The 283,900-nt window shown below is 42.0% G+C and overlaps 11 protein-coding genes and 1 long non-coding RNA gene across 27 annotated transcripts; 4 read left to right on the top strand and 8 right to left on the bottom strand.

Moving 5' to 3' along the window:
* Window positions 1-6,920: 6,920 nt before the first annotated feature.
* On the bottom strand, window positions 6,921-13,267 carry LOC131587425 (arylacetamide deacetylase-like 4). Its single transcript, XM_058855302.1, has 4 exons — window positions 13,112-13,267; window positions 10,488-10,704; window positions 8,794-8,857; window positions 6,921-7,698 (listed from the first exon to the last, which is right to left on the bottom strand). Exons 1-4 carry the CDS (start codon window positions 13,265-13,267, stop codon window positions 6,921-6,923), a joined length of 1,215 nt encoding a protein of 404 aa, XP_058711285.1.
* A 4,592-nt stretch (window positions 13,268-17,859) lies between these two features.
* LOC131587515 (arylacetamide deacetylase-like 4) lies at window positions 17,860-24,315 on the bottom strand. The gene is made up of 4 exons (XM_058855451.1): window positions 24,145-24,315; window positions 20,082-20,298; window positions 19,298-19,361; window positions 17,860-18,631 (listed from the first exon to the last, which is right to left on the bottom strand). Exons 1-4 carry the CDS (start codon window positions 24,313-24,315, stop codon window positions 17,860-17,862), a joined length of 1,224 nt encoding a protein of 407 aa, XP_058711434.1.
* Window positions 24,316-33,264: 8,949 nt separating this feature from the next.
* Window positions 33,265-69,442, top strand: DHRS3 (dehydrogenase/reductase 3). 7 transcript variants are annotated; one of them, XR_009279338.1, is made up of 7 exons: window positions 33,265-34,235; window positions 54,879-55,022; window positions 55,680-55,799; window positions 56,513-56,751; window positions 57,737-57,862; window positions 59,002-68,914; window positions 69,185-69,442. XR_009279338.1 is itself a non-coding variant. In XM_058854982.1 (7 exons), the coding sequence occupies exons 2-7, from the start codon at window positions 33,963-33,965 to the stop codon at window positions 59,084-59,086; spliced, it is 987 nt and encodes a 328-aa protein (XP_058710965.1). In that variant the 5' UTR covers window positions 33,265-33,509; window positions 33,758-33,962; the 3' UTR covers window positions 59,087-69,442. The 7 variants fall into 7 exon arrangements, 2 of the variants coding, with proteins under 2 accessions (XP_058710965.1, XP_058710966.1); XR_009279339.1 differs by having other exon boundaries at window positions 59,002-63,545; window positions 63,659-69,442; XR_009279341.1 differs by having other exon boundaries at window positions 59,002-61,214; window positions 66,841-69,442.
* A 2,643-nt stretch (window positions 69,443-72,085) lies between these two features.
* LOC131587490 (uncharacterized) lies at window positions 72,086-87,477 on the top strand. 3 transcript variants are annotated; one of them, XR_009279365.1, is made up of 6 exons: window positions 72,086-72,311; window positions 78,728-78,786; window positions 80,220-80,330; window positions 81,100-81,261; window positions 81,917-82,037; window positions 86,692-87,477. It is a non-coding gene; the product is annotated as an uncharacterized LOC131587490 (long non-coding RNA). The 3 variants fall into 3 exon arrangements; XR_009279364.1 differs by lacking the exon at window positions 81,100-81,261 and having other exon boundaries at window positions 72,090-72,311; XR_009279366.1 differs by lacking the exons at window positions 81,100-81,261; window positions 86,692-87,477 and adding an exon at window positions 85,166-85,292 and having other exon boundaries at window positions 72,092-72,311.
* VPS13D (vacuolar protein sorting 13 homolog D) lies at window positions 84,002-180,162 on the bottom strand. Its single transcript, XM_058855419.1, has 69 exons — window positions 180,053-180,162; window positions 177,487-177,655; window positions 176,546-176,623; window positions 176,127-176,317; window positions 175,730-175,810; window positions 175,280-175,396; window positions 174,958-175,062; window positions 174,457-174,627; window positions 173,773-173,873; window positions 173,149-173,317; window positions 171,645-171,737; window positions 170,700-170,910; window positions 170,006-170,185; window positions 169,654-169,784; window positions 168,896-168,968; window positions 168,242-168,412; window positions 166,909-167,039; window positions 166,391-166,523; window positions 163,583-165,805; window positions 163,074-163,225; window positions 161,298-162,332; window positions 160,502-160,592; window positions 159,837-159,963; window positions 158,787-158,967; window positions 157,538-157,720; window positions 154,736-154,952; window positions 154,082-154,292; window positions 153,781-153,952; window positions 153,358-153,470; window positions 152,595-152,804; window positions 150,273-150,538; window positions 149,969-150,102; window positions 149,549-149,704; window positions 148,744-148,963; window positions 148,338-148,412; window positions 147,425-147,631; window positions 146,894-146,983; window positions 145,718-145,858; window positions 144,386-144,508; window positions 141,368-141,473; window positions 140,890-141,042; window positions 140,173-140,308; window positions 139,121-139,168; window positions 138,211-138,361; window positions 137,361-137,571; window positions 135,991-136,238; window positions 135,150-135,341; window positions 134,470-134,596; window positions 133,849-133,991; window positions 132,920-133,050; window positions 132,494-132,669; window positions 132,254-132,377; window positions 131,439-131,674; window positions 130,558-130,666; window positions 129,784-129,944; window positions 129,334-129,442; window positions 128,393-128,572; window positions 128,013-128,129; window positions 127,521-127,670; window positions 127,226-127,375; window positions 126,364-126,460; window positions 124,625-124,773; window positions 121,997-122,131; window positions 121,477-121,644; window positions 107,320-107,452; window positions 105,328-105,523; window positions 89,276-89,407; window positions 85,236-85,476; window positions 84,002-84,563 (listed from the first exon to the last, which is right to left on the bottom strand). Exons 2-69 carry the CDS (start codon window positions 177,581-177,583, stop codon window positions 84,432-84,434), a joined length of 13,101 nt encoding a protein of 4,366 aa, XP_058711402.1. The 5' UTR covers window positions 177,584-177,655; window positions 180,053-180,162; the 3' UTR covers window positions 84,002-84,431.
* A 1,217-nt stretch (window positions 180,163-181,379) lies between these two features.
* Window positions 181,380-196,581, bottom strand: TNFRSF1B (TNF receptor superfamily member 1B). Of its 3 annotated transcripts, XM_058855411.1 has the most exons (11): window positions 196,438-196,581; window positions 196,292-196,341; window positions 190,580-190,682; window positions 188,482-188,610; window positions 187,292-187,441; window positions 186,474-186,567; window positions 186,211-186,398; window positions 185,372-185,446; window positions 184,800-184,837; window positions 183,997-184,267; window positions 181,380-183,465 (listed from the first exon to the last, which is right to left on the bottom strand). In XM_058855411.1, exons 1-11 carry the CDS (start codon window positions 196,511-196,513, stop codon window positions 183,167-183,169), a joined length of 1,473 nt encoding a protein of 490 aa, XP_058711394.1. In that variant the 5' UTR covers window positions 196,514-196,581; the 3' UTR covers window positions 181,380-183,166. The 3 variants fall into 3 exon arrangements, with proteins under 3 accessions (XP_058711394.1, XP_058711395.1, XP_058711392.1); XM_058855412.1 differs by having other exon boundaries at window positions 181,380-183,407; window positions 196,292-196,581; XM_058855409.1 differs by having other exon boundaries at window positions 196,292-196,581.
* Window positions 196,582-197,010: 429 nt separating this feature from the next.
* TNFRSF8 (TNF receptor superfamily member 8) lies at window positions 197,011-214,610 on the bottom strand. Its single transcript, XM_058855062.1, has 12 exons — window positions 214,588-214,610; window positions 212,653-212,861; window positions 208,079-208,169; window positions 206,494-206,619; window positions 204,982-205,137; window positions 204,793-204,886; window positions 204,098-204,381; window positions 203,798-203,908; window positions 203,211-203,258; window positions 202,060-202,085; window positions 200,395-200,596; window positions 197,011-199,226 (listed from the first exon to the last, which is right to left on the bottom strand). The coding sequence occupies exons 2-12, from the start codon at window positions 212,722-212,724 to the stop codon at window positions 198,982-198,984; spliced, it is 1,455 nt and encodes a 484-aa protein (XP_058711045.1). The 5' UTR covers window positions 212,725-212,861; window positions 214,588-214,610; the 3' UTR covers window positions 197,011-198,981.
* Window positions 214,611-219,412: 4,802 nt separating this feature from the next.
* Window positions 219,413-227,605, bottom strand: MIIP (migration and invasion inhibitory protein). 5 transcript variants are annotated; one of them, XM_058855339.1, is made up of 11 exons: window positions 227,528-227,605; window positions 225,602-225,759; window positions 225,309-225,480; window positions 224,327-224,791; window positions 223,593-223,695; window positions 223,053-223,164; window positions 222,775-222,839; window positions 222,210-222,339; window positions 221,737-221,833; window positions 220,815-220,919; window positions 219,413-220,519 (listed from the first exon to the last, which is right to left on the bottom strand). In XM_058855339.1, the coding sequence occupies exons 3-11, from the start codon at window positions 225,477-225,479 to the stop codon at window positions 220,364-220,366; spliced, it is 1,404 nt and encodes a 467-aa protein (XP_058711322.1). In that variant the 5' UTR covers window position 225,480; window positions 225,602-225,759; window positions 227,528-227,605; the 3' UTR covers window positions 219,413-220,363. The 5 variants fall into 5 exon arrangements, with proteins under 5 accessions (XP_058711322.1, XP_058711324.1, XP_058711323.1 ...); XM_058855341.1 differs by having other exon boundaries at window positions 225,602-225,703; window positions 227,528-227,563; XM_058855340.1 differs by lacking the exon at window positions 227,528-227,605 and adding an exon at window positions 226,799-227,096 and having other exon boundaries at window positions 225,602-225,703.
* A 1,177-nt stretch (window positions 227,606-228,782) lies between these two features.
* MFN2 (mitofusin 2) lies at window positions 228,783-240,973 on the bottom strand. 2 transcript variants are annotated; one of them, XM_058854867.1, is made up of 19 exons: window positions 240,912-240,973; window positions 240,028-240,182; window positions 239,336-239,514; window positions 238,518-238,653; window positions 238,003-238,165; window positions 237,387-237,511; window positions 236,970-237,078; window positions 236,769-236,876; window positions 236,300-236,453; window positions 235,991-236,058; window positions 235,744-235,865; window positions 235,295-235,421; window positions 235,019-235,123; window positions 234,516-234,618; window positions 233,647-233,867; window positions 233,362-233,511; window positions 232,927-233,123; window positions 232,384-232,518; window positions 228,783-231,769 (listed from the first exon to the last, which is right to left on the bottom strand). In XM_058854867.1, exons 3-19 carry the CDS (start codon window positions 239,508-239,510, stop codon window positions 231,700-231,702), a joined length of 2,268 nt encoding a protein of 755 aa, XP_058710850.1. In that variant the 5' UTR covers window positions 239,511-239,514; window positions 240,028-240,182; window positions 240,912-240,973; the 3' UTR covers window positions 228,783-231,699. The 2 variants fall into 2 exon arrangements, with proteins under 2 accessions (XP_058710850.1, XP_058710851.1); XM_058854868.1 differs by having other exon boundaries at window positions 240,790-240,923.
* A 109-nt stretch (window positions 240,974-241,082) lies between these two features.
* On the bottom strand, window positions 241,083-257,956 carry PLOD1 (procollagen-lysine,2-oxoglutarate 5-dioxygenase 1). Its single transcript, XM_058854869.1, has 19 exons — window positions 257,761-257,956; window positions 253,408-253,499; window positions 252,616-252,752; window positions 251,843-252,006; window positions 251,531-251,643; window positions 250,143-250,206; window positions 248,956-249,053; window positions 248,527-248,628; window positions 248,292-248,423; window positions 247,912-248,033; window positions 247,162-247,266; window positions 246,596-246,721; window positions 245,647-245,788; window positions 245,045-245,158; window positions 244,705-244,770; window positions 244,276-244,380; window positions 243,748-243,894; window positions 243,306-243,431; window positions 241,083-243,053 (listed from the first exon to the last, which is right to left on the bottom strand). Exons 1-19 carry the CDS (start codon window positions 257,840-257,842, stop codon window positions 242,898-242,900), a joined length of 2,193 nt encoding a protein of 730 aa, XP_058710852.1. The 5' UTR covers window positions 257,843-257,956; the 3' UTR covers window positions 241,083-242,897.
* Window positions 257,957-261,387: 3,431 nt separating this feature from the next.
* Window positions 261,388-266,453, top strand: KIAA2013 (KIAA2013 ortholog). Its single transcript, XM_058855176.1, has 3 exons — window positions 261,388-262,476; window positions 263,190-264,043; window positions 265,499-266,453. The coding sequence occupies exons 1-3, from the start codon at window positions 261,510-261,512 to the stop codon at window positions 265,523-265,525; spliced, it is 1,848 nt and encodes a 615-aa protein (XP_058711159.1). The 5' UTR covers window positions 261,388-261,509; the 3' UTR covers window positions 265,526-266,453.
* Window positions 266,454-269,257: 2,804 nt separating this feature from the next.
* LOC131587394 (chymotrypsin-like elastase family member 2A) lies at window positions 269,258-274,836 on the top strand. The gene is made up of 8 exons (XM_058855239.1): window positions 269,258-269,300; window positions 269,538-269,626; window positions 270,042-270,139; window positions 270,808-270,936; window positions 272,286-272,422; window positions 273,854-273,999; window positions 274,107-274,259; window positions 274,721-274,836. The coding sequence occupies exons 1-8, from the start codon at window positions 269,258-269,260 to the stop codon at window positions 274,736-274,738; spliced, it is 813 nt and encodes a 270-aa protein (XP_058711222.1). The 3' UTR covers window positions 274,739-274,836.
* The last annotated feature ends 9,064 nt before the right edge of the window (window positions 274,837-283,900 follow it).

Below are 283,900 nucleotides of genomic sequence, written 5' to 3' on the forward strand. Positions count from 1 at the left end.
CTATGTGGAAGTGATTAATGCTATGAGCTCTTCACTAGCAAGGAGAAATTATTATTCAGAGATTGGACAATAGTCTTTTTGGTTTGTAGTGCATTCCATTTTCGATGGACATTCCTGTTGCAGCATTAAATTTTAGTGATGTGCAGCTACTTGCATTTGTCATCAAATCATGTATACACTTCTCTGAGAAGAGTAATACTCAAATCCACATTTTTTTATAAACTCTGTTTCTTAGGGGATTGCACTGACACATTCATTTTTGTTTAAATAAGAGTACATTTGCTCAGTATTTAAAATCAGTGCAAGCCTTAACGTACACAAAGGTCTCTGCAGACACTTGAGGGTATGTTTGTAGATTGAAGCCACCATTGTTTGTGGTAAAAGCTTGTTAGTAATTAACCCTCAGAGTTTCATATTCACTGCAATTTGCACAATTTGAAATTGTTTGCAGCTCAGTATGAATACATGTATATTGGTGGGGGATTGGTAACAGTTGGTGGCAGTTGTTTGGTAAAATAATTTTTCTGCTTTGTGTTCTTCTTACTTGAATTGTATTTTCTACATGATTTAAAATTTACAGCTCCCATTTTATGCCTTGGTTTTTAAAGTGGAATTCCAGTCTGAAAACTGAATTAGTCTTCAGTTTCATTAGCACAGTATTGAAATCAAAGCAACACTGACAGCTGATTTGCACAACATTGGCTTGTCAAGGTAAGGATGTGTGGGATGAAGCAACGTCATAAATTTGTGCCGAGGTTTGTGAAACAGGGAGATCATTAGAGCCTTTTCTGTGCTGAGATTGGCTGATTTGGAGCCTTTCCCTTCCACAGAGCACAAATTTAGGATATAAGTAGTTAAAATGTTAGACTGCAGAGTGTTGAAGCCAAACCCAGATGCCCATGGCCAGTGCTCAGCTTGTCCTAAGCTTATCAGATGTTCTCCACAGGGCTCTGCAGCACAGCTGGGGCAGCCCAGTGGTGCTTGTGGTTATTCTAGAAATGTTTCCTTGTAGTGGGATACTATAGCACAGCCTGTGGGGATTTGGCTTTGTTTTGCCATATATTCCTGTAAGAACAGCACAGTTTTACTAAGTGCTTATTTCTGATGTCTGTGCCATCAAAATATCCTGAAATAAATTCCCACGTGGATATCGGCTCTGAATATTGTATTTCAGCATTGATGATTTCTTACATTTGAATCCTCAGAGGAGGCAATTTCTCTGCTTTCTAAATAACCTTTAATCAAGAATAAAAAATGCCTAAAGGTACTTAGTATTTCAGTGGCAGTAAATAAAACTTTTAAAGGCAACCAAAGGCAGTTAACCACCTGCTATTTGTATGATCAGATTATGAAAGCCTTATACCAAAGAGCACATGTCTGCTGTTAGCTCTGTGAGCTCTTCCTGGCACCATTTTGACACAAGACTTGTCCTATTCAGTGAGTCAATAATTAATCAGCTGTTATCAAAACCAAAACACCTCACACCTGCCACTTCTGTTTTGAAACTTTGATGGGCCTGATAGAGCGGAAGGAAAATTGCTTTATCATCTTTTTATTTAAAAATAAATTTACAAAGGGACACTTTGGGGGTTTTGTTCATTTGCTTTTTGTTGTTATGCCCTGGCAGTTGTCTGCAGAATATGTTACTCTTAAAAATACACTCAGCATGTGGACTTAGAGCATGTTCTACCTCTGTGCTGTTTGATCCTCAGTCCCCCTTGTCCTGTTAACACAATGTCCTTGCTTTTCCAGAGCCAAGCAAATCCCATTGTCTGAGAGCTGTTTGGTCCTTCTGGGGATGCTTATATTGGCAACTGTATGATGATACTTGGTGCCTGATATTCCATATGTTTCAACTATTTCCAGTCTGGCCAGCCATTCCTGTACCCCAGGATGGGTAGGAATATCTATGGTCACTGTCAGATTCTCAGAGTTGTTACAAAACAGTCAGTGAAGTTTTCAGTGGGATTTTTTTTGCCAGTTGTTTCTGAGGTGCTAAATCGTCAAAAGACTCTTTTATTTCATTTCACTGCATGAAATGAGTACCTTGTATTTTTGCAAACAAAAAGGCTTCTTCTCTATCTGGCAGTGAGAGGCCATTCTTTAAATCCTGGGTGTTTGATGTGTTTTGCTGTAGCCATATTTTTGTTTTTCAGCAAACTCATCTCCAAACCCCAACTTCTACAGTCTTTACCTATTGATGAGAACAGCCTTGCACTAACTAAAGGTTGATGAGATTCCACTAAACCAGAGAAAATTATTACAGTCTGGAGTTTGACATTGTAATAAGAATTATGGGCCTCATGTGGTTCTTTATTGTTAGAAAACAGCTACTCAGAGCTCACAAACCAATTCTTTATTTGTTGAACTTGGTGTTGCTGGAGTTTAATATTGGTTATTGTAGCGCTTGATGAGTACAGAATTGACAATAGCTGGGTAAATTCTTTCTGTTTTCTCATCGGCAAATCTCCATTTATGCATTCTAAAATTCATTCTCTTCTTGATTTTTCAGCATATTTCTAACAGTTATAGTAATGATGGGAAGGGGAAGTACAATAATGATTCCTAGACAAAGAAATACGATCTTTGCAGGTTTTCCCAAGACTCAGCCTTGTAGATTTTCTAAAGCTTCTGTAGCTGTGAAATCACACATAACTTTATAGGCTGAGAATGTGTAAAACTCATCAAGTTATCAACTCATCAACTTCCCCTTAATTATCAGTGGAAGAGGCAGGAGATGACAAACACAACAGTGTGCAAGGCAGGAGGGTCAGGTGAGTTGGTGCTAATGAATTTTGTGACTGTCATGAGTTACTGGTTTTCTCTAAAACATTGCAACACATTTATTTCACTTGTGATTGCAGGCTGTTTCCATCACAGTTAACCTGGAGTCAGTTGACTATTGCAGAGCTACTCTGTGTAACACAGGAAATCCTATGATGAGTAACTAAAGCATGGTAAAGTAGTCAGCTGTGATGAATGAGGTATTGATTCCAGCAGGTATAGCCAGAAAACAGGAAAAAATAAATATTACAAAGAAAATTTAAACTCAGAAATAATAGCTTCTGATAGAGTTCTTTATTTTTTTTAATGTTCATTTCAAAATTAAGTACTCTGGTAAATATAATTTGCCTTGCTTTTTAAAATTATTCTTATTTTCTCTAGGTAATTTAGCAGAACAATTAGAATCTATAGAGTAATTTAACTGACTTTGTTTTTACCACATAGAGCATGGGAGGAACTTGCCATACTTCAGTTCACATTTCTTCATTTCATGTAAACGACCGACTGAAAGCATCTCAGAGCTCTTCATACCTTTAAGCCTGAGTCTTGTGATCCATGAGATGGATTTAATATGCCCTTCACAGTGACAATAAGAAGCTTTAAGAAATTACAGCTTAGTACATGCTCTACCATACACTGGTTTTTAAAGGTGCTGTGTATTTGCTTCATCTGCCTCTGCATTTAGGCTGCCTCCTACCTACCTTTCAGTGTCCTCCCTTTTCGTAATCTCCATCTCCCCACCCAAATAAAGTAGCTGCTTCCTGTATGCTTTGCTCTTACAACAGAAAGCCACTTAGTCGGACATAAATCTTTATTTTGGCCTTTTCTTTCTTTCTTTCTTCTCTTCTTTGAAGTCTGTCCTTTCCAAATGACTCCTAGACTAAACAGCTGCTAACAAATTCTGAAGCAAAAAGCTCTACTTTATTAAAAAAAAAGACAAATGTTATGTACCAGCATTCAGTGATGGAAATTCAGATCTTGTGCATTTCAGAACAAGTACATTTTAGAAATACTTATTGGAGGGTTTTGTACAGTAACATTGGGAAATGTGGATGGATTGTTTGGTGTCTGTCTCTGGTTCTGTGCAGTTCTGTTCCTCAGAGTGAATTAATTCTGCTCCATACATACGGATTTCAAAAAGCTGCTCTAGAACATCCACTTGGGATTTCATGGCAGGTCATCATATCAAAATGAATCTTATTAAATCAGATGTTGCTTGAATGTAAATACAACAATTTCAACTGCCCTTATTTTGCCATGGCCAGGTTTGTCTGAGTCTCAGTACTCCAAATATTCAGGTTAGCAGTGTCTGCACTCTCACAAGAATCAGCAAACAGGGTGAATAATTGAGACAGGGAAGACAGCAATAAAAACAGCCAGAGTTTGCAGGATTATGTCTGAGCAGTACAGAGAATGGGTATCATAGGCAGAGAATAGTGTTGAGTGCTTTTGAATAAATAACATTATTTATAAATAATAGAGATAGTAAATTTGGAATGTTTTCTTATTGCCTGTTCATTTTCAAAACGCTATGGTATGTGAGTTGTAGCTAGTGTGGTATAAAGAGGTGATGTGAATACAGCAAAGCAGAGGATAATTGAAGGTGTAAACTTCTGTAATACACCACTCCAAATTTGATTGGTTAGAACAGGTAATTTAAAGTTGTTATGGCTTAAACAGACAGCTTCAGGCTATGAAGGCATAAGAACAGGTTCAGTAAAATATAAAAATCAAAGCACAGTTTGACCCTTGGTAATGTGTTTCAGGTACTCACATTGAGTGCCCAGAGCACAGAGTTTTTCCAGGTTATTACAGACTCAGCTGGTGCTGACATCTGCTGATGGAATGATGCAGGGCAGTTTGCTTTCCCTTCCTTCATCTCCTTCAACATCTTCCTGTCACACACAGCAGCTCAAAGAGTGTCAAGCCCTCCCAGCTGCCCTGAGCTTCCCAGCGTCTCACCAGTTTGCAGGCAGGTTTCGACAGTGTTCCAATCTGCTCCTGGATCTTTTTATTTGTGCAGTAGTGCCCTTGGGCAAGCTGTAGGGAACCAGCTAAAGAAATGTGCCTCATGCCCACTTTCTCTGGGGTTAATACCTCTGGATGGACCAGCCTTGTCCACACCCTATTCCTGGCTGGAGGGCAGCATGGCTTGGGCTGTTGCTTCACTCAGGGTGCAAACTCTGGAGGGGATTATCGCTTCAGGCACCTCACCTTCCCTTGTGGAAGGAACTAGTTGTTTTTGTCAAGATGGGAGGGAACTGCCCCAGCTAAGGAAACTCACTTGTCAATATTGTGTTTTCTTAAATTCTTCATAGGCAAAAACTCATCAATAACCCAGGAGCTCTGTGGGTTAAAAAAAAAAAAATCTGTAGTATCTTCATCATATGGTTTTTGGGGTGTAATGCCCATGAGAGGTTTGATATCTGTCAGGCTTTGTGTTAGTCTGAAATGCACTGCTCTGTCATTTTATGGACAAACTGCCACTGATGTCACCTCAGCATTCATGGCATGGGTTGCCCACCTGGAAAACAGACAGCATTCAACAGTGCCAGTGGACCTGTGTGCCTGGAAATCAGGAAAACACCGGAGAAGAGTTTCCAGGCTTTGTGCTTATTCACATTGTATTCATTTCAGAGATGCCACATGGAAATTCCCTATAAAATTTCCCCTTGTTCCTGACTACTGTGTGAGTGTAACTAAATGTAATTCATATTGTTCTGGCAGGCTTTCTTTGCTCATATGCTGGATATAAACAGCCCTGCAGAGCATTGCAACCCTTCCCTTGGTTGTTTGGTGTCTTCTGTTGGATCATTTGTCTTACATAACTGACTTCATCATCCTTTTGGTTATACTTTAAATGAGCCAGTGGGGGGCAGAAAACACATACAGTAATATCAGATACAGAGAGTATTGTTTGAAAATTATAGGGCTAGAAATTTCCCTGACAGGAATGGTGGTGATTTTAGTGTGGGTAGTGTTCCAGGTGTTAATTTAAGCAAAGACAGAAATTTTGACTGTCAGTAAAACTTGCCCTGTTTTTGTTTCTTCATGGAAATGTATCCTGCCTCCAAGTAGAACTTACTGAATTTAAGACAATAGAATCTAGTGGCATGATAAGTTAATTCAGGGTATAAGATTATAACAAAACCCAAAGCATTTACATTGTTCTACAGTTACACATTCACCTCAGATTAGTGTAATTAAAACATTTACTAACATATCTGGCAATACTTAAGTTTATTAAAGCTATTTTATTGAGAAAATAGCTTTACACTATTGTTATGCCATTTTATTTTGTATTGGTTTCCTTGATCATTCATCTCTTGTTGTAAACAGTTTAAGACTGACCTGAACTTTGAAATTTTTATTTTTGTTTTTTAATTTTCTCAATCATTATTCTTTCTCTCCAATGGCACTTGATACTGTCCCTCAAAGGGAGAGTCCTCCCTGCATCAGGCAGTGCAGGCCTACACTTTGTAAAGGAACTGATTTCACTTTATATTCCCATGTATCTATTATCTATATCAAATGTAGATGCATGATTTTTATAATAGATGTTATTTTCCTTAACCAATACTTGTTATAACATCTGTAGTTCCAGGCCTGCCCTTTCCTTCTCTTCCTCTCCTTCTCTTCCCCTTCTTTCATTTCTGTCCATCTTCACATTTTTCCTGCTACATTCAGTTCTCTTTAAGCTTGTCTCAAATTCAACTCCCAGCAGATTCAGGCTTTCCTAAGTCTTTGACCATACTCTTTCTACACTGATCCAGTGGATTCACACCATGTTACCTGTCCCACGTTGTTTTCAAACTTGGTTTGTGTTCTAACAGTACCAGAACTTTACTGAACCAGACCACATTGTAAACCCCGTGCTAAGGATGAGATCTGAAATTGCTACAACAAAAAGCTGAAGAACTGCTAGGGAAAGAAATGTAAATTCACCCAATTTTGCCTCTCCTGAGAGAAAATTAAGCAAAGGCCATCATGCAATCAACTTTGGGGGTAAAAAGAAGACAGATGTAATGCAGAAATTTAGGGTTATGGTTTAAAGTAAGGAAAATTGAGGATTTTTTAGAATAAGTTCGTAAGCAAAAAGAGATAGGAATCAAGAAAAGAAAGCAAGAAATGGAATTTTATATCAGTCTTAGAAAATTTACTATATTTTCCAGGCCTTTCATTCCAGAGCTGAATCCTACCACCCTACCAAAAAGCGCTAAGAACACTATTCCATGGAATCCCTCTTGCAGATGGCACCAGGTCACTTTTATACCATGGTCCTCTAATCGTTTCTTGTACAGCAGTCCATCATCTCTTAGCACATCAAATTCACAGGTCAAAATGAAAGTCTCAGGAAGCTGAGCAATAACACTGTCTTCAGCCAACAGTGGTGAAAAAACAGGGTCAAACACAGACTCAGCCAGTTCACAGAGTTCTTTTGAGGGTTGATATGTCGGACTTGGTTTGTAACCTCTTGTTTTAAACTCATGAGGGATATAGTCAGGACTCACCCATTTCTGATATTTCAGTCTCCGATCTTCTGAAACATGGCAGCCTTTAAATATTTCTTTGATGATGCCCAAGTCCAAATTAACATATTTCAGGCCAAGAACAAGGGTTCGTTCCTTTAGCAAAATGGGGACTCTCTCATTCTGCTGATAAGAAGGCAAATTTAAGTCCACACACTGCAGAAAAGGATATATCAGGATTTGTGCTCTCAGCTTTGGGAGATCTCTTCTGTTCACCAGTGCTTGGGCAACAGCAGCACTGAGTGTCCCTCCACTGCTGTCTCCACAGACGACAACACGGGAAGGGTCGACTCCGTGGTCTTGTGCAGTCCTCAGAAAGTGGATGGCAGCAGTGAGACAGTCCTCAAACTGGGCTGGAAATGGGTGCTCAGGAGCTAAACGATACCTAAAGAGGAGTGAAAGTGTTTTAGCACAGTCATTTCTACTGGGTGGGCCTGATGGAATCTTGTCATTCATTTATTTCTCTCAAAAGACAGGAAAATACTCTGCTATTATAATTGCAGCAATAGGATTTATCCAAATTAGTGCTTCTTATGTATTATTTGCTACTGTTCATGTTTGGGAGAGTCACTACACTGTTCTACCTTTGCAAAATACTTCTTTACATATGTTGTAAGTGACTGAAAGCACATGAGAGTTGTTTTGGAATTAGCTGGCAAGGCAGGTGTGTCAATCAGTAATCATTGATTCCAATTAGAAAATGAATATTTAACAACAAATTGTTGGAGAATATAAGTATAGAAAATATGAGCATAGAAAACTGATAATGAAAATCTGAAGGGTTTTCAGTGTTCTGGAAACTTCATTCTTTAAACAGAATCAATGAGTTGTTGGTTCTTCAAGTATTTTAGGATATAAACAGCAATTAGTGCAATAGTAATCAACTCTTTGTCTGAACTTTTAGACATTGTTTCTTTTAAAAGTACATTACAGGTCATCTGAGAAATATTTTTTATGGTCATCTCAGGTTGACTACAAGTGTGGATTTCGAGCTTCCATTTCTTCATGAAAATGCATCATGCCTGCAAGTAAAACTTACTAAAGAATTTAAGACAATAGAGTCAAGTGTATAGATTTCTTTTGAGGTGGGTATCTCGAACTTGGTTTGTAACTTCTTTTTTTAAATTCATCAGCTTCTTGTATTTTTCAGAACTTCTAAAATGAGTATTTGGTGTTCTGGGCAACTGTGCTTTCAAGAGAAACAGTTACACTTCAGGCTTTCAGCATAAGGTGGTTTGAATATGGCTCTAGAAAACAAAAACATCCTCATGACTTAGTAGGAGCTACAAATTAAAAAATTACTGCAATGGATTTCATTTGGAAATTAACAGTTGGGGATTAGTTGACTAATTCCTCCTGAGAGGAATTAGTGCTGGTGAAAGGCATGGCATCATTAATTATAGGTTCTGAATGTACTTTACAAGGAGCCTGACTGCAGTAAAGGCTTGCAAACGGAGGATCAGAGTGTCTGTCCACTTACCCAACACACACCACCACGGAATCGCTCTTCCTGCAGAAGTAACGGCACGTCCTTTCATAGGCCCCTATAAAACAGAATAGTTCACTGGAATTAAAACTTGCTTTAAAAATAAAATGAAAATATTCTGGAATTCTTCTCTCTCTTGAGTGGCTAATGCTACACAACATGTTTTACATGTGGGTCTGCTCTGGGCATTGCTCACCATTTCCTTACAGCTGGTGGGAAACCCAGAATTTAAACCAATGCATTGTTTTAGTCCCCTCTTTGAAAAGTTACAGCACCACTGCTGCCACTTTCAAAGTGATTTTGAAGGGGGAAAGTTGTTTAAAAAAACCAAAATAACCTGCTAAATCCAGTACAAGAATTTCTCTTGTGAATCAGGCACCATCTCATCTCTTTCCTGTTCAAATTCCAAATTGTGTTTTGTCCTTGTTTTTCCAATATAGACACACAGCATGATACATATATACATACAAGCTTGCACACACTTGTGAACAAAAAATGGGTGTTTTAAATAAGAAATAAAAGTCTAATGAAATTTTCAACTTTTCTCATAAGCATAAAGAGGAGGGAAGAAAACAGGTATTAAAAATGATCAGAGACTATTCTAGATACACAATCTATATAAATACAATTTAACATGATGCCTATTGCATGTAAGTAAATTGATTTTGCTGTTCTGAAATTATTTTTTTTTATTATTTATAATGTTAAACCTACTAACTCTTGTAATTTGAGATACACCATATCAGATTAGAAATGAATCTTTTTCTCTGTTTTGATTCTGCTGCACTTCTTGAACCTGGATTTCTCAGTCTCCTCTGAGCCGAGCTCCTTGGGGATACTCCCTCACAGGGAGTCCCGCTTATCTCAGTTCTCCAGGTGACAACAAAACTCCAAAGCTCGTTAGGATCTTGTTTCTCGTGTTTATTAGGATGTTATCACAAAACTTGGCAGGTCTCTCCAAACTTTCTGCACAAGTTTAATTCACTGCAACCTGGCACTTTTTTGCTCTGATGGCACAGAATGGCCCTGAACTGTGCACTTCTTTTATCTTTATACTTATTCTTATCCAATTAACAATAGACACGTAAATTATTTTTCTTAATGACCCAATGACCCAACACCTGTGTGCTGCACTGTGGCATTTTCTATCCAATCACCTACTACTACCCAAAAACCTCTAGAAGAGGAACATGAAGAAGAAATAAGAAGGAAAAGAGACAACACCTTAAATTCTCCATCTTGTCTTCTATTTTCTATTTTCTAAACTATTTTAAACTCTAAACTTTAACTTTTTCACTCAGTGACTTAAGAAAACTCTCTAATCTCCACACTCACACTTTTAGCTTTTCTATCTAACTTTAACAGTTGTTTTCATGTATCACCATGAAAACATGCCCATAAATTTCATGTTGTATGAAATTGAGTGTTCTCCTGGATCTCAGAGCCAGGGATCAGAGACAAGGGCTCACACTCTGTGTCTCAGACTCATCACAACTCTGCAGTGTGAGATTCTGGAGTCTTCCCTCACTGGGGATATTCCAGAGCTGTCTGGACACAATCCTGTGCCCTGTGCTGTGGGATGGCTCTGCTGGTGGAGAGAGGTGGGACCAGATGTCCCACTGTGCTCCCTTCCCTGACCCATCAGGATGCTGCATGGACTTACAGCTCATTTTATTTATATTACTTACGGATACTTCCAAGCCGGCCAACTCCTCCATGAAAATAAAGGATTCCCCTTCTTTGGCTATTGTTTGATGTTTTTAGCTGGTAAATTCTCACTTTAACCCTTTCAAACCTTAAGTCCTTGATAAGAAGACGTGTATCCTTTGATGGTGGTATTGTCTCCATTATAACCCTGAGGAGACGGACCTCTGAGATGATACCTACTTTATCCAAAAATGTTGCCTGGTGATAAAAGAAACCACAAATTACTGTAAATTTCTATTTAATCTGGAGATTGATAATGAAAAATTTTAAAGTCCATGGTCAATTTGGTAGGAAAACAATCAAACTATTAATAGTAGATAAAAGGTGTCAAATACTTCACCTTGTCAGGTGTTTCAGTAGCCATGTGCCTGAACAAAATAAGGAGAGACCAGTTACAGTATTTTAAACTTTAGTTTTGGATGAAGAAACATAGCCAATACTTTTGTTTCCCAAACTCCCACTGCTTTTAAACTTACAGGAAAAAAAATCCATAGCCTCTACCACAGCTGTCCTCCTGACCAAGAATAGCTTTGAACCCTGGCTTGATCTTCTCACAGCTCACTGATTCTTACTTAAACACTCGGGCTAAGGTTCTTATGTCACTCTGGGCTCATCTACTCCATTGCATCTGCATGGCTTTAAGCTGTTTCACTTGTAGCCTGCTCTAGTCTATTCCTGCTCAAGATGAAAAATATGAGGCAGTATCACTGTATTTCTGCTATATTGGATTCAATTTTGCACTATTTCCACAGCAGACTTCTCTAATGAGTAATTAAATTTGTTGTGCTGCCATTATTCATGAATATGCATTTCAATGAGAATTATACATATAAACGTTTGCCCTGCATAGATCTTAAAAACCTGCTGTTATGGTTTTCACCTCATATTTCACAGACCTCATGTGGCTCATGATCCTGTTAAATTTGCTGTAGGTATCCTATTTTAGGCCATCTGACGAGCTGATCCCATACACTGGAAGAATTGTCTTGTGGCAAACCTAGAGTCTCATACAGATTCCTTCTATAGAACTCCTGGTCCATGTCTGTGGGAAAATAACTTATTTATTCTTCAATTTCCCTCTGGTACTTTCTTTCCTCATACTAATAGTTTTGTAACAGTAAAGGTTAAACCTGCAATTAGCTATATTTGTATGGAGATCATCTTTGTCTTGAAAATGCTAAAATGAGTCCTAGGAGACCTCACCAACCACAGTGTTTGGTGTTGCCTTTTGTTCCAGCTGAACATTGGATATACTTGTAAACTTTAATTTTCCATGCAGTTTTGACTTCATGGATTGTCAGTCCTTGGAAGAACTTGGCACAAGTAATTTGCCCAACAGCCATAGCAGGAGTTGCTACATGACTTGAACTTTACTTGCATTTAAAGGTTGGTTTAGCCCTCCTTTAATGTCCTTTTCACTGTGCTCCTTTCAGGCAGTGTGTGACAGTCCTTATGCTTGGCCTCTCACTGGCCAGCAGAAAGGATACAAAATTATAAGATCAGAAGTTTAATTAGCGGTAAACTTCTAAATTCTGCAGTTTCACTTTTAAAAAATGAATTACACAAAAATAAAACTTTAATGGATAAAGAGTAATCACACAGTGTTTAGAAAATGTGGATGTTTATACACTGTATAATATTTGTAAGAAAATTAATTTTGACTTCAATTCCTATCCTGTTTTATTGGTTTGCTGTAAAAGCAGTGTTGAGGTCTGGGTGTGGTACCAGAGACATTGTGAGTCACCTTCTTGGGAGCTCACTACTTCAAATAAAGCTTAGCAAACAATGGGGCAGGGAAAGAAAGGAAGAATTAACAACGTTAGAACGTAGAATTGAAGTGGAATGTAATGCACAAGCCAAAGAGACGGAAAGGTTTTATTCACAATTTAAACAACTAAAAGAAGCTTAGTTTAGGTATCACAGAAGGGTTTTTTAAATGACTGGGGCAACAGTTAATCCAGGACAGGATGATTGATGAAACACAAAGACAAGTGCATGTCATGTTTTAGTTTTGAAAAGAAACAAGGATGAAAAGCGAGGAAGGATCAAAAATGTGCCAAAAACAATGACACAGAAAGTCACTTTAGATATTACGTGTGCTGTCTTCAAAAGAGAAAGTTGTTTAGGCATATTGAAAGGCAAATGATGATGAATGTGGCAGCTCTCTTCAGATGGCTCAGGAGGAGAGTGACAGGGTTGTAGGAGAGAGCTGAGATCACAGACATCATTTAGCTGCTCACTCTGTAAGCAAGCACGGTGTTACACAGAGCAGAAATTCCACATACACAAGGCAAGTGACCTTCTAAGCCTTCCAGCACTGCCTTGAGGCAGCAGGCAAGCAAAGCTAAAACACAGGCTGTCAGAAAAAAACTGGGAATTGCATTCTGCCCAATTTTATCTTTCAAAAATACTGCCTTTGCTGCTGTATAGCAAACAGGGGAGTCTGTTATGCCCAGCACAGCTGAAGGAATCTGCTTGCATCACCTAATCAGTCCACTTGTATATTTGCAATTTATTTAAACATTGATTCTAAAAAAACATCACCAAACCATTATCACTCTAACAGAAATAGAATTATAAACCTCAAGCTTTAATTTTTACTTACCAGACCAAGCCCAAAGTTCATGCAGTAATGAAGAGCATAAAGCTTTTGGCGCTCACTCATTTCACGAGGAATTTCTCCTTTGGGGTGCTCATAATAGAAAGCAATTGCCACAATACCAGTCAAAACGGCGAGAAAAATGGCCAGGAGAAGTTCCATCTTGCTGTGTTGGTAGGAACCCAAGAAAGAACCAGCTGTTGCCTCCTCCCCCTTTTTCAGACTTTTGGATTTCTGAAGGTAAAGGCACAGGATTAGCTGTTCTCGTCATAGCTCATAATCCAGCTTTTGAAAATGCCGATAGGAAGATGAAAACATGTCATAACCCAAACATACAATTAGACAGTAACAATTAATTGTGGAAGAGTCTTGCACAAGTGGTTTTCACATTTGCAGGAACAAGGCTGTGCCCATCACAGCAGAACCATGATTTCATGGACCATTGTCACGTCAGTTTACAAGAAGACAAAAGTTTGTTCTGTCTCTGTTTTTTGATTACAGGCAAGTCTTTATTATTTATGGGTTCCTGCAGAGTATTTCTTGGAAATCATCTTCCAAGCTGCTTAGATTCTTGCTTTGTTGTGCCTCCATACCTTACTTTTTCAGACTTCCATGGAAATCAAGGCTCAGTGTCACAAACATGTTTCATCACTTGTGATGGAAGATTTTGGATGCTGCTGCCATTGCACCTTTGAGTCCAGTGGAGCCAGAGGCAGCTGCAGCCTGGTCTGAGAGCTGTTCCTGCCTCATCCTCCTCAAAAGCTCTTCTGCTGCACCAGCTACTGTGTTTCCTTGGTTTTTGTATGTTTTTTTATCTGCCTCTTGGTTGAGCCTGGCAGTGCTGCAGTCTCTGTCATCCAGGAAGATATTATGTACAGATGTCATTCCAGGTAGAAATACAATTCCAGCCATGAAGAATAGACTTCATGGTTTCAGGGCTAGTAGCACTGACTAGACATCAGCAGCCCACTCTTCTGTAGTGAGCTCTTAGGATCTTCCTCTGGAGCTAATATATTTTTCCATACACAAATAATTAGTGATGAGATTTAACCTGAAGCAAAAACAAAATCTGTAAAGCACAGCTCATGTGATGTCACCTTTGGGAACAGTGTGTTTTTAGCAGTCTGCTCAGACTGTGAAGGCAGCAGATTCTCATTCTGAAAAATCACAGTGTGGGTAAAATAAGTGTGTACATTTTTTTCTTTAATAATTATAAAATAATATAAGGGATGAGCTGACATTGAATTGTATAATAAAATGAAACTAAAGACAGAGAACCCCGGGGCTTTAGCATGCATAGTCCATGACCCGCATAGGAAATGGCTCAGGCTTGATGCTGGACTTCAGAAACTGTTTAGAATAAGCAGGATGGAGCTTCATTTTTGAGTCTGGTGTTACACTTTCTGAGAAGCAGCTGATTCCATGTTCTGCTCTCTCTGCCCAAACTGTTTCTTCATTTTATCCAACAACTCTCTGTGGATTTTCGTTTCCCAATGTTCTCGTGCCTCTCCCTTGTAAGAAGGTTACTCATATGTTAAGTGTAAAATCAGATTCCTTTCTGTTTATCCTTCTGGATAATGGCATTTGATGCCCATCTTGATAAGGGATTTCGGTGAAAGGCACATTGCCTGGGGACTGGGACACTCTTGGGAAATGGCAGTGGTGAATTCAAATGCATCAGGACAAAGGTGCACAGAGGGTTCAGCTTTCTTACAGCTCAGATGAGCACTGGGAAATTCTGTTGCACAAAACACGATTGCAGCTCCCTCCTACAATGTTTAATAGTGAAAGTAATTAATTAGCATATGCCAAACTCTGTTTTTCCAGTGAGTGAGGTGTGTTCTAAGTACGCCTACCAGATTTGGCCCCTCTGGGGACCTAAGAATGCTCTTGACACCTGTGACAGATCCTTTGTACTGCACTTCTTACCACCTATTGTTTATCTATGGTCTTAATCTTTTTGCTGCCAATTCACCAAGAGCTGGTAGGTCTTGGACTCATTTGGAAACATTGGCAAGGTCTGGACATCACAGCTCCCCCAGAGCTCCACACAAAGACTGGATGTGCTGGAAGCTGTCAAAGAAACAAACTAGTTGGTTTCTGAAATAATAATGTTTTTTTTCCCTTTGGGCATTGCAGGTACGGAGCAGTACTTAATGCTTTGTAAACTTAGTCTCAGCAATTCACAATTGTGAGGCCCAGAATGGAGAAAACCATTCCCTAAATAATCTTTCAAATAAATGCTCTCTCCAGCTTTTGATAATTTTTTGACCTTGTCTGTGCTCCTGTGAGATAGAGCAGGGGATAGACCAGGCCAAACCCCTATTTTCTCCTACACCAGGGACTCCTTTTCTTACTAATTTCTGGTGAAAATCTTAATGTCCAGGCCTGAAATCTTGTCATTCCTTGTTCTTTTTTTTGTGATATGGGTGCACATCCAAAGGGGAAAGACTGAGCCAAATGTAACAGATGTTAAACATTCCCTGCCTCTGGATCATGGTGCTGATTAGATGGCAACAGAACTCACTGTAAGTGGAAACCTGTACTGGGATACTGGGAAGCGTTCCAGAGAAAGTGTTTCATGACCCAAGAAGCTCCTTCTGGGTTCTGCAGAGCGTGAGAGCCATCTGGTGCTGGAAACCTGAACTTGAACAGGAGCTGGGCTTGTCAGTCCTCACTCTCTGCCTGCATAATTCCTTGAGGAATGACTTTGGTGTCCATAATTCTGTAGGTGTAGGCATTGACTGTCATTATGTTTTGTACTTGAAAATGCCATGCTTTGGCAACTGTGTCTTCAAACATTCTATCTTAGCAATGCAAGGCGCATAGCAAATCTGTAATTAATTAAATTAATTAAAATAAAGTACAGGAAGTTCCATGGAGACAGTTAGATTGTATGATTTCTTAAAGTTTAGAAAATCTGGGAGTCATGATTAAACAAAGAATACATTATTTCAGCACTTGCTGTTCTCTGCTTACCCATCTGCACTCAGTGGTTATAGCACATGATTAAAAATATGTGTTCAAGAGAATTAATAATGCTGTTGACATATTATAAAGCTAGATTTGTTATTATTTGTAATAGACCAATGGATAAAGGACCATGGAAAAATCTCAGGAGTAGATCAGTGTCAAGTTTAGACATTGACCCATAAATGAGAAATAATTCCAGATAAAGGAAAGAAAACAAGCATTGGGTAGCTGAACTGACAAGGAGTATAATGCTGCACTGAACTGTGGGTAAAATACCATGAGATCATGTGTGACCATCTCATGACTTACAAAATGCAAGGTGGAATTGTACAGACCTCCTTAGTTCTGGTGCTTGCCAACCTTCTCCAAATTCTCTAAATTCTCCAATATCACTTCTTGCAAGGTTTTTATAGCAGATACAGGCTCTGCTGGCCCAGCTTCAGGTACCAATGTGTGAGCTGCTAACCCAACCTTTGTCTTCATAACCAAGGCAGATCCTGAAGTCCTCAAAGAGTGGAACACTCAGAACTATCACATCATTTACCCCTGGAAGCATTTCTTAACTTGAAGAGCAAATTGCTATGCCTGCAACAGGAAAAATTTAAACAAATAAACTCTCTGTTGTGTCAACAGAGCATGAAGAGATGTAATTTCATTTTTCTGAGAGGGACTGGAGAATGGGAACCCTCAAGTAGTGACTTGTTGCTGCAGGGATGTGAACCAGCTCACCTGTCACCAGCGTTCATTAACATGGTGACAACCCAGAACATTCAGCCTTCTGTCTTCTTCCTGCTCAGTCTGCCTGGCACACAGCAGACATGTACTAACCTCCTTCCACAGTCATGTGTGCATGGATGTTACAAAGGCAAGGTGCTTGCACAACAGTTACACATTTTACAATTCCTAGGCGTTGCATGCCCAGCTATTTTGCTATGCAACAGCAATTATCTTTGTTATCTGTGTTTAGCAAGGGTGGATCTCTTCTAATAAACAATGTAACAATTACAGCAATGTAACAGTTGAGCTCAGATTTTTCTGTGGCTGTGGATATCCACAGAAATTATTTGGCAGGTTCTGTGTTGTTTACATCCTTTCTCCCCAAAAGCCAGGTAAGCTGAATATAATCAAATGCTGCTCAGAAAGGAACTTTATAGAACATAATTTAGAGGATATTCAGTTACTTTTGAGCAGTTCTCCCTCACTTCATCTCTGTTGCAGTCTCAGGCACCTCCTGGTACCCATCTTGTGCAGCGTGTGAGCTGTACCAACCTACCTATCCCCCATTTCCCTTTAAAATCAGGTTTGTAAGTACACCCAATTCCTTCCTTGAGATTTTAAACATAAATGAAAAGCTATTGTTTGTCTGTACAGACACTCTGATGGTGATTACCTTTCATCCCAATCTCCACTCTCCAGAGATATTGCCATGCTGATTTTGGGGGCACTAGGTGGGCATGCACGTGCACATGGCTAATTACTCACACATTGCATGTGTTTTTTACTTACACATTCAGAATGATTTTTGTTATGGTGAATTTTTATTCTTTGACATAGGAAGAGAACAAAAATTCTTACAATGCAAGAAGAGAACATCAAAGCAAGCTTATAAACATCATGTTCCTAAGTAATAGCAAGTAAAAATCAGAATTCAGCAGACCATGCTCACGTCATAAGTTCTTGCCTTTACTCTAATGGGCAAATAGTTAGTAAATAGTTAATCCAATCATTTAATTGAATCACACTCTTTCTATATACCAGTGCACTGTATGCAAGAAAATGATTTAATAGCATTTTATAAAGTTTACAGCATGGTCAATTATTGTCCTTGATGATGGGAAAGAGAAAATACCATATCCAAAAAATCCCAGAGCACAGTGAAAGCCTTTTTCCACATGGTGCCAGGTCACACGTACATTGTTGTCCTCTAAGCGTTTCTTGTACAGCAGCCCTTCATCCCTGAGCACATCGTGCTCACAGGTGACAATACAGGTGTCAGGGAGGCCACAGACAACAGCATCCTCCGCCAGCAGCGGGGCCACCCAGGGCTCAAACAGTTCCTGCACTTCTTCATGGACTTGAGGTAAAAACAAAGTGGGGAGTGGTGGTTTATAGCCCACTTTAAACACGTCTGGAATAAGATCTGCATTTATCCATTTCTTGTATTTCAAATTTATACTCTCAGGAACATGAGAACCAGCCAGAATTGGTTCCTTCAGGGAGCAATCCTTATTCAGGTACTTGAGAATGAAATGGACTGTGCGCTCCCGGGACAGGAAGGCAACGGCAGCGTTTTTCTGGTGAGATGGCAGATTGAAGTTCAGTGCTTGGAGAAATGGATAGATCAGCACCTGGGCACGGATCTTTGGGATATCTGTCCTTTGTCCTAGTTCTTGGCAAACGCTGGCAGTGAATGTGCCCCCTACACTGTCCCCACAAACAATGATCCGAGAGGGATCCACCCCGAAGCTCTCTGCAGTCTTCAGGAAGTGCACGGTAGCACTGAGACATTCCAGAGTCTGGGCTGGATACCTGTGCTCAGGTGCTAAATGGTACCTGAGAGGTGGAAAAGGCAGCTGGTGTTACACATTCTGAGTGTCTCATCTGAAATACATCCCATGCAAAAATTCCCCCAAACTAATATTAATTACATCACTAATTATCTCTGGTTTAAAGTTTTTACATGCTGAAGTAAACCAGAACAATTTCCCTCCCTTCTAAAAACCAATCCCTTCCAATTTAATAAAATCCCTTAATAATAAACTTTTTCAAGGAAGAATTTGTTGAAATGATGATGTCTTTATACCATCACATATTTTCCATAATCAAAACATCTTTATAGGAAGCAGTGGTCCATGCTGGTTTTAAAAAATACTAAATTTTAGACTCATTATTTACTCTTCAAAATCATCCCAGATGATTTGAAATATTCCCCTCAAATATTAAAATCTGATGTTTGGCTTATAATTTCTTATTATCAAACAAAGGTCATGATTTCTGTGGTGATAGTGATGTACAATGAACAAACCTGTAACTCTAACCCTGGCTCAGGTATTTCCATTGTCATTGCTCCCACATAACAGCAGTGTGGGGAACACAGCACTAGAGCTCAGTTTCTTTTGTTATATTCAAAGAAATGTAGGTTCAGAGGTGTGTGGGAAGCAGGGGGAAAGCAGCAGAGTTCTCTAATTCTGGGATTAGCACAGGTTGGAACTCACTTACCCAACAGACACAACCACTGAATCAGATTTTCTGGCTATGTACCGGCATATTCTTTCATAACTTCCTGAAGAAAAAGTGGTTTTGATGTAATTAACATCTCAGAAAACTTCAGTCAATACTGTCCTGTATATTTTTATGACATATTACCACAATAGGCTGTCACCCCCTTGCCTATTTAGTGAGTACCCAAATTTTCTATAGGATAAAAATAATCTAGACTTTCAGTCATCAGGACTTGCTGTGTAATCAATACATTTAGAGAGTTCATTGATCTGTGTGGAAAATAAGGAATCATTATGATTATTACTTTTAGAGAATGGGCAGTGGTTTTACACTGAGTAGGATAGAGTTCATTTGCATGTAAAGAACACATTTTTATTATGAGGGTGCTGAGGCCCTCACACAGGTTATCCAGAGCAGCTGTGGCTGTTCCATCCCTGGAAGTGTCCAAGGCCAGGTTTGACAGGTCTTGGAGCAACCTGGAGTAGTGGAACGTGTCCCTGCCCATGGGAGGAGGTGGAAGAAGATTGTATTTAAGGTCACTTCCAACCAAACCATTTTATGATCCTAATGGGTCTATGGTAAAGAATGCTATATCCTATAAAAATAATTTAAATACTAAATAAGTACAGATTGGAGAGTTTAAAATGTTAAAAATAAGCACTAAGTGCCTTCTATCTCCAGTCTCTCCAAATAAGGTTCAGTCACTTCTTAGGGTCAGGAGTTTTTAAAAACAGGCAGTTAGCAAAGCTAAATAGTCACATTTTCTCTTTCAGTTCCTTACTGATGCTTGCGAAAATGCCGCATCCTCCGTGGATGAAGATGACTCCTCTCCGTTTGCTTGCAGATGCTTCTCTTGGGAGGTAAATCCTTACAGGCACCCCATCAAAATGGAGATCCTTAATGAAGAGCTGGGAATCTGGGCACGCCGGGATTCCATCCGTGATCAGCCTGATAAGTGTGAGCTCCTCCACGATACCCAACTGGTTTAAGGTCTTTGCCTAGATAGATAGAACAGGAAAAATGAGAAATTACTATTGAAAATACAAATCTTCCCGCTTTGTAAAGGCCACTAACTACTTTTTCCTACACTCTCTTTAGGATAATTGGGTTGGTTACTTGGTAGTTTTTAGTTTTCCCACAAATAGGTGTCTTTGGGATTTCTGTTAAAAACATGAAAGTTTACATCCTCGTGATTGTGGGAAGAATGTTGTAATACTTGTTCCATAAAATGTCTTATATAAATACCTTCTAGTTCCTGTGATCTGGATTTACCACAAGTAACAACAGGCATTTGCTCAGGTGTGGAAGCTGGGAGGCCTGAGGCTCCTTTCCTAATGAGTGAATAGAAAGAGGCATTTCTTGGGGACAGTTCCAATTCTGGGTGTGTTAAAGCATGCTCTGGAAGTGTCTGTTCATCTCCATGATTAACTGTACTTCAGATGCCTCAGTTAAAATATTTAAGGTTAGGTGAGATGAAAATCTGTCTCATGACAGGATTATCATGCTGGGGGGAAAACCAAGACTGAGTGACTTAATGATGTTGGGTTATCTCCCTGCCAGGGGTCAGTGAGAACAAGCTGTAAAAAAATCATTGTGTCTATAATCATAGGGGCTGCTGGCCCAAGTGAGGAACTGATGAAAATGGTTCTGAATCTTATCTCCTCCATTAGTGAAACCACTGCCTTTTTCAAGATCTCACAGCTATTCAGAAATGACTCTGCAGTTTTTACATCTAATCAGCAAAAAACCAAATATTCTGAAGACAGGCAAGGTTTGTTAAATGGCCTTATCCAAGGCCAGTCAACTGCTGATAATTAAGATAGTCTAAAGATCACACTGAAATCCTCCTTTGAACACATGTAATGGATGCATTTCCTGCTAGAACAACATTTCCCTTCCTATTACATGGTGACTTAAATGCCCTTCTGGACTACTGCAATTCATTCTTCTGGAATGATGATAATCATCACAAGGCATTTGCAAATTGTACTGTTGTTCTTTTCTAAGCCACAGAAGTCTCTGTATCAATTCCTTACAAACTGAAGACCAGTTTTGCTTATGTGAATTGCTTTTTTCAACCTGTGTATCACAGATTCTTTCTTCCTAATAATCTACACCAGTTTGCAATAAACAAATTGTGTGAGGAGCAATAAAAGAAATCACCATAAGCCATGGGAGAAAATCAGTTAGAAACAAATGTGGGAATCCAGAGATGATCTGGTGTTTTTTCATAACACTCTGCCACCAGTGCCAGCAGTGCTTAGGGTAGTTTAAGAGACAAGTGGATGGCCACAGTTCTTGCCTTGCATTTGAAAAAGCACATTTTAAGGTATCATGGCAAAGGGGAAAACTCCTTTAAGACCCAGTGCAATGGTGGCAGAAACCACAAGGTGAATCTAATCTTCTCCAATCAGCAATTTTCAAACCTCTCATGACTCTTAAGTCAGTCCATCTGTCAGAGTTATGGTTTTGGAATGTTTGAAGTTGGCAGAATTGCCATTTAATCTCATTGAATTTTCTAGCATCCTTGAGGTTTTTTAGGGCTTTCAGATGACATTAATATATATAATAAACTCGGTATCAGAGTATCCTAGCTAAATATCCTCTTTCCTTGCCTTGTCTCAGGAGTTCCTGACATCACAGAGGCATCTCCAAATTTAGGGGAAACACTGTCATGAGGGAGAAGAGGGAATTTGGTATGTACTCTGTTGAAAAACTTCTTAATTAATAGTTAGGAAATACTTCGAAACCTACAGCAACACATTCAAAACCTAAAAGGTTTGACTATTTCTAGACAGATGTGGTCAGTGTTAGTAGGTGAAATATATTACATAAACCAGGTCCTAAAATATGCATGTGTATGAAAAGGACCATGTCAGCTTTTCTCGTGAAACACCGTCTTTCAAAAACTATTTGCTGGAACACCTAAATTCTGGCACCAACTGGCTTTTTATGTGGAAGATCATATGGGGACCAGATTTTTACTTTAAAATAATTACAAAATCACATGCCAAAAGCAGCAAAACCCACTCAATTTGAGCTTCATGGACTTTAGGACTACATCAGACAGCTTTTCTGTCAGTCACTCTGAAGTGTGCTTTTCCAACCACAGTAATTATCATCAAAGCTTCAGATCACAGTGCAATATGCACAGTTAGTCTGAACACAGATCTGTCTGAGTAGTTTGAAACAAAAGCCAGGAGGCTTCCTCTCATCTCTTGCATTTGGCATGGTCATTGATCTCTTCATGACAAGGGATGTGCACAGATGCAGCAGGAGCATCAGTTGTACCTTCTGGTTGAAGGCACACATTTAGCTGGTGCTGCAGCTTTTCTAAGACATTGCAGGTAAGGTGGAAGAAAAGAGGAGAGAACTGTCCTGTATTGTGGAAAAAGAGGTTTTTAAAGGAGCATACAGTACAGGAACAGCTTGATGGCACAGGAAGAGCAGCATTCATCAGGATGAACAGGAAAAGTTAATTTCACACGTGCCATACACAAAGCATTATGCACTTATTAAGAAACCTGTGAAGTCCTTACTGTGAGGGCTGCTCCTCTGAGCAAAAACATTACCCAGAAATTCACCCAAAATACCAGCAGATGCCTAAAGGCTTTTGAAAGAAAAATAGGGGAGTGGATTCAATGCACAGCAAGTGGTGAAATGCATCTTTAAAACTATTCAGAAAAAGGATGCTGAACTTTAGGGAATGTATTATCAATGAAGACAGCATACACACTTATTCCATAACAGACACTTAAAAGCTGTGAAAATGGGTTAAAAGTATCACCTGAAATCACTTTTCACCCATCAAATAGGGAAACTAGAGAATTTAATAACATTGTCCTATTATAATATTACTGTCATGTCATTATATTAAGTTTATATATAACATAACACAAAGAGCAGTGTGAGATATGCAGGGACAGCAGCATCTTCTTTCACAGCAGACAAGGCAGAAAAGTACCACTGGAGAATCAGGGACAACCACTGGATTTGATGAATGCTGTAAGGTCAAGCAAACCACCTAAATCTTGAATAGATTGTAATGGCCCAAATCACCTCTCAGGATGTGGGCCCAAGTTCCTGTGTTCTTTCTGTATAAGTGGGGATTAGAGAATTGAGGTGAGTTTCATACAGACATCAAAGAAACCACTCTGATTTTCCTGCAGGCTTTCTTTTGACATGTTACATGCCAGACATGACAGGGCTTAGGCTGCTCCTACATACTCCTGTTGCCTGCTTTGAAAGCTTTTTGGGAGAAAGCTGTTTCTTTCTGTGATGGCAAAGCCCACAGCACAGTGAGTCTGGCTTCCAGGTACTTAGATAATAAGTGAGAACAGGCCTAAACCTGCTTTGGCAGGAGGTTCACTTAGATGACTTCTGGAGGTGTCTTCCAACCTACCTGATCCTATGATATTTAACTAGGACTCTGTAATTCAGTCACTGCAGAATAAGAACAGAAACAAGGGTAAGAAAATTACTGCAAATAACTCAGAATTTAGGAAATTGCCTTACATATATCAGAGTGCATTTAGACATAGAAATTTGGGTCATTATTATTCGTGTGAATTATATCCACAGGCCTTCTGTCAGCCACAGGAGCAGTCATTTCATTATAGAAATATACAATTGCAGCATAAGAATGGATATCTCAGTATTAAAAGAACTCACCTCATCCTGGCTGCTTTATATATGGTAATAGAAACCAAATCAACCTTTGGCCTTTAAATCTGTGTTAGTGTGTGCTTCCCATTACATGCAGTTGCAGTATTTAAATGCATATCTTCATAGTCAAGCCTTTCCTCTTCTGAAAATCCCAGTATCCCAGAGCATGATAAACTCACCAGAATTTCCATCAGAGTGTACATACGGTGATAAAAGCGGAGCTTTGCTGGCTGGTCAACATCAGGAGGAATCTCTCCCTTGAAGAAATGACTGTCAGGTGCAATTAAAACCAGCAATACAAAAACAACTAAAATTCCTGCTATTAAAACCAGAATATAATAGGATTCCATTGTTCTGTGGTGAGAATAATTGGACACTGTTGATATGGTTCTGTCAGTATTTATATCCTCCAGACTGATTCCACAGAGAAGTCATTTGCATACCAAATTCCCCCTGCCCTTCTCCTTCAGGCAGGGCTGCCAGGTGCTGGAAGCCTGCAAACATCCGGCTGTGACAGCTGCACTTGGCATGATTCAAGCTCATACGTAGCACAGTCACTTCCAGGAAACACCATCCTTTTGTATATTCCAAAACTGCAAATGGGCTTTCTTTTTTATCTGCTTTATAGGCCTGAAAAGCTCTCTGGGGTGTTTTGCAAGTGTACCAGTGAGTGTCTAAGAGCCTATGTAAGAGTGGCCGTGCTGGACTCCAGTCTCCCTCCATGGTCAGGAATTGCAGTGGTTCTGCTCTTGGAATAGGTCTGAAGGATGGTTCCAAGGCTTTTTGCTCAGTGCTGATCTTTTCCCCTGCTCACTTGCTGAGACGGACAGCTGGTCAGAACAGTTAGAACAGGCATTCTGAACTCAGTTTCAAGGAATTCTGCTTTTGGAGATCCACATAGACCTGTCAGTTATTTGCCAGCCTGAGTGTGCAGCAAGGAGCTCTGGGCTCATCAGTGCTAACACAGGGAAACTTCTTGACTTGAAGAATTTTGGCTCTACCCCTCTGTGCTGATTCTTTCTAAAGAAAAGATTTTGATATCTTTACAACTCCATATTTTGCTGTGTTTTCCAAGATGATGTGTTATCCATGGCTGTAATTCAGGTGTGATCAGAGCATACGGTATCCAAATGCTTGCACCAGAGGAGGTGGTGACAGTGCAGGAATGAGTCACCAAGTGTAACTCTGTGTATTTCTGTCCACCATGTGACTGGACAAAACTTGTTTGGGTAACATTAAAAAGCAAACAAGTTTTTTAGCTCAGCTTGACATAAGCAATGCAACCTGTGCTCATCCTCTGAACACTGAAACATTTCTTTATCTCCAGTAATCTCCCCAACAGTCCTTTTAGAAATCCTTATAAAAGCTTGTAATTGTGGCCATAGAAGAGAAGTACTCCTTTTTATGAGCCACAGGATTCTGCATTTGGCTAATCTACCTGCAGTGTATTCCCTCAGAGAGATCTTCACTGTAAAAAGGTGAGTCCTTTCTATGTTTTCTTACATACTTTAAAAAAGCAGACAAAATATATCTGCAAGCAGACAAAATATATCTGCTTAGAAAAATCCCATTTATAAAAAATAGGCATTTCAGCAAAGAACAAGAAATTTCAATGTGAATTAGTCAGTGGGGTAAAAAAAATTTAGCTGTGTGGAATGAGTAAACAAGATGAGTCATAAGAGATAAAATACCAGATGATGAGTGACCAGACTGGATTCTTAAGAGAATAGGTCTAACCCTTAACTTCACTGGAGGTCAGCAAGTACAGATGATTGAATTATGTGGTTTAAAATTAAGATAGATAGATAGATAGATAGATAGATAGATAGATAGATAGATAGATAGATAATAGATAGATAGATAGATAGATAGATAGATAGATAGATAGATAGATAGATAGATAGATAGATAATAGATAGATGATAGATAGATAGATAGAGAAATAGATAATAGATAGATAGATAGATAGATAATAGATAGATAGATAGATAGATAGATAGATAGATAGATAGATAATAGATAGATGATAGATAGATAGATAGATAGATAGATAGATAGATAGATAGATAGATAATAGATAGATAGATAGATAGATAGATAGATAGATAAATAGATAATAGATAGATAGATAGATAGATAGATAGATAGATAGATAGATAGATAGATAGATAGATAATAGATAATAGATAGATGATAGATAGATAGATAGATAGATAGATAGATAGATAGATAGATAGATAGATAGATGATAGATAGATAGATAGATAGATAGATAGATAATAGATAGATAGATAGATAGATAGATGATAGATAGATAGATAGATAGATAGATAGATAGATAGATAGATAGATAATAGATAGATAGATAGATAGATAGATAGATAGATAGATAGATAGATAGATAGACAGACAGAAAAGACACTATGGATAAGATCATGAAATCCATGTAAGTAATAACATGGAATTCTCAGCTTAACTCAGCAGGCCTGGACCTTGTCATCACAGTCATTTTTCCAATTCTGATGCAAATGAACTGACTAAGCTGGGGAATATTTGATCTTTCCATTGCTGTGGTGCAGGACACTTTACTGAGCCCCTCCCAGCCCTACTCCATCCAGACCTATGGGGGTACACTGACTTGAATTTTTTTTTAAATTCAAAATTAATTTTGCTTTAAAGCAAAATTCTGAGAGGTAATATCTAGGTTGAGGTTTATTGATTTTAGTGTGAACTTATTTTCCCACATCAATTCATACACCTGACCTATCCTAGCCTCCCAGTCAAAATCATTTGCCTTTGACACCATCATTCTCTTCCTAACATTCCTCTTCTTTTTGACTTCCTTTGTGAAAGTGCCAAGTTTGAAGAAACTTTGGACAGTCAGAGGCCTTGAATTATTTCACCTCAGTACATATTAGTGAACCTCTCGCTCTGAAAAGAAGTTACAGCTGCATGTAAGGAATTCTTTTAAAAAGACATTGTTAGAAGGAATTCAGAGAATATTTTATCCTGAGATCTCCTTCCTAAACTAGTTTACAAGTTTCCAGTGCAAACTTGTTACAGGCATTCACTTGCTGTTCAGCTTTTGTCAAAACTGATGTCACATTAGTTTAGTAGGATTTCAGGACTTTTCTCTAATTTTAAGAGCCTTAAAGATATAATTCTCCTGTTTCCCCAGTTTCTTTTATGTCTTAACAGTTTTGGCAGGACTGAGGAGTTAGTCAGAGGGAATGGGTAAATACTGACTGGCCTGAAAGTGAGTAAAGGCACCAAAGAGAAGGTGAGTCAGTCAGGTTAACAAACATGGTCACTCCATTCCTCTTCACATGTGGTGTTTTTGCATTGTTCTCCCTTGAAGTAGCCTAAGATATTGAGAGCTCTGGCTTCTAATCACAGATATGTGAGGAAAACCAAGGGCAGTTACTACAAATGACAAATTCTAACATACATGAAAATAACTCAGCAAGTGGAACAAGTACCATATAGGTGATGTTGAATCCCTTTGAATTCCAGAGATCCCTTATAAGCACTGTGAAAACTTCTGCTTATAAAGACAATTACTTTTACACTTCTTGAATCTAGAAAAGGATGTTGCCTAGAATTTAGAATTACTCAGTAAAACATTTTTATATCTTCAGATATATCTAAAATATCTGTATATTTTTATATCTTTATCAAGACATTTTTTATCTTTGTATCTTTACTCATGACACTGCTTTGTTGTAAGACCCTGGGAAAGCCCTTAAGACATCGAAATGCAGCTTTTTGTAAAAGGCCTGACACAGTCTTTGCTGTCAGGCTGGAAGTTAACCAGAAGCCTGGTTCCTTTGAGCTTAGTCCATGGCAGAACTCCACTTAGAAGGCAGCACTATCAGACTCTTAGAGCATACAGAAGGACAGTGTGAAATCACAGAACCACTGGGACACATTTCAAATGGAAAGTGTGAACACAAGGGAAAAATGAAATCAAGAAGCACAAAAATTTAGCTCTTGATTTATCCAAACTTGACAGCAGTACTTCATCTAACAAAAACCAGATCAACTTGGCAAAAGGTTTTCCTTTTTTTAAAGGAGGTTTAACTTTTATTCTGTAATCATGATAGATTGTCTATGATCAAGAACCCTGCACTGATGTGAAAAATGGTATTACTTGACACTGTAGTTACACAGCCTTTCCATTGTGGAACTGCTGCTCTGTGTTCCTAGGTTTGCACTGTAGAAATCTGAGTGGGGTTTTTAAAGTTGAAAACACAGAATTGTTAGCCCAAATGGCTTTCAGACATGCCTCAAGCACAGTTTTAATGTCCAGCTCATTTTCCTTTCAAAAGTTCTTGCAGTTTAGCAACCTCATTGTACAAACAGCCTTCCAAGGCTGGTAGGAACTTGGCGACAAAGGCTCTATGAACACAGTTGTGCCTATAAATACAGGTGTAACATGAACTGTGAGCATTCAGACACTGCCTGAGCCTCTTCATAGATCCAGGTAACACTGTTCTGCAAAAATGGAGCTCTGTCATGTAAGTGATGTGTATAGGGAGTGTATCAACTTGTTTTGGAGGCAAATGTGCTTTTCACTGCTGGTTTTTTCCTTCAAGCCACTGCAAGTCAGAAAAAATCAGTTTCTATGACTTGTTGAGAATACAAGTAAATCTACACTAAGTACAGTCCAAAAGCTGCACATGTACAAACCCAGCAATGTAAACAAACAAATGGAAGCCAAAACTGGTCTGAGTTACCACTGAATACATTCTATAGAATTATAGAATATCCCAAGTTGGAACACATCCATAAGGCTCCTCAAACTCCTGACCCTGCACAGGACCACCCAAAGAATCCCCCTGTGTTCCAGACAGCCTGACTACCTTCTTGCTTTGTAAACTGGAATAAAACACAGTTAAAAGTGCCATGAAAATGCCTTTAAAAAAGTTGTGTTGGTTGTTTTTTCAGTTTATATTCTGTTGCAAGTGTCTGTGCAGGAAACAACTGCCAAAAATGCAAAATTAATTCTGAAGATGATGCAATTTCACAGAATTAACAGGCATGCTTATGGAATGTTTCAGGGCAGTGGTTTAGGACTTCTGAGTGGAAACATGGATGGATTCACTTTGGGACAACTTCAGACTGATAATTAGAGAGAAGCACTGTGATGTGACAGATCCTTGTTACTCCCACAAAGGTATGAGTGTCTGTTTGTACCTGCAGGATTAAAACCACTTTGATAATCAGCCCTCTATGAAAGTGTAGTTTAGGGGGTCTCACTATCAGAGATGGACTTTGTGAATAAAAGTTCATGTTGGTTTTGAAAAAGTGACAATTTGGAAAAAGACCTCTTGCCAGGAAAGAGTGCAATGGTTGCTTTACAAGAATCAGATGAAATTCTGGAATATTTCTTATTTTTTTCCTTTTCAGAGTAGAACTGCAATTAAAAGGGACAATACCTCTAAAAAGTAAAGTTCATAAAGTTCTAATGCTCTCACATACAGTATGTGTAATATTTAAATCTGTTTGACTTTTTGGTTGAATTACGTGAATTTTAAAATAATTTACATCTAGTTTTTATTTACTATATGCAAGATGCACTAACTTCAGTTTTACTATAAATCTGCTTTTGCTTCTTGTTTTTGTAGGTTTCTACAATGTAGCATCTACTAGTTTCCATTGCTTCAAGGTAAATCTAAAGCAGTAAAGAAGTAAAATAATTCATACTTCAATGAAATTTGAAGAGTAGGTTAGGAAAATGTTATATATCTAGAACTGTCTTTTAACTCCCAATCCAAATTTGGTAGCAACTTTGTACATGGGTCAAAATCATAATGAATTAAAAAAATCACTTCAAACACATATTTAGATTATTATTCAAGCTGGAAATAGATACATTAAATAAATGCTCACAGATTATTCCATTCCCCCTGGCTTCAAAGTACCTGCAAATGTTTTACATTAATAATTTTCTTTTAACTCTAAACAAGTTAACTGTGGAATATTGATGAGTTTTCTATTTTATATGTGTCTGAGGTGCTTAAGCATAAAGAGACTGAACTCAAGAATCAAAAAACCAAATATACTTTGATGGAGTTCAAATCCTTTCATTTTCAGCGCTGCTCCTTATTTCCATACCAGAAAGTTGTTATATTTGTTCCCAGTCCAGACACTGAGTCATTCCTGCTTTAAGCCAGACATTTGGGCTCTCTGGGTAATTTCTGTCTCCCCTCCAGAGCTGTTGGCCTGAGAGGAAAATTGCAATGCCAGGTGCCTCCCTGAGCTGCATTTCTAGAGGTATTCCTATAAAAACACACCAAGGTGTTAAACTCTGCCAACAGGCCGTGGAAATTCTCTGCTTATTTCAGACACAGCTGAGTTAGGGAACACTCACTGATCCTGACAGTATGTACAGACAGTTTCCAGCTAGGATTCTTCATCTTCTCTTCAAAACCCTCTCTCCTGACATTTGTGATTATGCAGTGACAGTCATCTGGCTTATTTCATATGAGGTAACCTGGCAGTTAAAGGTAAAAAAATTGTGCAAGTTTCTCTTCTCAATTTTATTTCCTTTTTTCTTTCCCTTAAAACTTTTGTGGAGCTTTTACCAGAGCTGAAATGCAAGTATTTTGGTATTTTTCATATTTTTTTATTAATAAAAAAAATCTGTGTGTGATATAGCTGTTGAATGTGAGGGGCACCAGAAACTTGGCTGCTCTTCTTTTTGCCAACAAAAAAACCCCTCAAGAATCTGTTTCCACATGGCCACTTTGAATGCCTGCTTTCAAAAATACCTGTTTGATTCCAAAGAAGAAAAGTGAATTAATTTTTAAAGGGATTCAGCGTCCAAACTCACCTCTCTCACAGATGCTTAGATTCAAGCATCCTTTGAGGTGGTGTTTCAGTAACTAGAGGTGTGAACAAGTTTGAGAATGATTTTAAATGCCATTTTCCCTTAATTCCAGTGTTTTCCTCTAGATGGCTTCCCAGGACAGTGCATCTGCCTCCAGACCCGACTGAGCGTGTGGACTGGATTCATTTTGATGAATCCTAGTCATACCCCCAGATATAAACCCGAATTTCTTTCCAGCCCAGCTGTCAAGACAATACTGTGAGTTTTGATACCCTTGAGATCTTTTGATATCCTCAAAGCTTTGCATTTTAGGTTATTTCTGATTGCTGCCACAGCTCCTGGCTGGGGATGAATGTGCAGTTACAGCCTCCTCAGAAAAGCTTTATCTGTACTACTGTAATCCTAATTTACCTGTCTAATGCTTGACAGTGCAAACAGCCAGGGACCTGCTGTGATACACTTTGCCCTCTCCCCTATTACAACAGAGCTTGAAGTGCTGTGGGGACCTTCTGGGTATGCCCTTATCACTGGACAAAAAAGTCTTGGAAGAAACCACCCTTTTTTTGAAGTGTGAGCCTCCCTCTGTCATTCAGAGCCTGCCTTTTTCACTGCCCACCGCTGAATCCCCAGTTTTCAGCAATGCAAGCATCTTCCAGCATGGCAAATCCATGAGGTGTTGTGCTATCCAAAAAACCACTGCTCCAGTGGTACTGGATATTGATGATTATCAGCCGAGGCTGGGTTCAGCTGGCAATCCAGGGCTGCAAGCAGCTTTGCCCTCCACACACCAGCTGGCCTTGGGCAAGCAGCTCCCCGTGGTGGCTTTGAACTCAGCCTTACCCTGATTCTTCCTGGGCTGGATTTTCCCTGGGCTCAGGTCACACCAGGGCACCTTTCTGGTGCACACAGGGGAGGGAGGAGGCAGGGGCTGCCTGCCTTGGTGGCACTTTGGTTCCTGCAGAGAGCCCAGCGTGGCACAAGCCCAGCGTGGCACAAGCCCAGCGTGGCAGGCAGTGAGCCCAAAGTGGCATAACAGCGCCCAGGGTGACACAGAACAAGCCCAGCGTGGCACACAGCTAGCCCAGCACGACAGGAGCCCAGCGTGGCACACAGCTAGCCCAGCACAACAGGAGCCCAGCGTGGCACACAGCTAGCCCAGCACAACAGGAGCCCAGTGTGGCACACAGCTAGCCCAGCATGACAGGAGCCCAGTGTGGCACACAGCTAGCCCAGCACAACAGGAGCCCAGCGTGGCACACAGCTAGCCCAGCATGACAGGAGCCCAGTGTGGCACACAGCTAGCCCAGCACGACAGGAGCCCAGTGTGGCACACAGCTAGCCCAGCATGGCAGGAGCCCCGGGTGGCACACAGCTAGCCCAGTATGGCAGGAGCCCAGGGTGGCACACAGCTAGCCCAGTATGGCAGGAGCCCAGGGTGGCACACAGCTAGCCCAGTATGGCAGGAGCCCAGCGTGGCACACAGCTAGCCCAGCATGGCAGGAGCCCAGTGTGGCACACAGCTAGCCCAGCATGACAGGAGCCCAGTGTGACATGAGCCCAGCATGCGCACAAGTAGTCCACTGTGCCCACAGTTTGCCCCCCATGCCCGCAGGTGGCCCATAGGTGGCCCGGGGTGCCTGCAGGTGCCCATAGGTGGCCCAGGGTGACCACAGGTGGCCCATAGGTGGCCCAGAATAGCCGCAGGTGGTCCATAGGTGGCCTGAGGTGCTCGCAGGTGGCCCATAGGTGGCCTGGGGTGGCCCAGGGTGCTCGCAGGTGGCCCATAGGTGGCCAGAGGTGGCCGCAGGTGGCCCATAGGTGGCCCGGGGTGGCCGCAGGTGGCCCATAGGTGGCCCGGGGTACCCGCAGGTGGCCCATAGGTGGCCCGGGGTGGCCGCAGGTGGCCCACAGGTGGCCCGGGGTGGCCGCAGGTGGCCCATAGGTGGCCCGGGGTGGCCGCAGATGGCCCATAGGTGGCCGCAGGTGGCCCATAGGTGGCCCGGGGTAGCCGCAGGTAGCCCATAGGTGGCCCGGGGTGCTCGCAGGTGGCCCAGAGGTGGCCGCAGGTGGCCTGGGGTGCCCGCAGGTGGCCCGCAGGTGGCCCATAGGTGGCCCATAGGTGGTCAGAGGTGGCCGCAGGTGGCCCATAGGTGGCCAGAAGTGCCCGCAGGTGGCCCGAGGTGGCCCACAGGTGGCCCGGGGTGGCCGCAGGTGGCCCATAGGTGGCCCGGGGTGGCCGCAGGTGGCCCATAGGTGGCCCGGGGTGGCCGCAGGAGACCCATAGGTGGCCCGGGGTGGCTGCAGGTGGCCCCGTTGGCCGCACTGGCAGCGCCGCCGAGCCGCAGCTCGCTCGCAGCGCAGGCGGCCGGCGGGGGAGGGCAGAGCAGAGCCACTCCCAGGAACAGTAGTGAAATCGCCCCGACACTTTAACTGTCAATCAGGATTAATGGGGTATAAAACCTCCCCAGCGCCGCGGCCCTGAGCGGCAGAGACAGCAATAGGCAGAAATGAGTAAGAGCCGGAGCAGTGCACGGCGTAATTCCTGCTCTGTGATCAGACACTCCAAGTGAAAAAACCGGGAGAGGGGGCAGAGAGAGGCAGTGACCGGCTCAACCTTTGCAACCGGCTCAGGACAGAACGTCTATAGATATTTATAGATACTAAAACAAAAACAACAACCTCACCCTGAATAGAGCCTTTCTTAAAAAGAAGGTCCTGGCAATTCTGTCTTATTTAAGCAATTTCCTGAGTCTAAGAATAGAAATGAGCTGCCTGGAAGGCACTGCAGGCTGAAATTTGGAGACATGGGCTGCTTTATTTTATTTTTCTAAATATAAAAACCTTTCGTTTGGATACTGGATTTTTATGTGGGTCTTTGCAGCGGAGGGATGTATGGTTACTTTTAATTCTACTTTTTTTTTCTCTCTCTTTTAATTTAAAAAAAAAAAAAAATCATCCAGTTAAAAGCAAGGAAGCTGTTTTACCTGCCTTTGAGAATCCCAGAGGACACCGATCAAGAAACAGGGGAGTGACTTGGTCTTCTGCACTACTTTATTCCTACCCCCATTTTTTTTTAGGGGGAGAGAAGGATTTTTTCCAGTCCAAGAACCTCTTGCCCCCAAGTTTTGGAAGGGGGTTGAAGACTTGTCACCCGTCTGGGGGTGCATGAAGGGCATTGCTTTTCTTTCCCTGTCACCTTGGTTTTGTGGAGGTTTGGAAGAGAACTTTGCCTGGGAGAAGAGGATGATGTGGAAGTGGCTGGGTGCCCTGCTGCTGTTCCCGGTGCAGATGGTGTACCTGGTGGTGAAAGCTGCCGTGTGCCTGGTGCTGCCGCCCAAGCTGCGAGACCTGTCCCGGGAGAACGTGCTGGTCACCGGCGGGGGCCGAGGCATCGGCCGCCACCTGGCCCGGGAATTCGCCAGGAAAGGAGCCAGGAAGGTGAGCAGGGAGGGGAGGGGGAGCACCCACCTGCTGCTCTGCCGGGGAGCCCTGATCCCACACCTCTAGGTGGGATCACTTGGAAAAGGTGAGAGAGGCTCTCATTTTGCAGAACTGAGTCATTACATCAGTTACATTTCAGAAGTTGCCCACTCCTCCTTCCCTGCATCCTGCCTTTCCCTATCCCATCCCTGAAAACGCGATGCTGAGAAAGGTCCCTCTCGTGAATCCCCCTCTGCTGACAAAGGAGAGGTTTTCGCCTCAGCCCAGGTTTCCTGTGGCAGGGGAAGGAGAGCTGAGCAATTCCTGTGCATGGAGCCAGTGCTCACTTCCATTGCTGTTTCCTGGGCTGCGTCCTGGCACTGCTGGGTGTGGGATCATGCACAGTGAACCTGCATCTATCAGGATCAGATCCAGGCGTGTCACCCCGGAGGAGAGGGCAGGTGGCTCTGGGACAGTGGGGAGAAGTGTTCCCTTTCACCCTGGTGGGTCTCCATTCATGAAATTAATTTCTTGTGCTTCCTGAAGTCCCTTCTATTTCACTTCTGGACAGCCCAGAGCTGTTCAAAGGGAAGATGAATGAGAACCCGGCAAGAAGAGCACAGCTTGAGTGGAAGCTGTGGGTTATTTGCACATTTCCTTTAGAAGAGAGGCTGAGAGTGGCTGCTCTGCACAGCAGCCCAGAAGTGCCTGTGTAGCTGGTGGGTCCATTCTCTTGCTCAGGAACTTGGTGGTTTACCTTGAAACGTTGTGGTTTTTTAAGTACAGGTATGTCCCTATGTGGGAATCAGTCAGGGATACAGAAACACACATCCCTGAAATGAGTCTTAGGATGGAAAATTTCATCTCCCCTTTTATTGGTAATTAAGTGGATGACTGGTGAAATTATACAGCTGCACAAATACTTCTCTGTGTGAGAGGATGAATGAGAGTAAATAGAGAAGAAAGAAGAGGAAAAATACAGAATGAGAGGCTATTTAAAGAAAAAAAATTGGATTTAGTTCAGGATAGTGTTTTGTCACTTCCTTACACATGCATTACAGTTTTCTCTGTGTGGTACAGAGCTATTCTGGCATGTAACTCCGAGGTGTAAAATATGTCAGCATTGAACTTTGATGTTTGTCTGTGTTTGTGTTTAAACATCATGTTGAGATTTACACATTCTGGGAGTCAGAGCAAACAAGTTGACTGACCTTTGGACCCAAGAAATTTGCTGAAAGTGTATTTATATTATCTGTTGGAATACCACGCTTCATTATTTATTTATTTAGAGTGGCTGGTTGCTATGCTGAGCTCTGGCATTAAAGTGGTACCATTTCTACAGCACATTTAAGAGCTGTTTTGCTGCAGTTGAGCTGGGAGCTGAACAATGGCCCTGAGGAACCAGGGGACAGGGGCCAAAAGAAGACAGGGCTGTTTGAGAGAGAGCTGAGGATGGAATTACTATAAACAGACACAGACTGTATTCTAGCTGTATGTCTTAGCTACCAAATCTCTACGTATTGTAAAAGGAAAGAATACATGAGAATGATTATTGGGAACTTTTGTACTCTTCTGATATGATGTTCTGAAATTCTCTGTGTTCCTAGTTACTGGTTTGACCTTTGGGGTGTTGCCTTTTGGGATGTTTTCATGTGTGTCATCAAGGTGTTTACATCTTTGCATTGACTCAATTTCAATTAGATTTTCTTTTCAGTTATATCATGGTGTCCAGTCAGTCATATATGACACTCAGCGAGTTTTGATCCCTCAGGTACTGGCACTGCCTGTCAGCCCGTGGTGAGAACACCAAAGTTGGCTTATTCTCCTTAGCAGCTTTATTGCCAGTTTTACCCACATGTGGTAGTTTCCATTCCCTTCACTCTGAGATTTCATTTCTTTCCTGCTTCTGTGCTCAACCCTAAATTTGTGGATTTTATGCAGTCGCCATGTACCATGCTCAACTTTCTGCTTGGCACTCCTGTTCAATTTTGCACTTTGCCTTTGACAATCAAAAAGAAATGAAAAAGGCTTGTGGTGTCTAGCAAGTCACCTTTTGATTAGGCTTGTGAAAATTGACTGTTTTTCTCTTTTTACACTGTTAACCATCCTACAATAATACACAAAGCTTTAATTATTGATCATAACAAACAACTTAGAACAGATTCTGATTATCAGACGGTGTAGTCACCATATTTCAAGTTCAGAAAAAGACTTTCCAGCAAAGGTGTGGAACTCTGGGGCCAAGCCCAGCATGGCATGGAGGTGGTTGGCAGCAGTGCCACGGCTTCAGGTTCTGGTGGAGGGTGTGCAGCGTGTCCTGACCAAGTGCTCCCAGCGCCTGCGCACACAGACATAGTGGCGGGGTTTTGGAGGTAGGCGGCGATATATAACCATATTTTTGAGATTAGAATCTTCAGAAAGATAAGTTAGTTGGGACTGTGAGGATATGAAACTTCTCTGGTAATTAGAGTGGATGGGATTTCATCTTACACTCACTTTCAGAGGCTGGTTTTGTTGCTCACAAGTGAGGTGTACCGGAGCCGTTTTCACGCAAGGTGACAAATGTTGTATTTCACAAGATTATCAATTGTCACGTCTGCAGCTCCTCTACTCTAAAATTTGATATTCCATTCAAAGCTATGAAGATGACAAGAAATAAATCCCAAAAGGGTTTATGCAAATGGAAATACAGTGTCTTGTGCTTGACTGATGAGCATGCAGACTAAAATTCTCAATCTAATGGAATGGAAGTCTCTTGGGCATGACCTTGTAAATCCATCCTGATTCCCTTTCTTTACCCTCATTGCTCTGCCATTGTGCCTCAAATGTGACTTAGATATATAAATGTCTAGGAGACATTTCCTCCCCAAGTGATGTTTCTTTTCTCACAGTTGTCCATTGGCCTAGCTGAAGAAATGGCCAATAAGGCACAAAGCAGTGCCAGTTCTATTTGCACTTTCAGAAGTCTATGTTCTGTTTTTTCCAATTAAACTTGCCAGCAGTTTTTAGGCAATGAGAGACTTTAATCATCAGATCATTCCTGTTCAGGTGTACACTGAGAGGTCAAAGGATCCATACTCCATTTGTAATTTCAAGTAGTTGTCAAGAACTGCTTGGTCCTGGGAGGCACTGTGTATTGAAATGCTTCCTGGAGCACTTCTGGAAAAAGCTGAGAGCATGTAAATGAGCTGTATGCAGGGATGAAGTGGTTACAGATGATCCAGGACATGTTAGTGTTATTATGAGCGATGAACAGCATTGACTTTTCTCCGGAAGTGCTCAAGTGTTGTAATCCAGCTTCCCAGAGATGTGTCCAGATTCATAAGTGCCGGCTGAGAAGCTACTTTGCTGTGGCTGAATTGATGGAGAAATGAACTTTCTGCTTTCTTTTCTTGGCTGCTTGCAGAATTCAAAATCTTCACTGTTGCTTGCTTTAACTCTTGAGAATTTGACTGTACCTTGAAAGTATTTGGTCAGTGAAGCATCACCTCTGCCTCAGTCTCACACACTGGTAGCTCTGTCAAGGCTGTTGATACCCTGGTGAGCCAAAATGGCAGAGAATGCCTGTGTTAATGAAATGGGAGAAGGAGAGACTTTTATGAGTTTATGATTTAATGCCTATGAAATAAAAATCCATTTCCAAAGCCTAACAGTGTTTTGCAAAGCCTGTACTGTATAATCCAGTTAATATTGGGAAGACTGGCCCCTTTGAACAGTATTTCTTGTGTTGGAGAACAGCCCTCTGCAGATGTGAGCAGTCAGGGGGTGTAGGGGCTGAATGGGTTCATTCACTGCTCAGTAGAGTGGGAAACTGTGCCTGCTTTCCTCAAAGCCATTTGCTTTTCCTACAGAAGTTTCATTATAGTGCCTTTGCCAGGAAGTTGTCAGCCCTGGTTTTGATGGTCTCTACTGAAGAAGTTTTGATTCTTATGTCTTTTGTATGCCTCACTCTTTCTTAGGTTTTCTTTTAGAAAACCTTGATCTCTACAAAGTTTCCTTGTCATTTTAATTTACTTTGTTCACAGGTTATCTAATTTGAGGTGTGATTGAACAGGAAAGGGATGCTTGGTTCTTAGGCATTCTGCATTGTTAAATGCCAACAAAACCTAATAGAAGTAATTGAAAAATATGTTAATGATAGGACAGAAATAGATTCCCGAACTCTAGTATGTAATTTAGTAGTCTTGTTTATCTGACAGTGACTTTGGAAGAGTTTCTTCAGCCTTTCCAGAAAAACCCAACAACCCTGAAACCTCAACTGTTCTTTCCATTGATATTTTCACAACATTTTTCAAAGTCAGACCTCAGTGTCTGCATTTTGGAGGATTTCTTGTCGTTTGGTTGTGCTGTTCTCTTTCAGATCAGTGACAGTTGGGATGGGAAGAAGCTGAGGGAGGAAGCAGCACCAAGGAAGGGATGGATGAGAGCTGTGCAAGCCCACACTGCTGCTGGAACCTGGAGTTTCCCTCAGTGTTTCCCTTTCTCCAACAGAACAGAAAACCTCAGAGGAATTACAAGCACTTGAAAGCCTTGTATAATTGGAGGGGTTTAGCTGAGTGAGATTTGAGGCTATTTTGTGTTTAGGCTGAGAGTATTGGATAGAGATTATGTAAAAAAAATGGTATTGGGTCTTAGATTTTAGCCTTGTATTCCCAGTAATGGAAAATTTGGCAGGTTTTGAGATGAGTTTATCAATGGCACACTCTTCCCACACAAATTGCATCTGTAGGTCTATGAATATTTCACTTTGGTCTTTATGAATCTCATTGACATATTATTTCACAGATTTCACAGAATGCTCTGAGTTGGAAGGGACCTCACAAGGATCATCGAGTCCAACTCTTAAGTGAATGGCCCATATGTTATTGTCCTGATTTGTATGAATTAGTATATACCTTCTAAAAGCTTCTTTATAACACATACCAGTGCTGTATGATCAAGGATTAACTCTACTGTGACTAGAGCTGGATATTAAATTAATACTGATCTCCTGAATTGAGGGCAAAAGGCAGCCACTGCTGTTATTTCAGAGCTGTGACCTTTCTTTGAGATGCAGGACAAAAGCTTTGAGTGTCCCCCGTGGATTCAGTAAGAGTTCCTATTCCAAAATGTCTTAAAGCATTGGTCACTCTCAAAGAATCATCTGTGGTTGCACTTTCAGAGCCTGTAGAAGAGTCTTGCTAAATTGCATTACAGAGTATCTCTTGCCTGGCATCCAATTCCTGGTGCACAGGAATGGAAATGTGCCCCAGGCTTCATCCAGATGGGCTGCAGTGTTCCAAACCTGGAAACCTTCCTTTTGTAATGGACAAAGGTGTGGAATTCCTGACCATGTGCTGGGGGAGTGGGGAAGGGATGGGAAGGCATGAGATCCCTGCAGGAACCCTAGCAAGCCCTTCTGCTTCTGTCAGCTTTAAAATCCACTGTGCTGGGCCAGTTGTCAAGGAGACACTTTTGTTCTGCAAGTAATAACTGATTTCTGACACATTCATTCCTTCTCAGCTCAGAACATGACTAGACCTGATCTGGCCACCCCAGAGAACATTAGTCCTGATAGAAGGAAAAGAGCTGCTTTAAAATGACACAGCTTTCAGAGCTGAGAGGACCTGATTTTCCTCAGAATCTGATTAATCACCATGTACTTGTTTTTAACAGGCATCGTGACCTAACATAATGAAATCAGAAAGCCTTTAAAATTAGGTTTATAAAAGAAATGGACACAGTTCTGATGTACATTACCTAGTGCAATATGCCAGTGTGGTGCACTGCATTTAAGGTGGCCTGGTTTTAAAAGACTCAGTGTAAAATTTATAGAGATATATATATATATTTAGATTTCAGTGCTAAGAAACTGTTGCCAGGTGAGCATCTGTCCCCCTTCTGAATGTTTTTCCTGCCCTGTGGTGGTACCACAATGACATAGAACCCATGTGTCTAATGGATATCTGTGCAGTCATTTTGAAATGCAAGGAAGCTAAGTGACCATTTGGAAAAGGCAATCTGACATTGTGTAAAAAGGATAATGTAGTGTAAAAGAAAAGTGCACATTTTCTCTGCTGTAGATATTTTAGTGTAATGAGAATGTTTACCTGTAGTGCAAATACGAGGTTGTAAGTGATTAATCTCTCCTGTTGTGTGTGCGGTTGGGGAGAAACCACCATAGGAATGCAGCAGCTTCAGGGATATGTTAAATGATGGTACTTTAATCTTCCTTAAATTTAAGCACTTAATCTTACAGTGAACTATTAGAGCATGTCACAACTTATCAGCAACCAGAAGTACATGAGAAGGGCTGGGGAGTGAATGTTTTTCCATGTCATGCAAAATAATACATTAATTTGAAACTTTTGGTAAACTATGAGAGCACAGATCTGATTGGGTGGCTTTATGGTCTCCAGAAAGGCTTTATTTCTCCAAAGATTACATCCTGACAGCAGCTTTATTTAATGGCTTCCTGTTGGCAGCTCCCTACTTTGTTGATTGGATTTAAGGATGGGCAGAAGAGCCCTTGTTTGGAGTCCCAGGCTGCGATGGCACGAAGCCTGTGCTGGGTGCTGGTGCCAAGGCCAGCACTTGGAACAACATGCTGAATAAGTGTCTCTGCCTGGCAGGCACCACCAGAATTTATCAGCTCTCAGATCTTTGGTGTCTGTGAAGCAGCTTGGGCTGGAGCTGTTTTAACTTATAATTTGGAACATACCTGTCTTTTGTTGCTGGGTATGTTGCAAGAATAAATAATGTTAACAAGAAGTGGGACTTGCAGAGTTAGTCTTGTCATCTCCCATCAAGATATGGTGATGTCATGAGAAAATATTGTCCCAATGAGACCATGCTGTGTTGGCACACCAAGATCCAGCACTTTTTAATGTGCTGAAGGTCTGGCATCAAGGCAGTTAAGTGAGGCTTCCCACTAAATAAAAGGACTGTGCCAATGCTGTAAAAAATCTTCAAGATGAGGTTATATATTAATATCATTGCAGTGCCTCAAAAACTTAAAGACTTAACACCAAAAAGATGCTAAATGTGCTCCATAAGAACAACAGCAGAAGATGATGCTGGTCTCAGGGTTGGCAGGGATAAACTAAATAAATGTGACAGTGGAGATAAAAAACAAAAGCCAACAATGAGTACCAACATAGAACTGTGCTGATTAAAGCCAGACACTGCCACACCACTCGCTGAGCCAGTTTAAAATTTTGGGGAGGCATCACAGCAATGGAAGTTTTAAGGTGGGGTTTGAAAAGCAGCAGTAAAGAGTTGTGAAGAATGTTTAAAGAGGTGCAGGAAGTGTGGTAGGAAACAGACAGGTTGTTTTAAAAATTAATGCTGGGAGGTAAAGGCTGCAGTAGAAGACCTGATGCTCAATGAAAGGTGATAGGAGAAGGCTACAGTGAAATTAATACCTTGAAAGTGGAAACAGAGGCTCAGACCTGGCAAGCTGGAGGAGGAGGCAGTGAAATTCAAAATGAGCTGACCTGGTCAAAGCAGTAGATGAGGTGTTTGATCTTGAGCAGGGGATTGGACCAGAGGACATCCAGAGGTCCAGAGCCTCAACCATAATCTGATTCCCTGATTCTCAGTCTTATTTGTACCACAGGAAGGAAGAAGGTGGATTTTCTGAACTTCAGGGCTGACAGGAAGGTTTTGGGCTATGATATTTCATGCCACTTATCTGAAGTGATTCATCCCTATTTTATTTGCGTCGTTTCATCACCTACAGTGACTTGTAAAAGTGCTGCTGTGTATTTATGTTGCATTTATGTCATGGCTCTGGCACAGGCTAGGAAAAAGTCTCAGATTTGTAGAACTATTTCCATCTGAAGCACTGTAGGTAGTTTTTACTGCATTATAAAAGAATCAAACATGCTGTTGGGCTAATGTCTAATTTAATTAGCCAGGCAGAGCAATTTGCTTTAAGAGTGACCATAATCTGTGTACACAGTCCTAAACATTTGACAAAAACATTTTAAAGGAATCAAAGATTTTATTATTCCTAACGCTGCCGTGGAAACCTGCTTTATTGGGGTGATACTATGCAGTGGAGCTTAGAAAACTCTGAATAGACTCTGAATTCCATTTCTTAAAGGAATCAGCAACAGTCAAAGTCAACATATCAAGAAATATCTGGTTTTACATCAAACAGCCAGAGCAAAGACCAGGAACTTGGCCTGACAGTAAACTGAGAGGAATGAAAGTATTAAGGCAATTAAAAAAAAAAAAAATTAGGACAAATAGATGATAATGATGAAGTTCACAGAAGCAGCCAGTTAATTAATTCTACAAAAGTGAGGGGGAGAAGAAAAAAATGTGGCAGTTCTCTTGATTTCCTTCCCATAAAATTGAACAAGGGTCTAGAAATTTGGTATCTTTCCTTCAGGGCAGTTTGAAAATGTCAGCTAATGATTATTGAGTATTTAAGTATCGAGTATAAGTTTGAGTATTTGTTTTAAAATCCACTAGCAAATGCTAGTTAGTGTTTAGTGTTCACTTTCACTTTGATCCCTGTCCCAAATTGAAAACACAAATCTAACACAATTGCTGCTTCAAGGTTTTCTGCAGGAAAGGGAGGCTGAAAAGAAAAACTCTTAAAGACAGAGAACAACAGCCCAGAGCTGACCACCGAGAGAGAACAAGCTCTGGCATTTTTAAACCAGTGCTTATCAGGAGTATAAAGCAGAAATTATTAGAGATTTTTTTTTTTTTAGCTGGGCCCAGACTCTGTTCTTCAAAGCATCCTGTCAACATCCTGAAGAGTCGAACAAGTCAGACCCAGGCACTGCCAGATCCATTGGCTGATAACACTGACGCCAGGAGAAAAGGGTCAAATACATGTTGTTTGACCTTTATCCCAGTGGGGATTAAATTGATTCTAATTAATAGACTTGGGAATAGATGGGTACCTTGGCAGAGTTTTTAATTAATTTAAATTGTTCATCCCATTAGTTTAGCCATAAACTATGCATAATTACAATGGGATTTTGTGGACAGGCATCCTTATGTTGCCACCTTCTTAATTACAATTTATTGACTGCAGTGCTGCAGAGCTTATTTGTTTTGGTTAACATAGGGATTTTTGTTGTCTTACACTGCCTGAGCAAATGTGTCAGTGCTCCATTTATAGCAGTAAAATCATGTTTGAAAAATGCAGCTCTGCTGAATCAGTTATGCTTTAGGTGTGTGCCTGTGAGGTAAACTTGGCTCTCAGTGTGTAACCAGTGACAGTTCCACACTAGCTCTGAGTAGCCAGCATAAAATTATACATATTTTGAGGTGGTATAAAAATGATGCCTGGAAAGATTCTGTGATTATCCTGTAGTATGACAGAGATTAGAAAAACTCTGTATAAAGGTGGGGTGGCAGTTGGTGTGACCTGGCTAATAATATATTTTTTCCCTTATCTCAGTGAAAGAGCCACTTAAAATAGGTGCAAATGGAGTTCAAACTTGACTTCTCATCCAGTCATCTTCCATGGGTACTCTGTCATTTTGGTAGATCCTCTTTCCCAGAAAGTCCTGGACTAGAATCCTGCTGTTGAAACTTCTGGGAGAGCTGCTCTGTATCAGAAAGTCAAAATTCAGGCACTGAAGATCTTACTTCAGTGTTTCTTAGAAGCTTCACTAAGGAGCAAATATCTCCTTTATGGCCAGGCCTACATTTAGAAGACAGGAGCCACCACTCAAAACAGCCATGATATGTTATGTGCTTATAATTGGGGTTTGTTATTTGCCCTTTGAATCATCAGGTACACACAAGATTTTCTTTGTGTCTGAAGAGCTGACAAACTGGCACCATTTTACCTGAAAACAGAAATTCTTAGCTAATCCTTTTACTGAACCTTGAGAAAAAACTCAAATATACCAGGCCTAAATTCTGGGAGTGAAGAGTGTTGCTATAAAGACACCGAGCACTTCGTCTTTCCATGCTCTTCAACAGAATGGATCAGCAATAACAATGGGCAGTCAGATATTTTCTACATGAACATTAAATTACTGTTTGTCTTCGATCTGTCATTTCAGCCTCCTTGCTGGCAGTAAACACAGACAGCTTGTCTCTGATCAGCACTTCCCTGGGCGAAGCTTGGTGGGGAGGGAATGGAAAATCCTGACATCCCCTTTCAGCAGCTTGGTTTGATGTTGACTACAACCTCAAATTCCCTGTACCCAACTGCTAAAAAACCTTCCCTGTGAGGACAAATCAGCCTTAAGGAGACAAGGTCACGCTTCCAAGTGGGATATTAAAGACATCCAGCTGGTACAAGTGCTTCTTCCCCAAATGCTAATAGTTCAGGGCTGGCTCTGGCCACAGTGAGCTGTCAGGAATTATGTCAGAATATTTCCAAGGCCCTTGGGAAATGCAGGAGTCCTGCCTCGCTGAAGAGAGCTGTGTGATTTTGGGTTTGGGATGTGCTGGTTGTGCAATGCTGTAGCTTTCTGCTGCTTGATTGTAATCCAGGCCCCTTCGAGACCACTGCCGTGCTGTGTTTATATTTGATGTGCTTATGGATTAGCTTTGTCTCTTCAGAAGCAAAGTCTTTAGGCATCAAAAGGGGTTCCAGGGTGTCTTTCCCTGGATGATGATGTGCAACTGTGGCAGATTGTTCTGTGACACCTTTTGTGATGAAAGGAGGGGGATGTGTGTGTGCACACATGTGTGGGAAAGGGATCTGGCACTTTGCGTGTCCTTCAGAGGCAGAGTTCAGCAGAGGGTCAGCCAGCTCCTCCTGACATCACTGCACTTGTTTACAGCTCTCACTGAGCTCTCCTGATGCCTTTGACCACTGACACTGTCTCATCTTAGTCCAGCATTTGTGAAAAACCAGAAATTTAGAAGAGCATCTTACATCTATAAAGGGATTTTAGTTTCTCTTCCTCACTGATTTGAAAGGGACAATAATAGATAGAAAATTTTTAACCACTGAAAATAAGTTATGTTTATAAAATAAATGATATAAAATTATAAACTACACATTTTCAGGTTGTTGTTAAAATTGTAAATGTACTAAATAATCAGAATGCTGGTTATAGAATGAAAAAAGATCCATCTCAGAGGGAGTTGATATATTTGGGATGAGGTTAGAATGGTTTCTTTAGCCACTGGAATCAGTAAAAACAAACACTTTTGGTTTGCATTTGAGTATCAGATTTAGGCCAAGTGGTGTTATTTATTTCAGGGTCCTTGTTTCTAAGTGCAATTCCAACACTGCCAATCCGTCCCACATGTCCCACTGCTGCACGTGGGGATTGCTGTCCTTCAGGCCATTGCTTCACTTGGGTTTGTCACTTAGATTTCAGTGCAAGCAAAAAGTGAATGTGAGTCAACCAAAAATAGGCCTGTTTTTTTAGGGCTAAATTTCACACACTTTCTTGGAGCAGTTTCCAGATCCCCAATGCTCTGAAGCTGCTGGCAGGGAGGGAACCCTTCAGGCAAAGAGCTGTGACTACCTTTGAACATGCTGAGAATTATTGTGCCTCAATATTCTATTTCTGCCCCTCAGCTAAACCTCAGTTACTAACCAGGTTACTTTATACAGTTTATTTTATTGGAAGGTCAGGTTTGTCTCATGTTCTGTGATAACCTAATTGATTTTATGTTCACATTGAAGTGAATTATCTTCATTTTGCATTGCAGTGGCCTGAAAAGCATGCAGTCACATCCCAAGGATGGTAACTTCCAGGCAGCTGTAAGTTATGAGTATGCTAAAGCTGGATTTGTGACTGCCTGGCCAGCCCCTCTCGTTTAAATAACCACCATTGTGGCAGAATCTGAATTTGAATTACTTTGATCATTTCTGGGTAAAAGTAATGAACATGTGTATAACTTTTGTTTCTACATTTAGATATCATTTAATTTAACCAGAGCTGTGCTGGTTTTCACATTTTTTGAAAGCGAGGTAGCTACTTTATCTTAACAAAGTATTGAAAAAAATTATATAATCAGTGAAAGACCCTTTTTAAGCCATGCTGTACCCCTGGGGGGAAGTTGTGCTCTGGGAGCTTACAGTCCTCTGGTTCCCATCCTCCCTCTTTGACTTAATAGACCGAGAGAGTTAAATATGTCCTGAAAACTGCCATTTGTACAACTCATGAATAGATTTTAGAGATTCTGCCCTGTTGCATAGCAACAGCCACCATTAAAAAATAACATTTTGAAAAGCACATTAAAAGATAGGCTACCAGTTAAGCATTTCAATATTGAAGCTTTCTTCTAAGCAGTGCCCTTTATTTCTTCTAACATTCTTATAAGAAAGGCACCTTTTGACAGCTTTTATATGGTTTGAAAATGGTAGCAGTTCTCTTTTTCTGGAGGCAGAGAAAGGCTTGTAAGGGAGCTCGTCTGGAGCAGTTGCTGGTGTTCAGTTTATACACAAATTTAAGGCAGGCTATTTTAACTCCAATACTTCTCCAGTAGCCTCACGGGAGAAGTTATTTTTTCAGTCAAGAACTGCATCCTATTATGCACATGGATGATCTGGAGCATATTTTAGCCCTTTCTGGAGGGCAGTTTATAATGACAGCATTGGGAACATTATTCACCCTTAGGTTTCCATGGCTGTTTTTGTTGCAAACCTTCTCCCAGCTTAACAAATTGAAACCCTTCCCTAGTTTTTCTTTCCAGTGATGTTTTGAGTACATCCTCTAATTGATAAATCCATATTTTTTATTTTTACAGAGCTTGTAGAGAATTTTTTTTTTAATATATTCCCCAAAATAAGTGAAGTGCTGGTGAATTGCTCATCATGATTTAGCTTAGAGGAAAACTGAAGGTGTTCTGAATTAAAGCTGACAATTCTTTAAACTGGTAATGCAGCATAACTAATGCTTTTATAAGCTGTGCAGGGTCTAACCTAGGAGTCAGTGCTGTCCCTGGGGGGATGCAGTGGCCAGCCCCCTCTACTGGAAGTTAAAACCACCCAGCATTTCAAGGTTAGGCTGCTCTGCTACAGAATTCATCTCAGAAATAGAAAGGCAAACTCTACAGAAGAATCCACTTTGACTGGCACCCAGTTTGTAGCTCTTTAATTTTTCTTTCACATATATTTATATTGTCAGGTTGTTCTACTTTGTTAGTTAAGAAGTAGAAGACTTTTCAATTAATTGTTGGTTGAAGAGGCAATTTGTGGGCAGTTTTGCCCAGTCAGGTGAAATAATACTGTGCAGGAGCCACTTTTAATTCCACATGTCCTTTCCTACCTTGAAATCAAACTTTTGGGTTTTTTTAGCTTTCCAAGAACAGTTCCTGTTCTGAGTAGACATAACTTTGCATTGTAGTAAATATTTAACTCTCTTACATGAACATTTAACCTGCCACAGGTTCCTTACCTGGAGAGTTATCTTCAATAAGTAAAAATAATGCAGCATTTTGGAAGAAAAATGTGCACACAGCTAACCTCCAGTGATGCTGAAATGTCCTGTCAGACCATTGTGGTAATTTCTTTTTCCTCCTTTGAAATGTTACTTGCTGACTTTCTATCCTTCATCTTGTTCTGCACCTGCATATTTACCCTCCCCACAATTTCCTAAGATCTCTGTGGACATTTTTATAGGAATCTGGATTATAGGGATGCCATGCCAAGCAAACGGAGGCGGCAGCAGCACACTAGTTATTTTTGCAGGGTGGAGTATTATATTTCTATTGGTGGATGTCTCCAAAGCCTTACCTCAAATACAGAACTTTTCTAACCCCTCTCCCCACCCCCAGATTCTCCACTTCTTCCTGCTCTGCAGCCAGAGGATTTTACTGCGGGATATTTCTCTGTGTGCTTTGGATCCCTGGAGCAGCAGCCGGTTCTCACACGTGGTGTGGCAAGATATTCACCTTTAAAAATCTGTCCTTTTTTTTTTTTTATCCCCCAGATGCTTCCAAGGACCTTCCAGGGTGGCAGCTTGTGGCCACTTGGTGCTTTTTGTTGGAACGTGCACTCGGTTTGACCCTGTCCCAGCGTTAATGGGATTGTAAAGGCTGACTCCTGCCTGACCTCTCCTTGCAAACAACCCTCACCCTTCCCCTTCCTCCTCTGCTCCGAGCAGAGCTGGGAAGAGTTGCTCCCAAGGCAGTCTGGAGTCTCAGTTTGTGCTGCAGACGAAAGCAATTGGGGAAAAAAAAATTAAAACAAAAAGTCAGCATGGGGCCACCTGTCCTTACATAGTCCTGACTGTGAGAACAGTGGGCATTTGTTCCCTTCTTTAGGGGAGCTGCTCTTAAATGCCTGTGTGCACAGAAAATCACACATTTTCCTTGCAAGGAAGGCCTCTGTTGAACAGCAGGCAGGTGTTGATATACTCCTCTGTGATTTTTTTAGGTGCTCTTTGGTTTCTTGCAGAGGGAAAAAAGGATGACTGAATTACAGCTGGAATTGACTGTTGTTTAGGTGAATAATGTTAATCCCATTGAGTGCTAAATCAACATATAGCCTAATAAAAGTTCTGACTCTAGACTGAAAGGATTGGAATTCACTCTTAGTCTCCTTCTGAAGTCTCTTTAGCCCTAACTTTTAATCTCATTACTATACGTTACTCCTGGACTTAAACCAGTTTAGAATAAATTCTGTGGGTTTGTGTTTACCAGGGTGGTAGGATTAAATTTAAATTCAATTCTTACAGGTTTTATAATTGCTAAATAGAAATCTAGAAAAGCTTGTGTGTGGAATAGATACATAGGCTCACTCTCCTGATTCTCCACATTAACATACAACCTTTCTCATACCTGTCCCTTGCAGCTTTGATATTCGCTGTGGGAACTGAGAGAAATTCGCCACTGTCCTGTTTTGTTTGCTTACCTTTATAGAAGTGCCACTAAGGGGCTGGGTTAAGTATTTTGACCTACTTCAGGCATCACAAGGTTCTTTTTTTTTTTCTTTCTAAAGCAAAGATTGGCTTTTCACACTGCAGGGCCACACCTTTCCCTCTTGCAGTAATCAGCCTTCAGCTGCCTCTCCCATGGAGAACTCCTGAAAGAACTTGTCTGCCTTTGCCTGGGGCCAAGAGAGGGGAAGGGGTGGAGGAGAAAACCCTTCTGCCATTGACAGGCAAAAGACGTGGAGCTTTTGAGGCTGTGCGATTTAGCTTCCCTTTCTCACGATATGCAAAACTCTGCCGGGATTATGGGACACACTGGAATGCATTTTTTTCGGAGGACAGACTGTGAGTTAGTACTACCAGGCTTTGTAAATATAGGGGGATAAGACTGGCATACTTCAGTGGATTATCTGCACTTTGTACTTCCTAAAAGTATGCAGGAGCTCTGAGTGTTGGGCGCAGAAAGGCTTTCTGTGTTTGAACAAAGGTCTGTGCAATTACAGATACCAGCTCACACAGAGCAACTTTTGTTCCACTGGACTAGGAAGGAGCTTGAAAGGGGGAATGAAATGTGTTGACCTACCAACTACTTCCTATCTCTGCTGATCCGGGGCTGGGAGTTGTGGTTGATTTGTGGGGGCAGCAATAATGAGATCAGGCAGGAAGGGCACTCGTGTCTCTCTGCAACACTCTCATCTTTCAGTGTCTTCAGATTATATCAGAGAATTGCTTCATGAATCGTAAAATGGAGAAACTTGCTGAATGGAAGTTATAGCTGCTAATCACACCCCACCTTGTGCTGTAAAAGACCAAGGGTGCGCAGTTCTTTACTCAAATACAACCCAGATAACCCAAGGGGAGTGACTAGAAATAGCAGATGTTTGGTCTCACCAGTGCAGTTCTGCTAGGACACCTTTCCAGGACTGCTCCAGCTCACTGGAGGCAGAAATTCTAGCACAGCGGGTTTGCTGAAGATACAGTGCCAAAATAATTGATGATGTAAAAGGGCAACATTCCTTCGCTGCTGTTGTTGAATTGTGCTAGCAATAAAATCGGACTGAGCAAGTTAACTAGCCTTGTAAGTGATGTAAATTAGCTCTAACCTTGTGTCCTGCACTAGGAATATCCTTCAGTCTCCGGAAGCATTGATCACATGTTTATATTGTGGTTGATAGCAGCTTCAGTCTAGACCAGTTTATATAAATTAGTGGCTTTATCTGATTTTGCGGTGGTCAGAATCGTAACTCTTCTTATGTTACGGTGCAAGCCAGGCTTTGGCCCTGCAGCCAGGACTGGGCTTTGGGCACCAAGCCAGTGCCGGTCTGTGTGAGCCTTGCCTTAGTCCAACAGCAGCAAAACCCTTCCCTGAGTCCCCTCCGAGCTCACCTCGGGGCAGGGCTCATTAGCAGATTAAATCCTGTGTTAAACGAGTCCTCTGGGAGCAGAGGATGCAGTGCCTGCCCCCCCAGCTGAAAGGATTTTCCTAAGGTCAGATAAGGAGTTCTGTGACTCCGATCAACAGATAAGGTTTGTTTTGCAAAAATCCGTGAATAAATCCTGGGAAAATCTGCACCAAGTGTGATGTCACAACCCTTTCCTACCCTGAAGTTCATCCAGGGGAAGAGGGTGCGTATAAATCTCGGTCAGTATAAATCTCCTGCTCCCTGTGTCCAGTGGCGGATCCTGCCCCGCTGCAGGGATTCTGGAGTGTCAGGGATGGCTTTCCCCTTCCACCTCCATCCCTGCTGCTGCCAGCCCGGGGTCACGCCGAGGTAAGCGTGGGCAGGAAGCCTTGGAGCAGGATTATCCACCTCCCCGGGCTCCTGCCCTCGCCAATTTTCTGGTCAGTAACTCTATGAAAGGAGAGCGTGTCTGGTGCAGCAGGGACAGGCAGGCAGGGGAGGATCGCGAGAGATGAAGCGGGGGAAGAAAGAAGGGCTGGATTCTTTCCAGGATGGAAAACTGTCTGTCCGAGAATTTATCCAAAATCCAAATTGAATATTCCTCTGTCCACCAGTAAGTTACGGTGAGCTGTAACAGTTCCAGTGGCTGTGCAGCATCCTGACAGGCTGGGAAATCATCAGTACCCCCGTTTATTCCTTGGCATTTTCCTCTGTCCAGACAGGAACTTCTGTGTCTGTGGGAGTCATTCTCAGCTTCCATTTGGGACACACTTACTGCTAATTTAGATTTACACTTAGAAAGGAAAGAGGAGGCAGACCAGACTCTGAGCCCCATGTCTACATTTGAAAAATTGTGCTTCCTAATAAAATGGACCATTTCCGAAATCACAGGTCTGGACTCCTCAGGAATGCAGAGCCCTCGAATCCCAGCTGGGGCAGGATGAAGTGATGCCTTTCTTGATGTTTACTGAGCAGAGAATAATAGTCCTGTATCCCAAGGGTTGCATCCCAAGGGAAGTGGAGTGTTGGGGTAGCTGGAGCTCAGGGGCAGCAGCAAACAGCCCCAGGCCCACAGGAGCTCCTCAGCTCAACAGGGAGCAGAAGGGTTTGTTCAGGAGCGTGGATGATCATCACTGATGGCACATTTTGCAGGAGGGCAGAGAACTGAAGAGTTTGTAGAAAATCTCAGGAGGCAGAGGAGAATAAGAACCTAGACAAATCAGAAAACTGCTGTATTGTCTATGCAGAAGGACTAACCCAAACCCTCCCTAAAGATGTTCAGGAGCAACAGAAGCCTCGACTGTGAGACAAATGCAGCAACTCCAGACTTGTCTCGCTGTAAGATCTGATGTCCTGGGAGGCTGGGGGGAAGCCTGTGCCAATTGAGTCTGGCCAGATGTAAGAGAGAAATTGAAAGTCTCATATGATCTCATAGGAGCAGTCAGGCTTGAATTTGGACCAAAAGCACATTGTATTGAGTTCTGAGTTTTATCCATCTGTAAAAAGTAGCAGAAATGACGGCAGGAGCCCTCACTTCCCACCGGGTCAGCAGGGACCTCTCACAAAAGAATGGGCTTTTATTTACTGCCTTTCTCTTAGACAGGCTAAAGCCTTCACCTGAGTGTGGACAGTATCAAAGACACGAAAACTTCTCATGGAAAGAAGTCAGTGCTGAAATTAATGTTGTCAGCAGGATAAGCAGCAAATTCTGTCTTCCCCAGGTGGCTCAGATTTTAACGGGGTCACTTTGCAAGACTTGCCTATAGGATATTAAAGGTCCCAACGATACTGTTGGGGCATAAAAAAATATTATATCCAAGAGTTGCATCACAGACAGATGTTCCTTTGACAGGTCATCCTTTGCTTAACTATTCTTCCATGTATATTTCCTGACATTCAATGCATCAGTGGCAGCTCCTGGGAATAGGAGGCTGTATGGATGTTTGAAACAGATTGAAGTGAAGAGTGAGGGATCTACTTTTTATTTAGCAATAGCAGTGTGAAGCACTGGAATATTAGATATGTGAGGGCAGTTTCCTGCCTTACACTCTCCTTGTCTGACACCTTATTTCTCTTTCTCTCCTCTTCCTGTCCTACCTTCCATCACTCTTCAACAAGTCATTTAATTTGTTAGTGTGTGCATTGACTAATCCAGCCCTGCAAAGAGGATGAAGTTCACCCGGATGCAAAACTCCGTGGGCATCAAACTCTATGTTTGCAGTTGACATCTTGTGGTGGTTTTTTTCCTCCCCTTTCCACAGAGGTTTTTCCTCTCCTTTCCATGTGGGTTGTGAAAGGGAGAGCAAGTGGGCATGTGCATGCAGCCGAACAGTATTTTGTAAATACTTCCTGAGAGCTTGTGAAATTTCTCACATGTTCTTGATTTCCCTTCAAGTCTGCTGTGTACACATGAAAAATATTCCTCGGTCTAGCCCTGGGATCAGAAGTGAGTAAATAGCCATCAGTTTTACAAGCTTTGAGGAGATGCCAAGCCCTGATGGCCAAGGGTGATACACTGAGACTTTGGAAGCCAGGCCAGCACACAAGCTGCAATTTCAGCCATATGCTTTCTTACAGTCTTTAAGTGTGATCACAGCTTTTTCCTTGAAAATTACTTCCCCTGAGATAAGATTTCCCATGAAATGGCTCTGGCATATTTATACACGCTCTGAAGTTTCTGGTTAACCAGATTGGTTAGTGCTCTGGAGAATTTGAGGATATAAATCTTATCAGTCTGGGTATGTTTGTGTTCACAGATGTGCCAATGACATGGAAATGGGATTAATTGTAAATGTAACTCATTTGGGAAATGGTTGGGGATTTGGGTACTTCTGCATTTTAGCCTTGCTCAGGCACACTGAAGAGCTCTTTGACCCTGCCAGAGATTAGTTTTAGTACCAGTTATGAGATAAGCTTAACTAGTCTTTAAAAATAAGCATGTTAAATCTCCCTGCCAGAGATTTGTTGTGGGGTAAGAATACTGCACACATAATTTTTTTTTTTTTTTATGTTTATCTTGCTGTTATTAAGTTAATTGCAGGGATTGAGCTATAAGCAGTGATGCAATTCAGACCTTTTTCTTTCTGTTCTTTCAACTTTCAGAAAACTCAGAGATTCTTTAATCTTTGGAGTTTAAGTGTGCTTATTTTTAACCATTAAAAAATCAATATACTGGTCAGATTGATACAGACTCAATACACAGTAGTGTGAGAGGGAACTATAATCCTGGATCACACTTGCTTGGAAATAGCACCATAATTTTGCATTTTCAATTTCTTCTTTCTCTTTTGGATCTTGCTCTTAGAGTCACAGAGCAGTCAGCTGATTGCAGTAACATGCTCCATTCAGTAATTTATTTTTTGCAGAAAAAATGACAGTGACTCACCATTTATAACATGATGAGTGCTGAGAAGACTTTGTTGAAGAGTAAAAACGATAGATCAATTCATTCATAGATGTCTTGGGTAACAGGTGAAATTATATTCCTTCCAGTAGCCTTAAAAGAAATAGAAAATAAGTTTCTGTGCTCAGGAAAAAATACTATGCTTAAATCTGTTTAGCTGCAGATTAATGTTTGAAGAGCAGTGGTGGAAGCTCCATCTCAAACTTGATGCTTTTGCCTCACTAGAAAGAATTGTGCTGGACAAAGCCCCAGGATGAAACTTAATGAACCTGGTGACTTTTCAAGTTATTTCCATTTCTGACCTCACTGATGCTGTGGAAATGCAGATAGGGTTGGCTGCTTACGTCTCATTGTGAATCAAATCCATGCTCCATTATTTGAATGTTTGTTCCATGAATATTCAGAATTTTCTTTGTACAAAAAGCAGTGGTTAATTTTTGCTGTGTTAAAAGAGAGTGGCAAGTGAAATCCTGCATGTAGGAGCTACAAAATAAATTAATGCTTGAAATTTCTCACTTTAGAAGTTTGTGGTAGGATTTACACTTGTTTGAAATGCACCTGAGACATCAGCCTGCAATCAGCATTGCAAGTAATTACTAGGCTGAAAAAATACATTTTACTGCAGAGCAGATTTTACCTCCAAACATAAAACAAGAAGTAGAGAACACACTAGATATTCAGAAAGATCAGTGGTTTTAGGATAAATTTGTCATTCTGTACATGTGTATAGCAAAGACGGGGAGAGATTTGAAATTACATGATACAGAAAAATTTCCAAACATTCCATACACCAGTCAGGCTTAAGATCTGATTTTTTGTTTTAGCTTGTGCTGCTTGTAAAGAATCTGTAAAGAGAGGATCAGCAGTGGGACACAGGTCCCACTTGATGCTCCCCATGTAAAAGAAACTCATTGCTTGTCTTAAATGAAGCAAAACAACAGCCCTGGCAGTGAAAACACATCAAAGATTCCCATCCAACTGCTGAAGTCAGAAGCATGTTTGAATTATTTTAGATATGAAACAGAAGCAATTCAACTCTAACAAAAGTCTCTTGCTGCAGATCATCCTGTGGGGTCGGACTGAGAAATGCCTGAAGGAGACCACGGAGGAGATCAGGATGATGGGGACAGAGTGCCACTACTTCATCTGTGATGTGGGAAACCGGGAGGAAGTCTATCGGCAAGCCAAGGCCGTGCGGGAAAAGGTCTGGGAGGACACTGGTTGTGAAGGGGCTGAGGGAGCTGGGAAAGCTCAGCCTGGAGAAAAGGAGGCTCAGGAGGGACCTTCTGGCTCTGCACAACTCCCTGCCAGGAGGGGACAGCTGTGGGGGTCAGGCTCTGCTCCCAGGGAACAGGGACAGGAGGGGAGGGAGCAGCTCAAGTTGCACCAGGAGAGGTTTAGATTGGATATTAGTGAAAACATTTTCATGGAAAGGGTTGTAAAGCATCAGAACAGGCTGCCCAGGGCAGTAGTGGAGGAGCATCCCTGGAAGTGTTCAAAAACCATGTGGATGTGGCTCCTGGGGACATGGATCAGTGCTGGGCACAGTGGTGGAGCAGGGTTGATGGTTAGACTTGATGATCCCAAAGGTCTTTTCCAACCTTAACAATTCTGTGATTCAGTAATTGATGAGAAAAAAATACATTGTGAAAAAAGGGTGACCATGCAGATAAGATTGTACAAAGTCCAGCTACCTGTGTGAGGTGATCCAGAGGATTGCAAGGCCCATAGGCAAGAATGTCAAAAGCTATAAAAATAATGATGTATTTGGGCAATAATGATTATTCAGCTCTAATGGAAACGGCTGATTTGTGAGGAGAGATATCACTTGTCACAAATAATTTGGATTTTTTATTTGCAGGTGGGTGACATCACCATCCTGGTGAACAATGCTGCTGTGGTCCATGGGAAGAGCCTGATGGACAGTGATGATGATGCACTGCTCAAATCCCAGCACATAAACACCCTGGGACAGTTCTGGGTGAGATAATCTCTTGTGCCCCATGTAGTCAGAGCTGGGAAGGAGAGTGATGGATTACAGCCAATCCCTTCCTAAGGGATGCTTGGTAAAACCAGTCTGTCTTGAAAACAAGAGAGAAAGAACAATGTGAGGGGCAAAGGCCAGAGGAAAGACATCAAAAATAATTTTTTTCAGTAGCATTCAGTAATTGATGCTCTTTATTCCAATTCTGTGATTTTCAGTAAAACATTTGATGTCTTTGTCAGAGCCTGAGCTCACAGAGGAGTTTCCTGTATGGTGATGGGAAGGGAACATCAGAGGAGTGTGGGACTACAGGGAAGGGAGCTGTGAAACTCAGTCCATTTTGAATCAGACAATAGAAATGAAAAAGAGCTTCTTGTGATTTCATCACTTAGTTGAAGACTTTATCCCATAAAAGTTCTCAAGCATAGAAGGCACTCTGTTCATGGCCTTCATCTGGGGTACTGCTTATATATGTGCTAGGAAGGACTTTTGTTGTGTTTCTACACAAACTTTGCGCACTTAGAATCTCAGAAAATGGCAAAGCAACAAAGTTCTTCCTCTGCCACTCCATTCCTGACATAATGAACAGGACACTTGGGCTTGTTGTGTCTGTGTCACCTTATTTTTTTCAGTCAGTGCTGGTTTTGTTGTATCACTGCTGAGTGATTTTTTTCTTTTTTTTTCCTTCTTTTAACTCTCTTATTCTTCAGACCACGAAAGCATTCCTGCCAAGGATGCTGGAGCTGCAGAATGGGCACATTGTTTGCCTGAACTCTGTCCTGGCCTTGTCAGCCATCCCTGGTGCCATTGACTATTGCACCTCCAAAGCCTCATCCTTTGCTTTCATGGAGAGCCTGACCCTGGGGCTGCTGGACTGTCCTGGAGTGAATGCCACCACAGTCCTGCCCTTCCACACCAGCACAGAGATGTTCCAGGGCATGAGAATCAGGTCAGTCCAGGGGAACTAGAATAAAGCATCTCATTTTAAATGAATCATCAGAATACACTCCTAATTAATGCTTCATTTAGTTAAGAGAATTTGATGTCTCATTTGGCTGCCTGGGAACAGAGGGTCACTTTAGGCCACCTGGGACTCATCAGACTGGTTCCCTCAGTGTGCTGGGATATTCCTGCAGCCTGTGCTGGGGGAGACATTGAGACTGTTTTTCCCTGCATCAGTTCAAGCCATACCAGAGAGGGAGGGGAAGCAATCTGCAATCGAGGTCATGCAAAAGGACCAGTCTACAAATTACTTGAGAATTAACAGTACAAGTTCCTTCTTTATTCATTGGAATACTTAATCCTTTCCCACTGAAAGGACTGACAGCCACTTACTGAAGTGAGACTATCAGTACCTCCTTTTTACCTCTGCCCACGAGAGCAAGTAATGGCTGTCCAAATTAATCTTTTACAATGGATTAAATTATGTAATTAAAAACCTGTTAATACAGACTGTGCTCTCTTAGTCAAGAAAATCTGCACTGTCAAGGTATTGCAGGAGCTGGGAAAAGCCTTATGTTTGGCAGTGGAGGAAAATATTTGTCTTTCACCTGTCAACGATTTGAATCAAGCAAAGAGGAACAGAGAGTAAAAGGAAAAATACCATCGTTGAAAAGACAGCATTTGGTATTGGTTTGCATTCAAATTAAGAAAAGCCCTGAATCAGGGCTCTGATTACTCTCTGCCACTTCTCCCTGAGGGCACCAACATGTACATTCTTAACTGTTTAGCTAACCCAGTAGTGCTGGTTGGAACTGGGCTTTCTGCTTTTGGGCTTTTTGGCTGGAACTGGAATTTTCTGCCTCTTAGAGATACAGCATGTTTGAAGGCCAGTACCCAGCAATAACTCAGAGTAACAGGACTTGGACAGTGACACCTTAAAGGAGGAGCTTGGTTCATATGTAATTGTTTAATTTTTTATTTTCTTCATTCAGGTTCCCTAGTCTTTTTCCTCCTCTCAAGCCAGAGACAGTGGCAAGGAGGACAGTAGAAGCTGTTCAGATGAATCAAGCCTTCCTTCTCCTTCCATGGACAATGCATGTTCTTGTTATCCTAAAAAGGTGAGTATTTCCTTTGCCCAGCAATAGCCTGACCACATAGGGAAGGTTTGCTCTGTTTCTTTTCCCGGAGGCAAAGCTCAGGCTGACCAGAACTGCTCTTTCATCTCTTCCCTTGAAAGACAGGCGTGGAAGCAAAATGGAGACACTTTCTGAGATTCCCTTTGGAGATGTTTTCTCTTTGTATATCCCCTTAATAAACCAGTTTCGTTCCCAAAATTTACATTCGTGAGGTGTAAACTGGATTTTTGTCTAGGGAATTTCATAATAATTAACTTACACTGGTAGTTGATTGGGATTTATTAAGTCACTTATTGGACTCCAGGCTTTTTATTGTACAAGATTTCTGAACCCTGAGGCCTGGACGTCTCACCTGCATTTGCCTATGTTACATCAGTGAAACTATTCAATCAATATTTTTGTATGTGATCAGGACCAAAATTTTAATGTCTCTAAGGAAAAAAAAAGCATAACTTCATATCCTGGAACAGCCACAGGGAAAGGACATTCACGTTGTGTTTCCATGACAGTTTGCACTAAATCCTTTGGAAAAGCTGCTGCAGTCAGGAACTGAAACAAGGCAATGAGACTTCTGTGGAAAATCATTTCAGTATTGCATTTCAAACAAGAAAAAATAATTCACAGTAAATGCTTTGCTCTGAATGTAAAATCTGGGGTAAAAGTTCCCAGATATTCTGTCAACCAGAAAAAGTCTGTTCCATTGTGTTGTAAGAATTAATAGGTTATTTTCCATTACAGTAGCTGTCAGGAAATCAGGTTTCTATCCATACCTCACATGCCTTGCACAACCAGATGCAGGTTAACCAGAAAATTCCAGTTAAATTTGTGTATATCAGAGTATTGTATTTAGAAGGAATAAAACATAATGGTATCTTCCAAGTTACAGCTTGTACAGACTTCTTTGGGCAAATATTTCTGTAGAGAAAGAGTGACTGGATGGAACTTTCTCCCTGTAGGCCTCCTCCAGCAGGAAACTGATGCCAGTTTTGTCTGTGTCTCTGACTAGCTGATTTTTGAGCATTTGTATATTTGTGTACATAAATGCATATTTACATCTCTCTCATTAGAACAGATTGAGGGCTTTGTCTCATCTGCTCATTTTCTTTCTGCTTCTACACCAGCATTCTCCCCCAGGCAGCACTTGAAGAAATCCACAAGTTTTCTGGGAGCTACACCTGCATGAACACTTTTAAAGGACGAACATAGACCTGATGGCACAAGGACTGTTCTGCAGTGAACTCAGCACAAGCATGAAAATCCTACAGGACTGTGAATCAGCAAGTCTTGGCTTTCAGCCTGTTCATGTGACTTGTGCTGCTCTGAGGCAACACATTTCTTGCAGGTCATATCCATAGTAACATGACCTTTGCACAGGATTGAGTGAGTGGACTATGGACCCTTGGAAAGAAAAACAGAAAGTGTGAAATGTTTCTATGATGTTTAATTCTTTAGAGTTCAACTGTTAAATCTACTCATAGTTTTAAGATGTGATTTTTGTTTCTTAAGTGTCTGTGGGCTGTCTCAGTGGAGAGGCAGCACATCCCATCCCAAACACACTTTGTGCCCTCTCTCCAGAGGAACTGCCACTGGTTTCATTTCAGCTTTTTGAATGAGGAACTTCAAAATTACTTTAAAGAACTAAAAGATATGGACATTTAATGGATGCTTCCTTCTCTTTCTTCACTTTCCATCCCATGATGAAGCTGTTCCCAGCACACACTGGGGAAGGAGCAAACCATGAAGCAATGTTTTCTTTGCTAAAGGCTACCCAGGACTTCTCTTTCTGGGCCCAAAAAAGCTGCTCTACTTCCCTTGTGGAGGCTGGACAGGAAGGCTCAGGCAGCAGAGCTGAGAGTTTAAATAGTGGAAGATTCTTTCTGTCACTGAACTCATGTGTGAAATAGTCGTTCTGATTTTTTTTGTGTTCATTTATGATAAAATATAAATAGATTTTTAGCTTTAATCCCAGATTGCCACACATGTAGGCAGCAGCACATTGGGGATGAACTAAATCTAGAACTAAAACTAGAGCCTGCTTGTACAAACACACATTCACTGACATAATCCATGCAGAGGAAAATCCATTGTATCAATCTGCACAGTGAAGTGGAATAACGCTCTAAAGGACAGTACTCTCGTGCTCATGAGGTGTGAAACCTAGGAGCACATTTAGCAAAGACCTGATGAAATGCATTTTGAATTCATCTGGCAATAAACCCATTGTGCTTTAGGGACATTGAATCAGGCACTGATCAGCCAAAAGTGGTAAATACACTTGGACTGAGGTGCCAGAAGCAGCTAGACATTATTTATTTTTGTAATGATATATTCTCTTTGACAGCCTAGGAAGGGCAACACTGCATTTCTGTGCAAAATGCAGTGAGCAGCACATTGGAGCACTACTAACAGAGGAATTAATATAATTGCAATACAGGAAGTAGCAAGTCTAACTGGAGACACCTGAATGAAGTGCCTCAAGGATGGATGTGTGATTAAAGGAGCGAATTTAGGGCTCCTGACTTGAATTTCAAGCTTTTCCATAGATGTCCTGTGTGGCTTGGAGCAAAATGCATCATCTGAAAGAGCACCCTGACCTGCAAAGCAGATTTTTTTAGTGTTTCCCTACCTCAGAATTGCAAGTCTGACTACCTAAATGTCTGTCAAAAGCTCAGCAAATTCAAATGCAACGTGTTATAGAAAGGAAAAGCAGTATTTGTTAATAGACCAAGAGGTTCTATACAAAAATTCAGATGAGGAAAAAAACCCATATGCCAAAATATATCATCTCCTAGAAGACATCTGAGGTACAGCAGAAAAGCTGTGAGCTGTGTTTAAAATACTCCTTTGGTCCTGCCATGTAGAATGGAGACCTGCTGTGAGGTACAAAGGTGTGAATGTTAAAATCAGGTCTGACCTTACTGCAGACCACTGGATTTCTCCCTTCTGGAGCTCTCCAAGAGGAAGATGCTGCCAGAAGTGCCACTGTTGAAGTCCCTCTGCCTGGGTGAGTGTTTGGAGGGGCTCTCCTGCCTGAGTCAGTTCAGATCTATAACCTGCAGCACTGTGACACCTCTGAACATATTTCTTAAATTGCAGTTTTCCTTGGAATTCCTGGATGTCTGAGGCTCTCTGGAGAGGATGGAAAAAACCTTCAATCTCTGTGATTTTGAGGCCTACTCTAATAGATGCTTCCAGCTTTATTTTTTGTCACTTTTTTTGAGAAGCCCATCTCACTGAAAAGTCAAGTGCCACGTGGGCAGAGCCCTTCCAGGAATATTCAGTGCCTGGAATCCTGAAGGTAGCAGGTTTATCAGGAGAGGTTTGGGAGAGGAAGGTATGGTGATGCCCACTTCCCCTTGTACCCTCTGATCCATTCCAGTTCTCATTTACCCCAGCTGCAGGAGTAAAAACAACCATGGTGAAAGAGCAGTGTCCCCTTGCAGTTAAACCTTTGTGCTGAGATTCTGTTTATTGGTAACTTCCTAATGCAAAAGTGAGGTAAAAACACAGACTGGAATCCCCGTTCATCCCCAAATCCTGTCCTTTAAATAGATCTGCTCTTTCCCTGCACCACTCAAAAGATGTTCCCTTATCTCCAGAGTTGCCTTACACACGAAGTGCTGTTGATTTCTTTCTGATGAATATAAACAAGTCAGAACATAGCTGAGACTCATCATCTCTCTCCTCTCGTACACACACAGAGCTCCCTCTCTCTTCCCCCAGGGTCCTGCAGCGGACAGAGGGTCAAATAGCAGTCACAGTGGGGGAGAGGGTTGCAGCAAACAGAAAATAATGAGGAAAACATTGACTTTGCTGTTCAGATAGCCAGGGAGAGTTGGGTAAGAGAGTTCCTTCTCTGGTGAGTGTTGCGAGACAGGACGGTCTCCATCCAGCAAGCGACTGCAAACGTGGATGGAGACACTGAAGACTTTTTTATTTTAATAGAAAGGCTCCTCTGGAATGCCTGCTGAGGTCTGCTGGGACCTTCCCACAGAAGGGGAGTGTTGGGTAATCTTGAAGCACTGCAAATGTGGACAAGCTTTGTTGAAGCCTAAGGCCTTCTCCGAGGAATTTCCGCCCTTTGACTTATTTTAATTTTGATTTTCCCCGCTCTCTCTCCTGCCTCCTGCTCTCCACTGCACAGTTTTTTTCCCTTCTGTTTTCCTATGTCATCACTGCAGTTTTCTGTGCCACCATCTTGAAGCCAGATGTCACAGGAGAGCCTGGAGTAAATCGAGATCGGGGTATCCATTTCTATATGCTGGAGGAATCCAGGTGAAGCTGCAGGAGCAGATCACAGCAGTTTCATGGGAAATTAGTTTTACTTGCTCCGAATTCTGAAGAAGTAAAAAGAGTCCTCGCTATTGCTCTTATACAGGAGATTGCTGCTGGTTTAAAGTTTGAATGATAGAGAAACATGGGCTGATTTGGGACATGCTCCCCTGACAAAAAAAGGCCAAATTTAAATAGGAGGATTTTTCTGTTCAAGGTGGCTTCAAGGGCCGCTGTTTTTACAAAGTGATTTTCAGAATTAGCAAGGCAGGGCAGGGAGAGGAAGAATCCCTCATGTCTGATACTTCATTTTGTGGTTTTTGATGAGGAAAAAAAGCACCCTCATGGTGAAAATGAAAAAGGTTGTTCCAGCCACGTCCCTGCCAATGGCGTGATTTAAGCAGCATGACAAAAAAGAGCAGGCCCTGAAGGTGGGAGCTGTACCCTCCCCACTCACCCATTGTTCTGTTGAGGTTAAAAAGCAATAGAGTCTGTCCCTCAAGTTCTTCTAGAACTGCACAGAAAGTGCCTGGGTAAGTGATTCTGATGTTTGCAAAGAGAAACTTGTTGTACTTTTATGTAATGTGTTAATTAGTGTGGGTGGGTATGATCAGATCTTGTCTTGCAAGCCTTTCCGACAACTCCCTGAACACTCCCACCTTCAGATATTAACAGATAGCACTTGCCAAAGCTCCTAAAAACCCAGTAACAGACTTAATGCAGGCAGAGCATAAGTGGGTGCGTGTATTTCAAAGAGAACACATCTGCTTGTAGCAGACATTAATGTGGCCTAGTGCCTTCCTCGAGCTGAAGTGCAACTGTTGAGAAAAGAATACAGGGTGATCCTTGGATCATTCCTTTTGATTTTGTTTCTTCACGTGGCTTTAATAAATTTATTTTAGGTGACAGCCACTTTGACAGCACTGGTTCCAAGGTTGGGGTAAAGCAAGATTATGTCAAATGCAGTATTTTGCATTTTTACCAACCAGCAGCCCTGAGAATGAAAATATTCGGCACTGTTTGCAGCTCTCACCTCCCCGGCACTAAGATCCTGGTATGTTTGGAGTCTGAGCAAACCTGTCAGTCACCAGCAGCAGTTGCATTCTCTAGGGAACAGAATCCTCTTTGACCTAATGCTTTTCTGAAGGAGATGTTGAGTAGTGGCAGCCACAGATTCAGGGACTTAGAGAAAGACGAGAGGAAAAACAGAACTTCAGCTGCTCCCTGCAGCTCTCTCTCTTCTATCCCGTGTTTCCTGTGGGAAGATGGTGATTCAGATATTTCTTGCCACCTTTACCACCCCTGTTCTACTGAGGTCACCTCAGCACCTTCCTTCAGTACCTTCAGGAAGCTGAAGCTTCAGCACAAACACCCCAAGGAGTTGGATCAGCAGGTAAGGAGTGGGAGAGCAGACAGGGACAGGTGGAACACAGGGGGCACACCTGATTGTGAGTCCCTGCCCCATCCTTGCTTTCAACATCACCCCCTCTTTTGTTCCTGTAACAGATCCTGCCCAGAAACACACGCTGACCTGCCTGGCCTGCACTAAAGGCACAAACCTCTCAATTTGGATCTTCACACCTTCCCAACAAGTCCAAGCTTACTAGTTCTTCATGCTCACCTCTGCATTGTGACACTAGCACAGAAAAAAAATTCAGGCAAATCTGTGATGATTTTTTTTAATGCATCGTATAATGATATTTTTCTGCGTAAAACTAGAACAATTCCTCCTTAAGTGAGGGAAGAAGGCACTGTAATTAGAGTTGGAGAGTGACTGAAAAGTATATGAGAATACAAAATAGAAGATAAGATGCAATCTTAGGGGGAGTGTGATGGCCCTAAACAGACAGAGGCAAGATGCCACCTTTCCATCCCTGAAGTTATATAATAACAGAGGCGTGTGATTTCCAGCCAAACACAAAGTCTATAAAAGAAGCCTGTTGTTGCTCCTGCTCATTCCAGTGGGTCACCATGCCCTAAAAAGCAGTCAATTTTGTAGCTTGCTGGCTTGGAAACTCTAAATATGCTGGTAACTGATGGCTGACTCTTGGTTTTATTTTGAGGGAGGGAAAGCAGCCCAAACATGTAAAAGCAAGGGTCAGTTTGACTCCCTACTCACTTTTTCCAGCTGCAAGAGCCATCCATCATGTGTAGGTATTACAAGGACATACTTCTCTGGCTTGTGTCAGTAATCATCCTGACCTGGTGCTACTAGGTAGATGTGGTTCCATTTCCTATTTTTTTCTTGAGCAAAAGCATTTTTTAAATAGATTTTTTCTTTATGTGAGTTAGTTGCCTCTGTATTGTACAGGCTGTTCACAGCCAGGCATCCTAGACATGAAGTTTCCCTATCAGTGTTAATCAAACGATAATGAAAGGAATACAGAAGTTCCTGTTGGATATCTTCCTTCCCCAAGCCCTGTGGAACTAAGGACAGGAACACTGTTGGAAGAGCAATGCCTTAAATCAATCCATCTCAGAAGCCTGCTGGCTTGTCTGTCTGACTTCCAAAAATTGTCTTCCTTCCTGTCCCTGGGGCATTTGGCACTGAGTTTGGTTTCCTGAGCAGGTCACTGTCACAGTGCACTTGTACAGTAAAGGCTGCACATACAAACTCTGAACAGATTTAAACTTCTGGTCCCACAGGACACTCCTGAGAAATCCAGATTACAGGAGGAGGTGTCATCAGGTAACCAGTACAAACCCAAGCACTGGGGGAGGGCTCTGCTCACACCTCCCACCTCCTGCCTCAGATCTGAGCCCTGACTGGACCCTTGGACCACCACGTGCAAACCCTGGCAGCAGCAGTCCATGAACCTTCCTTAATTCTTCTTAATTCCTGAATTTTTTAGCATCAGAGACACTTTGGGGTGTGGCCAGCAGCTGCCCTTGGGCATTGCTGTTGATGTGATCAGTGTTCCCAGAGCCTGGCACATGGCAGCAGTAACTTCAGCCTAAGATAAGGAGGCAATTCCTTGCTGTCTTTTCCAGGAAAGTCAACTCTTAGTGCTTTATGCAGAGAGGACTGAAGTAAGTGCAGGGTGACAGGGTTCCTGGGGTGTTTTGGCAACGTGAGTACTGCTGTTGTACAGAATAAGAAAAAAGGACTCATGTCAGAGGAATGTTAACAGAAGATAGAAATGGCAATAATGGAAAACAAGTGATATCCAAACACATAATTCCTGTTCCCAGAACCTGCTGGGAGCACTGATTCCCTGCAGACATGGCACAGGGAAGTCAGTTCACTCCACAGTCTTACACCTCCTTCAAGTCTGCCTACTACAAGTAGCAGCAGAGGTGACAAGCTCATGATCTCTGCTCTCTCAACTGTTAAATGTAGCAAAACAGGTGCTAAAAAAAATAAAATCCATCCATCAGAGAACAAAGCAATTCTTTGGGTCAGTGTCAGCCTTAGAGAATGGAGGAGGCTCTCAGGTACCAGAGAAAGGAGCCACAGCAGTTCCCACCTGATTCCAGGAGGTCTTGGGCCTCATCTCCCCTTGTTAATGGTAATTAATGTGGAGGATTAATAAATTGTCTCAATTCAGCCATGGGATTAAACAGAATCACAGACCAGCGTGGCTCTCTTCTTCCCAGCAATAAAATCCCTTGTGTTCTTTCCTGAACTCCCATCAGAGCTGCAAATTCATGGAGAACACTTGTGGAGCCAAGCAATATTTTACTCCTGTTCCAAGGACTGTGCAAAAGACAGTGGAGAGAGACATGAGCAAGCACTATCACCTGTGCTTTGGTGGCTGAATAGTCTGTAACTTTCAACATTCTGATATTTTTGATTATTCAGTAGAAGCAATCTGACATGTTTCTCGACTGTCTGCTATAGCCAAAAAACTTTCTTCAACCACCTCAACTATTACAATATTTTTGAACCCTAAAACCACATTCAGTTTCTCTGTTGTCCTTTTGTTTTAGCAGAGGTTTAATAAGCACGTGAATCAAATGATCAAATGTAGCCTTGAATTTCTTTAGAAGTGATCTGATGCTGATGTAGAAAGATAATTTAATATTAAAATAATTTAATATTAATTTAATATTAAAAAAAATTTAAACCCAGTGTTGATGTTGTGTAGCAAAAGTTTTTACATATGTTAAAAAGTATGTAAGTCATTTACAAACAACTCAGTTTAACTGTGCAATAGAATGCTCTGTTTCCATCATCCCAGGGAAACAGCATTGAGCTCCTGACCTCATTCTGTTTTACACATGCAGAGTCTTCATTCCAGTTTTAAAAATAAATTACAGGATTGTAAGTTTTCTTATGTAAAAACTACTGCTTGGCTTTGAATTCAGGCAAGTACACACAGATCTCACCCCACATCAATTATGAAAATAATGTTAATTCTCTCAAATTCTGAAGCCCAGGATTTAAGAGCAGTTACACTTTCTGGCTGGAGATGTCACATTTCCCGTGATGCAACGTAGGAGGTAGAGTTACAATCTTCAATATTTCCCTTTAAAAACCTCTTCCCATTGCCTGAGCTGCCAGTGGCTGCTAAAGGCACCGAGCAGAGGAAGTTCTTTTCCATCTTTCCCCTGACCCGAGTTCATCTGAGAAGAGCTGCTTTTGAATGAGCCACAGGAGCCATGCTGAGTTTATTTTCACTGGGTTTATATTAGGTCTGATTTCTGCTGATCCCTTCATTTTTCATCATTTCATCTGTCTCTTCCAGTTGTTCCCGTTGGAGAGGGCTGTGTTTGGAGAGTTCCTGAGCCAGAACGCTGTGCCTGCAGATTGTTCATCGCCCTCCCCTCAGGCAGTCCCTCACCTGTGCCTTTTGCACACCTTCTGAGACATTAACTCTGCAAACTGCCCTAAATATCTTCAGATTTGTTCCTTTGAAGCATGAAGTGTAGCTAAACCCCAGAGAACTGTTACTTCTGTTCATAACTGCACATTCTGTTTAACACCTACACGATCCGAATTTGAACTGGGAAGGACTGGGAGGGAGTGGGTGGCCAGAACCTCACTTTATGGTTAGAGGGGGAATCATAAGGTAAAAGTCATCTGTTGAAAAATAGAAACACGGTGCAAGCCCCAATACCCAGCACTGCTCTTTGATTTCTTCTGATAATTTACCATACACAAACAGTAAAATAGATTAATTTCATGTTACTTCAGGGTCCTTTTGCAGTCTAAGGTACACATCCTTTAAAGCTGGGTGAGCAACTTGATTCCAGTGATCTTTATTACAGGCAGCAGCACTGCTTTACCTGGGCAATTCCTGCATAAAAATCAGCCTGTTTTCTTTCAATGGATCAATTTTACATAAAATTTTTTCAGATTTTCATTTATCAAATATTTTATGCACACGATGGTTCTCGGCCAGCGATTTCCTTGTGAGCTCTTCCCGCTTTGAGCGCTTGCCATTCATTAATGTTCGGTTTTTCCTGTGGAACTGGCCATCCCAATCACATGGTGGCTTTGCTTTCTCCTGGCTGGATGCCTTCCAATCCCACAGAAAGCTTTCTAGGGGCTCCAGGATGTCTGGTGATGACTGTGAGATGGCTTCTGGCAGCAGTGTTAATGCAAACGCATATTTGAGCGTGTTCTCATGACATATTTCCAATCCTGTGATCAAAAAACGTGCCTATGGACATTTTCAAGGGAAAAAAAAACCAATTTGGGATACTGTCAAAAGTGCATTTGCCTTTACTTACAGCAGAAATTTTTCAGAGTTTGGTTTTGTTTCTTTCACTGGATTCACCTCTCAACCTCAGATCATCAGGGGGAAAATCGTGACACTGGAAATGCTGCGAAGAGTTCATTAAAATATGAGTGACCTCCCGACATCAGGGCATATTTCCATGAGGGGAATGGCATGATGGTGTTTTGGGATTTGTGTTGCTGCATACTCACCCTTGGTTCATTTAAGAAAATAAAGTGGACTTAGAGCTGTGCTGCAGGTGAGGTTTGGGAAGTGAGGAAATGCAGGGAAAGCGCTGCACATTGCTTGACTCTCACCTGGGCCAGCTTGGCCCTGCCAGAGCACTTCCATTTGTTACAGACACAGGAAGGGACACAGAAAATGCTACAGTCTCACCTGGTGGCACACAATGAGATAATTTATGATTGTACTGCTGGTACAGCCCAGGGGCTGCCAGAGTCCAGGTCAGAAATCCCAACAAAATACGGTATTTGTTCATGATCTGTTGCTTAATTATTTCACTCTGTATAGACAAACCCCAGTGGCAAATCTCTAATCGGATTTTCACACTTGCCCTTGAGTTCTTGGATTAGATTGCTGCTTCCTCTTAATGCCATAATTACAACATTTCCATGCCTTAAACCAAAACAAGGCTTGGAAACCAAAATCCTGTGGCTGCTGCAGCCCAGGGATGTTCTGGGGGAAGGGGGAAGGTATCTGCCGTGCTGAATTGGCCTAGAAATCACACAGAGGCTCTGAGGGTTTAATCACAGAGATATTTGCTCAGTGGCACTCACGATGGGATTTTTTCATGGAACTTGGAGCAAACGTAGCCTTTGTTTGCATTTTTCCACAGGATTTATTTACTGTTCATTTGTGCTGCACATGCTGTGAGAAATTAAGCCATTATGTCCATATTTTTTTTCCTTTCTCCTGCTTTCATTCCTTCCCCCCCACCCCACACCCCTTCAAAATCCTTACAATTCCTTTCACTGCTTGGTGTTAACAGGACAAAAGAAATAAATACTTGAAAGAAGATACAAGCTGTGTTTCTGTTTGACTTTGGAGCTGCTGTGGTAACCGAATACCAGTCTGCAAGGTCAGAAAAAGAAAGGAAGAAATAAGAAAACTGCCCAAAAGCTCAGACCATGGGGCTCATTGGCTTTTGCCCAGCAATTTCCAGCCACATGCCCCGAGAGCTGAGCAGTCACTCTGTAAATCTCTGAGTGTTTCATATAGTTTCCTTGTCATGTGGCCATTAAGTTTTATAACCTTTATATTTCAAGGGAAACAATGAACGTGAATTCCTTCGAAACGCCCTAATAGATCCCACATGTGAGCGATCTTTCATATTTTGGTTGCTCTGTAGGTGCTGCACCCCGTGCCTGGGGATGGTTGGTGTTGGCTCTGGGCCTCGGAGCCGCTCGGTGCTGTCCCCACGCCGGTGCTGAGGTCACTGTCCAGCCACAGCGGCCGCTGGCCCAGCCCAGGAACCCCGAGAGCACCGAAACCACCGGGGCTTGACTGCGAAACAAAGACAGACAGACAAGAAAGGCAAGAAAGAAAAAAATTACAGATAAGAAAGACAAGAAAGAAAGACAAGAAAGACAAGAAAGAAAGACAAGAAGGACAAGAAAGAAAGATAAGAAAAAAAAGACAAGAAAGAAAGAAAGAGAAGAAAGAGAAGAAAGAGAGAAAGAAAGAGAGAAAGAAAGAGAGAGAGAAAGAGAGAGAGAAAGAGAGAGAGAAAGAGAGAGAGAAAGAGAGAAAGAAAGAGAGAAAGAGAGAAAGAGAGAAAGAGAGAGAGAGAGAAAGAGAGAGAGAGAGAGAGAGAGAGAGAGAGAGAGAGAGAAGAGAGAAAGAGAGAAAGAGAGAAAGAGAGAAAGAGAGAGAGAGAGAGAAAGAAAGAAAAAGAAAGAAAAGAAAGAAAGAAAGAAAGAAAGAAAGAAAGAAAGAAAGAAAGAAAGAAAGAAAGAAAGAAAGAAAGAAAGAAAGAAAGAAAGAAAGAAAGAAAGAAAGAAAGAAAGAGAAAGAAAGAAAGAAAGAAAGAAAGAAAGAAAGAAAGAAAGAAAGAAAGAAAGAAAGAAAGAAAGAAGAAAGAAAGAAAGAAAGAAAGAAAGAAAGAAAGAAAAGAAAGAAAGAAAGAAAGAAAGAAAGAAAGAAAGAAAGAAAGAAAGAAAGAAAGAAAGAAAGAAAGAAAGAAAGAAAGAAAGAAGGAGGAAAACAAAAGGGAAAGGAAGGGGAAAGGGGAAAGAAGGGAAGGGAAGGGAAGGGAAGGGAAGGGAAGGGAAGGGAAGGGAAGGGAAGGGAAGGGAAGGGAAGGGAAGGGAAGGGAAGGGAAGGGAAGGGAAGGGAAGGAGGGAAGGGAAGGGAAGGGAAGGGAAGGGAAGGGAAGGAAGGAAGGGAAGGGAAGGGAAGGGAAGGGAAGGGAAGGGAAGGAAGGGAAGGGAAGGGAAGGGAAGGGAAGGGAAGGGAAGGGAAGGGAGCAGCCCCTGGAATTGTGTCCCGAGTGCCTGGAGGGGAGCGTTGTGTCTGTGAGGGTCTGTTCGCAGCCCTGGGGGGCAAAAATCCTCCTCAGGAGCCAGCAAGAGCTGAAGAATCTGCCTGAGAGGCTGCAATGTGAATTTCCAATTGCTGCCCTCTTCCATTTTTGTGATGTGGGATGGAGGTGTTGGGGTTTCCATGTTTATTGTGTTTTTTTCCTTGGTTTTGTTTGGGTTTTTTCCCCAGAAACAGAAGCCTCTAAGTTGGATACATGGAGAAGAGGACACAGATTTCCTTTGAAGCCTGACCTGTTAATTGCCCTCCTGTATTTTTAAAATGAAAATTGTCTCTCCCAAGGTTTTCACAAGCTCTTTTCTCTTATAAACAAACTCTGGGGTTTTGGGCTGAATTATTAAAATGGCTGCATCAACTATGTGCAGTCTTTTTTTAAAATTAGGTGATTCTTAAGCTGCACCTGTAAACAATTTGAATTCATTGCATTCAGCTTGCCTTTAATTATGCAGGTATGGCATCTTTTGAAGTATTTTTGCTTTTCTGTGTGGTGGCTGGAAGGAGCAAACGAGGATCTGTAGCACTGAGCTCTGTGATTGATTCTCTCTCACCTGTTGTAACAATCCTGCTCCTTTTCACCCACCCAGGTTTTGAAGAGGCGTTAAAATCCATAACAGAGCTTGCACAAAGCATTCCTTGTATGGAAATTATATGTTGTTAGTTATTTTATAGATTAATTATAATTAATGGTGAGTGGTGAGTACCTGTGCTGGTTCTGTTGTTGAGGAATGCAGGTGCCACGTGGGCTGAGAGGTTTTTGTGTATCCTCAGTTTCCTTCTGGAGCAGTTTCATGTCTTCCTGACAACCTCTCGGCTCTTCTCAGCAACTTTCATGCCTCGGAAACTTGGAGAATTAGGTGGGGAGGGTGGTGCTGGATCGTGTGCTTTGGTGAGGGCGTGGGGTTTTTATTTCAAAGCACTCTTTGTAAACTGTTATTTTACTACTTTGGTGTGGGAGTGGTGAAGTTTGGAATGGATGGTGTCACTAAATTAGTGACCACATCAGAACTAGGCCAGTCTGCGCTGCTTCCAGAGAAACGAAGCCGTGTCAGCGAGGTCATCTGCTGACCCTGAGAAACAAGTTTAATATTGTTCTTAGACCACAAGGAATTTCCACTTATTGTAAAGCTGTCAGATTGTTTCTGCCCTCCCTGTCAGTGGGACAGGAACTTGGTACATGCAGACACACTGCAGTGGAGTTTTGGGCACTCTGATGATACAGATTGTAAAAATAATAAATTGTCTGTGAGATTCTCTCCTGGGCCTGAGGCAGCTCAGGTGTATCAAAGCTGTGAGGTTCCTTGTCAGGTCAAAAATGATTAAGTTCAGGTTTACAGGAAACATTTGCTGTGCTCCATTCACAGAATCTGAGGCACATCCTGAGTCACCCTCTCGGGGAGGCTGTGGGAGCAGGGAGCCAGCAGGAATCGAGTGTGGACTCTGGAGAGCCCCAGGTTAAACACCAAAGGGAGCAGCAGGGACAGCTTGGCAGCTTTGCTTTGTGCCCTGCTCTGAAGCTGTGCCCAGTTCATTGAGAAGCCCATCAAATCCACGTTGTGTTGCCCTGAAGAGTGTTGGGAACAGTCCTGAGCACAGCAGGAAAACAAGGAGAGCTGCCAGGAGCGCGTGTTCTGGGCACTTTTTCCAGCAGTTTGCATCACCAGGCCGAGCTCTGACGTGTGGAGGGAGCAGGGCCCTGCAGGGCATGGCAGGGGCTCTTTCACCCAGTTTTTGGGCACAGGGGCAGAGTGGGTGGGCAGCTGTAGAGTACCAGGGAAAGGGAGGCTGCTCAGCAGTTTCTGAGCAAACCTTGGCTGTATTCTGCAGGGGGGATAGCTTATGGATGGTCTGTGGATCAGGGAATCGTGTTCTCCAGCGAGCAGCAGTAGCACATTTTGATACCCTCCAGCCTTTTCTCCACTGACTTTGTGGGATTTGAGGTGAGAAAAGCCCTTTAGGCTCTCCCTGCTCGTGTTCTGTGTCACTGCAGCTACTGCTCTGTGCTTTGCAGAATGTAAATTCGTCTGTCAGGTTCCTTGAGAGGCTCTGGAGCTGCAGAACGGAGGTGATGGGCACCCTGGGTTAGCTGTGATCTCCAGGCTGTGGACGTGGGAGCTGTGTGCCGGTCCCCTGGCAGGGGGGATCAGGGATCCATCAAAAGCCGCTTTAGGAAGCGGAGCATCCTCGGGAGAGGCTGCAGAGGAGGTGCAGGGGGTGCCATCCAGCCTTGGGAAAGGCTGATAAGCTGCAACACCGTGTCAGGCAATGTTGCTGACTGTGGGGCTTTTGTGTTTGCTCTTGTGGAGGTTTGGAGCATAAATAAGGATTATGTGTGCGGTGCTCGGGCTGTGCTCTGTGCTCGGCCCCGTGTCCCAGCCCCCGCTCCCCTCGGCAGGGTCAGGAGAAGGGAATTGGAGGCGGTGTCTTTGGCTGACACCAGCCCGCTGGGGAGGGATGAGAGGAAGGGGGTCTTGGGGGCTGGGTTCAGAGCAAGGTTAGCCAAATATCGGATAAATTAAGCAAGAGAAACAGACAGCTCAGCTTGCAGTGAACTTTTCACCCAGCTAACCTGTTCCTCACCCTGCCTTGCACAGGTGGAGTGCGACTGGAGCGCAGCCCTTGCTCTCCCCGCTCCCTTCTGCTGGGGTAAGGCATGGCCAAGGGGAGAGCAGGAATTGTTTTGAATCCAAGGAATATCACAGCTCTGATTTCTGGTACAACTGCTCTGATTGCACAGGGGTTAGTCCGTGTTTGCTGCAGGGTGAATGAGGACTGATAATTACTGATCACAGAGGATTAGGAAGAAATTCCATGCTGGAGAGGGCAAGGAGTAAATGTGAGTGTCTAAACAGAGATGATTGGAGATTCTTTGTGGGAAAACACAAGAGTGGTGGGAATTCGGGTGTTTATTTCTCTGACTTTTCTTCTGCATTTGCAGAGCAAGTAAATACAAATAATTGCTGACAGATGTTGTAAAAACACAGCATTATGCTAACCATTAAGGTTAATTTTTTTAGGTTAATAATAGATACTGATAAGTCAACGTGGTGTACTTGGCTCAAACTCACATTACCTTGTTGAAATGCTCCAGATGCATGTGTGGAACCCAGTGCTGGACTTCTTCTCTTGACCCTTCCCTAAATCCCCACGGTCTTCACTCCCCAGAAAGCTCCAAACAAATTAAAGTTCCTGGGTTTTAAGTAGTTGCTCCATCACAATCAGTGCATAGTGGTGAGGCCTGAAGTTCTTGATCTTCTTTCTCAGACCATATCTCTGGTTTGTGGTGTGACAGCTCTGTTGGAGAGCAATACCTTGTATTGCTTCAATCTTGGCTTGAAAACCACTGTGTTGAAATTGCAACTCTAGAGTTCTCTAATCTTCCTTTTCCCTTTTCTCTCATTGTAGGTGAGGGAGGTCTGAGACCAATAGCAGCTCTCTAATGCCCAGTATTTCCAGGAGCCAAGTCCTAAATTTTTCTCTGTGTGTGTCTAAATTACATAAAAGTCCAAAAAGTAAAAAAAAAAAAAGAATTTGTTGTAGAACCCTCTTAAGAAGCTCCTAGTGGCAGTGCACTTCTGGGTGGTAGATGCTGGGAGCTTTGTGTCTGAAAAGAGAAGAGCAACCTGGAGATAATCCCTGACTTCAGGAAGCTAAGAGCCTTCCTGGAGCAGTGAATAATTTCAGCTTTGCCTCCTGCTCTGCTGCACACACAGGGATGGTTTCCACCCTCATTTTGGATCTGGGAAGTTCTTGGAGCTACCTATAAACATCTGTTCACACTCAGCTCCTCAGCCACTGCCAGGTTTAGGTGACTGGCTGCAAAGGAGCACTGGCAGCATCCTGTGTTGTGCCCACAGGTGGGAAGCAAACATGGATTGGGTGAGGAAGGTGTTTTATGTTGGCAGAAAATGGCCATGGTTCTGCAGTTTGGGAAAAGGGAGTGTGTTATGTGGAAGGTGTGGAGAAAGGGATAAGGACTGTGATGTGGTTACTGTTGAGTTCCTGAGCCTGCTGATGCTACTGGGTGTTGATCAAAGAGTTTTTCTTCTCCTGCAGTTGTTGAAGAAGTTGTTTAAGAAGATAAAAGGAGTTGGGACGTGCACAAGGCAGCGCCACCTCTGCTGCTCCTTCCCCTGCAAGGATGGGAGCTCTTGGGTGGGTTTGGTGAACCCAGAGAGCAGGTTCTGTTCAAACTCACACTGTTGTTTGCCTGGTTTGGGCTCTTGTGTTGTTCTGGTTTGGTTTTGTTCCCTCAGGATGGTTCTGGCTGGCCGACTTTACAACCTGTAAGCTTCAAATACAGATTCCACCCTTGGGGAGGGGACAGGGCAAGGACAAGGTCAGTGGTCATCAGATAAGTGAAGCTACTCCTTCTCCAGCAGTTCAGGCAGATTCATCAGAGCCTTAGGCAGCCTCATAATCTTGCCAAAGGCAAATTTTCCTGTCAGATCTGTCAGAGTGTAAATTCTCCACAAAACTTGATCCCTTTTCAGTGCTTTGCTGAAGTTTCCCAGACCTGTCTGGCCAATCACTCTGTGGCTCCAAACCCCTGTCATAGCAGGCTGGTGGCTTCTGCTGCTGCCCCTTGAGTGACATCATTTAAAATGATGAGCCTCTGAGATGATTCATACCAAAAAAAGATCTAATAATTGTTACCAGTTATTCAGATCAGTGTTACTGATTTCCCGCATCCTCCCACTGGTCCCTTGAGCTCCCCCACCCACTCGTTTTTCCTAATATTTCCCAGGCTTTCTGGCTGTAGGCTCAGTATGCCCTCTTCTGTGTTAAGGTGTAAGTGTCTGGCTCTCCCCAGAGGAGCATTCAGGGCTTGGCTGCAGCAGCTTGAATGAGCAGATCTGAGCTGGAGAGGAATGGGAGGTAGAGGAGCCACTGGCAGCTCCAGGGGAGCTTCTCACGGTGTTTGTGGTGCATCCCTGATCCCTGTGCTGTGCTGGCAGGCTCTGGGGTGGCCAGCTCAAAGCTGGCTGAGCGCTGGATCTGCAGGTTTGGGGTCCCAGGACCCAGCTGGGATCTCTGGAGCAGCTCCACACTCTGCCAAGGCTCCCCAGGAGAAGCCTCCAGTGCTGCCACTGCTGCTCCTGTTGGGGCTGGGGTTGTCTCTTCTCTCTCTCAAAGTTCCTCTCCTCATGAGGCTCATTTCTGCAGCACTGTGAGTTGAAATCTGCATTATTTTTGTGGTCCATACAAGCAGCTGCCATCGAGAGCAGTGGGTTTTCCAAGCAGCTCCTCAGGCTGGCCCCTTTTCCTCATCATGTTCTCTTTTTGGATCCTGGTGCATTTTTCCTTTAACTTTGAGTCCCTTCAACATCTGTATCCTCACTTTCTTACCTTCTTTGCTCAGTGTCTCTCTGGTGGTTCCTTCTGTAGGCAGGACAAACTTGTTTTTGTCTGGAGTGAGGTGGATCCAGAACCCAGTGATGGAAAAGGGGTTCTAGGTTCCCACAGTGGAATATTTAAGGATGCACTGATATTATGGCAGCTGAACCTCTAAAGTTGATTTTGGAGCTATTTTTGGCTGTGTTATTGTCCTGTGCAAAGCCTTAAAGAAACTGTGGATGTACAGAGCTGTCCTAAGCAAGGGAAACAATTTCACCCTTCTTACTTATTAGCCCCAGGTATGGGTTTTTGGTCTGACTGTTGGTTATTGAGGGGTGGGAGAGTCATTAGTTTGAAATTTGTGCTGTCAAAAATTCTTATATGGGAAGTAAAGAGCCCCTTCTTTTGTGGAGCTCATTTGTTCAGTCTTGCTGGGAGGGGCTGGGATGGCAGGAACCCAAAATTTAGTGTTCTCCCCAGTATTTGAGGGATGTGCTTTACTTTGCAGACAGTGACAGGGAGAATGAAGGGATATTGTGGGAACAGGACATGGAGACAAGGTCTCAGTTAGTAGAGGACTGCTTTGGATGGCTAAAAATATTCAGTTCATTTCCTAGACTTCAATTTTTTAAAGGAAAAAAAAACAAACCTCTGAGGTTTTCCTGTAGAGGAGATATGAAGATACTTTTTGAAGATGTTTAGAATATTAAAGGAATATATCTATCATGGAATCACACAGGATTCCTGGATATTCTAGTGAATTCATGGGTTATAATGGTGCAAACGAGGGCTGTGGCTTGTTGGTCCTGATTCTGCAGCCTGTGAATTTCATTCCCCAGGGAGTTTTCTTCTGGAGAGAGAACCCTGTTCCCTTTTGGGGAGGACCCTGTACCCTGTTCCCTTTCGGGGAGGAGTTGGCAGAGCAGAGTGAGCTCCCAGAGAGGAGCAGCAGAGACCTTTCCTCCCCTCAGGAGCGGATTTACGGCAGTTCCACACTGCTGGCACTGCAGCCCCTCCTGGGGCAGCTGAGGGGAAGAAAAGCTCGGCGTAACCTTTGCCGTGTTATTTATTATCACTTTGCAGCCCCCTGCAAAATGAACTTTGGAAGCTCGTGGGCCGATGGTGAGGGGAACACTGGGAAAAGGCCGGGAATCAGCAAATCCATTGTGTTGCGCTGACAGAAAGATACGGTTACAACACACTTCAGCTGCCAACTTGCTGCAGTCACTCAATCCATCACGGTGGGCCGCGGGATCGCGAGCCAGTGAAACTCAGCCCGGCGTGTTATTTTAGTCTTACATGGACTGTGAGATAAACGGGGCATGAACCGGCCCCCTGGCAGGGGGTCGACCCCCGGCGCCCTCATTAAAGTGCCAATCAAAAAGAGTAATGGAAGGGGGAATGGAAAACCGGCTCCTCCGGCCTCGCACCGCGCTCGGGCCCGGCAACTCGCGCCAGCCAAGGGAAATATTTCTGTTCTTAACAGGAGCCAGGCCTCCAGAAACGCTCCCTGCTCGTCTCCGAGTTCCGAGGCTCCTCCGGGGTCCTGTGGTGGGCACCTGTCCCCATGTGAGCACGGCGAGGGCCCTCAGGGGAAGGTGTGGATGTGGCTCAGGTGCACGCACAGGCTCTATGGCTGTGAGGGGAAGGTGTGGATGTGGCTCAGGTGCAGTCACAGGCTCTATGGCTGTGAGGGGAAGGTGTGGATATGGCTCAAGTGCAGGCACAGGCTCTATGGCTGTGAGGGGAAGGTGTGGATGTGGCTCAAGTGCAGGCACAGACCCTGTGGCTGTGAGGGGAAGGTGTGGATGTGGCTCAGGTGCACGCACAGGGTCTATGGCCGTGAGGGGAAGGTGTGGATGTGGCTCGGGTGCAGGCACAGGCTCTATGGCTATGAGGGGAAGGTGTGGATGTGGCTCGGGTGCACGCACAGACCCTGAGGCCGGGGCTGTGAGGGGAAGGTGTGGATGTGGCTCGGGTGCACGCACAGGCTCTATGGCTGTGAGGGGAAGGTGTGGATGTGGCTCAAGTGCAGGCACAGGCCCTGGGGCTGTGAGGGGAAGGTGTGGATGTGGCTCAGGTGCAGGCACAGACCCTGGGGCTGTGAGGGGAAGGTGTGGATGTGGCTCGGGTGCACGCACAGACCCTGGGGCTGTGAGGGGAAGGTGTGGATGTGGCTCGGGTGCAGGCACAGACCCTGGGGCTGTGAGGGGAAGGTGTGGATGTGGCTCGGGTGCACGCACAGGCTCTATGGCTGTGAGGGGAAGGTGTGGATGTGGCTCAGGTGCAGGCACAGGCTCTATGGCTGTGAGGGGAAGGTGTGGATGTGGCTCGGGTGCAGGCACAGACCCTGGGGCTGTGGCTGTGAGGGGAAGGTGTGGATGTGGCTCGGGTGCAGGCACAGACCCTGGGGCTCTGAGGGGAAGGTGTGGATGTGGCTCGGGTGCACGCACAGGCCCTGGGGCTGTGGCTGTGATGGGTTTTCTGCCAGAAGTGGTGCCCAGTTCAGCATCTGGGTGTGAAAGGTGTGGTGGAAGCTGCTCTGGGCCACAGCAATGCTGCCCTGGGCTTGCCTGAGGTGTGGCTCTGGAATCCTCTGAGGGGCTTTATTTCCCTGGAACCCACAGCAAATCGACACTGGATAATCTTGGAGAGAATACAAACATAAGGCTGAGGCACACAGGCCGTGCTGAGCTGTCCCTGATGCTGGTGCTCAGACCCCTGAGCTCTGCTCTGAGAGCAGGTGCTGCTCTTGGAGACCGGGAGAGCTCCCAGCACGGCTGTGGGGAGCCCTGGATGTGTTCTGGGTGATGTGTAAAGTACATGTCCTTATGGGCTGGATGTGTTCTGGGTGATGTGTAAAGTACATGTCCTTATGGGCTGGATGTGTTCTGGGTGATGTTATGTAAAGTACATGTCCTTATGGGCTGGATGTGTTCTGGGTGATGTTATGTAAAGTACATGTCCTTATGGGCTGGATGTGTTCTGGGTGATGTATAAGGTACATGTCCTCCTGCAGGTTGATCTCCCTCTGGTGTGTGCTCAAAGGAGAAGGAAAAAGGTGTCTGTGGAGAAAAGGTGAGTGAAGTTGTTGGTGTCATGTGGATTTTTACTGTTTGAAGTCAGGAAGCTGAAAGTGGGGGAGTTGGCTCTTAAACCTGCTTATAAATGTCAGCTCTGGTGTGATCTCACTGTGATTATGACCTTGGCAGATGTTTATTTTTGCTCGCAAGGTTTCATCAGCAGAATTCATCACAGAATTTCTCCAGGTAGATACTGGTCTGGTTTAAAATATTTATTTTGTTTTTTATGGACAGCATCAGCAGTTGGGATTAGTGATAAAGAAATGTATGAGTAGTGACATCAAAGAATGACAACTGCCACAAAACAAGGAGGTCCCTTGAGAAAGGAACATCTTATTGTCTGCTGAGGCTGGTACAGATTAGAGGCACCCAGTTCAGGGAGGAAGGAAATGTGTCCAGGTCTGGAGCCGTCTGCACAGGAAAGACACAGAGCAGGTCCAGAAGAGGCCACAGAGATGCTCCAAAGGCTGGAGCTCCTCTGGAGCCAGGCTGGAGAGCTGGAGGTTGCCAGCCTGGAGTAGAGAAGGCTCCAGGGAGACCTTAGAGCTCCTTCCACTATTTCAAGAGGCCTTACTGGAAAGATGAGGGCAAATTTTTAGCAGGGCCTGCAGCTATAGAAGAAGGGAGAGTGATCGTAAATTGAAGGAGAGTGGACTCAGACCAGATATAAGGAAGAGAATTTTACAGTGAAGGTGAGGCACAGTCACAGGCTGCCCAGGGCAGTGCCCCATCCATGGAGACATCCAAGCCAAACAATTCTATATGAATTGTATATATATATACATATATAAAAATAAATATAAAAATAAATATAAATAAAATATATATACAATTATATATATACCATTTTATATATATATATACAATTATATATATACCATTTTTTATTCATATATATATATGGCAATTGTCATATGTCATATGATTATATGATAACAATTAACATATATGACATATACATACAACAAACAATTATTTATGACTATAAATAGCATGATTGGAGTCAGGTTTGCACTGAGCCAAGTCAGAAATAATGATTTGTACCCATTTATACACAAAATTCTAAAACGTTTGCCTGTCTGAACTGGGGGCATAAGGATGCTGTTTCTGGATAATCCTTTGCAGGATCGTGCAAGTGCTATTATACCACAAATAAAGCTGTGTTCTGGCATAGAATGTGGTGCTGAATAGAATCCTCACATTTCTGGGATGTTTACCTCAAATGCTGTTTACTCCATACATTGAGATTCAAAGAAATCTTGAAAGAGGATGAATGGAAGGACCTAGAATTGCCCACTGGCAGAGGGGGAGACATCAGTGGTGATGCTCCTGCTGCTGAAGGGGCCAAAAGAAGGCTGGGGAGGGGTCTGCTCATGCAAAAGGTGGGTTACTTGTAAAGATGATATTATTTTTTCCCTCCCATTAAAGCTGCATGCAGGCACAGGTTTTTTGCTACATCATTATTTTGATACCCGGTGGTTTGTGCGGCTGGATGTCGGTCATTTGCCAAAGGCCTTGGAGCAACAGTCCTTAGGAATGGTGAGTCACCCTCCTGGGGCAGAGCAAATGTTTGCTTTTGTGGTGTCTGGAGGGCTGAGGGATAGCTGGTATGATGGATTTCTCCTTTATTTATTAGAATTCCTCTACAGCTGCAGCATGCAGGGGACTTTTTTTTGCTGGCATTTTCAGAACCCATTGTTCTGCAGCTCCCATCCACAGCCCTTGTCCTCTGGGTGACCCAGCCATTTATCCAGAATGGAAATGCACATGGAAGCTGTTTACTTGGCCCATGGCCTTTCAGCGCTTTTGAGTCTGCCCAGAGCAGGCCTGAGGTTGCTCTTTGTGCTTTGTGCTGGGCACAGGATCGGGCAGTGGAGTGTCAGCTACAGGGAGGAAACCCCAAAAACCCCAAAATACACCAGCCAAGTGTGACAATAAGTATAAATTATGTTTTACTGGCACAAGTGGGAGGCCCTGGCACAGGGTGCCCAGAGCAGCTGTGGCTGTCCCTGGATCCCTGGCAGTGCCCAAGGCCAGGCTGTATGTCCCTGCCCATGGCAAGGGGAGGGAATGAATGAGCTTTAAGGTCCCTTCCTGCCCAAACCAATGTGGGATTCTGGTGCTCTGTTCATCATGAGTGTCCCCAGGCCCTGAGCAGAGCTGACCCCTCTAAGGGAAGTGCAGTTTGCACCCACAGCATTTGTATTTCTGGCCAAAAATGTGCTGTGGTTCTACTGAGCAAAACAATGTGACTGTTTTTTCCCCAGTGTTTGTCAGTGGTTAATGAGTAACCTTTTCTTTCTGGCAGGAATCCTTGTCAGATTCTGCCCTCTCCTGCACCCGAGGCAGGAGCAGGGCTGCTCACAGACCCAGCTGGGCTGAGTTTGCCTCACATTCTCCCACTGCAGAAAATCTGCTGCTGGAGAAACTGTGAAAACTCCATGGTTCGGTCAAACTGCTCCCAGTCCTGGTAACAAAACCTTTTCTCGGCCAGGGATGGTTCTGGCAGGGGAAGGCAGATGGGTTTGTGCTGCCCTGAGCCCTCTGTCAAAGCTGTCAGACCATTTGGGAGGCCACCAGCAGCTGTAAAAAATGGGTTGCAGGAAAGTCAAACCTGTAACACAAGGGGAGTTGGAAGTGCTTTGTCCCAGTCCTGCATTTGATAAAATTTAACACCATAATGTGGAGTTAAGAGTGTGCTGTCGAGCTGGAATGCTGCAGCAATCCAGACTGGAGTCTGAAGCTCTTGGCATATTTTATTATTTTATTTTTGTATTATTGTCTTTTTACTTTATTGTATTTATTCTCAGAAAAATACGGTTCTTCTCTCTTTGCAACAACCCTGCCTTTAGGAGGGTGGAATAGAGGAGTTTGGAACACAGCCTTTGCTTTTCAAGAGAATTCTGAAGTAGATGTACATTTGGGGGTGGTTAGATATATATTAAAAAAGTGGTACAGAAGCACATGCACAGTGTTATTGTCAGAAGAAAACTTGTGTAAGTGGATTTTGAGCAGCTCTTGGCTTAATTAAAATGTGCTTTGATTTTGCTTTTATTATTTTTTTAATACCTGTTCAGCAACTTGTAATCTAAAGAGAATATATTTACTGAAACCTGCTTTTTCAGCATGAGGTACCAGAGGTGAACTCAGTGAGCAGCAAATCAAGGTGGGTTCCTCTGAGAAGGAAAACAGAGCAAGGGCTGAGAGGATTTATCATCCCAGGGGGTTTTGCACTGGAGGAAACAGGTTCCTACTAAACTGTGCTTCAGAGAGAAAAAAAGTTTAAAAAATATATATATATAGTTGGGCTAAGATGTTACAAAGTATTTTACTGAAGAGAAATAGATAAATGTTGGAAAGCATCCTGCAGTCTAGGAAATGAGATAGTGAAGAGATGAAAAGGTCCCTGTCACTGGGAACTGTCTGATTATTGCTCTGGTTTGAGATGGGCCCATTTAGCCACTTAGCTTCTCCCCACAAAAATGTAAACACTGCTTGGCTTTGGAGAGCAGCCTTTGGGACTGGGGCTGCTCAGAGGGATCATCCCACTGAGCTCCTGGGGCTCTGTCAGGAGCAGAGGGGAGGGAATTGTTCCCATCACTGCAGGAACCCCTCCAGCTGTTGGGAATCATTCCTGATCCAGCAGTGATGGCAAGGAAAAGGGGTTTTCACTGTGAACATGCCACAGATGCAGGACACACAGAACTTCACCCCTGCTTTTGGAGTCTCAAAGTTTCTTTCTTCCAGTTACTTTCATGCCCTGAGAAAGTGAGGACATTCCCAGTGTCAGGAGTGGGCAGACAAGTGTTGGGAGGCAGGGGCAGTTGGTGGGGTGGGGATGTTTCCAGCTGGGACAGTGTGGACACAACCCCTGGATTTGTTCAGCTTTGCAGGAGAACTGGAGTGAAACTTCGGGCCAGGGAAAAGAACAAGAGAGGAGAGGACAGGAGGAGAGTGCAGGACAGTAAAGGGGAGAAAAGGGGAATAAAGGGGAAGGCAGGGAAAGGGGGAGGAGGGCAGTGAAGGAGAGAAAAGGTGGAAAGGATGGGAAAAGGAAGGAAAAGGGGGGACAGGAAAAGATGTGACAGGTGGGGAAGGGGGATGAGAGGACTGGGAAAACAGGCAAGGAAAGCAGAGCAGAGGAGAGAAGGAAGACATGGAAAGGTGTCATTTCCATGTGTCATTTCCATGCTGTGTGGGGTCTCTTTACCAGTTAGAGACAGTTCTTCTCCCTTCCTGCCCCTGCTGAGCTGTTATTTCATCTGCTCCTTGAAGCTGGACAGTTCTTTCACACAAACGGGCACTCCAAGGGTGCCACTGTTCAGTGACTGCTCTGGTGTTTGCACATCATCTCCTCAGGGATGGTTACAGACCCCAAGTGCTCCATCCATCCCCTGGAGATGCTCTGCACAGCAGTGAACTCCTCCTTGTTTTCCCTCCCCACCTCTAGCAGCCCAGTGTTTTACAAGAGCTCAGAACTGGTTTCATTCTAACCTTCAGCACCAAAGTATTCCCACGTGTCTTCATGAAATTCAAATTACTTTACCTTTTAAAGCTCTATTTACACTGAATCAAAAGGTTTATCAAGTCATCCTTTAAAATGCAGGTTACTCAGCAGTTACAGGAGATTTGTGTCTTCATATCCAAAGCTGGCACCTTGAGGGAGTAAATGTGGCACTGAGAGTTCCAGTTCCTGTGGGTTAAGGTGTTTAAGAGCACTCATTCCTCCCTCTTCAGAGTGGTTACAGTTAATGAGACAAATATTGATGTGGTGTACATCAGAAAAAACAAAACTTGCTATTTTTAGTACTTAGAAGTTTACTTTTAGGATATTGTGAAGTCCAACAAGCTGGTGATCTCCTCTCCCCCCACCCTTCCTCCACCTGAGGGAAGGAAAAATCTGAAGTCAAAGGTTCAATTTCCAAGGCTGCTCACTTCTTCAAAAACAGGTCAGAAAAGGGGCCTTGAGATGCAGACTGTGAATGTAAAACTGAATCCTCCCTACATTATTTACCAAAATGCAATTTTTTTGTTAAAAAAGAGGCTGACATTTCAGTGCAAGACCAGGTCTCCTGTATGTACCTGTATTAGTGATTTAAGAGAAAAAACAACAAAAAGCCCACCAAACAATCCATGTAAAGCCCCAATGTTAAAGCATCCTATTCATGGTGTTAAAGCTCCAAACCACAGGACACCTGTGTTCCAACAGCTGAAATTAATTCTTAATTTTATTTTTTAAAGGTTTATCTACATTCCTGCACTGTGAAAATCAGTTTTCTCAAGGACAAAAAAAAAAGACAGAGAGAGAGAAGGGCTTGTGTCAGGTAGTGCAGTGTGACTCAGTAGAGCTCCTTTAATTTCTTTACACAGTAAACAGACTCATATTTATACCAACACCCGCTGCCCTTTGTATTTACATGGACACTTGTACATATATACATGTTAGCAAAATACAGGGCTTCTCCCAGACCCAAAGCTGCATCAGCTACACCTCTGTTATACAACTAGTGCTTAAAAAAGAAAAGCCACCTCTTTTGTTTTCTCTAAATACTAAAATTATATTTTTTTCCTTCTCTAGTCACACAATTCTGGCTTCAGCCTGGTACTTGCAGCTCTTTCTGGCAGTGAGGAAGTGGATTTTCAAGAGTCCAGCTCGAGTTGCTCTTGATTTTCACTAAGTCTCAGCATCAGCTGCTGCTCATAATAAAGGCTCTTTGCATAGTTGATTTCTTGGGACAGCTTTACAGCCAGAGCTTCTGATTTCACTTTCACCTGCAGAAAGAAAGGGGATTTTTCTTAATGCGCTCCTGCTGTCAGCTAAAACAGAATAGATTTCATATTTGAAGTAAGGGACAGAAAGGTTTCAGTGGAGTTTCCTTCTCAGCAGCGAGGCTGGAGCAAGGAAGAAGCGTGAGGGAGCACCAGGTACACACACAGATACTCAAGGGTGAGAGCAGGAACACTGTGCCACAGCTGAGGTTATTTCCTTTGCCTCCCCTCCCACCTTTTATCTGGCTGTTCTGTTTGGAATGTGAACTGACTTGGGTCAGGGGTGAGTTTGTAACTGGGCCTGCAGAAGAGCCCTGAGCAACTACTGAAATGGCACAAAATATAAACACTGGTTCCAGCATTAGAGACCTCACAGTAAATATACTGTGTAGGAGAAGATTGAACAGGCAGCAAAGTACCCAAGCTCCATTTATGTGGTAAAGGGCCTTTCACAGGTAAATACATGTTTCTTCCTGTTACTTTTCTGCCTCCAGGAATATTTTAGGGTTTTCCTTTCTTCAGCTTTCTCAGGAGCTAAGGGAGCCACTTCCACAGTCACTGAAACCTGGGCAGCAGCTGATTTCAGTGCTGTTTTCTGTTTTCAGAGCAAAGCCTGTGCCTAAAACACTTTGGTCACGAGGGGAGCGCAAGGGGAAAGGGCTGCCAGCTCCTCACCATGGGCCGCTGCTGGGAGGGGCCTGGCATGGCCACGCCGCTGCTGGTGTTCACAGCCTTCTTGGTGAGCTGGATGTAGACATTCCCGTGGTCCTTGGACACCAGGCAGTGGTACAGGTCATCATACCTGACCTCCAGGAATATGGAATCCCTGTCCACGTAGTCGCTGCTCTTCAGGAAATACACGGCCTTGGAGGAGATGAGCACGCAGTAGCTGTCGATGTTCTCCACGGCGATGAAACTGCAGCAAAGGAGAAAACATTATTAGCTTCAAGCTAAAAGTAGCAAATTAACCAGTGTCTTCATCTGTTCTGTGACCTTCAGAAGTCCATCAGAAAATGTAGTAGTGCAACATGTACAGTTCATCTGTATTTAATTTAAACTCTTTAGAAATGGAGCTGGTGAAGGACACTCTCACCTAGTTATAAAAAGATCATGCTGTAAATCAAGTATTAGTGCTGCCTGCCTGGCCACCAGCTTTGGGCATTACAGGGACACATAAAAATGTCCTTTGACAAGGACTTAGGAACAGTTATTTCACTGCTCTGGAGCACAGCAGGTCCTAATGCTGAAGCTGAACTGCAGCTAACTTCAGTTCCTGTGCTGGTATCTGAAAGGTTTGCAGACATTTATGACAAGAGCTATCCTGTAACCCTCCTGTGCTTCCCTGCTCCCCACACCTCCCTGCCTTCAAAACCAAAAACAAGTTGAACCTGCTGCCAGGATCAGTAGCAGAAAAGAGAAATTAGCTGTTTAACAAGGGGTGAGAGGTTAAGCAGCAAGCAGGTTTCCCCAGGGAGATTAGGCTGAGTGATGAATAGGAAGAGGGAAAGAAGAGTTAGTTTGGAATATTGAGAGTTACGACAGCTGAAAAAGCTGGTGTGTAAAAGAATAACTGTAAGGTGCAAAAGTGAAATGGAAGTTGAACACACAAATGCTTCTCCCCCACTTCTGATTTGCCACTGAGGTGAACCTCATCAGTGGGGCTTTTTAAATGATGGAAAATTCAGCAACTTGAATGTGGACTCACAGCTGAGTAGAGTAATAGAATTGTGCTAAATAGAGTAAAAAAGCTCTGCCAACAGCCCCCAGGGTTGACACGCATCTGGTAAAGGAGGATTCTGCTGCTGTCAGGCCAATTGCTGCCCTCTGAGCCACTGCTGATAGAAACCTGCCTGCTGTCCTCACATCCTGCAGAATCCTCCACTGGCTCAGAAATCAGTGACCTTTGTCACAAAATCCGTGTTTCTGGTAAACAGAAAAGTTTTCCATCTCCAAATGCACCCTTGGCTCTACCAGTTAAATATCACTGTGCACAAGCTACTGTGATCTGTAGCCAAATAAACCCAGAGCTATAAAAGGTATGTTAATAGCCAAAAATATGGCAAGAGGTCAGGCCATGGTTTCTTTTGGTGGTATAAAAGGATAACTCCAGTAATTCTGTATTTATTCCCAGTCCTCCCAAAGACAGTGCTCTGCACTGAACTTGCCTCTGGGAAAGGTGCACACACCGGTGTCAGTGCTGGGAAGGGCACAACCAGCCTCATTAAAAAGGGCCTGTAACATGCTTTGTCCAGCTCTGACCTTGCATGAAGCTCCAGGAGAGGATAAAAAACTGTGTTCCTTTAAGTAAAACAAACTGGAAGAAAAGTGGATTTCAGCTTAGAGGAGCCCAGGTGAAAGACAACCTTGACAGAGTTCCAGCAATCAGCAGCTGCCCTGCAGTTTTCCATCAGAGTTCAAACACTTCAGGGTAAGGTTCTGCCTTTGAAATTAGTTAAATAGGATGGGGAGTGACATTTTTTATGAAGTGTCGCAGAAAACTTAATTTAAACCCAGAGCAGCAGTGCAGCTGCAGCAGAGCAGCCTGGACAGGCACATCAAACACGAGGGTTTGAGGGAGGCCCCAGATGCAGCTGGGCCAGGATGCCACCAAGGACACCAGAACGCCACCAGGGACACCAAGATGGCACCAGGGACACCAAGATGCCACCAAGGACACCAGAACGCCACCAGGGACACCAAGATGGCACCAGGGACACCAGGATGCCACCAAGGACACCAGGATGCCACCAGGGACACCAAGATGGCACCAGGGACACCAAGATGCCACCAGGGACACCAGAATGCCACCAGGGACACCAAGATGCCACCAGGGACACCAGGATGCCACCAGGGACACCAGAATGCCACCAGGGACACCAAGATGCCACCAGGGACACCAAGATGCCACCAGGGACACCAGGACATCCATGGGAAGAGCTGGGCACTGACAGCTGTTCTCAAGTGCAGGGGAAGCACTGACCACAGCCTGCATTTGCCCTCTAAGGACAACTCTTGATGCATGTACTTCTCCTTACAAGACTTTTACTGGTGGCATGTATATATTCTGAGGAATTGAAACAGAGGTCAGAGAGTTAATGGAGAAGCCCAGAAACATTAGCTAATTTGTAGTTCAGGCTCTACATTTTGTTCTAAGTTTGAGTCATGCATCATTACCTTTGTTCTTGCCAACTGTTACTTTTTTTCTCAGTGTCTATTTCTTAAAATGGGTATTTTTAACCTTTTCAGATACTACTGCAAGATACTTTCTTTTAAACCCATACATCTACACTATTCAAAATAGTCAAATTAATAAAATGAAAAATTAAATGAAACATGATCCAGTAGAACAAAGTAGAAGCAACCAGATCTCTGGAGAATTTGTGGGGTTTTTTAACAACATCAGGAAGTAATTACACAATATTTTCCAGAAGTGAAACAGCGAGCCTAACTGGAAAAAAATGTGGAAACATTTAGTTAGAACAGTAGAGCAAGGTATTAAACCCCCTTTTATGGATTTAACTCTGAAGGAAAATATGCAAATAATCAGGTCTTCAAATGTGTTTCTGATTATGATACTAGGATAAAAGTCCGAGGCATAATTTTGTACTTATTTTCCATGACAAGAAACACTGTGTTCCTGCTGAATGATGTCCCTAATGGAGAGAGTCACAGTGAATGAACAGTGTCACTTGATGACAAAGGCCACTGCTCTGCTCTGGGCTACACTGGTGATTTTTTTTGGTCACAAATTGCTCTTTCCAGTCTCCCTGCCTAAAAGCCATCCTGAATAGGCACAAAGATCCTGAAAGGAGATGGAAACAGGATACCCCAAATGTGAACTCACAGGGCCACAAGTAAGTGGCAGATTGCAATCTCCTCCTCAGGCAGAACCTGGAGTGGCACATGGAACCTGCCTGGTGACACTGGTGACACCAAGTGACCCTGCTGAACCTGAACCTCCCTCTGCCAGCTCCACCAGCAGCAATTCTGACCCTCTGCCTTGGCAGATGCTCTGATGGGTGACAGAGACAACATCTGACACCCTCCCCTGACACAGCTGATCAGTAACTATGGTGGGGATTGGGCAAGTGATGAATTCTGCCTTTAGACCCCAATCCAGCAAATTGATATTCCCCCTGTAGAATCACAGAATAATTGGGGTTGGAAAAGCCCTCTGAGACCATCAAATCCAATTGCTTCCCCAGCACTGCCCAGGCCAACTAACCCACGTTCCCAAGTGCCACATCCAGATGGCTTTTAAATCCCTCCAGGGACAGCAACTGCACCACTGTCCTGGGAAGCCAAGCCAGGGCTTTATGACTTTCCATGAATAAATTTACCCCAATATCCAACCTGAACCTCCCCTGGTGCAATTTCAGGCTATTTCCTCTAATCCTGCCCCTTGTTCCTGTTCCCTGTTTTTGGGAGCAGAGCCTGACTGGCTGCACCCTTCCATCAAGAGAGCTGTGCAGAGCCAGAAGGTCCCCCATGAGCCTTGTCTTCTCCAGGCTGAGCTCCCTCAGCTCCCCCAGACACTCCTGGTGCTCCAGACCTGTCCCCAGTTCCATTCCCTCCAGCCCCTCAATGTCCTTGCAGTGGTGAGGGCCAGAACTGAACACGTGTCTGTGTGTGAAGCAGTTTTAGATATGAAGATGTGATGGCAGCAAACAGAACAGAAGCACTCAGAGTAGCTGTGTAAGTGGCTGTGTACTCACAACTCGTCCTGGATGTTGTCTGTCAGTTTGAAGAGCTGCTCCTGTCCCTCTGCTTGGCTCTCCAGGTAGCGGGGCAGGAGTCCCTGGGGGCCCCTGCAGCACCGGGGCTTCCGCACTCGCTCCGCCTGGGTCCTGCAGCAGGAGACACACAGGGATCACCACTGACACCTGTCTGCACACACAGCTCTGGTCATTTTCAAACACAAAGACTGCAAAAATCCCAGGTCTTCACAAATTTGGTGTGTAGATCCTAGAAGACCTGGATCTGGAAGATGTGGTGTCTACTCACACATTTCTATGAGATACAGAACCATACAATAATAAAAATAGAATAATTCTGTCTACAATGAAGGGGCAAGTTGCTAAATTAGTAGGAATAAGTGACCTAAGCAGCATATACTCTGTAGATTTGAGGATGTATTTGTCAGCAGTTTTACTGATTTGACTGTTTTTTCTCACTGCTCTAAAGAAAATAAGAGTGCAAAAAACCAGAGAGAGTTCTCACTGATGGACAGTGCCAGGAGACTGCAAACTCCATGGTTAAGGAAAAAGGAACATGCAGTTAAATTAAGACAGAAGAAAAATCCTCATTAATTAGGGTCCCCATAGGAAGGTTTAACATACTTTACCCTTCTGTGTGTCTATAAAAAATGACAATAAGAAGGACACACATTTATGGGCTGACAGCCATCAGAGGTTGATACTGGCTACAGCACTGCAGAACTGCAGGCTCGGTTCCTCCCTTAGCAGAATTTTGTTAAAAAATAATACTTTGAATTCCTTCAAGCTCCTGGAACGCCCTGCCCCTGAAGAATTGTGTTACAGGCTGCCGAGCCCTGCTTCATTCCCTGTCCCTTCCCAGCAGCATCACTCTGGGGCTGCTCCATGGTATTTCACAGCTCTTCCAGGCTACTGCTGTTACGAATTTCCCAGCCAAATGCACCATTTTGGATCAGTGCTCTCCCTTCCCATCCCAACTCTCTGTAAAACCCTGCACAAGGAACTCCAGCCTTTCTGATCCAGGGACAGGACCTTTGCTTTTGAAGCTGCCCACCACCAGGAGAGAGCACTCACCTTCTGGGCTCCATGACCTGCAGATATTTTCTCTGGAGCCTCATTTCCTTGTCACCTGTCCCCCTCACCAGCCCTGTCCCATACCTGAAGCCTGGGCACCCTTTTAAAATTTGTTTTAAGTTTTTGACAACCCTTAATGCAGTGGTTAGAGCTGTGCTGTTAAAGTACTGTGGTTCTGGAGCAAGTCACCTATCCTGCCCCTTAAATTCCTTTGATATAAGCAGGATTCACCTGCACCAATTACAGCATTCTTGTCTTTCAAAACCTACACAACAGGTGAACAAGATGTGCCTGTTTTTACCTATTAGAGTCTTACAAAGCAGTAAACAAAAGTGTCTCCATGAATGCAAACTATTGAGACAAAAGTTCCAAAAAATTAAAGAATTCCAACCAGTATCATTCACATCTTGCTGCTTGTCCTACCTATTAACTTCCAGAAGCAGGAAAATGGCAAAAGATCACTAATCAAAGAAGCCCCTGGTGGCTCTTAAACCTCTCTGTGGCACCTAATGACAAGTTCAGAGCGAATGTCTGCAGCCTTAGGTGGGTTTTAATTAACAGTGGCCAATCAGTGATGTTTTGCTGAGACATTTTCCATCTCACACTCAGGACAGAGCAGCTGCACTATGCAGTGGATTTGACATGAACCATCCTTCAGACAAGCACTGCCCTGTGCCAGCCTCTCTAATACTCTGTAGCTCCTTCAGAAGAGGGATCTGAAGCACTGCAGGCACTTCCTGATGGTGGTGGGATAGAACCATTGGACACTGGAACAAAGGGCAACACTGGTTTCCAATGTCTGGCTCAAAGCAGGTCACAGACAAAGTACCAGTGCTACAAAGGCAAATCCACAATGGATTTTGGAGGGTTTGGCAATTTCTGAGCCAAAGGTCTATGTTTTGGTTTTGTTTTTAAATGGAAGAAGCACCTTAGAGTACAAGTTCAGTGTTCACTGTGCCCTCCATGCTCAGACACTGATCCTGGTGATAACAGATCATTCTCTCCCTGGTGACAAGGCCAGCAGTTCTCCAACCCCGTGCCACTGGTGCTGGCCTAACTGCACAGATTTAGTCCATCACCCCCTTGGCAAACCTCTCTGTTTGGTCTGCACAGCTAAAAACATTCCACACCACTTGATTTTTTTAATCTAAAAATTTGTTCTACTGTCTCAAGTTACGTTCTGTAAATAATAAGCAACCCTGGTGAAATCCCAAAAGCTGCAGATTTGTCAAGCAGAGCGGGCAGCAGTGCCCACATCTGGGTTCCATTACCCAGGCACTCAGCAGATCTGCTGATTCCTTTTTAATAAGCACACAAAAGCAATACGAGGCAGGAATGCCCTCACGTCTGCCCGGCACAGCAGGGAATGGTGCTGCTGGATGGAGCCACAAAGGGCTGGGAAGGGAATGGTGCTGCTGGATGGAGCCACAAAGGGCTGGGAAGGGAATGGTGCTGCTGGATGGAGCCACAAAGGGCTGGGAGAGGGTGTTGGGAGGTTGAGAGGAACACGGCAGCCCTGCCCTGCTCCCAGCTGAGCACTGGAGCTCTCACTCCAGCTGACTGCACACTGGAACCAGTGCATGGCATTAACTGGTTGGCATTTGCCAGGCTGTTCACAGAATCCTTGGGATTCAGCTCATCAGTTTTATCCAGAAGTTTTCTACTCAAGCACATCACCAACCTGATGGAGGAAGTGGTCAGGTATTAGTGGGGATAATTATTGACCAACTTAAGTTGAGAAAACTCTCCAAGAGACATCACATGTGTTCCAGAATCACCTGTCCTTGTTCCTTCACTCTGTGTTTGCCCCTGTCAGGTACCCACCCCACCATCAGGTCTGTAGATGTGATTCCTGCAGAGGTGCATAAATACACAGTGGTTTTGAGAACAAGTTACTTATCTTTGATGGTCTCTTGGACCTAAAAAATTTCCCTGAAGTGTACCCTGACAAAAACATTAAAAAAATAAAATCAGAAAGCCTCAAACTTTATATATGAAAAGATGTTGGTCTGCTAAAACAAACCTTCTCTATTCTAAAATGATTTAGAAATTATTTACAAAGTTACATCTTTCAGTTTCCTCCGTATCACACCCAGAATTCATCATAATACAACTTTAGGAAATGTAGCAATTTCTGAGAAAAACCCCATGACCAACACAGTAATCACTGGATTTCATTTAAAATATGTATCTGGGGGATTTCTCATCTGGGTAACACAATCTGCTGCACAAACAGCAGCTCTAAGTGCAAGGAGATGGAATTGTGGCACCTGGAACCAGTATTGAATGGAGCAGGTTCCTCACAGACCATGGCCACAGCCTGGGCTGCTCCTGGCTCCCTCCCAAGGGATCCTTCAGCCTCAGGGCTCCCCCCAAAAGTCTCTAGGAATCATTTCCTTTAGCCATACCCAGTTCTTGCTGCCAAAACTTCAGCAACTGTCACCAGCAAAGGTCCAGCCTCACCACCTCGTTATCCCAGCCCAGTTGAGCAGTAACTTGCTGGTTCTGGTACAGCCAAAATTCAGGGTTTCCATTGTAAACTTGTATTTTTTCAGGTCTGCATAAAATTTAGTGACAAAAGCCTGCTCTGGGCTGTAGCTTGGCATACTGACTTACAGCCTGGCAATGATTTTTATCCCCTTGAAATAATTATAAAACAATCTTAATTCAAACAAAGGAAAATGGCAGGTAATGTAAGACACAATTCAAAAGCTGCTGGTATTTTCAAGAAATAATAAAATCAAACTATTACTGGCTCTGGAAAAAGTCTGCTTCCTAAATACAGGGAGTGCTTTGTCTGAGGAGACGTCAGTGCATTTCAGACATTAAAAGTGACATGATCTGATAAGTTAAGGGAGGAATAACCTTTATCTTTTACCATAAAATACACAACTAAAATACCTGGTCCACTTGCTTGAGTTCCAGACTGACTTGGACCTGCAGCTTTCCATGAGGATCACCATCCCACACACATGATTTCCATCAAATGCAGAATGAGGATGGTTCTCGTGCCACAGACATGATGGGAGGACACTGTGCAAAGCACACTTGGGAGTGCCAGAACCAATTCAATGCTGAACAATGTATGCCTTAAAAATTGAGCTGAAAACTCGGTGCTGCAGCCACAGCTTGGGAACACACAGGTAACAAATGAAAACAAACGTGTGCCACTTGTAATGGGGTCTGTGGTGAACATCACACCTCTGCACAGCACTAAAAATCCACTGTTTCCATGATTCTTTCCTCACTGATGCACTTAACTTTGCTTCATGTGCTGAACCCATGTGATGAGCAGGAATATTCCCTGAATTTACTGAGCAGAAGGGGAGAGACAGCAGGTTTTTGATGTGCCAGTTCTCAGTGCCTGAGAACATTTAATGCCTTGGGCCTAATTTCAGGAAAACATGTGGCAATCTAGATTCCCTGCTCCCTGGTGGCTCTACTGGTGCTCTGCTTCAAGGGGTCAGTGCAGCTGCCTCCCACCCTGTGCTGGGTTTTGGGGTGCAGTTCCCAACAGGCAGCTCACTGATCCCAGAGATCCGGCAAAGCTCTGCCATGGGATTCATTGGCTGCTTCCAACACAGATGCTGTTAAGGTGTGTTAAAATACACACATGGTGCAGTCAGTTGAGTGCTGGATTTGGCATCAAAATGTCTCAGTTAGATGCAAGAATGTGTAAAATCACGAGCCAGACAGCTCCCTGCTGACTGCAGATCTGAGGAAGCTCATATGCGCCGTTTATTCCAGCAAATGCATGGAATATATTGTGCTTGTTAAACGTGTTCCCAAAATGCTAGTTTCAGGCAGAAACATGCAAATAAATGGTGCCTAGGGTTAAAACCTCCCACTTACAGTCAAATCCCTCCTCTTTGGAGGGATCTCCCAGCTCAGATGCTGCAGACCTTTAGCTGACCCGACATGCCTTTAGGAGAGTACAGCATGCTCAAGGAGCAACTGTTTATCATGGAAGTTGTTCCTGCCAGTTTCTTGGAGATAGAGCTTTTCTCCCCCTTCCCTTTTCTTTTGTACACCAGATCAAAACAAAACTAAGAATTATTCCCTGGGTTTGCAATTTTACATAACCTCATCAGGCTCCAAGTTCAAAAGGAACCGAGAAGAGATTAAGACAACTTAATTTTGACATCCCTATTACAAATCCAGCATCTGGACAAGGTGTATGAGTTTGCACTGTAGACAAAGCACTGACACCAGCTGCACTCTGGGCATCAACTGCTGCCACCTCTGCCTGTAGCAGCTGTGCAGCACAACTCACACTTTCTCAAGCACTTTGGTAACATCAAGCTGAAGAAGTTGACAAAACGTAACACTGCTATCCCAGCTTCCAATTTCCAGCAGACTCTTCCTGTACTGATTACAGGGATGAATGCAGCTGTCACCTTAAAGAGTTTCTTGGCAAACCAATGTGTTGAAAAATGCTCCCATTCACCTTCTGACTCGATGTAAAAGGTGGTTCTCAGCAGGGATTTCCTTCAAACACCTGAAGAACAGGAGCTGAGCATGCCTTGGTGAAAGCAAAGTGCCCAGGACCATAACACTGCTCAGCCTCAGGGCACTGTGTGAGGGTTTAAAATATTAAATACTGTCTGCTGCCAGGCAGGGCCTGTGGCAGATGGAGCACTGCTCTCATGTCTGTGCCCATGGAATCCCAGACTGCTTGGGGCTGGAAGGGCCTTTAAAGCTCATCCTATTCCACCCCCTGCAATGGGCAGGGACACCTTCCTCTATCCCAGGTTGCTCCAAGTCTGGTCCAAGCTGGCCTTGGACACTGCCAGGGATGGGGAGTCACGTTTATAATGGTCCCATCAATGCTGCTCAAGCAATATTCAGTTGTAGCAAATGCAAACGTGGTCACTTTGAGTGTAAAATACTTCAGTCTAACAGAAATGCTTCCATATTGTATTCCTGCCTTTCTGGGAAAGCAAATCTACTTGGGGGAAAAAACCAGGCCAGGGGCCCTGCCCAGCATCATGACAGTGCCTCTGGTTGTGCATGAAGGGCTGTGTCAATCAACTCCAATGACTGGATGCTTCTTCTCTTTCTGACCCTCCTTTTATATTTCTCAGTTACTACAAGGGGGGCTGCAACAGCCACAACAAAGTGCTCTAGCACAAACCTCACCCAACAAAAAAAGCTACTCAGAAGGTTTGTTTTGATTTTTAAAGTTTGCAGTTGCAAGAACAATTCAGATCAACTGGCTGTACTTACAAAACTGATAAAGAGCATTCCACATGTTAACAGCAACATTAGGTGAAAAAATTATCTATAAAAATACCAGCCACATGCTAAATGAGGTGACATCAAGGCAATAAATAGCTCCATCTGTATGAAAGAGCTTGCAGAATAACCCAGAAGACGTCTCTGAACAAAAAAGTAACTATGGATGAAGTAGTGCTGAAATAAAAGTGGGTTGGACTTTTTTTTTCTGTTTAAAAAAAAAAAATAAAAAGATCAGCTTTACATATTTTTCCAAGATCACTTTATAAATCTGCTGCACATTAGAAATCAGACACACGTGTATGTTTTCCAAGCACGGAAAGAGTTGAAGGTTTACATTTTAATAGCAAAGTGGCTATTTGTGAATGGCAGCAGTGTATATTACAGGCAGTGTGAGAGGGTTAAACAGGACAGCCTCGACTCTTTATAAACTTTTGCCCTCTGGATATGTACTCATTGGCTGCTGTACAAGACTCGAGCTGTATTACACGCCTTAACGATATGGTTCAACTGTCGGTCAGGCTCGGGGCTGGCGCTGGGCCAGACCGCAATCAATGGGACACAAACCTCCCCCTTTCAGATCATCACGAAGGCTCAGATTATCTCCTTTTTGTCGTGCTGGTTAAATTTATGGAGCAGAACCCCGAAGCTGCATTCCTTGGCCTGGGCCGGCCCACGCGGGCCTCCCTTTGTTTGGTACTGGAAGGAGCGTGCTTTGGAGGATTGCGGGGTTGTTAGTTCAGGCACTGACTGTTTGCTCATGACTGAAATGAAAAGAGTTCAGGGGAAGGGCAAAAGGACAGCACAAGTGTAAAACCCCATCCCAGCAGGCCCTGGGCTCCCATCTACCGCTCCGGCCTGGGACTGAACACAAAACCTCACGGTAATCATCACAAAGGGTTCTGACAAAATCTGTCAGAAACTCTAGAAACAGGTAAACAGCACCTGAGCAGCGCCTCCAGCTCTCCTGCTTTCAGGCAAGCCTGGAATTGCCACAGAAATTCCAACCTTGACTAAGTTGTCTTAAAACACTGCTTAAAAGTGGTATTAGTTTTAAATCAATGCTGTATCTCTTTGTTTGAAATTAAGCCCATCAGTGCAAATGGCCACTTTAAATACATGGAGTAACTTCAGAGAACTGATATTTATGATGTAGCAAGAAATTTTAATAAGACACAAAATTACTGGACATACAGTATGGAGAGAAGGTTTTTATTTTGTCTAAAATGGGGATTTCCTACATCTTTATACTTGGTCTGAGGATGAAGAAAATCCACCTCTGGGTATGCTCAGACACTCTACTCAAAGCTTTTATTCCTGTTGTAAGTAAAGAACACTTCTTGATCCCACTCCTGACACCATTCTCATTCCAAATCCAAAACACAACGCTGTAATAGCTGCTGGGAAAAAATGAGCTCTATCCTAGCTGAAACCAGGACAAGATCACAAACTAAGGATGTAAAAAACCTTTAATAGGATTTCAAGGCAAGAGCACCAGGAATGAAGGCAAATGGAAAGACTATTCCAAATCTGCAAATGCATAGGTGGAAAACCCCAATCTCAGGGGTTGTTCAGGAAAGAGAAGGTGTGGACTCATTTTTCAGCACAAAATATCCATGTTCTGGTACAGCTAAAATTCAGGGTTTCCATTGTAAACTTGTATTTTGTCAGGTCTGCATAAAATTTAGTGACAAAAGCCTGTTCTGGGCTGTAGCTTGGCATACTGACTTAGAGCCTGGCAATGATTTTTATCCCTTGAAATAATTATAAAACAATCTTAATTCAAACAAAGGAAAATGGCAGGTAATGTAAGACACAATTCAAAAGCTGCTGGTATTTTCAAGAAATAATAAAATCAAACTATTTCTGGCTCTGGAAAAGGTCTGCTGATGGTCATGCATGAATATAATTTTTTTTTCTTTTCCAAAGAATCTCCGATTCTATTCTAGGAGGCACCAGTGCACATTAATTAAATCTGCAGCTCTCTGGAATTGTTTCCACCCAAGGCAAGTGTTACAGAATACACCAAGACAGTGGTATCCTTTAGCAGAGATGCTGTGATCTAAAAATCACACTAATGCCAGAAAACAGGAAATATGAAGGGTTCCTTTTACATTTCGGCCTTTGTGTCCTAAAGCTTTGGATGAAATAGAAGATTACTAGCCAGAACATGCAGGCTCTAGAAATACAAGTATTTCCAGAAGACATAAAACTTTCTCCCTGTCTAGCTGCATTCCTTTGAGTTAACAGCTAAATACTGTTTAGTGGGCACACAGAATAAGAATTTGGCTTTGTGAAGCAAATATTTCATGTCAGACAAAGTTTAAGTAGTAGAATAAATCTGTGGTAAATCCAGCAAAGGATTTATCTGCTCTTTTCAGAAGGAAGTTCATAATTGCTTCTATTTCTGATGGACTATGCCAGGCCAGTGTTTCTGTCTTGGAAAACATTAGTCACCCACTACAAATGTCTTTGTGCCCCAAGAAACTTTCCCATGGCCTCCAGAAGTGTTGCACTGGAAAAGGAGCAAGCTCTGTAGCCAAGATGTCCATTTTCAGCCAGCTCTCCTTTCATACCTGACCAGGCTAACACCACACAACACATTTCCCTCATCAACTCATACCTTTTCCAGACCAGTTACTGCACACAGGAACATCAAGCTGAATCTGAATCTGGATTTTTGTACTTAACCCAGCCCAGGCAGCAGTTTAACAGGGATGGAAATGCACCTGCACTGACTTGGAATATCATGGCACTGGTAAATGTTTGGAGGTTGTAGAGGCCACCACAGTAGGAACTCTGCATTCATTTATCCTTTTGAAATTATTTATTGCTATTAATGAATGGACATCTAAAGAAAAAGACAATTTCATATTTTATGCTCAGCAACTCCTCAGCATTGCTCATTTCAGTGTTTTTCATTTTCACTGTCTGTCCTCCCCTTGCAACACTCACTTCCAGTGCCTCTGTCCCATGATCAAGTCTAAAAGCACCCAGGGTATCTTTCTGCCCTCAAATGTCAAGTTAAACACTAATGTTTTAGTAGGAAATCCTTCTTACTCACAGAATAGATGCTGGGATTTAGAATGACAGCCAGTCCCTCACAAAGGCTCCCTGTTTAATGCCAACAGACATGTCACCACTGGAGAACACAGTGCCTGCACCATTTCCTTAAGCCAGGCTTTTGTTCAGTTTAATGCATTCTGTCATGGCAAAGCAAAAAGGCTTAAACACAAAAAGTTACATAAGTCTTAACTAAAGGTTTAGCCCTCTTTGTTGGAATTTAAACCATCTACAGCTTCTTCCTTAAATGCATACAACCCCAGAAGGACAATGTGAGGGAGTTCAACTTAAACCCCTGGGCTTAAAGAAATGTAAGAATAAACAGGAAAGGGGGTTGTTTTGGGGTTTTCCTCTCAGACCCTGCTACTACAAGTCTAACTCATAAATCCCAGAGACTAATCAAGGTAAAATATGTAAAGTGCAATACTTTATGATTAAATACTTTATGATTAAATATTGCCTAATGTAAGCCCATAATTGCATATTTTTTTCCCAAACCCTCCTATTACATAAACATTCCTATAGGCAGATGTGAAAGGAACCACATCTATATAATATTAATGCAGGATTATATTGTTTCTCTAGGTCCAAACACCATGGGTTTTACTTCCATTCCTTCCAAATAGTTAAACTGAGTTAAGTTCAGAAAAAGGGACAGTGACATCTGACTGCAGACAACTGAGTATTCTGAACAGAAATGGTATTTAGTAGTACTGAGCTCTAGGAACAGCCTCCTGGAAACATTACTTAGACATACAGTGGATATTTGCAGTAATGAACTAAAATGTGTTGTTTGGGCACCAATCCCACTCAACCCTCTAAAAAGGAAAGGGAGATGTGTCAGTGCAGTTTGGATTCTCCAAATCATCTGGACTTTTGCTGGGCACAAACAATGGACAATGTATTGTTCTAGAAACTGTGTCATTTTTATACATGAGACTCTAGGGCTACTGACTCTGTAACAAAATATGATTAAGCAAACTCAATGTTTTAAAGCTTCATCTTGCTTTTACTGTATCCTGTGGGTTACAAAAGAAACCCAGTGAAAACTAACTACATGCATCATTTCTTCAGTCATGCATAGCAAATCCTGCTTTATTGTGAAGAATAGAGCCTGGAGTCCCAAGAAATTGTCCTTCAGCTCTTTGTTCCAGGGGGGATGGCAAAGGGAACAAACTGTGAGATGCCCAGCCTGTCAGTACTGGAGGAGGGTGCAAAAAAAAGGGAAGAAAAGCTGCCCCCCTGTATTTCAGTCTCACACAGAGGTACTCAGACTTCACTTTATTTCTGAAGTTGTGTCACTTTGAAAATTTTAGTTTTATTTCTTGAAATACTAAGTTTTGTTAGCCACTGTATGAGTATGGTGAGCTTCAGAAGTGCACAAATGTGGGGTGGCACTGCAGCCTAAGCTCAGTTCTCCTGACTCTGGGCACTGCAGAACAGTCAAAACCAGAACCACAAAAGCCTCAGCTGCTTGAATTCCTTCCAGAGAGCTTTAAGGGGAAGTTGACTTTCCCCTTTGGAAGAGTGAACATACAAAGCAATCTTGACAGATTCCACTCCCAGGCAAACATAATCAGTACTTGACTGACAAAAAGCGCTACTGGTTTATTGATGCACAGCAATGGACTTCTGCAAAATAAAATCTGAGTAGAAACAAGAAAAAAACTTAACACATTCTTACAAGAGAGCTGTAGAAAAGAGAACCAACTGGCAGCCAAAAGTGGCTCATGAAGAAAGAAGCACTACTTGAATAGAAAAAGGAACAGAGAACTACTTTCTGTTCATTCTAAAGGGCAGCTTCACTTATTTAGAAATAATTTTAGGTCTTAGATGGTGGATTATTGTATCTTTTAGTTAAGAAACTAAATTAGCTGAGGTGCATTTTCAGAAGGAAATAAAGGTTTTGAGATTAAATCAGCCACACTGAAGAGAGACAGGGCTGCATTTGGGGAACTGCTTCTCCCACAAGGAAATCCACATTTACTTATGCAACAAGCAAGAGTAGACACTTTGAGAACATTGCCAGGATCTCTAAATGAACTACAGAAAGCTACCAGTGATAGAATAAAACCTAAGAGAAGAATACCAAGCAGGTGAGACTGGTTACAGAAAAGGAAGCATCCACTGAGGTGCTGCAAAATGTGCAGACACAAACACAGGTTTGCTTAACTACAAGGATCTAGTGATGTCAAACTACATTTTGAGGACACATTAAGAGGCATTTAAAACCCCACTGAGGACACTGAAATACTGAAGAACCTAAAAAAGTCAGAAATGTGACAGGAAATTAAATGGGATTCAACCTACAACATTGCATTTCTGGGGAAAAATAATCCAGAATGCAAATGTGAAATGACAAGGAGATACCTGCAAAGCAGTAAAATCAAACCAAACATAAAAACTCTTGGGGCAGAAAAGGAAGCAGAAAAATGGGCATCAGTTTGCAGTGGGATATGGCAGTAAACCCAAGACAATTCTGGGTGGTTTGCAGAGCACAGCTTGTCCCAGTGCAGGGGGATCACAGGCCCTTTTCACTCCACACAGATGGGAACCTGCAGGTGGGGATTCCAAAGCACCTCCACAAAAGCAGGGGAACAATCTGGACATGACAGAAGAATGTAAACCATAAAATCCAGTTGGACAGTGACTGGGCACTGGGGTTGGGCTGGCAGGGAGGAAAAGCCCATGGCTACAGCTGTGCAACAGGGAAAGGACAAATCTGCTCAATGAAAACAGATTATCATGAAGATCTGTTATCCCACTGGGGAAAAGAAGAAAGGATATGAAGGAAATCACACTGCTCAAGTAATTTATTGATTAGACTGATAAATACATTTTCTCTCTGACTTCTGGGAAAATCTTAGGAAGAGCTTACCAGGAGAATAACAACATCCCCTGGACCTGAAGGGCCCATACATGACTGACATTATTGTAAAGGTTGTAAAGTCAGATCTAGATCAAGTCCATGGTCAGAACCAAGTCTGGGGCACATACAGAAGTGTAAAGGTTCAAGTAATATTTATCTGTAAAGCCTGAGAACCTCGTGGCAGTGTGTTGGCTGAGTTGTCTCCATACAATTAAGTACAAATTTCCTATTTCTGCTCAGTGTCACTGATAATCATGCTCTCATCCACATTGCTTTGGACCTCACAATGCAAATCACAGCTAATGAAGAGACGGATGCAAAAAGGTAAAAACAATTAAATTATAATCATCTGCTTCTGACATTGCATCAAACTTTGCCACTTCCCTGCACAACTCCAAGTGATGAGCAAAGGAACAACTAGCACAGGTTGCTGCTTTCCACATGAAGTACATTTAAAAGAATCAAATATTTACATAACAATTCTCTGTGACCATTAATGGCTTTCCAATCTCAAACTATTCTTTGCTATTAACAGTCTAGTTCATGGACAGAATTCATCAGAATTGTGGAGGTCACAGGGTTATCTACTTCTAATTTTCACATTGCAGCTCAAAAAAGAACACAAACCCATGCAGCAACAGTCCAAGAATAATCTTAAACTTGCACTGACCTGGCAGAAGCCTGAGAGAAAGCCATAAAGGCAGTTTCCTGCACTACTTGTTAGGTTAGACACACATCTAAATATAAATGTTCTTTACTTGTGCTGCACCAGGACGTAAAACACGTTTCTAGGCGAGAGCTCTCCAAGCATATCCAGAGACATAACAGCTTTCCTGTTTTGAACTGGGCTTTAAAACTTTTGGCAGTATATGAAAAATATGGAAATAATCAGAACTGTTGTATGTGACACTGGAATACTTGGAACACATAAAACCCTCTCAATAAAGGTATCGAATCATAGGCATTAACTGTTTATAAATTAGATGTATGCTGCACTTTCACCAACTGCTTTATGCTCTCTTCTGCATTAAATTTAGAAGCAGTCAGGCATCTTTATGATTAGATAATAAGTTTATAAGATTAGATTTGAAAAAGGTCAGCCTAAAGTCAGATTAAAAAAAATATTTTCTTGCCCTTTAAACCAATCACCTTTGAAACTATCCCCTTAAGGTCTAAAGCCATCACCTGAGCCTCAGCCGTGCTGGTCTGGCTCCATGTTCCCAACACATGGCATGTGCCAGCTGCAGGAGCTCCAACACAAATCAACATGTTTGAAGACAAAAAAGACTCATGTCCATGTAGGCTGAACACTGAACATGCTGCAGACACTTCCATTCCATTCAGGAACTGTGCTAGAATTAAACTACGTCTTTTAGGAAAGCAAACAACCTCAATTAAAATTCTTCATCCCACTCAAACCTGATCCAATGGTTAAAGTAAAGCAGCTGAAACTCAGAGCTTTTTTTTAAAATTCAACCATGTAATTAGAGAATTGCAAGGGGCCTATAATTTACAGTTACGTATCCTGCTATTTAAATGCAACTGCAATTAACTGGCTGAGTCAGCTTTGCAGCAGCACCAGGAATATGCACAGGCTAAGGTCAAACAGCTCTTGTCACGCTCATGAACTCAGTCCTCAGGTGTTCAAAAGTACACTGGAGATCAGCTCCTGCCATGAATTTCCAGTCACATCCATCAGGGAAGGCTGCTCTTGTGTGCTGAGCTTGGAAGAGCCTACACAGCCCAGCATGCTCCAAGCAGAGCCAGCAGCTCGGGCTTGGAACGTTGTTCCGCTGCGATTCCAAACCACACATACTTGAGCGGTTACAAACGCGCTGGGGGGACAGCGGGACACGGCAGCCCAGAGAACAGACAAAGCCTTTGTCATGTGGGGCTTTTTCAACCCCCAAATGAACAATTTGGCTCCTTTGTTATATAAGCACATAAAAGCCACACACCAAACAAAACGTGAATGCAAGGTTGCTTTACAAATGGAGGTGGTGTTTTGGTCCCACCTCCCCACTCACACTCCCCTTCCACTGTCTAAATGTTCTCAAGTACATTTGTTTAGCTAAAAAAAGTTTTGATCAGACTTTAGTAGGCTGGAGAACTGTAGTAACGGAGTAACCTGAGAAAGGTTGGGGCTTTTTTCCCATTTTTCTTTTCTTTCCTCTTGTAAAAGGCTGTTGGGTCAGAAACTTGACAGTCTGTGAGTAGACACTGAAATCATTTTGCAGTGCTCATCTGTGACAACACAATTTCAAAATTCAGTGGAAGTAAAAACGTGGTTCAGCTCATCTGTCTTAACCTCTTCTCTTAACTGACAGTGAAAAGGCAAAAAGAAGTATTTCCCAAAGGAAACACGAGCCCAAAATCACCCTGGCTGGAGATTTTCTTGCCCTCTCTCTCCCAGCTGCTGTCCAGTTTGGAAACTGTTGACAACACCTACTGTGTACAGGTTGTAGCTCACAGAAACGTGTCAAAACATGAATTTTAAGATTATGTGCTTCCTGAAACAAATTACAATAGACACACAGCTCAACCAGAAATCCAGCTAACAGCAGAGACAGGTGTGCTTCTCCACACCTTTACATAAATCAATCAACCTGCAGACTCACAAAATTTAGACATGCACAAGTGAAACACTGAATTTTCTCAGGGATGCACTTAAGAGTTCTCATTTAATTTTGTGCATGCTAATATTCTTACTTTCAATCCTTAACCTCTTGGTTTTACAAATCAGGGTAAGTCCCAGATATGTAAGACACACATGTACAAACGTCCACTTTCAGAACAAAGCCCAACCAGGGTCATGCTTCAGGCTTCCTGCACCTCACTCACACTTCATCAAACTTATTGTTTACTGAAACCCTGATGTAGACCCTTCAGAATTCCAAGAGTGGCATAATAAAACACAGGAAATGGAAAAGCCAAATGGGAAGACAAAACAAGCAGAAAACCTAATATTTTTTGAACATTTTTCTCCAAGCTTTGTGACAACAAAACCTGCTTAGGGTTTTCTATCACTTCTTCAGCACACAGGTCTCATGTACATACAAGAGGACTTTTTGGCATGGTAATACAAAGCAAAATCTTGGCCACAAAGAGCACAAAGACTCTTCTCTCAGAGCAGCCCTTTCAGAACTTGGTCCTTTCCCTCTGCCACAATCACAGTCAGTGCTAATGAACACTTATTTATTTTAAGCAAAACCATTGTTACTTTGCTGAGCCCACATCAAACCAGTAACTGACCACAAGAAGAAGCCAAAGCATCTGTCCTGATGTGCTGACACCTCCCAGCCACAGGAGGATGGGCACATGCACATAAAGGCACACAGCCACCCCCTTTCATAACTGAGAACTTTGCACAAAATAAAAATTAAAACAGTGGCACTATATTGATGACAGAACTCTTCAAACCTTTCAAGAGCTGTTTTTCTACAGCAAAATGGAAGCTGGAGGTAGAGCAGGGAGAACTCCTTCATTTCAACAGTGTGTGAGGATTCAGTGGTAGAAGTTTAGTCTCACCACATACAGTCTCTCTAAAAATTTTGCTTCATCTAATGGTGTAGGTTAATAATTCCTATTTTATGTTGCAGCTTTTCCAGGCAAATTTCACTCTTGTTAGACTATCAACAAATGTCATCCATTAAACAAAAAGCAAATAGAATGAAATGGGCTGGTAACAGCTTACATTAGATTTGGTTATTGTTGCTTTGCCTGAGGAAAGATAATCAGTTCAGAAGTTGCAGCAGGCATTAATACACAGTTTTATAGTGTTATTGATTAGAAACACCAACTGGTGGCTGACCTGGGGCCGCTCAGGGTCGCGGTGTCCCTCACTGCCTGCGCGGTTTCCGACGCGAAATCCAGAGCTCCCGCCACGGGTTTGGTGACGGTGCCCACCAGCCCCTTCCCCAGGCCAGATATGAAACCACTGACCCCTCCTTCCGTTTTCACACCTTCCACTGTCGATGTTATGACACTTGTCAATCCTCCAATGATACCTGGCAAAGACAGGAGCAGCAGAGAAGTCCAAAATTATTGGTTCTAGAATTTACAGAACTTCATCCACCTGATGTTCTCTGCATTTATTTTAACACACAAACTTTCAAACTCAATTACATTAACCAATAACTTTATACTCTGTATATTCAATACACATATGTATATGTACAGACTACATTATCCCATAGGAAAAGATTTAATTCATCATTAAATATGTGCATTTAAAAGTATTTCTATACTGGTTCATTTCCAGCTGTACTTACACCAAGAGTCCTCATCTATTGCACAGGTTAAGTGGTTACTTAGGATGTGACAAAATTCAATCACCACAAAAGCTGGTACAACTTGAGACAGAAAACAACAGAGTGCATTTCTCCACTGGACAAAGTAAATTATTTTAAACTGGCACTTTCAGTGTCCTTAAAGTCAGTTTAAGTGACTTTAACTGTGATGCTGCTGTCACATTTTTGTGCGCATTTCCCTTCCTGAGAACCTCAATGCTCTGAGAAATCAAGCACCAACTGAGATTTCAAAAGACTTGGAACAGTTCACATTGTCTGAGAACGCACTTTGCGGATTTCACATCTCCATGATTAAAATATCAGTTTCTGGTGCCCTGGCTCAAGCACTCACCTGCCCAGCTTCCAGCAGCCAAGGGCTCCTCTGAGGTCTGTAACTCAAGTACAGACCAGGCAGATCTAAACTGCCAAACTCAAAAAGCACAAAGTATTTAAATCTCTCCTCTTGAGTAACTATAGTTTATGATTAAATCCTGTCTGTTGAAATGTAGTAATTAGCAGTTCCTTTATTTTTTTTCAAAAAACGGAATGGGAAGCATTTAAAAATGCCACAGACTTAGGACTAGAACAGTCACACTAATTACTGGATAATACAACACAGTGAAGTGCTTTCATAATGGACTTTTCAGCAAAGATTCACATATTTTGGATTTCCTGTGTTTCTATAAATTTACGTCAGACAGTTCAGCACACTGGTGTGAGAGGAACTTTCATGATTCATTTCATACCTACAGTGTCTCTGTATGACCAAAGAAGATTTTTCTCAGCATAGAAAAGACCTTTTAGTGAAAGTCAAATCAGCTTTGCACAGGCTGCAACAGTTACACTGTGAGAATAACATTTAAACAAACTGAGCCAAGATGATGCAAAACATAAATATTTGATTTAAACTTGGCTTGTATTGATTTAACCTTCTTCAACAGATAAATCATGAACTAAATCGATGTAAAGTTCAAGCCAAATTAAAACTAGTCCACTACCCTTTACACAAATAAATGTCTCTAGTTCTTAGTACACTGAAAAAAACCCACAAAGTAACCCAACTGGTGAAATGTAACTTTAAACTGATGTACTGATTCCAAGGAAACTCAGGTTTCTGGAACCAAAAGCAAACATAAGAAACCTACAACCAGCCATACTAATTTTGTTTTTTTAATGTCTGGCCCTCAAAAAAAATCTGTTTGTGTGGGTATTTCATGCCTCTGCAAAGAAACTGATGTTTTGGATGAACCTCCTTTGTCATTTTTATTTGCAAAAAATGCTTTTACTTCCAGTTACATGTGAAAACCCCTGATTATTAAATTTTGTTTCTGTTGACTTGAAAACCAAACTGCACCCTCACCCCAACCTGCAAGCACTGAAATTCAAGCATAAAGCCTCTGATAGCTCCACTGCCCAGGCTTCTAGCAAACACCCAGCAGTAACACCCACTGTTCTTTGCAATCTGACCATCCCTTTTAAGGGAGAAATGAGTTAAAATTACAGCTGAGGGTTACCATGTGCAAGTCCATGGATTCCAGCTACAAGGTGCTCTCCACTGGTTGCAGCATGATAGCGGATGTATTCCCGCTCTGTCTGGTGTCTGTTATCCATGGTCTTTCCCAAACCATCCGACAAAGTCCCAGCAAACTGCAAGAGAAGACGTTTTCTGTTATTGGAAGAACAAAAGCTGTTTCTCCTCAGTAGATTCAATGCAGAAAATTCCTAGATCCTACTCGTGAAATGCACGTTTAGACAGCTCATTTTGATGTATAACAGAATCTGTCCAATCCTTTTGCCATGAAGAAAGCTCAAAACTACACCAACATGTGCAAACTGGAATCCTGAGGTGACAAGGAGGTGCCCCAACCACTGTGGCCAAGCCAAAACAAACCCAGTCTGTGAAAGATGTACCAAAAGCAATGCCCATGACCCAAATGCAACTCCTCAAAACCTAAAAAGAACGTCATTTAGATATAAAGCTTTTCCTCTGCAAAGATATGTGCAAAGCTTCAAGACAAACAGGCCTGTCATGAAATGACATTTTTAAGAGCTAATTAAATCCTTTTCAGTAACTCAGGGTAGAAATGGCTGTGTTGTAGAAGGAGTGGGAGTCAGACCACACTCATGGCACAATGTGGGGAAATCCCTGACAGGATCCCCAGCTGTGCTTAAAGGACAGGTGTCTGCCAAGGAAGGCGGGAACCTCCCTTGGAATGGAAAATACGACTCACTTGCCTCTGAATTATTATAACTGAAATTACAGGGCTTTCAGGCAAAGCTATGTGAAAGGCATAGCAGTAGTTCCCGAGTGTGTGTGTGTGTGTCTCTGTGTGTGTGTGTCTGTGTGTGTGTGTCTGTCTGTGTGTGTGTGTGTCTTTGTGTGTGTCTGTGTGTGTGTGTGTGTGTTTGTGTGTGTGTGTGTTTGTGTGTCTGTGTGTCTGTGTCTGTGTGTCTGTGTCTGTGTGTCTGTGTGTGTGTCTGTGTGTGTGTGTCTGTGTGTGTCTGTGTGTGTGTCTGTGTGTGTGTGTCTGTGTGTGTCTGTGTGTGTGTCTGTGTGTCTGTGTGTCTGTGTGTGTTTGTGTGTGTGTCTGTGTGTCTGTGTGTGTGTGTGTGTGTGTCTCTGTGTGTCTGTGTGTGTGTGTGTGTCTGTGTGTCTGTGTGTCTGTGTGTGTGTGTCTGTGTCTGTGTGTCTGTGTGTGTCTGTCTGTGTGTCTGTGTCTGTGTGTGTGTGTGTCTGTGTCTGTGTCTGTGTGTCTGTGTGTGTGTCTGTGTGTGTCTGTGTGTGTCTCTCTGTGTCTGTGTCTGTTTGTGTGTGTGTGTGTCTGTGTGTCTGTGTGTGTCTGTGTGTGTGTGTGTGTCTGTGTGTGTGTGTCTGTGTGTCTGTGTCTGTGTGTGGCTCAGCGTGCCAGGGTTTTCCTGAGGCACCTGAGCTGATGGTGAGGGCCCTTTCTAGTGAGCTCAGGTGTTGATGAGGTCCCAGCTCAATGGCTGATCTTACAAGCAAAGCCTCACTCACAGCAGGAGAAGCAGTAAAGGTGGAACTCCATGGTGGTGGTGAATTCTCCCCTCAGCAGCCGCAGCTCAGCCATCTCCCCTCCGATCCCAGAGCAAGAGCGAGTGAGCAGCCGAGCCCAGCACCTCAACCCCAGCCAAATCTCATGGTATCTCTGCCCTTCCCTCAGCCAAGAGGGTAGCCAGCTGCACCCTTCTCCCTCCTCCTCCCCAGAGCACGTATTTAGCTTCTCTTAAATATCGTCATTATGATCTCTTAGACAATAAATGGAAGAAAAGAGAGAAAGAAAAATAAAATAATAAAAAAATCATAACCTCCAGCAACTGTCCACAGGTACCAAACCAAAGTTCAGGGGGACCCTGAGTGTGTGTGCAGAGTATTTTTACTCCTTACACTTACCTTGAAAAGTGGGGGGGAGGACTAGAGACATGCTCACGGATAAAAAGGAACATTATGTCCAAACAGGATTTGTTCTGAGAACTTTTACCATTGCTGTGTGCGAGTCAATGAAAAAGCACCAAATAAAAATGATCTATTGTGATCTGCTGACCTTTAGTCTGATGTAATCAGATAGAAACCACAAGCTTGGTGGAAGGAGGGAGGCAAGAAAAGGAGACAGAAAACCTGAAACCTTGCTTTGTATTCAGGGTATTATGAAAGAAAAGGGCTTCTAGAAGGAATTTCCTGGAATACTCTCCAAAAACTATCTGGTTTTTGATGATATGTAGTTGGACACCTCCGGTACCACTCAACTACTATCAGCAGTCCTATCTCTTTTCAAGAAATGAACAAACTTCATCCTCTCCACCCTTGAGGAAGGAAAGATCATTTAAGGCCTTGCTGCAGCTTTGACTGGGGCTGGGAAATGCACTGAGTGCCACAGGAATGTCAAAGACACTCGGGGTGCTGAGGTCCCCGCTGTCCTGCATGACCACAGCTCTTCCAGGACAAGGACTCCACTGTGTAAGGACCAGCCTATAACCCATGGAACATCTCCTCTGCACCCCAGCAGACACAGTAAAACCCCTCTGTGGCTCAGGTGTGCACCAGAGGACAACTGAGACCTGCTGTGAAACCCTGAAACATGGAAGATTAAAAAAGAACTGGACAAACAGTTCATTTGTGGGCCCAGTGCTATGATGAAGTTCTCCATTTTCTGCCATTTCTTCCAATGTTGTGTTTCTTTTTCACAATGTCTGGGTTTGAAGCACTCCTTTTCAGCTTAAAGACAAACCAGTCCAGTGGCTCCAATTATCTAAACAAGTTGATTTTAACAACAGGGATGAAAATGAAATCCCATGACCTTTCTTGAGACTTGATCATATGGAGACTAAACAGAGCATAGGGATCATGGACTGAGTTGCTTCTGACCTTGTTGTGAACTTAATGTAGATGTTGTTTTAAAAAAAAAAAATAGCCTAGAAATACAAACTGACCTGAAGCTATCTATGAATCGCATTTAAGTTTGTTTTTTTTCTGGAAAAATACTTTGCTTATGAGGATTAGAATAGTTGCTATAAAAACTGAAAGGTTCAACAGGTCCTCAAAATTTAAACCTCATTACAGAATCTCTCAAGACCTGAAAATTATTTTTCAAGAACACATTTTGGAAGTTACATGTGCATGATTGGACAATCAGCCAGAAGGAATAAACCAACTTATTGATGAGTATTGGTAATCTCTCTTTACAGCTTCCCCCTGGCCCTGCATCCACACTTTCCAGCTTCAATACCCCAGCTCTTCCTGCAAATACAATCCAGTCTTTTCTCAAATATCCCTTCCTCCATGACACAGTCTGACACCAAATTTTCAATAGCAATCCTGTTTGTGTGTAGACAGAATGTTAATGCAATAATGTGTTTTTCTTAGTAAGGAGGAAAAAAGAAAAAAAATCCCATGCACATAGTTTAAAAGTCATCTGTAAACCCAAAGTTAAACAGGGACATTTTTGTTTGTGTTATTTAGAAAATAGCACTGAATTACAGCTGTAAGCAAAACAATTTAAGGATTTTAATGTACCAAAGGTTCCACGAAATGTATCCATTTTGCCCTGATTCAGGTGACAAAATCTGAACTCAGCACACATTAGTTACAAAACATGAACTTCGTGTTGAATGACTTTTTGAAGCAGCTCCTCCTACCCCCTCCCCTGGGACTGCTTGTTTCCTGGCCTCATTTAATAAAGACTGAAGCCAAACTTTTGTCACCATCTGCACCATTTGTACCCAAACCAAGGGGTTTCTTCAGTGAGTGGGTCCCTCCTGAGCCACTTCCAGCTGGGACCAGCCCCTTCCTGCTCCGCAGTGCTGTTTGCCAATTAGAGGTGAAATGCCAGCGAAGATAAATCAAGGGGAGGTTCCACAGGCATTAGCAAGTGATGGGAAAGGCTGCGGGGCAATGGGGCAACTCACCCTTTCCGTGTGAGGTTTAGAATCATATTTGAATAAAGATTCAGACTGTGGTGTCAGAGTTACCATCATTCCTGATGTGAACCACACCTAGATCCATCCTTATCAGCCACTATAGGTAATACCACCTGAAATACCTGCTGGGGATCACAGACACCTTTTTTTTAACTTTTCTGTGTACCTCAGAAATACTATGGAATGATTTCTTAAGTCTGTTTCACCTAATAGGATTGTATCTACCTATACAATAAGGAAATTAAAGATTTCCAACATAATAAAACCCCAACTAACCAAACACCTGCATAACACCTCCTGCCCAGTCTGTCTAGGTTATAATCACTGTATTGAGAACAAGTTCCTCAGGCACTACCTCAGGATCAGAAACCTAAGAAAGTATGAGAAATTTAAACATTTTAAGTCCAGCTTAAACTCTGAAGTGGGATTTGAACAAGCTGAAGCACAAAAGCAGACCTGCCTTTTCCCCTCCATGTGAGATGCCTCCTTTGTGGAGTGCAGTATCAGCTGCTGAGGTTGAGGTTTCAAGACTTGTGAAAGAGCAGAGATGGTGCCTTATTGAGCTGTTAACCCGGTCACACAGCAAATAGGCTCCAGATAAACAAAGGTGACACCAAAAGTGTGACCCACCCTTGTCTTCCTCAGCTTTTGTTAATAAGGTGTGACCTGATAACTTCAAAGCCTACTCAAGACCATGTAAATGCCAACATAACTAAACACAACAGTCTGTGGAACAAACATGAAACTGATCAAGGGACTTGTAAAAACCAGTTCCTTCTTCTCTACCCTAATTTTCATAATGAGCTCTTTGTCTACTTGCTGATGAAAAAAAATAAATTAGTCACTTGGTCTTTTATCTCTGCATTTTTCCCATTTCAGACATCCTTTGCCTTGAAACAGAACCGCAAACCAATACATTAGTTTCAGCTAAGGGAATTTAGCTGCTTCCAGACCAAAAGGCCCCCAGTGTTTCTGGATGAAGCCAGGCTGCACAAGGCACACGCAGAAGTGAGTATTTTACTTGTCAACTTGACTTCTCCAAACAGAGGGGAACAGGAGCCTTCCAGACCACTGATTAAAAGCTCTGTCATTTCAGGTACTTAAAATATTTCAACTTATCATCAGCACATATTGTTTAATGCTTTGCCTTTTCCATTTTGCCTGGACAGAAGGAGAACCCCTCCTAAAAGCCCCAGACAGCTGAGCATTCGCTCACCTTCATTCACAAGACACCCTCTGCCTCCTCTCACCCTTTCTGTCCCCAAAGCAGATGGTTCTTCCTGCATTTTCCTTCTACAGAGGGACACTGATCTTTTCTTCCAGGTCTACACTCTAAAGACACTTGGATCCCAGGTTTCTGCCCCACACCAGCTCATGTATGATATGAAGCCACTGACTGATAACATACTGCAAGCAGAAAACATCCCCCACTACACTTCAGCCTGCTGTAACATAAACTCATCCTCCTGAGGAGGGTGAAATAGGACATTTTCCTCCAAATCCCAGCACATTTATGCTACTGTGCACACTGTCTTTGGATGAGCATGCTAACCACTCTTCACAATCACTGAAGATGTTATTGCAATTCTGCAAGCCCAGGGCACGCTTGGCTCAGCCTCCTCCTCTGTAGACTCAAGTAAATCAATGATTCATCTTTTTTTTTTTGTTTTACATTTACACAGAGGCAACAATCAATACTAACTATTCAGCAAGATCTGCAAAAGCAGATGAAATATTATCTGTACAAGAAACTGATCTATTCATGTTTTGGGTTATTTGGTCTTTTGTTTTCCTTTTTAAAGGCACAATAATTAAGGAAGTTTTACCGCAAAAACCTTTTACCACTGACTACATATCCCTTGCTGATTTAAGCAATAGAAGAAAAACAAAAACACCCATATACAGTGTTTGTGAACCAAAGCTGGTGCCAAACAATGAAGGCTTATGGGGCACAAAAAGAATTCAAAGCAAATGAAAACTCGACTTTGGACTGCTTGTTCCCTCTAAGCCAGATGCATGAAGCACACAGCATGGAAATAAGGTTTAAGTAATCTTTTTAAGTCTTTTTAAGCTCTTGGCACTGCCTGGTTCTCTAAGGACATCCCAAAAGGATAAATACACAATTATGACCTGAGTCCAAACATTCCATTGTAATTCTAGCATCAGAGAATTGTACATCTACAAATATTATTGACTGAGCAAACCAGAACATTCCAAGATGGAATGTTAAGAGAGAAAGTGATGAAATTAAATATGGATCACTTAAAACTTCTGTGCAAACCTCACAATGAACTGTGTTTAAACCAGAAATCACAGAGCTTATTTGGTTCACATCTTTGCTTTGCAGAACTCATTTAGAGAGGAGTTCAATCCTTCATGGTCACTTGTGTAGTAGCAACATCATTAAAAACCACCTTTATTTCCTACAGCTCTACAACCTGTCAAAGGTATTTTAGAGGAAGCCAATTTTTATGCTGATGTCTGTCAGTAAATTACAACAGTTACAAATTAAGCATTTGCCTATGGAGGCAAAAAAATCCTCACAGTGTACATGTTCCAGGCTAAGGAGACATATGCTGTTAGAATTTGTGGTTAAAAAAGGTCATCCTCAAATCTTGCTGCTGTTCTTTGGAAAGTACAAAAATCAAAAAGCTCTGCCTGATTCTTGGATATACACAAGGACTGGGTGCAGTGGGACAGATAAATTTGTCCAGTAAATTCTGCAGCCTAAGTTTCCCTGTTTTTACTGCAATGTCTTAGGATCGATATGTAATATATTTCTGCAACTTACCATAAAAATAAATTTTAGAGCAGCTTCTTTGCTCATCAGTACACACATTGTTATAGAGTGGAAGCAGTATATATTTAATTTTACTGGCCATCAGTAGGCACAGACAACAAACACAGCTTCCTACCTTCCTATCCCTGTGGTCAATGGTGTGTTATAATATAATGGGACTAAAAAGTGAAATGCTTTTATTTGAAAACTTAAAACTGGTGTTTGTTTGTCAGGTTTCAAAGGCCTGCTGGTCTGAAGCTGTTCCCCAAATTTTGCCATGTCTTTGGTTAGTCTCTTAAGAATTACTTGGGGCATTTTAGCAGGCAAGATTGTGAATTCAGTTACATTTTTATGCTCTAGACTTTTACATTTTCCTTTACACATCAAGACAGACCAAGTCAATTCTTCCATCCAGTCTTAAGGAGAAAGGACAGTTCAGGCTGAGCCCCCAAGGCATTTATAACCCAGCCAAGCTGTGCAGAGAGTCCTGGCACTCTGAACAGCACCGACACACTCTTCATTTAGAAAATACTAAATCAGCAAAAAGCGATAATCAGCTTCTCATTTTCAGAGCAACATCAACTTTGACCCTCTCCAAATTACTGACAACCACGAGGAGCCGACAGCTTTTCCCACTGAACAAACCTTGAGATTCCCTCCAGCATTCCCCACCCCTATTTATGTCATATGCCCAAAGTAAAGGCGCTTTAATTAGCTCACATCCCATGGTTAAGCCAGTTTCCTAATGCATCCTGACAAGGGCTGCGGGAAGCCGTGCTGGGATTAGCGGGGTATCCCGGGGGAGCCCCGCTGCCCCCCGGGACCTCCTGGGAAGCCGCAGCAGCAGGTGCCCGCTGGCAATAGTTTTGTGTTACAGGCCTGAATGAGTGATCCCTGCAGGAACCGCCGGCTGTTTTCACAGACACACAAGGCAGTCAAAAGTCCACAGCATGAACTTGGAATGACCCCAATTGCGGAGTCACTGGCGGGTTCATCTGGAGGACAACTGTGCTTTATTAAACAACTAATACTCTTAACAGATAATTCCCCTCCCCCCAGCCTTAACTCTTACCGAGCACCAAGGTCTTCATGTTTGTTTATTTTTGGGAATGGAATTATTTGCCTTCCTTCACCCCCTTCCTTAAACCCCTCAATACACTGAAAAACAGAGAAAAAGCCTGAAAAAATTCAGTACCTTAAGTTAATAGGTAACAACAATGTATTCAGAGAGGCCACATTAAGTTTGGTTTTTACATCATCTTTACCAGCTTCCTTGATTTTGATTTCCAAAAGCATTTCCATCTGCACTAACTGCACCACTTAGGCTCTTTCCAGACAATTTCTTTTTCTGCCACGACCACCTGTGATCACAGTTGGGATCTGAAAGAATCTCCAGTTTAAAAACTAACAGGCTTTCCATATTCTACTGGATATTTTGAAGGAAAGGGACATTAACTGGACTTGCCATTGTGTGTGTGAGAATAGTGAACAGCTCTGAGCTGTTTGGATCTCCTGGTACAGCTTGGCCTTCTGCCCTGGACATAGAAACACTATTTTCACTCCTCAAGGATACACAGCTAAGGAACTTCAAGTTTAAGTCTGTACTATTTAACATTTTCTACTCAACTCTACAACTTTAAATAAGGAGTAGGGAGGTGCAGTCAGCCATTTATCAAGACTGAAATGATGAATTTCAAACTTACACACCATTTTTTCTCGTTCAGATGCTAATGGTGATATATGGGATAGATGTGCCTGTCTGCCTGACATGGAACCACTCAAAAAATGCAGGTTAAAACTAAATTCCATTTAATCTTTGATAAATGCTTATTTCTAGTGTCACAGTTTATGACTTGGCAACTCTTTGCATACCTCATTTTAAATTCTCCATTGCTCACTGAATTCTCCAGTGAGTCAGCAAAACAGGAACAGTGCATTTTATTTTACAGGAAAATCAGCTGGTAAACCCCTTTGAAATGAAGCTCTAGAGTGGGTGTAAAACTTTAAGCTCTCTAATCTCTTTTTTTTTCAATTGTCAAATGGTCACCTGTACATTTCTCTATCCAGCTGTGCATCTCCATGTGTGCATTTGCTGCATTGTTACAGAACTCTCACTGTCAGCTGAGCAGTTTCTCCTGGGTAAGGCTCATTCCAAACTGCCACCAATGTGTCAGTTTGCTTTTGAATGGGTACATTTAGGACATTAAGTCCACATTAAACCAGTTCTTCCCACAGAATATACCACCATTTCTGTTCAACTTACCCACACCCATTTCTCCACATAAAAATACACTGGATTAAAGTGTGTTCACTTTGTGCAAGAAGCTTTGTAAAAGAAAGGCTGAATTTAAACCAAATTGAGAAGAAAACTTTTAACCTAGATGCTGGCCACACACGTTTTATCCCATGGTACAAATGAAAACCAGGAAGAAAAAAATACTACTTCAACTTCTCAAAGATGATTCTTTATCCCAAAACCTCTTTCAAAGATACTAATTACAGATTCCAGATGTTCTGCACATTAAAACTGACACTTTCCATGGCTTTTGATTGCCACTAATTGGTCATAAAACTTGCTGTTTTTTCAAACTGGCAGGAAATGGGGAAATGGCCTCATCTGTAATGTTCCTCCAGTACTCAACATTTCTGCCTGGGAATTTCAATTGCTTTCCACCTCATCATCTGCACATTTTGATACAGATTCTCACTACTCATGTGAACCTGCATGAGCTGCTTGTCTGTGGATGAAATGCAAGTTAAACTGTGATGATGATCTGCAGTGCCACCAGGACAGGCTGCAGAGGCTTCTGCACTACACTGGGAAAGATAAAGATTACACTGAAGAAAACACAGAAAAAGCTACATGTGACCCAAACTGTATAAATCACTTTTGAAATAGAAAAAATTATGGTAAATGCTGCTAAATCCCACTACTTCAATACCTCAACTACCATTTGTAAGGGATGACCACCAGCTTTCCGGAAGGAAAACCCAAATTCCAATCTGTAAGGCTGCCCAAAAAGGTGACATTTATTCCAGCCTTCCTCACCTTTATCCAGTGAGACTGACAGCAACCACACACATTCTGCTCTTAGGAATTAAGGAAAAGAGCCAGGAATCACACAAACATCAGGAACATATAGAGTGGTAGGACACTCAAAAAACTCAGAACCCAAACACCACCATGACCTTTCTACAGCATCACTTGATGATTCTGTTTTAGACTCTTCTGAGGAAAACACCACCATGTATTTCTTTCTCAGGCTTCATATACAAAAGCTTTTGTTAGAAGTTCCCTGACATCAAGGTAGGATTTTACTTTCACTCACTTCCTTGGCATTTTGAGCTAATGTTGCTAGAGCTGAACTGCAGTTACTCCAAAGATGGGAGAATGGCAGTTGTTCTTGCTTCTGAATAGTAGCAAAAAAGGAGTGGTTGGTTAATTGAGCTAAGAAGCTTTAAATAAAAAGGAACCATCAGCTTTCATTGTTTTAGAAATCTTTCTGTCTGTTTTGGGTAGAGCCTGCTCAAACCATACCTTTCTTCTGTGCTCTGCTACAGCCACTTCTTACTGTATTTACTGCCAACTTTGTTAAATTTAACATTCATGCAAGTCAAACACTTGTTCGAGATTTGTTTTTAAATAATCCCTTTATTACTTCCTCTTTATTTTCCATTCAGTTATCTTCATCTTCCTGTCACTGCCAGCCAATTGAGATTCTGCTTTGATTTCTCTTGTAAGGAGGGTTAAAACTCCCATTTCCCTGCTCTACAAATGCCTCCATGCCAAGCACTCACCTGCAGCATCCTTACTAATCTTAAAGTTTTCTTACCTGGTTCTAACACTTCACCTCTTTTCCTATCTCCATTAAGCACCTAAGCACGTCTGCCATCAGTCTGAACTCGGTTGAAATAAATAGATGGAGGGCAAGTCCAGGGCAGAAAGGTTCATCAGCCATAAAAGAAAATCAACACTCAAATGCAATTTGCTGCAACTCCCCTCTAGGGAAGTTTTGGCATCTGAGGTGCCTGTCTCCCAAAACCCTGTGTGCTTCCCAAAAACCTAACGGGAATGCAGCTGTGACTGATGGTTTACTTCTCCTTAAGAAGCCTAATTAAACTGGAAACTTCAAAGTTCAATATGAAAATTAAGCTCTTTCATGAAGTTCATTAAATTCTTTTTCTCAAGAGGAAGGGAGGTACACACCAATTATTTCCATCCTATATCACAACCTCAGAGTCATAACAACTACACTACTATGTGCTCATAATTCCTAAAAGATAAGAATTCATGGTGGAGGTAGAAAGAAATCAGACACATTAAATACAATATTGACAAGTTGTGAATCTTTTCAATCCTTTACCACCAGGAATTTCACTATCAGCACAACACTTTTTTGCCAGTAATAGATACAACCACATTTACTTTTCCATTTGCAGAACACAAGCTACAGAACAGTTTTGTTCAGCTGCTAATTCAGTGATCAATATTCATTTCTAATTGAAACACATCTGAAGAAACAGGAACAATTTAGGATTTAGTTCTATCATGCCTAACGGGGGAAATAAAAAAAGTGTGGATGCCAAGAATGTGAGACATTTCTACGCATATGGCAACTATAGAAGGCTCCATTCAGAGGGAATGAAATTCCCTCTGGTGTCTATATTTAGGATCAAAGAACTTTTTAAAATACAGAACTTGGAATCTCCAAGGGATAAAAACTACAAAACTGTCTGTAGTGAACTTTATTTAACCTAAGGTTTTGTGCCAATTTAAATACACTGCAGCTCTCCACTTAAAAGAAGGCATTACCCACTGCGTGCTCTGAAATGCATGGAAAAGCCATTACAGGGATAATCAGCACAACTATAAAATAGAAAAGCAATAAAATGACAAAACCAGATACAACTCCAATAGCTTACTTCTCGATTCAGTTCAGCAGTGTTACTTTTAAAGCCATGATTATAGTATTACTCTTTATTTATCTATGTACTCACACCTTAATAGCTAACTCATCTTAAAATCTCGGATAGGTTTTTATTTTACACACTTCGTAAGTCAGGTAGTCAAACAACCAAAATTGAGATTTTTCCCAGCCCTCAGTGCCTGTGCAGGACACAGACTCCTCTAGTTTTGGCTGCTTTAGGTACCAGATCCACAGAAAAAGCTGCAAAGACAAGAGCCCTCTGTGGCACAGCTGAATCAGGTGAAAAATTATGCAGTGAAAATACACTTAAAAATACTTTCCTGGAGCACCAGCAGCAAGATGAAAATGCCCTATTGGTTCAGTTTTGTTTCTCTTGACTAACTCAAATTGTTTTTTCTCTCCCCATAATTTTCTTTACAGACTTTAGTACTTTACATATCCTAGACACACTCATAAGGCACACACAAGGTAGAACAGAAAGTAAAACACAAATTTCTACGTTGTACCATGAACATAACACATCCCAAACTGTACTTGAAATGCTGATTTTTTTTTTATCATATGGACATTCCTGGCTTAGTTTTCAAGCAGATTTAAATGCCTAAAAGTAGTGCAACACATAAGGAAGAATTCAACCTGACTACTTGAGTATTTTTTACCATTGTCTTCTATGCAGCAGAATTATGATTCAACCTTTGGAAGGAGGTACATCAAGGAGCTCCAAAATGTACTACTAAGCCTTCTTAAATTATGGATTTCTCTCCCTGTTCCAAAAGGACAAATACATAAACCATATAAAAAGCTTTGAAAAGGGAGCTGTGTGAGACTTGCATCACAGAGACATTTCTGATATACCAAGGAGAAAGAAAAAAATACCTGGGAAGACAAATAAATAGTACATGGGGTGATTTTCAAAGGTATAAATGGGAAGCAGGCACTCAGCTCCTGTTGAATTTTGAAAGGAGTTCAGTATTCAACTGCCCTTCTGCCTTTGAAAATCTTCCTTCACAAACCCCTTGGTTACAAATGACTCCAAAGTTCAAAGAATGACCTTGCCCTTGTGGGAAACAGAGGAAGGCTCGTGCCTTTTAAAGGAAGATTTATGAGACTGTTGCTGCAGATGTGACTGTGATGAGGAAACAACACTTTATAGAAAGGAAACTCTAAAGAAACATACTCTATTGGGTGGAGTGGATGGGTCACCAGAGACCACAACCACGAGGACAAAGCATGGACAAAAGTACTCCTTTGCAGACAGATACAGCTGCCTTCCACAGCTCAGCAAGTCCTCTACCAGAATGCTCACATTTGCAGTGCTGAGAATTACAGCACCACCTGCTAGGAGATTATGGCAGGAATATCAATATAGTATTTTGTTTGAATTTCTTGGAATTGTGCAAAATAGGCTAATGCTGCAAACAAAATGATTTTGACAGAGAATGTGCACGTTATCTTTCCTCGTGGCTCTGCTCTCTGAGTCAGACCCAGCTCTGCAATTAGTGATGGGCTAAGTTTGATAATGTTAGTCCTAAGCTCTCTGTAATTATACAGACTTTGCATTTCACATCTTCTGAATTACCTCTTTTCACTAAGGAGGAGAAAAAGCAGATTTCCTTGTATACAAATAAGTGGGAAAGGTTGTTAAAAGGATGAACCATGACAACACACACGTACAAAGTTACCCATTAGGAAAATGATGAGAGAAATCAAAGAATTTTCAAAAAACCAAACTTACCAACATGTCCTTGTGTCAAAACAGCATTACTGCAGTTGTACCCATGAAAGGGTTCATGCCAACACACCATGTATGTAATAAAACATTTCAAGAACATGTTTGCTAAGTGTCAAGTACAGAATCCACCGTGATCCAAACTGCTTCCTATTTCTGACTCCTGCTTCAGATCATCCCTCTCTTGGGCACTAAATACAGTTATTTTCACTGATGTAATTGAATTCTCTCAGCTGTTATCAGGAAGGTCAAAAGCATGCTCACCATGTAGAGACTTTGGAATTAAACTACAGATAAATACAATGCAATCTAGAAATTCCTTATGCTGTGTGGCACAAAACCCCCGCAAACCTCAAGTGTTAGCTTAATAATTGCTATTCACATCAGCTTAATCACTTCTCAAAAATAACAGCTAGCAACTCCTGTTATACTAAATAACTCCTTAAATACTCCACCTTTCTCTAGTGCTCCTTCTCTCTGTATAGATTATATACATAATTTAACACAGCTTTGTTCATTTGCATGTAGGAGAAAATTATTTCTCTAAATGGTCAACTGTTGATTCAACTTGCAAGTCTCTGTACAGCAATAATAGGGCTTTGAGTGGTCCACTGATTCCTGTTTCTGGCATCCCAGGGATGTACAGAAAGCATTTAAGAAAAACAAAATTACACTTCAAACACCATTTTTACTAAACAAACAGGACATAAAGCAATTTAAGCATGGTCAATAGTTCTATTTGACTTCTTGCCTGTTTTTTGCTTATTATTATAGCAAGCTTTAATATCACAATTTTTACCTTTGCAGCAGAGTTTGATACTCCATGAGTGACATTTCTGATGAGACCACCCACATTGCCATACTTTATAAGTCCAGTAACACCTTCTGAAACATCATTCAGTAGACCCATAGGGTTGCCTAGGAAATCCACAGAACCAAGAATCCTTGCTGCCTGACTCAGCAGCTCCTGTAAAATCAAGAGGAAGGATGATGAAGTATTTCTTATGGATCACATTAACACCACCAAGGTTGATGGAAAAAAAAAAAAACAACATCCCACCCACAACAGAAACTTATGCCAACCCAGGTAGGTTTACTAGAGGAATCAATAAAGAAATACCAGTAAAATTAACAACAGTTTAATCTTAAAATGCTGTGTATTCTTAGAATTCTTCTGGGATACTACTTCTCCATATACCCAAGAAGCAACACAGCACTAACACTTAATAGTCAGGAAGGAATTCCCACATCCTCAGTGGAGAACTCCTCAACCAGGAGAAGTTCAACCTTTGCCACAACATAATCTCTATCACACTGACCTCCTGGAAGTGTTTCAGAATGTCATTAATGATGAACTCCTGAGTTTCATATGGATGGACCCGAGTGAAAGGATCCAGATTAATCACAGCATCTTCAAATCGGATCAGAGGGAACCCCAGTGTGCTTTTCAAGGCCTGAGTAAATAAAAGATATTGCCATTGTAATTGTTCTCTCTGCTTCTCATTCACAGCATCCTTTAAATAGGTAACAAACCAAAATTCTCTGAAGCTGCTGGAGTTCTCTACCCTGCAGTGTGGACACTCATACAGAGAACAGTCACCCACAAATCTTTTAATTCTAAGCATTGGTAACTTTTTAGCACTTCATTTTTTTAGTAACTCAAGAGTCACTAAGTTTCCAATGCAATTCGTTTCCCACACTTGATAGGAATATTTCAAACCAAAATGTGTCTAAGATTCCATATATAACTTTGCTATATTGTTCTGATGTTCAATTAAACTCCAACCCTAAATGAATTTCCTTGACAAAACTGTCTGTCTTCCACCCTGCTGAACTTCTGTGAAGGGATTAAGTGTCAGGATGAACTGGAATAACATACATAATTTCCTGTAAGCCTGAGGCTCATTTCTTAACATTATGTGGTCTAAAGAAATTCTTTAAACTAGCTTTTCCCATTATTTTTCAAGGAAGAAAACTAAGACTGTAATTAGCTCATAGGCCATCTGTACTTTGTACAATTTATACGTAAAAAAACTCATTTAAGGCGGACAAGCTATACATCTAAATATAGACACACATAAATAAATTCATTTTGGAAAAAAAATAATTACAAGGAAACTAATTTTTTCAGACAGAATGAGGCCCCTTCTTCTTCAGGTCTTGATAATGGCATCTGCCCATTCACCAAGAAGGCAAGAAGCTTCAAACTGATGTTTTATCATTATACATTAATCACCAAAGCTGCCTGGTATAAGGAACACGAGATTTTGTGCCATCTGCAGGCAATTAAGGCAAGTCACAGGTCTGAGTTAAGTTTGCAAGTAAGAAAAGACCTATTTATTTTTTCAGTAAATGGATGACCAACCACAGCAGTCCTCATTATTCACTTGGGTAGGAAGTAATTTCCTGTTTAACTATCAGGTATTATATAAGGCAACTTTGTTAATACTGGTACCTAATAAAAATAATCTGTCTACACCAAATTACCAGACAGCCCTGTCCAAGCCAGAAACATTAGAGGTAGTTAGAAAAACTTCCACAAAGGCTCTACTGTGATAATTCTCTCCCTCCTGCCCTGAACTCTCCTGTGCTACAGAACTGAATTGAACTCTTTCTGTGAAAGTCAATATACAGAATATGCAGGGACTGTTAACATTATGGGGATAAATGTATATGCCAAGTTTTCTCTTGGGAAGGCTGCTGGAGGCTGCCAAGATGGATCCATGTGCAATCCTATACCAAGGGTGGTAGGAAATCCAAACAGAGCAGTGCACAGTGCTGGGCTCTTAAAGGCACTCCCCACTAGCTCTGCTTCCTCAGTCTGCATTTCAGCTAATGGAATTACAAGGGTTTTCATGTTGAAGCTGAAGTGCAACTACATATTCAGGACACTGCTGCTATTATTTAGTGGAAAGGAATATCAGATTTCAGGAATATTATAGTTAGGAATACCACAGCCAAAGAATATTCCAGCTAGCTACTGAAGTGTCCTCAGCACAAGAATTCAGTAAAAAGAACACAATAATGTAGGCTGGGGATCTTCTGGATTATCTGTTAAGACTCCATGACAGACATTCATTACACAACACTAAACTTCTTTAGAAGCCTGCTCATCATGGTGTCCTTAGTATCAAGGACAAAAAAAGCCCAGTTGGTGTCTCAGTTTTGGTTTTTTGAACCAGTTCAGTTAATGCACAATAGGGAGGGGTTTTTATGGTTTGGTTGGTTGGTTTTGTTTCAACTCTCCCACCTTGGAGGGAGGTGGTTGTATTAGCTCAGAGAGAACTGAAGTATTTCTGACTGAAATGGTAAATTAATCATTTTTCAAGTGGCAACTGACTGCTGCCACTTTATTGTGTCCAGGAAGGTCCTAACACACAATTTGGGAACACTGGATGAGATTATGTTCTGATCATAATCTGGAATCCCTGGTTCACTTACCAACTGTGCCAGATTTACGACCATATGAAAAAGACCAGACTTCTCACCTATTTTAAGTTCATACTCAATCTTGTTTCACTTTAATTTTCAACTATATTGCACAGTGATCATGCAAATTCTCCAATTCCAATGAAACAACTTTTTTTTTTTTTAATAAAAACACTCAGAGTTGTCCTGTATTTATGCTCTCCACATTGAAGAACTTATTTTATGATAGTAATTCCCTTTAAGCTCTTTACACTTCCATTATTGTAACTAAGGTCCTTTGTAAAGCAGTGAGTCATTAGGCCCAATTGGCTGTGCTTCAACTGAAATTACAAAAATTAAGGACTGTTAGAGAAGAGACTGGAAATTATGCTAATCAAATGTCAGAAGTTGCTGGAACTTCCATTATATTTAACTTGGATAGTGCAAGAGTAAATGGAATCTAAGAGTATATCAAGTTAAAGCATCTGTTGCCTTTTCTTCCTCTTCACTGGAAGCCTGCTCTGGAATGCACTGTGTACCTTGAGATCCAAAGGGAGCTTGTTGGAAGTGAAGACACTCAACTTGATTTGAGGCATACTGATTTTCAGATTTTCAAAGTAGTACCGTTTTTGTGCCCCGGCTTGTTCAACAACCTTCTCATGGAGATTTTCATCATACTTTTCGACTTCTGCATCCAGACAAAACACAGGAATTAGAACCAATTAAAGATAAATAAATATGGGGTTAGGAATGCACACTCTGTTAAGAGTTAACAATCCTCTGCAAAAATAAGAAGTATGTGTGACTGCTGGTGTAGCCAGCAAAATTACTCATGCCTTGTGACATGAGGTTGACCTCTCTGAGTCTCAAGAATTTTTTTTTCAGATCTCTCTGCATCTCTAAAACCTGTTATTTGAGCTTTTAATCTCACTTCTATTTTCTCTTTATCAGCACACAGAAACAAAGAGATAACACATGACTATGCAATGTTCCTACTGTGCAGTGGTGCTCCTGCAGTCTGTTCTCCTCTCTACTCTCTCTGCAATTCCTTACACACTTAACTAGGAATATAATGTACAAAGCAAGCTTTCAAATATTCACCACATAATACACAACATGCCTATATGGAAGACATCCAATAAATCAATTTACATGAAGAGTGACTCAAATTTGGTCAACATTATCAGGCTCATGTTAATTGTAAGAACACCTGGGTGCTGTGAGAAAGCAGGGCAAAAGACAAAAAGTGACCCAGTCTTATGGACTCAGACTTATGAACAATAAAACATGCCAATTCTAAATGGGAAAATTATTTTTGTCTGAATCTAGGATGACATCAGCAGATAAACTACAAATAACATACAGTAAGCAAGGAAAAAAAGAGAACAAAAGGAGCAGGGTAAGCCAGAACAAAGGGGAGATTAGTTAAAAGGCTTAGAGCAAAATGCAAAATTTTTACTTCTTCCTCATCACTGGAGATCTAAGTTTGTAAGTCCTCTGTGAAATGCAATACTGTTATTTTTCCAGAGACAATTCAGAGGATACTGTGGATTAGCAGGACAGAACTCTGGAGCACCATTTGTAGGCTTGGCCCCATTTGGAATCATGCCAAAAATAGTTCTTTTCCTGTGACAGTTATTATGTAACAGTACACAGGCTACTGCATAATAGAAGTGACTTTTTCAATTGCCACTCCAAAACAAACATTTCAGAAAGTTTCCAAAGCACAGATAAACATTAAAATAGGAGGATTAGAATAGCATCCATGAGATCAGAAGATTGAAAAGGTCTGTCTTGCCTCAGTGAATGAAAGAAAACTTACATTACAATTAAAACCAGGGGTATGGATGCCAACACAAAGGTCAGACAAAATTTTCTTGCAGTGAAGCAAGAGGAACTGCCCAAGGAACAAATTAACACAGATCCCACTTCCAGCCCTCGGTTAAATAAACAAACTAAACAAATCACTAAACAAAGTGGCTTTGCTAAATTAATAACACAATTTCTTTTAACCCAGTTCAGATGAACCCAGATACAGAACTTAAAATGAATAATGAACTTTTTCCAGAGACAGGCTGTATGTGGGCCATCACCTGAGCTCTGCAGCAGGCACCAACACCCATCAACAGCTTCACAGGGGCCACTGAGGCATTTCCAGCTCTCTTCAAGAGTGGGAGGTTCCACACAGCCTGTGCTGGTGTTTTCTACTTATTTTATAAGCAGAGATCATAACACTCCTGTACATTGTAAAACTGGGCTGTGCAATTTTATACCACACCTGATTCCGACTGGTTGTAGCCAAAGAAACTCAACAGCTTCAGAAGTAGTTTCTCCTCAATTTGAACTGTGAACTTTCGGGCAGTGATCATCAGATGCTACAGAGATAAAAAAGTCTCAGTTTACATCATTAACACCAGAAATATAATCTATGTAAGCTGTTAAAAAGGACAACGTGCTCTATTTCAATGGAATATTTTCACTTTCATGGATTTGTAGCAAGACTCCCACCTTCAAAATATCTTTGGTAGCCTTCTTCACTTCAAGTTATCTACAATTAGTGATGATTATTTCAATTTTCTGGAAGACATTGTGCTTTATTACCTAATCCTGACACTTTAAAAACTTAGGTGCATTTCCAACACTAAAATCAAAACAGTCAAAATACTTGTGTGACAATTCCAAGTGAGAAAGTAAATCTTGACAACCAACTCAGTTTTGCCCTCACAGTACATACCACAGCCAGTGGATAAATTTACAACCAATGTTTCCAAACAGCTGCAGTGCACAGAACAGGGTTTATGCAGCAAGATAACAGCTTATCAGAGAGGATTTATAACCTTGTACTCAACTCCTGAACAGCAAAACATCAATATTCTGGTTCACTGTGTTATAGTTCTCAGGAGAGAATAACTGCCTTGAAAAGTAAGGTCACAGACACAGAAAAACAGGGACTGGTTTGTCACATTTTCAAACATGAGAAGGTGGACACTGTGTCCTTTAAGCTTCAGAATTGATTCAACAAAGTGTATTTCACAAACCACTGAATTCAGACAAATTTCAGTAAAAATTAAGAACAGGAAAGGTCATTTAAGCAAAGTAATACCTATTATTAGTTACACAAACAAAACACTGTGCTTTACCTTGTATATATCAGTCAGTGCATTTTTACTGGGAAATTTCATGGCATTGACTTGCACAGCAGGCCCAAGGTCCAAGGGCTCGTTCTCACTCATCCTGGGTGTCAGAAAGAGCATAAAAGGCCGTGTGGTGCCAATAAGTTGGTTGTCCACCTACAAAATGGACAGAAAACAGAACTGAAACTCCAGTGATACTTAGGAATTAAAATCTCAGTCACAGCTCTAAACATTTTTGAAACCTATTATGACTCGAAACACTGAAGATGAATAAATGAATTTGTTTCAAAATGGCAAATACCTGTATATCATGCACACTGAGCTCTAGCACCTGACTGGTCGAGAGCTGAGTGTAGTGGACATGAATTCTGGTGAGGCTTGCAAACACGAGCTCTTCAGGGACTTTGTTGACCAAAGACAATCCTATTCCACCTTCCAGTTTCACCAGCACCTGAGAACAGAAGGAGAAACAACCCACCACTAACAAACCAGCACTGAAAAAACCTGTGATATCAAATACATATTTCTGCAAAGATATTTTTTATTTTAGGATCATCTTTAGAGAGACTAAACAGCTCACTGAGAATTAGTCTTAGAATCCAGAGGGTTAAGGCATATTAAGGCACGGCCAAATTCTAAGAATGACAAGTTGTAGCAGGAAAATCTAAAGTTCATAACACGAGGTCATCATCAGGAGAGGTTACTGACCATCATCCCCCTCCTGAAATCTAGAAAGGGCAATTAAAATTAGAAATTAAAATAAAAAGGATAAGTACTAGTTGTCATATCTTACTTCTAATTCCCGTTCTGTATCTGGATTTTTGAACTTGCGCAGATCTTGTTCTGTAACTGGAAGTTCTTCTCCTTCACTGAATGAACGATCATTTCTACGCTGGTTAAAATCAGTTATCTGAAAACAAAGAAATTACCACAATGATCCCTTTCACATATATAATTAACAGTTACATTGGCCTACCTTAGCAAATTATCTTTTTAAAAAATTAAGGACAAGGAAAACTGTAGTTTTACACTTCTGTAGTAACTACTTCTGGTTTATGACATTCCCATCCCCTTCATGTCATTATAAAGGCAGCTTTTCACAAGGATTTAAAGATGTAATACAGAAAAAGAGGATTTCCAGTGTAAGCAAAGAATGGAACTAGATTCTGTCACCTGCAGAACCCTAGTTGGCCCATCTGGCACGACTCTCACAGTCAGTACTCCTGAGCCAGGCCTCATCTTTTGGTTTGTGAACTGCTGCTCAGGTGGAACTGGCCCTAAAAGTTCAAGTGAGTTATCAGGACCTAGAACAACTTCAGCTCCATCATGAAGACCCTGCAGTCCTCCCTTTGCCTGGAGAAAGAAAAAAGAGTAGGGAAAGAAAATTAAGTAATTAAATGATAAGTAAATACTTCAGATAACTATTTACATATATTAATTTAAAATTGCATTTTACTTTCCTCTCCTTATTCTTCAGAACTGAAAGAAGAGCAGTCCAGCAGCATTTTACTTGATATTACTGAAGTTTCTGCTAACTCACATTTAATCAGTTGGCAGATAAAAGAAACAGTCAAGATTGATAATTAAGTAATTGATAATTAGGTGGGTAATCCATAATTAAGTGGGAATTAAGCATTCCCACTACACATTTAAAACTGAAGCTATCACACCATCAAGGGACACTGGAAAATCCTTCCTAAAAAGTTTTCCAAAATCATAGGAAGCTTTTTAAAAGACAAAATCTGGACCTGTAGATAAGAATGTAAATCCTTACTGAGTCAACATCTAAAGACAGCAATACAGAGCTTTTTTGGTTGCTTCAAATAGTAACTTACTACACTGCAGTAATTTGATTGCAAAATGAACAATGCAATATTATGGCACTAACTAAAATACTTTTCTATTTTCTAATTAATAGTGCAAGATCTTTAATTATTTAAAATTATTAACATTCAAATGTAAACTTAAAACATAAGCTGCTTGCACAAGTTTGCTTTGCTCTGTATTCTGAACTTGCCTCAAAGCTTTTAGTTCAATTCAATACTAAGCCCAAATGTCCCTGTCCTGTACATCAGCAACAAACAAAACAGGTTTAACATATAATCAGTACTGACTTGGACAACAAGTCCATGGATACCACAGGTCAGCTTCCCATCCCGAAAGCTCCAGGTCTGGGTGGTGCTGCGCCGCCGATCCGGCTTTCTCAGCATCAGCGGCTCGTACCTGCAGGGGAAACCCCAGCGCTCAGAGATGCACCTCAGAACTTTTACTCTGCACTTGTGTTAATGCTGAGCATTTATTTTGCCCCAGGTCATTTTTCTAATCTCTCTTCTGAAGTGCTCTGTCAACAGTCACCTGCTGAAAAGGCATTGGCCATGCTTTTACAAGTATTTCCAAGTCACACAGGTGATGATGAGATGTTTTACAAAAACAGATAAAATCCAGCTCTTCCACATGCCTTCAGAACAATGTCTTTCCATATTCAGAGAATATCATATTAAGTATGTTTTCAAAGACATTGCTGGAAACCCCCATCAGGTTCCTGAGGAGTTTTATTTCAGTACCTGTTATCTGTGACAGCTGCCAGGCCTGCGATATCTAAAATCATACTGGAGTCCTCGGAGCGAGGAGAAGGTTTGTGAGGGTTGTGAGGAACTGAAGAACCTTCATGGCAAAGCATTCCTGAGTCTGTCATCCTCCAGAGCTGGGATCGCTTTCCTGGCTCCTGTTACAGAAAAATTCAACATTTAAATACAGTACAGAGCAAATATTTTAGTTCTGTTTTGCTATTACAGGCTTTGAATTATAATTCCTGGAATGATTTGCATATATTTAATTTCAGAGCTGTGAATTAGGAACTAGTTTGGATAAAGGCTTCTGCTTGAACTCTGATATTCAATGAATACACAACAGCAGCCAGATGCAGAGCTGCATTTAAAAGCTGTTTGTTAATCTCAGCATTATTTAAACACAGTTTCTATTTCTTAAGAGCTCCAGAAACAGATTACTTGGCTTGCAATGCTCCTGAAAAGGAAGCATGTCCTACCTTGCAACTTCATGAGAATATCCAACACACAACTACCATATTCTGTTGTCTTGGAGGCATTTACAACCTTCTTGCTACTTTATTCTGATTCCTTTTTCTGTCACCTTTACCCCTACAAAAGTCTTATACAGAAACACCACCATAATTCAAAATAACCTATCACTTTGGAGTATTTTTCTACCCTTTAGAAGTCAGAACTTTTTTTCAATGCTGTCCTACTCTCAGCATTTCATTTTACTTCAGCACACAGCAACAGTATTATAAAAAAAAATAGTCAAATGTGTCCTGGTACCTTCTTTTTCAGCAAAACTCGCTGAGTCTTTGGAGACACATCAAGGACAAGCTCTGCATTTGCAGCATCCTTGTTTGATGTAACTGGTCTTACACCTGGCTCCTGTGACCTGGAACATCAAGAAAACAGCATCATGTTTGTTCAGAGTAGCAGCTTCTCTTGTAGCATGAATCAGATCTGCACCAAAATGCAAACTGGAAGTTTACACTTCCAATTCAGCCCATCAGACTAACATTTACATTGGGGGATTTCCCCTCTTGTTTGGAAATCTCAGGGCAAGCTGGTAACTTGAATTATGTTCTTAAAAGGGGCTTGGATTTCTCACTGGAACCAGGAATTTCAAAGGCAAAATAGATGAATTAAAAGATGCTTTTCTACCTCATCTTGAGGAAAGTAACAAAGCCCTTTATCAATCTCCCAGAGCTGTTTTCAGTAGCATATAAACCAGTGCAAGCTCAAACCTCACAGGCACGTTGTAAATAGTTGTGACTTGTGGAAAAGTGTCCTTTATACACCAGAAGACATTAAGTCCCCAGATGGGGACCCCAAACATCCTGACTCTTCTGAGACCACAAAGTGGGGTCACAGCAGATGCCAGATGCTAAATCCTTTTCACTGTGACAGAATAAACAGTGTCAAGCTGCACCTCTAAAGCAAAGGTACCATGTACAAATGAGGTAAAATAAACAAATTACTGACAGCCAGACAACTTCTGAATTTGGCATTTCTTCTGCTAGCTACAAGACAGACAAAAGTTTAACTTCCTGTGAAAAACTTCTGAATGGTAACCATTAAAAGAACAATAATAATAATTTGATATTACTTAATTAAAGCTTAACATGAACGCTAGAAATATTTCCATCAAAGATATAAAGAATTACCCTGAGAAAGTATATGTAGCAGCAATATAGATGAAATTTTCATAGTAAAGCTGTTTGCTATCTTGGAAATCATTCATGCAGCAGACAACTTCTGAGGAGCCTGCTCCTTTCACTGTCAGCGTGATGAAGGGAGGCAGGACGGGCTCATCCCATGCATAATCCAGAGAGGTCATGGGCTTCACATCAGTGGACAGCCTGGGCTCCACCACCCCGTGCTGCTTAAACACAACTGGCACCTGGAACAGTCAGCAAGGAGGAGTTTGTTCATACAGGAATTGCTCATCAGACAGATTTTTGCTATCATTTGCTCATTTACCAGGAGCTGATAACTGAAATGTGTTCAGTTCACTTCTTTTTTTCCACCCCCCAATCATTTCCATGTGCATATTCTTCCATTCAGGTCTCAAGTAGAGAGTCTTAAAGGGATGAGAAACATCATCTTTGCTTTTATCTGTTATCTGTGGTTCAAAACATCTGCAGGCCCATGGAGCACCTCAAACCCTGCTCATCTAAATGATGAGACTAGGACAGATTAAATACCATCCCCCTCACTGATAATAGTTCTCTTCCTTGTAAAGACTTTTTAGAGACTCATGAAAGCCACGTTACCACTATCATTTGAAAAAGATGACATAGCTGTGTACTACCAATTTTTACCAGAACTTCAGAAAATTACAGTTATTACAGACAAATACACAGACTTGCATTTTATTTTATGGCATAAGTTAGTCAGCTCAAACTTCTAACAAATACAGAAGAACTACTTTTTTTACTTAAAAAAGGAAAGGAAAAAATAAGGGGTTTGGATCTTTTACCTTGGAAAAGTTGTCAATGCGGAAAGGTGGTGGTAACTGGTCGGTGTCGCTGAACGCAATGCGGTACGTGGCTCCTTGGAGGGTAATTTCTACTCTTAAGAAATAACATTTTCCCAGGGTGTCCCTGAACAAGAACACAGTGCAAAACAAGTAAAATTTCTGATCTGCATTATCTGCAGCATTGAACAGCTGCTTCTATCAAAACACAGCAGCTGCAGAAGATTTATTGGTCACAGCTACCTCATATTAATGTGGAACGAATTGTTCTTGTTGACCTCAAAGCCCCCAGACCAAATGCAGTTTGGGACATCCATCAGCCTCACACACAACAGCTGATCATAATCATTCCGTGGCCAGTGGAACACGACACTGGAACCAGGGAGGGTGGAGATGTAGCCATCAGGATTGTTTGTTCCCTAGGAACAGAAATTGGTAAATAATAGCTAAATAATCCCAGCACTGAAAAATCCACTATTAACCTATGCACCTCTAAAATACAAACACAGCCACTCTTCTGTCAGGTGGATGCTGCTATTGGAATAACAAGGAAGATCTTCATAACCAGCCAATAATACCTCCAAGAACAAAGTCTGCTCTTCTTGGTGAGCAGATGCTGTGACTCAGTACAGTGCTGCACTAAAGAGTCACCACCAGGATGTTTCTTACCTGACCTCTGGCAAATTCCCTCTGAACAAAGGCCAGTTTGTAGCTTGATTTATTGTCTAACAGGTACCGGGGAGCAAAGGTGACCATGCAGGTGTCAATGTAACGGCCTCTGCCTTTTTTAACATCAATACCTGGTAATAAAAACAAGGTGAAAATATAGCTGTTATTTACAAAAGAAAAAGGCAGCTGCCACAATATATTACAGAGAACACAAGTTAGTTCTTGGGTTCCTGAGATGAAGTCTTTGTGCCATACCACTGCCTTGCACTGGAACACTATTTTAACCAGTAAATGTAATCTTATGCCATTTGTCACCCTCTATTTCTCAAGTACAACTTAGATACTGAAGATAACAAACCCCAAAACAATTCCCAGTCACAGGTATATCAATGGAACCAATTATTTCACTTCTAAACATATGAAAAACTCCCCCACAATCACTGTGCAGTAACTTCCAGATTCTCATTTAATTCAGAACACCTCACATACACCAGGAGCACAAGGAATCCAGAAGCTTCACTCCTGCACATCAACCTATGCACCACTGAGTAAAACCCACATGGCTGAACAGCTACAGTACACAGACACTCAAAATAATCACAGTAATGTCATGGGATTTAGAATGTACTTAGAATTAACATACAGGGGGACAAAAACCACAGAAGCAGAACAGTTTGACTGTGTAGTTATTAACAATCAGTAATGAAATGTGAAATTAAAAAATAACTGAAAACTAATTTTTAATTTCTAGTACAATTCAAAACAAAGATAAAAATTCTTAGAACACAATGTTTTGTTTAATAATTTTCTCTGGAGCCTCCAAAGCATTTAAGAAGATCTGTTTCTCTGCCACAATTGTTCTGTTTCTGGTGTCACTGTATCTCACCAAGAGCTCCACAGCGTTTTCCAGTGCTCCCATCACCACCTACCAATGTTATAGATGAGGCCTGGCCGGTTTCCGTGCTGGATCACCTTCAGGGCTCTGACACCACTACCACCATCCAGGGAGAAACCCTGGCACCAGCCAGGCATTCCCTCAGGATGGATTCCTCTTCCAACCCGCATCGTGCAACTAAGGGTAAGAAGAAAACACAAAGAATTAGTAATTTAAATGAAGCATCAGGTAGCAACACGATGCTGATGATCAAACACATGCCCAGATAGAAAAAGAACATCTGTGTCTGGATATAGAAGCATTTGAAGCCATGGTAAATCTCTTACTGAGTGACTCGTTCTGCATTTCTGCCATAAGCCCTTTCAACACACTGGTAAAGGACTCCATGGCCATGTCCTGTAAAAAGCTTGGCAATTTCCAGACTCATTAATCATGATAGCATTTGTGTATCTTTTTGAAAATAGAAATAAAAAATTAAAATTTGAAAACAGAAATTTGAAATTTGAAAACAGAATTGGCCAACCAAGGAGCTTTCAGTAGGAAATGTCTAAGAATTCAATATGTTCAACACAGTATTAAAAAACTTCATCATTTCACAGGTCATCTTAATACTTTCATCTTTGTAAAGTTCCTCCTGATTGCCCTTCTTACTCACAAGTTTGGCTGTTCTTTATCAGCATAACAGAACAGAAGTGGACTGAGGCTTCTAGCAAGCTCATGCTCTTCAAACTGACCAGCTGCATCTGTTTTTGCATTATCTTGTCTGAAGATTAGGGGCAATCCTTTAAGTAAACACAGAAGAAAAGAGTGTTAAACTACACATCACCTTTGTACAAATCAAAATGAGAACGGTAAAAATTTCAAATTAACATATTTTTGTTGTAGTATTTTAGCCATTACTGTGCATGAATTCTCCTTCTAGTTCTTCATCTAATCTTCTTAAAACAGCTGTTCCTGACTGCAGGTCATGAGACTGGTGTGTGCAGACCTGGAAGTATCAGTGGATGTTCACACAGACTCACTGCAATTCACACCGTTGCCTTCACAAGGCATTTCAGTCTTTGAAAACCACAAATTTTAACAGTGATCTAATCTATATTGACTTATTGGGAGGTACAACAGCTCATGTTTGAAAATCTGTAATATTTCAACTCAATGTCTAAGTTATCTGCTGTAACATGCATCAAACAGTAGCTGCTGGCACTATTAAAAACATAAATTCTTACAACCTTTACTCCTCTTAAGTAGCATTGAAAAGCTTTATTTGGCTAGAAAGAAAATCAAAACACTACAGGAAATCCTCATTTCCCACTTCATGATTAGAACAGAACTTGCCTGTTTTGTTGATTAACCAATATGGAGCTGAAATGAGTATTTTCAGAGAGCCTTCAGCACGACACACGATCCGGATGGTCAGGTTGAGCAGCCGTTTATTGATGTCGTACAATCGCATCCGCACCATGTAGTTTTGTGTCCCTGGAGGAATCAACAGCTCCTTGCAGATTGGGAAGTTTTCTAGCAACACCCCTGTGAAACAAAACAAAGCAGAGCAAAATAAAATGTCACCCACGCGAACATGAGTTTTTGAAAAGTGCTTAAGTTGGTGTTTCACATAACTTGATCTCCTGAAATATTTCATAGAGCTCACCCTGATCAACTTTGCCCAGTATAATAAACCCTGACCTCAGGAAGAAATGCTTCAACTTAAGTCACAAACAGCAAAACAAGTTCTGTAAGGGACTCTGCTTAGGGCTAATTATTGATTTAGGCATTACAGGTCTAGCCAGTGCTGAATAACTCCACATATACCCTCAACATCAATTATTTCTGTCAAAAAGAATATAGCAAAACCACCCAAAATATTAGGAGCTTATTTGATTTATTCCCCTCTTCACCACTGCTCTCTCCAGTTTCCACTCTCAGGAAAACAAGAACTGAACATGGAACATTCTGAGTGACAGCTGACAGATTTGGAGGAATGATGGCAATACTGGGTTGGTTTTTCCCAATGTGTTCACTTCGTTATTAAAAATAAGAAGCCCTGCAACCCAATGAAATTATCATTTAAACACTTTCTATTTTTGCTATTTTTCCATTTTTCCATAGATCCTTGCAGAAACAAGTTTCCTGGAGGTACAGAGAGGAGCAGCAAATGGTCCCTGGGGCTCAGCCTTACCGAGCTCAATGTTCTGGGCAGTGTCAGCCGTGTGCAAGGCGGCCTCTTTGCCAGGTTTCAGTGTCCCACTGATGGGCAAACCCTTCACGTAGAACTCCAGCTCACAAGGCAGCAGATTGCAGATTACCACCGTTGGCAGGAGATAAATGGTATGCCCAGGCTGCCTGAAAATCTGCTTAGCACTGTCAGAGAATATGCTGGAAGGCATGTAATCCGGGTAATTTTCCTTCTTTATGGCAACACAAAACCTGGGAATGCCGACACACGTGAGAAGTCAGTGAATTTGACAGAACGATTAAACCCTGTCTTTCTGTATTGCACTGAGTCCTCAAAGATGCTCTAACCTCAGGGTTGGTAAGAAAAACAGCACTTAGAGTTGTTCACCACATAATCACTCTGTAGATTATGGTAAGGTATTTTATATTTATGTCTGACAGTAAGACTACATAAGTTTCTGATTTTAATCAAAGACAAAAGTTAGTTTCCCAAAAACTGGTCTATTCAGAGACCTAACAGAAAATGGCTATTAGAAATTACCAGCTTTAAAACCAACTTTCATAAACTTGCAAAAGCATGTTCTTAACTGCTACTAAAAAGAGATTTTTAACCATTAAAGTAAACTTTAATAATGTTCTTAAACATAAATGCTGAATGTGTCCTTCTTCCCAGTAGATATATCATTATTCTGACCACTTGACATTTCAGTTTTTCATTAGTTAGGGTGAAAAACTGATTTGGTAAACCTTCATTTGTTTATTTGTTTATTTTGCTCCCTGTGATGCATTCAAAAACAGGGTATTAGGAAATGAACTATAAAACTGACACACAGCAGTAACTATATAGTGTGCAAAGGTCATTCCCTGACACAATTTCCACAATGCCTATCCCAGTATTTCCTATATTCAGAGCAACCCATAATCAATCATATCAGAAAACTGCAAAATTCCATTAAGTCCTCAATATGCAGTGACATTTTTGGCCTCAGAAGTGAGCAGAGGCCATTGAGGACAAAGAATGAATATTTGTAAACACTCTTTTGGAAAACCACTCATTATCCTCAGTGAGACAGAGCAGTTAATGTAATGTAAGCTCACATCCTATTTTCTAACTTTTTCTTTTTTTTTAAAAATAAATATTCATAATGTGCTTTGTATTGTCAGAGGTTTAACAGGCACTGTCAGGGGGGTTTCAAGGAGCCCTGCAGAAGCAGAGCAGCTACACTTCACTGCTTTCTCACCATTCAACAGACCCAATAAAACATCCCATGAAACTGCAGCAGCTTTCATCTCTAAGCATCTTCCTTCCTGTTATTTACTTCCACAGGATTTAATTTATCAGAGCTTAGAGAGAAAGAACTGGGCTTTAATTACCTGAAAAACCGGCTGTTTTCGGACTCCATGGAGTGACACTCCCTCTTGCTGCTGCACACCTCTGCTGCCTTCTGGACATTAGTCCAGTGAATTGGAACCTTACAGAAGAAGACTCCCATTCCTTTGGGCCTGGCTTGCAAACGCCAGGATGTGAGATGTAATGGAATAGCAAAGGAATCTCCTGGCATAACTGCTGGAAGGACTACAGGCTCTGCAACCAGAGAAGAAAGCACACATATCAAAAGAGGCTCTTTTTTACTGAAAAGCATAAAATTTTGAAGTAGTAAGTCTTAAATTTTAAAGGCAATACGTTTAATTTCAATGTAAATCACTTCCTGATCTATGGATGTTTCAAAAACCAACCTGTTATTTTCAGCTCTATTAACAATCTGGCAGCAGACTAATTTCAGTGTGTAAATCTGAAACAGCCAAAAAAAACTTCCTGGTACTCAAATTCTTTAGTGAAAATAATTGTTTCAAAAAACCTCATTCTTCAAACCTTTTGGCTCCATTATCAGTGTATCATTACATTTCTTCACTAAACTTTTCCATGGGAACACCAAAACCCTCTAGACTACTGCTAAAGAGACAATTTTACTACATACAGAAATATGATCCAGTCTTTACAGAGTCTCAGCTTTCCCTGTTTATCTGAACAACAACCAAAAATCCTGCTGGGCTCTCTAGTCTCTTGCTGACTGTTTTCTTCTTAGCATGACCCATATCCTCTCCAGGGAGGTCTGTTCTGGTGTGAAGCATTACAGATGCTGGTGAATCTTCTTGGGGAGAAAGCTGAACTCCCCAGAGTATCTAGGGAATGCTATGGGTCACAGGAGTGTAGAGCACTCACTGTCAGGGGCAGAAGGACTGTCCAGTCGCAGTTCCATTGGAATTTCCAGCTTGTTCTTCACCATCAAGGCTGAGCGCACTGTTATCACCTTCCGGGCGCTCCCCTCCATGGTGACTTCAAACACCACACGAACTGGAGGCAATGAAGAAAACTGGAAGATATTTAAAAGCATTAAAAAGCTCAGGTAATGAATATATCTAGAAGAGGGACACCTCCATTATGAAGCACTAACTGCTGGAGGAAAACTTGCCAACCGAGTCCAACCATGTGGGATTCATAAGGTGTATAAATAGTTCAATAATGGTGCTTTATAATCCTGGATCTCTTCCTCAAGGCACAGTAAAATTATGAAAAAGCAATTCAACATAGCACTAACTTCATTATCTTTCTCAAAATGATGCAAGTTCAAATAAGAACAACACAGATCCCAAGAGAAGAACTTTATACATCATCTCACTATTACATTATTTAATAAATCCATGGAGTTTTAAGCCTAAACCTCATATAATTACCAGTCACTCATCATTCCTATCTGTCAAAACTCAAAAGTAAGGTGGAGCTTTGGAGTTAACATATTCATATTTTGTTCACTCAGAGCTGCCCTTCTGCTGTGGTGTTTTACCTTCTACATCACACAAAGCCATTGCCACTTGGATCCTGAGAACAACATTCAGTATGTGTTTACAAGCTAGAATTCATATACTGGAATTTAAGACCCATTTTTCAAACATTTATAATAGTGAGGAATGGTAAATCATAAAGATTTGTTCTGATTTGGAAGTGCACTTTGTTTGCTTAAGTTTTGTCTCCTTTTTATTGAAGAAGTTCTAGGATAGAAAAGCCAGTTCACTTGTAGAGTTTCCCTACTCTTACAGAAGTAGCTCTCAAAAGAATGAAAATATATACTCACGTAGACTTGTGGATGTATTATATTTGTTCTATTTATTGGGCTTCCAAGCTGGGAGGAAAGTAAACAAGAAGGTTAAAGTAGTTCAGCTTTCAACTTCTAAGATACTGCCCTCAGCTTTAACACAGAACTTTACTACAGAAGAATAAACTTCCATCAATTTGTGTTCCTGATCTTCAGTAAAGCTTGGAATCATGTCAGAACTAGATTAGCAAACATTGTTTGTAATATTGCTCTCCACACAAAAAAACTAAGCTTAAGGGGGTTTGTTGTAAAGAAAAATTCTACAGCAGATGTTGCTGAACAGTAGTTCTCATTAATTTATCATAATCTCATAATTTGCATCCTTTTCCTTAAATATTCAAATTACAGAGAGATGATCTTTTTTATGCTTCAATATAGAAACATCAGAAAATTCAAGTAAGAGACCACTGGCTCTTGTCAGCAGTTTCAAATCAAATTTAATTCTGTTTTATATCAAAATTATCTCAACCTCCTATTTGCCCAGTGCTCAACAATTTCCAGTAGCTACTCTCTAAACTATGTCTTGAAACCCACAAGACCATTTTTATCACTGAGCCTCCACCAAATGCCAGCCTGCTGATTATTACAACTGCATTTTCCCTTCATGACAAGTATATTTTGTCTACAGAGCCACATACTTCAAAAACAATCTCTAGGCTTACAGGAAATTGCCAGTGTTGTTTATTTTAAGCAAATTAAATACACGAAAAGCATTCCTGCAATGAAAGAAATAAAAGTAGCTGCTGAAATGCTGGGCTGATTTAAAGCTCAGTCCCCATGAGTGCATGGCCTGTCACTAATACATTTATTCTGTCACTGGAAGCTCTGCCTGCCAAGCACAGATGAACTGCTGACTGCTCTGGCTGTGCTTTGGTTGCACAGCTAGGAGCCCAGCAGCTCCAAGCTCTCCCAATCCAGGCTAACTAAAAAGAGGACAATCTCATCCAGCAGATGCTTTTAGATCAAAATCTTACAGACATCATTACTCCTAATTTACATATTCTTTTAGAACACTCAAAATGAGAACTTACAGTAGAACAGGAGGAATTCTTATCTGGCGCAGCATATCGGAAAAATGTTCCAACTTTGTCCACAGACACTGGACTCACTTCTTCCCAGCCATTTACTCTCACTTGCAACTGATGAATCCTTAGATCATGTGTGTGCCTACCAGATTACATCAAGTTAAATTACTACTAAGCATTATTATACAGAATAAATACCAAACAGTTCAAACCACAAACATCCTCTGGATTCTGTTAAGAGAATCTCACTGAAGCATTTAAAAATCTGCTCAGGAGATTTTCCATTTCCTGGATAGATGGACCTGATTTTATGTCTAATTACTCCACCTGTCCTAAGGAACACACAGACACATAACTATGTTGCAAAAACAGAAGTGTGCTACATATTTGTTAACAAGCTCTAGTCCTTATCTCTCATAACAATCAACACTGCCCCAACAGTCCTTTAAAGTAAAGGACAATGATTTGCAATCAAGGGCCCCAAGTCCTCCTGAGAGCTTATAATGATCCAACTCACATATAGGAACAGCTGCCACCAACAGCAATAGTTGCTGCTCTACCAGAGAGATTATAATTTTACTCCATACAAGAGTATTACAAATAGAAACTCAACATCAACAGCAGATTTTAAAGAAATCCACTTTTAATGTGACACCTGCCAGTGCCCTCACAACTGTTCCATATACGAGACTGTCAGAACATCTCATGGCCTGGTCCCTTCACCTGTGTCTGAGTTTCCCTCTGGTTTCAAACTCAAACGGAACCTCTTCCCCAGTGATAACCTCTTGCCATTCACTGACATTATGGGCATCACCCAGCAACGTCCCGTTTTCCTCAGGAACAACACCTGGACTCCCACTGTGAGACAGCGCAGCCCTGTGAAGAGAATCACAGCATTTTACAAAATGACCGCTTCAAGTTACAAGTGCTTTTTAGTCTGCCTCAGTCCTGCAGTGAAGACATTCACACCATGAATGTATTTGATTGGTTTCCACATTCTGCTAGGTGTCTTGAAAAAGAAAAATCTTTTTTGTTTAATATTAAAACTCTCTCTGTGTCAAAGAAGAGGCTCTTAACTGAGGACAACTGGGAGTTGCCTACTTGTCTGTGCAAAACAAAATCATTAAGAACAACAGGGTTGGGCTGACATGGAAGAGGAGCCAGACAAAATGACTGAAGTGATCCCTGAAGAGCTCCTTACCGGGTTGGGGTCGTAGTCAGGGTGGCAAACCAGAGAGTGCAGCCAGTGTGATTCCTCAGAGCAAAGGGGACGAACGGCTGCCTGCGCTTTGGGGTCTTCATCTCAGCTACAAAACAGAACACAGACTTGGCTGAATGGCCATGGAAAACATTCATCAGATGTTAATGTGGGATGAGACACAATGGCTGGAGAACCAAACCTGCACTACCAAAATAAACCCAAACAGGACACCAGATTACCTACAAAGTTTTTACCATCAGTAACTAGTACAGAAATGGTACAAAACAAACAGACATTCTTCCCCTACATCAAACCCCCCTGGAACTGAGCTTAATCTGCCTGTTCTTTTGTTTCTTTTTATCCACTCTTATAAAATATTATGCCTTCAGTTACACCTAACATGTAGAAAATCTAACTAAAAACCCAAGCATAATCAGAAACCTCTTACATACATCCAAATGCTCATGAAATACTGAACTCACATTCGATTATAATTACAATTTATGCTGCACTTAATGTGACAAATACAGGGTTAACCAGTATTCTGTTTAAAGGGACTTTTACTCTCAAATACTTTCAATAGAAATACTTTCCTATGCAGGATAAAGACTACTGAAATATGGAAAATAATTTGAGAGCAATCAAAGGCAATCTGCATTTGTTAAACTGCTGGGACAGCAAACACCAGAAGAAGATACTACTCATCCCATGTATGACTTTTTCCAAGCACAAATTTCTAACAGGCACACAAGTGTTACTCTCATCTTCCACACTGCAGTGCATGGAATCTGTGAAAACACTTACTGAGTTTGGACACAGAAAAACCCCTCCCAAATCCAGTAATTTACTTAAAAAGGAAGATAAATGGCTGCTCCCTCAATAGACACATCTTTGGTAAGAGGGAAGTGGAAAGAAGGCACACACAATAAATCAGCTGCTTAAAGAAAAGTGATCTGAAGTCACTCCAAAAGGTTTCCAGAGGCAAGCAGGGGTGAGGTGGGGAAGGCAGGAAAGTTTTTGAAGGAGTTACTGATCATGACAGACAACTGTGGACCCTCACATTGTCCATGGAGACTTAAACCTCATCTAAAGCTTACAGAGAAAGTTATTTCCAATTAAATAGCACAAAGATGAAACCCTTGAAAATCAAAACTCTGATTTTTGCCAGAAGAAAATACATGTTTTTAGTGTTGAGTTTCACTTTATATAATTTTTTGGCTAGCCCAGGTTCTACAAAATTAGACCAGAAGCCAAATGAACTTTTACACTGGTGTTTAATCTACTGCCAATTTATCTTTGGAGACTTCTAAAAAAGAATTTTTTGGGACTATGGCCTGATTTTCAAAAGAAATGTAAAAGTTGCATTTTGAGACTACTGCCTGAAAAAAAAGACTATCATTACCAGGAGGATTTTTTCATAATTAATTTAATAATTTAGCTGCAACCTTTATTAAAAGCCAAGCAATTAATATTAGATATTTTGCTGCTTGTTTGATTTTTGAGGAAAAAAAAACCAAACAGAGAAATATTTCAGAAAAATAATCCAAAATTTTCCACTTTGTTTTTTTTTTTTAACTCAGAGAAAATATTTCTAATGGCACTCAAACAGGAAACAGATGTAGAATTCTAGAAAGTTTTCTGTCCTCCCATCCCTTAACTTTTCTGCAGGGCTATACAATTATCAAGTGTGCTGTTTGTTTTCTATAATGTCAATAAATGAAAAATCTTACTTCATACTGCATGGTTTTTCCCAAATCCTGTCCTGTCAAACAGAACCCAAACTAACAAATTATTTATTTGGAATGCTTTTCTTCCTAAGGCTTACTGAAAACAGCCTGTGCTTCTGAAGGCACTTGAAAGTTTTAAGTACCTAAATATGCTAAATTAGGCACAAATATGTATTTTGAATATAAAGATGGATATTTTTAGAATATAAATTAAATATTCTGATGTTATTACAGTATTTTTAATCCCACTGTACTCTAGAAGAGGGATACTGAATAGTCAACAATTCATACACCTTTCCTCACAAACACAGTTTTTCTACATTGGGCTATATTTCTCCATTCTTTCCTGAAAGACCCAAAGAATGACAGCATGAAATACACTAATACTAAAAATACTAAATTTAGCAGACTCAAAGTAGCTGTCATGTTATTTGGCTTGAGGGCTTTTTGGGTTTTGATTATTTTTAAATACAGAGGCCAATCCACCAGCAAGTCCCACATACAGCACAGTGTTTATTGTGCAAGAACCTTCCAAAGATGAAAACCACCTTTTTGGTGTCTGTGTGCTGTACAGTACCTCTAGCATAGATCTGATGCTCTAGGTTAGTCAAACTGGCTGTACTCCTAGTTCTAAGGTACACAAGAGGAAGGCCTGGCAGACAGGAAAGACAAAGTTAGCAGATTAGAAAATGCACACAAATACAGGCAGATCTTCCCCTGCATGCTGAAGGGAAGATACACATCATGCACTTGTGAGTCTCTACCCTTTTGCTTACACTAAGCTGGCATTTGAAATGATTAAATTCCTTCCAGAAGGAACTTTGGGAGAAAATAAGCTGAAAAGACCTGCCACATATCGAGAGCTGTTACTCAGGTGACTATTTCATGACTGTTTTTTTCAGAAACTCAGTTATTTTAGGTCTCTGGGGTACAGAAAGAAAAAGATCCTCTCTGAACTGCCCACAGCCTAAACTCAATACTCTGATTTAATCCTTGACATGAGACTCACTCATTAACTGAGAGTGGCAGACAGAAAGGAAGCAGAGCTAGCACTGCAAAGCTTTTACTCAAAGCTAAGCAGCCAGAAAGCTTTTTGTTCTAAAAGAACTGAACATAATTGAACAGAAAACAGCTTTTTTGTCTTTTTTTTTTTTTTTTTTTTTTTGCCAAACATCTCTAACAAATCACTGTATTCTGTGAAGCCAAAAATACTTATGTTTGTAATACATTAGGCAGATGACCATGTGTGTCAGGACTGTTTCAAATAAAGTGTGATTAATGACCAACATACTCTGCCCAAAACATGGGGGATCCACCGAAGAACCCATCCAGTCTTCTGAGCTGATTACATTCACTTCTTCCTCCTGTTTACAATAATCTTCCATCCAGGACTGCTTGGTACATGTGTATTGCTCTAGAGGAATGTAAGCACAGACAGCCAATGTCTCCAAGGTGGCAGTAAACAAAGTCATTGAAAGTGTGTTAAATTCATCACACTCAAATTACTCCACTTTAAAAGCAGAAGTTTCACTTCCCTGCTTTTTCTGTGAGTCACTTACATAAGTTAAAGACAAACAACAGCTCATAAAATCCCAGCAGTGTCTTAAAAAAATATATATCCCTAAGATTTTATTTTTTAGAAAAACTTTCAGTGGAATTTCATGTTCTTAAGATACTCCTGTGCCAATCTAAGAGCTCTCCCTGCCGAGGCAATTAACCTTAAATATTTTCATTTTAGAAGTACCTCCTAGGGGTTTTGGGGTTTGCTTCTTTTTAAGAGGCACATGCACATTCCTGCATAAATATCAAGACACCAGTTGAGTCCTCTGGCACAATATTAATCACAAACCGGCTTCACCACTTATTATCACTGCTTTTAAAAAGCATCATCTTAGGAATCATTGATTTGCTTCTCCTCCTGCCACCTTGGCTCCCTCTCTTTCTGCCAGACCCTCAGGTTCTCCTTGGGGAAGGAAAGGACCAAGGAAGGCTTTTCTGTTACATCTCCAAGCTCAGCTGTTGGCATTATTTTTTATTGTGCCCACCAAATAATTCTGAATTAGCAACATTATTCCTGGGAAGAATAGAGATTATTATTAGGACAGAATTAGAGCTCCACAATGCAGAAGCTCACATGAAATTGGATTTAATGACAAACAAAATATTTTGATTTCCAGAGGTGGGAATTGACAGCTCAGGTACTCAGAAACTGAAGAACTGAAATGAGTAGCTCCCCACTACACCTGTCAATATACTGAAAAATTATGAGCTTATCAAAATATTTTTAAGCCCTGTGAAGTATGGAAAGCTTTAGATAAAAGCCTGTTTCTGATCAAAAATAAATTTCAAATAACATATAAATTTGATATAATTCGTATGACCAGAGGAAAAACTCCTACTAACCTTTAACATATGCAGCTCATGTCTTTACACTTTGACACCATCTGATAGGACAGAGGCTGCCTAAACACACACCTGGTACAGTATCCTGGAAATGGAGGGACTTGGGCCGGTCCCGCTCCCTCCACGGGACGCCAGCAGCACTTTAATTACAGATGTCTGCCATTTTCAGCAGTGAAAACCAGACTGTAGAGTGCTGCTCTCAGGGAATATTCCCACATACCTATGAGAACAGAGGTGATGTTTATATCCAGCCGTGGTTTGGCCTTCACTTCCAGCTTCAGGCGGGAAGGGTGCAGGCGGCTCGAAGCTTGTTGTTGCCAAGACACTGAACACGGCCACGGCTCAATAAATGGCTCCCAGCCTGAGAGAAACACAAACCATCACCTCTGCTGCACACATGGAGGCCACACTGCAATGCTCTTTACATATTTAATAATGAAACTTTCATCATTAGATCCTTTATTTTTAATCTGTGTAAGTATATTTAATCTGTGTTCAAGATGAAGTTGCAAGCCTATGGATTTAATTTAATACCTAATACAAATTTGGTCCAGCTCCTCCATTTAGACCATGTATACTATATGTAGGGTATTGTAGAAATATCTTCGTTCCAATTAAAGCACTGGGAGGCAATTACAGCTTTATAATTAATCTAGCTGGAATTAAGCTCTCTCAAATAGCTTTGACAATGATTTTCACACAATTACATGTTACATTGGCTATTATTCAGTATCACAAAAGATAAAGGTCTAGAAGCTATTAAAAAACCACCCAACATGTTTTTAAAAACAATGTATATTTTAAAACAAAAAATATTACCCTGCTATTGACAGATAATTCCTGAGTGCTTGTCACCAGTAATGTAACAGAAAATTCAGTTTCTAAGTTTAAAAACCCACACAACTAGATTACTTCTTTTGTCAGTATCTGGCCTGTATTGAGGCCTAACTTGCTTTTTTGTATCTAAAATATAAATTGTGATGGTCTTCTTATGTTAATCCTTTGTCTTCAACCTAATCACCTGCCCTCACATGCTCTTCCTTCCTGAAATAAGTAATAAACTGAATGCACCAAACAATTAAAGAAAGAACAGAATGCAGAGACAATGCAGCTTGTTACAAAACTGTTACTTTGCTGGATAACCTTTCTATGCAATTCCATTTGAAAACCTGAGTGCCACTTTCATATCAGCAAAATCTCCACTTTCCACATCCCTCCAACTGATCTCAAATCAAGATATCTTGTCTAGGATCACACTGTTTAACACAGTCCCAAAAGTCAACCTTTCCCTTTTCCCTTAGAGGCATTTCATAGTGGGTGAACTTCAGGCTCCTGTAGTAGGAAAGGTTGTTTCCTAAACTTAAAGGAGAAAACAGCAACCCCCTAGGTCTTTCACCTGAAAGCTCACGGTTGTAGTAATCTCCAGAGAGGGTAAAATGAGCGTAGCCCTCAGGGCTGGTTCTCAAATGTTGGAGAAAATTTAAACCTGTGAGGAAAAAAAAGAAAAAAAGTGAAATTTAAACTAATGCAAAACAATCAAACTTCCTGATTTTGTGAACTGTCAAGCAAGCAATGGAAGGTTTGGTCTTGTATTTTAAACTGAAATGGTACAAAAAGCCCATCATAATACTCTTCAAATAACGTTTGCAAACAGCCAAACCTTACAATACAGAGCCTCCCTAGGATTCTGCTCAGGACAGATTCCATTTGTTTCGTGATGAAAAAAGGGGAAACCAGAATCTTAACCCTACAAAGACTGCAATCTTCTTAAAACCAAAACTTAAACAGAGATAAAGGAACCCCCAATACCCTGCACCACCAAGACACTGTCAGTTGAAATTTGACAAGTCCTGACAAACAGGAGCATGATGCTGAACACAGTCAGAACTGACAGTCATTTTATGCCAAGGCAGAACCAGACACTCACGTGAAAAGGTTAATTCAGCCAGAGGAACGTCACAGTCCATGCAGTCATCTATAAAGCAGATGCAGACACTTTCTGCCTTTATTTTCACTCCAGAGACGAACTGGAAGGGCACAATCCCCTGGCTATCTCGACCAGAAGAGGTCTGGGAAACTGATTTCAGAGGATCAGCATTCTTAAACAACCAACTTGCTGCTTTTTTCAAATCACCTTAGATAAAAGCAAACAACCAATCAACCATCACCTACTTTCTCAAAGACATGTACTTAGTAAAAATAATATACAAGCAAACTAATTCCCTCTCTCTTAAGAAAACATTCTCAGCAGTACCTTGAAACTGCTCTATTTTGTAACATAAATATGAGAAGATTATAAAGACATTGATATATCCTAAGAGATGCATTTTGAAGTTTGTAAATGTAATAAAAATCTGGAACTTTATGCATGCCTATAGATAAGGTGGGAAGCATGATAGTGCTAAAGGAAAAAAGAATCACTCGTGTTAAAGCTTTGTCTTCTTTTCATGCAGTACATATAGAACTAAAGAAATATCATTTTAAAAGGGAGAGATGAAAACACATGCTCTCAAGAGGAAGAGATGTGTAACAGCAAGAAATTGGAGCAGCATAAAAGTTACCAGCCTGAACACAACTAGAACTCCCAAACAAAAATACACTCAAGCACCTCACACATGACATTCCAAAGGGCAGAAAGAATCTTCGGAGGTTGGATTTTACACAGTAGCAGAAACAGGAAGAAGAATGTTTAAGACTACAGGCCAGCACAAAGCCAAAGATGTTCTAAAGAAAGAAACAGCACCTGTGCATGGCCACCTGACAGTCTAAAGGCTTTACTTAATTGCAATTAAGGTAACATGAACAATGTGCAAACCCCTGCTAAGAATATCTGATGTTACCTTGGCAGACCAAAAGAGCTTTACGACAATCTTCCATAGAGAATCCCAGCTCCTGGAGGCGAGCCAGCTGGACCTCTGCAATGAACAGTTAACCAAGCATAAACCCTTGGCTGTTATCTATTTGTTTTCATCTCTACAATCAAGATATAGCTGTATGAAAAATAGGGGTTTGCTTGTTTAAGATTGTAACTTAAACTTGTAACTTGTAGAACAAGCACATGATTCAGCCCTGCTTTTACATTTTTTATAGTATCATCAGGACAATGCATTAGGTAGTTCTAACCAACAAGGGCCTTACACCACAAAGATACCAACATCTTTTGTGTTAAGCATATAGATTAGCTTCACCTTGTAGAAATTTCCTTTAGATATAAAATTGGCTTCGCTCCAACAGTGAAAAACATACCAAGAACAGGATCCAGCACACGTTTGGATCCATCTCTGGTCTCATGTGCCAAGGTCTCACTCCCCAGTGCTGAACTGGAGGGATCAGCAGCGCTCCCAGCACTTGGGGCAGCCGGGTCAGGCAGAGCTGCGCTCGTCTGCTGGGGAATTGACTTTGCAATTGCCAGGAAGAGTTGAACATCATTGTAGGACAGTCTGATATCCAGTGCTTGCAAGTGAATCTAAATGAAAAATCAGAATATAAGATTCACTTGCCTTTTTCTATACATTTTTCTTAAATACTTCAGATAAATATAAGCTTTTTCCAAAGGATGACTAAATTTAGTGTTACAATTTGACTACCATGCTGTTTTAAAGATCCAACAATAGAATTATCAGACATGCTATTATTTACCAACAACCAAAAGCATTACATCTCAGGGAAAAGAAGTTTTACTTTGATATAATGGTAAAAGATGTCTTTAAATATAATTCCCTTCTAATATGTCCTAATAATTAAAACCAGAAAATACAGAAAAATATCTTTTTCTTTCAGTTATTAGCAACTATCTAATACCATCAGCCTATATAATCAGCCCATTTCTTTCCCCCAGTATTATTCTCTGTAACATATCCCATAAATCACTTTTTTCATTACCACTAAGAGCATTTTCTGCATGCTTCCTTCTTTTCCTTTTCCATTTCAGGAAAAAATTACCTTACTCTTTTATTATGCATTTGAAAGTCTTCTACTGAATCCTTGGGCAAAAAATATCTCTGCTAGTATTCCCTACTGCATGCAGTTTTATTCAGGCCTTTAATGTTACCTCTAGAATAGGAGGAAAATCTTCACTATTGAAAGCATCCAGCAGTCCTGAACCACTTGGGTAGGAAGAATTCCCAATAAGTTCCATATGAATCTGTACTGGATCAATGATTGACAGTGCAGTCTCTTGCTCATTCCCTAACCGGCATGAAAACACCTAAAAATTGCAAATTATTTAAAAGAAATTATGAACTGAGAGAACAGACCTGGCAAGAGCTAGCAGTATTTTGAGGCTACAGTCAAGTCTTACAATGTTTAATAGAAACAATGTAAAACTACTCTTAAAACTGCTGAAAAGATGAGAAACCAACAAATTTCCAAGGGAATATGTGCACTATTCCTTTTGTATATATCTTTTTAGTAAAGAATCTTCACTCTTCTAATTTTAGATCTAATACAGAAGCAAATTTATTTTTCTTACCTCAATGCCAAACAAACTGCCAGAGAAAGGACGATCTAACAACTTGGGCTTGTAAGTGAGAACAGTGGTTCCCTTCAGAATAATTGCGTTGGTATCGGAGCAGGACATGTCTTCAACAACCACAAATTCAGTTCCTTAACAAAAAAAAAAAGACAAATAACTTACAGGGCAGTTGGCATCATTAAGGTACTTTAGGCATTTGCAGCTGGTTTCTTAATTTAATTTAATGGACCTGGTTTTACACCAGAATATGGCTTTTAATGAGAAAAACTCCTACAAAAGCGCCAGAGAAGAGCACATTTACCTGTCACATTAACCCTGACTTCCAGCTGCTTTTCTGCTGTCACAGGGAGTGAGGAACGTTTGGTAACCACTCCACTTTTCACAGTTTTGGGAACAACAGCTGTGTCACTGATGCAGGTTCGCTGCCGGGACAAATGGGGATTTTCTCGCTTTTTGGTGTCTCCAGGAGTGTATAAAAAGTCATGAACCAATAACAACCAGTCAAATATCAGGAACACACGAAGATTGTTCAGAACAACTGTGAAACTGGAGGAATCCTTAGTAGACCTTTTAAGAAGGGAGAAGCACACAGGTGAACTTTACAACCTGCAGATATTTAAAATCATTTTTATAAATAAAATCATATTTTATTTCCATAAAATATGGAAAACTATCAGTATCTGGCAAGAATTATAGCATTTTATAGGGATACAGGTGGTTTACAGTGTCTGGCCTTTAAAACACATACATATATATATATATATATATATATACATATATATATATGTATGTGTGTCTGCGTGTGTGTATATATATGTGTGTATATATATATATATTTTTTTTTTTTTTTTTAAACAGATTGAAATTCAGCAATTTGCAGTACCCACAGATCTTAACTGCACAAATTCTAAGCCATAATGGTACAAGAGATGAGTTGAAAAACTACATGACAGGAAATTCATGAAAGCTCCTTTACCACACTTGCATTATCAATATTAATTTTCAAAATCTCAGATCTTAAAACCTTTTTTTATTATCATTTTATGACTATTGGGTATCAAACCTAACATTCTGTGTGTGAAACTCAGACCTGGCCCCCAGATAAGAGGCATAACATGAATTTCCTCTCACACCCTGACAGCATTTTGCTGGTTTGTCATTCAGAAAAAATGTCAGCCTGCCTGAGCTCCCAGCATCCCATTCTGCAGCTCTGGCTAGGAGAGATAAAGTGTTTTTGGCCTTGTGATCTGGAATACCAGCTACATTTGATCATGCTAACTGGAAAATCATCTAAGTGCTTAAATACCATGAACCAATTTTCAATCCAGCACACTGTGAACTATAAAATCTCCAAAGAACTGAGATGCCTTCGTGGGGAGCAGGCTCTGCCTGTGCTGCTTCCAACAGCAAAAGCCTGTAACCCTCCCTGGCTCTCCAGGATATTTCAAGAGGCACCAGCCAGTAGAACACTATCACTGAGTTCTGCCAGCCCTTACATCTACTGCCAAGGATGCTCTCACCACTGAAAACAGACCACATGCTGCTGCAGCTGAAATTTAAAATCACAACAGTTGGGAAGAAGATTCCTGAAACTCTCACTCATAAACCAGATTAGGCTGTACTGTGCAAATTCACTGACTGTGTCTGATCTAGCTGCCTACTGACTCAACAGTTCTGTGAAAACCATCTGGGGTTTTTTGAGGGTGTATTTTTTAGTAAATCCCATTTTAGTTTTATTCAAATTGAAATGTTGGTTTCTTTCTGAACACGTTTTTTAGGTACCTAAAACTGTAATGCAGCATGCAGATCTTCAAAAAAAATTTCTCTCAATTGCCAAGGTTTTTTAGCTGGTTTTTATAAACAAATGTCTCCAGAATTTTCTACTGGACTGAAGTAAGCCAAAATTTATTTTTTTTTCCTACATTATTTCTACAACTGTTTCAAAAGGCATCATACTTATATGAGAGTGAGAAAGCTGAGCTTGGTCAGCTTTCTGATCAGAAGTGAAAGCAACATCTCTAGTCATTTAACTTCACCCTCTTTTTTGGTAGTTAACATTCCTCAAAAAGACACCACGCTGATAAAGGTAAATACTGACATTACATTCTCAATTTCAATACTAAAATAGATCAAAATAGGTAAGAAAAAACAAACAGGGTAGGACAGAACACAGAAGAGAATACAGAGATTATTTTTGAAAGAGGTGCCATTTCTGTCTGTGTTGATGCTCTCAGAAAACCATGTGTGACACCTGCTGGGAAACAGCTTTTGTGCATCTTATATTAAAAATTGTACAAACTGGTTTTATGCACACATAAAAGTGATAGGCCAGACTTATCAAGTTTTAAGCTCTACTGATTTAATAGGTCAAAACTTCATCTGATCTGATTACACATTTAAACATAAATTTTATTGCAACAAGTGAAGAAGAAAAAAAAAATTCAGCAACTTCCAGAGAGTTAATAACTGCAGATTTCAACCTATCAAGTACCACTGATCACTCCAAAAATCAGATTGAAATACAATGCCCTCAAGTTTATCTACAATAGTAACAGGTGTATTAAAACCAGGACAATACTGATTATGTCATTGTTAAAAACAAACAAAGCCCAGAATTACTAACCTGAAATGCAATTCAATCTGGATTGCTCCTGGGCTACTGGTGTTCTTTGATGACTGAAAGATGCAATTGAAGACATTTGGGGGGCCTGTAGCATATTTCTGTCCAGCATAACGAGTGTCAAAGGCCATCATGGAATGAGAGACCAGATTTACAGACTTTGTTCCGTTTGAAGAGCTTTCAAAAAGCAACTTGGATTTCTTAAAGTCAAACCTGGGAGAATAAAAAGCAAAAGAACACACCAAAGAGACTTACAGTTTATTTATTCCCTGGAATAAATTCCCTTACTTTATAAGTATGGCACACTGCTGAAATCTTTCATTTAAGTATTTTCTAAAACAACTACAATTATGTCCCATGTCATCAAGATAGAAAATAGATCTGTAATAAATGTAGTAATATTTTCCACTGATAAAAAACCTGGATTAAAAAAAACCCAACAAGCCAACACAGCAGAAATCTGAATTTTTAACCTTCCCTTGTATCACTTTCTTAATTAAAATACTATTTCTCTTGGGAAAATAAACTGATTACTGGACTGTTATTTCAAGGATAACTGGAAAGACAGACCATATATTTTGAACAGTGTTATTCCCTTTCATCTTTCAGAGCAGCTCAAACTCTTAGCTTGGACTCTAATTAAGAAATTCCATTTCACTGCATTATTAAACTGTAATTCCACGTATTATTTCAATTCTGGTCCTGTATCTTTCATGTGAGCATAGAATTTAGGATAAGGTAGTGAGTAAGAGAAGAGCATTCATACCTGGCTAAAGAGCTGCATCCATCTTTTCCCTTTGGATCCATCAGTTCCAGGCTCACATTAACCATGTCAATGAGGAATGACATGGAAGTATACACTTCTCCACTCAAAACTGTCTGAAAGTGGAAAACAACAACATTCTTTTTCAGAGCACTTGTTTAACTTTCATCTCTGAATTAAATTATATTTCAGGAAAATGTAAACAGCTTTTGTGTGGCGTCTTTCTTCTCCAAAGAGTTTCATTAACCATTACTGGGGGATGTTACATTTCACAACACTGTGGCCTTTAACTTGAAAATGAACATTAACCCATTTTCACAGCACTGATATAGAGCTTATTTGTCCTTAGAACATTGCTGCCATCAGCAAAATGAACACAGCCCCAGCCATTTCAAGAGAATTTCAGCTGCACGTAGACTCTCTTACAAGAATCCTTGGATCCTGCAAGTCGTAAGGGCGCATGAACTCCTCGATGGGCTCCCCGAGGTTGTTCTCCAGCAGCCCACGGATCAGTTTGTACTTGTTCAGATCCAGAGAGCAGTGCACTGAGGACAGGTTGCCATGGATTGAAATGTCTGCAACGGTGTGACTCAGCTCCCTGCAACAGAGAGGAAACCTCAGTGTTTCCAGGAGCTCCAACACAGCAGGCAATTCCTTTAGGATACAACAAAAGGCATCTAAAACACTGCTCTAGGTGACAGCACAAAGTGACCCTGTTTAAACTCACTTGTCCAAGTTTCTCTCTACTTTTAACTTCAGTCTGAAGGGTTCTGTCAGCAGGCTCTCTCCTGTCTGCCTCACCAAGTAGGATGGAAAGCTCAAATCTGCAATGGTGTCTTCCACAGCCTTGGAATACTCTCTCTGGTATCTTTCAGCAGCAAAGATGTCCATGTCCTGCAGATCAACCACAATGCAGTCTAAGAGGCAGATGTGATCCTCTGCAAGTACACAGGAGATAACACATTAAGGAAGGAAAATAAAATGTGTTCAAAACTAATGCAACCTACTTTCAGTTTTGATTTTATTTCACATTTTTTATTTTTTTGTTCATGTTCATCAATATCTGTAACTATCAGATACCAAGCTCACTCACAGGTAAATGTAAATTCCTAATGAGGAGTCCAAGTACACTCCTTGTATGTGTGCAATATGCATGTCAAAACACACCCAATTTGCAGGACTGTTCTTCCAGAAGCTGAACTACAACTCCCTAATCCTTTCAGCTGAAAAAAAATCAGCCTTAAAGCTCAGAAGTCATTTCTTCTCCAATCTACCATCTTCAGACTCAGAGCCTCATGCTTTTTCAGTGTCACATAAAGGCAATATGTCACTGTAGTATTTCACAAGGCAAAACCACGGGGCTCCTACTTCTCTCACATACCTGGGCTCTCAGGGTTTGGGGCAACAGGCAGCTTTGATGGCTGCCCTGGCTGCTTACTCGATGTGCTCACTGCAGGCTCACTCTTCAGCCTAGGAATGTTTGTCCCTGATGATTTTTTCATGACCAATCCTTCCATTGCTAATTTGGACTCATCAGCACTTGTTTTCTTCATGCTGTGTTTTGGGGTTCCCATAGGAGAGGAAAATTGAACTGAATCCTGTTAATGAAAGTAATTAACATTAGATTTTTAACTTAAATTCAAAGGAACCAATGCAGCAAGGTTCAAGCTGAAACAAATTACCAGAATTCCAGTATCTTCTGCTGCAAAAAAAAATGGCCAAACTTTTCTCCTATAGCCTTAACAGCAGATGAGAACATTTTCTTTGTAAAAAAAGATTATTTCAGCAACCTTCCTCCAAAAGCTGTGGAATCTTTTCAATGAGAAACTAATTCATAAGCATAAAACTGAAAAACTCTCATGTAAATGAAATTAATACAAAACGGAGGGGTAAGACTGTCATGATATTAAACATTTCTGCAGAATAAAGACTGTTAAATATTTAAAGCCATTTCTCAGGTGATGAAAAGAAATATATGCTATTATTTCTGCAAGATCAGATCAGCAACTTCATATTTTATTACAGTATGTGAACTAACACTTCTATACATGCACATTTTATGCACTTTAAATACTTTAGTTGACACCAAAATGTGTCCCAAAATTCTCCTGCAGTTTAAGGTTGGATAAATCTCTCCATTTAATGGTAAATTCCTCACTGGTGAAAAAAGAAAAGTTCATTTATAGTCATGTAAAGTGTTTTAGACATCTCCCCACCACCACATATCCAGTGGAAATCCATGAGCTGTCTTGCATCAAAAACCTGCAAATTCCACTACAAAAAGAGTCACATCAACATTAGAAATTTCTTTTCCCAAAAATCCTGCTTGACCAATCTGACAGCCTCCTGTGATGGAATGGCCCCAGCCACTCTGTGATTGGGCTGGTGGAAGAGGTTTACACACCACCTTTATACTCCAAAGCCAATTTTGGGATTTGTCTATCAATCATTTCAATTAATTCACCTCATGTCCCACATGCAGACTGCAATCATCTTTAGTGATCTACTCAGCCCTTACTCCAAGATTGCTCACCCTGCCCCTGCCTCCTGTATTGTTACTATTATTTACCATCTTCCTTCTGTATCCACCTCCTTATGTCACATCAATCCCTATCATAAACTTCCCTCTCTGGTTTTAATTGTTAATATTTTCTTGCCTTACATGGTTTTTAAATATTAGAAAAAAATGGAAAAATTAATTGTAAACACAATCAAGGATTTTAGGAAAAAAAAATTTGAGGATATTAACATTTAACTTCATACTGTAAAGAGAAGACTGAAAAGTACATGCAAAGGAGAATCACCACATCATCTATAAATCTATGAATTTATGCAATTAAATCCAAATTAGCAGCTCCTCAGACATGCATAAAGAGCACACCACAAAAACTTTACATCCAATTCTTATAGAATTCAGCAAAACCTTTAGAAAAGAAACATAAATTTTAATAAATGCAGTAGCTTTAAGTGCTAAATTCCAGAAGAATATTTTCTGTTTTATAGAATGAATGAGGAGCACCTGAACACTGCTATAAAGATGTGAAATACCTCAAATAAAACAGGATCCTTGTATGCATTGCCTTGTAAAATCCGATCCTCAAAAACAAACATAGGACAGAGGAAAAATGAAAACAAAACCAACAAAAAAAATGCCAAACCCCACCTAATCCCATTCCAAACACCTACATTTCTACAGTGCTATATAACACAGTATTTTTAGGCTGAAATAAAATTATTGTGCACACTTTCTTTAACTTATAATGTTAATTTAGGAGTCTAATGCTTACAAACCTGTACTTGTACACTACAGTACAGGAAACAACCCAACATCACAGTCCACTACCTCCTCCCAGCAAAGTCACAGGTAGATACCAATCACATGAAGGCAACAGACACACCACAAATCCACTGCAGCAATTTTGTCCATCTAACCTCTAATCCCTTCAAAATGGCATTAGGAGTTCCCAGACAACTCCCTACTTTGATGAATGGGTTAGACAGAGAAAGCCATCCAAGATGCATCTTCCTTATCCCAAATTTTGTGGCTGCATCTCTCAAGAGCAGCACCAGCCACTCCCCTCCTGTGCTTTGCCAGGTGTACAGCCACTGGAAACCTTTCCCAAGGTTTCACCTCATCAAAGCAACTGTGCACACTCAGTTTCACTGAGAGCAGAAAGGAAAAAATAAACTCAATTCTGTTCTCCAGTGTGTTAGAGCCAACACAGGCTCACAAGTCCCAGCCAACACAGAACCCTGCTTCTGCAGTTCACAGTGTGGAAATTTTGAGTGGTGAACAGCTGGAGTAACCAAAGAGGGTGAGCTGAAGGGTGAGGGTCATCTTTGTCCCACGTTCAGGTGTACACCCCGTTGGGTCCTGCTTCCTCACCAGAGCAGCTGGAGTGAGTTCAGCCTCCTTTATTCCCTCTGCTCTCTCAAAACACTCAGCTCACCTGCCCCAATGCCTCAGGCTGGAAGCTCAAGGCAGGAAGGGCAGCACAGCACAATCAGCAGCAAGGAAAATCTGTAAGGTTTCCCAGCACACTGGCACACACTCTCATTACCAGAACTATAAATTCAATATATAAAGTAAAATGTAAGAATCATTTACTATTTTGATTTTGAAATAAAATCCACAAGAACTAGCAAAACTACAAGCTGCTAAATTAAGAAGCAATGTTCCTACCTTGTTCTTTAATGAAAAGGTGCCTGGCATTCCTGCAAACAGGAATTTGTTCTTCACTTTCAGTTTTCCCAGATTAGCAACAATAAGACTGTTAGACTTGGAGCTCTCAGGTATAAGAAGAACAGGAGCCTCAGCCTCAATATCAAGAAGAACTCGGGAAGCTCGCTGGGCTTTATCTCTCACCTGAAAAGAGCAAAATTACATTTAAAAAATAATTACAAAAATTGCAGGAAGCAGGTGATTATTTCCCACTGATTAGCACTGAACTCAGGATCACTACCCTTGATTTACAAAATTAAGATATAAGAGTTTATACAAAAAAAAAAACAACAACAACAAAGCAACCAACAAAAACTCCTCAAACTCTTGTTTTAGGCAGAGAATAAACACTCATTTAAAAGCTATTATGATGTAAACAGGAAAAACCTGTGCAAGAGATGCAGCACTCAGGGAGTGACATGGCCTCTCACCCCTGAAATTAGAGGCAGAACAGACACTACTCAGCTCACTATATAACATGCTACTTAAGAAAAATTATCTGCAAAAAGCAAAGCCCCATCATTTAGAACAGATGTTTCAAAATCAGATTCAAACTTCCCACCTGATACACAATGAGGCATTTTAATATCCAAATATTCACTGATTTTCCTTCAATTATGAGAAGCTTCTATTAAAAGAAGACTGTATTAATTACTCCCACATTAGGTTGTGGGGTCTGTGGCTGTCCTGATTATTGAAACACTCTATCATGCCCTATATATTCTATATTGATAGACTCTATCTTGCTCTACAATCTCTATATTCATACACTCTACCATGCAGAAGTTCTGATTTCCTCAGCCTACCAGACATCAAACTAAATCAGAGACATTCACCTGAGTGGAACACAACTTCTCACCTGGCTCTCCTAATTCAGTATTACTACCTGGTGAACAGTGAAGAATAAAGCAAGATAACACCTTGACCCTTTCTGTCCAGTGCATCCTGCAGAAACCAGTGATGCCTTGAGGCAACACCAGGCACTGAAGTTTGCAAATTTGGTATTCTGCACCTTCAAACAGGAGCAGAATGGTCCTAATTAAAGATTCATGACTACAAGATGAGTCTGAGAACTCTCTACCAACACCAAAACTCTAAAACCTCCCACCATTTCAACTCACTTGAGTTGATGCATTAACCTAAACTATATATTACATTTCAACTGCAAAAAACCAGGCTGAGAAAGCATAAAAAAAAGGCCCAGACATACTGTTTGTCCTTCAATCGCTGCTCTCTGCCGTCCCAAGACATCTTGGAGCTGAGTGAAGTGCTGGATGAAGGACACCACCTCGGCCTGGAAGCGCTGGGTGTGCACATACTGGACAGAAGCCATCCGCAGGGACACGCGGACGTCGCATTCCCGCTGCAGCAGCGGGTCCGGCCTCCCGTACCTGTCAGAAGGGTTGCAAGTCAAATTTATCCATCTTTAGCCACATTTTAGAAGCAGCACTAGACATTTTGCTGCATTCCAAATAGTAAGATAGATTTAACTAATGTTCACAGCATGTAATTAACACTATTTCAGTTGCAGACGTGAAAAGTCGGGTTTGTGTTAATTACTTCTAAATTTTGTACATTTAAGTGCTGTTGAATTTTAATTGAGCAGATAGGAAAATTCTGCATTTGGAATTTACCTTTAATCTCTGCATACCAGACAGACTTTTGGTGATGATGTATCAGAACAATGGCTTTTAAGGCAACTACTCCACTGCAGGATAATGTGTATATTCAATTCTGTATCAGTGTGCTGTCATATTTGAAATTAATTCCATAACATTACTTGGATAATTTCTAATCTGATTAATTGGAAAACCAGGAAACATCACAAGACTCGTTTCTTAAAACATAATAAACAAATTCAAATTTACATTATGACAAAAGTAAACCCCTTATTCTAAAATCAAGGAGCAAGGGAAAATCTATTTCATCAGTTGAAAACCTCTTCCAACTTTAAAAAAAAAACAACCTGTTTTAGGTAGGAACAAACTATCATGTAAATACTTTCATACAGCTTTAGAGGGAAATACAAATTTCCTTTTCCATTTCATTGTACATTGCAAGACAAAGATTAGTTAAAAATCCTAAGTTTATAACTGAAAATATTCTAAGTCCCACTGAAGTCCCAAGAGTCCCATCATGCAGTCCTGACAGTTGTGGGCTTGGGTTTTCTGGGTTTGTTTGACTTTTGGGGTTTTTTGTAGGGTTGGAAGTTAACAGAGTAACAAGCTAATATTGAGTAATGAAAAGTTTAATTTCATACTTAAAGATCTGAAAAATGAGTGCCTCTTCACCACTTGTGGTGAAACGTTCTCTGTAAAATTCTCCGTGAGATGTAAGATCACTTAAGGACAGACTTCCAATACTTCCCTGCAAGGCTAAATCTCCCTCTGCAAAACAAAGGACAGACAATCAGGATCATCAAACACAGATCAGTTACTAAACCCCAAAAGTTTCTATTAGTGGGATACCCTCATTATAAGTAATTAATTAAGTCAATACAATTAAACATTAAACCTCATGTTCAAAGAAATCATTGTTTCTGCTATAAAGATTATAACCCACACATTACTCTAGGCTTTACACACATTATGTGATTACACCACTTTGATTTGTGAAACTTAGATACAATTCATTGTTTTTTCCTTTAGAACAGTAATAAAATCTATTGTTCTGCTCTGTGAAGTATTAAAATCGTAGCCAATTGTAGCTAAAATGATGAAAGGTTTGACATAATCTAAATTATGATTTAAAATAAACCCTATAAAAGCAAAGGAAAAAGCAGTGGGAGGAGAATGTACATTCTGCCCAGAAAAAACAAACAAAAACCCAATGAGCACCAAAATAAAAACATTTAAAATCACAATTCCAGTGCACACCTTATTTTATTTTAAGCTGCAAACAACCTGAGCCCTTCAATCTACTCACCAATCACTTCCAAGTGAGCTGCAAGTTTTGCCACACTGGCTTTAGCAAGCTCACTGGTTGTCTTATTCAGGACTAAGGATAAAGAATGGACCTGGCCAAACAAAAGAGGAACAAATTGGTATGAAAAACATGACTTCAGTGCTTGAACATCATGTTTAGCTTTTTTTCCAAGACAATTTCACTGTAACACATGAATGGCAAACAACAATTATCTGATTGGGAGACTCTGAAGGAGAGCAACCTTTTTAATGCCTTGTTTGCACATGCATGGTTCTCCCAAGCAATTCAGAATGATCAGGAGAAGAACAAATCCCAGCACTGTTACCTTCATCTTCTTCTCTTTCAAGATTTGTCACATGTAAATTAGACCACAGGGCCTCTGGGCAAAGATATATTATATACACATACATCATGTGTTTTTCAGAAAACATGTTTATACATATAGATGCATAAACATATATGGATATATATTTATAAAATATAGACTTTTTTCCATAAATAAACTCCATAGTACCTAGAACAGCACAGTGTCAACTGCAGCATGTTAGGTCTTTAATACTGAAGCACTCTCTTCATTAAAGAGAGGGTAACAGAGCAAGGGAGCATTTTGCAAATGTTCTGCTTTTCTATAACTCCTTTTCTTCTAACTACATCTACACATTTTAAATCTGTTTCTGCATTTATTTACACTCCCCACTAGAATATAAAACACATGATGTAAATGTCACCTAGATCTTCTATAAACCAGATGGTTTATGACAAACAATCCAATTACTGTTTTGCATCTCAAGTATACCTTTAGATCCAGCTTAGTGTTTACAGGCTCTTGGGCTTGAGAAGCTGACAAGGAATTTATTTCTGCTTTGATTGTCTGCTGAGTATCTTCAGGCTGAGGCTTCATGGCATGGTTATCAGCAGTGGATCCAATTCCAAAGAAATCCAGTATCACTACCCAAGTTTGCAAAGTTATTAACACATCTAGACAATTGAAATCAACATCTACACTACGGTTAATTTTGCTATAGCGAGAAGAAAATTCAGGATGTTTCCTATCCACTAGGAATATATTGATATGAACTAATGAATCATCAAAGTTACTTTTTCCACAGGGCAACTTGGATCTGTCTCCTGATGGAGAAGGAGGTGGAGTCAGAGGATACTCAGAATCAGCATCTTCTTTTTGCTTCTTACGGGAGGCACAAACTGGTCTTTGGTAGAGCTGAAAGACATTAGGTGCTTCTTCCATATGGGAAGGGAGGGAACGTGGCATATCTGGATATTCTGCATTGGATACTAAGGGACAGGACTGTGAAAGATATTCCTTATGTGCTAAACTGGATGGTTTGGGTGCTCCACGGGACACCATGAGGTTCTTATATTTAGAGTCTGGTTTCTTTTCCAGGAGATCTTCCATCAGCAGGGAACGTAAGGCAATCTGAATGGACAAGGTTTGAGGGTGATCTTTGGCAAACTCAACATCAAAATCCTGAAACTTAAGGCTGACAAGCCCTTGTGCCCCAAGTGTGAGATCACCACTTAACTGGACCTGGAGCTCTGAGATGTGGAAGTTTGCTTGAATTTGAGTAAAAGATTTTGTTTCCCTGATAGCTAAGGGCTTGTTTGGAACAGAATTAAAACTAGAGTGGCTGAATAAGCCATTTTCCTTCCGTTCACTCAAGAAGTCTGTGCTTGTACTGTGAAGTGATGCTGAAGGAGAACTAAGACCAGTTGGAGATACAGAAGTGGTTGAAAATTTGTTCAAGTCTTCACTGTAAATTAAATTATCCAGAGTCTGAAGGACTTGTTCATACACATGTTTTGCTAACACCACCTATAATGTAGAGAAAAGAAACAATCACCACATTGGAGCTCTCTACATTAATGTAATCAATACATATACTCTAAAATTCCTAAGTGGAATTCCAAACCACAAAAATTTTAAGTTCATCCAAGAAAAAAATAATGCAGAACAAGGTATGATGCAAAACTGAAGCAAAACAGTTATTTTGTATTAGCTCTGCAAGATTACACCACCCAGAAACACAAGGGATAGGATCCTTGGATAGGATACCTTGTATTCCTGGGCAGAAATCATCCACACAGAGTTAGTTACAAATAATTCACCACCTGAGCTTACACAATAATATATGAAACAAACATTCTACTTAGCCATCATTGTTTGTCTCCTAAGTGTTAGAAATTTTAGTTTTCTCTACTTAAAAAGCTCTGCTCTTGCACAGATTTTTTTCAAGGTAATGGCATTTTAATTCTTGGTTTCAGCTAGAACTGCAAATAAACTGATTTGGACAGTGACACTTTTCCTTCTGTGTTCAAGATAAGCAAAAGTTATACTAATTCATAAAGACGTCTAAAATGTCCCCAGACAAGGTTAAATATTGGCCATTATTATTATTATTATTATGACTTAAGACTGTCCCTTCTAACCAAGTGTATAAGGATCTGACTTCTAAACCACCAACATTTTAAACCTGAATACACTGGCCGGAAAAATACTTAACTTCTATGCAGGGAAATATTTTTATATTCATAGTGGAAAACTACATTTCTGTACCTGAAGAGGATTCACAAATTTCCCTTCAATCTTCATAATGCTTGATATTTCAAAGTCTTCATTACACAGAGGAAACGTTAAATACAAATCTTTCTCTAGTGGTATCTTTTCCAATTCAAACTGGATGGTGGTGTTATTCAGAATGTGGAAAGCTTTAAGAGAAAGTGAAATTAAAACAACATTAGAGTAAGTGAACTGATTAGCCATAAATATTGTATGGAAGAGGTAACACAGTAGCTATAGAACTTGCTCAGAATCTGAGCAATGCTGGACTAAGGTTTTATGGTTATGTTTTGCTCAATTTCTGACTAAAAGGCACCATTCTAGTTTTGCTTAGGAGACCAAAAATGGATATAAATACAATAACTAGCGCATTGTCATTAAAACTGACCAATGTGTTTCAGTAGGATGGGTGAAGCAGAATATACAATCAGACCTATGGTCAATACACATTTTTAACACATATACTACTCATATTATAATAATTAAGACTCCTCTGATTAACATACCATGGCCTTTGTGTAGTGATTCAAAGAAATCATGACGAGTAAAATGAGATTCTTCCTGGCTGTTAATGCTGGCAGAACCTGATGAAGAATGTGGCCCATGGGGTATCTCACTTGCAGGCTCCTTCTTGTTTGTAAATTGACTACTATTTAATGAATACATCTTAATATCTTTAATTTCAACTTGCAGCCTATCACTTGTAGACTCATCTTCTCCTGGTACAAAATTCTGAATAGATATTTGTCCTAGATGACCTACAAGCAGCTCAGAGCTACCGGGCTTTCGAGGTATGGAGACAATTGGGGATTCAATGTTTACATTTAATATAAGCTTGATAGTATCAGCTTTGAGGGACTGTGATCCAAATGCATCGCCTTCGTTATCTTCTGCACTGGCAACATCTCTTGATCGTGGTGTGGTATCAAACAAAGAAACCATTTCACTGTATTCAGCAGTTTTAGTTGCCAAGACTGTTGTAACTTTCGAAGCTGCACTTTTCAACATGCTGCGGAAATTCTCTTCCAGCTCATCCATGGACAAAGACAGTTCTTTCAAAAATTTGGCTGAGTGGTTGTAGTGCAAGGAGGCCATTTTGAGGTTGAGAGAACACTCCTCTTTCGACTTTTCTGTGAAAATGAAACTTAAAGCATCTGGAAGGCTATTTCCATCATCAAGCCTAAAGAATAAAGATTCAAAGAAATTTCCATCGCCAATGAGATTTTCATACCGCCCTGTGTTCCCTATGCTCACCACATACTGGTTCTTTACATTGTCTTGGGTCAGATCCATAAGGTGAAGGCACCCAAGAGAGCCATTCACATCCAGTTTACTACACATGGAGACATTGACTTTGGTGCCACCAATACTGGCTGTTGCAATTTTTCTGCCATATTTTTCTCCATTTGTCATGCCAACTGTCCTGAGGAGGAGTACATTTAACCAGTGAATATCAACTGCTACCTCTGTGTTCTGTGCATAAGTAGACTGGAATGTTTCCTGTTCCCTCCAATCTCTCTCCATGTCAGTTGTTAAAGGCTGAGGACTAGAATCTTCTTTCTCCTTGGGGAAAGATTTCTGGAGAAACCCAATCAGTTCAACAATAGTCTCTGGGTTAAGGATGATATCCAGGTTGTTCACCTGTACAGAGATCACCTGCAGACTGCTATCCAAGTTCATTGATGGGCATTCTGCACTCACAAACTGATACTCCAATTTTATCAAGGACTCTTGATCTTTTCCATTGTTACCAGGTGAGGTGTTGGAGGCTGTAGTGCATCTCTCTGCCAAACCAGCACCACCAATGGGATGTGCATCATGTGGTCCAGAAACTGGGGACTGAGCCCTGCTGTCTCGAAGGCTTCCTGTTGGCACATCAAAGCTCAAGTTCTTATGAGAAGCCATCAAAAGATCAAAATCTGTTCCGTATGTTTGCATAGTATCAACCAGCAACAGCCCATGGACAGTCAGGGACACCTCTGCATCATAAGGCCTTTTCACAAAATGGGCATTGGTGCCAAAAACCTTGAGCACAGAGATGTATCGCCCATTACTCTCAACACCCAACTGCATACAGTTTACTTTGAACTCAGCCAAAAGCAGCTGGGACTCAACAAGAACCTCCCGGGTGTGCTGCTCGAGCATGACAACACTCTGTGTTAGATTCATTACAGAATCATGCAAACTGCCAAACTGGTCTACCTCTGCAAAAATCTTGTCTTTCCCTAAATGTAGGGCATCTGAAGACTTAGCTTCAGATGTACTCAGCTGTGACAAACAGTTCTTCAGAGCCAGGATTTTGTCTTCATTGATGTGAATTTTCAAGTCTGGCAGGTTGCCAGACAAGACAGCTCCTGGGTATTTTGGGTCAGATGTGTATATCAGTCTGCGCTCCAGCTGCAGGTGAACATTGAATTTTTCTACCACATGTGTTGGACCCACATCACTATCCTGAACGTGCTTCCAGTTGTCTTTCACATGGCCCACCATGATCTGAAGGTCCATAAATGAAAGAGTGTATCTTTCATACATTTTTTTACTCATTAAGTGTGCCTGTAGCTGCTCTTCACTTATTTCTACTCCAGTAAATTCGGGCATTTTGATGCCACTATTGGTGTTGGATTCTGGTGGTGGAGTATTGGGAGGAGTTGCAAGAGGTGTTTTATATTCCTCATCACTCAGTTCATTGACTTCTGAAGAAATGGCACTTGCACTCCTCTTAGAGTCTTCTGTGGATTAAAAAACCAGTAAACAAACAAGTTAAAAAAAGTATTCTCCTCCCTCCTCAGATGCTTCCTATGATTACTTGATCATCCTGTCTTAAGTCCTATTTTTTTTTAACACAAAGCATATCTGGTACTGTCCTTGCTTCCCTTCCACTGTCACTTCCTTTTTCCTCAACAAGAAACCTACTATACTTGTACATTCACAGAGGTGTCAGTCACAACCCAGTAGAGAAGCTATTCAAAGACACTTCTGTCTCATTTTTAACCCACTTTCTGCAAGATTTACTTTTGACCAAGTTGGCATAAAAGAAACCATTACTCTTCCCATGCAATTCTTCTGATCTTCAAAACCGAATGAAAGGTAAGAGCTACTTAACTACAGTATTTTTATCACCAGAAGGTTTTGTCCAACTGGCTCTATTGCCTAATACTAACTTTCATTTTATTATCTTAAGGATTTTTTTCTACTTTACAAAGCAGGAACACCCCCCAAAAACTTCCCTGTACTTTTTTATCCTTTTTTTGAAGCTCTGACCTTCTGAAAGCAGACAGAAAGAAAAAGAAAGCTGTAAGAATTATAGATCATACCTTGAGAATTTGTGAGTAGCATTCTTCCCAGATCTACAACAACTAACACAGGATCTGCAAATTTGAAATCATCAGGAAAGATCACCTGAGGGGCAGAGATATCAAGGCACACAGTCCAGCTTTTGCTGTTTTCCTGAAAGTTAAGAAGAAAGATGTAACAGCCCACAAGACAAAAACCAAAAAATGCCATGTGAAACATCAAATTAGCCACTTTTTCTCCTGATGAGCTGACTGTCACAAACTCCAGCCACACTCAGGTTTGGTACCTTGTTAAACCACAGACTCCCACTGCAGTCAATAAAAACATTTTCAGCAGGTGAAAACATGCCCTGAACCTCAAGCCTGGACTGACTGACAGCAAAAAGAATCTACAACAACACCTGGAAAACTCCCCTCCTGCTCATCACACAAGCACAAAGAACATCACACAAACAACACCAAACCTCACTCTTTAGAGCTCCAAGTCCTAAACCAAAAGATTAAAAGTCTACATAAACATTTTGAGGGTAAAAACTTACAATGAAGTCTCCAACTAATAAACGATCGATGGTTTGTCTGATTTCAGCTTTTGTCTGCATTTTCAGCTTGTTGTACTGTCTTCTGGCAGCTTCAGCCACTCTTGCCTCTAACTCAGACTGATAACCAAAACCTGCACAAGAGAGGGAAAACTGACTAGGTATAACTTTGTTCACCCTTTATTGAATCAGAAGGAAAAAACAGAAGGAAAAAAGGTAAAATATTTATTTTGAATTTTAGCAGTAAAATTGTAGCAGAACAGGATTTTGCTAAAATTTTGAATTTTAGCAGGACAGGAAAACAGAGAAGGTGAAAGTCACTGTCTGTGCCTATTCACCAAGCTGTTGCACAGAAAAAATGAAGTATTTAAGCACAAAATAAATAATCCCACTAAAAAAATACTTCCCAATCCATCTTCTGGTCTTTATCTCACAGATCTTCAGCCCAAGTAATTAAATTTGAGTAAGACAGAAAGGGTGCTAATTATGGCCACAGAGGAAATTCTTACTAAACATTAAGATGTGCATGTGTAGGCAGTGGTTTTTTGTTTGCTTGTTTGGTTCATTTGTTTTAAACTTGAATATTTATGGAATATTCTCACCTTGTAATAAAAGGTGTCATATCCACCTTTACACCAGGTAACTTGAATCTTTTGGTATTTATCATAATCAGCAGAAAAACAACTGGTATTTCAAGACCATTTTCATGTTCCTAATGTTACTGTCACCTCTCATCTCCTCAGAAACTGAACAACCAAAACTGCAAAGGTGTCCACTTTAGCCTTAGGTACTAAAACCCTAAATCTTGCTGCACTTAGAAATTTGAGGAACCAGTATGTTCAAATCTAAAAATCAAGGTATCTCAAGAAGCTGTAACAAAGGGCAGCCTTAATCTCATCAACAAAAAAATACAACAGAAATTAAAATACTATTTCCTCTATATCATTACTATAGAATTACTCTTTTAATTGCCCTCTCAAAAAAACTCTTTCTATTGTCAGGGCAGATTATAGGAACAAGTTCTCTCTCCTTATTTATGCATTTTAATTTAGGAGACATGAACATGGAGCATAACAGCAACTTTCAATTTTTAAGCAGAAGTTGCATGAGTCTGCCAAAGCAAAATGATTCAATTAAACAAAGAACAAAATAAGCAAAGGAACAAACCCCTCCAGACAAGACTGGGAGTATTGTTAAATTTGAACTTCAAGTGAAGATTCTTTGATTAGTGCTTTATATTTCTAAGAACGAAAATAAATAAAAATCAAAGACAAGAAAAGATGTAATTCCACCAACAGAACCCCAACCCCACCAAAAAAACACATTAAAGGTTAACCTGAGGTATGAACCCTTCCCTTGTAGAAGAAGTCAGCTACTTTCTTAATGGCTTGTGGATTGTAAATAATATTTAGAGGTCTGGTACTGACTTCCAGGCGCCTCTCAAAAGTGCTGTGAATGGGATTTCTTTCATAAAGCATCTCAAATACTGGGGCATCAGGATCTGCAACTGAATAAAAAATGACTTACAAAAAGCAGCTGTTAAAAACCCAAAACAAACAAATAAGACAAAAGCAAAAAAACAACTCCCAAAGAATTTAATAACTGATTTTTAACTGGTACTACTGGGGAAATACAAGTGTGTAAGAATTCTTCAGTAACACAAAAGGAAGTAATATGATCGACTTCTACAATCAACAGAATTCAACAAGTTTATATATATAAAAACATTTATATAATTTAGGTTCTAATGCTGAACTCCTATCTATTTCTTCTTAAACCAAAACACAAAGTGCAACTCCTATTGAAATACATAATTTCTTCCTTTCTTTACAGTCAACCTGCATGCACCCTTACATTGTAAATAAAGCTTCTATGATTTTATCTTTACCATTTGCAAAAAGCATTTGCACAAATTCAAACTCTAGGCACTCAGTTTTGAAATTTCTGGTTTGTAGGAATTATCTCATCAAACATAAAATGAAATCTTTACCAGTGTTCTGATTAGTCATTTCTGAGGACAAACTTTGGAGTCCAAAGGAAGACATGCAGCCAACCTCTTTTTGCTAATAAGAATTTAAAAGAAAAAGATTGTTTAGATAAAATCAACCAAGCCACCTGATATAAGCATTAAAGTCTTTTCTGTTGAGCTATATGTACAGTCTGAGATTATTATATGCACTTTTTCCCTGACATGGTCAAACAAAAGAAGGCAATGTGACTAAGCTGCAAAACACTCCACTCCTGCAGCAGACAGGCTGAACTCTGAAGTGAAAAGTCAGTACAAAGTACAAAATACATGGGAAATCCTCATGGCTCTAGATTCAAATTTTGTTCACTCAGAAAAGAACTTTGACACCTTTTCTAGCATCTACTTCTGCATTTAGTCATCAGTATACAGGTGAAACCAGAATCACTGCTTGGGCCTCAGAACTTTATGGAAAAGAACAATCAACTGATTAAGCAGCAATGCTGATTGTTCCAAAAATCAAATGTTGTTCAACAAATTATCTTCTTCTCAACACATATAACTGAAAGGTTGAAGTCACAAGCACATAGAATAAAAATGAAGAATTCTACAAATGATATTTGGAAAGAGAGGGAAAAAGTAAATTCAACAGGTGGAAACTTTTCCTCAAGACTTTTGTTTTCCCTTTCTGGGATAAGGAACATTTTGAGTTTTGGAATATGACTATTTTCATACACAATTATGCATCCAACATAGTAACTTATAGGGTTTTTTTCACCTACAGGGTTTGGGAAAACAAGAACAGGAAATATGGTCCTTTCTGTTGCCAAATCCCTCAGGAAAAGACCACCAAGCTGAACTTTGAGAAGGGAAGACTTTCTGCGAGGAAGGGATTCTGCCAAGATCTTTACACCTGGAACATAAATACACAGAATTATTTTGTTTCGTTTAGTACAGTGTACATTTTATTTCAATTTTACAAATAAAAAATACTGTCCAACAAGCAAATATTTTTGAAGTCTTTATATATATTTATTTCTACTAAAAAATTCAACATGAAAATTTGTTATATAGTACAATGACTGTGAGGCAGCTCTCATTTTTTTTAAGAAAGAACAGAAATGGGCTTAATACCTGAAAACTCCAGCTGCATAAAAGCAGTCTCTTCTGCACACAGTATCTTTTTCTTCCTATGCAAGAGAGTGAAAGAACCACCCTGCAGCTGTAGATTTAATTTAGCAAAAACATGATCTCTCTTGGTAAAAGTATTCATGCTGGAAGCATCTGCAGCAGGATCAAAAAAATCATCCGTACCTAATAAAAAACAAAAACAACATGTTAAATAAATTAAGTTTCTCGAGGGCTACTGAAGAACAAGTTCCTATGAATATGAAAATAAAGATTTTTCTACCTCTTGGAAGGAGAAATAGAAACAAAAAATAGAGTAGATATACCTTTTTCCTTAAAAACCCTGAATATTCCATAGAATTCTATTTCAATCAAGGTAATGTAAGCCTGAATTTACAAAGACCCCAACAACCCAGTACTATTCCTGTTACACCCACATGACCCCACACACACATTTGAACAGAAGTCCCAAAGCTCTCTGCCATAAATAACAGTAACAGTGGAAGCAAATATCTTTCCTATATTGCTTTGGAAATAAGCAGGTATCCAGGTACCATCACACTGCCCAGGTTGCTGAGCTTGGGCAGGCTCTGCTGCCTGGGTACATCAGCTGGTACAGAATCCTTTAACAGGCCCAGAGCTCCTTCTGCCCACCTGGACCAGGTATCAAACCATGGGAGCAAACCCTGTGTTTCCATACCCAGAATGTCTTCGGGATTCCACTGCTCCTTCGCGTCTGGCAGCAGCCCCTCAAAAGGTTCACCTTCATATGTCTGCTGAGCATATCCATACCAACCTCCCCAGCCAGGAAACCACGACTGCAGGTACTGCAGCATCCCAGAGCTGCTGCTCTGGGCAGGTTCTGCCGGACAGGAACCTCCAATGGAATCAGGCAAGGGCTCTTTAACGCTCTGTTTGAACATTCAACACATCCATGTTACTGGTGCTGAGTGAGAGAGTACCACTAGCTGTTGGTGTGTACAAAAACCACCACAATAAAAACAGAAATTCATCTCCTATTTGCTCAGCTGTCCAGCAGTAAGAGTCTCAACTGATACTCAGCCTAGAGGAGAGCAGCAGCAAAAAAGTAACAAACATCATCACTTAACTGCTTCATATTCATATTCATATATAAATATGCATGTCATTATACACACATGAAGCCATACATTACTGTTTAAATCTTAGAACCAGACAAGTCATTTGACACCATAAAGCACAGCTGTACATTTTAGCATTTGTATTTGCAAGAGATGATGTTGTGTTGTTATGGAGATTAGTCCATATTTATTGAAGTGTGTTCTCCACGTTATTTCCATGAGGCTCACTTCTGCCACATGTTTATTTTGGGAATAACATATACAGGCCTTCATTTCCACTCTCTGTTTTTAAGATGGAGAGTACCTGACCTAGGAATTCTGGCATAGATCCTGCTGGGGAAGATCATCATGTGGCAAGACAAAAGATTTCAGTGGGCAAGTGACACAACAGTGAAAACTGCAGGAACTGAGCATTTCTGCAATTTTAGCATTAATGCCACACTTTAAAATCAACAAGAATACCTGCTAAGGCTCTCCAGCAAAACAATACTTCACATAATCACTTAAAAATTCCAAATATTACCCTGTACAGAGAATGTTCTCACCTCAGCTAAGTCATGAAATTTATTATGAACTATCTCATACAGAACCTTCAACTCTTCATAAGTCTGCTCATCCTCAATACGATGCATTTCTGCCTGCAAAGACAAAAAAGGTAAAGTACCTGCATTAAAGGAGTACAGAATCCTGTTCACAAAAATGTCAAGTATCTCTGCACTGAGTTAGGGACTTGTTGAAAAAACTAAAATGGCATTAATGATCGTATCCAAGCACCTCAGCACGCAAAAATTAATTAAAATCATGTAGGCAACTGTAACACTGTCATTCCCCTGAATTATAAATGAAGCTTATTTGTAAAATACATTATTTTAGCACTGTAAAAAAAAAAAAAATCACAACTATATCCTCCTGTTACAAATAAGAAACAAGATTTGCAGCACAAAAATTAAACCAAGGGAAAATAAACTGATTTAACAGAATGCCTTGCTTAGCCAGGAGCAAAAAAAGCTTCTGTCTTGAGTAAAGAAGGTGGAGGAAATGAACTGGGTAAATTAGGACAATGTAGTATTCATAGTCAGTTACTCAGACATGTTGTCTTCTTTGTACTGATTAACAACTTGTTTGAGGGAACTGATGATTCACCCAAGTCTAAAAAAATTTGTCATGAAATGACAAAGCAAAAGACATTTTTCTAGTCCACTGCCATTACCCTTGTTACATCTCACAGCTCTGCTGAACACAATACAAACTCTAGGAGACCTGGCTTTGCCAGGTACTATGAAGATTTTCTGTACACTGGCCTACTCCTACAGCTCATATCCAAATAACAAAACTAAGGATCACATACAATTTAAAAGTATCAGCATAATTGCACCTTTAATTAATATGGGTGTGGTACATGGTGCCCTGAACTGATTTGAAGAAAAAGTCCCCCAATATACCCAATATACCTAAAGATAAAAAGCAGTTAATTCATGGGTTTTTTTTCTTTCTGGAGTAGGTTATAGGTTCATTATTAGGGGCACTAAATTATTTATCCTCAAATAAACTTGGAAAACCAAAACAAATAAAAAACCCTAACAAAACCCCCCAAAAAACCACAAACACACTGTCAAGTAATCACAATTTTTCCCAATTATCTACCTAACCATATGGGTAGACACATCTCTGGTATTTAAATACCTTTTGGATCTACAGGGAACATGAGTTAAGAAAGTATGTTACCAACTGTCACAGGCACTCTATAGCAGTTAATGCTATTTTTGGTGAACACTGGTTAGAGCTCAAAAACCAGCTTTTTTTGCACAGCTTTTTGCAGTGCAAAATAAAAACACATGGACCCTGCAGCTCACACACCTCCCACAAGCCCAGGCCTCATGATTAAAATCATTAAAAGCTGTGGTCAGCAGACAGTCAGTTCAGTGAAAATGACCTGCGGTACAAGTAAAGACGGTTCTTAACTTGGCCACATTTTAAACATGAAAAGATGAAACAAACCAAAGGTAAGATGATTAACCATCACTGTAGAAGAAACTCAAATCCAAATACCTGGTCTGCAGCAGACAGTGGTTCCCCCTTCAGCTTGCTGTAGTACAAGTCTGTGTAGGACACGGCATCCCGGGCCCGACGCAGTGCGAACGCCCACGTGGAACGCTGCCTCTGCTCCCTGATCTCCGAAAGATTTGCATTCAGAGCAAAGATCCACCACTCCCGGCAGCTGGAACAATTTTCAATTACTGTATTATCAGTATTTAATTAAAAAAAAAACCTAAGGCAAGTACATGTCCAACTGGTGAAAGGTCCAGGAGACTGAGTGAAAAGGACTGGGCCAGTGGCCAGGAAAAGCAGCAGCATTGGAGCCAGCACAGATGCGCTGGTCCTACAGACTGTGCAACTCCCCAAGGTCCCACCACTCCACTGGGATCTAGTCCAGCTGCCACATATCAGGCACAGACAACAAAATTTAGAGTTACACAGGCTGGATTGAAAGCCTCAGGTAAGGATAATTTTACATTTGAATTACATCTGAATATTTAAAACTGATTTCTGAGGTAGGAGAACGAAACATGAAAACTGAATCTCTAACATATGATTATTATGTATATTTTTGTAGTTGTCTCATTCTAGTTTTTCTAATATAGCTGACAACACCACATATGAAGATGTACTTACTTCTCTGTTACTGCAACCTTTGGTTTCCACTTCCTGAATTTAAGCTGTCGTTCCTTTCTAGCCAATTCCTTTAAAAATCCCATGATCTGCTGATACTGCATCTTTTAATGAAACAACACATGGATCAGTGAGGTGATACTGGAGTGTTTTCCCAGGGAAACAGAAGAGGAAAAAACCCAGCCAAAGACCCAACCACAGGTCTGGTTTACTGGTGTCAGTGCCCTGCACATGGTGCAGAATTAAGATTAATGCTAATCATAATTCACAATTTTGTTCCCCAGTGTGATGTATCTTCTCCCAGCCACTAGTACTTCATGTGTGACATTCCATTTATGGCTTTATTTAAAAATACACAGAATGAAATCTTCCATGTCAGGTTATCAACATAACATCAGCTGCTATTGCATATTGTACAGACCAACCCACCCCAACATTCACCCTTCTTATTACTACAACAGACAAACAACAATTTGATTATTTTTGCAGTAACCGGTTTCAGGAAAATAAGTAAGTAATTTTGAATGCTTGACTTTAAAACAACTTATTCAATATATCTCTTTGAGCTGCCTCCCAAACAAAACTTTTCAGAGAGTATTAATTTTATGTTACAGTAACAGCATTTAAGCTGTCACAAACACTGCTACAGTTTTATGATGGCTGTTCCAGTGAATGGTTGGTATTTACCTGGGAAAGCTTCAGGGGTATCGTCTCGAGCTGAATGTCACATTCCAGCCGTGGAGTATGCCGGGATCTTAAAGGCTCCTTAGAACAATTCCTCTTGAGGAGAGCAGAAGTGCAGACAGGCTCCATGATGTAATTATGATCACGACTTTCCATACTTCTATCCATTGCTTCCTGGGGGTTACAAGCAAATTACTCTCTAAGAAGTGAGTGTACAACAGTCACTAGGATGCACTGGTTTTATCCACTAGAATGTACTTTATTAGCAGGCCAGTCCATTGGAAAAAACTTCTTGAACATGTTCCCTCTTCAAAAGTAAAACAAGCTATTTCACAGCACAGCCTTTGTGGGTTGCACATGTATCCTATCAGTAAAGCATGAAATCATAGACTTCTGCTGCTCTTAAAAGGCCAGATCCAATAAAATCTGCATCAATCAGGTCTGTAGTACAGAAAGAAAACTAACAACAACCTCTCTTTCATATGCAAAACCTCTCTCATGTACCTGTAGCTGACCAGGAGGCAGGTCACCCAGTAAAGTGCAACTGGTATCCCAATAAACACTGAAATCAGCAACATCCAACTGTTTTTTCCGCATCAGCTTCTCCACCTGGAGTAGAAGAAGTGAGGTAAAGTCAAGATCAGGTACCATGTGCCATGTAGTTTTTACTTCTACATACCAATAAAAAACATGAAACGCTCAGAATCGATTTATTACAACAACCAAAAGATTTTTAAAATGCTCTATGTGTTTTGGAATATTTGCTAGCACCCATAAACTGCAGCATCCCATCTGAGCTGCTCTTGTACACACAAGTTGCACTTACTGGTTCAAACACTGCATTTTGCATTGAGACATTTTTGATGCAGATGCCAAATGCAAACGGCTGCGAGGGATTTGTGACACCATCTTCAAACCTCAAATGCACATCCTGGATTTTCAACTGGACAGAAAATAAACATTACTAGAGATATACTATTTACATCATTATAGCAGACAATAGCATTTTCATTAATGCTGAAGCTATTTAATATTTAATTTCTGCAATTTTCCAAAAAACTTCTACTAGATATTTAACCTAACAGAAACCCTATTCTTCATTTCTGGTTTTGTACCCCCTGGTTCTGCCTTCTCCTCAGACACCAGCAGTCCCTGCCCTTCTCCCCAAAAATCAGCCACTTTCACAACACACTGTACTTTTTTTTGCTAACCTACAATTATTCTCCATTTCAAAGGGAGATGTGTAACTGTCCACCACTCAAGAGCAAAGACTTACTTCGATGTTTTCCACAATTCTTGTGACTACAGATGCAGTAACTGAGTACCAGTAAGACTCCCCTTTCTGTTGTTGTTCTTTCTGAAAGAGGAAACCCGGATAAACATCACTAACCACTGCAACAGCTGGTGAGGAGACAATATACTTTGTTACACTGAAATCACTGTTAACAGGGAGAAAGAAAAACTCAACAAGTTAACTTAAAATATTTACACATCTCCGACATATACGATGTAATGGTGAGGGGTGATAGGATAAGAAATTGCACAATGTCAGCATATACAAATCAAATTCTAACTCCATTTCCTGTGCATTTCTTCCCTCTCTTGTTAGGAGACTTAAATACAATCCATCTACCACAGAGGTTTCTTTACTGTGAAACACAAGTGTGACTCACCTTCCATTTTTCTTCAAGTGCCAGCAGAAGGGCTTTCTTGTGTTCCCTTTCTTGCAACTTTTCCCTTTCCTCATCAAACTCTTGTGTTTTTTCTGGTGCACCAATTAAGTGCAATTTTGAGACAGATATCACCCATGGATCCACATGTGGACGATAAAAAGGGATCTGTAGTGTTATTTTGCCAATGAAACCTGAATAAACAAAACAGACACACTATCAGATTTCTGTGAAAACTTACTTTATCACCCTTGAAAATACTCAAAGAAAAAGCCGTGTAAGAAACAAACAAGCTAAAACAGAAATAACCTAAAAATCAGGCTACCTCATTTGTTCAAGCCTCTGACTCACAGGTCCTCTAAAACATGCAATACTTCCTGCTTAGAAAATATCTGTCCTGCACACACAAGCAAAATACAAACCTGCCTTTACTTCAAATGGTAATTCCAGCTCCTTTAAGGCATCTTTTTTTAGTGGCAAGTTTTCCAATTCAACAGCACCTATACAAAGTGGAAGAAAAAGAGAAGTCTCCTAAGCAAAACTATGTTAAAGAAAGCCAACTTGAACACTGTTAGCTTAAAATGACTGGCATTGGTTTTTTTTTAATTACATGGGTTTTAATGAGAACAACCAACCTACCACTTCAGGTTGTGTTACGATCACAATGGTTACTTAATACACTTGTTAATTTTCCAGTGTCATGTGCTCAAACTATTTCATGAGGTCATCTCAGAACAATCTTCTGTGGGGTTTTAGATCTGAACTTCGTTGTAGCCACAGATAAAACCTCTCCTTATTGTCTTTTCAAAACAGATACTTCTTTTCTTAGTATTGTGAAAAGCACACAGAGAAAAGCCTTGGAGTATTGCAAAACATTCTCACCAGAAGCAGCAGATAACAGCAGCAAAGGGTGAACAGAAAGCCTGGATTTGAGGACTCTGTACAAAGTACAAAACCCGTGGATGTAGCATGACAAAAAGCAGATTACAGGGGAGTAACTACGAGCACTAAAAGGTAAGAGGCTGCAGGACACTTCCTGCCACGGTCCCTCAACAGGGAAGTTACTGAACAGTATCAAGATAAAGTGACATAAATTCAACATGCTAAGATAGCTATGCATACTTTTGAAAATTTTATGAAAATTGGTTTAAGAGTGTTGATAAAGAGCAACAAAGATCATAGGATCATTTACTGTTCATTGAAAACTTCTAGCACCAAACTTTTTATTAAAAGGGTTTATATAGACATTAAACACAATATTAATGATTATTTCTATTCCACCTTCCAGTTATTACAAAAACATAATGCTTTTCTAAATCACAATATGAAAACAGTACAGAAAATACCACAAAGCCTCCCTCACCCTTTAGAAGTGCCACTGAAAGCTGGTCTGTATTCAGGTTATTGACATATTTGCCCAGGTAGGTGTTGAGGACCCAGGCTACCAATCCTTCCAACATGACTGTCCTAGAAGAGGAAAATTAATGCTTTTCTGTCATTTTCTGGATTTCTCTTCCATAATTAGTCTCAGTCTGAAAGAAAAAAACAAGAAAATTATTGTCTGAAATATACACTCTCAGCAGAGTTGACATCACTGTCACTTCAATTCTTACTGTGATCTACCTAAAGAGAAGTAAAAGCACTAAGGTTTATTTCTACCTCAAAAAAATCTTCATCCTGTGCCCTGTAAGTGTCAAATCAGCTTCACAGAGAGCTCTGTTGATCACACACCACTCCCATTTGCACGTGGAGCTCATCTTTCCATGCTTTTTCTAACCAAAACATTGCATTTTGTTGCAATAATCAACAAGGCAAATCTACAGTCCTCCTCCAGAAAAGGAAAGGACAAAATTGTTGATGTTGATCTGAAGTCTGTGCTGGCCTCCTTGACCTCTGCTGCCAATATTTTTACCATGCTGGGTTTGGCAGCCTGGTCTGAATTAACATCCTGAAGCCTCCTGTATTTTTGTAGAATTCTTACACGACATCTGTGAAGCAACTCACCCTACTCAAACCCCTTTTTGGGAGAGCGTGTGTGTGGGAAGTAATCAGATACAAGCCCCAAAAATAGCTCATCAACAGTTACTGCAACAGGTCTTGAAAGTGGCAGCAGAGATTACTGCACTGAAGAGAGAAAAAGCTACATTAGAGAAGCACCACTGGTCACATTCCTGAACATTTCCCTTCACTCTTCCCCAGTCACTTCTGCTTCAACTTCTGTGGTAATCAGGGCATTAAAATCCCCAAGTCCCTGTTCAACCTTTTAACCACTGAATTGCAAAACTACTCATAGTTCCTGCAAGGGCAGGGTGAAGCCTGGTACAGTAAGGAAAAAAGCTTGTAGGCCATTTCTTGAGGCTAGAATGGAATAGATCTATCAATTTTATGTTTAAAAAATTCTCCCAATCCCAAATACCTGCCTAAACCATTGAATTCTGCAAAGCAGAAAAGCAAGATGCATTCTTTATTTACACCTGACAACAGAAGGAAACGGCAGCTTCAAGAGTCATGTTTTAAATTTTACATTAAGATTCAGAGTTTTCTCATTATGAGGTTTGCTTGACTTCAGCCAGCCCCATTTAAACTTTTACTTATTTTTAAGAAGGCAGTGAAAATATTTAACTAATAGTTAAATTAAATAATCAGAATTAAGCAATCAATGGAAGACTTTTTCTAAAGGCTGAAAGTGAAATTGTGCTGTCCTAAAAAATGAAACAGAAAACAGCAGAGGCAAGTTCAATTCTACTCAGTCACGTGGCTTCACATAAAATGTGTTTTAACAGTTTTGTCTTTGTAAAATTTCTCAACGATTTTGAAAAACAATACTATTATTCCACATAATAAAGACTAAGCATTCGTGCTCTTGGGCCACCAGCTTATATCAGGTTTTTATTCTAATAAAAGTGACAAGAAACTCAAGATCAAACAAAAGCATATACAGTCATCTTTGTTGCACTGTCGTTAAAAAAAAAGTCAGCAAGAAAAGGAATCTACAGGTGTTTGGAACCAAAGAAAGAACCTTTAAGAAACACTTAAGCACAGCAGAGATCAGCATCCCAGTGACTGAAACCCTCTGGTGTGTACGAGCCATGCCTGAAGTCACCCGAAGAACTGTAAATGAAGTACATCACATCCTTAACCTAAACTCGTGGGACAAAGCTAACCATACAGAAATCTGTCAAACGTTTTAAGGCTTTTGTATTTTTAACTCTGTAGCGCACTGCTGTGCCTTGGGAAGAAAAGCAAGGCTTTTTTTTTTTCGATGACAGTGTTTTAATTTCCTTAACACACGCAGTACAGGAACTGTCAGGGTGAGAACCGAAGCCCCAGCCAGGCCCTGTCTCAAAGTGAAAGAAGGATGCGATTTTCCGCAGGGGGAGGCGGAGCAGGCCCAGTGCTGGAGGGGCGGGGGGCTCTTCCAGCGCCCCGTTACCCAAACCCGGGCTGGAAGGAGCTCCGGGGCAGCGCCGGGGATGCGGGGCAGCGGCAGCAGAGCCCTGTGGGCTCGCACCGCGTGCCGGGGAGGAAGCGAAAGGTCACCTTGCCCGGCGGAGCGGGAGGGACCCCGCGGGAGCCCCGGGGAGCGTGAGGCGGCGAATGGCCGGCGCCGGGCGGGGAGGCCCTGAGGGACCCCCCAGGCCCCACGGCCGGGCTCGGAGCCCCGCGCCCGGCGCAGCGCTGCCCTCGGCGCCCCGCGGGGGGCGCAGGGACCGGGACGCAGCGCGGCCGCCCCTCGCCCACCCACCCCGGGGCGGGGCGGGGCGCCGCGAGGGGCGTGCGGCAGGGAGGGGCCCCTCAGGCCGGAGCCGCGGAGCGGGAGCGGCGGCTGACGCAGGAGGGAAAGGCAGCGGGGCCGGGGGCTGCCCCGAGTCCCCCCCCTGTGTCCCCTCGGGGCCACCTCGGGAGCCCCCCGGGACCCCCGGACTCACCTGCGCTGCGAGCGGGGAGCGGCGGGCGCGCGCCGGGCGGTCGCGGGGGCGCGCCCGAGTGCGGGAGCGCCGAGTGATCGATGGGGCGGCGGCACCGCCCCCTGAGGGCGGGGCTCGGTAACGCCCCTGGGGCGGGCCCGCACCGCGCCGCCCTCACGGAATGGGCGGCTCTGCGGCCGGAACACACCGCCCTCACGGGAATGGGCTCAAACCGGGGGGCTTTGGGGCAGGAACACACCGCCCTCACGGGAATGGGCGGCTTTGGGGCCGGAACACACCGCCCTCACGGGAATGGGCGGCTTTAGGGCCGGAACACACCGCCCTCACGGAATGGGCGGCTCTGGGGCCGGAACACACCGCCCGTCATGGGAATGGGCTCAAACCGGGGGGCTCTGGGGCCGGAACACACCGCCCTCACGGGAATGGGCTCAAACCGGGGGGCTCTGGGGCAGGAACACACCGCCCTCACGGGAATGGGCTCAAACCGGGGGGCTCTGGGGCAGGAACACACCGCCCTCACGGGAATGGGCTCAAACCGGGGGGTTTTGGGGCAGGAACACACCGCCCTCACGGGAATGGGCTCAAACCGGGGGTTTTTGGGGCAGGAACACACCGCCCTCACGGGAATGGGCTCAAACCGGGGGGCTCTGGGGCCGGAACACACCGCCCTCACGGGAATGGGCTCAAACCGGGGGGCTCTGGGGCCGGAACACACCGCCCTCACGGGAATGGGCGGCTTTGGGGCCGGAACACACCGCCCTCACGGAATGGGCGGCTTTGGGGCCGGAACACACCGCCCTCACGGGAATGGGCGGCTCTGGGGCCGGAACACACCGCCCTCACGGGAATGGGCTCAAACCGGGGGGCTTTGGGGCAGGAGCACACCGCCCTCACGGAATGGGCGGCTCTGGGGCCGGAACACACCGCCCTTAGGGGATGGGCTCAAACCGGGGGGCTTTGGGGCCGGAACACACCGCCCTCACGGGAATGGGCTCAAACCGGGGGGTTTTTGGGACCGGAACACACCGCCCTCACGGGAATGGGCTCAAACCGGGGGTTTTGGGGCCGGAACACACCGCCCTCACGGGAATGGGCTCAAACCGGGGGTTTTGGGGCGGGAACACGGCCGAGGCCCCACAGTAAAAACCCCACAGAGCGCTTGGCGAGCTGCGGTAGGTAACCTGTGCTGAGAGAGCCACGCTGGAAATCCGAGTTTTGTTTCGTAAAGGGGTCAGGAAACTTGAGAATACATGTGTTAATAAAAGGTATGTTTCGCTTTTTTTTTTTTTTTTTTCGTTTGGGTTTTGTTTTATTTTGTTTTGGGTTTTTGTTTTATTTTTTATAAGCAAATGCAACCTCATTTTTTCAGCTTCAACATGCAACTTGGATTTTCCCTCTGTGATAGCTCCTTAATTTGAAAACTCAGTAAATTAACTACTGTAACAGGATCCTCCTTTTTCATGTTCTTAAACCTCAAAAATCTTCCTCTGCTGCTTCAATATGGCCCCAAGAGTGGAGCTGATGGAGAAAAAATTGGCTGACAGCAGTATTACAGTGCAAGAGGTTCAAAATTAGGTTCTTACCTAAATCCTTCAGTTCTGTAGTAGTTTCAATGTGCTTATTTTCAAAGTCTTTCCTGAAAATTACCTTCAGTACAAATTTGCATAAAGTTTCTTCATAGTAGAACTACAGGTCAGTTTGTCAGTTCCTGAAATAACAGCAGCTTACATAATATCATAGGTTTTGTGAAAGTTTAAAATTTGTATTTTCAGAATCTGAATATGCTTTTGTAGCAATAGAATAAATGTTATCCCAAAAGAACGTTTTACATCTCAGGCCTGAGTAGTAACCACTGTGTCTGTCTTGAGATAGATTGGGATAGTTCAGTGGGAAGTACAGTGGTTTTATGGCATAAAACAAGGGTTATGTGTCACTGTATGACTTCACTGCCATGGAATTCAGACTCTGCATTGCAGATTCTGGTTGAACACAGCCACCACAATTGACAGTTAAGTCACATAGGTAAAATATAATTATGGGAAGTGGGTTCCTAAATATTGGCTTCCAAACCACTTGATTCAAGGAGAACCTCCACTAATTTTCTGTAAGAGGTGGTTGGAGCTCCAGCATCATCAAGCAGTGGAGGAGAACAGGATTTTCAGGTTCTGAGGTTTGAGTAAATTCCGTTTATTACAGATGATGCTCTGCCACCTGAGGGCAGTGAGTTATCTGGCAGAGATAATCACAGGGATTTGCTCTAATAGTCACTGAACACAGGGAAAATATTTGGGATTTATGGTTTACCTCAAAAATGAGGTCAGGATCAATTGGGGAAACATGTTACCTCAGCCAGGACACAAAGGTGACAAACTAGGGCTGTCAACAAAAGGAACTTCCTGCTCCAAGATAACAACAGTTCAATCTAGGTTTTCCCTTCTGAAACAAAATGAACTATGTACAGGCAATGAATTGCTGTTGTTTAGACATAACAGTTGTAATTTTAGTTGTAAAAAAAACCTTGCGTAAAAGATTTCACTTCCTGATATCCTATATGTACTTGAGAAATTTGTTCTGATAATGAGAAAAAACAAACTGTAATAATAATACAAATATCCAGGAGGAAGAGGCAAAGTTTGGCAACTAAGATACAGGATAGGAAACTGAATGCAACAGCTTTAAAATTCAAATCAAACTGATGATTCCTGAGCATTGAAAAAGTGGTAATTTAACTCCAGTTCCTCAGAAGTGCTGGTCACAGCCATTTTATTGACACGTGGCAGCCTTGAATAAAAATCATCATCACAAGAGGTCTCAGGGGAAAACTTAGCAGCATAAAGTTGGAAAAATATTCCTTTTCAAGTCTCATAAAGGTCCTTTTAGGGTATCATAGAAGAAAGGGAGGAGTAGCCATTCAGTTTTAAAAAGTTTGAATGCTTTTTCTTTTAAGCTGCAAAGCGACAGAAGACGATAAAAACCTCAAAAGCATCAGTGTCTATATTCATCTGAAATTTCAAATCTCTGTAAGAAAGCTACATTTACCATAATGTTTGTTTTATAAAACAAGAGGTTCAGTTAATTTTATCAGTCAATCAGCATATGGATCTGTAATTTCCTTCAACTGGTTTTCATCCCAGCATCTTGAATACCAAGAGGAATCTTCTTTTCTTCTGGAAGTAAGTTTTGAAGTAAATTGTCCTCATTTTCCACTGGGATGTGAATTTCAGTTTCTTTTTTCAAGGCATTTTCCTCTTTGGAAAGGTGGCTTTCTTCCCCTGTTGGGGAATAACAGGGAGTGTGTCCATAATCCCTGCTAGTTGAACTATTTGGCTCAGGGCACTGGGAGCTGCAATCTGGGCTACAAAATGTAACAATACACGTCACATTCACCTGTGTTCCTCCGTTACCAGAATGTTCTGTCAAATAAACACAAAACATGGAAGAATGAAACCAGAACGGGGCACTTGGATTCTTTATCCAGCTCTTTGACTGTTAAAATAGGCACTAAATATATTTTTGCTTCACTTAATTTAGTCAAGCTGGTTGAGTTGGTTCTGTAATGTTTTGGTACCATAAAATCACCCCAGAGATAAAAAGGCTACAAAAATTAACACAGAGACCTGGATTGCAAACAATTCCTTGCCCATCTGTTGTCATTTCAAATGCTTTTGACCATCTTCTTTTGTTACTGCTCCCTTTGGCTTCTACTTCCTCTCACAGGTAAGTGCCAACCACCTGACCCCTAGTCCCTGTTTCTCCACTGGGAAAACTCTCTTTACTGTCTCAGGATGGCAACTTCATCACTTTTTCTTTTCAAAAGTTACTAAATTTTCTCTCTGCTGAACAAGACTCAGATGTTTTATCCTGCCATTTAAATTTTTGCTAAAAAGACTCATTATTGTTAATCAAATTTCAAGAGGTTCTGGATCATTCAGAATCATTACTACCTGAACTCGCAGAGCTGTGTCTGTCTCCACTCTGGAGTTTAGAACCTTCTGGAGGTGAATGTTGCTGCTGAAATCCTCCTGGGTTTTTATTTTCATTATTAGTTTTACTTATTACACTGATGTTTGCACATCCAGTTGGATTATTCAGGATGCTACTGCTAGACCCAGAAGTTTCCAAGAGATGCTGTTGCTCCTGTTCAGAATTCTTGGAGTTCTGCAATTCTGTATCTCTCACTCTTTTGTCACGCTGTTTTTCTGGAGGGGTAAAAGGCTGGAACATTTGCAGAGAAATGCAAAATGTTAATCTTTAAAAAAGAAACCAAACAACCCACTAGCAAAGAACTGGTCAGCATTTTGGCTGCTGAAAGAAACAGTGATGATTTGAACTAGAGGAGCTTTAAGATCCCTTCCAACCCAAGCCATTCTATAATTATTTTCATTTACATAGTGATGAGTGTAAGTAAAAATCATAACAACTCATTAGGTGTTTAACAAAATGAACCCATCTCCTGAAGGCACCCACAACACTACTCTGATTGCCTGGGGACCAAAGGCTGTCAAATTTGGTTTTTCAAACCCCACCTGGGTTTTACTGCTGCTTTTAGCCTCACATAAAGTGAGGGTGGGACATTATGTGGGGTATATAAGGTACATCTTACACCCTGCCTTGGGGACCAAACCACCCCATTCTCACTCCAGCTTTCTTTCTGCTCTGCAGTTTTCTTCTGCTTGTAATTAGGTGAGTTTATAATTTCTGTATAACTTCTGAATAAATGGAAGAGATGGAAAGAGAGGACACTCACCAAATCTGGTTCTGTAGCTGGTGCAGAGTACGCAAGGGCTGCCAGTGAGCAAAGACAGTTTATTAGCACCCAACCCTGTTCCATTTGCAACATCTGCACCCTAAACTAGGCTGGAATAAACTCTAAATGTACATTTATTACACACAGTTTAAACACATTGAAAGCTGTATTGTATTAATTGTGTGACTTAAATTGAGCCAGGATGCAAAGAGAAGCCTCTGCATTAGTTGGTAACTTTTCTTGTATTGTGTTAGTGAGAAAAGGTATTGATGACAATAAACCACAGTCATCTCTGTTTAATTGTAACACCTGAAATTGTCTAATATTTCGATGATGAAGTATGGAATATTAACAAGCTTCAGCAGAAGCACAACTGTTGCACAGTTGTCCAGCTCCAAGGCTGTTGTCTGTTTAGACAATTACCTAAAATCTGAGGAACCAGACAGATCTGAAGAAAGGTGGCTTCTTCTAAGACACTAATTTCAGTCGACCAGCAGGCTCAGGTTAATGGGAAATAAGGGGACACTTCCCAGTTTTTACAGATTTGTTTGTTTTCACTTCATGAATCTTACCTTTTTTTTTTGAGACTAAGCAATACCCCAAAATAGCAATTATCAGGACCAATAACAATGGCCCTGCTACTGCTCCTGAAAGTAAATAAAAAGAAGAAATTATTTAGCAGGTTGATCTAACAAAGGATCAAATTTAAAAAAGATTTTGTAATTTAGTTTTAGTTTTGTAGTTTCTGTTCATGGCTACAAAAGCTAAATTTGCAAGTATTGTGTATGTTTGACATTCACATTTGATGCCTCAGTTGTCACATACCAAGGTCTCATTTCAGTCACCACCACTTCATTAAGCTGAATTCTCCTCTCCTGAAAAGTGAGGACAGACTTTTGGCCTTGGTCACAATAGGTTTTTTTCCAGGCAAGCAAGAGTTTGTCATATACAAGGCCAAACAGCTCAAAATGCTCCTAAACATCTCTGTCTTCTGGATGGGCTGTGAACAGGAGAGAACACATCCACTCCTGGGAATGCTATCAGGACCTTCTGTCCCAGGAAAGGCTGACAGAAGACTCCAAAGACCTCTCACCAGGTCAGGTTTGCCTCAGTCCAGAATCTAAGATATGACCTTTTCTACCAGCTACAGCAACAATTCTCAGGAAATACCTGGTATTATCTAGTCTGGGTTTTTTTAGAAATATTTCCAGATTTACAAGGCCCATAGAATGCACTGGGGTAGCGCAGATGTGCAGGTAAAAATGCAGCTCACTACAGAGTCACTATGAATTAATTGAGCTCTTCTGAGATTGTTTAGCTACGGGTGACTGGTCTGGGAAAGACACCGAGAACTAAATATAAGCTTGGTTCCTGTACAGACAAAAGTGACTTTAATTGAGTTAAAGCTCACCAGTGATGTGGGACAGGTCAGATACAGAGTTTAACGTGACAGGTTGAGTTATTATTTCAGGTTTGTGGGAAGCTGAGCTTTGGGTCAGAAGTTTGTCCAAAATGGTGTGAGGCAGAACTGTGGCTGTTCCTGAGTCACTGCAAACAGTGTCATTCCTGCTGTTCCCAGGAACAGCCACTGATTTACACCTGCAAGAGACAAAAAGAGAAGTTAGGAAAGACAGAAAGCCCTGCATAGTTAAGGCTGCTGTTGGGCTGGCTCACCTTGTATGGGGTATACAGCTGGTGTTGTAGGATTCCTCAGGGGAAAACGTGCCAGGAGGACAAGGTTTACATTCTGTGTCTGTGCTGTCTGTCCCTTTAAACAGAGAAAAACTCCAGTTACTTATGTGGTGAGAAACAAGAATGAATAATCAGAGTCTGCAAGAGATCCTGGCAGTGATACAGACGCAGTGCAGAAATACAGCCTGTAACTGTCACACAAGACATTCACTTGAAGCACCCAACCCAAAGAGAAGATTAACCAGCTCTAAATTTGGAATCATTAAAGGTTCAGACGTGATGCTGCAGACAAAGCTGAGCTTTTCACCTGACTGATTGACTGACTACTGTTTCATTCTCAAATGATTCCTAATTTTTTTAAATGTTCAGTGTTTTGAATATTTGAAAATTATTTATCATTTTGAGACAGATGTATTATCAGCTGATTCCATCAGCTAATAAAAGCAGATCAATTCTGCAGGACAGCATAGAGTTTATTTTCATCATTATTTACAGTACCCAAAATTCTACCTGAAGCCCTGTTTTAAGGATTTAAGGAGTGATTAAGTGGTCTTGGATTTCAGTCACTTGAACAGAATAAATCACACAGTACAGCAAAATGAAGATTAAGTTGGACTGGGAACTTTATGATATATGACAGTAAGAAATTGCAGTATGTTGTCCCCTTGGATATACCTCTGGAGAATACTCTCAGTGCCTACTTGCTAAGAATGTAAAAATAAGCCTTAAAAAGAATGCACAAGTGTAGGGAATTAGGCAGAGTAAGTGTTCAGTAAACAGAGTGTTCAAAATCAAATTACCTTTTCTGGAAACTCGGTAACCTTTGCCACATTTTTTATGTGCTCTACACACTTCGCAGTACTCGTCTAGCTTGGAAACGCAGTACTTGTGGGGTGGGCAGCTACAGATTCTGTCCTGGGACCTCGTGCATGTTTGATTCTGTACAAGCCCTGGTTTTAAAACAAGAATAAAGCAAGATGTCATTGGCAACATTTAAAATCACAGCCTGAGATGTTCACGTACGAGTTTTGGGCTCATATAGCACTATAAACCAAATGTGTTACATTCCTCAATATCTACATTTTCAGAAGAATTTTCTCTCTCTAGGCAAGGAGAAATTTTCACCTGTAGAGTGCACACTTGAAACTTTAGGGCTCAAAACTCTGTACCTGCAGTTGTGTAATATTTTGTACAACCCCAAACATGGGATTGTGTTCACCACTGTCCTACCTGGGGGCCACCAAGATTTTCAGTCTGTGCAGCTCATGTCACTGTATTTAAAGTGTTTGGCGATTTTACTACAGACATTTTCATATTGTAATTAACTAGCGTTATAAGATTATCTATTTAGATGGGACCAGAGGCCCTTTCAAGTTAGACTGTATCATTAAAACTTCTCAGTGAATCAAGTATATAATGTTCTACACCAATTTCCATTAGAAATGACAGAGAGCAGCATGACCGAGTTCATTCATGCAGGTGATCTATTGGCCCAAACTACAGGTACAATGTTCCACCTTTTGTGCTGTTAAGCTGCTTCAGTGAACCAGTGTGCTCTCACTGACTGCTGCTTTGCAAAATAAATAAAATTAAGAGAGGAATATCACAACCCATGTTTGCTGTTGTCAGCAGACAAAATGAGAATTCCAGGATGCTGGAAATGTAATTATCCATTTACCCTTGTCCAAGTCAGGTCTTAAGGTCTCTTTATGGGACTCTATAAGCAGGAATTTATTCTACTGATGGCATTTGGAATATTTTAGTGATATAGTGCTTTAGTTTTTAATAATATAAGACTGGTGTCTCATTTTTAGAACTTAAAAAGAGGCAGGACTCCCTGCAAGACTTTTCCTTGATTCTGTCCCTAAAGCTTACGCGTTCCAAAAGTGTGTACAAAAGATTGACAAAACCTCCTGGTTTTCTTAGGAGAAAAGACAAGGTTAAACCAAGCCCAGCCTTTGAGGAAGCCTCTTTACTAATTCAAGCCTACCTTTCCTGCAGGGTGGTGAGCAGGCAAAGCACTGTGGAGAATGATTCCAGATCGCTGTGTACGTTTTAGGCCTGCAGGGGCTGCACTTGGTGTCCACGGTGTGGCTGCAGCTCCCTGTTCTATATTGACCTATTAAAAGAAAAATAACCCAAACCAAAACTGAGAATGCATCTCACTGGAAAAGATCACTAGGAATTAAGTCTCTCTAATTAATTAAGGAATTAAGTAGAACCCCTTTCCTTCACTGACATGATCAGATTGGTATCATGTACCAAGTAAGTGTTGGTGTAGAGGACTGCATGTCTCTACAGGTAAAGTCTGATTTATGTCCACTCATGTTTGACCCCATTTCCTAATTCAGTTCAGTGAATTCCAGTCACATTCAATTCAAGGGAGCCACGATCCTGAACAAAACCCCTCAGCACGTATTTAGGTGCAGCTAACACAATACATAAACCAAATATTTTACCTTCAGAGAAGCTGTTTTATGGTGAACACGTTTCACACCCAAAGTCAGGCACATGCTGGGATGATGTGCCTGGCTGAGACCCTTACTGCTGTTACAGGCAGTGAGTGGACAGGGCAAGACCAAGTAACATCACAAACAGGCCTGAATTAGAACTTGTCACTATGAAAGGGACACGAGCCCACTCTTTTCTCCCTCACCTCTGCAGCCAGCCCTAACAGAGCCAAGCACGGAGTTTCTGAAACTACTGGCATTCCAGACAAAGTTAAAAGCTATCAAAGGTAGTTTCTCCAAAGCTTCTCACCACCAAAGAATTTAGTACAGTGGTGGAAGCATGTAAATATGAGTTCTGACATATTAATTTTGGAGAAAGGAAAACACCTCAGTTGCCATTTCCCTTTCATGTGAAAGGAGAAAGAAGATAAAAGTCAGTGTCACATATACTTTACAAAAATACCCTGGAAAACATACTCAGAAAGCAGGAATAACACTGATTATTTTTTTTTTAGAGCTGCTTGGAGAATCTATTTTTCAAAAGAAGAGGCCATGGAGGTGAGCCAAATTAATTATTTCCAAATATTTTTTTTTTCCTGTACTTAATTGAAGCTTTACATTCTGCATCCTATATCCTGCTAATGATTTAAGCTTATTTAGTACTGAACACTACATAACACAAAAGAAAAGTTTTACCTATGAATTATCATCTTTCATCCATCATGAACAAAGGAAGCTTAACAGATCTATCTAAATAATTTCATTTAATGCAAGAAACTGCAGCTGTTTCAGTAAATACTGATTTCCTGTTTAAACTTACAGATCTGATAGACACTCAGCATTTACAGAGACATTTTCTTTGCTCAGCATGCAATGAGAAAAAAAAGGCAGTTTTTTTTCTCTATTTAATATAATAATATAGTTGTATCTTGTTGCAAAAATTCTACTACCAAAATCTCCAAAGAATATTACTATCTCCTCCCCAAAAAAATCCCAAAACCCACAGACACTGACTTTGGCTAACTACAGGTCACTTCTAATCACCCCTGGAGTGTAGGACACGCCAGCTCAGAGCAGACAGTCCTGTCCCCAGCCTGACAGTGCTCTGCAGTATCTAATTTACAGTAAAAGACAACAAAACTCCCCTAATGAGCAATGATAGATGGACCTGTCCAATGGAAAGCCCCTTAGATAAGTGATATTATCACAGTACAGAAACTAAGCTTTACTTCATGCCCTGTTATACAATTTATCTTTTTATTAGTGGGCTTGGGCCTGTGTTACCTAATTTCTGTAATTTCTTTAGTGAGCTCTTGCTTCCTCTCCAATGTTGACTAAAAATACTTTAATTACTTTAATGAAGACCTCATGCAGAGCTGTGCTTACACAAACTCAGAACCTACCTCCTGGTAAACCTCAGCCAGGTTAACCTTGTAGGAGAATTCCAGTTCTGATGGACAATGTGTCTCTTTTGCAGGTGTTTTGAAGTCACAGTGTTTCATTTTCTTTGAGGAAGAATGCATTACAACAGCAAAAATCTGATGCACTTTAGGTGTGTAAGTAATCAAAATACACTGTGATTATCTGAAAATTGAGTGATTTTGGCTGTGTAAAGTAATAGTTTGAATTATAACCTACCTGGAGGGCACTGGCTGCAGCATTTATTAAGTTCCTCATCATAGAATTCAGTGCTGGGATTGTTGCATCGTGCAAACTTTGGTGTATAAGGTAATGAATATTCCTAGGAGAAATCAAGGGGAAGACATGAGTCACAAGTCCATTCTGATCCTGAATTAGAGACTCAAAAGAGACAAATACCTAAAGTCCAGTGCAATTTCAAGAACATTCCTTTCCAAGGCACTGATCTAGCTCCAAAGAAACAGAACGCAGCAGATGCCAAGAGGCTGCAGGGCAGTGAACAGCTAATGAGCTGCATGTGACTGTTTTGAGGTTCCTTTGTTTTCCAAAGATCCACCACCATGAACAAAGTGATTTCTCCAGGTTTTAGGTTTGAACAAAGTGATTTCTCCAGGTTTTAGGTTTGAACAAAGTGATTTCTCCAGGTTTTAGGTTTGAACAAAGTGATTTCTCCAGGTTTTAGGTTTGAACAAAGTGATTTCTCCAGGTTTTAGGTTTGAACAAAGTGATTTCTCCAGGTTTTAGGTTTGAACAAAGTGATTTCTCCAGGTTTTAGGTTTGAACAAAGTGATTTCTCCAGGTTTTAGGTTCACATCAGGTCACTACTGCATCCCCCAAACCAAAGGGCTCAGTGCCTTATCCTCAGCTTCCGTGGTTCCAACAACATCTGACAAAACACCAGAGAAACCTAAATTCCTACCTGTGGGCTTGTGGGAGAAACATTTACTGCAAAGTGGCTCAAAAACTTCAGTCAATCTTTCCAAAGAAAAGGGAAAAAGGCTTTAATCTTTCCAGATACTCAGTGATTCCTCCCTGAGCAAGAAAGGCCTTGATGTTTTGAAAATGATGTCTCCAAAAATTGTACTGCTGCTTCTGAGAAGCAGCACTTCTGCAGAAGGTGCAGACAAATATGCAGGTTAAATGCATTCGAGACAATCATTATACAATTATACATTATAATATACATTATAATTATACATTATACAATACAGGGTGCCTAATTTCATCTCACACTGATCAACATAGCTCAGTGACTTCAATGAACAAGTGTCAAATTATTTGATGACTTACTGACGATTTTCAAAGGGAAAAATACACTCACTTAAAGAAGGCTCCTGTTAGGTAGGACAAGCGTAGGAGTTTCCTGCTAGACCAAAAAGGTACTGTTTGAAAAGGATGTGACACTGCTCAGCTTTTTGCAGTCTGAAGAGATTGCTCCATGCATAATCTACACACATTTAGAGGAATCATTACTAAAATGAGAAATCAAAACAGGAACAAGCTCTTGGGAGGCCGGTAATGAAAATATCCTTCCGCCTTACTGAAAAACATGTTGAGTATCTATTGTGTTTTCATATTACTGACAAAGGAGATTAACGTTTCCCACCCTCAGCAATTGCTTAAAGGGAATTCAGCATTTTCTTATGCAGCTCATTGAAATATTCTACCTCTTATTTAGCTGTGATCAGAAACAGGATTTTGTCAACCTACTCAATGGTCGGTGTCAAAAAAACCTTTTTCTGAGAATGTGAAGGCAGAAAAAAAGTTTTCTTGAGTTTAGATATCATAGGATGGACAATGAGAAATCATCCTGTTTGCAAACTTGAGCTGACACTGAAATTTGATGAAGGAGAAAAGGACTTTGCTCTCATCAAAAGTATTTTTCATTTAAGTTACTTCTTTATTAGAAGAGGAAAGATCAAGTGTTGTCATCCGGTTTTTGTAGTCACTATGATCAACTTAATTAAAACAAGCAGTTGAGAGCCTTTTCAAAACATAAAACTTCACTGCAAGAGCAGACACAGGGGAAAAAAAGGAGAAATACAATAAACCACATCACAAATTACCCTGCTGGTGAGGTTTCCTGGCAAAAAAAATAAAGGTTCTTATCTCATGCTCTTCCCTGTCTGTTGTAAATCCTGCCCTGTGAGCTGCAGACACAGGAAAACCTGTCGGTTGCCAGGTTCACACCTATTTCTCTGAAGTTGTGCTTGGAAGGATCGCTCTACTGACTGATACAATCTCCCTGAAATTTTATCTGATGAGCTGTGGCTCTCAGTGACTTACAATAGACATTTTCTTCCCAAATGTCCTCAAAGAACATTATGGAAAACTGAAAGGGAGTTGTGACTGGTTTAGCTACAATTTACACACAGACACACACATGTGCTCAGCTTGGTTTGCCCTGGAAGGATTCAATTCATTTAGTAGCTACCCTCAGCATAAACTAGTTTAATCAGAGCTGTCAAATCTGTCAGAGGAAGTGTAGGCATTTTACTAGTTTTAAAGCTCCTCTGGATTTCTTTGCTACAAGACCCAATTTTCTAGCAATGTCAGCAATCCTAAAGTCTGAGTTGGGCCATATGAGATTTCTGTCTGGCATCCAGATCCACTGGCTACTGTGGGATGAAAGACTGATGAGCAGAGAACAGAGTCTATTTCATAATCTTTGCATTTTGCTAGTGTTTGTGTCTCTCACAAGTCCTTATTTTATCCTGTTTTCACTGTGATTCAGTGTTCTTTCTACAAGCAGATTGTGTGAAGGGAAACTAACCTGATGCTGCACGTTTTTTGCATTACAGCCTTAGAGCTTCTCAGTTTAGGTAGCAGTATCTAATGGCAGCTGATTTAAAAGAAATTTATATGGACAAAATCAAGACTTTGGAAGACTTCATTTAATTTGATAGATACAAGAAGAAATAAAATGCCTCATCCGTCTATAAGTAGAGGCACAAATTCTCTTAAACATGAAATTTAGTCTAGATCTATGCAGGTCAAATTAAGCAATACATTTTGGCATAGAAATGGATAAACTGCGTGCCTTTGACTTCAGAGCTCACTGGGGAGATTTTTGCAATGCTTCTGCATTGAGCAATAACTAAGAAGTTACATACACAAAATCACTGACTCCAGACTCTGGAGTTCCTGCATTGTTTGGATCATTTTCCTGTTTGCACTACGGAGATCACTAAAATTTGACCTAATTTATCCCTGGAGAGGAGTGGGCTAACAGCAACCTTCACACCAACTGAAAGGACTTTATGTGTAATTAAATTTAAGTATCTTAAATGTTAATATAAATCCATTCATATAGCATTCATTTTCAGTCAAGGCCATTTAAACTAAGATATTTAAGCATTTATTTTAAACCTAACTCACATGTCTACATTTCTGTTGATCTCCTTTTTATACATTTGCCTTCAAACTTAAGCTGTCAATCAGAGGAGCCTGAAGAGGAACAACATCTGTGTATGATGTTCTTCACACGTGAAACCACAATGAAGTCACTGAGGTCTCTGTTGTAAAATTGGTTTCTATGGAAAGGTTTTGAGGTACAGAGACACAATTTGCTGAGCTACCAGACCTACTGAAGGCAGGAAAAAACAGAATTCTGTCTCAAATATTTAAAGTTCTCATTTAAAAAAAAATTCTGTTGACATTTAGTTACCAGATAACAGCATCTCCCAAATCAGATGGAGTTGTATCAGGCTGTAAAGTTCCTTTCAAAGCTGCTGTGCTGCACATTTCTCTCAGAGATTATGGTTCCATTATGTGAATTATTCTGCACTTCTATAGAGCAGGAGTCCTTGCAGAGCCACACACCAGCAGACTCACAGTTTGACATCCTCCTCCCTGAGAAAACAGTGTCTCTTTGCCAGGAGTTCTACTGCTTTGCCACTCACCACCAGAATATAGAAACATCTTCCCAGGATGGGAAAGCAGGGGATGCACAGAATATGGAAGCTGTTCACAAAAATTATAGAAGTTCAAGTTTGTAGCAAGACAAGGTGTATTTTATTATATATGTATTTGGAAAAACATACATATTTCAGCAGTTCTTCTGTTTGAATACTTCAGGCTATTTCTGATAACCCTGGTGACTCAATTGTTCAAAATGGCAAAAATCATGTTAGACACTTCCTGTGTCTAACACAGGGACTAAGGTGGGGAACTTTCAGAAACTTCCAGATGAATGAGAAAAACCCAAGCAGTGTCACTCAATAACTATTGCTCTGATAGTCTGTCTCTCCCAAAAATAAAGTAAGTTTTCTTTAACAAATAACTGTTGAAAATTGACAGAACATGTATGGTTTTCTCCAGCTCTGTGGCAGATGTAGTATTTCTGAAACTACTGTATTTGTTTCTCTAACTTTTCATACAGGCTTTTCCTTTTTTGTGTTTTGTCACAGTGCAAAAAGTGACACTGAGATTCTCTGACATTATTTCCATCATTATGTTTCAGTCATATTTAAAGTGAGAGCTAATTCCTTTTGAACAAAAGCCTCTTGCTCAGCATGAAGCATGACAAACTTAAATTCTGGTGATAAGTTCTGCTACAATTCTGAGGCTCTCTCTTCTCTATCTGCTTTCTCCTATCCACTGCAAGGTGTCCAGTAAATCAGATTCAAAACACTCTCACCTTAAAACCAGAGCTGAATTAAAAATTAGTGAGAAACAGTTAAAATAATTATTTTAACATATTATCAGCTCACTATAGCACCCAGTACTCCTTAAAAGACCATTGTGTAATTCCAGGTTCTACAAACATCCTCAACTGATTTCACTGAACCTTTGTCTTATTCCTAAATTCCTGTGATTAAATAAACATGTAAAGAACATAAATATCTGATAAGAACACAGTGACCTGGGCATCTCAGCAACATTTCCATATTTATCTTCATAATCCTGGACATTTTAAAATCAGACAGAAAAGTGCCATCAATACACCAGTACAGAAAACACTGAGCTGAAGGCAAACAGATCCCATTGAGGTTTTTGGCTGGCACAGCTACAAACCCTCATTGCCAAATCGTGCTGGACATTGAATGGGAGTCACCGCTGCAGGGAAGGGGAACAGTCACAGCTTCAGCACGGCAGATCTTTGCTGTAAATTAAAAAGCTTTTCTATTTAAACAGGGAAGTGTTGTAGAGAACCAACTCAGCACAAGCTCTTCCTGTGTAAACAATGGATAGGGGTTTCCACTCTGCTCTTGCCAGGACACTCACCACGGCTTTTACAAACATTCAAATAAGCCTGCAAAATCACCCTATTTCCGATAAAAATCCAGGAAAAACGATTTGTCGTTCCTTTGGGAAGCCAAGAAGTAACAACAACATAGACAAAGCTGAGCTTTCAAGTTTTAAGAGAGGTACTTGAGGTTGTTGTAGAGATGGCGGTGAATCCAGCCCAAGCCCAGGGACACGGAGGTGACAAGGGGCAGGTGACAAAGGACAGGTGACAAGGGGCAGATGACAGAGGACAGGTGACAAGGGACAGATGACAAGGGACAGGTGACAGACGACAGGTGACAAGGGACAGGTGACAAGGGACAGGTGACGGGGGCATGTGACAAGAGGCAGGTGACAAGAGGCAGGTGACAGGGGGCAGGGGACAGGTGACAGGGGACAGGCGACAAGGGACAGGTGACAAGGGACAGGGGACAGGTGACAAGAGGCAGATAACAAAGGGCAGGGGACAGGTGACAGGGGGCAGGTGACAAGGGGCAGGTGACAGGGGGCAGGTGACAAGGGACAGGTGACAGGGAACAGGTGACAAGGGGCAGGTGACAAGTGACCCGCTCACACAGCAGTGAGCCGCTGCCCGCGGCATCACCCGGCCATGCCCGCCCGCGCTTCCCCCGCTGCGCTCCCGCTCTGCAGCGCTCCCGGCAGCCCTGGAGCAGCGCCCCGGCCCCGCCCGGCCCCGCTCACCCGCCCGGCGCCGGTCACCGCCGGCAGCAGCACCGGGATCAGCAACGGGAGCAGCGCCGGGAGCATCACCGGGAGCATCACCATCACTGGGATGGGCACCGGAGGCAGCGCCGGGAGCATCACCATCACCGCGATGGGCACCGGGGGCAGCGCCGGGAGCATCACCATCACCGCGATGGGCACCGGGAGCAGCCCCGGGAGCGGCGCCCAGCGCGGCCCCATCGCCGCCGAGGGCGGGGCGGGGGCGGCCCCGCTGCCCCGGGACGGGCCCGGCCCCGCTGCGGAGGATGCGGCCCCAGCGCCCGCACATCGGAGCTGATCCGCGGGGCTCTGGGCGTGCCTGGAGGGGCTCATCAGCCCCGGTCACAGAATCCGGGTTGGAGCTATCGCAGTCCAACTCCTCCGCCCCACGGAACGAGGGTACTTTCGCAGCATTCCAATATTCCTTACTGCTCACCGCACCAGGCACTCGTGTGCCACACGCAGCCGGGATGGTACAGACAGACTTCACTATAAATTCAGCCCTGCTCCTGAGAAAAACTCTAAAAACTCTAAAACTCTAGAGAAAACTCTTAAACTAGAGAAAAACTCTAAAAAGAGCTCCATGAGGTTCAAATGGCTTTCTTGCAAAAATATTTCTTCTGATATAGGTACTGAAATTACCAACAATTAAATATTTACATATCAAACAGGAAAAGCATGGCCATGTCTTAAATCCATGTAATTTTTAATTCAGATTACCAGCATTATTAAACCAACTAACTATAACACATCCAGCAGGTTGCAATGCATATGGTTCTTTTAGAAAGCTGTTCCAGTAAAAAAGATTAATTAATATACAGAGTGGAAATACACAATTACAGTCATTGCAGAACAGCCCCAAACAATCACAGCCAGGTAAATGCAGTTTTTCAGTTTTTGGATTCACTAATTGGTCTTCTCTAAATGAAGTATGTAGTGAAGTTAAAATAGATGTGGAAAAGATCAACTAAAGTGACCAAGGCAGTGGAGCATCAAACTTACATGAGTAATACTAACATGAATACTAATATGAAAAGATGGGAACTGATCTTTGAGGCTTAGTTCAATCAAAGCTGAGATACAATCAATTGCAAAAGCAACTTGGTTGAAAAAGAAAAAATAAAAAGCAACTCACTGACTTCTGTAAGAACAAGGGACATTCACTGAAATAAAGAGGCCAGTTTAAAAGTGCTAAAAGTCCTTTACACAGTGCATGATATCTGTACTCTTTTGCCACAGGTGCTTATGGAGGCAGATTGTACTTGGAAATTCAAGAGACACGAAAAACTAATGGTGATATCAGAGAATAATAAAGGCTGAGTCAAACTCTTTGACATCCTTAATCCAATGCCAGCTGCAACTGCAGAACTATGATGAGTGCAAACAGCAGTCATGGTCTTCCTAACAAATCCCTTCCTGTGACTGGCAGAGATGAAATGTGAGGCTCAAGCTCCAGGCTGGCCCAAGAAGGTGTTTTTATGTTTTTATGCCCCTGTGTGAGCTCTAAGACAGAAGTCACTGCAGCTGCACCGCTGGTACAAAGCTGCAAAGCAAGTAATGGGTTTTGTGGTTCCTTTTTTTTGATTATTAAGAAACACTTTGTCACCTTGCTCATTTTCCACTGTCCTGTGTAAAAGTACAGTCAGCACTATTACATTGAACAAACGGCACAAAAGATTTAAAAATAGCATAACTCATGCCAGTTGGCCACCAAACAGGTTTGTTTTTAAAGGATATGCAAATCAGTGTCACCCTGACTATTATGAACAATTCTAAAACAAGTAGGTATTAACAATGTTATAGGAATTAACTGCTGTGCCTCTTTTTCAGTAGAAAAATAATTTCTTCATTTCTCTTTTTACAGGCTCCACATTTGGCTTAACCCATAGTTCATCCAAAAGCCAAATGTTCGGTTTGGCTTCCATCAGAAGAGGCTGCTTTGTCCACTTACTTATGATCTGATGTAGTCAAAAAAATAAGAATCAGACTTCAAAACCTAGAAAGAATGGCCTAAAGTACAATTAATTTTATTTGCCTTCTATTTTCAGAGCCTGTGTGGCACCTTTTGATCCTAATTCCTCAAGAAATATGAAGTCCACAAACTTGAGAGCTATGTTTATGCTAAGGAAAACTAAGATTATTCTCATTTTCAATCAAAAGCCTATTTGAAGCCTTGAGAAAATACCAGATATTGCAAAATAAATGACAAAATTTGAAATATTGGAATAGAAACAACAGAAGAGACATGGCTGAGTCTCGAGCTTGACTCAGAATCCTGGCCAGAATTTTCACAGCTAATAGAAGTAACCAGACACAGATTTCAATCCATTCCTCCACACTGAGAAAACAAGCTGTGAAACTTCAGCTGACATCCAGATGTCCTCTAAATTATGCAGCTTTGATTCAAACTTGTGTTCAGTGTGATACCAGGAGAGAGGGAAATAGAAATATTCGATGTCAGCTTGAAGGCATCGTCCAAAAAACAGATTGGATGATGCTCTCATTTGTTAGGTGAAATAGCTTCAAGCTCTCCTGGTTTGAATGTGTTTCAGTGTTTTCCAGGAGTTTCCCAATAATCTAAGGCACAGTGGGTTTACCTCCCTTGCCATAAATTCAGCCTTAGTGTCACACTGGATGATTCTGGATCTTCCCACACTACCTCTGGGTTGTCACTTCTCAGTGGCAGTGGTGGGGTGGTGAAATTCCTTTCCTTCCTCTTCCACAGGAACCATTACATCATTCCCTGGAAAAGACTCTGTTTCCTGCTCTGGGTAATGCATTTCCAGTTCCTCTTCCATGCTTTCCTGGGCATCGAGGTTACTTTCACATCCTCTGACAGCACAGTTCTTGCCACTGGGCACTTCTGAAACAGACCCCACGATAACAGTGTCGGCCTTCATGATGTAGAGTTTTTCTGAGGAAGGAGAGAAATAGTGCTGAGCATGGTGAACAGTCACTGCTGCCCCAGAAATGGCTTTTTCAGGTAACATTTTTATTAGGACTCTGGGCATTTCAGATCAAGTAGATTGAGCTTCCATGGGATTAAGCCACTGAGCTAAAGGTGTGACTACAGGAAAAGACAAAGTGGAAAAGGCAGAAGACATTCATGAGAATCTGTAAGAAGAAACAACTAATTGGGATCTAGATATAAAGAATCCAAGGTTTATGCTCCTGCTGTTTCAAGAAACAACAGGATGTAAAAGAAACCTTTGGGTAAAGATCAGCACTGTACAGAAGTTCTGGGGTCCTAGGACCTGCAAAGAAATTAGTTTCTTTCTAGCTCAGAATAAACTACAAAATTTTCTGAATCTTGGGTCCAACTTGTTGTCTTTAGTCCTTCCCAGAAAGGTAAATAAGGCTTTTTCAACGGCTTGCACCACTGCACTTAATTCAGGAGGATGCTGCACTTCAGACACTGTAGGTTAATTGCTTGGAGATATTTGGATATGGTAAATCAAATCATCACATTCATCCCAATCCATCACTCACAGTAAAAACAGAAAGGGTGTTTAGTAAGGAAAGGTCAGTTTTTGTAATATGTAAAATAATACCTTCAAATAACCTCAGAATTGGGTTTGGAAGCAGTGCCAGAATGTCCCAGATGGTGTCTCAGGTAACAATTCCTGTCCAATTCACTCCCCCTGTGAATGAGCTCCTTGCCTGACTTTATCTCCCACCCTGTGCCATGGTCAAAGACTTTACGGGAACACATTTCATTATTATGAAACCAGAGAAGAAAATGATAGCTAAGTACAATTCTCATTCAGTATTACAGCATCATCTTCCAGCAGACACATTCAAATTTCTTCTGTAAAATTTACATCTTCTAGAATGAAAAGGAGGAAGAAAGGAATCTTATGTCAAATTCATAGTGACTAAGACAAACATGAAAAAAAAAAAGAAAGCATTATATTCAAATGAATAGGTATTTTTGTGTCAAAGATCTGGAGATTCAGCACAATCTTTGTGAGGAGATCTGGACACTTTGAAGTTTAATAGTAATCTTGGAATGATATGCCATGTTTGAAAATTTGAAAAAGGAAGATGACAAAAGGAAAAAACCAAACAAAACCAAGACTCACCAATTCTGTTATTTGTGTGGTCTCTGACTCGAGAATCCACAGGACAATCTGGGGCATTCCCACTGCTTGGTGTCACATCACCCCAGTGAGGACTTTGTGCTTTTTCTGTGCTGGACACCAAGTTATTGTTGGTTTCCAAAGGAAGGACTCTGTCAATTAACTCCTCCTCTTCTGGCCTACTGTCAGTGGTCAGTACAATCTTCTGCCAATACAAACAGGAGAGCAGAAGTGGGGTGAGTGTAAAAACACTTTGGACACTGCAACAGGTCCACAGAATCCTCCTGTGGCAGTCAGGATAACAGAATGTACTTCCAGCACCACTGTCCCAGGGAGTGAAACCTTCCAAAGTACCTGACAGGTGTGGGAACTTCAAACCAGGCTCCTGCATCACTTAAAACCCTATTTCAAAATACTGTTTCTAAGCTGAATTCACAGATTTCTAATCACATTTTCAGGAATGTACCTCCTTTCCACTAAAGAAAATATGTTTTAGATACCTCTTGAACTTTGCAAAGACCTGTCATGCTCCTATGGAAGAACAGAACAAGCCAGAGGCCAAACTGATTTAATTTCAAAATGCCTCAGCAGAATGTCAGGTAGAAGAAACAAGCTCAGAGGACCTAACACATGAAGAATTAATTACAAGCAGTTCTTTAAAAGAGGAATCAAAATCTGAGAGAGGCTAAAGGTCCTAAATCACAATTTTCTGGTGGTTCTGATCTTCTGTTTCCACAAGGTTGGGAAAGAAAAAAAAATCTGAAATTTGGATTTTATAACCCTTGCTCATGGTCTGACTCTCTACAGAGGCAAGAATTGAAGCTCCTCACAATTCAGGAATTAACAATTACACACTGAAATGATGAGAGCTGATTGCAACCAGAGTAACTGGAAAAAGCAGCATCTTGTGTGTGTGTAGATGCACAACATTCAAAAGCAAACTCATTTAAAAACAAACAAAAAAAATAACAGTCTAAAGAGTGGTTTAGCAGATCTGGACATTTAAAGTTAACAAGCCTAATAAACTGAGAAGATTCAGAGAATGAAAGTTGCTGTAATTTCACTGACAGAGGGGAAATCAAACCGAGCTTTGACCATTTCAGCAGCTGAGGAACTGCTTTCTGTTGTTGCCACATTAACTGATATTTGTCCTGCTCATCTGCAAACTGTCCTGTGACACCAGGAGCTTGTCCTGAAGGAATGACAAACCAAACCCACTGTGTACCCATATCACAGCCATGCCAAACCCTGCAGAGAAAAAGGGATGTGGAGAATGAGAGAAGAAAAGCACAAATCCCATCTGTGTGACTGGAGCAGTAAGATCAAATGGGACTGACACACACAAAGTTCTCCCAGAAGGAAGAAAAGGCACATTCATCCTGTGATTTCAGATCTTGTCCCATGGAATGCACCAGGAATGGCTGAACACCAAACCAAATCCCCTCACAAGCAAGATTGGCAGCATCCCATTATTTAACAGCACAGATTTGTGTATTTTATCAGCCCAAAATATGAAGATATCAGGTCCTAATACACCTCATCCAACCTAAATGATTACATATTGTAGAGGGAAGTCCAAACTGAAAGGCTGGCACTTCTTGGACATTTGAAAAGAACATTTACTTTGGCATGGAAAGCGATCTGGTTTGGAATATTGTTCACACTTACTGCACATTTGTTCACGAGGTCCGAACCTGCAGTAGAAATTAAAAACATTATCAGAAGAAAGCTCACATACAATCCTAAGAATGTTAATATATGCTCTGAAAGATCACCTAGCAATGTGCTTCCTAAACCACTCCATGTGCATGATGCTTTTCTTAAAACTCAGGGCACACTGAAATGACACTCCTGAGGTGAACAGGTTGCTGCCAAGACTGTGAGACCTTTCTGTCCCCTTCTGCATCACTGTCCCCACACCACAACTAGTATTCATCTTATGAAAAACATGAACTGATGAAACTGCTTAGATAAGCACAAGACAAGCTTATTAAAAAGGAAAAAAAAGGAAAAGAATTGTTAATAACTTTCTACTGGATTAACAAGTTAGGTCAGTTCATCATTTGGTCAGATGATTATTAAGGGGGTGGGATTTTATGGGTAGTTCCATTAACAATCCCTGTGTTGAACACTGGGCAAAGAAGAGAGGTGAGAAGGAGGGAGTGTACAACATTCTGTAGCACCATGAAGGTGGATGGGCTCAGACCTACTGTCTAATTTCACCTCGATGTGCAATCACCTTTATTTTCAGAGCATCAGCTCTGTGATGCTACACAGTAACAGTTTCTATTGTGCAAGGCAAGTGAGGGAGAAAAAATTCCACTTTGAGAAAATTAAGCTGCACACAAGAGGCTTTAAAGTGTATTCCTGAATGAATGAATATAAAAAGTTCTGCTGTGTGGTGATTAGAATCTGACACAACAGAGAATAGATCTGTCAGTGGAATTGCTGAGAAGGGATCAGCTAAATGGGTAAAATGTTTGCACTTTGTGGGATCTGGACAGGATTTTTTCTGAACATGTTTCTCCGATATTTGAGTGCCCTAAAATCAGTCAGGCGTTTTCCAGCACTGACACATCACCCAACCCTTCACCTGCCGTGGGAACAAAGTGCCATCTGGTGGCACCTGGACACATCCAGCGTGTCCCCTGCCTGCTCAGGAGGAGCAGGACTGGCCTCTTGCATGGCAGCAGGGACACAGGTGTGACATGAGAAACTTCCACTTTGAAATTAAAACTCTATAAAATAAAATCCCACGTTTAGCTATCCACTTATTCTTCAGTCAGAGGGATGGCACTGCTGGCCCACCAGACACTCACCTGGAGATTTGAGCGTGTATTTGTGAGCAATGACCGAGTCCAGGTGTGCTGATGAAAGAAACCTTTCATTTAGTCAAACTCACCATGGAGCCTGAGGGCTCCAACAGCTTCACCACACCCACAGATCTACAACCAACCTAGAACATGCACATCCTGCCTTCTATAAAAGAGGGAATGTGGTTTTGCAGGCACACCCCACATGGAACTCCAGGCAAAGCTGTGGGGAGTCAGTGTCAGTAAAAATCACCCTTCCTCTTCTGCTCAGAGCCCAGCCCTGTTCCCAGAACCAAAAACTACTCACACAACACTTCAGGTATCATTTAATACAAGTGTCTGTGCTGAGAGAATAAACTTTCCCTTTCCCCACCTGGGGGTCTCCCACCCCCTTCCCTCCCTAAATTCCCAGCTGCCTCCATCTCTCATGTTCTCCAACATCCTGCATGAGCAGCTTGCCTTAAACCCTTATCTGGCCTGTAGAGAACATTCTCTTCCCCAATGACCTCCACAAATATCCCCACATTGGAGTTTCCCACCTGCTGTTTGGCAGATCAAACAGCACATCACCTGTTACAGCTTGAAAAACTCACACTTTCTTCTGAGGATGAGGATCCTCTTCTTGCAAACCTTCCATTTCCAAAATATCAGCATGCCCCCAAGAAGCACTGCCACAGAGAGAACCACTGCCCAAAGAACTACACCTACAGCACAGAGAGGGAGCACAGAGAAAAGCAGAGGGGAAATCCTGAGTACATCCATGTGTTTGAACAGACATCATTTCACAAGTCCGAGGGGATTTGCAGGAAGTTCCCACATAAAAACTGTGTTTTATTTGAAAGATACTTTCAAATAAAACGTTCTAGAGAGAGTAAGTGCTGTGCCTTTGTTACCTCCTGTTGTCATCTCCCCCTTAGCTGAGGTGGGAGAAGTGCCAGCCTGAGCTTTCTCCTCAGGGGTTGAACTGGGATTTTCAGTTGTTGTGACACTTAGAAGGTCACCACTAGCAGAGGTCACCAGGTTCTCCTTAAACACCCTCAGGTCAAAGTTATTTGTTTCATTGCTGGATCTCATAGACAAAGTGCTCGGGGTGAGGTAAGTGGGCAGCTGGTCCAGGCAAACTTGATCATGTGTGGCATTTCCTTTCCTTAGCGTTACTTTGTTCAACTTGGCACAGCTGGGAATGAAAAGGAACAGGTATCACTGCTGTGGTACAAGGTACAAGTGTTTTCCCTGTGACAAACATCCCCTTGGTCATTTTTGTACCAACTGCAGTTATTGCTTTTGCTGTGAAAGTCATTATTCTTCTCATCCCTGTGGCACTAACTCTTGGATGCAAAGCTGCTGCTCACACAGGTGTGCAATTCCACTGCACTTAATAAACTAAAAATGAGACAAGCAGGATTCCTTCCTTCCCTTGTTCCTCCAGCCCAGAGCTGAGGCCTTCTAACCTCTGCACATGAACCCAGAGTGATTCCCGTGCTTCTGAGATGAATTTGTACACTTTGCACCAGAAGTGACATACTCTATTTCATCCTTTATTAATTTCAGTTAATTTGTCAGTCCCATTAAAGAAGCACAGACTCACTTGGTGTGGGGTTTGCAGATGTCAGTGCTGGAATTTTGATCAGAGAAGGTCCCAGGAGGGCACTCTTCACAAGTGACATCATTTGTTGAGGTGCCTGAATAAAAATAACAACTGAGAACCATCCAAATAAAATACACCAGGCCTGTGGGCAGGACAGGAAAGGTTATCTGGGCAGGCAGGAGTTCCTACCCCTGGTTTTGACTCCAAAGCCAGGCCTGCAAGCAGAGTGGAGCTGGCAGCGAGTGCAGGTGTTCTCCACAGCCATCCTGCAGAACAGGCCGGGCCGGCACTCGCACGTGCGGCTGGAGTTGAAGGAGCAGGGCTGCTTCTCCACAAGGTCCGGTTCTGTGGGCAAGGAACAAAGGATCACCTTGCAAGGGAAGGGTGAAGTGGGGCCAAAGCTGAGCAACACCAGGTCCAAGGCTCAGGAAGAAGAAAATGGTGCTGCTCCTCCTCATGATCACAGAGTGGTTTGGGTTGAAGATGAGTTTAGCACTGATCTCTGTTACTTCTCTCTCCTTGCCTCCTTTGGGCTGAATTCTCTGTGGATATATCTTTTCTCTAGTCCCTCAGCCTCCTTTGGGCTGAATTCCCTTGGGATCCTCCCTCGTGGGGAGTCCCACTTATCTCAGTCCTTATTATTCGAAGAAAACTCCCAGGCTCATTAGATTCTGGTTTCTCGTGTTTATTGAAGGATCCTTACAAAACTTGGCAGGTCTATCCAGACTAACTGCACAAGCTTAAATCACCACAGCCTGGCTCATCTCGTACTAATGATACAAAATGGCCTCAAAGCACGTGGTCTTTTCACCTTTATACTGACTTTTATCCTATTAACTACAGACACGTGTATTGTTATTATATCTCAACAAATAAGTTTTCTATATCTACTCGCGTAATTAAAAGTGCGACTAACTCTAAACCAATCACATTTTGTGCTTCTATAAACTGCAGAAGCATGGAGAAGAAGGAAGAAGAAGGATTAAAAACTACACCCTTTTTCCTCCATCTTTACTCCACGTGTGGAACCCTCTTAAAATCTACACTTTCACCTCTGTGTTAAAAGAAATGTTTTCCTACTTTCTATTTAATTTCTTACAAACTCTGGCTTGCTCAGGGATATTTGGAAGCCTTTTTATCAATATTATATATGATTAATGTATTTTTTAAAGAATTATATAGACAGAGAAATGTCCCTGCATTTCTAGACTCCTACAATCTCATCCATGGGCAGGGACACCTCTCACTGTCCCAGGCTGCTCCAAGCCCTGTCCAACCTGGCCTTGGGCACTTCCAGGGTTGGGGCAGCCACAGATTTCTCTGTGCCAGCCCTCCCCACCCTCACAGGGGAACTATTTCCTCCTGGTATCTAATCTAAACCTGCCCTCTTTAGGTTTAAAGCCATATAATGGTAATTGAGGTCATGAATAATTAGAGAAGCCTGTAGATAATAGCTTGTAAATGGGCAGAAAGCAGAAACCAGACTGGGATAGCACTGGAGGAGGAGAATTTTTAGGTAAATCCAGGAAACACAAGAAGTAACATGGATGAAGTGCAAGGTAACATTCTGCTGGTTAACTCAGTAACCAAGGATGGATAATTTTGCTGTGGAAATTCTAAATGAATAAAATAAAAATTAAGTGTAAATATAATATACAGTGACAGAATGTAACTGTGAGGTATGTGTGGGGAAAAGGAAACCTTTTGAGCATGACACACAGGCATCACATCGTGGCTTTGGGGACACATTGTTCAAGTATTGATCAGGTCCACATGTCATGCAGTCTTCAGCTGGATCCCGAGGACATGCCTTCTTTTTAACAGAGCCTGGAGGAAAAAAAAGCAAAATATACAAAATACCAATCCAAAATGGGCAGAAAAGCATCCTGAAGTGTTCTTGTCTGCTTGTTTACCTGTTAGACACATTGCCACAGTCTTCTCTTTGTCATTTGCTTTCTCTAGGACATTTTTGCCTTTCCCATTCAAGTGCTAAGGTGCAGGGCCAGGACATAACCCCAGTTGGAATGGACTGCTGTGGAGTGGGCAGATGGCAAGCCATGTGCTGCCAGAAAAGTCAGCCAAGTCTCCATGAGGGACATTGTCCTGCCATTATTAAGTTCCCAGGGAAATGGGTTTCAAATTTCCTTCCTTTAATTAAAAGGACTTGTAGAAAAGCTCCTCTTTCTTTGCAGTGAGCAGCTGAGTTAGGATTAGATATGAGCAGGTTATTGCTTGAAGGGGTAGTGGAGGATAAAGGTGGAAAAGATTCTTATAAATTTTACAGTGGAGGAGTCCAGGACTGACATGAGGATTTAGTGATAAAGAATCAGCAAAGGGGAACTGATGGATCCTGTGGCTCATTAGAGCCTGATTTAAATCAGATTTCTGCTTCTCACCCAGCCTCACCGTGACATCCCTCATGCCAGGAGCTTTGGCAAAGTATGGTTTTGAAGAAGAAAAGAGCTTTTCTTGAGACTGTCAAAATCACATCCCCACCCATTATTTTCTTTTATTGGACCATTTTCTCCATCCCTTGCTCTGATTTACACCTGAACAGCTGAAGGACTCCAGTGGTGTGGCCAGCAGCACAGGATATCCCAGTGGGAATCCTGATGGAACTGGATGCAAATGCTGGCAATCAAACACTACAGCCCTCTGTATCATCAGAGCACAAATACAGCTCAGGAATTTCCTTTAAGAAAAACTAAATAAAAGACTTCTGCAAGAAGATACAGATGGTGGTGAAGTTCCACAAAATACCCACCCCACTGAGGGGGTTTTGGCCAGTGGGGCATTTTCAGACATTTCCACAACTCCTGTCTCACCAAGGTTCCTCTGAGTCCCACCCAGTTTCTAACACAGCTCAATGGTCCCCTGACCAGGGCCTGTTCCTCACCTGAGACACTTTCCAAACTGCTGTGACTACGAGAATGATGTCAGATTTTCCATACCTTCATTTCATATTTTTTTATCTCTGAGAAGAAACTCATTTAGGCAAATTTCACTTTGCTAGTTCAGCCCCGGGGGCAAGTTTGAAAGGAATTCTTTGACCTGGCTGAATCAGTGTCAAGTGAAGTGATAAAATCCCATATAAATTCTATCACATGATCTGGTTTGCATGCAGACTGCACAGGAGCAGAAGAGTGGAGAAGAGATTCACATCTGGAGCCACATTAGACAGTGATTCATGAACCTGCCCTTTTCTTCAGGGACAAAACACAACCCTGCAGACACACAGGGTCTGTGAGAAGGGCTCCAGGCAAATTGGACTGAACTCTAAACATACCTGAGGGACACTGGAAACAGCAGTTTTGTGAAGTTTCATCATAGAACCAATTCTCTTGTGTGTCACAGGAATGAGGTGGGGTTAATGATGTCTAGAAATTGAAAGAGACAAAAGACACAATTAGAAAACAACTAATTCTGTACTAGGGCTGATCCCAATGCCTGCCTCAAGCAATGGCAGTTGCAGATGGTAAAGAAAAGCCCACAGCTTTTCTGAAAATTCAAGTATCCCCAAAACAACTAAATTATTGTCTGTATTTCCTTTATTTGCAGTTAGCAAATTAAAAAAAAAAAAAAAAAGAAAAGAAAAGGATAAAAATTACTGTCCTCAAATGATTTCATGTTAGTTGGAGCTAAGAGGTTTTTTTAGGGAAAGGAATAAAATCCCCAACATCTGTAACAGATTTCCAGCTCTGTGTGCACTGGAGTAAGAGGTGATACCATATTCAGCATCATTTAAATCCACATAGATTTGGTGTAATCCACAGAGGTCGTTCCTGTTTGCAGCATACAAGTTTTCTGTTACTTATGCAGTCACACTGAATTAAAAAAACCTAAAATTATTATAAACCAATAAATTATTTTACTGATTATTCAGGGACAAATCCTACAAGAAGTTTTTGCCTTGAAAAGAATGCTGCAAATACTCCCACAATGAAGCCTTTATTCAAATAACTGATCCCACTTCTGTTGTGAGTGAAGGTTTTCAGAAATAACCTTTCACCACTACATAACCAATATTTATTTAGTTAAAAAAAAAACCCACCACAAAATAGTTTCGATTTTAGCTTACAAAATGAGACTCAGCTACAGCTTGTAACAAGAAGCACATAATTAGTTTTTGTATGGCTGGGCCACTACATGCTCTGGGAAATTACAGTGCTACAAGTGTTCTGATGAGAAAATCTGATTTTTGAATTTGGCATCTCCCTTAAGAATCCCCTAAAAATGTTGTTATCTGAATTTCATTTTCAGTATTTACTAGAAGATATGAACAGTGATTTGTTGTTTGTTTTTTTTGGTAAAGAATTGATAAACAGATTCCCCAGAGATTTTCCCACACGATACTGGTGGAGCAGTTAAATATTTCAGAAACTCTACATTTCACTTTCTGCTGATGAATTTCCCACTGGACTTTGAAACACTGTTTGCTGTCACCTGTTCCCTCTGTGCACTGTGCAGAATCTCATTGCCTAACTCATTTCACAGCCTGCTCTCCTGTTAAATATACACAAAACAAAATTATTTAACTCCCATCAGGGAAACAGGAACTTTCAGTCAAGGAGGAAATGAACAGAAGAACCCCAAATGCCCAATTTTTTCTTCCTGGTTCTCTTGGGCAACCAACTCTGGCTGCAAATGAAGCTGAACTTTAAACAAGAGTACAAACCCTTATTATTGAATTACTTATGCAGCACCTAAGGTTCCAGTTTATTTAATTGTCTGTTTTGGGGTTTAAATAAAAGAATAGTGTCTGTGTAAAAATGTAAGAGAACAGCTTTTAAAAAATTTACCTTGCCAAGAATATGAAAATCAGGAGTTTAGTATTAGATTCTGCTCCTGGTTCCAGCAGTGCACATTCTGATTATGAATTTGACCTGATGGTAGTGCAGTGATAAATCACTGCATGAATTAGGCCTACAAACTAAACAAATGATGCAGATATTCATATGAAAGAGTACTCAGCCTTATTTTCCCCCTTTCCACGGGAGGGCAGCTCTGCACTGCAGCCACCTGCCTTATTCAGGTCATCCATGGCTCCTCCACAAATGCTGCTGTCAAGTGGCCAGCTGCAAGCACAGCTTTGTAGCCACCTGAGCTCTTACTGAGCCAAACCCAAGGTGCTCTGCTGGGAGAGGAATTTTAATAAATCACAGCAGGATGTCTGTGACTGAGAAAACACCTTCTGAAGACCTCACTGCTTCTAATCCAGAGGCAAAATGCCTGTGATGTGTTCAGTAGAGGTGTTTCAGGAGTATAAAAATTAGTATAGATCCTTTCAGTGATAAATAACCTTCATATCAATGCTCAGCATCAGTCACCATGCCCCCCATCCTTGGCATCTTTTTCCCTCCAGTTCTGAAGCAATCTGACTCCTACTGTGACCTGTAACAGCAGCACAGTGAGGAAAACTTCTGCTCTTAACTCAGCAGGAAGGTTTGTCCCCAGAATTCTCTAAGGGGTCAGTGAAGATGTACCAGTTTTATTGCAATGGCAGCTGCTCTTGCCATTACAACTCCTTTTGGTTAATGTGTATTATTAAAAATCCCTTTAACACTCAAGGAAGATCACACACGTACTGGAGCAAGGCTGTGGTGGACAGAAGGTCTTTATTCTTTTCTCTTTCTCTTCAAATAAAAGTTTTGGATTTAGCAGGAGCTGGAATGCATCTTGTGTAAGGAAAGATGACAATTCCTCTCCTCTTGCACTGCTCTGTGACAGATGCACAGGGATGCACTGGTTTCGAGATTTCAGCAATTTAACTATTTTATTTTCTTTTCTGAATGCACTGCAGATCAAGGACCAATTAAATAAAGCAAACATATAGATCAGAAGTATTTGGGTTTTTCAACACCTGCTTGAGAGAATTTGTTTCAGAAAATAGGCTTTTTATAGCTCTTCTCACTTTCCTGATTTCTGCAAAAATGTTTGCTATTCCAGTTTAAATAATGGCAGTTGTAAAGGTGGTGCTGAATTCAGTGGGCTACTCTGCAATTCAGTCAGGACAAGGCTTGACTCATTTATTTATGGTTTTTTGAACTCATAGAGAAAAAGTGATTGTGAGGCAGACTAAGAAATTGGCTTGCTACAAATGAGCTGTAAGTCAGGAAGAAAGCATATTACCGTAAAAAAAAATAATAATCTACCAGCAGTGGCTATTCTAGAACTGACTAATACTGCAGCAAAACAGTTAACTGTCTGTCAAGCTTCTATCCAAATTCTGACAGTACAGAGAAAGCTGAGAATCTACAGCTTCAAGTAGTCAAGCTTCATTTGCTTGATATAAAGACATTATCAACAAGTGAGAGTTTTCTGGCTATAAAAAGAAACAAAACCTAAATTGTGGACTGAGGTATGATGGAATATGGTTTAAAAATGTGACCAGGAAGCAGAGACAGCATCACTTGTACTGCAGTAAAAGAATTGCTGTGAGAGAGGCAATGCAGGACAGAGCAAAGGCAGCTGCTTATGCCAGCAATGTCTGTGCATTTATTCCAGGTAACTGATCACTTTACAGTGAATATTGACAATGAGTATCAGAAAACCTAATTTTCTCTCTGCCCCTTTCATTTTGTGAACAAACCATCAAAACTGATGTCAAAAAGCGTCATCTTTTTGTTTGGCTTTCCTGCTAAAGCTGTCTGCCTTCAGCACACTGGACAAGTTTATCTGAATGCCCTCCCAAACATTCCTCTGGTGAGCAAAGATTACAGAACACTCATCCCTCTGTACATCAGGAAGGAGACAGTGGCAGCACAGATAACCTGAGGAAAGTAAAGCAAACTTGCAATGAGGGAGGGGAATTTACAACTAAAGACACGAGAGCAAACTCCTACTCTTACCAAAAGAAGCAGGAGGATTTTTTTTTTTCAAATGTCTATTAAGAGGATACAGAATTTGGTTATTATCAAAGAATTAACTGGAGTCAGTGTCTTGTAAAAAAAAAATCTGGCAGCCCAAGTGATGTGCTGGATTTTTCAGTTCCTGTGTACAGACAGGTGTCTTAGGCTAATATATACTTGTATTTCTACTGTAAAGGAATATCCTCATTTCCAGTCCAACACTCCATGCAAATACTCACCTGCTTGACTTTACCACTGCAGCCTCTCTGTGCCTGACCTTTTTTCTTTTTTGTTTAATGTGTATTTTAAAGCATCAGTCAAGGAAATCACCTGGATTTATGCCAGGTGCTGCGGGCTCACTGCCATGTGATCCCCAGGAGGAGGGGACAGGTCTCAGTCGTGGGGTGAGAGCAAACCCACAAGAGCTGATAGGATCAGAGCAGGGAGCTGGTGTGCATCTACTGCATCAGCTGAGTGCAGCCAGTGGGCTGTGCCTATTTAAAGTGATTTTTGATTCAGAATTAGTAGTGGATTCATGAGGAAGTCGGTGTCAGCAGGGTGAGGGGTGTAAAGGGAAAGGTCTATTATTGTTTAGCCTCTACACCTTTCAACTTGCCCCTCCTGATTTGCATCAGCAGAGTGGGCAGCAGCTCTCTGAACCAAGTTCTGCAGCAATGTGCCTGTCACTGAGCACACAGCCAAAAATAAACCCCCAGCAACCTCAAAGCTTCCCTCACTCCCCAGCTGTGCTGTCCTGGAGCTGCAGCAGCTCCAGCAGTGCCAACATCCTGCACATCACAGCTCACATCCCACACTCCTGCCTGTAAAGATCCCAGAGAGGGCAAACTCTCCTGGCTGCTCTGCTTTATCTCCTGAGAGCTCTTCTCACCCTTTATCCCCCCTGTGTTGCACAAACCCTGCCTCTGTGGGTACCCAGCTGAAGAGCAGGATGGCTCTGCAGCCCAAGGTGCCCCAGGTCCTGCTGCAGGACCCTGGTGTCCCCCTGCCTTACCTGTGGGGCTGTGTGGATGTCCTGGAGGAGCAGCAGGAGCCCCAGTGCCAGGGGCAGGCTGCAGGCAGCCATCTGAGTGCTGTTAAATGTCTCTGGCTCCCAGCATCGCAGGTGAGACAGACAGGTTGTTCCTTCCAGAGGCTGAGACCCTTCCAGGGTCCCACCAAGTCATGCTCCTCGCCTGTTCATTCAGTCCAGAGACATTCCAGCTGTTCAAGACAAGCAGGAGACAGGCTTTGAGACTCAATTGAGGTGAGAAAACAATTCAGAAGGAAGGGGGAGGGGGTCTGCCCCAAAAGAGAAAAGTAAAAATAGAACAAAACTGAAGTGCCTCAGTGTCCAGCCCCGGTGCTTCAGCTCTGTGAGTCGGGGGTGAGCAGCAAGGTTGTGTCCCACAGTCAGGGCTGCCTGTGCAGGCTCCTGACTCATCTGGGCTGCCCTCAGAGAACACTTCACCACCCCAAAGCCTTGGACAGGCACAAGTCCAAGCCCTGCCCCATACAGCTGTCACTTTTTCGAGAGCTGCAGTCAAGCCTCAAGGAAGTTCCCAGTAAGAAACATTCTTTCAGTACACTCATTTTACTCCTGTTTGGATGAGTGGGTGAAGACTCACAATCAACCACAATGACTCCTCTAAGTTTTAGGCTCTACACGTTGCCACTTAAAACACCAACATACTACAGACTTTCCCCTTGAGAAAACTTCCCTTTCCTCCAATCCCAAGAGAAACTAATTCCTGTTGATGACAATCATCCTTAAGACTTCTGCTCATCGTTTCACTCACTTCCATTTGTTACTCTGGTTTTTGCTCTGATGCCTGGAAATATTTCAGTTGGTTGAAGATGCCATGAAGCCTCCTTATCTGCCCTAGAAGTATTGTCAAAAGTGAAGGTTAGCCACTTCAAAAGGGCAAAGTGCCTTGAAAACCTCTGAGGTATACAGGAAAATAATGACAATTTGAATTCTCACACCTCTGGGTTGTTTTTTCTCTGCTTCTCACCCTTATCATTAACAACAAAAGAAATGAGAAAATACTGAAAATCAGATAAATGATGATTTTAGTAAAGACCCACAGCTCCATCACTGCCACCACAACCAAGCAGCAAAGATGAGCATTCCAGAGGGACCCTGTGTAAATACCTTCAGCTCAGCTGTGACAATTTTAACTGCCTCCATTTATTTCTCCAAAACTCCACCACATAAACCCCAGGCATTTTCAGCACACTGCACACTGTGTGTGACACACAATCAGTCTCCTCTCCTCACTCTGCTCACTTCCTAAACTCTTTTAGCTACAAAAGCTCTTGGGGTAGCTCTGCCTCATATGTCTAGAGACAACGAAGAATTTCAATGCCAGATTATTGCATTCATGATTTTCTTAATTAAGTAATGGGCTAGAACACACCTTAATCTTCTGTAGTAATATTCCATTAGGCAATTCTCCCAATTTATTAATGCAGTTTCAAATGACAGTAATCAGGACAATTGATGAGATCTGGTTGTATTCTTTCCCTCCCCTCTGTGGTTTCTTTTTTTTCCTATTTTCAGGCCCTATCCAAGTTTTTCTAGCAAAAGGACAGACACCAACATCATAGAGAGCCTGGAAGGTTTAAGTTACACTGCTGAAGTCAGCATCTGATGCAACAATCACTTATGTGAGTGCAAAAATCTCAGTGTAAAAGACTTTTTCCCAGAACTGGCACCAGGGAGAGTTTTCTGGCCTGTTTTCCAGAGGAAGTAAGATTGAAACAAGCGTACTGAGCATTTTTTATATACATGTATATTAGTTCCTTTTTAATGAATGGTGTCAATATTTTTAAAATCCATTGGATAACTTAATTCAGATTTGTCTGAGACAGCAATGCCATTAAATTCTACAAAGATCCATGGAACAAGATGACTTGGGTAAAGGGATAAGTTGCTGATGGCACTCACTGAGGGAAGGCTCCAGGGTGCTCCTCAGAAGAAAAACTCCCATCCAAAGTGAAACTGGGCTTCCCAGCTGCCAGTCTTCCTTGAACTTCTTAAGTTCTTTCTTGATTGCATTAGATATTTAAAAGGATAGGAAGTGGAAAGTGCTTATTGTTGCTGCTGGCTTTTCGGAAAGGCTGTTACAAGACAAAATGTTATTGGAAGTGTGTAATAAAAGCAACATTAATGAAGAGGGTGAAGAGTTTATTCCACAGGAACATCACAGCCTGCATGCATTTCCAAGTGAATGCAGCTTTTCAGACTTTGTGTGTTTTGATTTCAAATACAACAAAAGGGGCTTTCCAAAACAAGTCCTTTCAATGACTGGAAGGAGCACCTCCATTTTATAACAAACCCACGCTACTGTTCCCTACATGGTGGCTCCATTTCCTAGAAAATAATCTCCTATGTTAATATGAAAAAAAACCCCACAGAACAAATAGAAGCAAACAACCAACCCCTCATTCTGTTCTTCCATCAAAGGACAACATTTGTCAGGAAAATAGGGGAAGCCCCTGTGAGCATGCTGTTATTTATAATGTTTATTTATTACATGTATCTGTCTCTGACATCTGGATCACTTTTTGCTTTAGGTGTTAAAGGTAGTGATGCTCTCAGACTCGATTTCTTGGCATTTTCTAGTTTAACCAATTCAGAAAACCTCCTGTAAGTCAGGGATTATTCAAATGCCACTTGATACCTGGAGCAAGAGAATGCAGAGACCCAACTAAGCCTCAAGGGAAAGTCTCCACCACGTGCCCAAAACATCCCTTCAGCAAAGTCTGCTCACTGTGCTCTGAGAGCCTGGCCATGGAACACTCCAGAAGGAGCATTGCTACACATGTGCACAAGCAAAACTACTCATGACATTTTCTAATTTTGAAGTAGCTGATTTTAGTCTCATCTTGTACTTTTATCATGGTTTCTTCTGCTTTTGAATACAGATGTTCAGCTAATTAATATACATCTAGCTGTATGAGGGAAGAAAAAATTACAAGTGTCATCTCTAAACTTCTGTCAGACAGATGAAAAGGACCATGAAATTTAAAAGGATACATATTAAAAATACCTTGTCTAAAATCTGTATTTCAGTGTCTGTCTGCTACTATTCAGAATGATGCCAAATTGATTTTTGCCTTTATATATTCTCTGTATTCTTTAAATATATATTTGTAGCTCTGTAGCCTGTTGTTGTGTTTGTAGCTAGCATTTTACCCACCCTATTAGACAGAAAGACAAAATAAATTCCCTGGTGGCTCCAAGCCCTGGGGATTCAAGGTTTGACTCTCTGGGAGCCAAGGTTGAAACCAGCTTTCTGAGAAACATTTTCATAAACAAAATTTAGTTTCTGTCTAAGAGGGTGGAAGGTTTCAGAAAGGGTAGAACCAGGGAGGAGTTACTTCATGACCTGTGCCTCTAATTGGGGATTCTTGTCATTATAAATATATATAATAATTAAATAATTAATATAATAAAATTATACTAATTTACTAAACACATAGAAATTTGTGCTTTATGTTCTGTGTGCATCTTTGGCACTTTCCATTTGGCATTCTGTGTGCTCCAAAGATCCCTATAAATCACCTGGCTCTGGCTCATACTTGTAGGACCGGTGAAACAACATCAAGAGCATTTTGTCAGCAGTATGCAGACAAAAAAAATCACCAAATTCTTGCTCATTAGCCAGGTGAAACAATACCAGAGCTTGAAACTTCCCAAGGAGCCCCAGGAGTACCAAAAGATACTGGCTGAGATACACAGCACATACCTTGGGGTACAAATTAAAAGAGAAGGGAAATTAAGGCATTTCCTGCAATGAAAAGTGCAAAGAATCTCATGTTTAAAAGAAGAAAAACAAGAAATGGAGAGGAAGAATGCCAAGAATTAATCTTGCAGCCTTTCTTGATCTATTTAGGGATTTTAGCCATCAAAGAGCTGCTCTGGGGAGGGATGGTGACACTGTGATAACAACACAGCACACAGGATCCTCTGATTTTAGGCATTGTAAGAAAAGCCAAACACTGAACTTCTCAGTAAATCTTTCTGCAGCCCAGAGGACAGACAGGAGGGAGAGCAGCACTGGGATCTCACTGAGATACATCACACATCCATCAGGGTTTGAACTGCCTGTAGCTGACACTGTTTGAAATCCTACATGAAAGAAGAAATACAACCTCATTTATGCCAGAGATTGGCAAAATTCTGTCCCTCTCTGCCACTCTGGTACTGATATTTATTTGCTGGCACATACACTGCTCATTTTTAGTATTAAATATTTGTCAATCTATTTAATTATGTCACTTTAATGGATGAAATACACTGCAGGTGCTCTTGAGAACATGATCTGAGAGCTGCCTTAATTCAGAAATTTACCTTGGTATATTTGTCCACTGGGATCAACAATGAAGATGGTTTAAAGCTCTTGTTGCACTCTTGTTAAAATGTAGCAATGGCTTAAAATTGGCCACCATCAGGAAAATAAGAGGTTAGCACATTAATAATAAAGATAACATGTCTTAATTTCCACTTACACTTCTACATGTCATTTAGAAAGATTTTACATGGATAAAAAATCTTATACCTTTGTTTTCATTATCTCAACTAATACTACTGCCCTGCATAAAGGGATAAAATAACTAATGTAACAACAACAAAAAAATCTGTATAAAATGTCTTTTACTGCCCCCATAGTAGCATCAAAACTAAAGTAGATTTTGAGTCAGACTGAAAAATGAGAAGAGCTGACACAGAACTCAGTTCTCTCAAGAAAGACGAGGCTTCCATGAAAGAAACCAAAACCATATCACAGAATTACTGTGCCCACAGGCTGGGAGAGACAGAGAGGGAGAGAGAGAAATGACCTTAGATGAGAGATCACACCATGTCTGTACTTTCAGTAATTCTGACTGCAGCTTCTGGAAGGGTGCTACACTTACACATGGTCATTCTCCATAGAAAAAGCTCTTGGTAAAGCAATTTGAAAAAGCACCAAGAGCTCCTATTATATACATTTTAATCCCAAATAGAAAATAAAAAAGTCTGGGGAAGACTGCCCAGGTTAAAACACACAAGTGGGACTCATTAGTTCCCCAGAGTGTCACAGACCTTTTGGGTAGCTCAGATCCCTTCTTGATACTCTGGTTCTCCTCACCTAAAAGCTGAGTCTTAAATCTTTAAAGCTTAACAACAGAAGCCAGATGAACTTTCCTGTGTGAACATGAACAAAAGAAACTTGGGAAATATCAAATAATTTTTGTGAAAGATTCAAAGGGGAAGATTTTCAGGATGTAGGTTTTTCCAAAGACTGTAAAACTTCTTTTCTTTGACTAATTGAGCATCTCAGCCCTAAAAATTTAGGGTGTTTTTCTTCTTCCTGGCAGTTTTGCTCTGCAGAAACCAATGGAAGGGAGAAAACCAAGTCCTTAGTTTAGGTCAGCCATTATCCAGGGAGCTGGTGCAATTGAGGGGTTTGACTCCAAAGAGAAGGGGCAGAACTTCTCTTGTGTTTTCAAATTTGAGACATTCTGCAAACAAATTTTTATGGACTTTGAAAACACAACTTCCAAAGAGATGAAAGCCCCCAGAATCAAAGTTTGCAAATGATTCAAAAAGCAAGTTCAAGCCACATGCAGCTGTTTCACCTGGGAGTTCTGGGGAGAGTCACTGCTTGATGTGCTCATAACAAAACAGAACACAGAAATCGGCACTACATTAATTCAAAACTCTTGATATTAATTCTTAAAATGTACTGACAGAAAGAAACACCTGAACCTGAGACACCACGAAAATGATCTCAACAGAAGGCAAACAAACACTAAAGGCCATCTAACACTGGTTCTGAGAAGAAGGTGGGAGCTGTATTTTAACAGCTGAACTATATTGCCCTGTTCAAATCAATCACAAATATGTAATTTACTGCTTATAATTTGTCTAATTAAGAAAAGCTGCATTTCCCATCTCATGAATCAGTGTTATATACATGTAATAATCAGGAAGGGGAACTAAACCACCAGCTTTACTACCAAAACATCAGGCAGAAGAGAAGTGAGACAGATGAGCACACCCAGAGGCAGCCATTCACAGGATACACAGCTTCCCAGATTAAACCAGCACGTTCCTAAGTGCTAGAAATGGGGAAAAAATATAAATCCAGGTCAAGCCAACTCCAGGGAGAGCAGACAAGCTATCCCATAGCTCTGTGCCTACACAATCAAGTCAAATATTTGTATTATTTTGAGGCTTAGGAAATCCTTGGCCTCAGAACATTTCAGTGTTCCAAACCCAGAACCCCAAAAACCCCCAGACACCACCCTGTCCTGCCTCAAACTCGAGTGGGCAGGGGCAGCATCACCAACTTCTGTCACCTGTGTCTAATGCAGTCATCATCACACCTCCAATACCTCCACAAGTGTCAAAGACTGAATGTATTCCCATCTAAAAAGAGACATTTTGAATTCAACTTTGGCTCCAGTCTGCATCCAGCAGAGAGATCTACCACAGGTGAGTGAATCTACAGCATTACCTTTTCTGTTCATGGTGTGGAACACGCTTGCTGTCATTTATTTCAGGATAAACTAAGGAAAGGTTTATATCTTATGTTTTGAGTTTGAAGGCAAGGTAGTAAAAATGTTGAATTTGCCCTGTTTGGTATAAAATTTGGCACCTAGTGTTGTGATCACTGGATTAGTCTGTTTTAAAATCAGTATTTCCAAGAGTGGAAATTATGGGACTAATTCCATCCACTGGACCCTACAGATACATAACACAAAGCTAAAGTCATGCTAAAAAACATGCTTTTTATTTCTCATTCCAAGTCATACATTAAGATTTCATAAACTTGCAATATTCTCCTTGTCTGCAAAAGTCTATTAATTTATTTAATAAATAATGTATTTAGTATAAAAATGAATGCCAAGAAGCTGCATAAACCAAATTCATTCTCTCAAGTTAGCTCCCCAAAATACATTTGAGGCAGGAATTTCTGTTTCAGAAAATTCAAAGTAAAACAAAACATCAGTTTTATTGTTTCCAGACAAGAAAAATAAGATTGGTCTATAAAGTTCAAACAAATCACATTCTATATGAAGTAGTTTAGTTTGGTACAATTTAAAAATTCTAAAATGCTTTTTTGGTTTATCTCCAGAAAACTTGGAAAAATAGAGGCAAGCAAAATTTGCAAAGATTTTAAGGTATTATCTAGCTCATTGATGAATAAAATCTCATTTTACTTTAAGGTGTTTTTTCACATTCCAAGTTACTCTGAAGTAACACACTCTGTAGCTACAGAGAATAAACTGGACTTTAAAAATTTTTACAAATTATTGAAGAACTCAAGTTTAAGGCACTAGAAAATTGTGTGTCATGTTTCAAATATTTGGAAATAAACATATTTGTGTCACTGCACTGAGCCAGGACCTTCACAGGCCAATTCCTCACCATGAATTCAGAGTCAATGCTGCACTGCTGGTTACTCAGTTGAGGTGGGAGATGCACTACTGATCCTGGACACAACTTTATCCAGCCCTAGCTGGGACAGCTCAGGCAGCTGCTCAGAAGTAGCTGTAAAAGGCAAAAAATGCAAAGTGAACACAGTGGACTGTACAAACTCAGATCTGTATATTGGCTGCTCACTGCATGACCATGAAAACCAGGGAAAATCAGTCCAAAAGTTTATTTTTATCCAAATATCTTTGTTTCTCAGTTGTTTCCATGTGGTGTGCCCATCCCTTTCCCAAGGCAATCAAGTCAGTGGTGCAGAGTGTTGAGGGAATGGGCTCTGAACTGAGAGCTGCTGTCTTTGGTCCTGGTTTGCTCTGCTGAACCTCAGGTGTGCCAGGTGAGGCAGGTGTAGAAACTCATCAGTTCTGGCTTCTCCTGACACCCTGGACACCGAGTCCTGGAACCCAAATAAAGAGGATATTAATCAAAGAATGCCAAAGTGACTTTTCCCATTTTGATGAAGACTGGTGAGCTGAACAGGCTTTTGCCTGTAACTCAGCTCCATTTGCCCTTTTGTCTCTGCACACACCAATCAGCAGAAGGAAAACATTTCCCAGCAGTGTAAAGGAGACACTCCTCCAGGCATTTTCGTTTGCTCAGCCCTCAATAATCATCACACCCCTTAGAGACAGGGCCATAATTTCCCTCTGTGAATTCCCAACATCTCCTGGGGCTCTGGAGGCTGTGCTTACCACAGGACAGGGATAAGGCTTCTCTTCCAGTGAGGCTCGCAGATCCAAACTGCTGAGCAGGGCACTGCTGGAAGGGACCATATTCTCCCAGCCAGCCAAGCAATGCTGTGAAAATAGATTGGAATGCTTTACCCTTTTTTATCTATTGTGGCCTGTTATTATTTAGAACTAACTTTTGCAGAGGGAGGTTTAAGTGAGTAATTAATCTTTTATTTTAAATAAAATTTTTAAAATGTTTTCATTTTTAAATACATGAAATCTCAAATAAATGAGAACTACACAGCTGTCCCCTCTTCCAGCTTTCTAAATTCATCTTTTCACTTTGTGAACTCAAGTATCTGAGCCCTCTGAACTTGTGTCAGCTGACTCATCCAGTTCCCTAAACCTCAAAATCAAGCTTCCTCCCACCTCTTTCCCTGGAAATCTCTAGGCCTGGGCTAGGTTAGATTAGCAATACTGCTTGCAGCACTGACTCCTGGCTGGAATACAGGATCAGCAATACAACAGCACTTTCAAATCCACCCTTGCCACTACTGATTTTGTGAACACTTCATAGACACTTGCCTTTCAGACTCCTTAACATCTGTGGAAACAAACACAGGCACTCTTAGCTGTGCTTCATCATGTTGAGAGGCCAATGCCTGAAACAAGTGAGATGTATCTGCCCCAAAAGGATACAGCTCCTCATGGAATTTTCTTTTGTGCAGTGTAAAGCACTGGAAGTACGTCACACCCTTTATGTCCCTCACACAAAGGCATGAACTCAGAGCACACCAAAGGATGCTCTGGGTATCTCACCCATGCATATCAAGAATTCTACTGGAAGCTCTGCCAAGGGAATGAGCCCCAGATTCTCTTTCCTTCTTGCTATGAAGCAAGGAGCAGCTGGGGTAGTGCCATCAACAGGAAGACAGTGACTCACCGAAGGCAGCGCCAGATCATCGGCCGGCTCAAAGCTCCTCCTGCGATGGGCTTTGTACTTGTAGGCTGGCAAAAGGGCAGACCTGGGAATGCTGACCCTGGAAGCACACAAGGGAAGGAACTGCCTACACCTCTGCCAAGACACAGGGAATCTGCATGCCTTCCCACTCAGAAACCAAGGGTCTAGCCCCAAAGCGAACCATTTTGGATTAGGGCAGTAGACACTTTACGTGTACATTCAGATTCTGGACCAAATTCAGACAAAACATGCATTTGTCATTGATTTCAAGACTGCTCATGCTTATAGAGAAGATCAGTAAGGAGTCTTTAAGCAAGAAATCTCTGCCTTGGAAAGAGCAGAACTTCTGTTCTACAGACCTGTTGTGATGCTCTTTTCTCCTTCACCTGATCAGCTTTTTCTTCCCTACTGTTTCCTTGAGCTGTGCCTATTACAAAGCAGTAATTCTTATTTACCTGACATGGGTTGGCTCTTCCAGTGTCCCTGAGGGCTGGTGGGTCCGTGGCACCTTACACACATGGCAGGCAGATTCTGAATCCACAGGGATGGTGAAGAGGCGCTGGTTTAACCGGTAACAGTAAACACCTGCACAGAGCATAAAACCTTCAGTGTAGTTCTTGTTTGTCACGAGGTGCCTGAACCCAGCCAGAAAAGCTGTGTTCTATCACAGTGCTACACCTGCATTCTATAAAAAGAGCTGCTTTTCCTGAAATATCTTACATATTTCCTGTCCCCAAGTAAGTTCCTAAAAAGCAAAACCAAAACTTCAACCTCTTCAATTTAGGAACAAAGCATTAGCCAATTACAAGAAACCCTGAAAAGTTAAAATGGCATTGAGAGAGGATCCCTAGAAGACTCAAGTATCTTTGGAGTAGGAAGTTGAATCTGGTTGGAAAGCTGCAGCTGAAAACAACACATTCTTGCTGGTCTTACATGATGTGGTGCTCTCTCAGGATGACAGGTAAAGACAGCTTAGTTGTTTATTCACAGAAATTGCACCAGGAAGAAATATGATCTTACACTTATGAGAACCAGTTATCAAATCCAGTTCCTGTTCAGGACCTGTGCAATCCAGAGCCTTGGGCCTAAAGAAACACACAAGAAAACCAGTTAGTGACAGAGGGGCTGGCCCTCTGAACAGCACTGCCTTTTCCAAGCACACATGAATGGGAGGGTAAATAAAGACCCTCAAAGCTAAGCTTGCAATGTCCTGCTCCAATCAGACTATGGTTCTCATTACTACAGGGATTACTAAGGGATTGAAAATTGCTGCTTCAGCCCTTCCTCATCCCCCTTACTCCAGGTGCTGCTGATGAACACAGCTTTCTCTGTTGGACTGTCTGAACTCCTGCAGCTCAGTGAAGTATTCCTCAGATTCTTCTGTGACTGAAGACTTTATATCAAGGAGCCCTGAGAACACCAAGGAAAGAGGAAAGTTCAGTGATTTACAAAATTTTGGAAAGTATCAAAGCAAGATTCACAAGATACAGTCAAAACAAAATAATGAGAAGGGCAGAACATCACATCAAACCAGAGATTTACTGTGTGGTTTGGGTCCCTTATTGCATTCATTCATTCCAGGTATTTGGTATCCCTTCTGACCTCACTTTCCTTTGCCATTTTCTGCCTGGATTCCCATACCACTGCCACTCCACCACTCCAGGTGAGCACAGGTCACCTCTAGTCTGGAGAGGATCCTCAAACAAAGCTGTCCCTTTGCTGGGACTCTCTCCACTGGCCCTAGGACAGCAGTTCCATCACACCTCAAAGGGGTCATAAACCGAGTTTTAACTCTTGATAGAACCACGTCATACTTTTGCCTCAGAGTTAGGATTCACCTGCAATCCAGTCATAGCCCAGGAAAGGATGGGCAGAGCAGCTGCTGACACTTATGGCATCTTCTTCAGGGTCAGGCTGTGAAGTCACATGAGAAGCTTCCTTCTGAAAGAAAACAATTCATAAATTGTGACTTCCTCATCACCTGACAGGACATTCAGAGGTACAGCTGAGGGGACAAGTGGCAGCTGTTCAGACAGGACAGCTGTGCCTTAGTTTGAAACTGGATTCTATCTATGCCTCTACCAGTAATTTGCTCAGCAGCCCTTTGTCTTGTCAATAAATAAAAGAGAAAGAGGAGGCAGGGACTTGCCCAAGTAAGGCAGGATTTTTTAGTGCTTTAAACAAAATTATGAGCTGCAACACACATCCCCAAAGATGAGGCAACCTGTTCTGCCTTGGAGGATGATCAGAACCAGGGCCTGCCCTTCATGCCTAAGGAGACAAACTGTGGAACAGCAGCACTGCACCTGCCTGTTCTCCCTCAGCACGTGGATAACACATGCAAAAGACTGGAACTTCAAAGCTAAATGTTATGAATTTCTGGTCTTTCAGTTCACTGGTTAAGGAAAGCAGGGCCTGAACAAACTGCCAACAGCCCCTGGCTGCTATAGCTGGGAACAGCTCTGACCCAAATTTACACAGTGGGAATAGGGCAGGTAACATTCTCCTGGCCCTTCCTCCCCATCATTCTGTTGACTTAGGAAAATAAGCAAAGCATTGGTTTAACATTTACCTTCAACTCTTTGGACTGAGATGTCAGCAGGACTGATGTAGGGACATGGGGCTCTCTGATGACCACGTGCTGCTCACTGCTCTCTTTATTTTGCTCTCTGCTCAGTGATGGCCCTGGATGAGTCTTCTCATGGGAACCATGTGGCAGAGCAGACTGTTCCCTGTTCTCTCCATGTCCCAGGAAAGAGGATTCTTTCTCTGGTCTTCCTTGAGCATGGCCATCCCCATCTACTCTGGAGATTTCTCTGCCACACATAATGATTGTAGGCACTGGTGTAACATTCTTCTCTTTCCCAGGAAAGCTGGAATCCAAACCTGCTCCTTCCTGTGTCCTTGTTTGTTGTTGCTGTAGCCCTCTGTCACTGCTGGTGTGTTTAAGAGATGAACTGGGGCCAGCTCTGGGTTCCACAATCACCATTACTCCAGGATCAGCTGCAGACTTTACTGCATCAACCTGATTTTCCTTCTGTAAGGACAGAAACTCTCTTAACACATAGCATCAGTCAGACTATAAATACTTTTAGTATTTCTCTCACTAAATCAACCTCTCATTCTAGTCTGTTCACTCCTCTAAATTCCTGTGGGGGAAAAAGAAAAATCTTTATGTTCTGGAGGGTGTAAGAAAGAGATCCACTTCCAGCTAAACACAAATTTCCTCAAATTTCCTCAAATTTCCCCATTTGAGGAACCAATGAACTTTCAGCCCTTGTTCCACAGTGTTCATTCCTATCTTACAAGAAGAAACTTGCCTTTCTTAGGCAGGAACTGATCTCCAAACCCTTTGCCAGATGAACAGATTGAGACCACAGAACAAACAATATCCAAAGGGCAGCTACTTTAACAGACTCCATACTCCACATACCAATTTCTAAGAGCTCTTTCATATCCATATGTCTCTTGTGACCACACCACACCACAGGCAGAGCTGCTGTCACAGAATCCCATTTTCTTCCCCGAATTTCTAGCACAGACACCACACTTACCACTCTCCTGGGCGAGGGGACACATCTGTCAGCAGCTGTACTGCTATGAAGAGATGCTGGAAGGAGTTGCTTGCTGGGAATTCTCTTTCTGATCTCTTCCTGCTTCATTTTCAGCCTTTGTAGAAGGTCCTGGTTGACCTGGCGCAGCCTCTTCAGGAGCTCTAAGTCCATCCTACATAAAAAATTTAAGGTAAAGCCAGAGGAAGAGTGAACTACATAAATTCACTACATTAAGTGAAGAAGCAGACATAGGTGAAACCACTTTCAGGGGAGTTTTCCTAAAACATACTTACAGCTGTTGAAATGTTGATTCCTGCTCCTGAGAAATCAGCCAGTCTCAAAGCTCCTTATGCTCAGAACCAGCACCACCAGATGCTTCTCTCCCCTTGGATATACTGTCAAATATTTTGCACTCAGAAACTGGGAGCTGACTTAACAGAGGAAAGAAACTCTGACAGAGGAAACAGTAAACATGAAAAATTCATATCAAAAAGCTAAATAAAAGACATTTGGTTTAGAGGCTGTTATTTAGGACATACTTATGTAATTCTGCTGTCATGTTCCTTTGAAGCATTGAAATTTATATTGTGGCAACACCAGGATGCTCATAAGTTCAAAATATAACTAATTAATATGAATGAATCTGCTACATCCAAAAGAAATACAGAGTCAAAGCTGTCTTCCATGTTCCCTGGACAGGAAGGCTCCAAAAGGCTCAACTATGACCCAGGACTACAGGTTCTGGCAATTCCAACCCCACAAATTAATTAAATTAAATCCCACAAAGGGATGCCCTTTTATTAAAAGAGGGAGGTGAAATGGATAAATAAATAAAGCCTAGTTTGACTGAAAGGCTGTCACACTGTTCAACATCTTTACAATATCACAAGCTCCTCTAAATTTGCAGAAAGTGGATTTTTAAATAAAACAGCTGCAAACCCTAAACCCAAACTCCCACACTGCTTTTGACTAGACTGATAAATTATGTTCTCAAGAAAATGATGTGCTTCTCTGGGACCTTTTGTTCTCAAGGATCCCCAAAAACTACTGCAAAGCTCATCTGATTTGTTTTTGTGTCTGCTACCCTGGCGACTGGAGATGAAGAATCAAATGCACACGCGGTACAACAGCAGTGGGAGCAGTGCTAACAATCAACTACAACATCTCTTTCTTACAAAAAATTAGGGAGAGAACACGAAAATAGAAACAGCAGTGTTGAGGCACTAAATCTGAGACAACTTGAAAAAAACAATTTTTTGAAAAAAACAAATTTTATGAGTAGTTCTCACAGCCTTCACAGGACACAGCTAATAGCTTTGATGAGCATCCTCTCATCATTGCTCATCAGAAAGCAAATACTCTGAAAATAACATCAGTCGAGGGACTTTCTGGAAGGGTTTTACCAGATGAGGTCCACTCTTGGCACAATCTGCAAGTCCTTCATGCCCAACCCCGCGGCTCAAGCTTGTGAAACTGCTCTAATTTGAAACCTTTGTGATAAGGAGCTTCGCCTCCCGCAGTCAGAAATAAACAACGGCAGTCTCGGGAGCGGAGAGCGAGGAAGTTGTTCAACACCCGAACCGCTTCTGCCTCCCAAGGTCACGAGGAAGGGGGGGAGAGCCCGAGAAATGTAAAATTCCCCTTTCTTTTCCTAGAGGAGAAGGGGCAGCCGGCGGAGATCGGTGAACCGAACCCTCTCTCCGTGAGGGGAACCCGCGAGTCCCGCCAGGCCCTGCGGCGTTTCCCGGCCCACCTGCACCGCCCCCGCCGCTGCGGAGCGGGGCCCGAGCGGGGCTGCCCGGGGCGAACCGGGGAGCGGGGCCCGAGCGGGGCTGCCCGGGGGGAGCCGGGGAGCGGGGCCCGAGCGGGGCTGCCCGGGGCGAACCGGGGAGCGGGGCCCGAGCCGGGGCTGCCCGGGGAGAACCGGGGAGCGGGGCCCGAGCGGGGCTGCCCGGGGAGAACCGGGGAGCGGGGCCCGAGCGGGGCTGCCCGGGGTGAGCCGGGGAGCGGGGCCCGAGCGGGGATGCCCGGGGGGAGCCGGGGAGCGGGGACCGAGCGGGGCTGCCCGGGGCGAACCGGGGAGCGGGACCCGAACCGGGGATGCCCGGGCCCGAACCGGGGAGCGGGGCCCGAGCGGGGCTGCCCGGGCCGAGCCGGGGATGCCCGGCCCGCTCCCGCCGGGGTTCCCCCGGCCGGTCCCGATCGAGCGGCACTCTCACCCCGCGGCTCCGGCAGTCTCACCCCCCGGCCGGGAGGAGGCGGAGGAGCCGCTCCAGAGCCGGCCCTGGCGGCAGGAGCCCGCCCCAACGCTGCACAGCGGAAGGGGTGTACCCCCAGCACCTCCACACACCAAAGGAAGCTGTTTGTTTGTAAAACTTGGCATGAGAAATCTGTTGGAGTCTGAGATACAGACTGTGTGCCCTTGTTTTTAATATTTAGTTCTAAGATTCAAGGAAACACTGAATTTCATATAATATGAAATTCATGAGCATGTTTTCATGGTGATACATGAAAACAAATGCTAAAGTTAAATAGGAAAAGTGTAAGTGTGTAGATTAGAAAGTTTCTTAAATCACTGGGTGAAAAAGTAGTTTAGAGAACAGGAGACAAGATGGAATATTTAAGGTGTTGTCTCTTGTCCTTCTTCATCTTCTTCTCCTAGAGGTTTTTGGGTAATAGTGATTGGATAGAAAATGCCACAGTGCATCACAGAGGTGATGGGTCTTTGGGTCATTAAGAAAAATAATATACGTGTCTATTGTTAATTGGGTAAAAATAGGTATAAAGATAAAAGAACTGAGTAGTTCGGGGCCATTTTGTGTATCAGACACGAAGTGAGCCACAAGGCCTTGTTTGTACCATCAGAAGAAAAAAATGTGCCAAATTGCAAAGATTAACCTTGTGACCAGCCTGGAGAGACCTGTTAAGTTTTGTAAGGATCCTTCAATAAACATGAGAAACAAGATTCTAACGAGCTCAAGAGTTTTCTTCGAATCATAAAGAACTGAGATAAGCGAGACTCCCCACGAGGGAGGATCCCAGAAGAATTCAGCCCAAAGGAGGCTGAGAAACTAGAGAAAAGTTATATCCACAGAGAATTCAGCCCAAAGGAAGCAAGAAGAAAGAAATTACAAAATCTGCCCTTTTCTAACTTGCCCAGTGTAATTTAACAGGTGAGGATACTGATCTACCACACTCACAGGCCGCTGAAACTGAATCCTCACTATTACTTCCTACAATGTTCTCCAGAAATCATTGATTCAATACCACAATTTTAGTACAACTAAAATTTTCTATCCAACAATTTGGTATCACTGGTCTCCTTGTTAATTTTCAAAGTAGGAACACAGAAAAAGTTTTGAAAAAATTGTCAAACATGCAATTCAGTATCACAAAGCAGCAAAGCTATACATACTGATGTAAGCTGATAAATTTACACTGTATATCACAACATGCAGGACACATCAGGAGAAATGCTTTTCCAATTAATTTTTATTTTGGTTTCCATTGTTTACAGCACTGTTACAGGACTAACTCATGCAAATTTATCACCTTAAATACAGCAGAGAGAAACCTCACTGGTAAGAGTATTTCAAAGAGCTCCATCAACATAATGCAACAGGAAAAGTAAGTAGCAGCAATAAGATAAAAGTGCATTTAGCTGACCTTCTTTAATGGGAGTTTGGGGAAGACTGTTTTTGGAATTACCTGTTTTAAGGAATAGTTTAGCATTCTTCATGAAAATCAGAAGAGAAGAAACTCCTCATGCTAGTGTTCATTCTTCCACCACTCTCAATTAAAGAAGTACAGCTGTAATTTGTTTCAGACAAATCCAGCTTATAGGCCTGTCTGTTAAAAGTTTGATTCTTGATCACTTGGGCTTCCAGGACAAGGGCTACACCCACACATGTTAGCAGCTTTGCTTCTGAAAAAGTTCAAGTGGTTCTTTCCCTCATTCTGTAGGTTAGGCTTCAGCTCTGCAGTGAGAATGCTGACACACCCCAGCCTGAGCAGAGTCAGACACACACACAGCACCAAGACACTGGGTTCTAAGAACCCACCAATCTCTTTTCCCTTCACAGATAAGACACTGGCTTAAAGATCAGCTCATTTATCAGATTTCCCCTAAGGGCCCACTGAGGAGATGCTAACACCACCTCTTCACAAGCAAGGTCAGCATTTCAAGTAGTCATGAGCTGCTGAGCAGTAGTACATCATCCTCTGCCTTGACCTGGAATTGACAATATCCTTGTGTATTAGGGATGCACTTAATATTTTAACTCAATAGAACAGAACATAGCTTATTATAACTGTGTATGTGACATCTTGAGAGACTAAAGATTCAAATTTTTTCAACCAGACCTACAGCAGAGTAAGACTAGGTGATTCCACTTACTCCAATATACTTCAGCACAAGCTCAGAGTACACACTTCCAGAAGCAAGGACTTGAATTTCTTTCTTGCAAATCTATATTGCCATCCTGGTGGATGCCTGAGGAACCCAGTCAAGGTCAAAAAAACTTTCTGATATAAACAGCTTTTCAGTTTGAGTTGGTGTCAAAGCACTCTGCTGGAAGGGAAAGGTTTGTTTCCTTTCTGCATTCCAGGGATGAAAGAGTCTCACCACCAGCTCCTACACAATAATCAAGACTCTTCAAGTCTTTCTGCAAATCTCAGAATAGCCTTACCTAAGAAGCAGTTACTGACATTTCACTATTTTTACTCCCTCAAGTATCAGGCAGCTTCTTTCTGAAACTTCCCTGATATGAAAAACATGGGACTTATCACAGGTGCATATATTCACACCTGAGCATGAAGGAGAAATCCTAAAGCCATTTCCAAGGGAAAAGTCTCTTTGTCAATAAGAAAAACACCTCACTGCTCAGTAGTTCTGAATTCAGCTGGGACCTGATCAGAGATAGCCCATACTCTGTGTGTGATGTTGAAGAAATTTAGGTTGTCACTAACCTCAGACCTACAGGATCTGATCCTGGATTCCTCAGACATTTTGTAGGCAACAGAAAGATTATAACCAACACATGGCAAAATATTGACCCACAAAGAGGAAAAGAAGCTTGCAATAGAGGAACTTAATCCTACTCAGGTTTCTAAAAATCAGCAATAATTTCTTCTCTATCAATTCCAACAGGAAGAGACTCAAGTCCTTACAATTACCAAATATACTCCAAATGCATCAGGGCAAAACTCAACAATTTATTTCATGTATTTGCAAATAAAGAATGTATTGAAAAAAAACCAAGTTGCTTTAAGCCATTCTTGACCTGGCATGACCTACAAGACCACGACTCCCCCACCCCAGAGGAGCTGTACTTGCCAGCATGTTCTGGTACTTTTAACAGAAAAGAAACATATCAAATCCTATTGCTGCCCAGACTGTAACATCCTGTGGGAACTCTACATGAAGCAACATCTCTTACAGCGTGAAATCCACATGCTGTTCTTGTGGCCAAATAGTGGTAATGGAATTCCACAGGCCTGCTTCCAGAAACACCGCTGTGCTTTTCCAAAGAAAACCCACATTCATCAACTGAGCTCGTAATGCAGTGCTTTACATTCTGTCAACTGGCTTCTCTTTCCTAGTTTTCCTCCTCAACAAACTGCCAAATTATTCCAAATTAGCTCCTTCACAGGAACTAGTTCTGTCCTTGCAAACTATTTGTCCATGACAGGAAATGGGCAGGACTGTGTTATTAAAGAGCTCTTAGGAGGAAGAAACTAACTCCAAATTCACTAAGCTTACCAAAGCAAAATCTTAGTCCCTCTTGCTCCAGAAGAGAACTGGGTTTTGTTCACAGGTTTAAGCATCCTGAGAGCAATAAACCTTTCTATGAAGGGACATTGTGATTTTCTGTTATGTTCTAGAATAATGGAATATTAACCTCAGAGACAAGCCTGTGTGGGCTATAGATGCTTTGTGAAACCATCACGTCTGTGTGCATGGGATCTGTGTTTAGTCAAACAGCTGCTTGTCACACATACATCAACCTGGGGCTTAGAAGTCAAAAGTTTTGTCTTTATGAAGTAAAACAAATGACTCCAGAATAACTTTCAACTTGACAAACATTTGCTTGACTGCTTTAAATTTGTTTAAAGCAAAATGAAGTACAGTAAAAGCCCCCTGTAAATGTATAAAGCACACACTCCTCCTCAAGTAGGCTGGTCTCACAAGGAAAAAGAAGAGTTATTAACAGCTAGTGTTTAGAGGTGGGACACAGAACAGGGAAGCAGAATCCTACTGTTCACACAGCAACTGGAAACACAGCGATGTGCTCTTGCTCATTCCCTTTAGGGAATTCCATCACCCACCATGTTCTCTGCAGTAATTAAGAGAGGACTGAAGGAAAACTCTTGTTTTTCTCTTCTTCTCACACTATCTGCTTTGCTGCAGGTACTGATGTGTGAACATGTTGAGCTCGCTGTCAAGCCAACCTGCTTTGTTCCTGCAAGGACAGAAAGTTTTGTTAGGTGAATGAAACAGCTCTTCTCAAGCCAGTCAGAAAGAAGTGCAACAAAAACAAGTACACGGCAAGACATGGAGTGCCAGAGGTTCATTCCAAAAGGCTGCTGCCATTCCTTGCAGGTCAAGAATGCTTGCCTGCTGTCAGTCCCTAAGCTCTGAGGTTCAGAGATCTTGGACACAACTTCACACTGGTCTTACTGTGTAGGTAAGGAATGTTTGAAGAAGTCTTCCCAACAGCCTCCGCAGATAACTGCATAGAAAGGTGAAGGCAAGACTTTTTGTGTAATTTTTAAGGGCCTGAAGGAGTTTGTAGGAGTGGAAGACTGTATGTTTTCATAACTGGGAAGGAACTGTAATTCCAAACAAATAAAAAACAGGAAGAAAAAGGTGGTTTGTGAGACAGAAGCTTGAAATGACTGTCAACAGTCCACAGGAAAGTACCCAGTGAAAGGGAACATTACTTGGTAGGGAAAAAAGCTGACACCTGCACATCAAGTGCTATGACAAAGACAGAATGAACTCTAAGCTACAGCTCATATGAACATCCTGGGCCAATCACATGAAAAACAATTGTATGGAATAATCAAATCTCACCTGAGCAGTTTTGCTTTGCTCTGCAGTGAATCCAAAACTTCAATTTTTTTATTCATGGCAGAAATTTCTTGCTCAAGATTCTCCCGTGTGACATCCACTTGCTGACACAAATGAGCAAATGTTCCAGCAAGCTCTCTATGAAACAAGAAGAGTTGAATATGATGGAAAGTAAGATCAAGCAGCACATTCAAGGAATAAATCCTTTTGATGAATGGGATGATGGTATCGTTGACTCAGACACTCATCTTTCCACTTCTGCACAAGAATAAGAGCATTTTGATTTGAGGCATGGAAGCACACTAAGACTAATGCCTAACAGCACCCAAACACTATATAGTCAAAATAAAAATAGTATTATTTTAAAATATGTGTCATTATATTTTAAAAAATCTAGAACTCAGCATGAAGTTATCTTTATTTTTAACAAGGAATCTTCATTTATCTTTATTTTTTTATTTTAGTTATCTTTATTTTTAACAAGGAATAGCATTAAAAAAAAAAACCCAAACAACAGAATTTCCATAAGGAACATAGGGAACTCACTGCTGGACTTGGTGGCTGCAGTTTGAGCCCGTGTAGCTGACGATGAGCTGCAGTTTCTCCCCAGCATACTCCACAAACTGCCTCTTGAAAGCTCTCTCCTTGGCTTTGGTGGTCCAGGTGAGGCGCTCATACACATAGAGCAGCCCATAAAGGCCAAAAGAGAGAGCAATCAATCTCCAACCCACGGCCTTCCAGACCTAAAGAAACACAAAGAAAAATACATTACACAGTCATCATCTCAGAGTGATGCTCACTCCCAACAATGGTGCACAGAGCATTGCAAAATCAACTCACTAGACTCAAATGGAAGATCAAAGGAGAAAATAGGTCACTATCTGTGAATAGCAAATATCTACAGGATTTGGTAGTGCAAGTGCTTTTTACATCAGTGCTCCAACATATGATATAAAAATGCTGCCTAGAATGCACACTTACCACACCACCAACCACAATGATCCCCATGGAAGTTCGGGAAGTCAAAGAGGCCAGTCCAGTGACCATGGACACCATGAGTTCTTCCTGGGTCATAGAACCCTGAGGCAAAGGAGGCAGACTGGGATTTGCTGGTGTTAAAGGGCGCTGAACCTGATTAGAAAAGCAGGGACAAAACAAAATCAGAGGAGAGAATAAAAGGTGAACCACTGCTCTTCCCACCAAAGGAACTTCAGCAGCCACTGAAATAATGAATATCTACCCCAACTGCTCAATGAGGTAATCTACCTGGTCATTATAGCCCATCAAGGCCCGACGACCATTCTTTGGTCCCAAAAATCTGTTCACCAGCATCGTCCATCCAAGAGAGAAATGGAATTCTATATCCTCCTGGAAGTCAGCACAAAGCTTGTCACAGTTCAGATCATAGCTGAGCATGAAGCACTGCCGAGGAATTAACATATCCATCTGGCCCCGCACAGAGACTGGGAGGAGGGGTTTTAAACCATCTACACAGAAAACAAAAACATGGCAGAAAATGGCTGTTGAGTTCACAAGAATTAACTGGTCTCATATTCCATATCAGGGTGCTTATGGCTTGTTTCATCCTCCACAGTTAGTTTACTCAGTATGTTAAATTTCACAAGCCAAGCATGTTGCGAAGTAAGAGATACATCATCAATAATTATTCAATTCTTGGTTCTTCAACCCAGAAGGAAATCTTTCCACAGACCCTCCAAAATTCTTACAGATAGCTGGTGAAGTTTACAGATTAGCAAAATCTTGGAAAACAAAATCTGAAACCCAGTTCTGCAAGTCTTTAGGCACCTCAGTCCCATACTCAGACAGACACCTAGTTACAAGTCATTTGTATTTCGTTAGGATTTGGTGTAAGAATCTCCCAAATTTCCAAAGCCACAGTTCCTCTCTGTCACAAGGATTACACTGTGACTGTACATATTCATTAGGAAATCACTGCACAAGTTCAAACACAGAATTAGTCCTCACCACAACAGCATTACTCCTCAAGATGGAAGCTAAGATGGAGCCAGCTGCATTTCAGCCATTGAATTAATGAGAAACCCAGAACATCCACCTAGTTATTTTGCACAGCAATTCAAGGGAAGAGAAAGGGCAATATTGCCTGTGGAACTGACCTATCATTTCTTGCTGCATTGTCTGCAGGGAAGTTGTGATAGCACTGGAGCAACGATCTGACATGTTACGGCCCAGGCCCTCCTCTATGTGTTTATGCAGCTCCTGACAAAGAAAGAGAGGGTTATTGAGATTAGAATAAACATGGCTAAGATGCAGGCTGAAGGTGCTAGAGCTTACTAGTTAAAAAGACCCTCCCAGAACAGGAGGGCACAATCTGTCAGTGTTCTGACATAATTTCATACTTCCCCCATTTTTCAGTGAAGGGGATGAAAAGGCAAATAAAAAAAAAAAAAATTCACATGGACTCTTTAGTTCAAAAAAAAGTTCTGTTCAATCTATATAATGTGATATATAATGTGTATCAATTTATTACTGAGGTTATTAAAAAACTAAAGCTCTAGCTCATATTCTAGTTGGAAGATTGTTAAACATCTCAATGAGCTGGCATAATTACTCAGAGCTAAAAAAGGTCTCTTAAATTGCTTAAGCAAACATCACTTACACTCTTGTAGACTTTAAGAACTACTTGAGATGGATGGAAGTCTGCTTGGTATTCATCTACCAACACTGAAAGCCGTCTGATTTCTTCTGCCATTGCATTTGACACCTAGAGAAACAGCATAGGAGAGAAAATAGAGCTTCTGAAAGCTTTTCTCCCCTTCCCATCTGTAACTCCCACAGTTCTAGTACTTCAAAGCTTTGTCAGCACTGCACATTTTCCCCACCATGCTGGTAGCCATTTCAGACAATCCAGTTTTCTGCAGACACTCCTCCTTACCTGCCTTTCCACCTCTTCAGTGATTTGTTTGATTTTCCGCTTGTAGTCTTGAGTAAGGAGCTCCAGCTGTTTGTCAATAAAACCTAGGCGATCCTGACGTTCCTCTCGCATTTCCAGACAGTAAACTCTGGTGGGAAAAAGCCCCTGTCCATCAAAATGCCAGATAAATACATTTTTGATCTACAAGTATATTTGAATCCCAGAAGTAAGACAGATTTTCCTGCCCAGTAACAAAATATCTGCAACACATTACACAGTCATGGCACAGGACAAAAATAAGGTCCTTTTCCCAATACTTCCATAATTCACTAGAAGCAAGACCACCAATACGTGTCCTTCCTGCTCTCAAACACACTGTATTCTGCTTTGCATTTCAAATGCTCACATTCCCTTACATCTCTCCCAGAATACAAACTTCAGTTATGCAAGCACCAAGCATCAGCTCTCACCGCTGTTCCTGGGCAGCAACATGCACAGAGTCCATGATGAGGCGAACATCTTCCGCAATCTGCTTCGCTCTCACCGTATGCTGCTCAAATTTTGTTTTTACTGCTGACTGTGAGATACATTCCTGTATACAAAAGGCAGCCCAAGATTAGCAGCAGGCAGGACCATACTAACACAGCTTTCCAAAATGTGTCACCACAAGTGCCAGTCTTTCAGGAGTAAAATCCAACCAGCACACATAATGCTCACCTCAAACCTTCTCTCGAAGCTTTGAAATTCAAGCATTCTTACTTGAAATCCGTCTGCCAATGCTCCACCTGAGAGAAGGAACACACAAAACAACCACTTAAATTTTGAGAAAGCAATCAGATGTTGGACATCAGGAAATGCTCTTCCTTTACACTGAAGCCAATGCAAAAGTGCTACTAAGTCACCCCTTCTCTTGTGATTGCCTTATTAATAATTTGGCCTTCCCCAGTTTCATACATTTTTTGAAACAAGATACTCTCTATTTTCTTCTCTGTAAGTCAATGGTAAGTTTCTGCTAGCTTTCCTCACCTCCTTCTGGCATCCCTTGAGCCCTCTGAATCCTGGCATTCAGCACTTCTTTTGCAGACACAAAGAAAATCCGATCCCCTGCCTGGGCTCGATCCACCACACCCAGCTCATCCACCAGGAAACTGGTGCAGCGCTCCATGTGCTGCCGGCGCACCTGAGGGATAACCATGATAAACCACACAATGTTAAATCCACATTATCCATCTCTTAAAGGTTAGACCAGGCACCCAAATGCCCTGTCTGAAGTGATCTAATTTCAAAGGGCCCCTGTGAGACTCTTGAATTCCTGCTCAGAAATTTCAAGAGTCATGTCCTGATCACTATTCTATGTTCCCTCTAATCTCCACAATAAGGTGATAAAAATCCAGCCAGTAAAACAATCACACATAGTACTGATCCCCAAGGACCAGAGTCAAAACAGACTCCATGATATCCATGTAAAGAGAAGTAGTTTAAACACATCACAAACCTCTTCCATATATTCTGGTTCAGAGGCAGATGCATCCCAACGGTTATTTAAAATAAATATATTGGGTCGAGAGAGACGTTCATTCACCTTGTGAAAGAACTGCTTCTCCTAAGGAAAAATGAAACAACACATCTTTAGATTAATATGTCAAATATTTTTAACCTTTAGCCAAATTCATTGAACAAGTGGACTTGCACATACAGTTTGCATCAACGTTGATTCAGAATTTGCCACCAGGACAAATACATCAGCATCAAGACAGAATTTGTCAATCCAGCTGTCCAGCTCTGTGGTTACATCAATGCCAGGGCTAACAGTAAAGAGAAATGAGACATTACTGTGCTGTGAATACAGCAAAAACCAAATTTAAAAAGTTAATAAGAGTTTTTCAGAGCATTAATTTCCCATGTCTGAGCTACACTGCCCTGAGGTGACAAACTACAGGCTAACAGGAAGTAACAACCAAGAAAATCACACTGTTAATTACAACAAGGGACTTTGGTCACTGTCTTAGATTAGAACAGGGTCAATTCCCTTGATGTTTGTTAAATATGTATTTGAAAACATTTCCCTAATTAGTCTGTGATAAGCAGGGAAGGAAAGAAAGCTATTTCTCACCTGTCCATCAGCACCAGGTCGTCCTTTAAGAGAGAACATTTGGAATTGGGCCACATTACACTGACTAGGCTGCCAGCATTCAGATGTTCATCTTGATGAAGAGCATGAGCCAGCTGGTTTACTGTCTGCAAAAAGATGGAAACAGTATTTCCTGTATGCCAAGACCCACTAACACAATTAACCTCTCTTCAGGGCTGTTCACAGACAATTTGAGATAAAGCTAAAGTTCGAATTATTTTCTCTCTGGAAGGTTTTTCACATAAAACCTTGAGTGTCCTAGTAAAAGGTCAACTGCTAGTGAGAGTTTATGAGAGATTTCTCCTCTCAGGGAATGCTACTGAGGAATTATCAAGTCTGTGATTCCAACAGTTATACAAGGCTCAGAACTTCCTGAGTCATTGTTCCCTGCTATCACTAATAAATGCAACATATCAATCTCTTTCATAAAATGAACAAGTCCCCATCCTGCAGCTTGCTTCATTCCTTACTTCCTACATCTAACATTCTTCATCTCCCTTAATGATTACAATGCTTAGCTGTGAAATTTCTTATTCTTTTTCTTCCCTTTTCTGACATTTCTGAAGAGCTCTTAACCTTATGCTTAAGGAAATTGTACCTTAACACTCTTCTTTTCCTCTGAGCCTTCTGTCAGCAGGAAAGCCTCGTGTCCATCTGTCCCTTCCACACGCAAGAAGCAATTGGTGGTGTGTCCAATTCCTGAAGGAAGAACTTTGTCCCACAGCATGGCATTTATCACAGTGCTCTTCCCATTGCTTGTCCTGCAGTCAGATTCAGGACAATGTTTCAGGTTTTCAATGAGCCAGGTGTGCTCATTTCCATATTACAAAAGCAAGTTCTCTAAAGCCAAGCTGTATCAGAGCCATTAACAATTTAGGTGCCAGAGGCAACCTGCAAAAAGACTTTTCTATTTCCCTGTTTTAAGAATTCTTCAAATTGAAGATTTACATGACACAACATTCGTTTCAAATTTACAAGAGCACCTGTATCAGGGATGTGGACATTACAAGCAGAAGCTAAAGTGCTGGTGTTTATATTAGTATTTTTTGCCAGCTACAGTACTCAAATGCTTTACTGAATAGGGAGTGTAGGCAACACAAACACTTGACTCACCTCCCAAAAAAAGCAACTTTCATATGCCGTCTTGCCAACACTTCACTAATACCACTGACTTTTGACAGGTAGCCTTTGACTTCCAGTACCTGCTCTTCTGTGGTGACAGGATCAAGCTCTGCATTCTTGTGTGTTTCTAAAATCAAAATAGATCATGTCTCTGAATGCCAGAAGCCATCTGGGTCAGTCCTGGGTGAAACCTCTCTCTGTGACAGTAACACTGAACATTTATCTGTGTCCCACAGCTCACGTGAGTGATCCTGACATAGGCAGTGACACCCTGAAGCAATTCTACAATAGCATTTATCAGCTGGACTCCTTTGTGTATCTCAACCATTCCCATTCATGGGACTGCCTTGAACAGAACAGCCAACACTGCAAACAGTCCAGCACCCTTAGAGATAAAATCTGTCTGTGCCTTAAGCTGTTAAAGCCAATTACTGGCGTACGTTACATGTCAGTAGCAATGATGTGTTCAGGCAAGAATATTGAAAGGATTATAGGCAAAAAAACCCTCTTGGGGTTGTGTAATTAATTAAAAAACTCCCAAGCATAAAAATCAACCATAGCTCCCTAACTAGCTCAGTTTCTTAACATGCACGAACTTCTCATCTTCAAAATAAGAAAGTGAACTCCACCCAAATTCAGCAAAATAATTTTCAGTTTCTCTTACAAACATGAATGTATAGACAGACACACATGTATAAATAAGCACAAATTTGACATTTAACTGACTGAGGGGGTTTGGTGCATGTTTTGGGGGAAATCTTACATGGCAGAGCACTGTTACACACTCGTAGCTCAAGAACTCAGCTTACCTTCTAGGAATGAGGAGCTCTCATTGATGTATGCAGCCAACTGTTCAAAGATACCATTGATTTTCTTCTTTGCAGTGACAAAATGTTTAAGTGGAGAAGCATTTACCTCAGCCATGTGTCTTTTATCCTTCTTCACTGCAACTATTGGGTTGGAACGAGTAAACAGCAGGGACATTGCGCTACAGGGAAAAATCCAGTGAAGACCAGTGTCACCAAGTGTCAACAGCTACCCAAGGGGGTGTAGTGACAGGACAAGGGGGGAAAGCTTTCCACTTACAGAGGGCAGGGTTAGATGGGATATTGGGAAGAAATTCTTCCCTGTGAGGGTGGGATGGCCCTGGCACAGGTTTCACAGTGAAGCTGTGGCTACTCCATCCCTGGAAGTGCTCAAGGCCAGGTTGGACAGGACTTGATCCACCTGGTCTGGCAGAATGTGCCCCTGCCTCTAGCAGGGAGTGGAACTGGATAATCTTTAAGGTCCCTTCCAACCCAAACTGTTACATGATTCTGTGATCCAGCTGAGCATCTTTACAAGAACTAGATAAATATGCATTTTAAGAACTATTTTCTTTCCTTCACAAAGAAATCGCTCCAATTCATACAACTCATGTATCAGGAAAAAACCCCAAAACTCTTTCTTCCCTTCCAATAAACAGGCTCGCAGTGATCACTCCTCCCCATCCTCCGCTTACTTTCAGGATGAGTTACGTTTTCACAAGTCAGGCATGGCCAGCTTGAGGCCCTCTCGAAGACAAATGGCAGCAGTTCGTTCTGCCTTCTCCCTCGGCCCGGCCGCACTCCGTCCCGCAGCTCCTTCAGCGGCGCCGAGTCCAGCCGGTCTCCACCCCTGTGGCAGAGTGACCGCGGATGAGGGACACAGGCCACCGAGCTCCTCACGGGCTCTGCTCCCCGCCATCCCGGTGTGTCCAGGGATGCTCCAAGCCCTGCTCCCCGCCATCCCGGTGTGCCCAGGGAATGCTCCAGGCTCCGCTCCCCGCCATCCCGGTGTGCCCAGGGAATGCTCCAGGCTCTGCTCCCCGCCATCCCGGTGTGCCCCAGGGATGCTCCAGGCTCCGCTCCCCGCCATCCCGGTGTGCCCGGGGAATGCTCCAGGCTCTGCTCCCCACCCTCCCGGTATGCCCGAGGAATGCCACAGGCTCTGCTCCCCGCCATCCCGGTATGCCCAGGGATGCTCTGGGGTGTGCTTCCCCGCCATCCCGGTGTGCCCGGGGAATGCTCCAGGCTCCGCTCCCCCGCCATCCTGTAATGCCCCAGGGATGCTCTGGGCTGTGCTTCCCCGCCATACCGGTGCCCAGAGAAGGCGCTGGGGTGACGCTCCGGACGGACACCGCCTCTCCCTCAGCCCTCGGGGCGGGAGAAAAGGGCGGGAAGCGCCCTCCTCGTACCTGCCTCGCCCCCCCTCAGGACCCTGCCCCAGAGGGTCCGACACTCACCCATCCCTGCCCTTGTCCCTGTCCCTATCCCTGCTTCTCCGGAGGCGACCCTCAGAGAGACTGGTTCGGCCTGGAGCAGCTCCGGGTCCCCTCGGCCCAACCCGGCCCCGCCCGGGGCTCACCTTCACCGCCGCTCCCGCACAGCCGCCATGTCACTCCGCGGCGCCGTCGCGCGGGAGGCGCGGGTGCGTTACGTCATCGGCGCGCGCCGCGCGCGGGACACGCTGGGAGCTGTAGTTCCGGGGTGTCATGGCGGCCGGCCCGGGCGCGCCTCAGGAAGAGAAGCCACGGACCGTGTGAGGGGAAAGGGTTTAATGCGAGTTCCCCACGCTCAAACCGTACAGCTCGTAAACGCCCAGCACCGAACCGGCCCGAGGAAACACACAAGAAAATAACAACAACAAAAAAACCCCAAACAACCCTGCTGCTGAATAAATACGTAATACACATTTTGGACATCTCGACGACTGGCTTATCAATCCCTTCGTTTGATAACACACAGTTCTAGATTTCGCAGGGCTTAGTACAGTTTTGATTCTCAAATAATTGCTCCTGCCTGGATTTTTCTCTCCTGGGCATGGGTGAGTGTGTGGCTTTGAAACAGACCTAAAAAGGTGAAGGAAAGTGGGGAAAGCTGAATGTCCCCTTGCTCAGGCACATTTCAAAATTGTGTACAGCTCCTGCCAGAACTCCTAAACATGTCTGAAGCTATTCTGCCCCCATTAGAATGACCCATCCCAGAAGAAGGGCTCTACCCTGACTCTCAGGCAGAGAAGCTGGAGACAGACAACTAAAAAGCAGATTAATTTGTTTTTCCCCCAAAGGACAATCACGCTATGAATTTATTGCTTGTGAAACACACTAGTCTGGCATAATAGTGTCTGATAAACAGAGCAGGTATCTCACAGGCACAGGCAGAAAAGGTTTCTGCCCCTTCCCCCTCTAACCACAGGTCTAGTCTAGACATATTTTTACACCTCCTGGTTCACCACAATCTCTCAGCACTTCCCAGTCACCCATTTCTATCAGCCTTGACCCCACTGGAGAAGTTTCTGCAATGGAGTGTTTTGGTTTTCAATCTCAAATAATAGAAACACTGAATAATTATTTCCTCTAAGAGACAGAGAACAGCTCTTCCCACCTAATGTGAATGGGCCATCAAAGAAAATTATTAAAACAATCTCTGACAAAAGGAATGAGGCCACCAAAGACCACTGGGACTTCTGGGTTGTTATCCAGAGATTGACCTGTCTTTTGACTATCGTAACACGGTATAGAACAGAGACAATTCTGCAGTGAAGCCCTCCTGATTGATGCAGCTGTTCCCAGCCTTCCCTTTCTTAAATTTAATCTACACATACTGACATGGCCTGAATTTGTGTGGGTATGTCTGTTGCTCTTAGCTGGAGAAACAGAAGGTAGGGTCTTTTATCTCTTCAGTCCAATCCCAGAGGTAAAGCACCATCAGAGAACCTTCCTTTAACTAACCAGAAGCACCTATGTTGCCACTGCTGTTGCTTTGAACTTTGTTGATTTGCTTGCAAAGACAGCAAAGAGGTAAGGAATCAGATGATCTTCAGGCTCTTCCAACTCAGTTTCATTTGGTGTGATACTTAACTGTTATGACTCCTGGAGTCAGCTCCCTGATTGGTTTATATTTGGAATAATGTCCAGGAATTATTGTCTAACACCCAGTACCATAAAAATGCTGTGGATGAAAACAGGTTTCCAGCTTGTGACTTGCCTCCAAAAAGCTGGATTTCCGGTCCAAAAAAGCATTTTTTAAAAGCAAATCAATCGCTGATGAATCTTCAAGTAAATGGCACTTTCAAGAAACAGTGGATGTAGAGCAGAATCAAAAATGAAGGCACAAAATCTCCTTTGGACTTCTACAGCAATATTCCTAGATATTACCTGCAGTATCAGAAAGGGAGATCTTCCAGTAGCGGAGTCTTAGAATATTAATTAAAAATCACGTTAAAAATCATATAAAAATCAAATCCAAATATTTGAACAATGCCTTAGAAACTCTCAGCAGCATTCCCTGTTTCCACTCAAAGTCAGCAGTGAGCAGGGCCAGGGAAAGGTCCTTCCTGGGAAGCAGAACTTTAGGGGTCAAGAAAGGAGACTGCGATGTAGCGGGTTCCTTTGGTGGTTGGAAGACCTTCATGGTAGTGGGTCAGGCGTCCTGGATGCATCAGGGTCCAGCCTTTCCGTGGAGCTCGAATGGAGCAGTTGTAGCGCAGGAACCGGCAGCCTCCTCCCTGGTGGGAACACAAGAGACTCATCAGCTGGGAAAAAGCACCTCAGGGAAGGGGTCCCTGCCTTCTGACAGCGCTTCTGAAACTGTGACAAGGTGCTTGGGGAACCTCCCGTGTTCTCATGCATTCAGGAATCTCTTTCCTAGCCTAAGCCAATTGTAATTCTTAGTGTAAGGAGCCTGATATGGATCAGGGAAGGGTTTTCAGCTGCTCCAGGTGCTGTGCTGCACTCCTGACCCCCTGGCAGACACTCACCTCATAGTCAATGCCAACTCTGTTCAAGGCAATGTTGATGGTGAAGGTGGAGGCGTCGTGGTGGGGCATTAGGGACGGCTGCTCGTCAGGTTTGTAGCGAACCACAAAGGCCAGTTCAAACTGGGTCTGAGAGAGAACAACAATGTGCACTCTGTTAGAGGGCTATGGTGGTCTGTGGCTCCTGAGCTGCAGGGGCAGGCTGTAACACTGAAATTGCATCCCACTGCTAAAGGAGAAAGGCAACAATGAGGCAGAAGAATGTCATTGAGGAACTGTGTGTTTCCTAATGCACGTACTTATGTCACACTGCAGGGTCAGCCTCTCTGTAATAAATATTGAAATAGTGTGTGTATTGCTGGAGGATTCTGGCAGTCTTATCACAAAGCTGCAGCTGGAGGAGGTGCTGAGCTGACCACGAGTTTTGCTGTTAAAGTGGACATACCTTGGTGTAGTATCCTGGGTACAGTTTCTCTGTGATGGGTGCAATATAGTCCAGAAGAAACTTATACCATTCTCTTTCAAAGCCAATTTGGTTCATGTGTATGTCAATAGTAGGGACATTCTCATATCCTCCTTGTATTCTGCTGTCCTGAAATAGATTCAACAGAAATACTCGTAAGGATGTGAACCTTGGAGTTCAGGAATGAAAAGTACTTGTTCCTGGTAACTACAAATAGATAGTATGTTTGTTTATCAGAATTTGAAGGATGGAAAGCTAATTTCAAAACATAATTAAACCCTAAGGGAAATAATGTTACCATCAAAGAGGCTGAACACCGGAACTTCAGAGGACACAAAAAAGAGCTCAGGGGAAAAATCAGAGTTAATCAGGAGCAAAATTCAAGTATTGTCTCTACTGTCCTGCTTTAATTCAGGATCTAATGCCTTCTCACAGGAGGCACTGCTATCACCAGATATGCACAGAAAATGGTGTGGCCCAGAACTCAAAAGAGCTCTTGCTTTTACTTACCGTGTTGTCACCTGTGGACCACTGGCCATAATGTTCCATTTCTTCCACCAGCTCATCACAGGCAGTGTCAGTGAATATGGGGAACCAGTAAACATCTGGGCAGGGCTGCAGATAGCAGACAGGTGAGAACAGCAGAAACAAGGACAGGTGCTTGAGGCAAAAGAAGTAAGGCTAAACTGAGCATAGACTGAGTAAGGTGAAGGAAGCTAAAATAGTGAGGACAGAAATTTGTCTTCTGATTTATGTGCCTCACTTCCACTTAAGAGAGCTGGAGATGTACTTCTAGGAGAATGATTTGGTTCTAAAAGCACCTTCAAGGTCATGTTTCCTGTGCTCAATTGCTTATTTCTCAGAATTACAATAACGATGATAAACTATTGTCCTAAAGCTCATCTCCTGTTCTGATGGATGAGAGTGATGTTTTCTTACCATTTCTACCAATTTTCCTTTCAGAGCTGCTGTGTAGTTTTCATGGATGTACTTTTCTCTCCAGTCCTGCAATTAGAACATAAGCAAACCAGTAATTTCTGTGGGACCCCTGCTTAAAGAGGTAATAAAAGGCCAGGCACTCATGCAAGCACTATTTCACAGGCTTTGAAGATCCATATGTTAAGAATCCCAAAAATATGTTTTCTTTAAATTGTATGCCTGTGCTCCTCATCCCACCTGAAAGACATCATTATTACAAAGCCTGGACTTCCCATAGTGGTGAAGCTAATACCAAGTCTTTCCACACTGCTGGGCCTTCTGAGTACGCAGGTTATCTCACCTCAGGATTGCTGAATATTTGCCAGAGGTCATTGTGGAGGTGACTTGTCTGGTAATTCTCCAGGGAGAGTATGTGTCCAAATTGATGCTGATTTGTCAGGTACATAAAGACTCCCTGCAGGACAAAGAGAAATAATAAAGGCCTCATATTTCTGAGAGCCACCATGAAACCAAGCACTGGACAGTTCTCCAAGCTGTTCATTTACTCATTCTTTCTCCTGTGGGCTTTCAGTTTTATTTCCACCCTGGATATGAGCAACTCTGAAAGGTTACAGGCAGAGACAGTGATTCTGTATCCTGTCAGTCAGGGCTGGAAGTAGAGGAAAGCAGCAGCTGTGAAATTAGGGTCTTCCCTCTTACCCTGTCAAATCCCATTTAGAGCAGTCCTGAAAAGGCCCAAGAATAAAAATGTTATCCACATTTAGTGGTCCATGGCAACACATGGTTTCACAGCCAGACAGAAATCCCATGCTGTTCCAAAGTCTGCACTGTACTGACTAGTACCAGTTCCTGCCCTGGCAGAGCTGAATGCCTTAAACTACTTAATCCTGTACCCTTCACCCTGGCACACAGCTCTCCCCTGGCAGCCTCTCCTTGACTGACCTGATTCCGAACGTTGTGGCAGAAAGCCATGTCGGCATCCAGCTTGCCACTGTGGAACAGATCTCCCTGCTCAAGCTCCGAGCGCAGGGCCTTGCCTTTAACCATGTAAACACTGCTGATGTAGGGAACATTCCAAAGTCCACTGAAACACAGAGGAAGAGAAGTGAGACTTGAAATAGCACCAAGATAGATACTGCTGGACTTGACAGGATGACAGGCAGCACTGCAGCATCAGCCAGGCTTGCCTAAATGAGCCAACTCAGAACAGCAGGGAGAAACCATACCAAAAGAGATTGGCATTCCAGAAAAAAATCACTTATATTGCCCACAGCTTTTAAGCTGCACAAATGCTAGTCCACTGTGAAAGCAATCAATTGCTACTGTGTGTTTTTGCTAGGGACATAATTAATGGCTTGAATCTCTCCCCAGAGAGATCAACATATTTTTTTCCAGCGATTTAAAGAAACTGAACCAGCCGAAAGTGCATAAGCTGATTTCCAGTGTTTATTGCACACACAATGGCCTATAAAAAGTGTCCCTCAAGTGTATGAATGAATCAACAGTTCTATTTTGTGAATCTTCCATTCAAGGATCACCTGGTATTTCCTAAAGATTTATCTGACAGAAATTAAACAGCACTTCACAGGATTTTAAGCATCACACTAACTATAATCCCCAGGTGGGAAAACATGACATGAGTAAGATGAGATGATTTCAGCAGTCAGCACTCTCAAACCCTTACTGTGATCATAAGAAAATCTGCCCCAAGTACATTATTGTCTCTGCTCAGGGGAGAACATAAAGCAGCTTCCAAATAGTAGCAGAGACTTCTTTTCCTGTCCTATACACAAAGCCACTTGTGCTCTCTGGTTCTTTGACATTAGTTTGATGATTGCAAGCTTTACATTGGAGGGATTATATCAATGAAAAGCTCTCTTTGCATACTCACACTCTCTGCCTTTGAACAATATCCACATAATCTTCTGAGCGGGCATAGTACCCATCAGGGCTCAGTGCTCCCCAGAAATTGGACCACAGCTTCTCATGACGACTTACCAGAGGGGCAATCACCATCCTGGAAGCAGGAAAGTAAAAGGAATTGCAGGGCAGGATGTTACCACAGGAAGAAAAGGAAAATATTTACAAACCACAGCACTGTAAGAGCTATTTCCTCCCTCACAGAGTTGTTATTTTGTTAACTCTGTTGGAATGAAATGCCACATAAGAAAGGGTAAATATGGTCCCAGTCTCCTCTCTAACTGCACCCTGCACCAGGGTCTGTTAGAATCCAGTTTGTTCTAGTGACTATAAAAAACAAAGCTAAGGATGATTTACATCCCCTGCCTAAAATCCAGTGATTCCAACTACAGTGAGAAAAAAAAATCCACACAAGAGGTGTTTGGCTAACATCCCATCTCTGGCACAGCTCTCCTGGTTCCCTACACCTCTCAGGGATGTGCACTCAATTCCTCATGTGAGATGACCAGTAAGCATTGCTCAAACCAAAGAACTCACTTGTTCTGTTCAATCAGGATCCTCAGGGTCTCTGTGTTCTTCAGAACTACCTCAGCATCCAGGCTGAAGTAATAGTCACAGCCAGGATCCTTCCTGCACAAATCCCTACAGCCAGAGAAAAGGAAAGTCACATCCTAAACCAGAGGAAGACAAAGGACAGAGCACCAAGAATTCCTTCACCTTGTACTCTAAAGGTCTTCAGGGTGCTCAGACAAGTTTGGTTTAATGTAACAACCCAGAGGGCCAGCGTGGTACAAGCAGATCAGATTCAGTGTCCAATAGCAAACACTGAGACACAGCCAAAATCACATTTAGCAAACTGTTTCCTCAGCTCAAACTGAAGAGTTCCCATTTACAGCTGGCCCAAATCCACACTTGAGCTCAAACCTGATCACATACAGGAAGATACTCTCCCATATTCTTATTTGCTACAACACTCCTCCTCTTCAGAGATATAGGTACATATCCTTTGTGCTCTGTGGCTGGGTATGTAGATGAGGGTGGGAGATACAGGGCTATCCTGTCAGAACAAAGTAGTGAGAACTTTGTTTCTGAAATTACAAAGTGAGCTGGTATGGAAGCTGATTTTTCCCAATATATAAGGGAATCAGAGTTAATGCTAGAAAAACTGAAAAGGTGACTGAGAAAAGAAGAGCAATCACTTGACAGGGATGCTCAGAAAAAACAGATGTCTTAATTTGGACATCTCAGCTATCTCTGCTGGCTATCATGTATGGCTTCTTCACTTACATGCCCAAGTTACGTGCCTCAGCATTCTCCACCTCATCCTCTGGTCCAATCAATTTGACAGCGAGATATTCTTTGCCATGCTCTTCTACAAAAGAGTCCACGTCCATCAAGTGATGTTCCTCCTATTCCAAAAGTAAGGAAAAACTGGTAAGATGGGCTCATCCAGGCCACTCAGCCTCCTGTTCTTGAAAATGAGTGGCCAGGCACAGCTCTTAAGACCACTTCCACATGTTTGCAGCTGGGTGGGTGTCACTGCAGATAAGTACTGTGATTACACAGCTTGGAAGTCTAGCCCAAGGTTGCAAAAGTGCCTAGACTAGAGGATGAGGTGATCATTTTCCCCACATTTCCTAAGACTATCACAAGCCAATGTCACTTACATGGTTGTGAATGAAGAGCTGGATTCGTTGCTTTGGGTAATGAAGGTTACGAAGCCGCAAGAAAAACTGGGAGAGGAACGGGGTGGGCTGCTCAATGAAAATGCCTATCAGAATCATTGGCAATGCCTCATCCTACATTCAGGGACAAGAGGAGACAAGAGGTGAGTCATGTTTCACATCAGACACATAACAATTTTAAGACTTGTTTTGGGAGCTTTGAATACAGCAGCCTTACCTTAAACCCTGAGAGGCTTCTCAGACCTTCATCACACACCGTGCAGCCAGTCTCAAATGTCCATACTTGAGGAATGTAGTTTCCCAGGTAGTTCAGCTGCAGCTGCAAAAGGCAATTTGCCAGATTATGCATTACAGGGCAGGGGAGTTTCTTTGTGTGCACCCCCACTGTGGGATCACATTTCAGTTTTGTTTACATTCTCAGTGAACTAAAGAATCTGAAAAGCAGGACAGCCTGAGGGTCCAACTACATGTGGGTCTTGGAACCAGATCCATCTTGCTGCTATGGGCCTGGGCTGCTTATTGTCTCTCAAATGTAAATGCACACAGGGAAAGTCTTATGTAGAGGCAGAAACCTGATCCATCGAGCCCAAAAGCTCACTTTGCAACAAAAACAGACCAAATCTTTCTCTCAGGACAGTCCACTTACCTTGGTGGGTCCATTTCCATGGATCACCACAGGCAGAGTGTCATATAACAAGTTTCTTGCTCTCACTCGGGAGTTTTCAAACTTCATAACTATCTCATCTGGAAATGACATTGTATCTTGTTAAGGCTTTTACTGATAATTAGAATCACAATGCCTTTTATACAGAAAAACTGCTGGAAGATGAAAGTGTGGACAATGGATAACTGTGCACAAGTAGTTTAAAAGCTATGGACCAAATCTTTAAAGGAGAAAAAAACATTCAGAATGATCCTGTGAAGTAACAGGAGGATGGCTGGGAAGCTGGACAATGACTGGGAACTGGCAGAAGCCATACTGAAAGATTCTTTCAAAACTGGCATTGACTGTGCAGTGAGGAACAGCTACTGATGACAGGGACAGCTACTGATGAGAGGACTCGCCCTTCTCACCTAAGTATTCTATGCACCTGATGTCTCTCTTTGTCACCCCATTACAAAAGTCCATCCCCCTGGCAGAGACCATCCAGGATGTTGCCTCAACACAACCATACAAAATCCTTTTCAAAAAAGACTAGCACAGATACAAGCTGCAGTCTATCATGGATATAATGAGCACAGGAGCCAAAAACTAAACTGCCATTATCACTTTTTACTTGATCAGAATAAAGATGGAATGGAGCAAGACTGAAAACATTAGGCAGCATTGACAGCAGAGTAAGTGAATCTCTCTTGCCAGGACTAGCAAAATCAATCAGCAGGTCAGGTCAGAAGCCTGGTACAATCAGTGAGTGTTCACAGACATATCTGGCTGCTTCTCACCTCCCATGGCATTCCAGCATGGATCTGAAGCGGAAAGAGAGGCAAGCCCTAGGCAGGGCTGTGTGTAATTACTTGCACTGGAAGTCCCTCCCCATTTCAATCCCCAAGGCTAATGCAATCTGACATGCCTGGAGATCAAAGTGGCAAGGAGGTGTGAGATGAAAAACCTGACCTGCATTCCCTGAAGTGGAGAAGGAATTGCAATGAGAACATAGTTGGTCACAGGGGAATTACAAAAAAATCCCAGAACTCTGCCAGAGACTCTTAGTGAAGCTTTTCCTGTGAGGACAGCCATTTCTGAAATACAATCCCTTTGGCCATAACTTTATTTCTGGTGTCAACACACAAGTTGCATTCCAAGGAGAAATGAGCTTCCTTCTTTCATCTCACCTAATGCTCCATTTAGGTTTTGGAAGATCCGGCTTCTATGGTCTAGACTGATGTTGATACTTTCCTTTAAAAGAATTAGATAAATAACCTTAATTAGAACACAAAAGGCATCCATCCTTTATATGCAACAGACCCCATGCTCAGTGAAATATATCCTATTCCTATAGTCATTTGCAAATTCTCCAAACTCTGAAGCCTAAAACATAATAATCATAATTTTCATTCAAATCTGGGACAATTCACCATTTTCTAGAACAAATTAAATATATTCTATTAGGCAAAACTGCAAACCCCCTCTCTCCTCCTTTTAAAGTTGCTATGGGTGTGTCAATAAATCTGCATCATAGGAATGAAATAGACTTACACACAGTCATATAAACTCCATAAGACATATAACACACAGGAATGCCAGACAGCAAAACCATCTGCTGGGAGAAGTTTCCTGCCTTCTACCCACGGGGCAAGTGTGACCCCAAGCACTGCCCCAGGTACCAGTGACAAACCAGAGGACAGTAAGGTGCAAGATCAGCTTGTGCAATCTTTGTTTTTATCCCCTGCAGCAAGTCACACTCTGACTGAGTGGGACTAAAATGCAGCTCTGACTTAACAGAAGTCTGTGTCCCTGCAGGCATCTGTTAGGACTGACTACTGGAAAGGGCAGCAGGGTGCTAACATCCGCTGTCTGAGTGCCAGGTCAGAGGAATTACTCAGCCCTTGCATGGCACAGGGCCAGAACTGCAGATGAGAACTTTAAAGGGACTGTTCATGTTAAAGTGTCACAGGCTATGCTCAGATTTGGGGAACTAAACATGTCCAGCTGTTCTAAATTTTCTACCAGCCTTGCTGGTAGAAAATTGCAAGTCTCTAATTAGTCTGATAGCAGTTCCTTATTTCAAATGTTCCCTCTTGATTTGTACATTACTGTTACAGTTTGAGTTCTCCATGCATTTGGCCTGTCCCCAGGGACAGACTGGCCTCTGTAATGCACAACTGGGCAAGGACAGCAGAACCAGAATGACCTGTGGACTGGATGATCTGGCCAGTGCTGGAATCACAATGCTGCTTCCAGGGTCCATTCCAGGCTCCTGTAGGATGTTACGTGGCATTTTCCTAGAATGTACTTCAGTGCTAGGTTGGATATCTCCAAGTCAGCACTGCACTCTGCAGTTTCACATCTCCTGGGAGGAGGCTGGTTAGTTCCTCCACATTTAATGGCTTTAAACACCAGCACCTACAGATATTGGTATGAGCCTCCAGGAAGACTTGTTTTCAGACACTTCTCTTCCCATTCACATTTTATGCTTAAATATAAAAACTGCTAATAATAGAAAATGGGGGTACTGGCTAGAATGCAAATTTTCAGAAACCCAGAATCTAGATACACCTACTCTTTTTTCTGGATCCAAGAAGATATTTGTATAGAAGAGCTGGTCACTGTCATCATCCTGTCCTTTCCACTCCTCCACAAGCTTCTTCAGGTTTGGAGCATAACCTATGAAACCTGTGGGAATAAGTATGAGGAGGTTTTTCAACCCAGATGACCAAAAAATGGAAGTACTCCTGTATAGATGTACTTTCACTTCTCTCACATGAAATCTCACTACACCCTGTGCTGCTGCAGAGCAGCTTTCAGTTTGCTTTGCCACTTCTCCCACAGATGATACAGGAGGAGAAAGCTGACAGCAAGCTCTGTGTCTCACCTCCAGAACCCAGGAAGCGTTTTCCATCTCGCACCTGAGGATACTTGGCTTCCAATTTTCTGTTAGGATAGATGTAATTCTCAGCTGAGAAAACCACTTTGCTCTTGGCTTGTTTGAACTTCTTCAGCAGTTCTGCGGGGCCTGAAGCAAAGAGTACATCATAGCTGGAGAAAGAGACAGAAAAAAAGGACAAAAGGAATGGAGTCAGAAAAACATGTCAATGATAAAAGTTATTAGAAACAGCTAATTCTTTGGGAATCCCTTTCCTTTAGTTCTGTTTAACAGTATTACATTTTTTGTAATGCAACTAATTAAAGTGTAGTCTTATGCTGGGTATATGAAAAGACAGTGACACTCCAACCCATCCTTTTCTCTCATCACCTCTCTGGCAGACTAATTCTTGGCTCTCAGGATGTGCTGCAGCCCACTTCACCTTATAAAACAAATAACTCTGGTAAGAAAGGCCTGCCTAGTTCTATAGGAATTGTCTGCTCATTCTCTGCAAATAGGGGCAGCCAAATTCCACCGTGGCAGAATCGGGTACAATGCTATCAACTTCACGTAGGAATTGGCATCAGCCTATTCGGGTCAGACTTTCCCAACTGCCACGGATGCAGCTCTGAGTGATTCCCAGGAAACTACAGAACATTCAGGGGAAAAAACCCAGAGATCTGGACACACTTTCCTAAAGCAATTGATTTCACAGTTCTCAGTGAGAACTTGTCCAAATAGCTGTAAGATTCAGTTCATGGCAAATTCTTTTCAACCATTACCTTTCTACAAAAAGGATGATCAAGTCCTCCTGATCCTCATACTGCTTCAGAGCTGACTTCAGGAGACGGACCTTCTGGCCACCTCCAGCTGGCTGCTGGTCATCTCCACCCTGCCACTCCTCATCCAGCCCCAGCACCTGCACAGCGACAGGCACAGGGTCACCTCAGCAGGGCACTTTCCCAGCAAGGCTCACAGGAAAGAGCCAGAACCCACAAACTTACTGGTCCTGATAACTCCCAGTGCAAATCACGGCAAAAATAACAGCCCCAGGACAAATGGATTAGGCAGGCTTTGATTCAGCCTCTGGGCTTGACAGTCAGTGTCACAACATAGCACAGGGACAAAGCACTCCTAGCCACAGGGACAGAAGCATGCTCATGTGTGTCTTGGCAGTGCAATGGGAAAGGGCCATGAGGTTCCTTTGATCAGGAGTTATGGATCTCATCCCAAACCAACACTCAGAATACTGCAGAAATGACCCACTCATGGTACTTTTCCACCTGAGGAGGTGTGTGTCCTCTCTTGAGCTTTTATTTAATCCCTGTGAGGCTTTTATTTAATCCCAGTGCAATGGGAAAGGGCCACGAGGCTCCCTTGATCAGGAATTATGGATCTCATCCCAAGCCAACACTCAGGATACTGCAGAAATGACCCACTCATGGTACTTTTCCACCTGAGGAGGTGTCTGTCCTCTCTTGAGCTTTTATTTAATCCCTGTGAGGCCAAGTCTTATCCATTCCACAGTTTGAAATTCCCTTTGACCAACCACCATGGAAGCTGCCAGACATCACCTGGACTTTGTAGCCGAAGAATTGGGCTGATCTTCTGAACCTTTGGAATCCTTCAGTCTGCTTGGTGGCAACAGTCAGAACCAGCAGTTTTTCTGCAAACAGGGGAAAGCACAAGAGATACTCAGCTTGTGTTGTTTCCACAACCTGCTGTTCCACACCTAACTTGATTGTGGGTATAAAATGAGAGATACAATTTTATTGCTTGAGTTCAGAGCTAAAAAAAAGAAAATAAAATGTATTAAGTGGTTTTTTTTGCCTTGCTAGTGAAAGCTACAATTCTCTTCTCTCACACAGAATACAAAAGAAATTAAACTTGAAGATAAAAAATAGAACTACTACAAAATGCCCATTTGGAAGTAATTCATTTAATGCAGTTTTGACTTTCTGCTCCCCACAGAGCTGCTTTTTGTCACTCAGCTTTGACTGGATGTAGGGAAAACCAAAATTAGACTAAATGTTATTATTCCCTCTCCATGGCTGCTTCAATTTTCTATTGCATTCCTGAGGCATTTTCCAGTTTTTCATACATATTCAATGTAAATTTAATTGTGCTATAATTTTCATTTACATTCTTCTCACAAACTTGCTTTTAATTTTCAATCTCTTCAAAATGATAAAATTAAATCCTGAAGCCCTATTTCAAAAGTTTCTCTGTAGTACCCTGGAATATGATTTTTATGTGGAAATTCTGGTTTCCTCATTGCAATGATGAAATTTTATACTTCACCTTAACAGTTTTGCTGAAGTAGGAATTTGTATAGGTTCTGGCAACAGTGCTTAAATGCAAATCTTGGCCATCCGATTTAAACATCAGAAAATACCAGGAAAAACCGAAAGCACATTTTCTTGGCCTCAGCAGGCATTTTTGGGAACAAGGATTTTTTTTCAATGGATGTACCAGATGTATCTCCCTCATGTACCCAAACTGATATTCTGTCTGGTCTTAGAGAAGAAGGATCTAGAAGCTGGAGTTTTAGATGGACCAGACAAAGGCAGCAAAAGTAAAAAATAAGTATAAGACTCCAAGTTAGGAAGAAAGAAGATATTCCCAAAGAAATTCCTTAAATATTTTACCTGCATCAGAATAAAAAAAGAGAAGAGAGATTGAGATCAATAGATCAGGTCTAACTGTATTTATTAGACATGCAAAAAGTGATAAATAAAAGAATATGAATCCCATATAGATGCAGTTTTTAAGGGCAGATTTTTAGACATATGAAGCACATTCCTGCACCTCCAGCACACTCCAGTGCCTTGTGTCCAGCCCAGTCACAGGGAGCAAACAAATGAGTAAAATTTGTGTGTCCTTGGGGAATATGTTAAAGGCATTAAAGTTTCTAGCTCTGTGATGGCACACAGAGAGCCACAGCAGCTTTATGAGAGCTCTGAGCTCATGGATTCTGAGAAGGTGAGGCTCATACTGCCAGTGAAGAAGGGGACAAACATGGCTTTGCCAGAGAGGAATGTAGACAACCCTCAAATTCTAGTACATGAGGGGAGAAACCATATAATAATGATAATGGAAAGAAGGAAAGAAGGAAGGAAAGAAGGAAAGAAGGAAAGAAGGAAAGAAGGAAAGAAGGAAAGAAGGAAAGAAGGAAAGAAGAAGGAAAGAAGGAAAGAAGGAAAGAAGAAGGAAAGAAGGAAAGAAGGAAAGAAGGAAAGAAGAAGGAAAGAAGGAAAGAAGGAAAGAAGGAAAGAAGGAAAGAAGGAAAGAAGGAAAGAAGGAAAGAAGGAAAGAAGGAAAGAAGGAAAGAAGGAAAGAAGGAAAGAAGGAAAGAAGAAGGAAAGAAGGAAAGAAGAAGGAAAGAAGGAAAGAAGGAAAGAAGGAAAGAAGGAAAGAAGGAAAGAAGGAAAGAAGGAAAGAAGGAAAGAAGAAGGAAAGAAGGAAAGAAGGAAAGAAGAAGGAAAGAAGGAAAGAAGAAGGAAAGAAGGAAAGAAGAAGAAGGAAAGAAGGAAAGAAGGAAAGAAGAAGGAAAGAAGGAAAGAAGGAAAGAAGGAAAGAAGGAAAGAAGGAAAGAAGGAAAGAAGGAAAGAAGGAAAGAAGGAAAGAAGGAAAGAAGGAAAGAAGGAAAGAAGGAAAGAAGGAAAGAAGGAAAGAAGGAAAGAAGGAAAGAAGGAAAGAAGGAAAGAAAGGATCCTGACTGCTATGCAATTATTTCAGCCCAAAATCTCAGGCATCTCACATTAAATAAATCACTAATTCATTTTCATGCTGCCACCCTAAGAAAGCCACACACTGTTTATGACTTGACTGCCAGAAGTTTGCTGGACAGGATGAACGCTAAAGGCTCATGCAGAACAGGAAGCAGTGTCCTATTTCTGAGACAGAAAAAGTTCTCCCCATGCAGTTTGTGAACTCAGAGGAGCACGAAAAACCAGCACAAAGACCACTCTCATCCCCAGCAGAATTCCAAGTTACAGATTCCCTGTCAGGTAGCACACTGAGAGACACTAAGCTCAGTTTCTGTTCTAAGAACTCTCTGCAGTAGCGAAAGCTTTCCATCCCTAGAGACATTCCTTCAGCCCAGCACTGGAAGTTTGTGCTATGTTGCCTCCACTCCTTCTGCTTTAACCCTTTCTTCTCTTTCCCAAAGATTTTGCTAAACACTGATGCAGCTGATAGGTATTTTTGAGGACAGAGCAGTAAACCCTCTTTTTTTTCAGCATTACATGCAAGCTTTTCAAAACATCCTGAACAGATTGATGCTTCCCTGTTTCCCATTTTGCAGTCAATTTCCATGTGCAGAAATGCAGCCTGTTCTGCTAAGCTGGGCCTCCTGGGCCCAAAAGGCTCCCTGGGCCACACTGACAATTAGGAATTGTACAAATTCATTTAATCATGGCATGGCTGCAAAATACAAACACAGGGTGGTTAACAAAGCAAGCACTGCACTCAGAACCAGGGGAGCTGGCCTGGATTGCTGGTTCTGCTATGCAACCACGAGCCAATCCTGCTATCCCTGTTTTTCCAACTGTAGAATGATAAAAGAGAACATTTAGCACTTTTGTGAAAGCTTTAGAGCTTTATACATAAAAAGGATTCTGGAGCAGGAACCCTGATACCAGGAACACAATGAAATGATTCAGTAAACTTCTGAGTTTTTATAAAGAATAAAAATCAGAGACCAGATGAGTTCAGTAACAAAAAAATTAAAGTTATTTACTTCTGCCCTAAGTCTACAGGGAAAGCACAGCTGCAGCTGCATTTTAGGACAAGGAATGAATTTATCCCTAGGCTATGATTTGGGAAATCTTACTATGCCACTTCCTGTTAAGATAGTGTCTAAGAAAATAACATTAATATGGGGATCAAATAGAAAATAAACAGTACACAATTTAACAGTGGATAATATAATCTCTGTATTACATTTACAGAAGATTTTTTTTTTAATTCTATCAACTACAAATAACTATGCTGAGAGCTTTTGCAGAGATCTGAAAGAACATGCAAGAGAGAAGACAGGTATCATTACTGTCACATTACTCTGGGGAACCTGAGGCACAGGAAAGATGAGGCATTTTCTCTTTGGGCAATGCCAAAAGTGATGGGTTCAAAAAACAGCTAATTCCAAATCCCTCTTCCTAACCAATTTACCTCATTCTCTTTCCCAGCCCTCAGTTTTATATCTCTAGCACACTCTAAAACCTTAAGAGTGTGGGAAAAAAACTTAGAATTTTGGAAGATTTGGGATGTGCAAGGAAGGCAGGATAGCACAGAGATTCTTTGTTTTAATTATGCCAAAGAACTACGGCCAAAGAACTCCCAACACCCCCACAGATACACACTAACTGTATTAAGTAATGCACATACACAATAAAGGTAGTTATAGCAGAATCACACTCTGAAGGGAAATATTCTACATAATAAGATTAAATCTCCTCCTAATTACCACTTCTCTAATGAAGGCAGAGATAATTATCCAAACTTCTTGGCACAGTGACAGTGTGTGAACCACTTTTTGTCAGTGCTGCTGACATTCTGTAGCTGCCCTAATCCCCTGCTGTTCTACCAACTACTCTAGAGCTTCTGCCAGCTGTTTATGGGGGAAGCAGACTGATGCTATTTTAGGAGCATCCCTGATCTTGAGCCACAGCGTGGCCAGTCTGGGATCAAACGCTCTCCCGTTCCCTGATTCTTGAACCGCTGAAGTTCAAAAGCAGGGAGGGGCTGACCCAGGTGGGATGCAACCCACTGGACCGAGCCTCCCTCGATGGGACAAAATGACACTCAGGCTCGGGTCTGGCAGTGTTTGGGAGCGAGAGCAGGACTCGGAGGCCAGCAGCGGTACCCACAGCGGCTGTGCCCGCCCAGCAGCCGCTCCCCCCGTACCCCGAGCAGCCCCCGCTTACCTTCCTGCTCCGAGGCACGGCCACCCCGCGGCCCGAGCAGCGCCAGCACCGCCCAGAGCAGCAGCACGGCCGGAGGCACCATGGAGGCGATTTCCCCGCTCCGGGAGCTGCCCCCGAGCGCGGGCGATGCCTGCGGGACGGAGCCGTGCCACGCACCAGCCCCGCCCGGCCGACACGGGCGGAGGAAGCGGGAGGAGCCGGCTCCTCCTCCCGCCAGCCCCCGAGAGGCGGGCGGGCAGCCGGGCCGGGGCTGCGGGACGGGGCAGGAGCGGCTGGGACCGCGTGGGAAGCGAGGGAACGGCGAGACGAGGAGCTCCAGGGGTGATCCTGGAGCTGCAGCTCTGCCTGGGGCTCGGGCTCCAGCGGGGCTTGCCTGGAACACCGGGCAGTGAATGCCCAGGGAGCACGGAGCAAACGCCGGTGTAGGAGGAGAGGAGTCACTCTCTGACCAGCTTCAGCTGGCTGACACTTATGGGATATTTATATCCCATGGATTATAATGTTGTGCACAGCTCTAGAAACTGGAAGCCTTATTAAATACCTTCTTCATACCTTCTTCCTGCCTGTCACCTCCTATATTTCATATATTGCTTTTGTTTCCTGCATTAGCTGCTTTTCTCTGGCCATACACACATCTTTAAGTCTTACATTAATCTCTGTAGCCTTGTGCTGGGTTTTTTTTTGCTGTAGCCCTGATCACTTACCCAGGCATTTTTTCTATTTCATTCTGCCTATGAGAATAAGAGAAATAATCCTGCCTTAGAAAGTTACACTTCTTAAAATTAACATTTGCTTTATGGTCACTTCTACGCTGCAGTGAATGTAAGGTTTAGATGTAGGGGAACCATTTTGAGCCTGCAGGACACCAGCTACCACTGACACAGACCCTGTGTGAGGCTGTCAGTAAATTATCTCTCTAAATGAACAGAAACCACAGATATAACAGGATTTGTGTTTAAAAAAACCAACAAAAACAAAACAAAAAAACCCCACAAGAAGGCATGATGAGAAAAAAAGCAAGCACATTAGAAGGATCACACTGTAGCTGATATTCTCCATGATCCATAACAGCATCATCCCAGAGAATTCCCATTACTATTTATTTGTTCAATGAGAATATTCTTGAGTGTGTTCAAAGCACTTTTCCTTGCCTCCCTTCTCCCCAGTGCAGGAATTCCCTCATAATTACCAGTCAAACAGAACAGTCCTCATGCTCCAGTGATGAGCATTCCAGGCAACAACCCAAGCAAATACTAGTTCTCTTTAAGATGATGATTTCAGAAAACTTCCTTTTGCAAAGCTGCCAGTTCCCCTAAATTAAAAAAAAAAAGAAAAAGAAAAAAAAAAAAAGAAAAAGAAAAAAGAACATACTTTCACTTTAGATTTCTTCAGTATTTTGCAGGCCCAGACAAAGCCTGTGATAAATCTGTGCCTGTTTCAACATTTAAAGGCAGGAGCTACAGCAAAGGTGTTCAGTCCTCCACCTCCAGACCTCAGACTGAGAGTTGTGACTCAACATGGATTTTTCAATGAGTTTCTCATTTTAATGAAGTTAAATCTCTCCAGAGTAAAACGAAAGCGGTTTTGCACGCTCAAAATCATGAATGCCTCATTGTTTATGCTACTGTACCCAGGCTGTCTCTGTTTGACAGCTTTGTATTCTGCAGCTATGCCAAGCCAGCATTTTTTCCCCGTGTTTGTGTGTTTGCACTGCTCTGTGTGCCTGTCTTTTTAAACAGAGCCAGCTGCCGGTGCAGATGTTCCAGTGAGTACGTGCAACACGTGCTCCAGGCAGAGAAGCAACTTCCTAAAAACTGGGAGGGTCGGAGCTGTGCTCTTCCAGCAGCCTCAAAGCTGAGACACCACCAGCCGCACTGAAACCTGCAAGGAATGGGCTCTCACCCATCCTTTTGGGATCCCAGTGCCTCACCCCCGAACAAACAGCTCATTTGCAGGAATAAATTAAGAACGTGTCTCCTCTGTTTCCCTTTTTGAAAAACGAGGTTCACATAATTTTTATAGAATTTAAAAGTTTAATAAAAAAACAATTAGGAGAAAAAAATAAAGTAATCTGTATACGGCTGGGTGTCTCTGCATTCAGCCAAGAGAGCACACCTTACTAACAAAGGATTGTCCCTTAAAAACAGAACCCTGCTACATATCCATAAATTCTCATACATATTCAGACATTCTTCTTAGGATCTTTGGGGTTCTTCTCTTGCCCCCTTCCCAATAGATCAATCCTCTTGGCACCATTGAGATTTACATTCTCTGATACCAGAAATGCAATAAATTCCTCCCCCAGAGTTTTGGTCACTGCTGTCTTCATCTGGATAAGAGAGTTTACAAATGCAGGAGTTCTCTGGCTATTTTTTTTTTTCCTCAGTCTTTGGGTTATACAGACAAAAGTAGTTTTTATTTTAATACTATGCCATAGCCTAACATATATGTATTATACTACTATTTCTAAATTTCATCAATAACAGAAATAAAGAAAACTATATTAATACAACAAAATTTCTCATTCTTATACACATAACATTCATTTTAATATTTGCAAAAAGCCAACAATATAAAATGTATCTGTAACACCTTCATTGAGCTGGTTCATTGCCCGGTCGAGAATTTCACATTTCACTTTATCTCACAGTGTTTCTGCCTGACTTGCTTGAAACTGTGTTTCTCGTTCTCTCTTTCCAACACTGCTCTGGATACAAAGCGTATCTAAGACACTTGAGAAAGTTTGTTCCTCTATTTACACACAGTGGTATGACCCAGGTTGATAAAATCTTCCTTTCCCGCATAGTCTCTGTTGCGGTAAGCCAGTAAACTTCCACGGGAATTCCTGAACACCGCTCCAGGCCTTTTCGATGGGTGCAGTGAGAGGAGACACAGAACCTCGGCCCTGGGCTGGAGCTGCTGGATACAGCAGAGGGAGCGGGGCAGGGCAGCGAGGGCCCGGAGCCAGGGGAGCCGGGGGGTCCCGGAGCTGAGGAGGCTCGGAGCCGAAAGGGGAACCGGAGGGTCCCGGAGCCGAAAGGGGAACGGGAGGGTCCCGGAGCCGGCGGGGCCCCGAGCAGGGAGGGGACCTGGAGCCGGGGGGGTTGGAAACCGGGGCAGTTGAGGCCGGATCAGCTGGAAATCGGGGCAGTGGAAGCCGGGGCAGTGGGAGCCGGGGCAGTGGAAGCCGGGGCAGTGGAAGCCGGGGCAGTTGAGGCCGGGGTAGCTGAAGCCGGGGTAGCTGAAGCCGGGGCAGTGGGAGCCGGGGCAGTGGAAGCCGCGGTAGCTGAAGCCGGGGCAGTTGGAAATCGGGGCAGTGGAAGCCGCGGTAGCTGAAGCCGGGGCAGTGGAAGCCGGGGCAGTTGAAGCCGGGGTAGCTGAAGCCGGGGCAGCTGAAGCCGGGGTAGCTGAAGCCGGGGCAGCTGAAGCCGGGGCAGTGGAAGCCGGGGTAGCTGAAGCCGGGGCAGCTGAAGCCGGGGCAGTGGAAGCCGGGGTAGCTGAAGCCGGGGCAGTTGGAAATCACGGCAGTTGAGGCCGGGGGTCCCGGCGGTCCCGCGGGATCCAAGCGGGCCGCGCCTCCCGGCCAAGCCCCCTCAGGGGCGGGGAGCGCGGCTGTCGCAAAGCGCTGCAAAGCGCCGCCAATCGCGGCGGAGCTGCCGCAGGGCGCGGCGGCGATGGCGGCTTAGGGCCGGTGCGGGGCCGGGGCCGGGGCCGGGAAGGGCCGGGCCGGGGCTCCCCCGCCGCCGCCCATGTGGCTGCAGCAGCGGCTGAAGGGGCTGCCGGGGCTGCTGTCCAGCAGCTGGGCGCGGCGCCTGCTGCTGCTGCTGGTGCTGTTGCTCGTCGCTTACTGGTACCTGGGCGCGGCGCGGGCGCGGGGCGCGGGGCGCGGGGCCGAGCCCCGGGGACCCGCCGCCCTCTGCGTTCAGGCGGCCGCGGGCGCCTGGCGGGCGCAGACCCAGCGCGGCGATGCGCTGCCGCTGCCTGAGGAGGCGGCCGGGGCCGGCGGGGCCCCGGGGCTGGCGGTGGCGGGCAATGGGTTCCTGCTGCTGGACGTGTCCGCCGGGCGGCTCTGGGTGCGGCCCGCGGGGCCCGGCGGGGGCCCGGCGCTCGCCACCGAGTACCCGGCGCTGGTGCGGCTGAGGGCGCTGGGCGGGCGCGGCGAGGCGCGGGCGGCGCTGGCGGCGCTGCGGGACGGGGCCGTGAGGAGGGTGCGGTGTGTCCAGACCGGGCCCGGCTCCGGGGACTGCGTGACCCTGCGGGAGGAGGTGGTGGCTCACCGGAGCCGGCCGCACCTCTACCTGCAGCGCATCCGCATCGCCAACCCCACCGAGCGGCTGGCCGCCTTCGAGGCCTCGGCCCCCGCCGCCGCCTCCCCGCTGGGCGGGCGCTTCGCCACCAGCCTGGAGAAGGTGGAGGAGCGGCAGTTCCTGCTCTCCTCCGGCCGCCTGCTGCTGGCCGGCGGCCCCAAGGTGGTGCTGGTGGTGGTGGCTGCCAAGAAACTCGTGAGCCGCGTGCAGGTCGCGCCCAAGTCGCACTTTGACGAGACCGTGCTGTCTGTGGTGTACACCTCGGAGCCCATCGAGGCCTCCAGGCTGGAGGAGACCTTCAGCAAGCTGAGGGAGGCAGCCAAGAAAGAGATGCTGGAGGTGATGCAGATGGGGGTGGACGATCTTTTCCAGGAGCACCAGCAGACCTGGTCTGACTTGTTCATTTCAGGTAAGGAAAGTGATTTTCAGTTTCCATGGGGTTGCTTTAGAGGGTGGCTGAAAGCTCAGTGTGCTGGTTGCTGTGAGGTCTCCGGAGGCTCTGGTCTTCCTGACGGGTTTTGGGACAGTAAAACAGTGTTCCTGATTTGGAACCCAGCCTGTCTTACAAAGTGTGGAGTACCCCTGACTATGTATAGGAAGCAATAGAAGAACATTTATAATCATTATTCTGTGTGTGCTGCTTTTTGTAGCTTCAGGAACTTTACTGACTTGCCCTGCATGTCAGTTGGAAATAAAGTTGACCTTTAGTGATAGCATAAAAGACAGATTCTGCATGGAAGCTAAGGGCTGTTCTACAAAGATGCTTTTTCTTAAGATTTTAATGTCTTACATAAAAGAGTAGCAGACTAAATAATGTAGAACTCACAACTTTATAAAAAGATTGTGATCTTTTGACAGATCATTCTTGCAGAGTCATGATGGCAGGCCTGTAAAGCATCTGTATATTAAATTAGCTTTGTCATTAGTGGGTGCTTGGCTTTCAAACTCCCAAGTAGCAGAGAGAGTATCTTCTTAGACAAACACAAGGAAACATTTCACTTTGGTGTTTTATGGACAAAAGCTTCTTAGATGTTATAAAGAACACCTGCATATTGAACATTTGTTTGCTCTTCTTTCCCTCCTAGTTAATTTCTGTCTATTGGCTGTTTTCTTTTGCTGCAGGGATTGAAATGAGAAAGATCACAGATGCACATACCCCATCCAGTGAGACTGTCAACATGACCCTCTACTACGTGCTGTCAACTGTGCCAGCCCCCCTGCTAGACCCACTCATTGGGGGTGAGGACAGGGAGAAGATTGAAGCCAGCCTGAACTACGCTGACCACTGCTTCAGCGGCCACGCCACCATGCACGCCGAGAACCTGTGGCCACCAAGGCTGACCAGTGTCACCCAGATCCTGCAGCTCTCAGACCTGTGGAAGCTGACACTCCAGAAACGGGGATGCAAGGGTCTTGTGACAGCTGGAGTGCATGGGCTGATGCAGGGAATGGTGCTTAGTTTTGGGGGTCTGCAGTTCACAGAAAACCATCTTCAGTTTCAGGCTGACCCTGATGTACTTCATAACAGCTATTCCTTACGTGGGATCCATTACAATAAGGACTTGATCAATTTAGCTGTTCTCCTGGATGCTGAAGGAAAGCCCTTCCTGCATGTGTCTGTGAAGTTCCAGGACAAGCCTGTCAGACTGTACGCGTGTGAGGCAGGCTGTATGAACGAGCCCGTGGAGCTGACCTCGGAGGCACGCGGTCACACCTTCCCTGTCATGGTGACTCAGCCCATCACACCACTGCTTTATATATCCACAGATTTGGTTCACTTGCAGGACCTAAGACACACACTCCACCTAAAAGCTATTCTGGCTCATGAGGAACACATGGCCAAGCAATACCCGGGCTTACCCTTCCTGTTCTGGTTCAGTGTGGCCTCCTTAATTACTTTGTTTCACTTGTTTCTGTTCAAACTCATCTACAACGAATATTGTGGGCCAGGAGCCAAGCCACTCTTCAGGAGTAAGGTATAAGGCTGCTGCTTTTGGCTGCTGTCCCCTGAGTGTTGTCAGCCTGATGTTGTGTCAGCTGTGCCTGGGCAGACTCTGTCTTGGACTGTGATGATTTTCAGTCTCTCTTGAAAGAAGCAATCTCTAACCTTGCAAGAAGGAGGATTAGGGCAGGGATTGGAGCAGTAGGGTTCACAATCGTTAGAAAAGATAAACTCATTGTCTGTCCTTAGACATTTGTGAGGCTGCAGGTGGAGGCAAACACAGCTTTCTGTCCTTTTTCCACACATCAGCGTAGGACTTTGCTTGTTTCTAGGCCCGCAGTTGCAGTTGTCATGAGATGATGCTTCTTATCCAGTACCAGCAAGCATGTGAGAGAGCTGCTGTACTTGTCTGTACTGCTGTGTGGAGGTCTGCACACCTGCCTGCCTGCTCTGAGTGTCACACAGGAACACCAAAGGCAGGCTGGTGCTCTGAGGTGAAGGTGCTGATCTGCTGGGACTCGTGGTACATGTTCATATTATAGACACTGTCCAGTCCTCCATCAAATCACACCGCCATCATTTTGGGAAGATGCTGAATTGCTGTTTCTCCCAGTCAGACAAAAAACAAAGCTGTGTTAAGGAAAGTACTGAGTGCTTTTTACTGTGAGTTGAAAGTTCTGGCTCCAAGCTCTTATGCATCTTACCTGGGTGTGAAGAATTCCCAAGTAGTTTTGAGTTTCTTTGGAAAACTTATTTGCTGTAAAAACTTAGCACAGAATAGACAGTAGATGGTGAGTTCTACTCTTAGTACTGGGACTTTCTGACTGTGTGTTGATATGGAGTGGAAATGCAGGACCAGACTGGATTTGCTGTGTGAGTTAGTTGTGCTGTTCAGAGGCTTCCCTCCTGAGGGCTGAACAGAGTTAAATGTAGGTTTTGTTTTTAAAAAAAAGGAGATGATAGTTAAACAGAGCTGTCAGAGGAAAAGTTCTAGCTATAGATTGTACTGTTATTCCAAATTATAAAATCAAATCTTGGATAGCTAAGGCTGAACAGGAGGTATTAAACTTGACAGCTGGTGTGTATGGGGTATTAAAAGTGAGTTGGAAATTTCCCTGTCATCTCACTGGTTTTGTCATTTTGAGCACTGGAGATCAAACCTGATCCCAAGCAGGTCTGAATACCTGTGATCCAATAAAAGTGGGAGTTGCTTGTAGCCAAAGTAACCTAGGAAGAGGTAGGATAGAAATGTGTATCTGACAACTGTAGTTAAAGCCTCTGACCAGGATCAGAATCTCAGTGCAAAAGGAGGGAGGGGTTAGGAGGTGATGTCAGTTTTTGTGTAACAGCTGTGCCCTGACACACACCTGAAATGTGTCCTGGGAATTATGTAATTATGTCCTTTCACTGTTGTCTATCCAGTTGCCTTTGTCATCTCCAAGACTTGCCTTCTGCCTTTTACCAAGTGACTTGTTAACCATTGCTGCAGGTGACTGTCCCCGACTCTGCCCGCTGAAGTGCCCAGAGCCACAGGGCTGACCTGACACCTCATCCTCCTGGGCACTGCAGGGCAAACAGCTCTGCTCCTCCTCTTTGTTGGACCTACTTCAGATGAAGGTGATGCAGAACTTGATTCCAGAAATGGGGAAGAAGTGGAAGCCAGCTGAAGCTCAGAATCTGTAGCAGTAAGCAAGATAGATGGTCTTGAAATAACCTGTTCCATTAACTGAATGGGAACATCCCCACGTCCGAGTGAGCTTAGTCCTGCTTTCAGCCCCCACTTGCACAAGACACCTGGCAATTTTGCAGCTGAGAACAAGGACCATTTGAAAGCAACAATCCTTTTGTGCCTTGCTATGACAGGAGTCTGAGACTTGGAAGGTGATTCAACAGTTTATCCCAGAAGCTTGTGTAACAGACGTTTCCTTTCCCTGTAAGCTGTTCACTTCCCTAGGAGTAATCCATTTGGTGAAAATACTTGAAGATGTACTAAGTCCTTTGATATTTTGATCTGGTTCTTTTTTTTTAATTCTACAGAAAAATAAAGGATGATGATTCCCTTCTGAGAGTTAACTAGAAAACTTCAGTGTAACTTCCTTTCTGGTATACAGTTTTTAATTTATTGCTTGGGGGGGAGGGGGAGTATGTTAATTTTTCCTCCACTTCAGTAACAGTCAATTGAACTGTAAATATCTAAGTTCTCATAACAGGTTTTTCAGCCTTTATGACTGTAGAGTGCAAAATCAATTTAATGAAATTGTTTTCTGGATATACACTTGGAAATGCTGATCTACAGGTTTCCTGTTCTAAGCCTATTGAGACTTTGTGCATTGATTTGTTTTGGCTATGGGGAAGACATCCCACTTTCTAGTGACTTACAGGTTGTTTGGTTTTAAAATACCAAAGCTGTTGTTTCTAAATAAATATCTTTCAGTCTAATCTGATTGCTGGAGTGTGGTTGGGTTTTTTGTTGGTTTTGTCTCTGTTCTCTCCTGCCTTTGCTCCCCACCCAGTTTAGGTAAGCAGAGCCTTATTGTACATCTGTGGCCAGTACTGACTGCAAATACAGTGTGGAAAATAATATATAAATGAATATAAGGCAGCTATAAGACAATTTGGAAGGCACAAGAAGTGACAAAACCACACAGGGTAAAGCTCATCTCCATTTCCTTATGAGTATATATAGCTCAACATAACCTTGTTCTATCTTGAGGAATGCAGGTCAAACTTTACTTTGAAGAGCACAGAAATGATCCCAGGGAACCATCAAGCAGCAGATTTAACATCCATCCAGCAAGTAATAAATTTGGCACAGTTTGTGGTCCCAAGGAAAAACTGGGTCAGGATTTAAATTCAAATTTTCAAAGGGGTCTGGTTTCAGATGAAAAACATCCCTCAGGAAAGCAGATTTCAAGTGTCTGTGGCTTTTCTGCAGACAATTCCATTTACTAATTTGTATAGCAGAGTTACTGCCCTTCAAGGGAATAAAACCAGGGAAGCAACAGAATCCATCATAAGTTGTATACAGGTAAATTGTGTATTGAAGGAGATATTTACTATTCTGCTTTAACAGAACACTCCAGAAGCTCCTTCTCTTTCTGACTGAAGTTCCACGAGCTGCTCATGAAGCTCATGAAGCTCATGAACATCTGGCATGAAGATGATAAGAACTTCCAGGGGCTGTTTCCAAGCCACCATGGTATCACAGCTGGAAGCTGAGGCATTTGATGTTCCCTGGCAGAATTGCCAGCAGCATGACACCCATGGAGCCCAAGGAAGACTGGAAAAGATGGATAAGCTGCCATCACATAAAGCATGAACAGAACAAAAAACAAAACAGCTTTCAGAGTGTTTTATAGTAAATATATTTGGATTCCTGTGAGCATTTCCTCCATAACAAAAGAACTGTTTCAGAATTCCTCCATGAGGAAGGGGAAAAGGAAAGGTTTCTCTATTTACAGTATGCAAGAGAGCAGAAGGTTGTGAAATGCGGAAGTGCTTAAAGAACTAAACAAAATTCCAGGTTTACAAGCACACAACAAATGAAGAAAGTTAAAATAGTAACTGACTATCCAAAATTTATACTTTTAGTTGGAATTCAGTGAAAATGATAGTGACATTGAAGTTAAACTGAGCAGCATAACATGTTTAGCTTGTAAATTCAGACACAAAGAAAAGAGGCAACAAATTAATGGAAAAAAATTTAGAATCTCAATTCTGCACTGTTAATCCTGGTTTCTGCTTTTGTCACATAATAAATACAAGATGCCAGAACAGGGTTTGGTTGATCCAATTTGCAATTCAAAATGCAGCTTTCTCAAGTGCTATTGTCTGGGTAGGAAAATACATTCTTGAGAAGCAGACAAAACAGCAAAGCATTCTATATTTCTGCTTTCCACATGTGTGCTCCAGGCATCTTTCATTCAAAACAGTACCTACTGCTGAATGGAAGCTCTGGAAATCAGGGATTTTGCTGCTTGTTAATCCTGACATTAAACATTAGATTTATTTCAGCATGTTTGAACCTCTTGTTTGGTGTCTCTGTACAACACAAGCTCTGGTTCCAAAACTGGTATTATGATATTTGTTTCCATTCTAGTAAGTTTGTTCCCTATGGGGAACATATTTAATGTCCTGGCTTATGGGATAGAGATGTTTGGTTTTTAAATAACCAGCAACAATGGTTGGTGGATAGAAAGGTAACAAAGGATGGAAAATTCCTGTAGTAGAAGATAAGAAAAAAAAAAAAGAGACAGGGGTAAGCACTGATATCACTGATATCTAGTCACTGATCTCAAATGTCAGTTAATGAATTAGGACACTTCCTTTTTGGCAGCATCCCTGGAGGGGTGTAAATGCCTCCTCTTGCCTGCTTTGTCCTGTGAGTGCTTTGTTCTTTTCAATAACAAGCTCACAGTGTGTTACAGCCCAGGTCAGCGCTGCTCTGGGGTGTGCACGGTCTCGTTTGCAGTGCTGCAGGAACCCTCTTCTCTTCCAGGGCTGTGCTGCTGGTCTAACAAAGGGAAATAGGAAAGGAGCAGAGGCTGACTCACCACAACATACCAGGATTTCTGCTTCATCATGGACAGCTGGTTCTTTGTACGCCTTGAAGTACATTCCACTTCAAAGGGATTACAGGCTGGTTTATTGAAGAAGTCTGGCATGCTGAAATGCAACTTGATCTGGGAATGAAGATACAGGTTTTCAGCCAGTGCAATGTGGTAGATGCCATTCAGTTACACACAAAATAAAACAAAACAAAAGCAGATCTCAGGCCAAAATAAAATCCCAAGCAGTTGTAGAATTGTACAATAATTAAGGTAGGAAGGGAACCTCTGGAGATCAGCTAGTCCAACCCCACCAACACATCTGAATCTATCACTGAATATATCAGACATTGCTGACAGGCCACCAAGTGTTAGAATAATTAATTTAACATTTTCCCTCTGTGAACACCTTTGTGATGAACTTTCAAGGCAATGGAAATGCAAACAGCTGCTACAGATAATAAGCTATTAATTTGGAATTCCTTTTAACCAAGTTGTTTATACAGCCTGGACCCAAGGCTATACAAACGCCTAAATGGGGATATTTTAGCAACTTATGTATATAAAGAATTATCCCACAGTGACACAAGTTTTCCATTGGTATTGGAATAGCTCTGCATTATAAATCATATGTTCCAGAGATAAAGGACACACTATAAAACGGTGTGGAGTTGAGCCTGCAGCACCCAGAAACTGGCACCATGCTTGGACTCCTCTTTGCTGTGTTGACCCTGGCACCTGCAGGTATGTGTCCAACTTCTGCTTCAGTTTTTTGGTTTTTTTTAAAGTGAATTAAAATCTAAAAACAACATTCTTTTATTAGACAAATTGGACATTCTGCATCAAAGCAGAAAAAAATACAGCATAGGATGTTCATTACAAGGCTGTCTCAAAAGAGTAACTGAGTGCTGTGCTATTCCATGTCTTAGAGCTGTTTCTTTTAAATCTACTTTCAAAACATCCTATTTGTATGTCCTCTAGCCTTTGGCTGTGGGGTTCCTGCCTACCCACCTCTTGTGTCCAGAGTTGTTGGAGGGGAAGATGCAAGACCATACAGCTGGCCCTGGCAGGTTGGTCATTCTGTGCTTTCCCTGAACAGCTGGGGCTGTGCTACCTCTGCACAGCACAACTCAACAAAACCACGGCTTAAATTCCATCTGATGCATCTTGCCTGACATGTCTGAGGTTTTGACTCTTCTGATCAATCCTAAAATTTCCAGGTTTTTTAAGAAAGTTCTCAATGTGCTGCGTTTTGCTGGTAATGCAGGCTCTCGTTTTAAGTCGACTTGGGCTATTTAAGCAAGATACATTTTAAAAATCAAGTTTTGGATGATAGGGGAGGAGGGAAAGCTTTTCTGTGGCCAGGAGTTGGAAGCTCCAAAGCCTTCCACCATCACCAAGTTGTGTTCTGGGTTCAGGAACGAAGAACACTGATGAAAAGTGAGTAAGCAAAAGCCTGAGCTTTGCTTGGTTCCTTGATTCCAGGCCTCCCTTCAATACCGTCTCGATGGCAAGTGGTATCACACCTGTGGGGGAACCCTCATTGCCACCAACTGGGTAATGACAGCTGCCCACTGCATCAGGTAAGGAGGAGAAATCTGACCCAGGAAGCAGCACATGAGCAGAAAGAGGTGAATGAAATCTGTATCAATGCCAGTTCTCCCTTCCCCAGTTGAAAGCTCTGAGTTTCACATCCTAACTTTTGATAAAAAGCCAGGAGAATGACACCTCTTTATTTTCTCAATGTAAAAGGGGGAAAAAAACCCCAGTTACCTGAATTATATGTTTTTCATTTTCTATAAACAAGCTATGAACATCTTTCTGTTTTCAAGCTTCTATTAAAATTCAGCTGTGTTGCCTGTTTCTGTAATATACACGTCAGTGAGAACCACAAGTTAACTAATCAGTCCACTCACTGAAGAAATAATCACAAATATTTTGAGTAAACCAATCTTTTTCAGTAAAATCCTCATATTATGTGGCAATGCAACAAAAAAATTATCAGGTACAGTGATGCCATTTCATCATGAGAACTGTTTCCACAAATACAACCCCATTTTCCTTTGCAGCAAATGATTAGAGTAACATTAAGTTGTAGCAAATATCATAATATGAAACATGAAGGATTGGTGTGTTATTATTATAAATCCTACATATTACATCTATCACAGATTAGTGAATCTCTCAGGAGCCTGATGTGGATGCCTGAGCAGCAGCTGAGTAATTGAGTGTTCATCCTTTTCTTGCCCAGTTCTTCCATGACATACCGAGTTTTTCTTGGAAAATACAACCTAGCAGTTGAGGAAAAAGGATCAATTGCACTTTCTCCAGAAAAGATCATTGTTCATGAGCACTGGAATCCAGAGGATGTTGCAAATGGGTAAGCTCATGCCAGGTATTTTTTCAGTTTTAGGTGGAGGGTAAAAATCAAACTGCCTGAATCCCACCCACCTGGAGTTATGGCAATTAAATTCATGTTTAGAGCCTCCTGTTACAGTGTCCAGTTCATACCTTCCAATTAACAATTAACAGTATCAATTTCTTATTGATTAATAATGTCTCCAGAAGCCATTTTTCATGTTCATGCTTGGGTCAGAAGCTTTTCCATGCCGTGATCTCTTTTGTACAGTGAAAAGGAATGAAGCATTTTATACAGCACTCTTTGAAGCCCTCCTACCAGCAGCACAGACACAGAATTACTGATTATTAATATCCATGTGGCTGAAGGACCCCTGTATCCTGCTGCAGGCTGAGGACAGTAACAAAGAAATCCCCTCAGTTCCAGTCCTTGGAGTGAATCCTAACATATGCTTGGTTTTGGTGGGGAAAAAAAACCATAAAAGACAATTTTTAACCATCAGGAAAACAGGCAGCTCTGCAGGGAATAGCCCTCCAGTCCATGAATTTCCTCATGGCTTTGGGGTGCAGGAATCTTTGCTGCTTTTGCTCCCTTGCTTCTCTTTTGAACAGGCCAAATGCTGTGTTGTTGGGAAGGTAGAATTAGAAAGAAATTATAAATATGACTCCTTAGCCAGAAAGGCTAAGGAAGAAATACAAATGAAAGCAGGATTTGAATAATTCAAATAAACCAGTCTGGTGTGCCAGAACACATTCTGTCCCCCAATAAAACCAAGCTGAGACCCCTCTCCCCAGCCTTATAAGGAAAGGTCTGAAGGACCCTGAGATAACTAAAAATATGCAAAAATAGCGATTTCTATAGGTCACACACAAATGTTACTGTATTGGTATACTTAGAAAGATTGGTTAGTAAAGGAATAGAATATTCAAATGTATAGATTATATAAGTAATTGTAAAAGAGAGTTCTCTCTTGGTCTCTCTTGCTACTCTCTTGCTACTCTCTCTTAGTCCTCTTGCCTCTTGCTGCTCTTTTTCCCTGGTTCTCTCACTTCTGTTCTGTCACTCTCTTTCTTAGCAATCTTAAATCTTGAGCTCATGTATTCATATTTTACCCCTTTTGTATTGTTCTCTCCGAGCCTGCTTTGAGCTCTATCTGCTGGCTCATAGCAGGCTCTCTTTCTCTCCCACACCCTGAAATAAACTTCTAACACCTCACTCAATTATAGAGGTCTCTGCCATGTCTCAGACCATCCCCAGAAAGTGTCTCCTACACTGTGTAATTGTTGAGTACTCAGGTTACTGTGTCCTAATCCATCCTTCAAACCTCCTGACCTTCCCTTTCTCTCCCCAACCTGTGCATGTTACCACAGGTACGACATTGCTCTGATCAAACTCTCTGAGCACGTCACCTTAAGTGATCAGATTGAGCTGGCCTGCCTTCCCCCTGCCCAGAGCATCCTGCCCTCCAACACTGCCTGCTACGTCACTGGCTGGGGGAGACTGCAAAGTGAGTACTTGTGTATCTGCAAAATCATACAGTTAAAGAAAAAAAACCTTTCAGAAGTTCCTTCTCCTCTGAGACTGACAGCAAAAACTATTGATGGTGCTCCAGATCCCCTCAAAACTCACTGGAGTGAGGTGGTTTGTTTTATTTGGCCCCACTTCACTCACACTTTGTGATTTTTCCCTTTCAAGATTATTTTAGTTGTAACAGAGGGGCTTTTATTGAGCTTTTAGGAGCTGTTATAATTCAAATGTTAATATTGTGCAGACTGGTGCATTTGTTAATCCCAACACACCTGCTGAATGTCTGAAGACACATAAGGGAATAGAAATGAAGAAAATCTTAGAGAGTTGAGCAGAAGTGTTAGCTTGGCTCAGGAGGCAATTCCTTGATGGACAAGTAAATTGTAAACTCCTGAAAAAAAGAATAGCCCTTTATTTCTCTAACAATGAGACATTTTTTTAATGGAATGCAAGTTTTTAGTAAGTTCATGTGTACATGAAAGAATGGAACTTGTTGGAGTCTGAGACACAGAGTGTGAGCCCTTGTCTCTGATCCCTGGCTCTGAGATCCAGGAGAACACTCAATTTCATACAACATGAAATTTATGGGCATGTTTTCATGGTGATACATGAAAACAACTGTTAAAGTTAGATAGAAAAGCTAAAAGTGTGAGTGTGTAAATTAGAGAGTTTTCTTAAGTCACTGAGTGAAAAAGTTAAAGTTTAGAGTTTAAAGTAGTTTAGAAAGTAGAAGACAAGATGGAGAATTTAAGGTGTTGTCCCTTTTCCTTCTTATTTCTTCTTCATGTTCCTCTTCTAGAGGTTTTTGGGCAGTAGTAGGTGATTGGATAGAAAATGCCACAGTGCAGCACACAGGTGTTGGGTCATTGGGTCATTAAGAAAAATAATTTATGTGTCTATTGTTAATTGGATAAGAATAAGTATAAAGATAAAAGAACTGCATAGTTCAGGGCTATTTTGTGCCATCAGAGCTGAAATGTGCCAGGTTGCAGTGAAATAAACTTGTGCAGAAAGTCTGGAAAGACCTGCCAAGTTTTGTGATAACATCCTAATAAACACAAGAAACAAGATCCTAATGAGCTTTGGAGTTTTCTTCTGACCCAGAGAACTGAGATAAGTGGGATTCCCTGTGAAGGAGTATCCTGAAGGAGCTCAGCTCAGAGAAGCTGAGAAATCCAGGAGTGAGGAGAAGTGCAGAAGAAGCACAGCAGAATCAAAGGAGAGAAAGAAACAAATTTTAAAAGTTATAGAACTAAGGGACATTCATAGCTGTAACAGCTTCTCCTTTAATATAGCCCCTTTGGAGTGTTTTACCTGGAGTGGTGGTACCCAGATCCCAGGAGAAATTTAGCAGAGCAGTTTTATTTTCCCTCCAGTGCCACCATGACTTTGTGTTTCTGTTTTCTCTCAGCAAATGGACCCCTGCCCGATGACCTGCAGCAGGGCCTTCTGCTGGTGGTGGATTATGCAACCTGCTCTGAACCTTCCTGGTGGGGAGACATAGTGAAACCCACCATGGTTTGTGCTGGTGGGGATGGAATCACCTCCAGTTGTAACGTGAGTCCACTCTCAGGGCTTGGGTTTGGACAAACTGATGGGAAGGAAAGGGTAAGAGCCCCACAGAGGAGCTGCTCACGCTGTGATTGTGTTCTCCTTCCTCCCAGGGGGATTCTGGGGGCCCCCTGAACTGCCAGGGGGCTGATGGCAGGTGGGAAGTGCACGGCATCGTCAGCTTTGGCTCTTCCCTTGGCTGCAACTACTTCCAGAAGCCCTCAGTGTTCACTCGTGTCTCTGCCTACAACAGCTGGATCGAGCAGGTGAGCTGCTGCAGGACAGACAGACAGACACTCCCTCTCTGCCATTCCTGCCACCTGCCCAGGGAGCTGTAGCACTCTTGATTCAGCCAAAAATGTCCTCCTCTGGAACAGATATCCAATTTTTTTTTTCACTTATTTAAATAAGTTTTGATAATGGCAATGCGTTCTCCCTTTATCTTAGTTTTTAATTGTAATCATAAAGATTTATTATGTATTTCAGAAGGGATTACTCAAATTTGCATTCATCCATACACTGATTGTTGCAATTGCATCCTAAAAGGTGGAACATGCAGCTCAACTCTGGAATGTCTTTTAAACATCTTTGAATTTAATATAAACTTTGACTGAGAAGCAAAAATCTTATTTCAGTTATTTAAATCCAGTGCTTAGACAAAACACATACTGTTCACAAATTCCTGCATCTCACAATCTGATCTTTCATTTGTTTTACTTTTTTGTAGGTTATGGCAACCAACTAATCCAATGAGAACTGGATGAGAGATGCCAAGAAGGAAAACAGTTTGAATAAAGCCACAATCGTGACACCTTTGACCACAAAGAACTGGGAAATAACCCTTTAACAACACAAGTATTAAACCAAACATTAGTGCAATAAACAGTATTTTTGGCAAGATGAAAACAAAACGTGTCTCTGTCACTTCTCCCTGACTGTTGGCAAGCCTGTGTTTGGGGAGAACTCTGGATGTTTTTCCCTGTCCCAGATGTGCAGGGGGTGTAATTTCTCTCTCCTTGCCTCCTTTGGGCTGAATTCCTCTGGGATCCTCCCTCCTGGGGAGTCCCACTTATCTCAGTCCTTATTATTCGAAGTAAACTCCTGAGCTCGTTAGAATCTTGTTTCTCGTGTTTATTGAAGGATCCTTACAAAACTTAACAGGTCTCTCCAGGCTGGTCACAAGGTTAATCTTTGCAATTTGGCACATTTCTTTCTTCTGATGGTACAAACAAGGCCTTGTGGCTCACTTCATGTCTGATGCACAAAATGGCCCTGAAATATGTAGTTCTTTTATCTTTATACCTATTTTTACTCAATAGACACGTATATTATTTTTCTTAATGACCCAATGACCCATCACCTCTGTGATGCACTGCAGTATTTTCTATCCAATCACTGACTATTACCCAAAAACCTGTAGGAGAAGAAGATGAAGAAGAAAGAAGAAGGGACAAGGGACAACACCCTAAATCCTGCATCTTGTCTCCTGTTCTCTAAACTAACTTTTTCACCCAGTGATTTAAAAAACTTTCTAATCTACACACTTACACTTTCAGCTTTTTCTATCTAACTTCAACATTTGTTTTCATGTATCACCATGAAAACATGATCATGAATTTCATATTATATGAAATTCAGTGTTTTTCTAGATCTCATAACTAAGTATCAGAAACAAGGGCACACACTCTGTATTTCAGACTCCTACAGGGGGTGGGCAGAAGGAAGAGCCAGAGCATCACAGAACATCCCTGGGGGCTCAGAGGAGGGCTCAGAGACTCAGGGCAGGAGCAGGACCTGGCAGTGATGCCCGGAGGGAAGGCAGAGGAGCCAGCAGATCCCTGCAGGTGGGTGCAGGAGCTCCACAAAACGCTTTTACAGAGGGGATTTGCACCTGTGATCCCAGAGCCAGCATGGGGAAGGGCAGGATGCAGCTCTGGAAGAAGAGATGTCTCAATTTTGGAGTCATTCAGGTGCAGAGCTCGGAGCTGCCACGCTGGCACAAACGGGGATTTTGGGCAAAGCGAAGAAGAATCATCACTTTTAGCTCAGCACTCAATTAAAGACCCTCTTTATATTTCTTTCCTTGTTATAGAAGACAGGCAGTATAAAATCAAGGTGGATTTTTGTTGTGTTTTTCTTCCCCCAGCACATAGCAGATGTTTCCAGAAGTAAAAGGAATTATTATAAACAGAGGGCAAGTGAGCCAAAGGTAAGCAGTAGATAAAGGAAAAGGTTGGAAGATCATTGTGAGAACAGAAATGCTCAGAGATACATTTTCTAGGCTTGCAGTTCCTTTTAGTTTGATATTTTGCAGATGTTAACCTTTGGACTGAAAGTAAATATATTACTAAACAGAAATTGCATTAAATTAACAAGAGAAAGCAAGGTTGTTTATCATCTTTGGGGACAGTGTTTTTATCACTTTTCTTCTATTTTACAGCCATTGAGCACCAATCTGCCCAGCAAGAATTTGTTTTGCTTAATATCAGCCTCTGTTGAGAAATAATAGGCTTTATTTGGTTTAATTTGCCTGACTAAAAGTGTGATTTTCCTATATCTGAAAGGACAGGGGATCTGAGGAGGGCTTTTTTCAATCAGCTTTACTATGCAGAACTTTGTTCTTTATCAGTGGGAAAAAGGATTACCCCGTTATTCAGGAGCCATCAGCTCCAGCATAACATCCTGAGTTTTTTTCATAAATGTTGTTAGTGTAAGATTGTAAATGATGGAATAATAGTTTTGAAAACTAAAATCAGTTTGTTTTTTTTTTGCTGTATGGAGTATGGATGTTCATTATGTTCAACATGAGAGAGAGACAGAAAGGTAATCATGAAGCTCAAATAATAAAAATTGGATGTGCAAATGCTTCGGTAAAAACTGAAACAAAACAGAAATGTGATTTGTTTTCCTTCTGAAATATATAGGGAATATTGTAAAATATATCTGAGCTCATTTGAACACATCAACAGAAATTACTCATCATATGGAAATGCTTATGAAGAACAAATTCTCAAAGTTTGATTTAAAAAAATCAACAGTTCCACTTTGTGATCACTGGAATCACTGGGGGAATAAATAACCTGTCTTTTCATGGCCTTACTTAAGATTTGGAGAGAAGTATCATGGAGAATAAAAATGACAGCAAATGGTTTTATTAGCTTTTTTGTCACAGAAAAATTGTATCATTCATCTGTTTTTGCAGATCAGAGTGTGCCAAGGAAGCAGTCTCTTAAATACAGCTTTTCTTTCAAAATGAATGTCAGGTGGAACAAAATACAATAAAATATGTCTTTAAAAAACATCCAGATAATGTGTGCTCCTTTTGCTTTGTTTTAGAAAGCATGGGAATTGTTAAATATCACTGCTAGATCCAGCTGTGGTTTCAGGAGCTGGAAGAAACACTCCCAGGACCAGACAATACCACTATTGTTTTTTTAATTTATTTATTTTTTTTTTAATTCTTTTTTTTTTTAGGTGTTTTCCCTCCTCCAATGCTGGTGGTAGAAAAACAATTCAAAGGATTCTGACAGCATGCATGGTCTCCTTCTGCAGCCTCCTTGGGGCCATTTCCTTTGATTTGAGAAACAGCTTGGAAATATGGAAAAGCACAGGCAAAGCCCTTCAGGAACTTGTGTCCTGTGAAAACCTTTGGGCTGCTCACCTCATCTCTGTCCTGCAGGAAGAAAGGCACAGCTGGCTGTTCCCAGCAGCAGGCACAAGGAACAGATCATTCCAGCCTCAGCTCTTGGGGAATTTAAACTCCCTCTGCATGCAAAGTGAAGCAGAACTGCACTGTGAGAATTGCCAGTGCAAGGAGGAGAAAATCTCCATTTGTAGATTTTACATGAGTGACTTGAGACACAAATTGAATATCTCAGGGGTCACTGAAGCCAGGCAGGTGCTGTCCAGGGCGATCTCTGAACTGCTTGAGCGTTTCAGGAGTCCCCATGAGGACCTCAAAGCCATGAGACACAATCCTGACTGGGCAGACACCGTAGCTTTTAAACTCATCCTCCAAATCAGAGAAGCCGTGCTCAAAGCTCAGCCAGAGCCTGTGAGCCTTCAAACCACCTTGCATCAACATTTTGCCACTCTGAGCTATGCTCTCCTCTCCTCAGAGACTGCACATAAGTGCTGGACAGATAATGTCAATCTGTCACTTTATTTCACCCACTATGAAGGAATCTCTTTCCTTACCCCAGTCCTGGGCTTGGGTGACTTTGTGTCCCCAGAGGCCACGCTAAGGGGACTGCACTATGCACAGAGCTGTCTGCTGCAGGAGGGACAGGAAAAGCTGAGCAAGAAATCCAAGGAAATCCTGTGTGCAATAAGCCTGAAGATCAGCCTGTTGATGGTGGCCTGTCTCATTTATCCCATTGTACTGATGTCCTTCAAGCAAATGATAGATTGGATACACAGTTATGCCAGGAACCTCAAGGAGAAGACAGAGGACTTGAAGAGGGAGAGGCGCCTGGCTGAGGACCTCTTGCACCAGATGCTGCCAAAATCTGTGGCCAAGCAGCTAAGGAAATGCCAGAAAGTTGAGGCAGAAAACTATGATCAGGTTAGCAAATGGAAAGGATGATGCCACCAAAGGGTAAAAAAGTATTCACCTAAAATAGCACTTACCTTGTCACAGATTTGGGGATCCTGGGTTTGCACCCCGAGTTGAGTGTGGATGGAAATCCAAATACTCCCAAAAGAGCTGTGCAATATGCCATGGAGCACTTAGGCTGATGGGAAGGAAGAAGAGCTGAGATTTCCAGATGCATAACTTTAAATGTCAAACATTTAAACTGGCAAGTTGTCTTTGCATGTAAGAGCCTACCCACAACAGCCAGCCAGCACCATTGGATCATGAGTCCATAGGAGCAAGAAATGAGTCTGCTCCTTGTAAAACATGAAAAATAAAAGAATTGTTGCTTTCAGTACTGAATTTAGCTGCATAGCCCTCAGCCCAAATCCTCATGCTACAGTAATTGCAATTCTATTTTGCAATTGCAATTCTATTCTCTCTTTTTCCCTGGACACCCCCCTTATTTTCAGCTGTGAAACACACTACTAAATGTTTGCATTTAATCTGTAGGTGTCATTATCAAAACAACAACCTGTAATTGCACAATTAATTATAATCCACAGCAGTCTTGACATCAAAAGTGCTGAACCAAGGCAGAGTGAAAAGGTGCTTGTTCCAGATTAATTGGTATTAGAAGGATGATTTGTTTAAACGCTGACACAATTCAGACAGGCACAAAGAAAATTCTTTGCCAACAGCTGCAACACACATTTCTCTTCCTCAGTTCCATTCTTTCTTTTAGAAGTTTAATTTTTTTAAAAGCAATCTTTTCTGTAAATTACTTTATCATGAAAAACATCATTTGAAGAGAAACAAAACCCAGTTAATATTTTCTAATTCAACAAGAGCAGAGACAGCAGTTGAGATTTTATTTCACAGATTTTTTTGGCACTTACTTTTATCCCTATCACAGTTGAAATTTTCCTTTTAAAGGAAAATGAGACCCCACTTCTTATAGAAGTCTCTTGATCACTGCTCACAAGATTCAAATCATTCAACTTTCAGTCTCCCATTAGCAAGGGGTATTCACAGAAGTGCAGGTGATAAACTTTGGAGATAAAAAGAATTTTATGTTTCAAGGTAGTAGAAAACAATTCAGAGCCAGAGCTTGTTAATTCAGGGTCTGTTGAGCTGTGTAAGACTGGTACTAGGTGCAGGCTGTTGTGCTCAGGATTTCACAAATCCCCAAACTCCCCAAAGGCTTCACCACTGTCACCTGGAGCCTTGGCTTCATCTCTTTCTCCCTGGAACAGGTGACAATCTTTTTCTCTGACATCGTGGGCTTCACAAGCATTGCTGCCTCCTGTACTCCCCTGCAAGTGGTTGAGATGCTCAACAATCTCTACGTCTGCTTTGACACCAGGATTGAGTCTTATGATGTGTACAAGGTGAGTACAAATCCTCAGGGAAGGAATCTGCAAGCTGCTGAGATCTTCCCTACTCTGCTTTCTGGTGAATGACAAACACCCCAGGCCAGGAGAAATATGAGACCTGTTGTTGGAGTCTGAGACACAGAGTGTGTGCCCTTGTTTCTAATATTTAGTTCTAGGATTCAAGGAAACACTGAATTTCATATAATATGAAATTCATGAGCATGTTTTCATGGTGATACATGAAAACAAATGTTAAAGTTAAATAGGAAAAGTGTAAGTGTGTAGATTAGAAAGTTTCTTAAGTCACTGGGTGAAAAAGCAGTTTAGAGAACAGGAGACAAGATGGAGGATTTAAGGTGTTGTCTCTTGTCCTTCTTCTTTCTTCTTCATATTCTTCTCCTGGGGGTTTTTGGGTGGTAGTAAGTGATTGGATAGAAAATCCCGTAGTGCAGCTCACAGGTGTTGGGTCACTGGGTCACTAAGAAAAATAATTTAGTTGGCATCTGTTAATTGGGTAAATGGACATATAAAAGACCTTGAAGAAGATCTTTTTTAGCCATTTTACCCCTTTTCTATCATAGTGCACACAGCTCCTTGTACCTTGTAATGCTGATAAGAAAAAATAAACAACTGAAACCAAACAAGAGAAAACTGCCTCCCTCTCATCAATCTTCAGTTCAAAGGGAAAAAGAACCTAATCCAAAAGTCCCTAATGAGACAATCTGTCATCCTACAGGGACTACACCACATTTTGGCAAGTGCTGGACAGCTAAAGTAAATTTAATTCTGATTTTCTTTCCAAAGGGAAGCTCAGTTCCCCTCACTTAGTGACACGTGCTCCTTCCCATCAGGTGGAGACCATTGGGGATGCCTACATGGTAGTGAGTGGCCTGCCAGAGAGGAATGGCACCAAACACGCCGATGAGATTGCCAAAATGTCCCTGGATCTGGTGGCAGCGGTGCGGCAGGTGGTGATCCCCCACATGCCAGCAGGCAGGCTGCAGCTGCGGGCTGGGATACACACAGGTACGCAGGCTGAGGGGAAGGCAGGACAAAATCAGAATAAAGCACGGTCCAGTTGTGTGAGGAGAAAGGAATTCTGCATTTCTGTATGATCCTCTGCCTCTCCCCACACCTCAGGATAAATATTTCTCTTGGTTCCAGCAGGAGCAAAGGGGTGAAATGACTTTTGCCTGTATCGGTGTGGAAAGGTCTGGGAAGAAATTTAGTATTGATCATATCACCACCAATTATCTACAGCTAATCAAACTGTGACTTTTCTCACTAAGTAAATTCTGTGCAGCCAGGCCCCAGATGCACTGGGCACTCCCAATTCCCACATCTCTCTGATGACACAGGGACTGGCAAAGCTGCTGCCATTTGACACTGCCCTGCACTTCTCACTGCTTCTTACCACTTGTTTCTTTTTGGGGTCTCTCTCTGCCTTGTGTTTTCTCAGGACCCTGTGTAGCTGGAGTTGTGGGGTACAAGATGCCTCGTTACTGCCTCTTTGGGGACACTGTGAACACAGCTTCCCGCATGGAATCCACCAGCCTGCGTAAGTGCCCGGGAGCCAGACCCATGCTCTGCCCCTCCAAGGCATTGCAGTGCAAGGAAAACCCCAAACACATCACATCAGGCACAGCCAAGTGTGAAATCAGGTCTCTAGAGGAGAAGGAGCTTTCTCCTGACCATCCCAGGTCAGAGAACAAATGATCACCTGTCTAAGGAAGGAGCACATCCTTGAGCTGCCATCCCCGCTGTCCCTGCACATGCACCAGTCACCAAACAGACCAGAAAAACTCCTGTGGACTGGCATGGGCATGGAGAGTCACATCCCTTAATGCCAAAAAAGGTGGAAACACTGGGCTGATAAATGCAGGAGGGCTGGTTTGTGTCCTCTGGGATTTAGGGAATCATTAATTCCTGCTCTGCTCTGAATCCTAGCACAGAAGATCCACATCAGCTCTGCTACATATGAAGCCCTTCTCACAGATGATGCATATGAAATTGAACTGAGAGGAGAAATTGAAGTCAAGGTAACAGTTTTTCTGCAACTTTACAACAATAAAGGCATTTAATAGGATAGGGAGGAGATGGGAGGTTTGGCCATCACTCTTCTGTGAAGAGCAAGCCAACTTTTAACCATGTCCCCGAGGTTCTTTTGCTAATTCAGCTGGAAGTGACTATACATCACTCCTCAAAGCTGATGAAAGTGTTCTGTGTGCTTTGAGACATGGCTGCTATGTCTGCACCTGCATGGAACCATGTAAGTACAGCCCAAAGTGGAAGGATTCAGTCAAAGAGACATGGGTTTAAGGCTGATTTTAAACCCCTGGCAACACTGCCAGTGACAGCAAAGCAGTGACCTCTGAACAAAAGAGATTATTAACATCCAAACTGTACATAAATTATAATTCTCTCCCTGATCAACAGCCTCTTATGAGAGAAAGAGAGAGAATAAATGCAGGACAGGGAGTAACTCTGGCCACAGTGATCCAATGAAAACAGCTGTTTTCTGCTCTCTCCTTTTATTATTCAGGGCAAAGGGAAAATGAAAACCTACTGGCTTCTTGGAAACAAGAATTACAGTGTTCAAAATGACAGCCTGGTGTGTCACTGGAATCCAGCAATCTCCAAGAAAAGAAAGATGGAAAGTAGCCAGGGATCTGTCCAACAAGTAAGGAGGTGAACACCTGGCTGGGGGAGCTTTCCTGGGTGTTCACTACAGACTGGGACAAGTGGAAATTTCATCTTTGCCCTGGTGCAGAGGGCTCTGCTGTGTGCAGAGCAGCTCCAGTGTGTGTTTCTCTCTGCCAACAGGCTGGGCTGGGAGCAGCTGCACGGAGCCCTGCCTTGTCCTGGGATGAGCTGAGCCCGGATATTCACACTCAGAGAGGCTCCAGAGCAGACTGGAGCCCCCAGAGTGTCACCCCTGGAGCGAGCCCAGAGCAGAAGAATGGCTTTCACCACAGCTCCCAACACCTGGAGAACCTCCCCCCTCCAGGCTCACCTGCTTTGGGGGAGGGTGACAAAGGTGCCAATTCAGAATGCAGGCCACATGGTACTAAAACATCATGGGAAAATGAGATTCTTCCAGGTTTTGTGGATGAGACAGTGTAAGAACTGTCCCAGGCACACACAGCTCCTTTAAATAACATTCTCTTTTTGCTCCTGGTATTTTTAGCCAGCATGTTAATGTGGGAAACTAAAAGACCAGCAGGAATTTAGGAAGGTGTCTACAAAACTACAGGTGGGGCTCCACCAGGAGCATGACTGGGAAATAAAAGATGTACAGCAGTGTGACTCTTTCACTTCACTAAAGCCATTCCAGATTTATGCCTGTAGGTGACACAGAATGAAGCCACCAAAGTCCAGAATAGTGAGGGTGGTTTGAGACCCTGACACATTACAGCAAGCTGCTTATTTCAAGCTGGCCTTTACAGCTCCCCAGGAACTATAGCTTGAAAAATGTGGAACTTTGGATAGTAGGAGAGGGAGTAGCAAAATCCTGATGGAGAAAGTAATAACTCTTTTTGATTATTGTTTCAGAGATACAAATGAAGTAAGGACAACACTGAATTGCTTATAGTAAGTTCCTGTAGCACTTGGTCTTTCCAGCTCCTCTCCCCTACAGTGGAATCTCCTCTCCAGACATTTATTTTTGCATTATCAGTCTCCTGGGGGCTTGGTGCTGAGGCAAAGATGCAGTCCAGCTTTGTGGAAAATGTGAGAAAGGCAAGCTACTTCTCCCATTTCCTTTCCCCTTTCCTTTCTCCTTTCCTTTCCTTTCCTTTCCTTTCCTTTCCTTTCCTTTCCTTTCCTTTCCTTTCCTTTCCTTTCCTTTCCTTTCCTTTCCTTTCCTTTCCTTTCCTTTCCTTTCCTTTCCTTTCCTTTCCTTTCCTTTCCTTTCCTTTCCTTTCCTTTCCTTTCCTTTCCTTTCCTTTCCTTTCCTTCT

This window comes from Poecile atricapillus, chromosome 22, assembly GCF_030490865.1.
Source record: "Poecile atricapillus isolate bPoeAtr1 chromosome 22, bPoeAtr1.hap1, whole genome shotgun sequence".
Taxonomy (NCBI): Eukaryota; Metazoa; Chordata; class Aves; order Passeriformes; family Paridae; genus Poecile; species Poecile atricapillus.

What these genes read in the sequence shown, in the direction of transcription:
- LOC131587425 (XM_058855302.1), bottom strand. Translation starts at nt 13,267, where the DNA reads ATGGAACTTCTCCTGGCCATTTTTCTCGCCGTTTTGACTGGTATTGTG. An exon ending in TGAACTTTGGGCTTGGTCTG is followed by an intron (nt 10,705 to 13,111) that starts GTAAGTAAAAAT and finishes TTTTATCACCAG; the next exon opens with GCAACATTTTTGGATAAAGT. An exon ending in TCCGTGGTGGTGTGTGTTGG is followed by an intron (nt 7,699 to 8,793) that starts GTAAGTGGACAG and finishes ACTCCTCTTTAG; the next exon opens with GTATCGTTTAGCTCCTGAGC.
- LOC131587515 (XM_058855451.1), bottom strand. Translation starts at nt 24,315, where the DNA reads ATGGAATCCTATTATATTCTGGTTTTAATAGCAGGAATTTTAGTTGTT. An exon ending in CGGCATTTTCGCAAGCATCA is followed by an intron (nt 19,362 to 20,081) that starts GTAAGGAACTGA and finishes CTTTTTCTTCAG; the next exon opens with GAAGTTATGAAAGAATATGC. An exon ending in TCAGTGGTTGTGTCTGTTGG is followed by an intron (nt 18,632 to 19,297) that starts GTAAGTGAGTTC and finishes TCCACCTCTCAG; the next exon opens with GTACCATTTAGCACCTGAGC.
- DHRS3 (XM_058854982.1), top strand. Translation starts at nt 33,963, where the DNA reads ATGAAGGGCATTGCTTTTCTTTCCCTGTCACCTTGGTTTTGTGGAGGT. An exon ending in CCAAGGCCGTGCGGGAAAAG is followed by an intron (nt 55,023 to 55,679) that starts GTCTGGGAGGAC and finishes TTTTATTTGCAG; the next exon opens with GTGGGTGACATCACCATCCT. An exon ending in ACACCCTGGGACAGTTCTGG is followed by an intron (nt 55,800 to 56,512) that starts GTGAGATAATCT and finishes CTTATTCTTCAG; the next exon opens with ACCACGAAAGCATTCCTGCC.
- VPS13D (XM_058855419.1), bottom strand. Translation starts at nt 177,583, where the DNA reads ATGTTGGAAGGATTGGTAGCCTGGGTCCTCAACACCTACCTGGGCAAA. An exon ending in CTCATTTTTCAGATCTTTAA is followed by an intron (nt 158,968 to 159,836) that starts GTATGAAATTAA and finishes CCCTTCTGACAG; the next exon opens with GTACGGGAGGCCGGACCCGC. An exon ending in TGTGCTGGATCCTGTTCTTG is followed by an intron (nt 148,413 to 148,743) that starts GTATGTTTTTCA and finishes TGTTCATTGCAG; the next exon opens with AGGTCCAGCTGGCTCGCCTC.
- TNFRSF1B (XM_058855409.1), bottom strand. Translation starts at nt 196,513, where the DNA reads ATGGGGCCGCGCTGGGCGCCGCTCCCGGGGCTGCTCCCGGTGCCCATC. An exon ending in TTACCGAGTTTCCAGAAAAG is followed by an intron (nt 186,568 to 187,291) that starts GTAATTTGATTT and finishes CTCTGTTTAAAG; the next exon opens with GGACAGACAGCACAGACACA. An exon ending in CTTAGTCTCAAAAAAAAAAG is followed by an intron (nt 184,838 to 185,371) that starts GTAAGATTCATG and finishes GCTCACTGGCAG; the next exon opens with CCCTTGCGTACTCTGCACCA.
- TNFRSF8 (XM_058855062.1), bottom strand. Translation starts at nt 212,724, where the DNA reads ATGGCTGCCTGCAGCCTGCCCCTGGCACTGGGGCTCCTGCTGCTCCTC. An exon ending in CTGTGTGTCATGCTCAAAAG is followed by an intron (nt 205,138 to 206,493) that starts GTTTCCTTTTCC and finishes CCTTGCCCACAG; the next exon opens with AACCGGACCTTGTGGAGAAG. An exon ending in CCACACAAATAACAGAATTG is followed by an intron (nt 199,227 to 200,394) that starts GTGAGTCTTGGT and finishes CTCCTTCCTCAG; the next exon opens with AAAAACTCTACATCATGAAG.
- MIIP (XM_058855339.1), bottom strand. Translation starts at nt 225,479, where the DNA reads ATGGACTTAGAGCTCCTGAAGAGGCTGCGCCAGGTCAACCAGGACCTT. An exon ending in CTCAGTCCAAAGAGTTGAAG is followed by an intron (nt 223,696 to 224,326) that starts GTAAATGTTAAA and finishes GTTTTCTTTCAG; the next exon opens with AAGGAAGCTTCTCATGTGAC. An exon ending in GATAACTGGTTCTCATAAGT is followed by an intron (nt 222,340 to 222,774) that starts GTAAGATCATAT and finishes TGCTCTGTGCAG; the next exon opens with GTGTTTACTGTTACCGGTTA.
- MFN2 (XM_058854867.1), bottom strand. Translation starts at nt 239,510, where the DNA reads ATGTCCCTGCTGTTTACTCGTTCCAACCCAATAGTTGCAGTGAAGAAG. An exon ending in TGCAGCCACCAAGTCCAGCA is followed by an intron (nt 232,519 to 232,926) that starts GTGAGTTCCCTA and finishes CTTGTTTCATAG; the next exon opens with AGAGCTTGCTGGAACATTTG. An exon ending in AGCAAAGCAAAACTGCTCAG is followed by an intron (nt 231,770 to 232,383) that starts GTGAGATTTGAT and finishes CTGTCCTTGCAG; the next exon opens with GAACAAAGCAGGTTGGCTTG.
- PLOD1 (XM_058854869.1), bottom strand. Translation starts at nt 257,842, where the DNA reads ATGGTGCCTCCGGCCGTGCTGCTGCTCTGGGCGGTGCTGGCGCTGCTC. An exon ending in ATTGTTCAAAGGCAGAGAGT is followed by an intron (nt 245,789 to 246,595) that starts GTGAGTATGCAA and finishes TCTGTGTTTCAG; the next exon opens with TGGACTTTGGAATGTTCCCT. An exon ending in AAGGAAAATTGGTAGAAATG is followed by an intron (nt 244,381 to 244,704) that starts GTAAGAAAACAT and finishes TGCTATCTGCAG; the next exon opens with CCCTGCCCAGATGTTTACTG.
- KIAA2013 (XM_058855176.1), top strand. Translation starts at nt 261,510, where the DNA reads ATGTGGCTGCAGCAGCGGCTGAAGGGGCTGCCGGGGCTGCTGTCCAGC. An exon ending in GTCTGACTTGTTCATTTCAG is followed by an intron (nt 262,477 to 263,189) that starts GTAAGGAAAGTG and finishes CTTTTGCTGCAG; the next exon opens with GGATTGAAATGAGAAAGATC. An exon ending in AGCCACTCTTCAGGAGTAAG is followed by an intron (nt 264,044 to 265,498) that starts GTATAAGGCTGC and finishes CCATTGCTGCAG; the next exon opens with GTGACTGTCCCCGACTCTGC.
- LOC131587394 (XM_058855239.1), top strand. Translation starts at nt 269,258, where the DNA reads ATGCTTGGACTCCTCTTTGCTGTGTTGACCCTGGCACCTGCAG. An exon ending in CCAGAGGATGTTGCAAATGG is followed by an intron (nt 270,937 to 272,285) that starts GTAAGCTCATGC and finishes ATGTTACCACAG; the next exon opens with GTACGACATTGCTCTGATCA. An exon ending in TGGCTGGGGGAGACTGCAAA is followed by an intron (nt 272,423 to 273,853) that starts GTGAGTACTTGT and finishes GTTTTCTCTCAG; the next exon opens with CAAATGGACCCCTGCCCGAT.